General features: G+C 35.0%; 5 protein-coding genes and 1 long non-coding RNA gene across 16 annotated transcripts in view; 4 read left to right on the forward strand and 2 right to left on the reverse strand.

The window, feature by feature from the left end:
* The window catches only part of LOC141486850 (uncharacterized), a 1,226-nt gene extending 164 nt beyond the window's left edge, over positions 1–1,062 (reverse strand). Inside the window, exons 1-4 of the long non-coding RNA XR_012468072.1 lie at positions 699–1,062; positions 469–650; positions 233–399; positions 1–87 (exon numbers count right to left, since the gene is read on the reverse strand). The exon at positions 1–87 is cut by the window's left edge and continues 164 nt beyond it. This is a non-coding gene — a long non-coding RNA (uncharacterized lncRNA). The remainder of the gene's footprint in view (positions 88–232; positions 400–468; positions 651–698) is intronic.
* Positions 1,063–14,103: 13,041 nt separating this feature from the next.
* Positions 14,104–17,481, forward strand: LOC111513239 (uncharacterized). 2 transcript variants are annotated; one of them, XM_074185422.1, is made up of 2 exons: positions 14,104–14,385; positions 14,798–17,481. In XM_074185422.1, the coding sequence occupies exon 2, from the start codon at positions 16,221–16,223 to the stop codon at positions 17,271–17,273; it is 1,053 nt and encodes a 350-aa protein (XP_074041523.1). In that variant the 5' UTR covers positions 14,104–14,385; positions 14,798–16,220; the 3' UTR covers positions 17,274–17,481. The 2 variants fall into 2 exon arrangements, with proteins under 2 accessions (XP_074041523.1, XP_074041524.1); XM_074185423.1 differs by having other exon boundaries at positions 14,829–17,481.
* A 35,131-nt stretch (positions 17,482–52,612) lies between these two features.
* LOC141486851 (uncharacterized) lies at positions 52,613–58,459 on the forward strand. The gene is made up of 2 exons (XM_074185424.1): positions 52,613–57,298; positions 57,355–58,459. The coding sequence occupies exon 1, from the start codon at positions 56,203–56,205 to the stop codon at positions 57,295–57,297; it is 1,095 nt and encodes a 364-aa protein (XP_074041525.1). The 5' UTR covers positions 52,613–56,202; the 3' UTR covers position 57,298; positions 57,355–58,459.
* Positions 58,460–109,736: 51,277 nt separating this feature from the next.
* LOC111503342 (protein-associating with the carboxyl-terminal domain of ezrin) lies at positions 109,737–143,896 on the forward strand. The gene is made up of 5 exons (XM_023157628.2): positions 109,737–110,160; positions 110,216–110,666; positions 129,762–130,091; positions 130,152–130,339; positions 143,072–143,896. Exons 1-5 carry the CDS (start codon positions 109,963–109,965, stop codon positions 143,807–143,809), a joined length of 1,905 nt encoding a protein of 634 aa, XP_023013396.2. The 5' UTR covers positions 109,737–109,962; the 3' UTR covers positions 143,810–143,896.
* A 16,723-nt stretch (positions 143,897–160,619) lies between these two features.
* lili (LMBR1-like protein lilipod) lies at positions 160,620–230,767 on the forward strand. 5 transcript variants are annotated; one of them, XM_074185440.1, is made up of 11 exons: positions 160,624–161,038; positions 163,895–164,159; positions 170,644–170,874; positions 170,925–170,993; positions 171,146–171,457; positions 178,195–178,361; positions 185,075–185,306; positions 185,364–185,520; positions 189,443–189,542; positions 208,445–208,469; positions 208,518–208,824. In XM_074185440.1, the coding sequence occupies exons 1-11, from the start codon at positions 160,967–160,969 to the stop codon at positions 208,526–208,528; spliced, it is 1,641 nt and encodes a 546-aa protein (XP_074041541.1). In that variant the 5' UTR covers positions 160,624–160,966; the 3' UTR covers positions 208,529–208,824. The 5 variants fall into 5 exon arrangements, with proteins under 5 accessions (XP_074041538.1, XP_074041537.1, XP_074041540.1 ...); XM_074185437.1 differs by lacking the exons at positions 208,445–208,469; positions 208,518–208,824 and adding an exon at positions 230,240–230,767 and having other exon boundaries at positions 160,620–161,038; positions 185,078–185,306; XM_074185436.1 differs by lacking the exons at positions 208,445–208,469; positions 208,518–208,824 and adding an exon at positions 230,240–230,767 and having other exon boundaries at positions 160,621–161,038.
* Positions 199,365–241,992, reverse strand: LOC111504936 (uncharacterized). 6 transcript variants are annotated; one of them, XM_074185441.1, is made up of 3 exons: positions 226,876–226,923; positions 202,520–202,649; positions 199,365–199,907 (listed from the first exon to the last, which is right to left on the reverse strand). In XM_074185441.1, the coding sequence occupies exons 1-3, from the start codon at positions 226,906–226,908 to the stop codon at positions 199,723–199,725; spliced, it is 348 nt and encodes a 115-aa protein (XP_074041542.1). In that variant the 5' UTR covers positions 226,909–226,923; the 3' UTR covers positions 199,365–199,722. The 6 variants fall into 6 exon arrangements, 1 of the variants encoding a protein (XP_074041542.1); XR_012468081.1 differs by lacking the exon at positions 226,876–226,923 and adding an exon at positions 241,850–241,992 and having other exon boundaries at positions 199,370–199,907; XR_012468082.1 differs by lacking the exon at positions 226,876–226,923 and adding an exon at positions 202,806–202,824 and having other exon boundaries at positions 199,370–199,907.
* Positions 241,993–244,634: the final 2,642 nt, after the last annotated feature.

The following is a 244,634-nucleotide window of genomic DNA, read 5'->3' on the forward strand; positions in this document are numbered from 1 at the left end:
CCGGTGCATTTCTTAGCAAATGTTTGATAGTGTTTTCCACACTACTCATAGTTGTACCTTGAGCACATACGTTAGCTCTTACACAAACTGAAACAAAAAATAAACATTTAAAAAATATAGATAGTTATATTCTTCAGACTCTTTTTTCAAAGACATAAGATATAATGAAAAATTATGTTCTATTGACAATATTCACCCACTGCCAGTGAGTTGAAGGAAAAATGTTACTCACCATGAATAAGCGTTATCATCTTCTTCAAACTATTGAATCCCTGTTTGTTATTCCGTCGAGACCAATTTATTTGGAGAGCCACCTCATGTGTTAGTTATTAGTTGGGACATTATCTTTCGTACTGTTTCAGGTCCATCTTTTCCACCAAATATTTGAAACTGAGAACACTGAAATTCTATAAAAACTGTAGATATTCACCAAATAAAAAAATTGATGTCTTCAAGTGAAATACTTACAGCTTTGGAAAAAAAATCTTCATCTCCCAAATGTGTATTAAACTCTAGAAGGTCTTCAATACTATCTATTACACACAACTGTTCCGGAAGAGGTTGAGAGTTTTCTATTTTAGAATTTAGAATCAGTTGTTTGATATCTATTTTAATGTTTTCCAGTTGTCTTAGAACTTCAACTATTAAAGCTGAATTTGGATATCAACAAAAAAATTTAAATGCGATGCTCAAATTACCTTTATTTTCTTGACATGCTTTACTTTCACTGTTTCCAACAGTATTGTCTTGATACAAACTACTTTTTAAAATTATTTGCATATACTGGCTATTAGGTTGTTTGTTTTTTTCAATAATATTCTGGGCAGTACTTTCAGTTGCTAGATTGGTAAAAGCAGGATTATTAGATAATCTCCTGCAAGATGTTTGGCTTTGACATAATCAGAAAAATGTTTTTTTTTTAATTTTCTTTTATTATGTGCATGATCCAGATCAGATTCAGTCTGAGATGCCTCTTCCAACCTATGGAGCTTTGTTGTAGCTCTTTCACAATCAACTAAAAAAACAACAAATTGATAAATAAATAAAAAATAAATAAACTTACTAACAATCAGTATATTTTCTAATAGACATAACTAACCAATTAATTATATTTACTTTTTTAAATTTACTATGATTTCAGATCAAATAACCTTTTGAAAATAGAATAATTTTTAAACACACCTTGGAAATTAAACCTCTTTATAATAAGAAATAAAATGTATGTTGCAGTTACATATTCAGATCGTTTTTAAATTAATTAAATTTCACAATTAAAACACCCCAAGATCATATAAGGCTAAGGAAATGATGACTCACTGTATACAATATTTCAGATGATACGGAACTGATAATTAGATGACCAAGTAAAAACATGATTCAATAAGTTATCGTCTAGATGTAATAGATTTCAATTAATTTTACTGGCAAGTGACTATTAAACGATTCGGCGACGCTTGTCGCCATCTTCAGGCCTACAATAGAAATATACAGAAGCATTTACATATATTATTTACATTCACTTTCGAATCTGTATTTTATGGCCAATTGGGAATAAACATACCAGTTGAAAACTTTACTAAAATGGCACATTCCATAGATTTATCTTCCTGAAGATCAATATGTGCTTTTATCAGTTTTTCCTTCTCTTTATCAGATCGAAGATATGATGGCCAATAGCAAAACATATTTCCATTTCTTGCAAATGTTCAATTACTTGATATTAAACCCATAGGTATTATTCCATCTCAGTTTTTTTCTTCAGGAAACTCTACCACAAGAAAATGATTCCTACAAAAAACACATCTACAGATTGTAAATATCAAAGGCAATGAAGTAAAGGGGTACACATATATGATGTCTGATATTTCAATAGAACTCCCTTATTGATTATATTGTTAACTGGATATGTAACGTCATTTGATTCATCCTCTAGTGAAACTTCGAACAATGATATTAGATCACTACTTGTGGGATAATCTAAAAATGGTTTGAGAATTTGTAAATGTTTTCCTTGAATATAAATCAGATCTGCTAGAACAAAAATAGAATTAATTAAAACTATCTTGCAGTTCTTTAAATAAACACAATTATTTCCCATTTCGGTAGTGAATATAAGGTCATTATGTGAGATTTTCTTATAAAAGTCACGTTCATCATTAACTTTACTGTAACCATTTCCAACAACAAATGTGCCATCAATTTTTGGTTTACTATTCATTTATCTTCCTTCTGAAATTCTGTTGACCACTTGTTGTAAAGAGTGATTTGATTTACGAAGCATACGCTTCATAAATGGCAAATAATTCTCAAAGTAGAAACAATTAACTTCATTAAGTGATGAGATACCGTAATCCGGGGTTATTTTGCACCATTTTTTAGAGTTTCGTAGCAATTTGTTAGCGTAGCTGCTGCAATTACTCAAGGAAATGTTCTCTGTAATTTTTTTCGTGTTTCTGGATTGTTAATAAAGAGAGTCATCTACTAAAATTTTGCCCGCAGTGTCGTAATATTATTATTATTTTTTCTTAATTTTTGGTGCAATGTACCAATAGTTTCTGAATGTTTTAGGATTGTTGGTGCAAAGAAATAAGTTCATGAGGGTAACATGGCATTAATAAATTTTATTCAAGAAACATAGAAAAAATTCTTACAAAAATATTTCATTAAAGTGAAAATAATGCACGAAGAAACATTTTTCATTGTGTAAATGCTTAATAAAATTGAACAAGGAACTATAAGTTCTTACAAATTAGTAGAAACCACAAGTAGAAAACACAAATCAAAACCAATAAATTTTACATCTCAACGCAGGTAGCTAGGTACTTAGGGTGTTTCGGATAAAACATTATCACGTAAGTAGGTATCTACCTAGTTATTTTCCAATTACCTATAACCACCCAATCTTCGTCAACGCGGAAACAGAATAGAACCCCCTTTTTGAAATTAGTTGTGGAGGATCAATGTGGCCAACTACATCTTCCCATGTATAGTCCATGATGTCTGGTTTCGTAGGCCACTTCCACGATTTTAGTGACTTTTGCATGGCACTGATTTGGGCACCGTCATCATTAATCTTTAATATTTTTCTTGGAAAATAGGACCCTTCGTACTGAAAAATAACGTACTCTCCAACTACTCTCGAACAATCGCTTAGCTGCAGAAGTGATTGTATGGTTTTTTGGCCTTCGAAGACTGCTGTAGCTTCATTATCCTCGTCCAGTTGTTGCATTTCTTTATCAAAGTAAGTTTCCATATCATCGTCCGAAGAATCTGCTGCAAGGCCTCCCTCGTCTGGGTCCCCTTCATTGGAAGGATCCTTTTCAGCTTGGAGCTTACGATTTTTAGTCTTTGGCTTGCCTTGGGTGGGGGCACTAGTACTTGGCTGAGAACCATCTATATCTTCTACTAAGATACTCTGCCCTGGTTCTTTTGTCATTTTTCGCTTCCTGCCTCCCTTCTTCCCTCCAACAACGTTTTCTCTCAAGTTTTGGAGTTTTTGAATGAAAGAATCTTCCAAAGCCTCTCTGTGCAGCACAGAAGGTAGCCTCGCAATAAGAGGCGCGGGATCTGTAGGATAAATTCCACACTTCTCAAAACCAGAAACCAAATTGTCCGCTTGTTTCGGTTGTATTGTATTTAATAACTCCTTTAAAAGTCGTGGAAATTCCTGTTTGGGTAACACAGGGCATCGACGGCCAGCCTCTGTCTCTTTCCATGATCCTAAAATTTTCCGCCATGCCACTTTTAAAGGCCGAAAGAAGGCAACGTCGAGTGGCTGTGTGAGGTGTGTACTATTGGGTGGAAGGCACACAAACCTAATGTCGTTTTCCTCACACAGACCAAGAACCTCGGCAGAAATATGTGACGAGAGATTGTCACCTATTATTACCTTCGTGCCTGTTTGTTTTTTCAAGGTTGGTAGCATGAGTGTTTTAAACCACTCCTCAAAAGTTTGCCCGTCAAACCAGCCACTTGTTGAATTTGAATATCGGCAGCCAGGTGGCCCATTTTCAACCCAGGTAGACCACATGTTGGTTGACTTATATACAACAAAAGGTGGGAGGAGAACACTCACAGCGTTCCCTGCAAACATAAGTGAGATGCTAGATTTTGACGAGTTTCTTATGATTTCAGGGTATTTTACACCTCTTTTGGTGATCACTTTCTTCTTCCCTGGATCATCTGTTAGGTTGGATTCGTCATAATTCCAGATGTTACATGGCTCAACTCCTTGGAGCACGGTTCTTAAATTGTCAACGAAATTTGTCAGGATTACTTGTGTGACACCTGCTCTACTTTTAATGTTCTCAGCAAAACGGACTGAAAGACGTGGATGGCGGGTTAAAAAATGTTTAGCCCATTCTTCTCCTGGAGTGTTATTAACAAACTGTCCAATTTGTACACCTTTCTTTCTCAAGTAATCCCTCATGATCATTCGTAGATCTTTTTGACCCAATGGAAATCCAAAATCACCCAGGCGAATGATGCATTCTACAACTGCCAATTCTTCTTCTTCGGAAAAAACTGTAGGTCGACCGGGCTTCAAACAATGCTGTTTTTTCAGTTTGTTGCAGATGGTCCGTTTAGGAATACCAAAAACATCTTCAGCCTCTCGCAGTGTAACTTCACCGTTTGCAATGGCTTCAAGGCAGCAATGCAAGGTTTCGGGAGTATAATCCCGATATTTACGGGATCCAGGAACCCTTTGATAGTGTCTCACCATTTCTGCAACAATTAAAAAAAAATTGGGTTTCACTTTATTTCAATAAAAAGCGAAATCATATTTGCAGAAACACAATTCGTGGATACTTTGCACCACAATTTTGGGTGGTGCAAAGTAAAACCCTTTTTTGGTGCAAAGAGACCACCATCATGAAAACTACAAATAACTTTTTAACTAATTATTGGAAAACAAGAACTGAATCAAGAAACTGTAGCCAGGTAACTACCCTTTAAGATGGTATATGACTTACCTCAATTAAAAGCTCTCAAACCTCCGGGGACACAAAAGTATGCAGAAAACTTTTTTGCTATCACACTCAACTTATCAAACTATCACTTCTAGAACCACATGTTGGCTTATCAGAAAGAAAAACAGTGTTGCTATTCCGAGTCAGCAGTTCTGCCAACACCCTTGAAGGCAGAGTTGTCTCATTTTCCCACACAAGTGGCCCCTAGCGGAGTTTTTGATGTTTTTGATGAGGTGGTGCAAAGTTACCTGTCAAATGCAAAGTAGCCCCGGTTTACGGTATGTTCAGCATCTTTGACAATATGAATGAGCGAATGGACGTTGTAGACACAAAAATCTCTGACATATATTTGTAACGAATTACTCACAAACGATCTCAATAAAAGTTCTGCAAATTCACTGTACTCGGATTTTAGTGATGACAATAATATCGTTATCCCAAATTTCAACAACATGAAATCATGGAAAATATGTTCAGAAAGAATATCACAAAGAAAAGGTGACATGTATAACAAACATTGTCTATATTCAATAGCTTTCCAATGGTCTAAATCTTTGAGACAGTATTCTATTGAATTCAACTGGCCAAAACTCTTTAAGTTCTTCAATTCTGTTTTCTAACAATTTTAAATCGAAAGAGACGACTGCCATCTCTCCACAAATGTAGCAATTTTTGAATCACTCCAAGGCAAACACTATGCATATAATCAATTGGAAAGCTAGATATCATCCCAATATTAAGCTCACTCAGAGGACTTTGACCTTTATGGTAATTCTCATATTTTCCACAATCAAAGTCCGTATCTGTCCTCAAGGCAGCTTTCAAATCTGAAAATGTCATTTTATGATTGATATAAACCCTTCTAACTAAACATTTATCGCACCCATAATATGCATTGTGAACTTTAGTATTTTTAATGTAAGCTCTAGCAGGGGTATCACAACAAAATGATCGACATCAAATACTGATAATTTGATTTTGAAAAAACAATTCCACAATTTAGGTAACTTTTCAGCTCCAAAACAAATTCAGATAAAAACAAATTCAGCGGAGGTTTGCAGGGCCCAGAATAAATTGCAACGGGAAAAGGGGGATCATTGGGATACTTAACTATTTTACACAAAATGGACCAAAATGACTCTTCTGTACTTTTATGAATTAGCAAACCATCTATGTTAAAGTCAAGGGTGCAATGTTTATAAATATGTTTTCAACAAATTATTTTTCAATCCAAAATAATGAAAATAGCCCTCTCCTATTTTTGTCAAACTGGATTTAGATGGTGTTTTCAGTAATGTCCTAGCATCTGTTGGAAGATCCTTCATTTCGGGTTCAGATTTGAATCATTTTTATAATTCGGTAAGTGCTGTATGTGTCACATTATTTTGTAGTGCCCATATTCTTAAAAATTCTTTGGAACTAACAGAATGTCTAGCGTTCTACCCCACAACTGCGATATTTTCAATTGTTGATTCATTATCACCATCACTTTCAGAATGTACACTTTCTTCATAACTAGAATTGGAATAACTGTCTTCACTATTGTCTGATTTTTTTTTTTATTTTGATCGTCGACACTTCCAATGTAACTTTCAAAACTTGTCCAATATTCAGAATGATTGGATGTTGTAGGTTGATTTTTTTTTACTTTATATGAACCTGATGTTGACATGAATGTGTTATTTTCATTCTTATCCAAAGATGTGTGATTAATATCACTTCCATTACCTTCATAGTGACAAGTTGATGATAATGTAGGTACATCTCTAGCAATCAATTCAGCATTAACAATATTCAATGTGAATTCACATTTTTTTGCCAATCTGTTTGATTGACGTTTGCTTTTTCTTTTCATTTGCCAAGACACAATAAAATAATAACAAAAATTCATTTACTCATCTGTGTTGTCCATTTCACTAACTGCACTATAACAATCACTTTTGTAAACAAATTCGAATTATTATAATTTCTCAGTTCTCCCGTCGACATCTACGGTTCACGATTTCAGTAATAACAAATTTAAGATGGCATCGAACCCGGTTCTCTGACGGAAAAAAGTGTCACTTGTCACTTGGGTGGATGAATAAATTAGAGTGAAATATTTGAATGATACCTTTATAACATTGCCAGTAATTTTATCATTAAATCGCCATCCCTAGAATTCAAAAAACGTGGGTAAAAGCTGCTTTCCTTTTAACACTAATTAGTTGAACAAAAAACTTTTTGCTAATGAATCATGCTCTATTTGACGTGTTATACTTTCAGTGTAGATAAGAAAGTGGTTATAATTTATCCATTTGTTTAACAAGCAAGAGTTTAATTTGTCATATTTGATGGCAATATTTTAGGTTAATGTCTAGGTTAATGTGTGTGTACAACTAGCGTAACGCTAGTTGCATACACACACACACCGATTTTGGACGGCCGACTCTGTACCGGTCGGCCAAATTCCAATAGTGAACTGTCCTCCGGCGGGGTAATAGTCGGGTTCCGTTAAGGGGGCGTTTCCTAAGACTCCGCTCCCGTCGACCGCATTTACCCTTCGTCGCAACGGCCGGCTGGCCTCCCAGACCTGAACCCTTGGGATTTCAGGACTCAGCTCTTGCCTGGGTGCAACGGGAGGTTGGTATGCTTCGGTTCGCTCATATTCTGGGAATCGGGATGCGTTTAGGTACTGACCCCGCCATGAGACCACCCCCAAGCGGGTCTCGGCTTCAGGGTGACTCCCTGGCATTCCTCCACCCCCTAGCGATGTGATAGTGGTGGTGAATATGTTTCTGCCAAATTCAAAAGTTTCTGTGTGAAAAATGGAATAAAATGCCAATATACTATTCCTAGAAACCCTGAACAGAATGCTATGGCAGAAAGGCTGAATCGTACTATCATGGAAAAAGCAAGATGTCTAATTTTTTATTCTAATTTGAATAAAATGTTTTGGGGAGAAGCGGTTAGAACTGCAGTTTATTTAACGAATCGAACTGCAACAAGTGCTTTACCAAAGAATGTTACACCAGCAGAGATTTGGTTCAATCAAAGACCAGACATGAATAAAATTCGAGTCTTTGGTTCAGTAGTACATAACCATATACCTAAAGAAGATAGAAAATCTAAGCTCGATTCTCATAGCCAAAAACGCATAATGGTTGGCTATACTGACAACGGATACAGGTTATGGGATAAGAAAAAAAGAAAGGTAGTAACAGGAAGAAATGTTGTATTTGATGAAACCCAGTGTAAGTCAGAATCAATAAAATTAGTTGATGAAAATAATCAAAATGAAGAAACAAATCAGAAAGAGATAGGAAATGATGAAGATAAAAATAATGAAAATGAACCTGAAAAAACTAACAAAAATTCAGACAACAGAAGAAGTACTCGAATTAAAAAATTACCAATATATCTTGAAGATTATGAAATTGATCAAGAGTTTGAGACAAACATGATGACAGCTTTATCAGCAGGAAGTTTGCTATCAGAGCTGCCACAAACCTTCACCGAAACAGTTACTGATGGAGTTGGTCCCACCTCCAGAAAACGCAGAGATTATCGACTCAAAGTGGGTGTTTCGTGAGAAAGTTGTTAACGGGAAAGTGGTGAAAAAAGCTCGTCTTGTTGCTCGCGGTTTTAAACAGTATTCATTAGAAGAAGACGTATACGCTCCGGTAGCAAGAATGGTTACCATTAGGGTATTACTATCATTGTATATTGAGTATGATTTACATGTACTACAACTAGACGTAAGTTCTGCTTTTTTGTATAGTACATTAGATACTCCAGTATTTATGCGTCAACCTGAAGGACTTCAAAAAAACTCAAATTTAGTATGTAAACTAACTAAATCTCTTTATGGACTTAAACAATCTCCAAAGTGCTGGAATTCTCTTTTTCATAAGAATTTGACTGATTTAGGATTGAAACGCTCTAAAAAGGATCCATGTTTATACTTTGATAACTATACATTTCTTTTAGTATACGTTGATGATGTGATAATGTTTTCAGCAAACGAGATTATCCTGAATAACATAAAAATTAGTTTACTCCAAGATTTTAAGATGAAGGAATTCAAAAATGAAAAAATTACCTTCTTAGGCTTAGAAATCACTAAAGTTCATGAAGAATTGCATATTACTCAAAAGGAATTGATCAGAAAAATCTTACAAAAATTTAATATGAGTAACTGTAAAACTTCAAGTATACCGATGCAGCCAAAACTGCAATTGCCTGCTCATAATAAAGCAAATGAAAAATGTCCATATCGTGAGCTTGTAGGCTCTCTAATGTACATAATGTTAGGTTCTAGGCCTGATCTTAGTTTTTGTATAACATATTTTAGTCAATTTCAAAACAGTTACACACAAGAACATTGGATTCATTTGAAAAACATATTGAGGTATTTTAAAGAAACAGAAAATTTTGGTTTAAAGTTTATCAAAAGTACTAATTCAAATATGAAATTGATATCCTATGTAGATTCTGATTATGCTAACAGTATAGTTGACAGAAAAAGCATAAGTGGATTTATTGTAAAATTAAATAAGAATATTGTTAATTGGAAAACTAAAAAACCAGATATTATAACCTTATCTAGTGCAGAGTCTGAATTTGTTGCACTGTCTGCATGCATAACAGAAAATCAATTTTTAGCACAGATGTTAACAGAAATTACAAATTTTAAAATTTATCCTATACATATTTTTGAGGATAATCAAAGTTGTATAAAAATGGCCTCAACTCTAGAATCAAAACGCACTAAACATATTGATGTTAAGTACCACTTCGTAAGAGATTGTATTGCTGATAATAAAGTTGAATTGTTCTATGTACAAACTAATGAACAGCTGGCTGATATGTTCACAAAACCATTACCAGCTCCGAAATTTAAATATTTCAGAAATCTCTTGAATGTTGCTTTATTGTAAACAATTTTATATTGTATAGGAAATTTTGTGTACTTTAAATATGGAATATACCTTTTATGATTTTACAGAATTGAAGGGAGGTGGTAATGTTAGCAATTCTGTACTTATACAAACAACCTTTTCTCTCATGTAATACTTCATTATGTTCCATATAGATGGCAGCACAAGATGTAACTATTGAATTCTCATTTTTCTGATAAAGTAGTAGTCTGTCACTGTCAGTAGTTAAGAAGCGTTTTGTATCAGTTCAATAAAGTTTATGTTCACAATCCCGAAATCCTGATCACTTACTATATTCAGCTCTGCATTATCCCATAGTTTTCCCATCATTGTTTCCAATTCTTCATTTGGTATCGTCTGGAAAAACTGATTTTTGTCACAAGACTCTGACTGAAAACAAACCTTTTCTTGCATTCCAGTAATGAGGGTCTGCTCTGATATTTCATCCGTATACGAGATGTCTGACTCATTACCACTTTTATCCGAGGAAAGTAAACTATTGAAATTGATATTTATCTCGTTTAGATTCTTACCCCTATATTGATCAGCATCTGCTTTCTCCATTATAAGACAGAATTTATTAACCTTTGCTACTTGAAAAACGTTTTCAGGTAGACGATAGAATATTTTATGAATATCTGTAGAGTGTCCCATGAAAGTGGCTAGCTGTTCAACATCATTTTTGATAGACGATAGAAAGTGAAAATCGATCGTTCAGACTAGGGTTTGAACCACCGACCAACACGGTAGTCATTTCGAGTGAGTGAACAAAGCACCCACGTAGAACAGCCTGGCTACGGTCAGTAGCCAGGTGAAATACTCAAATTATGAATGCAGTGCCAACCCAGTTGGTATAAACACGTCTGGGATGTTCCTGGCTCAGAAGCAGTCTTTATATACTGTGTAGGAGTTTTATCAGTTGTTACTCTGAAGGCTGAAACCGTATCAAAATTTTATAGTGCTCTACCGAAAGCCAGTATTTGAGGTAGGGAAGAGCATTGGTTAGCTCAGTGAAGACGGGTGGTTCCTATTTCCTAAGTAGTTCAAGTAATGCAACCTTTTCTTTGTGACTTTACAAAACTCACTTTCTAATATAGTAATACCTAAACCTGTACGTACTAGGGGTTGAAACAAGTCTAATTTATTCATGTTGTTAAACAAGTTATCTTGAAAATAATTACAAATAAATTGGCTGGTGACGAAATTGGGTGTCAGAAGAAAAAGACAATAATCAAAGAAATAATGGTGGTATTCATTCGATTCGTTAGCTTTTCTCCCTTTTTGGCTGCAACCTGAGAAGTTGAAACTGCACTCCCCTAACTTCATGTGGCTGAAGTTAGCTTTAGATTTAAATCCGATTCCTTCAATTTTACAGTTGACCAGATGAATAATGTTATAATGATAGTTTCTCGAAATATGTCTACTTCACTATGAATTTTGGATGTAGAAATGCATGAATATATCACGCATATTGGGATTCATATCAAAGGTTACACTAAAAAGGCGAGTCACTACCCTTAATAGAAATACCTTCAAAAAAGAGTTTGTCAAACAATTGTCGAGATATACTTGGATTTAAAACACAAAATGATGCAAAATAACAGATTTAGTGAGAATTGAGAGGTAACCAGGCTGCTTGAACCTAGAAAGGGTGATCTCACCCCTATTTCTACAAGTAATTACAATGTTTACTGGTAATTGATATCTATCTACCACAAACATGAGGAGACTGGTAAAAATTTCATATTTCAAATAATGAAAAATGTTTCTCTGTATAAAATGCACATGTTGATTTATTATCGTTGATAGACTGAAAGGAGGTTCTACCCCTCATATAAAATATTGAATAGTCACTATTTACGCTTAAACAAAATATAAAGGGTGAAATCACCCCTATTTTCTCCGATATTTAACGCCTCTCCACCAAAAACCTGATGAGATTGGTGAAAACTATATGATGAACAATTTTACTCTTAATAGACTCCATATGGAGATTTATGAAAGTTAATAGACTGCAAGGGGGATTCAACCCCTACTATTAAAATCTACAATGAGAACATATGAAAAACAACCCCAATATCATGAGAATAAATATCATCCATATTAATTAATAATAAAAAGGGTGGTCCCACCCCTATTATGTCAATATATATATATATAAATTTCTGTTTGTCAAAAATTGAACGAGATCGGAAAAATTTCCAGTACTCAAATGATTCATTATAACCCTCTCGATGAAACGCATATGAGGATGTATAACACAGATCAGCTCATAAGGGCAAGTCCCACCCCCAAAATTATTATGTTTAAAAAAGTGTTCGGCAAGTACCTGTTGAGATCGACTAGAATCGGAAACAAAAACGTAGTCAGAATGAGCCTTATCCAAATATTGAATAGTCAATATTCAGGCTAAAGCAAAATAAAAAAGGGTATTTTGTCACTGTTTCACGATGATATTAGTGTGGAACAGGTACCCGAGAGGCGAAAAATACCTGTTTCATGTGTTCCGAGTTCCGAGAGAACGCGTTTTACTCTACTCGTCGATTCGATATCCTTATTTTTTAACAGGCCACAAACAGTGTGCTGTTCGACTGGCTGCTGTGTGACAGCTGAATGTATTTGAATTTTTTGATCAGATGATGACCTCCACTATATTACTTTATAGTGGAATTTAGTTATTCAATCCTGTCAAAAAAAATATAAGAATAATTTATTTTTCCGATCGAATCGAGATGAATGATTTTCAGAAGATATTTTTCGAACATAATGATATCCAATCTACTGACAGCAGAAAGAATCGGTGAATAAAAGCTATGAAGTTTTCTATACGTATACAAAATGTTTGAGGATATAGCAGCATAGATAGGAAAATGTCGTTCAGGAAGAGGAAGTGTAACGGGATAATTATCTACTTAAAAATATATAGTTCAAAATATTGATAATGAAATCAACTTCATGAGAAAAAAAAATTATTCCGTATTCATATAAAATAAACATTTTACATTCAACAATTACAACATTATTGGACATATCCCCCGGACATCATGATTTTCCGCGCCACTGGATGAATGTCAAAAATTAGGTGAGCCCATTATTTGTTTGGAATATATTCTTTCGTTTCGTATAGCTTTTCGTTATAGGATAAATTTGAGGTTGTAAGGATACAGGGAGCAGTTGACATAATTTGAGCTAGATTGTCCTCGGTTTTCGATGTGGATACCTGAAAGTAAATAACACTTCAAAATACATGTCTTACCAAGCCTAAATAACTAACTCTTACGGAAACAATTTTCCTTCTAATTGAAAATAACTATATTATTGTACCCACCTGTTAGCTGACCGTCCAGTTGTAATTTAGTTCCATAATCCTTCAGATTGTTTTCGTTGTACCATTTAGGTTAGCTTATTAGTGGTTCTGTTGACCCAGTTTCAGAAAATAAGATTCATCAAGTTAGATTATTAGTCGTGATCTGTGAAACAGTTGTCATCATAGGGCTCGTAAGACAACGTTTCTCTGTTCGCTGATGGAGGGCGCGAGAGGTACCGTTTCACGATTATTTATAAAAATTCATGTCAAGACGTGTCGAAAAGGAAATTATTTTTACTGTTTTTTTGATTATTATATCAAATTGAATTCGGACTAAGTGTAGGTGAATAATTGACAGCTTGTTTAAATTAAACAGTAGTGAACAAACATTATCAATTATCTTTCACCATCTATGGGTCAGAGGTTTTGTAATTGTAAATATACCTAAAAATTTTAGATGTCGATAGGTTTCAAATTATTGCCCTTTCTGTTTCACACACCTTTTCCGATAATTCAGTGATTTAACTTACCGACTTGGAAATGGATCGGAAGTCACGTATTTTACTCTTCACCGATTGGTTCACCCAACGCTGCTCATGACGTATAGGCATGCGCTTCAATAAGGAAACGTTTTTCAAAATAGGCTCTAACGGATATAATTTCCCACTAGACTCCAAATCTCAATTTCCGGCCTACTCAGGACGGGAAGGAGAAACAGATCGACCTGATTTGGTCATTTTTTTCTTTTCGCTCCGTGTGTGTTCAGAAAGAACCATTTTGGAAAATCTGTCTATTAGACACCTCATAGAGGATTAATTTCCATAAGGTTTCATTTCAAGTGAAAAGGTGCCTGTTAGTTTCGTACTAGAGTATTGCTATTGTTTGGTTGTGGCCCTTTCACCCTATTCAGGGATCAGAGAACCTCACGTGAGTACGCCATTTTTGTCAACCTTTTCCGTCCATTTGTGCTTTTTTGAGACGTTTTCTCATTTTCATTTTCTCCTATTATAGGGCGATCTACGTGTGATTAGTTCATAGACGATTTTGTTTAACCATTACGAGTTGGGATTTACTCAAATCAGTATTTTGGAAAAATACTGAAATCTATTTTGTGGAAACCGAAAAAGAAATACTTGTCTTCAGTATTTCTCCGGATTTTATTGTAAATGAAACCCTTCTGAACTGGAAGGTAAGTTGCTCTAATTCAGACGGAGTGTACCTAAAGTGTCTTGTGTAAAATATTTGTTGTTTTCATTTGTTTTTTTAGTATACGGTTACTAGAAATTTGCCAATAAAAATATATAATATCATAGTAACGTTCTATCATAATTTATTTTATTTTTGTTATTGATTCTTCCGCTGGAAATCAGCGCATTAATTTTTACTTTTGATAATTTCAGTAGATTCTTGCCATGTTATCATATATATTAGAAAACTTGTGGTTTTTTATTGAAGGTAAAGAAAATAAAATATTACTTTTCATATCGATCACTGTTTTACGGTGTTGTCCCATTAATTTAAAGTCATTAAGGATGCTACTTTTGTATTATGTACTTAGGATGATTTCAATAGAAATCAATGAGGATTTTTTTTCTTTAAAGGGTTTTTTTTGGGGGTACCGTTTTCCTGTAGGAAGAATTCACGCCAGATCAACAACCACTCTGGAACATTTTGACTACCTATCTTGGCGGATTCTTTAGATTCAAGATTGTTGTTTGGACTTGGGGGCGGAGAAGACGCGCAAGTACCTGAAACAATAAAAAAATTGACTATATTTTTTTCATATATTATTCACATTATCGTGATTAATAACTTACTGTTAATTGTATAAAGCGGAAATTAAGTCGTGTTTTGATCCAGTTAATTATTTTTTCGTGATACTGCGTCTGCGCTCTGTCTGGGCCCACAGCAAATGACTTCGGAATCCTTGTAAAATATTCTTGAAGGTGAGTTACCTGCGGCTTCACTTCCTGCTCTTTGTGTATTTAAGTTTGATTTATACGTAGCTGGCTCTATTTTTTTTTTTATTGAGAAGTTTAAGGTAACTAATAAGGAAACTTAGAAAGTTATCAACTCCGTTTGGCTTTAAGTATTGATTTGAATTTGTTTAAAACACATCGATTAAATCCATGGATGCTAAAAGTTTTTTTCAACCTGTGCTAATTTTATTTTCACGTTATCAATATACTGATCTATTGGAATGGTGGCTGGTCAATTTTATTTCTTTTCTCTTGGTAAGTTGGAGAATTGGTAAAGATATTAGTGAAATCTATTGGCATTTCAACTTACCTGGCGCCCAAATATTTACTGGTACATTTACAAGTACTGGAATACAATGATGAAAATAGTTATGAAACTTGATATGGAATGATAATTTACGATTGGTCCATTCATTTCTGGAAGGACATTTTTTGTTCAGTCATTATTTCCAAGTATTGACTATTGATTATTCGAAGAAGCTCTCTTTCGTCCAAAGAGCTTGAGACAGTTCGTTCTGGAACTCAAAACATTATCACATTGCATATAGAGAGCACAATATTTTCGTCATTAGTACAAGTGTTCCAAATATTCTATTATTTGATCATGATTCGATGCAAAAAGTTATCAACGGTTATCGGAGTATATACATTTCTGGATCGTATTCTCTTTTATCAAAATAAATCACACACTTTCATGGCATATCAGTATGCGGACGGCCGATTAACTAGATGACGACCGTATAAATTAGCTGAAACCTCTCTAACCATATTAGTCTCAGTGAAAGTTCAGTGATAGTGATATACCATATATCGTGACAAATTCTGTTCATCTCGTAACAAATCAGAAGGAAGAGAAGAAACATTTCATTTCATTTCATTCAATTCACAGCAAGTAAAGAAACATGTCTGTGTACTACAAATTCAGGTCAGTTGTGAAACATGAAAGGATTACATTCGATGGACAACATATTTCGGTGAAGGACTTGAAGAAAGCCATTATGCTACAGAAAAGGATTGGGGAAAACGGTGATGTTGACTACAAGTAATGGATGCTCAAACTAAATTAGTTTACATGGATGAGAACTTCTTGATACCAAAAAATTCATCACTTCTCATTGCAAGAGTACCAGTAAGTCCTCAAAAAACGAAACAGTGGGAGAGTCGTGAAGGAGAGTTTATTGGACTTCCGAAAGTAGATGAGGATGGTCCTATTGAAAAATCTGCGAACTTGTTTCGAGGTCTCAATCGAATGGACAGTGTACCTCCAAATTATAGATGCCACAAATGTCACCAAGGAGGCCATTGGATGAAAGATTGTTATTTCACTGATGGAAAGCGGGCCCAGAAAAGTACTGGTATATCAAGAAGTTTCATGGTGCTCGTTGAAGGTCCTCAATTACCCGGAGCGAAGATGATTATGGTGGATAATGAGGCACCTGAAAACTTGATCGAGAATAACAAGTTCGAAAATTTGGTGTTTCATGTAGGGGACCGTAGTGTCAATATCGACTTGCATTCAGTTCGAGGGCTGACGTCATCACCACCTGAAGTTTCAGATGTGATTTTCAATACAGAGGCTGACAATGATGAGTCTGCGAAATCTTCATTCCCTGAAGAAAGTGACTCCATTGATCCTTCTACATCAAAAAATCTGTATTCAATAATGAGTTCTCCTGGTGACATATCGGTAACACCAACGCTTGATGAAGCTACAGCAATGTCTAACAGTGTCGTCCAACTTTGTTTTGATTTTCCTAGATTGTCGCTGACAACTGTTCAGAATCCCCCGCATGCTGGATCACCTTTTTCCAGGAGAAATCCGTTTCCTCCAAATAGGGAGCATCATGCACGTTCGGGCAGTTCTTTTGAAAATTCAAAACATTCACACATGGGGGTAAGTGATCTTTCGAACCAGTTAGACCGCAACATGGGTAGGGGCATACCTTCCAGGAAGAGAAAGATGCATTTCTGGTCTCCTCCACGTAAAGAGCGCCGCAGGCGTTATGGCGATTCTCCTCAAAATTCACCAAGAAAGGAGATAAATGTTCGAATGATCAGGGCTATAGCAGGGGACGGACCGTTTCCTACAGAAATTTAGAGACACATTTTTGCTCACTTTGTCCTCCATAGGAGTCGCAGGCTTGATGGCACATTTCAAATTGATAATGGGGTTTTGGCCGAAGACATTATATCAGGTCCATGTATAGGGGATGATGATTTGTGATATATAGATATGGAAGTAAGTAACTTGACTAATCAGTTTTGTGTAACTTGGTTGTGAATAAAAAATAATAGAAATATTTTGTTTGATTACCATATCATCCATTTGGTTGTTCTTAGGTGACTGGTATTCATTAAGACTATTGTATTATATTGTATAATACTCTAATAATTTAATTATAGGTGTCAAACACCCCCTCTCCAGGATCTATGTCGGATCACCAGTTGATATAATGGAATGTCCATTCCGCATTTGAACTGAAACATGAAGCAGATACGAGCTGTTCATGTTTGTTCACAATGTTCATTTTTTATATTGATGACATAGGACTTCGTCATCGTCAAAAATTTTCATAAAAGGTTATTTCAATTACGAAGAGTTGAATATTTTCAATAATAAGATGAATAAAATAAATATTAATGTTCCGTTTAACAGGTTTTCAGAAAAAAATTATATTCAAATGAAAATTTATTATGAGATATTCGCTGCACAGTTCAAACAGTTAGGTGTGAACTACTCAATGATTTAGGCATTGTTGAATGCCTACCTAATCGATATCTGATAATTTTTCCAGAGTTCAGATATAAATTGAAAGATTGAACACTATAAAAGGGATTTCAGCAACTCCTTGAATAAACATGTAATAATCTAATTACAAATCAATCGATAGAGTGATTTATTACCCCATTTCGGACTGTGTATTTGTTGTTTGTTCGTACTTTGGGATGCCTCTCTTGCATTCGATTCGTTCAACCATAAACATTATTGCCATATCTCTGAATAGTAATAAAGTGCGGTGGGGAATGATACAGTTCGTTTGCTTCATTTACCCGAGATAGGGATGGAATAGGAAGAAAATACTGATAGTAGATTCAACTTTGACATGACTCATCATTCGATTTCGATTAGATACATTGTAACTTTGATTAAAGTCTAGATGAAATAAACGTTAGAAAACCAGTATCACTGTTTCACTACACGAACATGCGGTCCTTCGAGCTGGAATTACAAGTGAATTAAGTAATTATTACAAATACATTTGTCCAGTGGATAATCGACCAAACAAGTTCTGAGGTGGGGACAGTCAAGAACCGCAAACTGGATGACTGAACTTTCACATCGAGGTACATGCCGGTTTTATCCCTTTTTCTGTCTTTTATTTATTATACTATTCAATACGAATCAAGTGAAGATTTGAATATTTGTGAATTTCAATTTGCATTATATGTTGAAAAATAACGTTCACATACGTTATTATCTGGAGAATAATTACCTATACGATTTAGGGTGGTACACCTAATAAATTAACATTATTTGATTTAAATTATACGAAAAAACAATCTGAGACAATGCCAATCAATAATAAATTAACACGAAAACGAGCTAGCAGTAATATAGCTATATGAGTTCTCGCCCATTTCTTATGGGAAAAGCACGTGTAGTTTATTGTATAAGTTTGAGAATGTCCATAAAGGACGAAACTGCAGTAACGTTAGTTATAAATAAAAGTGATGAAAAACATAGAAAGTATTTGTTCAATCCCTCCTATTTTTATAACTATCTTCTAATGTTCGATCCCTCCTATTCTCTTAACTATCTTCTGGTGATCACTCTATGAAATCAAACACTCTCATTTATTTCTCACGTCCACTCTCGCTTGCTGTTCTATAACGAAAGAATCTTTAATCATCCCCAACAAAGGGAACTGAGTCAGCGTTATACAATCTCATAACGTTCATAGACGTGCATTTATTTCTGATTTCCATTATTGGTATTCTTACAATATTTCAGTACACTACATCTCTCCTCTTTCTAGTAATTTGTAATAACGATGATAATAATGATTATGATAATACTAGTAGTTATAATACATATTAAAATATTCAAATATATTTTTCAAAACACAAAACTAATGAAGACCTAATATTATAAATATGTTAGAACATTACATCCAGTAGTTTGTAACAACAAATCAATAATGATAATTAATAGATAATATATAATTATTATAAATATAAGAAAAATTATTAAATTTGAAGGCTCCCATTCACTATGAACTAACTGAAAGAATGTATTTAACTCTCATGATCGTTTTCTTTGCAAACCTTCTATTGTCCCTCGATTTTTTTCAAATGAAAAATGTTTCTTCGCAATACATCGCCTGTTTCACTGTTCTGTACATGTATATCACCCCCTTTCTTCACACCCTTGATAACTGTATGTGGAACAGGATTGAAATTAGCGGTCAATTTATTTTCTGTAATACTATTTTTCAACAAAACTTTATCTCCCTCTTCCAAGCGACAATCTTCTGCTTTTCTTTTTCTGTCTGCATATTCTTTTCCAACCTCTTTCATTTCCTTATCCCTATCTTTCACCTCAGCATCAAAAGTTTTATATTCTATATCTAATATAGTGGGGATTTTTTCACGAAATTGTCTGCGAAAAAACAGTTCAGAGTGACTTTTCCCAGTTACGGAATGAGGCGTGCTGTTATACATTATCAGGTAGTCCAGTAGATCTCGTTGCCAGTCTCTTTTAACCCTCAACTGGAAACACGTGAAATTAGTGCGCTATGAGTAACACACGTCTGACAGACGCAACCCAGGAAAATTGGTTATTTTAGGGTATCTTTAAGAAGATTAAGTGTCTATAAACAGTTTTATTCATTTACTACAATTAATAATGATATTTTAAGAATTACTTGTAATATTGTTTACACACAAAAATCTGATAACCTAATAATAAAAAATATACAGAGGTAAAAATATAGTTCTTAAAATATTAGTCATACATTTGGTTCATTTCTTTAAAAAAAACATCAAAAAAATTGAATAAAACTTGAAAGTTAAAAACTATAAACATCGAAGGTAAAAAACAAAGTAATAAAAGTTAAAATATATAGGTATAATAATTATTTGTAAAAATGCAAAAGTAATAATTAAAATAGAAAAAAAAATAACTTGAGGCTGTGAACCTTACTTTGCTCACATTATGGGGATTACTCTTTAGCTTCTTTTACAATTTACTTATTTTAATATTTTAATCAAATAAAAAGTTAAATTTAATCGGTGAACAAAAGGCACAACACACTTGGTGCACATTCGTTGCAAACTTTTTTTGAACACTCTAGGCAAACTGGGTTCTCACACTTGATGCACTTATACGCGGTTTGCCTTCTTTTTTCGTATGAGCAGTACCTACAAGTTTTCTTTTTGGGAAGCCTATCCGTTATTTCCCTCGTTCCGGCTGGCGCTTGGTCTTCAACGCCCAGAATTTCTTTAACAATTTTCGTTAGGCAATCTGGAAGGTTCGGAATTGTGAGTCTTCGTTCAAGTTGCTTCTTGATCAATACATTCGCGAGGTTGTGAATAAAATCAAACCTCTTGATCACGGACGTGTCATCGTAGCTTGCGTATATAATTCCTGCGTTGACGAGGCTCACTGCGATCATATTATAAAATATAGTAAGAGGCCAACGTCTGGAACGCCTATTTGGCGAGTAATTCGCAATTATTTTATCCAAGTTATCCACACCAGATTTCGTGGAATTATAAAAGCTTATTATTTCCGGCTTATTGTTACTGGTGTCGGTGTACTTTGATCTATGCATGGATGATGTCAGGATGACAGCTTTGTTGTGCTTCGGAACGTGTAGTGTAGCCTCTTCTGAAACCCCGTATAAGCTGGATCCTACTTGTCGCTTCTTGTCTGCCTTAAATTCCGGTGGAATTTCTTTTTTGTTGGATCTCAATGTACCAACGTATGTTAATTCCATTTTTTCCAGTTCTCTTATAACCTCTAACGAGGAGAACAAATTGTCCGCAGTTACGTTTCGTCTCGATTTCGCGATCGGTTTGCAAAGCCGAATGACACTTTGAGTCGGTTTTGCAAGTTGTCTTTCTTCTGGAGACAAAGTTTGTCCGTCACTGTCTTTGCCCATGTATAGGTACGCATTATAAAGGTAAGATGTATGGGCGTCAGTTAGGCACATAATTTTCAAACCATATTTAGCCGGTTTGTTTGGCATGTATATGCGGAACTGACATCTTCCTCGAAATGGGACAAGCATTTCATCGATGCAGGCGTGGTTCCCTATTTCAAATGCTTTCTGGCAGTTGTCTATAAATTTATAGAACAAAGAAGAAATGGGAGCAGCGGGATCAGTCTTGCTTCGTTCTTTTCTTGATGTTTCATCATCGAATCGTAGTGCCAGAAGAAGTGTAAGACACCTCTTGAGCGACATAACTCCTCGAAAAATTGGACGACCTGAAGGCCCAGTTGAGAAAAGCGAAGAAAGGTCTTCCTTCCCAGATTTAAATATTGCGCACAACATCATTAGTCCAATGAGAGCTTCTATTTCAATCACATCAGTGTCTTTATAGTTCGGGGATTGTTTCTCCTTTATTTTCTCCCGCATTTTTCCCAACTTTTTATTAGTCCAAATGACCACTTCATTGATGATATCTTCATCGAACAAAAGTCGCCAAACTTCTTCAATTTCAGGATTTTTGCCAAGGGATTTTGAACTCGGTCTCAAAGCTGGAAGTTTCATTTTCATCAAATTTCGTACGGGAGTTTTTGTTGATTCTGGTTCTTCGGAACTCCAGGTGTAACATCTTTTTTCCCGTAAAAATAATTTGGTTCTTCTTCGACATCTTCAGATTCCTCTTCATCGTCAATCAGATTCTCATCCCTGCATTTTTTTCTTTTCCCAGTCACCCTTCTTTCAGGTGGGGATTGAACATTAACCTCTGAAATTTCATTGATTTCTTCTAAAACTTCTCTTTCGTCTTCGTCTGAAATTTGTGGATCGTCTACTCTAAAAGAATCATCAGAACCAAAGTGGCAGGAGGACCATTGCCATAATTTTCTTTGTTCTAGCAGAAAACATTGCTGAAACACAGTAGACAAAAAACAACAATACTAAGATAGATCTGAAGAAAAAGTTTATAAATTTTACAATATAAAATTATAATACAAAATATGAATTATCAACACTAAATCGGTTAAAATATTTTTCAAATATAAAAAACAGAAGTGCAGGATTGAAATTGTAAATATAAAGTGCAAGAATGGAAGAAAAAACTAAAATACCAAGTCTAGCAATGATTCCAATATAGTATTTCGAGAATCTAAAACAAATAATATAACGTTATTGGTAACACACGTCTCAAAAACGTGTATAAATATCGCGACTACTAGTAACATACACAACTAAGTACATTACAAGTAACATGCATCTCACAGACGTAGTGGTTTTTAGTAAATTTGTCATAAAAATTACAAAAAAAATTGCACTTACCTCAAACAACTTGAGTCCTTGTTGCCGGTAAACACACAAGGTATACACTGAAGGAGAGGTTGCACTTGCAGCGCTAAGTCGACCTGTGGCAAATTTTGTAACTAGCCGCGTCTCTCAGACGTATGTTACCAGTTGAGGGTTGAGAGACTGACTAATTTTCAGTTTCAGGATATCTCGATTTTGTCTCTCGACTTCTCCATTCAGCTGTGGCCAATATGGTATAGTGTGTAAAGAATTATTTTTCTTCACAGAAGGTTTTCATTTCTCTGCTGCTTGATTGTCTACCGTTATCTAGTGACATTGAACAGGGGTTCCCAAGCCTAGAGAAAATTTCCTGTAGCACCTTGATCGTATTTGCTGTTGTTATATTTTCCATGATTTTCATTTCTTCATAACGGCTATAGTAATCAACAATAACAAACAAGTTATCAGCGCTTGGTAAAGGACCCATGAAATCAATTGCCACATCCACCCAAGGTGCTACCGGAAGTTTTCGTCTTTTCATGGGATTTGGAGGGTTTGTAGCGGAAACTAATGTGCATCCTTTGCAAGAATTCACCAAATTCTCTGCATCTTTGTCTATTTTGGGCCGCATACTTCAGTACGTAACCGATTTTTCATAGCTACGATTACCGGGTGTCTTTCATGAGCAGATTCCAAAATAGCTTGTCGCAAATCTCTAGGTATAACTATTTTATTCCCCCGTAAGAGAATTCCATCACAAATGGCGATTTCCGTTTCGAAAAGTTTGTAATTCTTCACCTCATCATCCCATACATTTTGGTATAACTCCATTTTCACTTTCAGGATATCCTTGTGCTTCTCTGAGGAAAGTTTGATTTTTTCCAGAGATACAGCCACAGGACGGAAGTACTCCATCATTTTGTGAACATGGTCGTCATTATTAAAATGATCATAAACTTCAGGTTTTTAATGCATAATCGCGATAGGGGATCTGCGGTATTTGATTTTCCAGGTCGGTAAATGACTTTGAAATTGAAAGCTTGCAACCGAAGTACCCATCATTCGATTCTTGCACATGGTATCGATCTCGGTGCGAATATAACCTCCAAAGCTTTGTGATCTGTAACCAATTCGAAATGTTTTTTCCCATACCGATAAATTTTGAAGTGTTCGACAGCCCATACAAGGGCAATACCTCTTTTCACAGTCCGATAGACTTCTGTTTCCAAAACTTATTATGCGTGGCCCTTTTTCATCCAACTGGACGAGGACTGCTCCCAGACCTACTGGACTAGCATCCGCTATCACTTGGGTTCTCAAGTGCGGATTATAGTACCCAAATGATTGAATGTTCATGAGGGCAACCTTTAGATTTTGGAAAGCTTTCGCCTGGTGCTGTGTCCAATACTTCTTTACGTTTGCGTTTTTTCCAAGTTTCAACCTCAACAATTCCCTTAGAGGTTCTGTGAGCGTTGCAAGGTTTGCCAGCCATTTTCCTATATAGTTGATGAGTCCAAGAAAGCTTTGGACTTCTTCAATTGTGTTCGGTTCACGAAAAGACCTAACGACATCTATGTAACAGGCAAGTGGTTTGATTCCCTCTGGCAACAATTCATGGCCCAGAGATTGAACACTTTTCATTTTGAAGACGCATTTCTCCCTATTTAGCAGCACATTATTTTCATTAAGAACTTTCATAGTTATTTGTAATCTTTTATCATGTTCCGCTTCATCAGAGCCAAACACGAGAATATCATCAATGAAATTTGTAGTTCCTTCACAAGAGATCAGTATTCGCTCCAGTGATTTCTGGAACATCTCTGGAGCACAAGATATACCGAACATCAAACGCTTGTAGCGATATAGTCCCTTACTAGTAATAAATGTAGTAATATGTCGGCTGTTCTCTGAAATATCGAGTTGGTGAAAAGCATTCTTGATGTCCAATCTTGAAAGGAGTTTGGCATTCCTGAATCTTGGCAGAAGTATATCCATAGTAGGAAGTGGATGATTCTCTCGTATTATGGCCCTATTGGCCATCCGCATGTCTATGCAAATACGAATATCACCGTTTTCCTTCAAGATTGAAACCATCGCTGAAACCCATCTGGATGGACCATGAATGGGCTCTATTATATCCAAGTCGACCAGTTCTTTTAGTTTGAATATCAACTTTTCTTCTAATGGAATAGGTACCCTTCTGTAGGGCTGGCAAACTGGCTTTACACTTTCGTCAATCGGGATATCAATAATAACATCTTTAAATTTCGGGAAATGACTGACACTATTGAACTCTATTCCTAGCCTGAGAGCACCGATTTCCATAGCTGTTATCTTACCTAGTAGATTTTTCGAACCATTTTTAATTACATAAAATATAGCATTTTTTCGTACCCCGCTAATTTCAATCTCTGCTTCAAAAGATCCCATAACGTCCTGGGGGTTTATTACTCGCGTAAGCTAAAAATATGTTTTCCGGATTTTTCACCTGATTGAATACACGTACCTTATTTTGTTTAAGATAATTCCAAGTTTTATCATTGATAAGATTGCTTTTACAACCTGAATCAATCAATATGTCTACGGAGACACCTCCTTATTTACATTTCACTGTATCGTCATTATGAGAAATATTTTTGTTACTAAAACTGAGTGCACTTATCTCCTGAACTTTGTTTCGAGCAAATTCTTCCATTTCTCTGTTCACGGATTCTAAAATATTTGCTTCTGATATAATGGCATCAAGAGTGACTGAATCTCCGATACACAAAATTTTTTCCCTGAGATCTGAAGAGAAACATTTTTCGACAATTTGGTCAATAATGTTTTCTTCAATATTTATAAAGTTACATTTTCGAGCGTGCATGCTGAGTTTGATGATAAATTTATCAAATTTTTCACCTTGTTCTTGTTTGATTTGCCTAAAAATATGCCTTTTAAATATTTTACTTTGTTTAGGACTGAAATAATCATTCAATTTATTTAATGCTATTGTGAATACATCTGACCCTTGCTCATCCATGGAATCTAAATTTGCTCCTGGAAGGTTGTAATATATATCTTGCAGCCCAAGGCCACCTGCATGCAAAAGAGAAGCTCTCCTTTTACGGGGGTCTTCACTATTTGTTGCTTCCATGAATATCATGAAAGCTCTTTTCCATTTTACCATCTTAGTCCCACCGAACTGGGATCACCCTCACAATCGAAACTTTCCAAAGGAGGCGTGTTTGACATTGTTACTTTTTCCCTGCAAAATTTATTTTGTCAGGTTTTTATATTACTAGGTACTTTTCTGATAATTGTCTAAGTATTTGCACCTCTTAGACTCATAATTTTGTTTTCTCTCGACTCAAAGGATCGATTATATTAACGTCGTCTTTTGTCACCAGTGGCCTCGACAAATACGACGGGGCTTCCACTTAACGTGGACTCCGAACCACTTTTCATTCAGTATTTCTGTACTTTCTGTTAAGACGATAAATTCGTTACTGTACTTTATATTTATATTCAAGTTTGAGTAAGAAAACGATGAAGAATACCACCGTTAATACGGTATAATATGAACAATTCAACATGAAAATTAAATTAATAAAATAATAAGTGAATAAATAAATGGATAAGTGAAGTTTCGTCCATTATGACAGTAAAATTAATGAAGCAATTGCACTGGAAATATTTCGATTTAGAAAAATACTGAATGAGTTTTTCTTAAATAATGACGGATTGTCTTTAACGTATTCTCCCACCACGGGATTTTTCGACTTTCAGTGCTGGTCTCCCAACCATATTCCTTTTTAAGCCTCTGGTTTTTACCTAGTTCGTCATGTCACCCTTACTTCGACAAAGGTCATAAAATTATTCATGTACTTACTTGTGATTATGTTCCTTTATCCTCGTCGCCAATGTTCAATCCCTCCTATTCTATTAACTATCTTCTAATATTCGATTCCTCCTATTCTCTTAACTATTTTCTAATATTCGATTCCTCCTATTCTCTTAACTATCTTCTAATGTTCGATCCCTCCTATTCTCTTAACTATCTTCTGGTGATCACTCTATGAAATCAAACACTCTCATTTATTTCTCACGTCCACTCTCGCTTGTTATTCTGTAACGAATGAATCTTGAATCATCCCCAACAAAGGGAACTGAGTCAGAGTTATACATTCTCATAACGTTCATAGACGTGCATTTATTTCTGATTTCCATTATTGGTATTCTCACAATATTTCAGTACACTACAGTATTGTTTACCGTAGGAAACACGCTGACAATCGTTGAAAATATTCAAAAAATGGTTTATGGGTACGAGCATGTTGAATGTTACCTGCGTTGTATTGATGACGCCTGTATTGTTAGGAAAAGTTTAACCGGAGGTGGCCAAGTGTTTGATATCTTTGTCAGTGTAAGTGAGAAAGCCTCTAACAGTACTAACAATTCCAAGTTCACGAACTGCTTTCAATTCCTTACCACTCTGCTCATAACTAGCAGATCGAAACATGAAAGCGCCAGCATTGTTTACGAATGACACCGTACCGTCCCTCTTTGGTCTTCTCAACTTTTTCGCTAATGAATAGCGGACTATCGTACAAAGCATCGTAGGTGTCAGATTGATTGACGTTGATTTCAATAAAATCCTTGTTGCGAAAAGACTTGACATAAGGGTAGTAGGTACGCCACTCTACCTTTTGTATGGACTTTTGAACACTTGATTGGACAACATGATAACCAAGAGATTCCAGAAACAATTTATTTTCCGTTGTCAATAGTTGTCGAATAGTGAAGGTCTTGGTGAAGACTGACTTGGGGTATGGAGGTGAATTATTTTTATAGAAAGTCAGCACCATACTTCCTCTTCAATTCCAAACGAATTATTATTTCTTCGTTCAGGGGGGATGCATATAATGCTACCCTCTTGATACGTCCGTCCAGTATCTTCTCAAGTCCTTTCAACCGGAAAGATGTAAGGCTGATTGATCGTACCGATTAAGGGGGTGGGTAGGGTTGCCAACACTCAAAAGGACCAACCCGGGAGAATTGTATGTTTGAGAAATTTTTCGGGGGGGGGATCAATTACATAATTTTTGAATTTATATTAATTTTGTTCTCGAGCAGCATTCTAATATTTGTCGGTTTTCCAACACAAAATCATAAAAGTTTCTACAAGAAAAATCGAAATTTGTGGGTACTTGTTACTCTGCTTTTACTGAAGATTATTCGGTTTCTTTCCTTACTCCATACTTGCCCCATCATGCTGAATATGCGCTCGCATGAAGCAGTGAAGACAGGGATGGAAGGAACAAACGTGACATTTTTTTTCAATTCAGGACAGGGATTTCTGTGTTTAGATTTCGCAAAGAAGTCAACCCAGCGTAAATCCAATCGATTTTCTTTAACGAGATGTGGTTGCATCTCACGCAAAAGTCCAACCTCATCGTACAATTTGCCAGTATCTAAGTCAATATTTAATAATTTCTGGAGTCTAGTAATGTCGGTCCATGTGATTGGTTCATATTAAATATTGCCTTCACATGATTTTGTACAAGTAAACGCTTATTTTCGAATCTTTCAAGAGCTATTTCAATATTCGCATACAAATCAGGGATCGATGTGTTTATAAACCATTTCTCGAAAAGTAGCTTCCATGTTCTTATGATAGTTCACATTGCAGTCCTCAAGTTTTCTTCCACATAATTTCAAAGAACTCGGAACCTATCCTTCACTTCCTATGCAATGCACAAGGATTAGTCGTGATCCTTTGTTTGTTAGGCGTACACATTCTCGAACCATCAGTCCATTTTTTCGTAACTATGTCGTGAGTGTCATTAAAAGTTTCGTCCTAATAGAAAGTTTGCCGTCCATATTCAGTTATTTCTTCTAAATATTTCTTACGGAATTCCACTATTCTTCTGCTTTCCATTACTGTTTGTCACATCAGCTCACGTTATGGCCGGAATTATTCAATTTCTTCCCCATGATTTCAGTTATAGAATCTTATTGCGTTTGTAACAGTCGTATATTGTTTTTTTCGATGATTTTATTAGATGAACATCCAACGGTTTTGATAATCCCGTATCACATCACGTTTGGCGTTCATAAGGTTTGCTTTAGACTATTTTACGTCCTCTATTGGAACACTACACTACACTGGAAAAAGTTCTGCGTTGTTATCACACTCCTTATTACTATCAGTACTTGTCCAAGGACGTCACATTTTTAACGGATAACAAAAATTTTAAGTAATTATAACTACACCAATATTGAATTTCAACACTCAAATCGCAATCAGTTCCTAAACTAAACACGACGGCGATAACCAAAGGCCGTCTTCCGGTTTCCATTCGTCACCGTAACATGACCTCAAACTCAATTTTATGTCTCTTCAGCCAGTCATGAAACTCAGTTAGTAAAAATTGCCCAATACGAACCGCCAAGCCTACAGTCCACGTGGACTAGTTTGCTGCCGGTTCATTTCTGTTTTTGGTTTTTTTGGCCTTCGAAAATGCCGACAACTTTAAGAGTGCACAATATCGTTTATTTCGACTATAATACATTGGCTAATTTATATAAGAAATGCTTTAGCACCTATCATTGCTGCATTGTTTTCGAATATTTCTGTGTCATTATACTCGATATCCATATTCTCCCCTTCTTTCAACTTACATTCAGTGTCATTATGAACTTGATCATATTGATTTTAAACTTGATCTAATCTGCAAATTCGTTGGTCGATTTTGATTTTTGATAGTAGTAATGCATTTTTCGAAAAGGATTAGTTTTTGTTTGATAGATTCACGTTAATTTTTCAATACTTTGTTAGACATATTTGCAATGTAGTATTCAATTTGTGAATTGATAATTGATTTGCCTTTATTGGACCTAATTTCAAATCGAAACTATATTTGGAATGTTTGAAAAAATAAATGTAGATTCGAAGGAACTCACCTTGTTGGCGATTTCTCGGAATTTCTTTGCTGCTATGCTAGACAATGATAACCAGCTTGCTCACGCACTTGTTTGATTTGAGTTCACCGAATGTTTTTCTTGCCTAATTCGGTAGCTAGATGGACCATTTAATGACTTGAAAAACTTGAGTGGGCCGTAATTTTCCTAATCTTGCTATTTGACTTGAAATTAAACACTACTTGAAAGTATACTTTGAAAGTATAAGAAAAGGAAGTTGAGGCCATTTTTGTGACTTTCTTCGACTGTCTTCGATATATTTCTATGTGAACTAAAAAACTTAGTTTCTTCGAAACGCTTAAGGAAACAAATAAAAATCACAAACAAGTCATCGAGTTCCACTAGCGGCGTACTTGGGAGGGATATAGTTCCCAACAACCCCTATAATTTCACCAGAGTTTAGATATGAACCACTTGAATTCAGGTATAAATTCAAAGATTAAACACAATGAAAGGAATTTTACCAACTCATTAAATGAACATATGATACACTGATTACAAATTAGTGGTCCATATTATCCCATTTTGAACTGTATATTTGTGGTTGGTAGGAATCAAACCATTTAATGAAATTTGATATATTCAAACAAAACTATAAACGTTGGCAAAATCGAGAAATTAAATACTTAAAAAGAACGTTCGGAGGTAATATAAAATTCACAGTAATAAATTTCCTATATAAAACTGAGTTCTATGAAAAAAAATATATTTTTTTGTTCTATATACAACTAGAGAACTATTTAAAACGAAGAAAGACATGAGAAACGGAAAAATATTATGTGAATTTGATTCATTATATAAAACTGGGCCTCAAACACCTTACCGGGGTTTATTTCGCATCCTTTGGACCTCCCTGTATCTGCAGCGGTTCACTAGTTGATGGCAAAAAAATCTTCAAAAACTGAAATTTGTACTGAAATATGCAGCGACAAAAGTTCCTTCGGAATATTCATTTCTGAACGAGATATGACCCATCTATCAATTTTGTGAAAATTTATCGTAACCTCAATTAGTGACAGCTGAATGTATTTGAATTGTTTAATCAGATGATGACCTCCATTAACCTGATCCGTGAAAAACCTTTATGGGTAGTTCCACTATATTACTTTATAGTGGAATTTAGTTATTCATTCCTGTCAAAGAAAAAATAAGAATAATTGATTTTTCCGATCGAATCGAGATGAATGATTTTTAGAAGATATTTTTCAAACACAATGATATCCAATCTACTGACAGCAGAAAGAATCAGTGGATGAATGTAATGAAGTTTTCTATACGTATGTTTGAGGATATAGCAGCATAGATAGGAAAATGTCGTTTAGGAAGAGGAAGTAATGGAATACAATGATGAAAACAGATATGAAACTTGATATGGAATGATAATTTACGATTGGTCCATTCATTTCTGGAAAGATATTTTTTGTTCAGTCATTATTTCCAAGTATTGACTATTGACTATTCGAAGAAGCTCTCTTTCATCCAAAGAGCTTGAGACAGTTCGTTCTGGAACTCAAAACATTCTCACATTGCATATAGAAAGATGGAGAATATAGAGAAAATATGTTGGGGAAAAGTATATTTAAAATTTTCGTAAAACCAGCACAAAATTTTCGTCATTAGTACAAGTGTTTCAAATATTCTATTATTTGATCATGATTCGATACAAAAAGTTATCAATGGTCATCGGAGTATATACATTTCTGGATCGTATTCTCTTTTATCAAAATAAATCACACAATTTCATGGCATATCAGTATGCGGACGGCCGATTAACTAGATGACGAACGTATAAATACCTGAGACCTCTCTAAAAATATTAGTCTCAGTGAAAGTTCAGTGATAGTGATATACCATATATCGTGACAAATTCTGTTCATCTCGTAACAAATCAGAAGGAAGAGAAGAAACATTTCATTTCATTCAATTCACAGCAAGTAAAGAATCATGTCTGTGTACTACAAATTCAGGTCAGTTGTGAAACATGAAAGGATTACATTCGATGGACAACATATTTCGGTGAAGGACTTAAAGAAAGCCATTATGCTACAGAAAAGGATTGGGGAAAACGGTGATGTTGACTTACAAGTAATGGATGCTCAAACTAAATTAGTTTACATGGATGAGAACTTCTTGATACCAAAAAATTCATCACTTCTAATTGCAAGAGTACCAGTAAGTCCTCAAAAAACGAAACAGTGGGAGAGTCGTGAAGGAGAGTTTATTGGACTTCCGAAAGTAGATGAGGATGGTTCTATTGAAAAATCTGCGAACTTGTTTCGAGGTATCAATCGAATGGACAGTGTACCTCCAAATTATAGATGCCACAAATGTCACCAAGGAGGCCATTGGATGAAAGATTGTTATTTCACTGATGGAATCTTCGAAGGTCCTCAATTACCCGGAGCGAAGATGATTATGGTGGATTGTGAGGAACCTGAAAACTTAATCAAGAATAACAAGTCGTATTTCGAAAATTTGGTGTATCATGTAGGGGACCGTAGTGAGAACATCGATTTGCATTCTGTTCGAGGGCTGACGTCATCACCACCTGACGCTGAGGCTAGCAATGACGAGTCTAAGAAATCTTCATTTTCTGAAGAAAGTGACTCCATTGATCCTTCTACATCAAAAATTTTGGATTCAATAATGAGTTCTCCTGGTGACATATCGGTAACACCAACGCTCGATGAACCTACAGCAATGTCTAACAGTGTCATCCAACTTTGTTTTGATTTTTCTAGATTGTCGCTGACAACAGTTCAGAATCCCCCACATGGTCGCTTACCTTCTTCCAGGAGAATTCCGTTTCCTCCAAATGGAGAGCATCATGCACGTTCGGGCAGTTCTTTTGAAAATTCAAAGCATTCACGCATGGGTGATCTTTCGAACCAGTTAGACCGCAACATGGGTAGGGGCATGCCTTCCAGGAAGAGAAAGATGCATTTTTGGTCTCCTCCACGTAAAGAACGTCGCAGGCGTTATGACGATTCTCCTTAAAATTCACCAAGAAAAGAGATGAATGTTCGAATGATCAGCGCTATAGCAGGGAATGGATCGTATCCTACAGAAAATTAGAGACATAGGAGTCGCAGGCGTGATGGCACATTTCAAATTGATAATGGAGTTTAAACCGAAGACATTGTATTAGGAATAAAGGTATGTCTTCCAGGTATAGGGGATGATTTGTGATGAATATAGATATGGAAGTAAATAACTAATCGAACAGTTTTGTGTAACTTGATTGTGAATAAAAAATAATAGAAATATTTTGTTTGATTACCATATCATCTAGTTGGTTGTTCTTAGGTAACTGGTATTTTGTATAATGCTCTGATCATATGATTACAGGTCTCAATCACCCCCTCTCCAGGATCACCGGTTGATAATGGAGTGTCAATTCCACATTTGAACTGAAACATGAAGCAGATACGAGCTGTTCATGATTGTTCACAATGTTCTTTTTTTTTATTGATGACGTAGGACTTCGTCATCGTGAAAAAATTTCATATAAACTTATTTCAATTACGAAGAGTTGAGTATTTTCAATAATAAGATGAATAGAATAAATATTAATGTTCCGCTTAACGGATTTTCAAAAAAAAATTATATTCAAATGAAAATTTATTATGAGATATTCACTGCACAGTTCGCAAAACCGCAACACGTGTTCTGCTATGAGATAGCTTTCAGTTCAGTGCCTAATGTATTTTAACAATTTGAATAATAAACATTCTATATACGTCATGACCAATAATTTAACAAGTGTTTAGGTGTGAACTACTCAATGATTTAGGCATTGTTGAATAGACTACCTATTCGATCTCTGATAATTTTTCCAGAGTTCAGGTATAAATTGAAAGATTAAACACTATAGAAGGAATTTCAACAACCCCTTGATTAAACATTCAAATTAATCGATAAAGTGATTTATTACCCCATTTTGGACTGTGTATTTGTTGTTTGTTCGGTTTGTACGGACCTTGGGATGCCTCTCTTGCATTCGACTCGTTCAATCACAAACATTATTGCCATATCTCTGAAAAGTAATAAAGACGATGAGTAATGGTTCAGTTAGTTTGCTTCATTTACCCGAGATACATTATAGACATCAGGAACGGAATAGAAAGAAAATACTGATAGTAGATTTAACTTTGACATGACGCATCATTCGATTTTGATTAGATACATAGTAAATTTGATTAAAGTCTAGATGAAATATACATTAGAAAACCAGTATCACTGTTTCACTACACGAACATACCGGTCCTTCGAGCTAGAATATCAGACGAAAATTCAACTTGAAATTGAAAATTACAAGTGAATTGAGTAATTACAACAAAGACATTTGTCCAGCGGATAATCGACTGGGGACTGAGGTGGGGACAGTCGAGAACCGCAAGCTGGATGACTGAACTTTCACATCGAGGTTCATGCTGGTTTTATCCCTTTTTCTGTCCTTTATTTATTATACCATTGAATACGAATCAAGTGAATATTTGTGAATTTCAATTTGCATTATATGTTGAAAAATAACGTTCACATACGTTTTTATTTGGAGAATAATTACCTATACGATTTAGGGTGTTACACCTAATAAATTTACATTATTTGATTTAAATTATACGAAAAAACAATCTGAGACAATGCCAATCAATAATAAATGAACACGAAGCACGTGTAAATTAGAGCAGGTCCATTCTGGCGTTTTTCTGGACCTCAGGCTCAATTCACACAGAAGGGACAAAGGTCAGCGCCTCGTCTCTGCCAGACGTCCATTCTGTGTGAATGGGGCTTTAGACTTTCAGACCCCACTTCTTCACTTTTGCCGCTACCGCGCATACAGCGGAAAATAAATTCAAACCACCAGTAGATGATCAGTTTGGTCCGAGGCAAAATGCCATGTATTTTTTATAAAGCTAAACTTTTTGCAATTTTTCATGTGGGAGTGGGGAAAACTTGTGACGTCATCGACGCAGGATGGAACTCGGCCCCTTAGTACCCCACATCACCGCTCAGGCCCCCTTGCGACTCCCTTCGGCCTCCTTGTCACGTCCCAGTCACGTGATCCTAATTAAAAAAGTTCATAGTTATGAGAATCGAACCCGGTTCTTCCGCGTGGTAGGCGTTGTCCTTAGCCTCGACACCAATGTAAGATATTGGATATGATTGCGAAAGATGGGTATTTGTAGCGTTGGTTTTGTCAGGACCGAAATTGACTCATTCATTATACCTGACCACATTTTTTATTTCCGTGGAATGTTAGGGAAATTTTAATCGTAATTTTCTTGTAGAAGATAGGAAAATATACTTAGATCTGTGAAAAAATTAATCATATATATATAAAAATGGATGTTTGTTGGTTGGTTGGTAAGTGATAAACTTCTACATCGCTCATCCAATCGTGAGGAAACTTGACATGTACAAGTAATTTTTATAAAGAAGGTGTTTAGGCTATCAACCCATAATGGGCAATTTACCAAGTTCTAGATTGGATCCTGCTCTTTCATTCAGTGAAGTAGGCGTGGATTGCGCAGGACCTGTTTTGGTTAATAGATAAATATCAACATCCTAGATTTGTATGCTTTTAAAACCGTACTGAACATATTGATTTAGTTTCCGCGCCGTCAATCAGGAGCTTTCATTCAAGCGCGTAGACGTTTTGTTTCGTGTCGTGGAAAACCATCCAATATTTTTTTCGACAACGGAACGAATTTCGTAGGTACAAACAATGAAATACAACTTTTAGATAGATTTTCGATAAAAAATTCACTGAACATTTCAGACCTAGCTACAAGAATGCATATTAATTCGCATTTTATCCCTGCCAATTCCCCTCATTCTGGGAAGCGGGAGTATAAAGCATCAGGCATCATCTCAAAAGAATTTTGTTCAATATAGTTCTAACTTAGGTTAGGTTAGGTCTAAAGTGAGTGGGTCTATTCGACCCTCCACCGCAACCCGCAAGGGTTTATTGTGGATCACACCTATTCACACTCGGACAAATAAAACCAGCTTTTTAACGAAGCCGATTAGTTTGTATGGTGAGTGGTCTGTCAGGTCATATGGTAAGAGTAGGGATCTGCCGAACTTTAAGCGTTCCCAGCGGGGCAAGCACATTGTAGATGCTCTGCAGTTTCATCATTTTCCAAACAGAGGTGACACGCACTGTCTTCCGACAGTCCAAGTCTCTGCATATGATGATTATAATGACACTGACCTGTAAGAAAACATGTTAGACATCGTAGTTCATAACTACTGTAGTCCAACAACTGTTTAGTACCTAGCTTCGAAGGGTGGATAAACGCCTTGGAGTGAGCCAATCCTGGAAGATTATGCCAGATGTCCATAAATCTTCTTGCCATCCAGGTGTTCAATGTTTGTTTGGCAAAACCCAAAGCGATGCCAATGACAGGTTCTGTTCCGATAAGGCGGCTTGCATCACCCTCCTTTGCAAGAGAGTCAGCAGCATTACCTTCCAGGCCAGTATGGCCAGAAATCCAGACCAGAGACAATCTGTTGAATCTTCCTATCGAGAAGAGTAGTTTTTGGCAGTTTGCTACCAATTTAGACGTTGCTCAGTAGGAGCCAAGAGCTTCCAACGCCGCTTGACTGTCCGAGAATATGTTTATTGACTTGGGTGTGAGGTTGGATGTATCCCATCTCTCCGCACACAATTCGATAGCGTAAATTTCGGTTTGAAATACAGTCGCATAAGTTTCTAGCCAGGTAGATATCTCTGTCCTGGGTCCAGTCATCTCTACTTGGGAATAGTACTTCATAAGACAGTTGGAGGCATAAAGTCAATTGGCAATTGGCAAGTGCAATTGGCTATATGCACAAGTCTGTATGCAGTTCATATACCTCTCTCTCCAGGAAAATGTGAAGAGGAGGTAGATATAGAAGGATCTCCATGGCCGCTGACGGTGTGGTACAGATGCCAGACAAGCCTGTCTCTGTAAGCCAGAGAGTTTCGCTTGGACCGTTTTCTGTAAAGCCTTCAGCCACCAAGCAACTTCACTATAAGTGATCATTGGTCTGACAATCATCACATAAATCCAATGGATTTATTTGGGACCTGAACCCCAAGTTTTACCACGAATCCTTCGACATGTCCATAGAGATAGTCTGGCTTTGTGTAAAACTTTCTCCAAGTGGGCATTCCAGGTGAGTCCTTCATCAAGAAAAATGCCAAAATGTTTCACCTCCGTTCAATATGGAATTCCTCAATACCTCACCATTGAGGAAAATTGGCGTTAAATCGTCCAATTTTCTCCTCTTGGTGAAGGGGATTAACACAGTTTTGCTGGGGTTAACAGACATCTGCTCCCTCAAGCACCAACTGTGAACAACGTCCAACGTGCTTTGGAGGATATTACAAGCTACTCTTCCCGACGTGGACCTTGCCAGGACGACAAGGTCATCTGCATAAGCTTGCAGATCAACTTTTCTTCTGTCAAGGACATCAACCAGATTATCCATCAGGAGTGACCACAGAAGGGAAGATAGTACCCCACCTTGAGGGCAGCCCCTGGTGACCCTGAACCTGATGGCCCCGCCTTGAAGAGTCGTAGTTGCAGTTCTGTTTACTAGCATGGCATAGATCTAGCCAGTTATGGTCGATTCTATACCATTCCTAGCCAGAGACAATCTTATAGATTTAGGTAGTGCATTGTCAAATGCTCCTTCAATATCAAGAAATACAGCAACCGCAATCTCCTTGTTGTCCAGGGATTAGGAGATTTTCTCAACGAGGTTGTTCAATACTAAATCTATCGATTTGCCGGTTTGATAAGCATACTGGTGGTTATTCAGGGGTATGCATATAATGCTACCCTCCTGATACGTCCGTCCAGTATCCTCTCAAGTCCTTTCAGCAGGAAGGATGTAAGGCTGATTGTTCGTACCGATTTAAGGTGTAGGTAGGGTTGCCAACACTCGAAAGGACCAACCCGAGAGAAAAAGTATGTTTAAGAAATTTTTCGGGGTGGGGTCAATTAAATGATTTTTGAATTTATATTTATTTTGTTCTCGAACAGCATCTAATATTTGTCGGTTTTTCAACAAAAAATCATTAAAGTTTTTACAAGAAAAATCGAAGTTTGTGGGTACTTGTTACTCTGTTTTTACTAAAGAAATATTTATTCGGTTTCTTTCTTTACTCCATACTTGCTCCATCATGCTGAATATGCGCTCGCATGAAACAGTAGAGACAAGAATGGAAAGAACAAACGTGACCATTTTTTTCAATTCAGGGCAGGGATTTCTGTGTTTCGATTCCGCAAAGAAGTCAACCCAGCGTAAATCCAATCGATTTTCTCTAACGAGATGTGGTTGCATCTCACGCAAAAGTCTAACCTCATCGTACAATTTGCCAGTACCTAAGTCAATATTTAATAATTTCTGGAGTCTAGTAATGTCGGCCCATGTGATTGGTTCATATTAAATATTGCCTTTACATGATTTTGTACAAGTAAACGCTTATTTTCGAATATTTCAAGAGCTATTTCACTATTCACATACAAATTAGGGATCAATGTGTTTACAAACCATTCCTCGAAAATATTAGCTTCCATGTTCTTATGATAGTTCACATTGCAGTCCTCGAGTTTTCTTCCACATAATTTCAAAGAACTCGGAACCCATCCTTCACTTCCTCTGCAATGCACAATGATTAGTCACGATCCTTTGTTGTCAGGCATGTTAGACGTACACATTCTCGAACCATCAGTTCATCTTTTCGTAACTGTGTCGTGAGTGTCATACAAAGTTTCGTCCAAATAGAAAATTTGCCGTTCATATTTAGTTATTTCTAATGGAATGCCAGTATTCTTCTGCTTTCCATAACTGTTTGTCACAGCAGCTCACGTTATAGCCGGAAGTATTCAATTTCTTTCCCTGATTTCAGTTGTAGGAATCTCATTGCGTTTGTAACTGTCGTATATTGTTTTTTAATGATTTTATTAGATGAGCATCTAATGGTTTTGATAACCCCGTTTCACATCACGTTTGGCGTGGCGTTCATAAAGTTTGCTTTAGACTATTTTACGTCCTCTATTGGAACACTACACTACACTGGAAAAAGTTCTGTGATGTTATCACACTCCTTATTACTATCAGTACTTGTCCAAGGACGTCACATTTTTAACGGATAACAAAAATTTTAAGTAATTATAACTACACCAATATCGAATTTCAACACTCAAATCGCAATCAGTACCTAAACAAAACACGACGGCGATAACCAAAGGCCGCCTCCCTCGGTTTCTATTCGTCACCGTAACATGACTTCAAACTTAAATTTATGACTCTTCAGCCAGTCATAAAACTCGGTTAGAAAAAATTGTCCAATACGAACCGCCAAGTCTACAGCCCACGTGGACCAGTTTGCTGCCGGTTCATTACTATGTTTTGGTTTTTTGGCCTTCGAGAATGCCGACAACTTTAAGAGTGCACCATATCGTTTATTTCGACTATAATATATTGGCTAATTAACATAAGAAATGCTTTAGCACCTACCATTGCTGCATTGTTTTCGAATATTTCTCTGTCATTATACTCGATATCCATATTCTCCCCGACTCTCAACTTACATTCAGTGTCATTATGAACTTGATCATATTGATTTTAAACTTGATCTAATCTGCAAATTCGTTGGTCGATTTTGATTTTTGACACTAGTAATGCATTTTTCGAAAAGGATTAGTTTTTGTTTGGTAGATTCACGTTAATTTTTCAATACTTTGTTAGACATATTTGCAATGTAGTATTCAATTTGTGAATTGATAATTGATTTGCCTTTATTGGACCTAATTTCAAATCAAAACCATATTTGGAATGTTTGAAAAAATAAATGTAGATTCGAAGGAACTCATCTTGATGGCGATTTCCCGGAATTTCTTTGCTGCTATGCTAGACAATGATAACCAGCTTGCTCAAGCACTTGTTTGATTTGAGTTCACCGAATGTTTTTCTTGCTTAATTCGGTAGCTAGATGGACCATTTAATGACTTGAAAAACTTGAGTGGACCGTAATTTTCCTAATCTTGCTATTTGACTTGAAATTAAACACTACTTGAAAGTATACTTTGAAAGTATAAGAAAAGGTAGTTGAGGCCATTTTTGTGACTTTCTTCGACTGTCTTCGATATATTTCTATGTGAACTAAAAAAATTAGTTTCTTCGAAACGCTTAAGGAGACAAAAAAAGATGACAAACAAGTAATCGAGTTCCACTAGCGGCGCACTTGGGAGGGATATAGTTCCCAACAACCCCTATAATTTCACCAGAGTTTAGATATGAACCACTTGAAGATTCAGGCATTATGAAAGAAAGTACCTTTTCAATGACTGATAGCTTTTCCAGAGTTCAGGTATAAATTCAAAGATTAAACACAATGAAAGGAATTTTACCAACTCATTAAATGAACATATGATACACTGATTACAAATTAGTGGACACAGGGATATATTATCCCATTTTGAACTGTATATTTGTGGTAGGTAGGAATCAAACCATTTAATGAAATTTGATATATTTAAACAAAACTATAAACGTTGGCAAAATTGAGAAATTAAATACATAAAAAGAACGTTCGGAGGTAATATAAAATTCACAGTAATAAATTTCCTATATAAAACTGAGTTCTATGAAAAAAATATTTTGTTTTCTATATACAACTAGAGAACTATTTAAAACGAAGAAAGACATGAGAAACGGAAAAAAATTATGTGAATTTGATTCATTATAGAAAACTGGGCCTCAAACACCTTACCGGGGTTTATTTCGCAACCTTTGGACCCCCCTGTATCTGCAGCGGTTCACTAGTTGATGGCAAAAAAATCTTCAAAAACTGAAATTTGTACTGAAATATGCAGCGACAAAAGTTCCTTCGGAATATTCATTTCTGAACGAGATATGACTCATCAATCAATTTTGTGAAAATTTATCGTAACCCCAATTAGTGACAGCTGAATGTATTTGAATTTTTTAATCAGATGATGACCTCCATTAACCTGATCCGTGAAAAACCTTTATGGGTAGTTCCACTATATTACTTTATAGTGGAATTTAGTTATTCATTCCTGTCAAAAAAAAATATAAGAATAATTGATTTTTCCGATCGAATCGAGTTGAAGGATTTTCAGAAGATATTTTTCAAACACAATGATATCCAATCTACTGACAGCAGAAAGAATCAGTGGATGAATGTTATGAAGTTTTCTATCTATCTGTATACAAAATGTTTGAGGATATAGCAGCATAGATAGGAAAATGTCGTTTAGGAAGAGGAAGTAATGGAATACAATGATGAGAACAGATATGAAACTTGATATGGAATGATAATTTACGATTGGTCCATTCATTTCTGGAAAGACATTTTTTGTTCAGTCATTATTTCCAAGTATTGACTATTGACTATTCGAAGAAGCTCTCTTTCATCCAAAGACCTTGAGACAGTTCGTTCTGGAACTCAAAACATTCTCACATTGCATATAGAGAGATGGAGAATATAGAGAAAATATGTTGGGGAAAAGTATATTTAAAATTTTCGTAAAACCAGCACAAAATTTTCGTCATTAGTACAAGTGTTTCAAATATTCTATTATTTGATCATGATTCGATGCAAAAAGTTATCAATGGTCATCGGAGTATATACATTTCTGGATCGTATTCTCTTTTATCAAAATAAATCACACAATTTCATGGCATATCAGTATGCGGACGGCCGATTAACTAGATGACGAACGTATAAATTACCTGAGGCCTCTCTAACCATATTAGTCTCAGTGAAAGTTCAGTGATACTGATATACCATATATCGTGACAAATTCTGTTCATCTCGTAACAAATCAGAAGGAAGAGAAGAAACATTTCATTTCATTCAATTCACAGCAAGTAAAGAAACATGTCTGTGTACTACAAATTCAGGTCGATTGTGAAACATGAAAGGATTATATTCGATGGACAACATATTTCGGTGAAGGACTTGAAGAAAGCCATCATGCTACAGAAAAGGATTGGGGAAAACGGTGATGTTGACTTACAAGTAATGGATGCTCAAACTAAAATAGTTTACATGGATGAGAACCTCTTGATACCAAAAAATTCATCACTTCTAATTGCAAGAGTACCAGTAAGTCCTCAAAAAACGAAACAGTGGGAGAGTCGTGAAGGAGAGTTTATTGGACTTCCGAAAGTAGATGAGGATGGTCCTATTGAAAAATCTGCGAACTTGTTTCGAGGTCTCAATCGAATGGACAGTGTACCTCCAAATTATAGATGCCACAAATGCCACCAAGGAGGCCATTGGATGAAAGATTGTTATTTCACTGATGGAAACGTTGAAGGTCCTCAATTACCCGGAGCGAAGATGATTATGGTGGATTGTGAGGCACCTGAAAACTTAATCAAGAATAACAAGTCGTATTTCGAAAATTTGGTGTATCATGTAGGGGACCGTAGTGAGAACATCGATTTGCATTCTGTTCGAGGGCTGACGTCATCACCACCTGACGCTGAAGCTAGCAATGACGAGTCTAAGAAATCTTCATTTTCTGAAGAAAGTAACTCCATTGATCCTTCTACATCAAAAATATTGGATTCAATAATGAGTTCTCCTGGTGACATATCGGTAACACCTACGCTCAATGAACCTACGGCAATGTCTAACAGTGTCATTCAACTTTGTTTTGATTTTTCTAGATTGTCGCTGACCACTGTTCAGAATTCCCCACATGGTCGCTCACCTTCTTCCAGGAGAAATCCGTTTCCTCCAAATGGAGAGCATCATGCACGTTCGGGCAGTTCTTTTGAAAATTCAAAGCATTCACGCATGGGTGATCTTTCGAACCAGTTAGACCGCAACATGGGTAAGGGCATGCCTTCCAGGAAGAGAAAGATGCATTTTTGGTCTCCTCCACGTAAAGAGCGTCGCAGGCGTTATGACGATTCTCCAGAAAATTGGAGACATAGGAGTCGCAGGCATGATGGCACATTTCAAATTGATAATGGAGTTTAAACCGAAGACAACGTATCAGGATTAAAGGTAGGTCTTCCAGGTATAGGATATGATTTGTGATGAATATAGATATGGAAGTAAATAACTAATCTAACAATTTTGTGTATCTTGGTTGTGAATGAAAAATAATAGAGTTATTTTGTTTGATTACCATATCATCTATTTGGTTGTTCTTAGGTAACTGGTATTTATAAGGATTATTGTATTATTTTGTAAAATGCTCTAATCATATGATTACAGGTCTCAATCACCCCCTCTCCAGGATCACCAGGTGATAATGGAATGTCCATTCCACATTTGAACTGAAACATGAAGCAGTTACGAGCTGTTCATGTTTGTTCACAATGTTCATTTTTTATATTGATGACATCATCGTCAAATTTCATATAAAGTTATTTCAATTACGAAGAGTTGAGTATTTTCATTAATAAGATGAATAGAATAAATATTAGTGTTCCGCTTAACAGGTTTTCAGAAGAAAATAATATTCATATGAAAATTTATTATGAGATATTCACTGCACAGCTCGCAAAACCGCAACACGTGTTCTGCTATGAGATAGCTTTCAGTATTTTAACAATTTGAATAATAAACATTCTATATACGTGATGACCAATAATTTAACAAGAGTTTAGGTGTGAACTAACCAATGATTTAGGCATTGTTGAATAAACTACCTATTCGATCTCTGATAATTTTTCCAGAGTTCAGGTATAAATTGAAAGATTAAACACTATAAAAGGAATTTCAACAACTCCTTGATTGAATATACAACTTATTCGCTAAAGTGATTTATTACCCCATTTCGGACTGTGTATTCGTTGTTTGTTCGGTTTGTACGGACCTTGGGATGCCTCTCTTGCATTCGTGAAGTGGAGACATGAATAGTGCCATCGCTCATTGTTGTCCTGGCCGAAGGCCTTTCAACGAAGCATCTTCCCTCTATCTATCGAAGCCACCGCATGGAGAACCAATGCTTCGTCAAATTAGCGGGGTAGAAAACCCTTTTCTTTATTTCAATAATATAATTACAATACATTTATATACAAAATACTATCTCAAACTAAATACAATATATCATGATAAATCAAATAAATCATTTCTTCTTTTCTGTACACTGCCTAGATGCCCGTACAATATCCGTGGTCGTCACCATTGGGGAGACCGCCAACAGCGCTCCAAGTCCTCGGCACTCCAGATTTTTGGCCCCAAGGTAACAGCCTGCTCTTTACCCTTCTCTTTCATCCCTCACCACACTCTCCGCCCATTCATTAACGAATCTTATCCATTCATTGTTCTTTCCATTCTCTCCTCTCAGAGCTATCTCCCCATTTTCTCGCTCCTTATATTCTCTCCATTCACGCCACCCTGTCCTGTCTCCATCCATACATCTTTCTATCACGTGTTCCGCCGTTTCAGGCTCCCCATAGCCGCAGAAACATGGCACTTCCGGGCACAGGTTGAACCTGGCAAGGTATCCCGGAAAATTACCATGTCCCGTGATCAACTGGGCGGCCTTCCGCGACAGATTCAGTGATTCACTCCCGACTGTCCTGCAGAATCTGTAGAACAGCCGCCCAGTCTCTTCCGTGTCCCATTCCCTCTGCCAATCTATCCTGATTCATTCTTTGATCCTCTTCCTCTCTTCACTTTTACTCCCCATTTTCACTACTTCCCATGAAATCTCCGTTTTCGTCATTCCTTTTGTTGCCTCCTCGTGAGCTTTCCTATTACCGAGATTGTTATTCTCATGGCCGCGCTTCCAGATTAACCAGGTCCGCGCTCCTCTCACTTTCCTCTCCTCTATCATCCTCTGTATACGCGCTACCCTCTTATTCCTCGTTCTTCCTGCTTTCAGACGTTCCACAGCCATGGCAGAATCGCTTACCACAGTTACACTCTCATTCTTGTCCCACATACCTATCACTCTTTCGATCGCAACCAATTCTGCCTCATTCACACTGCTCTGTCCGGGGATTCTTTCATTTCCTTGTACCCATTCATTTTCCTCCCGTTCGTATGCCCAGCCTATGCCCATTCGTTCTTCTTCCAGTTTTGCTCCAGCATCCACATACACCCTCATCACACTCTCGTCCTCCCTTTCCTCCAGCAACATTCCTTGCATCCACGGGAATATTCTATCCTCTCCTTTCACCCTGTCTTCTCCCTTTCTTCTCCCATTCACCCTCCAATCATGGTATCTGGCGCTCGTTTCCACATGAAGCGGTGCCATACCTGAGATAACACAGAGCGCAGCCGTTGGCGCAGCCTGTATGCTTCACATGAAGCGATTAGGAAGGGCCTCTGCGCCGCGCTCAGTTGTCTCCTGATACGACTGTCGTGCGTCCTACCCCCCACACCTGTACTCCATACATGATCGCAGGTTTTGCCACTCTCTCATATATTATTCTCACACATTCTCTCCTCAGTCCAACGTCTCTCCCGGTCCATCTTCTTAGCTTACCCGCTAGCGTATTCAGTTTTTTCCTTGTTCCCTTGTGGTGGTCTATGAATAGTAATCCAGTATCCACCACAATTCCCAAGTACTTCACATTCATACTCTGCTCAATCACTCTTCCATTCATACTAATGACCGGGAGTCTCTCATCCCTCCTGGCTGGTATGTACATGCATTCTGTTTCCAAGTTTTAAATAATTATTACAAATACATTTGTCCAGTGGATAATCGACCAAACAAGTTCTAAGGTGGGGACAGTCGAGAACCGCAAGCTGGATGACTGAACTTTCACATCGAGATTCATGCCGGTTTTATCCCTTTTTCTGTCCTTTATTTATTATACCATTCAATACGAATCCAGTGAAGATTTGAATATTTGTGAATTTCAAATTGCATTATATGTTGAAAAATAACGTTCACATACGTTATTATTTGGAGAATAATTACCTATACGATTCAGGGTGTTACACCTAATAAATTAACATTATTTGATTCAAATTATACGAAAAAACAATCTGAGACAATGCCAATCAATAATAAATTAACACGAAAACGAGCTAGCAGTAATATAGCTATATGAGTTCTCGCCCATTTCTTATGGGAAAATCACGTGTAAATAAGAGCAGGTCTATTCTGGCGTTTTTTTGGACCTCAGGCTCAGTTCACACAGAAGGGACAAAGGTAAGCGCCTCGTCTCTGCCAGACGTCCATTCTGTGTGAATGGGTCTTTTTGACTTTCAGAGCCCACTTCTTAACTTTTGCCGCTACCGCGCATACAGCGGAAAATAAATTCAAACCACCAGTAGATGATCAGTTTGGTCCGAGGCAAAATGCCATGTATTTTTTTTTATAAAGCTAAACTTTTTGCAATTTTCATGGGGGAGTGGGGAAAACTTGTGACGTCATCGACGCAGGATGGAACTCGACCTCTTAGTACCCCGCATCACCGCTCAGGCCCCCTTGCGACTCCGCTTCACCCTTCGGCCTCCTTGTCACGTTCCAGTCACGTGATCCTAATTAAAAAAGTTCATAGTTATGAAAATCGAACCCGGTTCGTCCGCGTGGTAGGCGTTGCTCTTAGCCTCGACACCAATGTAAGATATTGGATATGATTGCGAAAGATGGGTATTTGTAGCGTTGGTTTTGTCAGGACCGAAATTGACTCATTCATTATACTTGACCACATTTTTTTATTTCCGTGGAACGTTAAGGAAATTTTAATCGTAATTTTCTTGTAGAAGATAGGAAAATATACTTAGATCTGTGAAAAAATTATTCATATATATAAAAATGGATGTTTGTTCGTTGGTTGGTTGGTAAGTGATAAACTTCTACATCGCTCATCCAATCGTGAGGAAACTTGACATGTACAAGTAATTTTTATAAAGAAGGTGTTTAGGCTATCGACCCATAATGGGCAATTTACCAAGTTCTAGATTGGATCCTGCTCTTCCTTTTAGTCAGGAAGGCGTGGATTGCGCAGGACCTGTTTTGGTTAATAGATAAACATCAACATTTTAGATTTGTGTGCTTTTAAAACCGTACTGTACATATTGATGTAGTTTCCGCGCCGTCAATCAGGAGCTTTCATTCAAGTGCGTAGACGTTTTGTTTCGTGTCGTGGAAAACCATCCAATATTTTTTCCGACAACGGAACGAATTTCGTAGGTACAAACAATGAAACACAACTTTTAGATAGATTTTCGATAAAAAATTCACTGAACATTTCAGACCCAGCTACAAGAATGCATATTAATTGGCATTTTATCCCTGCCAATTCCCATCATTCTAGTAGCATATGGAAAGCGGGAGTAAAAAGCATCAGGCATCATCTCAAAAGAATTTTGTTCAATATAGTTCTAACTTAGGTTACGTCTAAAGTGAGTGGGTCTATTCGACCCTCCACCGCAACCCGCAAGGGTTTATTGTGGATCACACCTATTCACACTCGGACAAATAAAACCAGCTTTTTAACGAAGCCGATTTGTTTATTTGGTGAGTCGTCTTTCAGGTCAGAAGGTAAGAGTAAGGATCTCTAAGAACCTGATTCGGTTCCCAGCGGGGCAAGTACAAAGTATATGCTCTGCAGTTTCATCATTTTCCAAACAGAGGCGACACGCACTGTCTTCCGACAGTCCAAGTCTCTGCATATGATGATTCTAATGACACTGACCTGTAAGAGAATATGTTAGACATCGTAGTTCATAACTACTGTAGCCCAACAACTGTTTAGTACTAAGTTTCGAAGGGTGGATAAACGCCTTGGAGTGAGCCAATCCTGGAAGATTCTGCCAGATGTCCATAAATCTTCTTGCCATTCAGGTGTTCAATGTTTGTTTGGCAAAACCCAAAGCGATGCCAATGACAGGTTCTGTTCCGATAAGGCGGCTTGCATCACCCTCCTTTGCAAAAGAGTCAGCAGCATTACTTTTCAGGCCAGTATGGCCAGCAATCCAGACCAAAGACAATCTGATAAGTCTTCTTATCGAAGAGAGACGTTTTTGTCAATTTGCTCGGTAGGAGCCAAGAGCTTCCAACGCCGCTTGACTGTCCGAGAATATGTTTATTGACTTGTGTGTGAGGTTGGATGTATCCCATCTCTCCGCACACAATTCGATAGCGTAAATTTCCGCTTGAAATACAGTCGCATAAGTTCCTAGGCAGGTAGATATCTGTGTCCTGGGTCCAGTCCTCTCTACTCGGGAATAGTAGATACTTTATAAGACAGTTGGAGGCATAAAGTCAATTGGCAAGTGCAATTGGCTATATGCACAAGTCTGTATGCAGTCCATATAGCCTTTCTCTCCAGGAAAATGTGAAGAGGAGGTAGATATAGAAGGATCTCCATGGCCGCTGACGGTGTGGTACAGATGCCAGACAAGCCTGTCTCTGTAAGCCAGAGAGTTTCGCTTGGACCGTTTTCTGTAAAGCCTCCAGCCACCAAGCAACTTCACTATAAGTGATCGTTGGTCTGACAATCATCACATAAATCCAATGAATTTATTTGGGACCTGAACCCCAAGTTTTACCACGAATCCTTAAACATGTCCATAGAGATAGTCTGGCTTTGTGTGAAACTTTCTCCAAGTGGGCATTCCAGGTGAGTCCTTCATCAAGAAAAATGCCAAAATGTTTCACCTCCGTTCAATATGGAATGACCTCACCATTGAGGAAAATTGGCGTTAAATCGTCCAATTTTCTCCTCTTGGTGAAGGGGATTAACACAGTTTTGCTGGGGTTAACAGACATCTGCTCCCTCAAGCACCAACTGTGAACAACGTCCAACGTGCTTTGGAGGATATTACAAGCTACTCTTCCCGACGTGGACCTTGCCAGGACGACAAGGTCATCTGCATAAGCTTGCAGATCAACTTTTCTTCTGTCAAGGACATCAAGCAGATTATCCATCAGGAGCGACCACAGAAGGGAAGATAGTACCCCTGCCTTGAGGGCAGCCCCTGTTGACCCTGAACCTGATGGCCCCGCCTTGAAGAGTTCAGTTCTGTTTACTAGCATGGCATAGATCTAGCCAGTTATGGTCGATTCTATACCATTCCTAGCCAGAGACAATCTTATAGATTTAGGTAGTGCATTGTCAAATGCTCCTTCAATATCAAGAAATACAGCAACCGCAATCTCCTTGTTGTCCAGGGATTAGAAGATTTTCTCAACGAGGTTGTTCAATACTAAATCTATCGATTTGCCGGTTTGATAAGCATACTGGTGGTTATTCAGGGGTATGCATATAATGCTATCCTCCTGATACGTCTGTCCAGTATCCTCTCAAGTCCTTTCAGCAGGAAGGATGTAAGGCTGATTGTTCGTACCGATTTAGGGTGTAGGTAGGGTTGCCAACCCTCGAAAGGACTAACCCGGGAGAATTGTATGTTTAAGAAATTTTTCGGGGGGGTCAATTAAATGATTTTTGAATTTATATTTATTTTGTTCTCGAACAGCATCTAATATTTGTCGGTTTTTCAACAAAAAATCATGAAAGTTTTTACAGGAAAAATCGAAGTTTGTGGGTACTTGTTACTCTGTTTTTACTAAAGAAATATTTATTCGGTTTCTTTTCTTACTCCATACTTGCTCCATCATGCTGAATATGCGCTCGCATGAAGCTGTAGAGACAGAAATGGAAAGAGCAAACGTGGCCATTTTTTTCAATTCAGGGCAGGGATTTCTGTGTTTCGATTCCGCAAAGAAGTCAACTCAGCGTAAATCCAATCGATTTTCTTTAACGAGATGTGGTTGCATGTCACGCCAAAGACAACCTCATCGTACAATTTGTCACTGTCTATGTCAATATTTAATAATTTCTGGAGTCTTGTAATGTCGGTCCATGTGATTGGTTCATATTAAATATTGCCTTTACATGATTTTGTACAAGTAAACCCTTATTTTCTAATATTTCAAAAGCTATTTCACTATTCACCTACAAATCAGGGATCAATGTGTTTACAAACCATTCCTTGAAAATATTAGCTTCCATGTTCTTATGATAGTTCACATTGCAGTCCTCAAGTTTTCTTCCACATAATTTCAAAGAACTCGAAACCCATCCTTCACTTCCTCTGCAATGCACAATGATTAGTCGCGATCCTTTGTTTTCAGGCATGTTAGGCGTACACATTTTCGAACCATCAGTCCATCTTTTCGTTTGGCGTGGCGTTCATAAAGTTTGCTTTAGACTATTTCACGTCCTCTATTGGAACACTACACTGGAAAAAGTCTGCATTATCACAGTCGTTATTACTATCAGTACTTGTCCATTTTCAAAGGATAACAAAAATTTATGTAATTATAACTGCTCCAAATTATATATGCCACAAATGTCACCAAGGAGGCCATTGGATGAAAGATTGTTATTTCACTGATGGAAAGGGGGCCCAGAAGAGTACTGGTATATCAAGAAGTTTCATGGTGAACGTTGAAGGTCCTCAATTACCCGGAGCGAAGATGATTATGGTGGATTGTGAGGCACCTGAAAACTTGATCAAGTCGTATTTCGAAAATTTGGTATATCATGTAGGGGACCGTAGTGAGGACATCGATTTGCATTCTGTTCGAGGGCTGACGTCATCACCATCTGACGCTGAAGCTAGCAATGACGAGTCTAAGAAATCTTCATTTTCTGAAGAAAGAAACTCCAATGATCCTTCTACATCAAAAAATTTGGGTTCAATAATGAGTTCTCCTGGTGACATATCGGTAACACCAACGCTCGATGAACCTACAGCAATGTCTAACAGTGTCATCCAACTTTGTTTTGATTTTTCTAGATTGTCGCTGACAACTGTTCAGAATCCCCCACATGGTCTCTCACCTTCTTCCAGGAGAATTCCGTTTTCTCCAAATGGAGAGCATCATGCACGTTCGGGGAGTTCTTTTGAAAACTCAAAACATTCACGCATGGGGGTAGGTGATCTTTCGAACCAGTTAGACCGCAACATGGGTAGGGGCATGCCTTCCAGGAAGAGAAAGATGCATTTTTGGTCTCCTCCACGTAAAGAACGTCGCAGGCGTTATGACGATTCTCCTCAAAATTCACCAAGAAAGGAGATGAATTTTCGAATGATCAACGCTATAGCAGGAAACGGACCGTATCCTACAGAAAATTAGAGACATAGGAGTCGCAGGCGTGATGGCACATTTCAAATTGATAATGGAGTTTAAACCGAAGACATTGTATTAGGAATAAAGGTATGTCTTCCAGGTATGCGGGATGATGATTTGTGATATATAGATATGGAAGTAAATAACTTGACTAATCAGGATATGATTTGTGATGAATATAGATATGGAAGTAAATAACTAATCATACAGTTTTGAATGAAAAATAATAGAAATATTTTGTTTGATTACCATATCATATATTTGGTTTTATAACTGGTATTTATAAGGATTATTGTATTATTTAGTATAATGCTCTAATCATATGGTTACAGGTCTCAATCACCCCCTCTCCAGGATCACCAGTTGATAATGGAATGTCCATTCCACGTTTGAACTGAAACATGAAGCAGATTCGAGCTGTTCATGTTTGTTCACAATGTTCATTTTTTATATTGTATTTCAACAATTTGAATAATAAACATTCTTTATATGAGATGACCAATAATTCAACAAGAGTTTAGGTGTGAACTACTCAATGATTTAGGCATTGTTGAATAAACTACCTATTCGATCTCTGATAATTTTTCCAGAGTTCAGGTATAATTTGAAAGATTAAATACTATAAAAGGAATTTCAACAACTCCTTGAATAAACATACAAATTAATCGACAAAGTGATTTATTACCCCATTTCGGACTGTGTATTTGTTGTTTGTTCGTACTTTGGGATGCCTCTCTTGCATTCGATTCGTTCAACCATAAACATTATTGCCATATCTCTGAATAGTAATAAAGTGCGGTGAGGAATGGTTCAGTTAGTTTGCTTCATTTACCCGAGATACATTATAGACATCAGGGATGGAATAGGAAGAAAATACTGATAGTAGATTTAACTTTGACATGACGCATCATTCGATTTTGATTAGATACATTATAACTTTGATTAAAGTCTAGATGAAATATACATTAGAAAACCAGTATCACTGTTTCACTACACGAACATACCGGTCCTTCGAGCTAGAATATTAGACGAAAATTCAACTTAAAATTGAAAATTACAAGTGAATTAAGTAATTATAACAAAGACATTTGTCCAGTGGATAATCGACCAAACAAGTTCTGAGGTGGGGACAGTCGAGAGCCGCAAGCTGGATGACTGAACTTTCACATCGAGGTTCATGCCGGTTTTATCCCTTTTTCTGTCCTTTATTTATTATACCATTCAATACGAATCAAGTGAAGATTTGAATATTTGTGAATTTCAATTTGCATTATATATTGAAAAATAACGTTCACATACATTATTATTTGGATAATTATTACCTATACGATTTAGAGTGTTACACCTAATAAATTAAAATTATTTGAATTAAATTATACGAAAAAATAATCTGAGACAATGCCAATCAATAGGTCAGCGCCTCGTCTCTGCCAGACGTCCATTCTGTGTGAATGGGGCTTTAGATTTTCAGACCCCACTTCTTAACTTTTGCCGCTACCGCGCATACAGCGGAAAATAAATTCAAACCACCAGTAGATGAACAGTTCGGTCCGAACGCAAAATTCCATGTATTTTCTTATGGAGCTAAACTTTTTGCAATTTTTCGTTCAAACAGGAGTGGGGGAAACTTGTGACATCATCACCGCTCAGGCCCCCTTGCGACTCCGCCTCACCCTTTGGCCTCCTTGTCACGTTCCAATGACGTGATCCCAATTAAAAAAATTTCATAGTTATGAGAATCGAACCCGGTTCGTCCGCGTGGTAGGCGTTGCTCTTAGCCTCGACACCAATGTAAGATATTGGATATGATTGCGAATGATGGGTATTTGTAGCGTTGGTTTTGTCGGGACCGAAATTGACTCATTCATTATACTTGACCACATTTGTGGATGTTTGTTCGTTGGTTGGTTGGTAAGTGATAAACTTCTACATCGCTCATCCAATCGTGAGGAAACTTGACATGTACAAGTAATTTTTATAAAGAAGGTGTTTAGGCTATTAACCCATAATGGGCAATTTACCAAGTTCTAGATTGGATCCTGCTCTTCCTTTAAGTGAGGTAGGCGTGGATTACGCAGGACCTGTTTTGGTTAATAGATACACATCAACATCCTAGATTTGTGTGCTTTTAAAACCGTACTGTACATATTGATTCACTGAACATTTCAGACCTAGCTACAAGAATGCATATTAATTGGCAATTTATCCCTGCCAATTCCCCTCATTCTAGTAGCATATGGGAAGCGGGAGTAAAAAGCATCAAGCATCATCTCAAAAGAATTTTGTTCAATATAGTTCTAACTTAGGTTAGGTTAGGTCTAAAGTGAGTGGGTCTTTTCGACCCTCCACCGCAACCCGCAAGGGTTTATTGTGGATCACACCTATTCACACTCGGACAAATAAAACCAGCTTTTTAACGAAGCCGATCAGTTTATTTGGTGAGTGGTCTTTCAGGTCAGATGGTAAGAGTACGGATCTGCCGAACTCTAAGAACCTGATTCGGTTCCCAGCGTTGTAGGAATCTCATTGCGTTTGTAACAGTCGTATATTGTTTCTTTAATGAATTTATTAGATCAACATCTAACGGTTTTGATAATCCCGTATCACATCACGTTTGGCGTTCATAAGGTTTGCTTTAGACTACTTTACGTCCTCTATTGGAACACTACACTACACTGGAAAAAGTTCTGCGTTGTTATCACACTCCTTATTACTATCAGTAATTGTCCAAGGAGGTTACATTTTTAACGGATAACAAAAATTTTATGTAATTATAACTGCGAATTTCAACACTCCAATCGCAATCAGTTCCTAAACAAAACACGACGGCGATAACCAAAGGTTGCCTTCTCCAGTTTCTATTCGTCACCGTAACATGACCTCAAACTCAATTTTATGTATCTTCAGCCAGTCATGAAACTCGGTTAGTAAAAATTGTCCAATACGAACCGCCAAGTCTACAGTCCACGTGGACTAGTTTGCCGTTCATTTCTATGTAATGGTTTTTTTGGCCTTTGAGAATGCCGACAACTTTAAGAGTGCACAATATCGTTTATTTCGACTATAACACATTGGCTAATTGATATAAGAAATGCTTTAGCACCTACCATTCCTGCATTGTTTTCGAATATATCTCTGTCATTATACTCGATATCCATATTCTCCCCTTCTTTCAACTTACATTCAGTGTTATTATAAACATGATCCTATTGATTTTAAACTGGGTCTTATCTGAAAATTCGTTGGTCGATTTCGATTTTTGACACTAGCAATGCATTTTTCGAAAAGGATTAGTTTTTGTTTGATAGATTCACGTTACTTTTTCAATACTTTGTTAGACATATTTGCAATGTAGTATTCAATTTGTGAATTGATAATTGATTTGCCTTTATTGGACCTAATTTCAAATCGAAACTATATTTGGAATGTTTGAAAAAATAAATGTAGATTCGAAGGAACTCACCTTGTTGGCGATTTCTCGGAATTTCTTTGCTGCTATGCTAGACAATGATAACCAGCTTGCTCACGCGCTTGTTTGATTTGAGTTCACCGAATGTTTTTCTTGCTTAATTCGGTAGCTAGGTGGATCATTTAAGGACTTGAAAAACTTGAGTGGACCGTAATTTTCCTAATCTTGCCATTTGACTTGAAATTAAACACTACTTAGTAGTTGAGGCCATTTTTGTGACTTTCTTCGACTGTCTTCGATATATTTCTATGTGAACTAAAAAAATTAGTTTCTTCGAAACGCTTAAGGAGACAAAAAAGATCACAAACAAGTCATCGAGTTCCACTAGCGGCGCACTTGGGAGGGATATAGTTCCCAACAACCCCTATAATTTCATCAGAGTTTAGATATGAACCACTTGAAGATTCAGGCATCATGAAAAAAAGAACCTTTTCAATGACTGATAGCTTTTCCAGAGTTCAGGTATAAATTCAAAGATTAAACACAATGAAAGGAATTTTACCAACTCATTAAATGAACATATGATAAACTGATTACAAATTAGTGGACACAGGGATATATTATCCCATTTTGAACTGTATATTTGTGGTTGGTAGGAATCAAACCATTTAATGAAATTTGATATATTTAAACAAAACTATAAACGTTGGCAAAATTGAGAAATTAAATACATAAAAAGAACGTTCAGAGGTAATATAAATTTCACAGTAATAAATTTCCTATTTAAAACTGAGTTCATGAAAAAAAATATTTTTTTTTCTATATACAACTAGAGAACTATTCAAAACGAAGAAAGACATGAGAAACGGAAAAATATTATGTGAATTTGATTCATTATAGAAAACTGGGCCTCAAACACCTTACCGGGGTTTATTTCGCAACCTTTGGACCCCCCTGTATCTGCAGCGGTTCACTAGTTGATGGCAAAAAAATCTTCAAAAACTGAAATTTGTACTGAAATATGCAGCGACAAAAGTTCCCTCGGAATATTTATTTCTGGAAGGAAACAAATAGAAATTTATGACTTATCAATCAATTTTGTGAAAATTTATCGTAACCTCAATTAGTGACAGCTGAATGTATTTGAATTGTTTAATCAGATGATGACCTCCATTAACCTGATCCGTGAAAAACCTTTATGGGTATTACTTTATAGTGGAATTTAGTTATTCATTCCTGTCAAAAAAAAATATAAGAATAATTGATTTTTCCGATTGAATCGAGATGAAGGATTTTCAGAAGATATTTTTCAAACACAATGATATCCAATCTACTGACAGCAGATAAAATCAGTGGATGAATGTTATGAAGTTTTCTATCTATCTGTATACAAAATGTTTGAGGATATAGCAGCATAGATAGGAAAATGTCGTTTAGGAAGAGGAAGTACTGGAATACAATGATGAAAACAGATATGAAACTTGATATGGAATGATAATTTACGATTGATCCATTCATTTCTGGAAGGACATTTTTTGTTCAGTCATTATTTCCAAGTATTGACTGTTGACTATATTATTGACTATTCGAAGAAGCTCTCTTTCATCCAAAGAGCTTGAGATAGTTCGTTCTGGAACTCAAAACATTCTCACATTGCATATAGAGAGATGGAGAATATAGAGAAAATATGTTGGGGAAAAGTATATTTAAAATTTTCGTAAAACCAGCACAAAATTTTCGTCATTAGTACAAGTGTTTCAAATATTCTATTATTTGATCATGATTCGATGCAAAAAGTTATCAATGGTCATCGGAGTATATACATTTCTGAATCGTATTCTCTTTTATCAAAATAAATCACACAATTTCATGGCATATCAGTATGCGGACGGCCGATTAACTAGATGACGACCGTATAAATTACCTGAGACCTCTCTAACCATATTAGTCTCAGTGAAAGTTCAGTGATACTGATATACCATATATCGTGACAAATTCTGTTCATCTCGTAACGAAAGCAGAAGGAAGAGAAGAAACATTTCATAACATTCAATTCACAGCAAGTGAAGAAATATGTCTGTGTACTACAAATTCAGGTCAGTTGTGAAACATGAAAGGATTACATTCGATGGACAACATATTTCGGTGAAGGACTTGAAGAAAGCCATAATGCTACAGAAAAGGATTGGGGAAAACGGTGATGTTGACTTACAAGTAATGGATGCTCAAACTAAATTAGTTTACATGGATGAGAACTTCTTGATACCAAAAAATTCATCACTTCTAATTGCAAGAGTACCAGTAAGTCCTCAAAAAACGAAACAGTGGGAGAGTCGTGAAGGAGAGTTTATTGGACTTCCGAAAGTAGATGAGGATGGTCCTATTGAAAAATCTGCGAACTTGTTTCGAAGTATCAATCGAATGGACAGTGTACCTCCAAATTATAGATGCCACAAATGTCACCAAGGAGGCCATTGGATGAAAGATTGTTATTTCACTGATGGAAAGGGGGCCCAGAAGAGTACTGGTATATCAAGAAATTTCATGGTGAACGTTGAAGGTCCTCAATTACCCAGATCGAAGATGATTATGGTGGATTATGAGACACCTGAAAACTTCATCAAGAATAACAAGTCGTATTTCGAAAATTTGGTATATCATGTAGGGGACCGTAGTGAGAACATCGATTTTCATTCTGTTCGAGGGCTGACGTCATCACCACCTGACGCTGAGGCTAGCAATGACGAGTCTAAGAAATCTTCATTTTCTGAAGAAAGTGACTCCATTGATCCTTCTACATCAAAAAATTTGGATTCGATAATGAGTTCTCCTGGTGACATATCGGTAACACCAACGCTCGATGAACCTACAGCAATGTCTAACAGTGTCATCCAACTCTGTTTTGATTTTTCTAGATTGTCGCTGACAACTGTTCAGAAACCCCCACATGGTCGCTCACCTTCTTCCAGGAAAAATCCGTTTCCTCCAAATGGAGACCATCATGCACGTTCGGGAAGTTCTTTTGAAAATTCAAAACATTCACGCATGGGGGTAGGTGATCTTTCGAACCAGTTAGACCGCAACATGGGTAGAGGCATGCCTTCCAGGAAGAGAAAGATGCATTTTTGGTCTCCTCCACGTAAAGAACGTCGCAGGCGTTATTTATAAGGTATTTATAAGGATTATTGTAGTATTTTGTATAATGCTCTAATCATATGATTACAGGTCTCAATCACCCCCTCTCCAGGATCACCAGTTGATAATGGAATGTCCATTTCACATTTGAACTGAAACATGAGGCATATACGAGCTGTTCATGTTTGTTCACAATGTTCATTTTTTATATTGATGACGTAGGACTTCATCATCGTCAAAAAATTTCATATAAAGTTATTTCAATTACGAAGAGTTGAGTATTTTCAATAATAAGATGAAAATGGAGAGCATCACGCACGTTCGGGCAGTTCTTCAAAACATTCACACATGGGGGTAAGTGATCTTTCGAACTAGTTAGACCGCAACATGGGTAGGGGCATGCCTTCCAGGAAGAGAAAGATGCATTTTTGGTCTCCTCCACGTGAAGAGTGTCGCAGGCGCTCAAAATTCACCAAGAAAGGGGATGAATGTTCGAATGATCAGCGCTATAGCAGGGATCGGACCGTATCTTACAGGAAATTGGAGACATAGGAGTCGCAGGCGTGATGGCACATTTCAAATTGATAATTGAGTTTAAACCGAAGACAATGTATCAGGATTAAAGGTAGTTCTATCCAGGTATAGGGGATGATGATTTGTGATGAATATAGATATGGAAGTAAATAAGTAGTCAAACAGTTCCATGTAACTTGGTTGTGAATAAAAAATAATAGAAATATTTTGTTTGATTACCATATCATCTATTTGGTTGTTCTCAGGTAACTGGTATTCATAAGGATTATTGTATTATATTATATACAGATACGAGCTGTTCGTGTTTGTTCACAATGTCGAGTATTTTCAATAATAAGATGAAAAAAATAAATATTAATGTTTCGCTAAACGGCTTTTCAGAACACAATTATATTCAAATGAAAATTTATTATGAGATATTCAGTGCACAGTTCGCAAAACCGCAACCCGTGTTCTGCTATAAAATAGCTTTCAGTTCAGTGTCTAATGTATTCGGACTGTGTATTTGTTATTTGTTCGGTTTGTAAGGACCTTGGGATGCCTCTCTTGCATTCGACTCGTTCATCCATAAACATTATTGCCATATCTCTGAATACTAATAAAGTGCTGTGAGGAATGGTTCAGTTCGTTTGTTTCATTTACCCAAGATACATTATAGACATCAGGGATAGAATAGGAAGAAAATGCTGATAGTAGATTTAACTTTGACATGACTCATCATTCGATTTCGATTAGATACATTGTAACTGTGATTAAAGTCTAGATGAAATAAACGTTAGAAAACCAGTATCACTGTTTCACTACACGAACATACGGTTCTTCGAACTGGAATATTAGACGAAAATTCAACTAAAAATTGAAAATTACAAGTGAATTAAGTAATTATTACAAATACATTTGTCCAGTGGATAATTGACCAAACAAGTTCTGAGGTGGGGACAGTCGAGAACCGCAAGCTGGATGACTGAAATTTCACATCGAGGTACATGCCGGTTTTATCCCTTTTTCTGTCCTTTATTTATTATACCATTCAATACGAATCAAGTGAAGATTTGCATATTTGTGAATTTCAATTTGCATTATTTGTTGAAAAATAACGTTCACATAGGTTATTATTTGGAGAATAATTACCTATACGATTTAGGGTGTTACACCTAATAAATTTACATTATTTGATTTAAATTATACGAAAAAACAATCTGAGACAATGCCAATCAATAATAAATTAACACGAAAACGAGCTAGCAGTAATATAGCAATATGAGTTCTCGCCCATTTCTTATGGCAAAATCACGTGTAAATTTGAGCAGGTTCATTCTGGCGTTTTTTTGGGCCTCAGGCTCAGTTCACACGGAAGGGACAAAAGTCAGCGCCTCGTCTCTGCCAGACGTCCATTCTGTGTGAATGGGGCTTTAGACTTTCAGAGTCCACTTCTTCACTTTTGCCGTCATTCAGTCAACCAATCAGCTACCGCGCATACAGCGGAAAATAAATTCAAACCACCAGTAGATGAACAATTCGGTCCGAACGCAAAACTCCATGTATTTTCTTATGGAGCTAAACTTTTTGCAATTTTTCGTTCAAACAGGAGTGGGGAAAACTTGTGACGTCATCGACGCAGGATGGAACTTCGCCCCCCGACCCCTTAGTACTCCGCATCACCGCTCAGGCACCCTTGCGACTCCGCCTCACCCTTCGGCCTCCTTGTCACGTTCCAGTCACGTGATCCTAATTAAAAAAGTTCATAGTTATGAGAATCGAACCCGGTTCGTCCGCGTGGTAGGCGTTGCTCTTAGCCTCGACACCAATGTAAGATATTGGATATGATTGCGAATGATGGGTATTTATAGCGTTTGTTTTTAGGCTATCATTTTTTTTATAACTCGTCACTAGATGGCTAGTTAGTTATTTTATTGTATAAATTTGAGAATGTCCATATAGGACGAAACTGCAGTAACGTTAGTTATAAATAAAAGTGATAAAAAACATAGAAAGTATTTGTCCAATCCCTCCTATTCTTATAACTATCTTCTAATGTTCGATCCCTCCTATTCTCTTAACTATCTTCTGGTGATCACTCTATGAAATCAAACACTCTCATTTATTTCTCACGTCCACTCTCGCTTGCTATTCTATAACGAAAGAATCTTTAATCATCCCCAACAAAGGGAACTGAGTCAGCGTTATACAATCTCATAACGTTCATAGACGTGCATTTATTTCTGATATCCATTATTGGTATTCTTACAATATTTCAGTACACTACATCTCTCCTCTTTCTAGTAATTTGTAATAACGATGATAATAATGATTATGATAACACTAGTAGTTATAATACATACTAAAATATTCAAATATATTTTTCAAAACACAAAACTAATGAAGACCTAATATTATAAATATGTTAGAACATTACATCCAGTAGTTTGTAACAACAAATCAATAATGATAATTAATAGATAATATATAATTATTATAAACATAAGAAAAATTATTAATTTTGAAGGCTCCCATTCACTATGAACTAACTGAAAGAATGTATTTAACTCTCATGATCGTTTTCTTTACAAACCTTCCATTGTCCCTCGATTTTTTTCAAATAAACAATGTTTCTTCGCAATACATCGCCTGTTTCACTGTTCTGTACATGTATATCACCCCCTTTCTTCACCTCCTTGATAACTGTATGTGGAACAGGATTGAAATTAGCGGTCAATTTATTTTCTGTAATACTATTTTTCAACAAAACTTTATCTCCGTCTTCCAAGCGACAATCTTCTGCTTTTCTTTTTCTGTCTGCATATTCTTTTCCAACCTCTTTCATTTCCTTATCCCTATCTTTCACCTCAGCATCAAAAGTTTCATATTCTATATCTAATATAGTGGGGATTTTATCACGAAATTGTCTGCGAAAAAACAGTTCAGAGTGACTTTTCCCAGTTACGGAATGAGGCGTGCTGTTATACATTATCAGGTAGTCCAGTAGATCTCGCTGCCAGTCTCTTTCAAGAGACTGACTAATTTTCAGTTTCAGGATATCTCGATTTTGTCTTTCGACTTCTCCATTCTGCTGTGGCCAATATGGTATAGTGTGGTAAAGAGCTATTTTTCTTCACAGAAGGTTTTCATTTCTCTTGATTGTCTACCGTTATCTAGTGACATTGAACAGGGGTTCCCAAGCCTAGAGAAAATTTCCTGTAGCACCTTGATCGTATTTGCTGTTGTTATATTTTTCATGATTTTCATTTCTTCATAACGGCTATAGTAATCAACAATAACAAACAAGTAATCAGCGCTTGGTAAAGGACCCATGAAATCAATTGCCACATCCACCCAAGGTGCTACCGGAAGTTTTCGTCTTTTCATGGGATTTGGAGGGTTTGGAGCGGAAACTAATGTGCATCCTTTGCAAGAATTCACCAAATTCTCTGCATCTTTGTCTATTTTGGGCCGCATACTTCAGTACGTAACCGATTTTTCATAGCTACGATTACCGGATGTCTTTCATGAGCAGATTCCAAAATAGCTTGTCGCAAATCTCTAGGTATAACTATTTTATTCCCCCGTAAGAGAATTCCATCACAAATGGCGATTTCCGTTTCGAAAAGTTTGTAATTCTTCACCTCATCATCCCATACATTTTGGTATAACCCCATTTTCACTTTCAGGATATCCTTGTGCTTTTCTGAGGAAAGTTTGATTTTTTCCAGAGATACAGCCACAGGGCGGGAGTACTCCATCATTTTGTGAGCATGGTCGTCATTATTAAAATGATCATAAACTTCAGGTTTTTAATGCATAATCGCGATAGGGGATCTGCGGTATTTGATTTTCCAGGTCGGTAAATGACTTTGAAATTGAAAGCTTGCAACCGAAGTACCCATCGTTCGATTCTTGCACATGGTATCGATCTCGGTGCGAATATAACCTCCAAAGCTTTGTGATCTGTAACCAATTCGAAATGATTTTTTCCATACCGATAAATTTTGAAGTGTTCGACAGCCCATACAAGGGCAAGGGCTTCTTTCTCGGTCTGGCAATACCTCTTTTCACAGTCCGATAGACTTCTGTTTCCAAAACTTATTATGCGTGGCCCTTTTTCATCCAACTGGACAAGGACTGCTCCCAGACCTACTGGACTAGCATCCGCTATCACTTGGGTTCTCAAGTGCGGATTATAGTACCCAAATGATTGAATGTTCATGAGGGCAACCTTTAGATTTTGGAAAGCTTTCGCCTGGTGCTGTGTCCAATACTTCTTCACGTTTGCGTTTTTTTCAAGTTTCAACTTCAACAATTCTCTTAGTGGTTATGTGAGCATTGCAAGCTTTGCCAGCCATTTTCCTATATAGTTGATAAGTCCAAGAAAGCTTTGGACTTCTTCAATTGTGTTCTGTTCACGAAAAGACCTAACGACATCTGTGTAACTGGCAAGTGGTTTGATTCCCTCTGGCGACAATTCATGGCCCAGAGATTGAACACTTTTCATTTTGAAGGCGCATTTCTCCCTATTTAGCAGCACGTTATTTTCATTAAGAACTTTAATAGTTATTTGTAATCTTTTATCATGTTCCGCTTCATCAGAGCCAAACACGAGAATATCATCAATGAAATTTGTAGTTCCTTCACAAGAGATCAGTATTCGCTCCAGTGATTTCTGGAACATCTCTGGGGCGCAAGATATACCGAACATCAAACGCTTGTAGCGATATACTCCTTTACTAGTAATAAATGTAGTAATATGTCGGCTGTTCTCTGAAATTTCGAATCGGTGAAAAGCATTCTTGATGTCCAATCTTGAAAAGAGTTTGGCATTCCTGAATCTTGGCAGAAGTATATCCATAGTAGGAAGTGGATGATTCTCTCGTATTATGGCCCTATTGGCCATCCGCATGTCTATGCAAATACGAATATCACCGTTTTCCGTCAAGATTGAAACCATCGCTGAAACCCATCTGGATGGACTATGAACGGGCTCTTTATATCCAAGTCGACCAGTTCTTTTAGTTTGAATATCAACTTTTCTTCTAATGGAATAGGTACCCTTCTGTAGGGCTGGCAAACTGGCTTTACACTTTCGTCAATCGGGATATCAATAATAACATCTTTAAATTTCGGGAAATGACTGACACTATTGACCTCTATTCCTAGCCTGAGAGCACCCATTTCCATAGCTGTTATCTTACCTAGTAGATTTTTCGAACCATTTTTAATTACATAAAATATAGCATTTTTTCGTACCCCGCTAATTTCAATCTCTGCCTCAAAAGATCCCATAACGTCCAAGGGTTTATTACTCGCGTAAGCTAAAAATATTTTTTCCGGATTTTTCACCTGATTGAATACACGTACTTTATTTTGTTTAAGATAATTCCAAGTTTTATCATTGATAAGATTGCTTTTACAACCTGAATCAATCAATATGTCTACGGAGACACCTCCTAATTTCCTGAGATCTGAAGAGAAACATTTTTCGACAATTTGGTCAATAATGTTTTCTTCAATATTTATAAAGTTACATTTTCGAGCGTGCATGCTGAGTTTGATGATAAATTTATCAAATTTTTCACCTTGTTCTTGTTTGATTTGCCTAAATATATGCCTTTCAAATATTTTACTTTGTTTAGGACTGAAATAATCATTCAATTTATTTAATGCTATTGTGAATACATCTGACCCTTGCTCATCCATGGAATCTAAATTTGCTCCTGGAAGGTTGTAATATATATCTTGCAGCCCAAGGCCACCTGCATGCAAAAGAGAAGCTCTCCTTTTACGGGGGTCTTCAATATTTGTTGCTTACATGAATATCATGAAAGCTCTTTTCCATTTTTCCATCTTAGTCCCACCGAACTGGGATCACCCTCACAATCGAAACTTTCCAAAGGAGGCGTGTTTGACATTGTTACTTTTTTCCTGCAAAATTTATTTTGTCAGGTTTTTATATTACTAGGTATTTTTCTGATAATTGTCTAAGGATTTGCACCTCTTAGACTCATAATTTTTTTTCTCTCGACTCAAATGGTCGATTATATTAACGTCGTCTTTTGTCACCAGTGGCCTCGACAAATTCGACGGGGTTTCCATTTAACGTGGACTCCGAACCACTTTTCATTCAGTATTTCTGTACTTTCTGTTAAGACGATAAATTCGTTACTGTACTTTATATTTATATTTGTTTGTATGATTATAATTATTCTTTTTCATGAATAAAGTCATTATTATATTATTATTATTCAAGTTTGAGTAAGAAATTGATGAAGAATACCACCGTTAATACGGTATAATATGAACAATTCAACTTGAAAATTGAATTAATAAAATAATAAGTGAATAAATAAATGGATAAGTGAAGTTTCGTCCATTATGACAGTGAAATTAATGAAAAAATACTCGAAGCACTGGAAATATTTCGATTTACAAAAATACTGAATGAGTTTTTCTTAAATAATGACGAATTGTCTTTAACGTATTCTCCCACCATGGGATTTTTCAACTTTCAGTGCTGGACTCCCAACCATATTCCTTTTTAAGCCTCTGGTTTTTACCTAGTTCGTAATATCACCCTTACTTCGACAACGGTCATAAAATTATTCATGTACTTACTTGTGATTATGTTCCTTTATCCTCGTCGCCAATGTTCAATCCCTCCTATTCTCTTAACTATCTTCTAATGTTCGATCCCTCCTATTCTCTTAACTATCTTCTGGTGATCACTCTATGAAATCAAACACACCCATTTATTTCTCACGTCCACTCTCGCTTGCTATTCTATAACGAATGAATCTTGAATCATCCCCAACAAAGGGAACTGAGTCAGCGTTATACAATCTCATAACGTTCATAGACGTGCATTTATTTCTGATTTTCATTATTGGTATTCTTACAATATTTCAGTACACTACAGTATTGTTTACCGTAGGAAACACACTGACAATCGTTGAAAATATTCAAAAAATGGTTTATGGGTACGAGCATGTTGAATGTTACCTGCGTTGTATTGATGACGCCTGTATTGTTAGGAAAAGTTTAACCGGAGGTGGCCAAGTGTTTGATATCTTTGTCGGTGTAAGTGAGAAAGCCTCTAACAGTACTAACAATTCCAAGTTCACGAACTGCTTTCAATTCCTTACCACTCTGCTCATAACTAGCAGATCGAAACATGAAAGCGCCAGCATTTTTTACGAATGACACCGTACCGTCCTCTTTGGTCTTCTCAACTTTTCCGCTAATGAATAGCGGACTATCGTACAAAGCATCGTAGGTATCAGATTGATTGACGTTGATTTCAATAAAATCCTTGTTGCGAAAAGACTTGACATAAGGGTAGTAGGTACGCCACTCTACCTTTTGTATGGACTCATCGTTTTGCGGTTTTCAGAAAATGTTGAACACTTGATTGGACAACATGATAACCAAGAGATTCCAGAAACAATTTATTTTCCGTTGTCAATAGTTGTCGAATAGTGAAGGTCTTGGTGAAGACTGACTTGGGTTATGGAGGTGAATTATTTTTATAGAAAGTCAGCACCATACTTCCTCTTCAATTCCAAACGAATTATTATTTCTTCGTTCAGGGGGGATGCATATAATGCTACCCTCCTGATACGTCCGTCCAGTATCTTCTCAAGTCCTTTCAACCGGAAAGATGTAAGGCTGATTGATCGTACCGATTTAGGGTGTGGGTAGGGTTGCCAACACTCAAAAGGACCAACCCAGGAGAATTGTATGTTTGAGAATTTTTTTGGGGGGGGGGGGATCAATTACATGATTTTTGAATTTATATTAATTTTGTTCTCGAGCAGCATTCTAATATTTGTCAGTTTTCCAACACAAAATCATAAAAGTTTCTACAAGAAAAATCGAAATTTGTGGGTACTTGTTACTCTGCTTTTACTGAAGATTATTCGGTTTCTTTCCTTACTCCATACTTGCCCCATCATGCTGAATATGCGCTCGCATGAAGCAGTGGAGACAGGGATGGAAAGAACAAACGTGACAATTTTTTTCAATTCAGGACAGGGATTTCTGTGTTTCGATTTCGCAAAGAAGTCAACCCAGCGTAAATCCAATCGATTTTCTTTAACGAGATGTGGTTGCATCTCACGCAAAAGTCTAACCTCATCGTACAATTTGCCAGTATCTAAGTCAATATTTAATAATTTCTGGAGTCTAGTAATGTCGGCCCATGTGATTGGTTCATATTAAATATTGCCTTCACATGATTTTGTACAAGTAAACGCTTATTTTCGAATCTTTCAAGAGCTATTTCAATATTCGCATACAAATCAGGGATCAATGTGTTTACAAACCATTTCTCGAAAAGTAGCTTCCATGTTCTTATGATAGTTCACATTGCAGTCCTCAAGTTTTCTTCCACATAATTTCAAAGAACTCGGAACCCATCCTTCACTTCCTATGCAATGCACAAGGATTAGTCGTGATCCTTTGTTTGCAGGCATGTGAGGCGTACACATTCTCGAACCATCAGTCCATTTTTTCGTAACTATGTCGTGAGTGTCATACAAAGTTTCGTCCTAATAAAAAGTTTGCCGTCCATATTCAGTTATTTCTTCTAAATATTTCTTACGGAATTCCACTATTCTTCTGCTTTCCATTACTGTTTGTCACATCAGCTCACGTTATGGCCGGAATTATTCAATTTCTTCCCCATGATTTCAGTTATAGAATCTTATTGCGTTTGTATTGTTTTTTTCGATGATTTTATTAGATGAACATCCAACGATTTTGATAACTCCGTATCACATCACGTTTGGCGTTCATAAGGTTTGCTTTAGACTATTTTACGTCCTCTATTGGAACACTACACTACACTGGAAAAAGTTCTGCGTTGTTATCACACTCCTTATTACTATCAGTACTTGTCCAAGGACGTCACATTTTTAACGGATAACAAAAATTTTAAGTAATTATAACTACACCAATATCGAATTTCAACACTCAAATCGCAATCAGTTCCTAAACTAAACACGACGGCGATAACCAAAGGCCGCCTTCCGGTTTCTATTCGTCACCGTAACATGACCTCAAACTCAATTTCATGTCTCTTCAGCCAGTCATGAAACTCAGTTAGTAAAAATTGTCCAATACGAACCGCCAAGTCTACAGTCCACGTGGACTAGTTTGCTGCCGGTTCATTTCTGTTTTGGTTTTTTTGGCCTTCGAAAATGCCGACAACTTTAAGAGTGCATAATATTGTTTATTCGACTATAATACATTGGCTAATTTATATAAGAAATGCTTTAGCACCTACCATTGCTGCATTGTTTTCGAATATTTCTCTGTCATTATACTCGATATCCATATTCTCCCCTTCTTTCAACTTACATTCAGTGTCATTATGAACTTGATCATATTGATTTTAAACTTGATCTAATCTGCAAATTCGTTGGTCGATTTTGATTTTTGACAATAGTAATGCATTTTTCGAAAAGGATTAGTTTTTGTTTGATAGATTCACGTTAATTTTTCAATACTTTGTTAGACATATTTGCAATGTAGTATTCAATTTGTGAATTGATAATTGATTTGCCTTTATTGGACCTAATTTCAAATCGAAACTATATTTGGAATGTTTGAAAAAATAAATGTAGATTCGAAGGAACTCACCTTGTTGGCGATTTCTCGGAATTTCTTTGCTGCTATGCTAGACAATGATAACCAGCTTGCTCACGCGCTTGTTTGATTTGAGTTCACCGAATGTTTTTCTTGCTTAATTCGGTAGCTAGATGGACCATTTAATGACTTGAAAAACTTGAGTGGGCCGTAATTTTCCTAATCTTGCTATTTGACTTGAAATTAAACACTACTTGAAAGTATACTTTGAAAGTATAAGAAAAGGAAGTTGAGGCCATTTTTGTGACTTTCTTTGACTGTCTTCGATATATTTCTATGTGAACTAAAAAACTTAGTTTCTTCGAAACGCTTAAGGAAACAAATAAAAATCACAAACAAGTCATCGAGTTCCACTAGCGGCGTACTTGGGAGGGATATAGTTCCCAACAACCCCTATAATTCCACCAGAGTTTAGATATGAAACACTTGAAGATTCAGGCATTATGAAAGAAAGTACCTTTTCAATGACTGATAGCTTTTCCAGAGTTCAGTTATAAATTCAAAGATTAAACACAATGAAAGGAATTTTACCAACTCATTAAATGAACATATGATACACTGATTACAAATTAGTGGACACAGGGATATATTAGCCCATTTTGAACTGTATATTTGTGGTTGGTAGGAATCAAACCATTTAATGAAATTTGATATATTTAAACAAAACTATAAACGTTGGCAAAATTGAGAAATTAAATACTTAAAAAGAACGTTCGGAGGTAATATAAAATTCACAATAATAAATTTCCTATATAAAACTGAGTTCTATGAAAAAAAAAATATTTTTTTTTTCTATATACAACTAGAGAACTATTTAAAACGAAGAAAGATATGAGAAACGGAAAAATATTATGTGAATTTGATTAATTATAGAAAACTGGGCCTCAAACACCTTACCGGGGTTTATTTCGCAACCTTTGGACCCCCCTGTATCTGCAGCGGTTCACTAGTTGATGGCAAAAAATCTTCAAAAACTGAAATTTGTACTGAAATATGCAGCGACAAAAGTTCCTTCGGAATATTCATTTCTGAACGAGATATGACTCATCAATCAATTTTGTGAAAATTTATCGTAACCTCAATTAGTGACAGCTGAATGTATTTGAATTGTTTAATCAGATGATGACCTCCATTAACCTGATCCGTGAAAAACCTTTATGGGTAGTTCCACTATATTACTTTATAGTGGAATTTAGTTATTCATTCCTGTCAAAAAAAATATAAGAATAATTGATTTTTTCGATCGAATCGAGATGAAGGATTTTCAGAAGATATTTTTCAAACACAATGATATCCAATCTACTGACAGCAAATAAAATCAGTGGATGAATGTTATGAAGTTTTCTATCCATCTGTATACAAAATGTTTGAGGATATAGCAGCATAGATAGGAAAATGTCGTTTAGGAAGAGGAAGTAATGGAATACAATGATGAGAACAGATATGAAACTTGATATGGAATGATAATTTACGATTGGTCCATTCATTTCTGGAAAGACATTTTTTGTTCAGTCATTATTTCCAAGTATTGACTATTGACTATTCGAAGAAGCTCTCTTTCATCCAAAGAGCTTGAGACAGTTCGTTCTGGAACTCAAAACATTCTCACATTGCATATAGAGAGATGGAGAATATAGAGAAAATATGTTGGGGAAAAGTATATTTAAAATTTTCGTAAAACCAGCACAAAATTTTCGTCATTAGTACAAGTGTTTCAAATATTCTATTATTTGATCATGATTCGATGCAAAAAGTTATCAATGGTCATCGGAGTATATACATTTCTGGATCGTATTCTCTTTTATCAAAATAAATCACACAATTTCATGGCATATCAGTATGCGGACGGCCGATTAACTAGATGACGAACGTATAAATACCTGAGACCTCTCTAAAAATATTAGTCTCAGTGAAAGTTCAGTGATAGTGATATACCATATATCGTGACAAATTCTGTTCATCTCGTAACAAATCAGAAGGAAGAGAAGAAACATTTCATTTCATTCAATTCACAGCAAGTAAAGAATCATGTCTGTGTACTTCAAATTCAGGTCAGTTGTGAAACATGAAAGGATTACATTCGATGGACAACATATTTCGGTGAAGGACTTAAAGAAAGCCATTATGCTACAGAAAAGGATTGGGGAAAACGGTGATGTTGACTTACAAGTAATGGATGCTCAAACTAAATTAGTTTACATGGATGAGAACTTCTTGATACCAAAAAATTCATCACTTCTAATTGCAAGAGTACCAGTAAGTCCTCAAAAAACGAAACAGTGGGAGAGTCGTGAAGGAGAGTTTATTGGACTTCCGAAAGTAGATGAGGATGGTCCTATTGAAAAATCTGCGAATTTGTTTCGAGGTTTCAATCGAATGGACAGTGTACCTCCAAATTATAGATGCCACAAATGTCACCAAGGAGGCCATTGGATGAAAGATTGTTATTTCACTGAAGGAATGGGGGCCCAGAAGAGTACTGGTATATCAAGAAGTTTCATGGTGAACGTTGAAGGTCCTCAATTACCCGGAGCGAAGATGATTATGGTGGATTGTGAGGCATCTGAAAACTTGATCAAGTCGTATTTCGAAAATTTGGTGTATCATGTAGGGGACCGTAGTGAGAACATCGATTTGCATTCTGTTCGAGGGCTGACGTCATCACCACCTGACGCTGAGGCTAGCAATGACGAGTCTAAGAAATCTTCATTTTCTGAAGAAAGTGACTCCATTGATCCTTCTACATCAAAAATTTTCGGTTCAATAATGAGTTCTCCTGGTGACATATCGGTAACACCAACGCTCGATGGACCTACAGCAATGTCTAACAGTGTCATCCAACTTTGTTTTGATTTTTCTAGATTGTCGCTGACAACTGTTCAGAATCCCCCACATGGTCGCTCACCTTCTTCCAGGAGAATTCCGTTTCCTCCAAATGGAGAGCATCATGCACGTTCGGGCAGTTCTTTTGAAAATTCAAAGCATTCACGCATGGGTGATCTTTCGAACCAGTTAGACCGCAACATGGGTAGGGGCATGCCTTCCAGGAAGAGAAAGATGCATTTTTGGTCTCCTCCACGTAAAGAACGTCGCAGGCGTTATGCCGATTCTCCTCAAAATTCACCAAGAAAGGAGATGAATGTTCGAATGATCAGCGCTATAGCAGGGAACGGATCGTATCCTACAGAAAATTAGAGACATAGGAGTCGCAGGCGTGATGGCACATTTCAAATTGATAATGGAGTTTAAACCGAAGACATTGTATTAGGAATAAAGGTATGTCTTCCAGGTATAGGGGATGATTTGTGATGAATATAGATATGGAAGTAAATAACTAATCGAACAGTTTTGTGTAACTTGATTGTGAATAAAAAATAATAGAAATATTGTGTTTGATTACCATATCATCTAGTTGGTTGTTCTTAGGTAACTGGTATTTTGTATAATGCTCTGATCATATGATTGATTACAGGTCTCAATCACCCACTCTCCAGGATCACCGGTTGATAATGGAGTGTCAATTCCACATTTGAACTGAAACATGAAGCAGATACGAGCTGTTCATGATTGTTCACAATGTTCTTTTTTTTTATTGATGACGTAGGATAAGATGAATAGAATAAATATTAATGTTCCGCTTAACGGATTTTCAAAAAAAAATTATATTCAAATGAAAATTTATTATGAGATATTCACTGCACAGTTCGCAAAACCGCAACACGTGTTCTGCTATGAGATAGCTTTCAGTTCAGTGCCTAATGTATTTTAACAATTTGAATAATAAACATTCTATATACGTCTTGACCAATAATTTAACAAGAGTTTAGGTGTGAACTACTCAATGATTTAAGCATTGTTGAATAGACTGCCTATTCGATCTCTGATAATTTTTCCAGAGTTCAGGTATAAATTGAAAGATTAATCACTATAGAAAGAATTTCAACAACCCCTTGATTAAACATTCATATTAATCGATAAAGTGATTTATTTCCCCATTTTGGACTGTGTATTTGTTGTTTGTTTGGTTTGTACGGACCTTGGGATGCCTCTCTTGCATTCGACTCGTTCAACCACAAACATTATTGCCATATTTCTGAATAGTAATAAAGACGGTGAGGAATGGTTCAGTTAGTTTGCTTCATTTACCCGAGCTACATTATAGACATCAGGAATGGAATAGAAAGAAAATACTGATAGTAGATTTAACTTTGACATGACGCATCATTCGATTTTGATTAGATACATTGTAACTTTGATTAAAGTCTAGATGAAATATACATTAGAAAACCAGTATCACTGTTTCACTACACGAACATACCGGTCCTTCGAACTAGAATATTAGACGAAAATTCAACTTGAAATTGAAAATTACAAGTGAATTGAGTAATTACAACAAAGACATTTGTCCAGTGGATAATCGACCAAACAAGTTCTGAGGTGGGGACAGTCGAGAACCACAAGCTGGATGACTGAACTTTCACATCGAGGTTCATGCTGGTTTTATCCCTTTTTCTGTCCTTTATTTATTATACCATTGAATACGAATCAAGTGAATATTTGTGAATTTCAATTTGCATTATATGTTGAAAAATAACGTTCACATACTTTTTTTTTGGAGAATAATTACCTATACGATTTAGGGTGTTACACCTAATAAATTAACATTATTTGATTCAAATTATACGAAAAAACAATCTGAGACAATGCCAATCAATAATAAATCAACACGAAGCACGTGTAAATTAGAGCAGGTCCATTCTGGCGTTTTTCTGGACCTCAGGCTCAATTCACACAGAAGGGACAAAGGTCAGCGCCTCGTCTCTGCCAGACGTCCATTCTGTGTGAATGGGGCTTTAGACTTTCAGACCCCATTTCTTCACTTTTGCCGCTACCGCGCATACAGCGGAAAATAAATTCAAACCACCAGTAGATGATCAGTTTGGTCCGAGGCAAAATGCCATGTATTTTTTATAAAGCTAAACTTTTTGCAATTGTTCATGTGGGAGTGGGGAAAACTTGTGACGTCATCGACGCAGGATGGAACTCGGCCCCTTAGTATCCCGCATCACCGCTCAGGCCCCCTTGCGACTCCCTTCGGCCTCCTTGTCACGTCTCAGTCACGTGATCCTAATTAAAAAAGTTCATAGTTATGAGAATCGAACCCGGTTCGTCCGCGTGGTAGGCGTTGTCCTTAGCCTCGACACCAATGTAAGATATTGGATATGATTGCGAATGATGGGTATTTGTAGCGTTGGTTTTGTCGGGACCGAAATTGACTCATTCATTATACCTGACCACATTTTTATTTCCGTGGAATGTTAGGGAAATTTTAATCGTAATTTTCTTGTAGAAGATAGGAAAATATACTTAGATCTGTGAAAAAATTAATCATATATATATAAAAATGGATGTTTGTTGGTTGGTTGGTAAGTGATAAACTTCTACATCGCTCATCCAATCGTGAGGAAACTTGACATGTACAAGTAATTTTTATAAAGAAGGTGTTTAGGCTATCAACCCATAATGGGCAATTTACCAAGTTCTAGATTGGATCCTGCTCTTTCATTCAGTGAAGTAGGCGTGGATTGCGCAGGACCTGTTTTGGTTAATAGATAAATATCAACATCCTAGATTTGTATGCTTTTAAAACCGTACTGAACATATTGATTTAGTTTCCGCGCCGTCAATCAGGAGCTTTCATTCAAGCGCGTAGACGTTTTGTTTCGTGTCGTGGAAAACCATCCAATATTTTTTTCGACAACGGAACGAATTTCGTAGGTACAAACAATGAAATACAACTTTTAGATAGATTTTCGATAAAAAATTCACTGAACATTTCAGAACTAGCTACAAGAATGCATATTAATTCGCATTTTATCCCTGCCAATTCCCCTCATTCTGGGAAGCGGGAGTATAAAGCATCAGGCATCATCTCAAAAGAATTTTGTTCAATATAGTTCTAACTTAGGTTAGGTTAGGTCTAAAGTGAGTGGATCTATTCGACCCTCCACCGCAACCCGCAAGGGTTTATTGTGGATCACACCTATTCACACTCGGACAAATAAAACCAGCTTTTTAACGAAGCCGATTAGTTTGTATGGTGAGTGGTCTGTCAGGTCATATGGTAAGAGTAGGGATCTGCCGAACTTTAAGCGTTCCCAGCGGGGCAAGCACATTGTAGATGCTCTGCAGTTTCATCATTTTCCAAACAGAGGTGACACGCACTGTTTTCCGACAGTCCAAGTCTCTGCATATGATGATTATAATGACACTGACCTGTAAGAAAACATGTTAGACATCGTAGTTCATAACTACTGTAGTCCAACAACTGTTTAGTACCTAGCTTCGAAGGGTGGATAAACGCCTTGGAGTGAGCCAATCCTGGAAGATTATGCCAGATGTCCATAAATCTTCTTGCCATCCAGGTGTTCAATGTTTGTTTGGCAAAACCCAAAGCGATGCCAATGACAGGTTCTGTTCCGATAAGGCGGCTTGCATCACCCTCCTTTGCAAGAGAGTCAGCAGCATTACCTTCCAGGCCAGTATGGCCAGAAATCCAGACCAGAGACAATCTGTTGAGTCTTCCTATCGAGAAGAGTAGTTTTTGGCAGTTTGCTACCAATTTAGACGTTGCTCAGTAGGAGCCAAGAGCTTCCAACGCCGCTTGACTGTCCGAGAATATGTTTATTGACTTGTGTGTGAGGTTGGATGTATCCCATCTCTCCGCACACAATTCGATAGCGTAAATTTCGGTTTGAAATACAGTCGCATAAGTTCCTAGCCAGGTAGATATCTCTGTCCTGGGTCCAGTCATCTCTACTTGGGAATAGTACTTCATAAGGCAGTTGGAGGCATAAAGTCAATTGGCAATTGGCAAGTGCAATTGGCTATATGCACAAGTCTGTATGCAGTTCATATACCTCTCTCTCCAGGAAAATGTGAAGAGGAGGTAGATATAGAAGGATCTCCATGGCCGCTGACGGTGTGGTACAGATGCCAGACAAGCCTGTCTCTGTAAGCCAGAGAGTTTCGCTTGGACCGTTTTCTGTAAAGCCTTCAGCCACCAAGCAACTTCACTATAAGTGATCATTGGTCTGACAATCATCACATAAATCCAATGGATTTATTTGGGACCTGAACCCCAAGTTTTACCACGAATCCTTCGACATGTCCATAGAGATAGTCTGGCTTTGTGTAAAACTTTCTCCAAGTGGGCATTCCAGGTGAGTCCTTCATCAAGAAAAATGCCAAAATGTTTCACCTCCGTTCAATATGGAATTCCTCAATACCTCACCATTGAGGAAAATTGGCGTTAAATCGTCCAATTTTCTCCTCTTGGTGAAGGGGATTAACACAGTTTTGCTGGGGTTAACAGACATCTGCTCCCTCAAGCACCAACTGTGAACAACGTCCAACGTGCTTTGGAGGATATTACAAGCTACTCTTTCCGACGTGGACCTTGCCAGGACGACAAGGTCATCTGCATAAGCTTGCAGATCAACTTTTCTTCTGTCAAGGACATCAACCAGATTATCCATCAGGAGCGACCACAGAAGGGAAGATAGTACCCCTGCCTTGAGGGCAGCCCCTGTTGACCCTGAACCTGATGGCCCCGCCTTGAAGAGTTCAGTTCTGTTTACTAGCATGGCATAGATCTAGCCAGTTATGGTCGATTCTATACCATTCCTAGCCAGAGACAATCTTATAGATTTAGGTAGTGCATTGTCAAATGCTCCTTCAATATCAAGAAATACAGCAATCGCAATCTCCTTGTTGTCCAGAGATTAGGAGATTTTCTCAACGAGGTTGTTCAATACTAAATCTATCGATTTGCCGGTTTGATAAGCATACTGGTGGTTATTCAGGGGTATGCATATAATGCTACCCTCCTGATACGTCCGTTCAGTATCCTCTCAAGTCCTTTCAGCAGGAAGGATGTAAGGCTGATTGTTCGTACCGATTTAGGGTGTAGGTAGGGTTGCCAACACTCGAAAGGACCAACCCGAGAGAATTGTATGTTTAAGAAATTTTTCGGGGGGGGGGTCAATTAAATGATTTTTGAATTTATATTTATTTTGTTCTCGAACAGCATCTAATATTTGTCGGTTTTTCAACAAAAAATTATGAAAGTTTTTACAAGAAAAATCGAAGTTTGTGGGTACTTGTTACTCTGTTTTTACTAAAGAAATATTTATTCGGTTTCTTTCCTTACTCCATACTTGCTCCATCATGCTGAATATGCGCTCGCATGAAGCAGTAGAGACAAGAATGGAAAGAATAAACGTGACCATTTTTTTCAATTCAGAGCAGGGATTTCTGTGTTTCGATTCCGCAAAGAAGTCAACCCAGCGTAAATCCAATCGATTTTCTTTAACGAGATGTGGTTGCATCTCACGCCAAAGTCCAACCTCATCGTACAATTTGTCACTGTCTATGTCAATATTTAATAATTTCTGGAGTCTAGTAATGTCGGTCCATGTGATTGGTTCATATTAAATATTGCCTTTACATGATTTTGTACAAGTAAACGCTTATTTTCGAATATTTCAAGAGCTATTTCACTATTCACACACAAATCAGGGATCAGTGTGTTTACAAACCATTCCTCGAAAATATTAGCTGCCATGTTCTTATGATAGTTCACATTGCAGTCCTCAAGTTTTCTTCCACATAATTTCAAAGAACTCGGAACCCATCCTTCACTTCCTCTGTAATGCACAATGATTAGTCGCGATCCTTTGTTTTCAGGCATGTTAGGCGTACACATTTTCGAACCATCAGTCCATCTTTTCGTTTGGCGTGGCGTTCATAAAGTTTGCTTTAGACTATTTTACGTCCTCTATTGGAACACTACACTGGAAAAAGTCTGCGTTATCACAGTCGTTATTACTATCAGTACTTGTCCATTTTCAAAGGATAACAAAAATTTATGTAATTATAACTGCGAATTTCAACACTCAAATCGCAATCAGTTCCTTAACAAAACACGACGGCGATAACCAAAGGCAGCCTTCCTCGGTTTCTATTCGTCACCGAAACATGACCTCAAACTCAATTTTATGTCTCTTCAGCCAGTCATAAAACTCGGTTAGAAAAAATTGTCCAATACGAACCGCCAAGTCTACAGTCCACGTGGACTAGTTTGCTGCCGGTTCATTTCTATGTTTTGGTTTTTTTGGCCTTCGAGAATGCCGACAACTTTAAGAGTGCACCATATCGTTTATTTCGACTATAATATATTGGCTAATTAACATAAGAAATGCTTTAGCACCTACCATTGCTGCATTGTTTTCGAATATTTCTCTGTCATTATACTCGATATCCATATTCTCCCCTTCTTTCAACTTACATTCAGTGTCATTATGAACTTGATCTTATTTATTTTAAACTTGATCTAATCTGCAAATTCGTTGGTCGATTTCAATTTTTGACACTAGTAATGCATTTTTCGAAAAGGATTCGTTTTTGTTTGATAGATTCACGTTAATTTTTCAATACTTTGTTAGACATATTTGCAATGTAGTATTCAATTTGTGAATTGATAATTGATTTGCCTTTATTGGACCTAATTTCAAATCGAAACTATATTTGGAATGTTTGAAAAAATAAATGTAGATTCGAAGGAACTCACCTTGTTGGCGATTTCTCGGAATTTCTTTGCTGCTATGCTAGACAATGATAACCAGCTTGCTCAAGCACTTGTTTGATTTGAGTTCACCGAATGTTTTTCTTGCTTAATTCGGTAGCTAGATGGACCATTTAATGACTTGAAAAACTTGAGTGGACCGTAACTTTCCTAATCTTGCTATTTGAATTGAAATTAAACACTACCTAGTTGAGGCCATTTTTGTGACTCTCTTCGACTGACTTCAATATTTTTCTATGTGAACTAAAATAATGATTTTCTTCGAAACGCTTAAGGAGACAAAAAAAGATCACAAACAAGTCATCGAGTTCCACTAGCGGCGCACTTGGGAGGGATATAGTTCCCAACAACCCCTATAATTTCACCACTTGAAGATTCAGGCATTATGAAAAAAAGTTCCTTTTCAATGACTGATAACTTTTCCATAGTTCAGCTATAAATTCAAAGATTAAACACAATGATGAAAACAGTAATGAAACTTGATATGGAATGATAATTTACGATTGGTCCATTCATTTCTGGAAGAACATTTTTTGTTCAGTCATTATTTCCAAGTATTGACTATTGATTATTCGAAGAAGCTCTCTTTCATCCAAAGAGCTTGAGACAGTTCGTTCTGGAACTCAAAACATTCTCACATTGCATATAGAGAGCACAATATTTTCGTCATTAGTACAAGTGTTTCAAATATTCTATTATTTGATCATGATTCGATGCAAAAAGTTATCAATGGTCATCGGAGTATATACATTTCTGGATCGTATTCTCTTTTATCAAAATAAATCACACACTTTCATGGCATATCAGTATGCGGACGGCCGATTAACTAGATGACGACCGTATAAATTAGCTGAAACCTCTCTAACCATATTAGTCTCAGTGAAAGTTCAGTGATAGTGATATACCATATATCGTGACAAATTCTGTTCATCTCGTAACGAAAGCAGAAGGAAGAGAAGAAACATTTCATTTCATTCAATTCACAGCAAGTGAAGAAACATGTCTGTGTACTACAAATTCAGGTCAGTTGTGAAACATGAAAGGATTACATTCGATGGACAACATATTTCGGGAAAGGACTTGAAGATAGCCATTATGCTACAAAAAAGGATTGGGGAAAACGGTAATGTTGACTTACAAGTAATGGATGCTCAAACTAAATTAGTTTACATGGATGAGAACTTCTTGATACCAAAAAATTCATCACTTCTAATTGCAAGAGTACCAGTAAGTCCTCAAAAAACGAAACAGTGGGAGAGTCGTGAAGGAGAGTTTATTGGACTTCCGAAAGTAGATGAAGATGGTCCTATTGAAAAATCTGCGAACTTGTTTCGAGGTTTCAATCGAATGGACAGTGCACCTCCAAATTATAGATGCCACAAATGTCACCAAGGAGGCCATTGGATGAAAGATTGTTATTTCACTGATGGAAAGGGGGCCCAAAGAGTACTGGTATATCAAGAAGTTTCATGGTGAACGTTGAAGGTCCTCAATTACCCAGAGCGAAGATGATTATGGTGGATTATGAGGCACCTGAAAACTTGATCAAGGATAACAAGTCGTATTACGAAAATTTGGTGTATCATGTAGGGGACCGTAGTGAGAACATCGATTTTCATTCTGTTCGAGGGCTGACGTCATCACCACCTGACGCTGAGGCTAGCAATGAGGAGTCTGCGAAATCTGAAGAAAGTGACTCCATTGATCCTTCTACATCAAAAAATTTGGATTCAATAATGAGTCCTCCTGGTGACATATCGGTAACACCAACGCTCGATGAACCTACAGCAATGTCTAACAGTGTCATCCAACTTTGTTTTGATTTTTCTAGATTGTCGCTGACAATTGTTCAGAATCCCTCACATGGTCGATCACCTTCTTCCAGGAGAAATCCGTTTCCTCAAAATAGAGAGCATCATGCACGTTCGGGCAGTTCTTCAAAACATTCACACATGGGGGTAAGTGATCTTTCGAACCAGTTAGACCGCAACATGGGTAGGGGCATGCCTTCCAGGAAGAGAAAGATGGATTTTTGGTCTCCTCCACGTAAAGACCGTCGCAGGCGTTATGACGATTCTCCTCAAAATTCACCAAGAAAGGGGATGAATGATCAGCGCTAGCAGCAGCGCTAGCAGCAGCGCTAGCAGGGATCGGACCGTATCTTACAGGAAATTGGAGACATAGGAGTCGCAGGCGTGATGGCACATTTCAAATTGATAAAGGAGTTTAAACCGAAGACAATGTTTCAGGATTAAAGGTAGATCTTCTAGATATAGGGGATGATGCCTAAAGTTTAGCTCGATATATTACATACCTAGACCAGGCAGAAAAGTTCAACTTAATTCCCTTTCCAAATGCCGCTAAGGTTCCAGAAAAACTTATTTGCAGTTCCAATACACGAAATCAACTAGAACGAGTCCACTTGCAGATGGATCCAACGTTCCCGAACTTTTTACCACAATACTTTTTCAAATAAAGAAATGTGTAAGAAAATCGAGTTCTAATTATACCGAGAAAGCTACTGACAGCGCCATCTCCGCGCGAATAGGCCAAGCCAAACTATGTTGATAATTCTGTCAATACAGATCCCTAATCCCTAGCATTTACACCGGAATGAAATGAAAAATAGGTTTACGTCGATAACGAAAAGATGTAAACAAACATGATAGAGTGAGTATAAATGACAAACGAGGACAAACGAAAACATATTACATTATGAAATCACGAGCGGTATGGAAGTTACGCTACACAGTCGAGAATCGCAAGCTGGATGACTGAACTTTCACATCGAGGTACATGCCGGTTTTATCCCTTTTTCTGTCCTTCATTTATTATACCATTCAATACGAATCAAGTGAAGATTTGCATATTTGTGAATTTCAATGTGCATTATATGTTGAAAAATAACGTTCACATACGTTATTATTTGGAGAATAATTACCTATACGATTTAGGGTGTTACACCTAATAAAATAACATTATTTGATTTAAATTATACGAAAAAACAATCTGAGACAATGCCAATCAATAATAAATTAACACGAAAACGAGCTAGCAGTAATATAGCTATATGAGTTCTCGCCCATTTCTTATGGGAAAAGCACGTGTAAATTTGAGCAGGTCCATTCTGGCGTTTTTTGGACCTCAGGCTCAGTTCACACGGAAGGGACAAAGGTCAGCGCCTCGTCTCTGCCAGACGTCCATTCTGTGTGAATGGGGCTTTAGACTTTCAGAGTCCACTTCTTCACTTTACCTGTCATTCAGTCAACCAATCAGCTACCGCGCAAACATCGGAAAATAAATTCAAACCACCAGTAGATGAACAGTTCGGTCCGAACGCAAAATTCCATGTATTTTCTTATGGAGCTAAACTTTTTGCAATTTTTCGTTCAAACAGGAGTGGGGGAAACTTGTGACATCATCGACGCAGGATGGAACTCGACCCCTTAGTACCCCGCATCACCGCTCAGGCCCCCTTGCGACTCCGCCTCACCCTTCGGCCTCCTTGTCACGTTCCAGTCACGAATTACGTACTTTAAAGAACGAAGACCGTTTTTAAAAAGACGAAATATTTTTATTTGGACAAGTTGTTCGTACAAAAGTTACATCAAGACTGAATTTTTAATAATGTAATATAAATGGTGAGAAATTATAATGTTGGCTTTTCCTGAAATGCCGGCTATTTGATACTGCAGCGTCGGCGCTCCTTGGCCGGGTCGTAGTCCTAGTCGGCTGGTTGAACGTACTTATTCGGTACGTAAGTCCTCCCTCCTAAGATGAAGTTTTGGATGGGGTTGTGCGGCATCCTTGGTATTTTTCTTGCATCTTCTGAACTTGTTCAGACAAATATAAATGATCCCTATAATGGCGAATATATATAAGGGAATCGTCCAGGGGTGGTGGCTGGAAGAAGTTGAACCTGTTAAGTCTAGGGGTTGAAGTCTATTTCCTTGGAGTTGCACTTCACGTAGTTCGTCAAGTGAGATATCGTCGACTTGGAGTTTGGTTTTTTTCGATTTTCTGTTCGTGTATTGTAATTTCAGGAAGAAATGATGGTTTTCCCTTGGTTTCTCCCTTCTCGTTGGTGTATCCATGTCCTGAGGTTTCGATGCTGCATTGGTATGGGATTTCGATGAGGAAGGATCCTTTCAGCATCACGAAGTCGGTTTCGTCACATCGGGTTTGGACTTTTTCTTGTTGAGGGAATATGGCGATATAATTCGATTCGCTGACTTCCTCGATTAAGGGCTTGTTCACCACTATGGTTGCTGTTTGGCATACGGCTTCGTTATATTTTACTTGTAAAATTGAAAAAAAAAATCGCTTTCCTGGGTTCCATCTATCAGGTAGTTGTTCGGGCACAGGTAGTTCGGGTTCAGATAACGAGACATGGTCCAGAGTCGTATTGGAACATATCATTACTCATTGTGAAAAAGGAGTTTTTTGGAATAATTGTGGTAAAATTCTGAGTAGGTATTGAATAAAGGTGGTAATGTGAGAGGGTTTCGGGATGCACTAGAGGGATATGCAATGCAAAAATTAGTTTTGTATTCGAAAAATATGCGTCAACAGGTGTTATATCATATTGTTTATAGCTGTTCTCGATTTCTGAATATACCAACTGATCTTTAGAATGATACTTCAGAAGCGAATCGAGTATTGATTTTATATCGTCGATAGATATTATACTATGATGTAAGGTGCCAAGTTTAGCGAAAGAAATGGCGTTTTCAATATTGGTGAGAATTGAAAGTAGTGTATCCAAGTTGAATTTTATTTGTGTATATGTATCTAATAAGGACAAAAATGTGTGCTATTATTGTTAAGCTCTTCGATACTTTCTTTGATCACATTCTGATTATGAATCATGAGTGAAAATGTTTTATTGTTATTTTCAAGTACTTTGTGAGTCAATGATATTTGTTGATTCAGAGAATGAACAATTTGATTTACGTTATTTTGTAATTTTTCAATAGCTGCGTCGTAACGCTGGGCATCTTCCTGATCTAAGTTACCGGAAACAAATTTGACAATATTTCCAAGTCCATTGATCAACCCTCGTTTTTTTCGAATCGCTAAGGGGTAGATTGATTGGAGTTTTTCTTTAACTGATTTCAACTGGAAGTCTATATGTTGTTCGGTGTATTGATGTAAGGATGTAAGGTAGGTTGAACTGAGGTCTTTCTGATTCATGAGTGATGATTTTTATTGCATTATAATGATGAGTCAGTTCTCCGATTTCTTCTGAAATTGGCTTGAAATCAATATAATGAAGAAAGGTGTGTGTGGCTACTCTAATTTTTGCTGTCCCTAGTAGAAAGGGCAGGATCCCTGGGTTGTCCTTCAGGTTCGTTATTTGTATGTTCTTTGATGATGTTAGGTGGATTATCGTCAAGAGTAGGAGGGGTCCTGTAACAAATTCGACTTTGTTACGATTTTTCAGGGTTTTTTGAAAATGTTTTTGTGGTAGGTATTACGTTTTGTTTTTAGTTTCAGTCCTTGATCGGTGACAACAGTTTCTTGTATGAATGGAACGTTTAGTTTTTTTCCACGAGTTTTTACGTTATGTCGATAAACTTCGCCATCTTCAGGATAGCTGACCGGATTTTCGCGAGTGAGATTTTGTTTTTCTATTATCTTTTCTTTTTGTTGTTGGGAAGTCTCGTGAATGTAATTGAACATCAATTGAGTTCTATCTTTGTGTTCCTGAATATAATTATTTAGAATTTCGTGGTTTATATCTATATCAAATGGATCTTTTGTATCGATATGTCCACTCACAATATCTATTGGTTTTTGTTTTGTCAAGGAATGTATGGAATGGTTATATCCAAAAATAGCATAAGGCATTAGGCTCGTTACTTCAAAACGGGGATTTTCAATTTTCAAAACCCTCAAATGCTCAAGCAAGGTTGAATGAAGGCGCTCTACGGGAACGTTACTAGTTGAGTTTTTTGGGGTGATGAAATGGATGTCAATTTTGTGAAGTTTTGTGAAGTCAGTCAAAGTAGAGTTTTTGAATTCTGTTCCACTATCGGCTATGAATTTTAGTGGTAGTCCGTGAAACGACATGAATGTGATGAGACTTTCGACAATAGAGGAAGCGTTTGCGGATGTAAGAGGAAAAGACTGTGCATATTTAGAAAAAGTATCTATTATCGTAAGGAATTTTTGACCGTTGGCTTGAAAAACATCGATATGAACGATTTCAAATGGTTTTTTGGGTGTTGGTGTTATTTGAAAATTTATTTTTGGTGGGTTTCTATCATATTTAGATTTTTGACATACTTCGCATTTGTTGATATAATTCCTGACATGATTAGCAAGGTTGGGCCAATAGTACTTTTTCTTAATTTGTTGTATGGTTTCTTGAATTCCGCGATGGTTTGTTTTTGTTTCATGATTATAGACTAATAGTTCTTTCTGTCTGTCATCGCTTGTTATATTTTCAAGTTTCAAATTGCATTTAATTAATTTGAATGTGTGGTTTTTGAAGGTTTGCGTCATTAGAGTGCAAAGGTTTTCGTACATTTTGTTCGATTCGTCATCATTGAAATAAAATGCATAAGTTTTTCTAGGCTGACCAAAATCACTGAAAAATTTTATGATTGGAGAAAGGTCATTGTTTACTATGTATATGTTCCATATTTTTTTTATGTTTGGTTCCCATAGCGTTTTTCTGGTTGTTTTTCTTGGCAAGGTTGATTTTGATATGTGGATTTGAGTCACTTGGGTTGATTTCTTGTACGGGATTTTCAGCATTTGTATGTACAGTTACATTATTTTCTTCGGGTTCATCAGGTTCCTCGGGGTTTGAAATCAATTCTTGAATCATATTTTCTTGTACTGAGCTCGATGTGTCGGTTTCTACTCCGATTTCGGCTTCGTTCGGGGTTTCGTCAAGGTTGTTAGATAATGAGATGTCTTGTTCTGGGTGTTTCTGTGTAATGTTGAATTTTTTCATATATTGTAAAAACGGGGAGGTTTCTTCAATATCTTCTAGATTTGTCCTCGCACTGCATGGCTGTGGTTCTACTTCATTGGCGTGGATTTCAATTCTTGAGAGGGCCTCTGCATTGGTGTTTTTTTTTTCCTTTTTTGTACATAATTTGATAGTCGAACTCTTCTAATTTCAACTTCCAACGGACGAGTCTTGAATTTGGTTCTATTAAAGACATCAGCCATTGAAGTGGTTTGTGGTCAGTATAAATAAAAAATTTTCTTAAAAAAATGTAAGGCCGGAAATACTTCGTGGCCTATACAATAGCCAAAAGTTCTTTTTTCTATTGTGCTATAGTTATGCTCCGCGTCGTTCAGTGTCCTAGATGCATATGCAACGGGACGGTCAAACCCATGATACTATAACCATAAAGATATGATCAATTGGGCGACGAGAATTGGACCTCTGCGCGCACGACGTCATCGCGTGACAAAATGCATTAGTACGCCTCAGCGAAGCATTGATTTTATATGCAATTTGGATTAATTTCGACGATTTTTACAACATTGTAACTATTTTGTAACCGGTAATTTTATGAGATTGAATGTAATAATGGAAAAATCAGTCTATATAATTTAAATTGCTTTACAGAGGCAAATTTTAATTTTTTGGCATGCTTTTACGGTAGCAGAATAAATCGTGTATAAAGTTAGTACAACACATTTTAAAATGGGAAGACATCAACATAATATTATATAAACGACACAAATACACAATATTTTTTTTAAATGTTTATTTATTTATCAATGGGAATATCTCAATTTTACACAAAGTAAATTTTACAAGTGAATGGTCTAGTCTAAGAATATAATTTAATTTAATTAATTTACAATTTTGGTCATTTTGCGTTTTCTCATACTAGATATTTCTTTAATATTTCTGTTCAAAATTCTTATTCTAAAAAACATTTTGCACCTAAAAAATAAATTTTTTGCTGCATTGCTTAACTGGACACTTTCCGCTAATTTATTTAAATTTACAAGATAATTTTTTTCAATTTTCAAAGATTCTCCATTATATTTGGTGAATATATGGTCTAGCTCATTACATTTGGATAAAAACTCTTCACTAGGTTTCTGTAATCCACCTTCTGTTAAATGGTTGACCCAGGAAAAAGAAATCTCATTGGAATCGGGGATAGAACCAAGTTTTTCTTTGTTTCTCAACTTAAATGCGATAAAACCTGCCAAATTTTCCAATCCGTCCCACCTTAACTCTTCCTTTGTATCGAGTATATTTTTTTCAAATATTTCCTTCTCATTTTCATCGTCTTCAGATAAATCTAAAGCACTAAGCATTTCTCCGGTAAGAGCCTAAAAGTACAATTTTTTATTCAAAATTAATTTTAAAGAAAGAAAATAAATCAAAATGAAACCAAATTTAATAAATGAAATAAAATCCTCTTAATACCTGCTGCATTACTGAGTTCTTGGCCTCATTTACAATATTTGCGGAAGTGGTTGGTTGGTTAGTTACGATGTCAAGTTCCTCTTCAATATTTGCGGATTTAGATATTACATTATCATTTCTGCCCACCAAATAATTTCTTAGCCGATATTTGAATTGTAGGGCATTTGGGTGGTCATGCAGACCAACAATTGCTCTCATAATAGAAAAAAAATCCTTCAAGTGGGTCCTGGTTAAGCCGGTACGTCAATAAATATTTGACACCAAATTCTTCTTTGAGGTCAAAAAAAAAGCTTTTGCAAGGATTCTATACTTATAATAATCCCTTTCTGAAACGGTAGTAAAGTATTTGACCCAATCTTTCTCATATCTTTAACCATATTTTTCATTTTTTCCAAAATTTGGTTTTGTTCTTGTAAAGCCAGACCATACCCTAGAATATTGATTTTAAAATGTATTAAATAAGTAGTTTAGAATAGAATATTGTTTTTTATCGACCTTTTTTTGGGTAATGGTTACCTTCCACAATCTGAAAAAATATAAAAATTATAATGGAGAACTTTATACAAGTGTAGAAGGGCAAACTTTTTAGTTTACCCCGATAAGTTACTGCGTAAAAATCAAAGTATTTTTCACAAAGAAAAATCTTCTATTTATCAGTAACTTGTCGTATTTCACAATTTTGCCTATCAAAAAAATATTAAGAAATTATACTTATCTTTTACGTTTCGGAGGCCAAAATCTGCCTCCGTCTTCAGAAATGGATAAAAATTCGAATTAATATGCAGTTATTCCTTTTTTGAGAGCTTATTTCTTTACTTCTTCGACAGATGTCAAAGAAGTTTTGAAATATAAAGTTCTCCATTATAATTTTTATATTTTTTCATATTGTGGAAGGTAACCATTACACAAAAAAAGGTCGATAAAAAACCGATTTTTTCCTCCACAAAAAATGACTTTCGTTGAATATTTAAGAATATTGTTATTTTTACCTTTAACTCGATTTCGTGAATCTGCATGTGGTATTTGCGAGTTAAAAACGTCAAACCAGTCATTGACAATTTTAAAAAAGTTAGAGCACTCAAGCCAGTTATTTTCTGTTTTGTAAATGCTCAGCATACCCAATCTAGACATCGCTTTTGAAATTGTATGCGAAAACAACTTAGAAGCATATTTTACTTTCTGCCTTTGAGCACCTAAATATCAATTGGAAATATAATATAATAAGTTCATGACCTCATGATATACACAAACAAAATCTTAATTTTAAATGGTAGTTACCTTTTACAGTTAATAAATCTGCGTTAAGCTCATGGGCAATATTCAAGTCCAAATTTTTAGTATTTTGCAATAAGTCTACAACTGGTTTGGAATTGATAATTTTTCCGTTTAAAAGATATCCACTGTCAAGAAAATGATTCCTTAAAAGTTTAATCATATGTGGGGCGTCTGCAAATATGTGAATGTCTTTGTCGTTAGCTGGATTCTTGAAACTGGTGTTTCCTTCAGAAATATTCAGAGCATTCCAAAGAGCCCTGTTACTTCCACCCAGGTCACAGTTAAGGGCATAGACAGGGTACCCAATATTCTCCAACTTTGTGATAATCTTGAAAATCAAGTTTTTTGTCATTTTACAATCATAGTTGTAAAATATTGGCTGCTTCCAGTTCCCGAATATCCCACGTGCCATAACAACTTGCGCATATTTTGCTGGAGCCATAGTCATATCATTTTTTTTGTCATATTCATAAGTACTTTGTATTTTCATTTCATCGAAGAGTAAAATACAGCATCTTTCCATTTTGGTTAAAACTGTATTTTGCGATTTCATTAAACTTAATACTATGTTTAGAATACCTGCAGATAAAATAAAGGTAAGTACAATATGTAATACTCTTTTATTAAAACTTTGATTATTAGATAATCTACCAAAATTAAACCTTGTTAAATAACTAACTTGGTTGTATATTTATTTCACCCGACCACCTTCTCAAAGTTGAAATTGCTGGTAAAGGGTAGCCCCTTTTCTTTAAAAGGCGATATGCTCTTGGTCCAGCGGAATACAACGATATTGCCGAAGTTATGTCATCAACAGTCCAATGAATTTGCTTTCTACTTTTTAATTTACGAAGGTGTCCATGAATATTGTTTTGAAAGATTGCAACTGCTCTTTTAGGTCAAAGTTTTCTTTCTGAAGACGATTCAAAAGTTCAGAATCTTCTATTTCTAGTGAACTAAAAATGTCATTATAATGTTTATTAAAATTAGCAGGTATGTAATATTTTATTTATTTATTATTTGTAGGTATTTACCTCATTGTTTGTGTCGAAATATCTCTACTTGTAGTTTCTGTTTCTAACTCCCCTAAACCTGTACTACTGATTAATAATGCCTCACCATGCTCACCAAGTACTTGAGCCTTCACCAATATTTGTTAATGTCAAATCATGCTTTTTTTGCCTATAAATTTAAAATTTACCTATGTTGTTTTTGACTATTGAACTTGCCTTAAAACTAACCCTCTAACTACTTTATAAATGCATTCTTTAATATTAATCAGTGCCAAACATACTTACAAGTTATGAATATTTTTAATTAAATCCCTTTTTTTGTTCTTTCCTCTCGGTCTATCTGTTTTGTGGTTTTGGCCTTTAGAGATTTGGCTAGGTTAAGTGAAGGCACAGCATTCTTTCCCAATTTCCATTTGTTTCTTGGTAGTTGTAAAAGTTTTTCTTTTTCACAAAAATCATCATCCGTAAAATGATCAGAACATATTCTTGCATTCTTAATTTTAAAATTATGTTTTTGGTAGCATTTCTGTACCCATAAATTGCAGACTTCCTTAGCAGTTGGAAAGGTAAAGTATCGGTAGCTAGTTGAATTGTTTTTAGTTTTTTTGTTATTGTTATTTGTACAACCGGTAACTGCACAGTAAACCATTGTTCATTGTTTTTTTATCAAATATTTGACGTGTATTTGATACACAGAAACACGCAAGGAACCTAAACACAGCGACAGCATTCACATCTCACCACATTTCACAGCGCGATTCGCCATTCTCGATCGCTCGTTTTGTCACGCGCTTACGTCAGAGGAGGAAGAGAGATAGAAGATACGATGCGCGTGGGTTTATCTTTATGGTTATAGTATCATGGTCAGAACCAATAGGGCCCTGTGATAAAATAGCACCAATTGCCGAATTTGAGGCGTCTGTAGTAAGGTTAAAAGGCTTGTCAAAGTCTGGGTACTGTAATATTGGGTCATTTGTCAGAAGAGTTTTGCAATGGTTAAAAGCTTTGATGAAATTTCCATCATGCTTGGTTGTGGCGCCTTTTTTCAGACAAAGTATAAATGGTCTTGTAATTTTGGCAAAAGTCTTTAATAAATTTACGGTAGTATCCCAAAAGTCCAAGAAATGATTTTATTTGTTTCGTAGTTGTTGGGATGGGATATTGCATAATAGCTTTGATTTTATCCGGATTTGGTTTAACACCTTCTGATGTTACAATGTGCCCGAGAAAAGAAACTTCTTTCTTGAGAAATTCTGATTTGTCAACTTGAATTTTCAAGTTTGTTTCGCGTAGCCTCTGAAAAACTTTTTTCAGGTTGATTATATGTTCTTGTAAGGATATTGAGTATACAATAATATCATCCATGTACACTAAACATATATCATTCTGGAGACGTTTCAAAACGTCGTCCATCACCCTACTATGGGTTGCTGGGGCGTTTCGCAACCCGAACGGTACCCTCAGGTACTCGTAATGGCCATTCTCGACATTGAAGGCTGTTTTTTGAATATCTTCCGGGGCCATCTCTATTTGATGGAAACCACTTGCCAAATCTAATCTAGAGAAATACTGGCACCTGCCCAGTTTATCCAATACATCGCTTATATTTGGCAGCGGATACCGGTCTTCAATGGTTTTCTCATTGACTTTCCGGTAGTCCACCACAATCCTCCATTTCTTTTTCCCACTGGCGTCCGGTTTTTTGGGTACTACCCAAATAGGTGAAGACCAAGGCGAATTACTAGGTCGGATAATATTTTGATCTAGCATTGAATTTATCTGTTTCGCAACTTCTGCCTTATGGATAAAGGGATATCTGTAAGATTTAGTGTATACGGGAAGCTCATCTTTCGTTTTTATTTGATGTTTGACTATATTTGTGAAAGTAAGCTTTTCTCCTTCACGGTGAAAAATATCTGAATATTTTTGGCATAATTTGACAATGTGCAGTTTTTCCTCATTATTCATATGTTCAGTTCGAATGAGATGTCGGATGTCATGTTCGTCTGTTTGTAAGGGGTCAATATCTGCATGGTAAAGTTCATAGTTTTGAACAGGAAATGAATATGTATTAAGTGGCTCAAACAATTCAATTTCACAATTTTGATCGTTCGGATTTTCTAGCTCTACCATAACGTATCCATTATTGGCTCTAGTTAGTGTTTCTCTGATGAAACATCCATTGATTTTTGTAGGGGGTACGATTATATCACCTGATAATTGATTCACAGGGATTTTTATTTTGGTCTCATTTTTTCTGGGTCTCATAGTACTGAATGTAGAGTTGAGAATTTGGAGTATATAAAATTGAATTTGAGAAATCGATATTGGCATTCATTTCTTTAAGTATATCTAACCCGATCAATCCATCGAAATATTGATGAAATTTGAATAAATGAAACTTCGAGTTGAACTCTTCGAAAGATGGAATGCTAGCACAATAATCACGCTGTGATTGTTGAAAAACTGATGTAACTACGAAGGGTTCTTTAAAAATATTTTCAGAGTAATACATTTTTGCAATTTCGGGATTCAGGAAAGATTTGGTTACTCCCGTATCTATCAAAAGTTTCATGGGTGGATTTTCGATTTGAATGTAAGGTAATTCTTTTTTGTCATATATGGTATTGAGGTCGATTATATTTCGCTTGGGTTTGGCCCCGTTTCGTGAAAATTTTGATCGTCAGTCTCGTCATAATAGGAGAATTGTTCAGTTTCGTCAACGTATTGTTCGTTTGAAAACTCTCCCTGTGGAAAATCACATGTTTCATAGTCTTTATCGTATTCAATATTATGAAGTTCTTCGAAGACGAAGTTACGTCTCTGATTTGGATTATTCCGGAAGTGATTTCGAATGGGTTGTTGAAAGGAAGGTCTATTTTTCGAAAAATTCTGGGTACTGACAATGCTCATCGGGGTTGGCCCATTGTTGGGTTTCCAAACATTTTGCGGTGCTCCGAATACTTGGCTGTTGGTGAAGTATTTTTTTTGGGAAACATTTTGACGGGGTTGTATTTGAATTGGTCCTCTAGGAAATTGAGGTTGGTTAGAAAAATTTTGATTCTGTTGCAGTTGTCGAGGAATATTTTGTTGCATTTGGGGTCTGTTCGGCTGAAAATTCTGAGACTGTTGAACAAAATTGAAATTTTGGGGATTTGATATGGTTGGTGACTTTTGAGGGGTGAAATTATTGAATTGAGATTTTTGTAAATACCGAATGTTGTTATCTTCGATGATATATTGTTGTGCTTCAGCTAAATTATTCGGTCTCATTGATCTGATCATTGAACTTTGGGGTTCTCTCAAACCAACAAATATTGTATGCAATGCATGTGAATCATAGAGTAATTTTTTGCTTATTTTCACTTGCTCGTTTACCTCGTGTAAATTAACATAGTTATGGAGAAGATTGAGCATAGAAACAACCCTTGAAAAAAATTTAGTGAATTTTCATTTGGATTTTGTCTCAAGGAGCCTAAATCTGATAATAAACTACTTTCATTTCTCTGATCGCCAAAGTGAGTGATCAATAAATTTTTAATGGTGTTCCAATCGTTACTACCGCTAATAGAAAAAATTTCTTCTGCCGGTCCAGTCAATTTGGAAAAAATACTGTTGAGTAAAAGTTTATTTTGTGCACAATTACTATTTGCGGGAGTGGCGTCCCAATAGGTGTTCAATATATCGGTACATGTTGAAATAAATCGATAAAGTCTGCAAGGGTTACCATCAAACTCTGGTATGATTTGCAAAAGTTTCAAATCAAAACTGGTGTTACTGCCATGATAGAATCGACTATATTTCCTAATTGTCTAGTTTGATTTTTATTTACACTAAGAGCTTCTAGTGATTGACTTAAATCTAACTCAATTTCTGCACTGATATCACCTAATGATTCAGGAAAAATTGAGGAGCTTGACATATAGGATCACAAAAGGGAACAATGAGTAACTCACGAAAAATTCCTTTCCATCGTCTGGTGTTGGAGATTTCGGGTACTGGGATCCGCCTCTGGAACCGTAGTTAATCCGATGATGGTACTTTCAGCTTCCGAGTTTTTTCGTTGCCGAAACGACTTATCCGGTTCTTCTCGATGAAGAGTTGAAACTCAAGGATATCTAAATCGATAGATGCCTTCGAGAATCCTACCACGACTGCGCCAATTACGTACTTTAAAGAACGAAGACCGTTTTTAAAAAGACGAAATATTTTTATTCGGACAAGTTGTTCGTACAAAAGTTACATCAAGACTGAATTTTTGATAATGTAATATAAATGGTGAGAAATAATAATGTTGGCTTTTCCTGGAATGCCGGCTATTTGATACTGCAGCGTCGGCGCTCCTTGGCCGGGTCGTAGACCTAGTCGGCTGGTTGAACGTACTTATTCGGTACGTAACTCACGTGATCCTAATTAAAAAAAAGTTCATGGTCATGAGAATCGAACCCGGTTCGTCCGCGTGGTAGGCGTTGCTCTTAGCCTCGACACCAATGTAAGATATTGGATATGATTGCGAATGATGGGTATTTATAGCGTTTGATTTGTCGGGACCGAAATTGACTTATTCATTATACTTGACCGCATTTTTTATGTCGGTGGAATGTTAGGGAAATTGTAATCGTCATTTCCTTGTTGAAGATAGGAAAATATACTTAGATCTGGGAAAGAATTAATATGTATAAAAATGGACGTTTGTTCGTTGGTTGGTAAGTGATAAACTTCTACATCGCTCAACCGATCGTGATGAAACTAGACATGTATAAGTAATTTTTATAGAGAAGTTTTTTAGGCTATAAATTTTTCTATAACTCGTCACTAGATGGCGCTGAAGAATAATTTTTTAAAAGCACTGTTCTATAACGTTGCGCACGCCTAAGTTCGTTGATTCTGATTCTGTCAAATTATTGGAACAGCAGCGATACAGCAACATATTACTAGTATTTCATATAAGGGTATGTATGGGTTTGTAAGAGCGAGAGACATGTGTGACGTAATCGAGGCAAAGGGAGATGGTTTCGAGGTGTTCCATTGCTAGCGCGATTTCGGTGTTGCCCGTTGTAAAATAAATCGTTGTTTATGAGGTATTGTAGCGTTGACGGTATCAAAATTAAGCATGCAGGGTTAGGAACACGACTCGATAAAAATTGGAACGCAAAAGTGATATATTAATAATAATGAATCAGATTTAAGAAAAAATATCACAACTCAACAGTTCAACCTGTGATACCTCAATGTGTACGGGGTGTAACAAAATACATCATTAATGAAAAAAACATGGCGTCGAAATCGCACGAAAAACGGTCGCAGGCAAAACGGTCGAAACGCTCGCGAAACTGTCGAAACGTATGCAAAAACAACGTATTTTGAAATGTCGTTGTCGAATCCTTCATTCCCCCATTGCCCCCACGTTGAGTCCACAACGCGTAACCCCTCGACACATTTATAATGTCAGTATGACATCTCCTTAAATAATGATTGAAACAACAACAGTTTCAATGAGAATTATTTATTTCTACAATATTAACATACTATTTGTGAGCTCACAGGACCATCATACATTGCCTTTTGTAGCGATGACGCAGCTGATGTGTGTGGTGGTACCTCATGTCGATAATGGATGAAACATGGTAAACGAATCTGCAAAGCAAATCGATATTGAAGAAAAGAGAAATAAAACTTTTTATGATGTTTTTTACCACTTTCAATTGTAACTAACGTTACTGCAGTTTCGTCCTATATGGACATTTTCAAACTTATTCAATAATCTAACTAATTAGTTTATGGTATAAGTTTGAAAATGTCCGTACAGGACGAAACTACAGTAACGTTAGTTATAAATAAAAGTAATAAAAACATAGAAAGTATTGTTTACCGTTGGAAACACACTGACAATCGTTGAAAATATACAAAAAATGGTTTATGGGTACGAGCATGTTGAATGTTACATGCGTTGTATTGATGACGACTGTATTGCTAGGAAAAGTCCAACCGGAGGTGGCCAAGTGTTTGATATCTTTGTTGGTGTAGGTGAGGAAGCCTCTAACGGTACTAACAATTCCAAGTTCACGAACTGTTTCCAATTCATCACCACTCTGCTCATAACTAGCAGATTGAAACATGAAAACGCTAGCATTGTTTACGAATGACACCGTACCGTCCCCTTTGGTCTTCTCAACTTTTCCGCTAATGAATAGCGGACTATCGTACAAAGCATCGTAGGTATCAGATTGATTGACGTTGATTTCAATAAAATCTTTGTTGCCAAAGACTTGACATAAGGGTAGTAGGTACGCCACTCTACCTTTTGTATGGATTCATCGTTTTGCGGTTTTCAGAAAATGTTGAACACTTGATTGGACAACATGATAACCAAGAGATTCCAGAAAAAATTTATTTTCCGTTGTCAATAGTTGTCGAATAGTGAAGGCCTTGGTGAAGACTGACTTGGGATATGGAGGTGAATTATTTTTATAGAAAGTCAGCACCGTACTTCCACTTCAATTCCAAACGAATTATTATTTCTTCGTTTCGGAAATCAATGACCCTAGAATGTTGGTCGAGCACTCGCAGCATAATATTGTTTATTGTGGTGATTCGTCAATTGCATACCCCGGATCAGCATCAACGGCAAATTCGTATATCGTATGAGTCGACGTATTATTATTCGGTTTTAAATAGAAAAAATCCTCAGGGTTTTTCTTGAATGTTTTAGGTGAGATGTATTTGTTTATTAATTCTTCAATGTCACCAATTTCGTAAGATCCAACAAGGATATCGATGCTTTTTTGTTTAGTTTTGTCCGCGTTTTCATGATAGTAGAATTTCGTACCTTTCGTACCAATGTTGTACGAATGGAAACTGAGCAAAGACTCAAAATCTAATGAGTCTCTCCATATGTGGAGCGGAAGGGGGTATGAAATTGAATTCAATGTTGTCAGTGGTTAAGTTAGAAATTAACTTATTCTGGTCTAAATCTTTTAAGGCTCTCTCAAGTTTATTTGCTGCTCCCCTCAGGTTCGTGCCATTATCGGAAAATACCTTTTTGGGACACCTTCTACGACCAATTAGTCTTCTGATTGCCATTATTGCCGAATCTGTACTCAAAGAGTATGCCATTTCAAGATTAACTGCACAGGTGATCATGCATGTAAACAGTACTCCGTCTCATTTTCATGTCTTCGGCCAACAGAAACATTCATAGGCCCAAAATATCCATTCCGACTATGGTGAAAGGTCGAACAAATGAGGTTAGACGAGAATTCGGTAAAGGTGCCATCTCTGGTAGTTCTGGTTTTGCCCTTTTATTTTTGCAAAATTGGCATCGGTTCCAACAACTTCTCACTGCTGATCTTATGTTCAAAATCCAGTAACGTTGTCTCAGTGCATTAACGACATACTCTTGACCGTTATGCGCTGCTTTTAAGTGATAGTGAAAAATCAGCAATTTCGTGAAGTAATTTGTTGGTTCGAGAATTATTGAAATTTTGTGTGATCAGGTAAAAATCATTTGAATACAAAACTCTACTTTTGAGTCGTATTATTCCTTCATCCATATAGAAAAGGTGTTAATTTGAAGAGCTTGCTAGAGGATCACTTTTTCTATCATTTTGCAAGTACTCAATTTCGTCTTGAAAATGTTCCTTCTGAACATACTTTATACATAAATTTTCGGCGATTTTTATTTCGTTAGGCATGAGTTCTTTGTTGAATGGCGATTTTTTTCTTATTTTACTGATGAATCTCAGTATTCAAGTCGTTGCACGTAACAACTTCAACCACGATGAAAATCTTGTTATATCTGATATATACCTCCTTCAAATTTTCTTGGTTTCGGGAAATAACACCAACAAATTTTTTCTTCACCTCAGAATTGTCGATCTCGTCAATACGGAGTTGGGGCAATTCCTCGTTTGGGCCCTTCAAGAAGTTGGGACCGTTTAACCATCTACTAGATTCCCAATAATGAAGATTATTTTCTCTTGTGGCTTCATCGGCAACATTTTCTTTCGTAGGTACCCAATTCCAACTCCTCACATCAGTGGTTTCTATAATTTCAGACACCCTGTGTGCCACAAAAGGTTTAAAAGTTGTTGATTTTGATTTGATCCAGTCTATAACAGTTTTAGAGTCTGTCCAATGGAAAATTTTGTTGATTCTGATACTGTGGTGTTCTTTAACGGTCACTGCGAGTGTGTTCCCTAAAACTGCAGCTTGAAGTTCTAGCCTAGGGATAGATATCTGTTGTTTTAAAGGTGTAACTCTGGACTTCGCCATCACGAAACATGTTTCAAAAGATTCTTTTTTGGTGATACGGAAATTAGCAACAGAAGCGTAAGCCTGAGCACAAGCAACGGAATCGTAAGCCTGAGCACTAGCATCACAGAAGACATGTAGTTGTATTTCTTGAGCATCGAATACATTCGAAACGTAACATATGGGAATGGTTAAATTAGTAATTTTTTTTATTTTTCCATTTGACCATCATATCTTCAGTAAGTTTATCATCCCAGCCTATTTTTGTTCGTCAAATATTCTGGAGCAGAATTCTTGCCATGATTGTAAAGGTGCTCAAGAACCCAAATGGATCAAAGATAGTCATCACTGTTCTTAAAATATCTCTTTTTGTAACAGGTGCTTTGGTCAAGTTCTTGAGATCATTTTCATTCCATGTTATTGAAAAACCAAACTTGTCTTCGTCAGGATTCCAAATTAAACCTAGAATCCTTTGAATGGGTAATGGTAATTCTTTTTCTAAATCCATGTCTTTTTGATTTATAGCTCGATATTCATCTGGAATGGTTTTCAAGAGTTCCTTTGAGTTACTCGACCAATTTCGTATGATAAAACCTCCTCTTCCATGACTTTAATTACACCAGATGTGATTGTCTTAGCCTTTTCTAGAGTATCGAAACTGTCTAAATAATCGTCAACTAAATGGCAATTTGAAATAGCTCTTACAGCCTCTGGAAAGTATTCTCTAAATTCTAGTGCGTTTCTTCTCATCACGAATTGGGCAGAAGTTGGAGACGAAACTGCTTCAAACATCATGGAAACCATCTCATATTCTTCAGGATTTTCTTCATCTCTTCTTCTTCCCCCCACAAAAAACGCTGTGCATTCCTATCTTTCTGTATAATTTGGACTCTATGAAACATTTCCTGTATATCTGCTGTTACTGATATATTTCTTTGCCTGAATTTAAAAATGACTCCAAGTAGAGAGTTTAGCAAGTCTGGGCGTTTCAAAAGAAAGTCGTTAAGGCTGGTAACACTGGATTTTGCTGCTGCGTTAAATACAAAACGTATTTTGTCAGGCTTATTTGGATTCGTAACAGCAAAATGAGGCAAGTACCATATATTTTGGGATGTATTCTGAATATCTTCATTGGTTAATTTCCTGGCATACCCTTTTTCCAAATATTCTAAAATATTCATCTCATATTGAACAGCAAAGTTTTGTCTTTGTCCATTTTTTCTCTATAGCTTTCAGCCGGTTTAGCGCAGTAAGTTTACTATTTGGGAGTTTGAACTGGTCACTTTTCCACAAAAATCCAGTTTGCCACTTGTTCAAATCAATCCTTCTAGTAGTTCCTTCCAAGATTGGATTTGTGATTCCTTGTAATATTTCACTCCCAAACTGTCAATTTTGAAAGAACTCTCAACAAGATCCTCTAAATCTTGCAAATTTTCACGCTGGTGGCTGACAAAAAGAATATTCTTCATCAACCCTGCCAAAATGACTTTTGTTGAGGTTGCCATGTGTTGGCAGCCCTGAAAACTAACAAGTTGTTTTCAGATCAGAGGAGACTGAAGATGACATATTTTGTTGTTAGTTACAAAGAGTCAGTTGTTTTATGGGAATTTAATAAAGTTGTCAAAGTTATTGAGCTCCCAGAGTTTCACTATATTTTCACGAATATAAAAGTGGCGACGAGGATTTTTAATAAAAACCAATCAAAGTAAAAACCATCATGACTGATCAGTTCTAGAAAACAATTCTTGAGTTTATAAAAACTCAACAAACCCAGGCTCAACTTCAGCAGCAGCAGCTAATCAAGCAGCAAGAATTCCTTTTACGAATGTCTCAGAACTTCTCATCAGCAAATGTTCCAGCCAGAGACGTCGGTGAAGAATTCCGCATGGAAACTTTAGGCAACAGCATAACTGAATTCCACTACGACCCGAGAGCAATTCCACATTTGAAGCATGGTACAAGCGATATGAAAGTTTATTTACTGAAGATGCTCAGAATCTCTCAGACTCAGCCAAAATCAGATTATTTCTAAGAAAGTTAGACACACATGTTCATCAACAGTACGTCAATCTCATTCTGCCGAAAGAACCGAAATCAATCAATTTCAAAGACACTGTCTAAACTCACTGAATTATTTGGTAAAAAGTCATCAATTTTCAACACTCGTTATCAGTGTATGAAACTCATCAAAAATACTGGAGAAGATTTTGTCGCATATGCATCCAAAGTCAATAAATTTTGTGAAGATTTCGACATCAGAAACATCACAGCAGATCAATTCAAATGTTTGATATTCGTATGCGGTCTTCAATCTGGTAATGATTCAGATATCAGAACCACACTTCTATCTAAAATTGATGGAAAAGATTCAGAATCTTTATTACTTCAAGATCTTACTTCCGAATGTCAACGTATACTGAATCTTAAGAACGATACAGCAATGATAGAACAATATATAACACCAGTCGTTAATGCAGTTTCTCAGAAAAATAAGTATTCATCAACGAAGAGAAGTCAGAATTCTCAATTCAGTTCACACATGAATGGGAACTCACCAAAAACACCATGCTGGTACTGTGGTCAAATGCATTATTCAAAAAACTGCAATTTTCGCAATCACACTTGTAATGACTGCAAAAAAACAGGACACTGTAACGTCAAGAAACGGAGAAACAACGTAAATACCTTGAAGTTGTAATTAATGGTATTCCAGTAAACCTTCAAATAGATACAGCATCAGATATCACCATCATATCGGAGGAAACATGGTCCAAATTAGGAAAACCACAATGTAGTTCAACTGAAAACATTGTCAAAAGTGCGAGTAGTCAACGACTTAATCTAATCTCCGAGTTACAATGTGATATTGTGTTCAGAAATCAGTCATACTCAGGGAAGTGCCACGTTACTCCAATAAAAAACCTCAATTTACTAGGGATTGACTGGATAACAAAGTTTGGTATCTGAGACATTTCACTCAATTCTATTTGTAATGTCATGTCACTGTCAAATAATGACATTTCTCAGGAAAATGTACAGGATGTCCAACAGCTTCAGAAGCAGTTTCCTGACTTATTCATTGACACTCTCGGACTTTATACAAAAGGAAGGGTAGAATTACACCTATCAGAAGGAAGCAAATCAATATTTCGTCCAAAACGACCAGTAGCATATGCATCGTTACATTTAGTTGAAGAAGAGTTGCATAGACTCCAGAAGCTAAATATCATCACTCCAGTTAATTACTCTGAATTGTAGTCACGAAAAAATCTGATGGAAATATTCGTATTTGTGGGGATTATTCAACGCTTCTCTTCAATCTCATGTAACCGCCCTGGGTACGCCCATGGTGAACGGTACGACCACTGGAGCGAAAGGTGCGGGGTGAAGGGCCCGAAAAAGTGCAGAGACGACAGTCGGTTGCCAACTCTGAAGGTAGAATGTTGTGTTCCTGAGAGCAGCCGAGCATATTGAAAAGTTCGACGAGTTACCAAAGCCACATAAGATTTTTGTCAAATTTATGTATGCAATTGGATAGGAATTAAAACCTACTTGGAGTTACGGATGCCGGCGACTTAACCTAAAGGAAATATAAAAACTGATAGTTAGTGATATGAAGCACGATTAAGGGACATTGCCTAACTGAAAGTGCCAGCGAACATTCAAGGTTAGTTTAAGTATTTAGTTAAGTTTCTATTCCCAACTTTGGGACCTATGTATTTCCATTTATGTAAAAATAAATATAAGTTTTCATCAAATTGATTTCTCGCTGGGACCCTTTTTCTATTTATTTATCATTCAAGATAAAAACCAACAATTACTCTGATCAGTTTCCACTTCCAACTCCAGAAGACATTTTTTCGAGACTGGGGAATTCTAAAATATTCAGCGTGATAGACTTATCAGATGCATTTCTTCAAGTCGAGGTTCATGAAAATTCAAGGTCTTTTCACGTACAATCGACTTCCGTTTGGAATGAAAGTTGCTCCCACAATATTTCAACAAATCATGGAAACTATGATATCAGGATTAGAAAATACAGCAGCATACATTGATGACATCATCGTTTCAGGAAAAAATGTAGATGAACACTACCAAAACCTGATAAATGTTTTGCACAAAATTCAAGATTATGGATTCCACCTTAAAATCCAGAAATGCAAGTTTTTTCTTCCTGAAATTAAATACTTAGGAAATATCATCAATGAACATGGTATTAAACCTGATCCAGCGAGGATTGAAGCAGTAATTCATATGCCTCCACCACATGATATTCCTACACTACGTTCATATCCTGGAGCAGTAAATTATTATGGTAAATTCGCACGAAATATGCATGAAATACGAAAACCAATGGATCAGCTACTCAAGAAAAACGCAAAATGGGAATGGAATCAAGAATGTCAGAAATTATTCAACAAATTCAAGGATATACTCCAATCAGACATTTTACTGACCCATTTCAACCCCAAGTTATTTATTATGGTTGCCGCAGATGCTTGTTAAGGTGGCATTGGAGCCTGCATTTTCCATAAATTTGAAGATGGTTCAATGAAAGCAATTTATCATGCTTCTAGATCACTGACCGAAACTGAGCAGAAGTATAGTCAAATAGAGAAGGAAGCTCTAGCTCTTGTATTTGCAGCAAAGAAGTTCCATCGCATGATATATGGACGCCCTGTAACGTTTCAAAGCGATCATAAACCATTACTTGCAATTTTTGGTTCAAAGAAAGGTATACCTGTTTATACAGCCAATCGTCTTCAGCGGTATGCCCTTATTTTAAAAACATACGATTTCAAAATCGAATACATAAGAACCAAAGATTTTGGACATGCTGATATTTTGTCAAGACTTATCAATTCCAACAGAGTTCCGGATGAAGAATATGTAATATCTTCTGTAAAAGTTGAAACTGAAGTCCTTCGCGTTCTCCATACAGCTATTGATCCACTTCCGGTTACCTACAAGATGATTCAAAGGGAAACCTCAAAATGAAGATCCTCCTGTATATCGAAAATGATGAATGGCCAAGCAAGCTTGAGATGGATGACAGTGTAAAATCATTTTTTGACAGAAGGGAAAATTTATCTGTTTTTGACAGATGTCTAATGTTTGCCGAACGTGTCGTTATTCCAGCAATTTTTCATAGACGTATCATCAGTTACACAAAGGTCATCCGGGAATAGAAAGAATGAAATCTGTTGCCAGAAGTTACGTAAACTGGTGTAATTCTCGAAGTCTTTATTACATTAATAATACTGATGTTGATGTATTACTAGACTTCGCCGCATACCTTCAGAGCGCTCTAGAATACTCTCTCAACAGTCAGGGAGCAATTATACTGGAGATGATGGATGAGAATTCCGAAACGTCGTCTAGTATGTTACAATTCGGAAAAAAAATCCTGTTCAGAACCGGCGGTAAGTTCCAAACAGGCGAGATTGCTTTTTATGTTTAACTAGGTGTTCAGTATAAACCCAACTGAAATACGAGTCTTGTACATTTTAAATATTTTATTTAATTAAGAAGTAAAAATCAATATTACAATAAATTAATACCAGAACAACGAACATTAGGTGCATGCAATTACCTAAACACATAAACCTTGATTGATATTAATTAGAATAAAAAACGTGAACTCTAACCTCATTTTAGATAATATTTACTGTGAATAACAGGTACGCCGTCTTACTCTATTTCGATAACTCAGGGCAGAAACGATAATGATATATAATCATTGTTTTTCATAATACTGTACGCACAAAAAATAAAGTGACATGTTTACCAATCATTTACAAGGGGGTCATTAAACTTTTCTGGAACTTTAAAAATATCCAAATAGACAACAGGGAACATAATACCAATAAATCATCAATAATCAAGTAGAACAGTAATAATAAACGAATACACAATTTCAACACAATAAAAACCATGACAAGTAGTACACGCATAACATATAGGACTTCATTAGTATATTCAATACCTTGTTCACCTGTAATTTATCAGCAATTATACATAATCAAAACAGAAATAACTCATAATTCAAATATTTCAAAAAGGTAACTAAATAATAAACGTTTCGTATCCATAAAAATGCAAGATTTAACATCTATAGATAACAAGGTGTCAATATTATTCACATATCAAAGTACCTATTACATATATACATCAACGACAAATCAAACACCATTGTATAAACATTTTCAATGAACATGGGGAAATATACGACATACGACAAACATGGATTCAGTAACTCTTCAAGTCATAATAAATAACCCACAGGTATTTACGCAAAATTTACTTCAGATGGAGGCTGTGATTATACCACAGTAAATGCGGAGTTCCTTTTCGAATGATACTCACGTAAAAATGAGAAGTAATACTTCATTTTTGTTAGTAATAAATACTCGTCCTTGGATCGGTTTATTCTAAGCTCGAAGAATTATTCGGACTTTGTTTATTTCGGGATTAACATGACACTTCGTTTCCAACTGATTAAACTTTCGATACGCATAAATTTACTGCTAGAGATTATTTCCACATTTAAACCGACTGATTAACATTTCACGTGAACTTTTACTGACGGAGAGCACTTCAATTTCGACGATTCAAAACTAGATTGGGTTACATTTTAATAATTAACTTCGCTGGCGGAGACACATACACTTATTTAACACTTCGGATTTACTTCGCGAAAACTTTTCACTGACGGAGATGGTCTCATCTTGGCTGGTCAATCTAGACTGATTTAATGCAAATTTTGCTTCGAATTTATACTCAGAATAATAGGCGATAACAGAACACGTGCAATTTGCAGCTGTTAGATTCCCTTTGTTTTAGTGACCACCTGGCCTCATTAATTTTCTATAATAAATTACTGATGACAGTTTTATGATTATTAGAGGGATGCCGCCAACTCTTTATCTTTCGCGATGGACTGAACGCATCGGGATTTTCGCTTAATTGATATTAATTGTTCTCGCGAGTCGTCTGGCGTTAATTGATCAATTTAACAGTTATTCGTGTCTACGTATTTTTAATTACCGACGCACGGTCATTCGGTTCGTCACACTGGAAAGATATTGATGCAGACATCCACGATTTTGTTCGTAAATGTGCAAATTGTGCTAAAGCATCGAAATCATCACCGAAAATTCCTTTTTCATCCTGGTCTGCTCCACAGGGACCATGGCAACGAATTCACATAGATTTTGTCGGACCGCTGAATGGGGAATATTTCTTCATTGTTGTAGATGCCTACTCAAAGTGGCCTGAAGTAGTCGACACCAAAAATATAACAAGTTCATTTACAGTCCGAACTCTGGAAGAAATTTTTACAAGGTTTGGAAACCCTCTTACACTTGTTTCTAATAATAATGGAACCCAATTCTGCAGCGAACAATTTAAAGAATTCTGCAGTAAAAATGGCATCGAACATCAAAACAGCACCATATTTTCCACAATCGAACGGACAGGCTGAACGATTCGTTGACACATTCAAGAGAGCTCTGAAAAAAAGCAAACGGGAAGGACAACCTTTAGGTCAGTCAATTTTTATCAACATATCGAACAACTCCAAATCGTCACACACCAAGCAGAAAATCGCCAGCTGAAACACTTATGGGTAGAAAAGTTAGAACCATCTTTGATCTTTTACTACCGTCACAGAAACAAGACTTGCAGAATATAGATGGAGACCATTATCCCAAACTGAAAGTTGGAGACACCATCTATTGTAAGATTTATCACAATAATGTGTTTGAATGGAAACCTGGAAAAATTACAAGCAACATTGGAAAAGTGATGTACGAAGTATTACTAGAGAACCCTCATAAACTAGTAAGAATCCACGTCAATCAGATTAAAAAAAGATACAGCAAGGGTGCTGAAAATCAAGGTCATCATTTACCTCTTGACATTTTGATGGATTCTTTTAATATCAAGATGGAACCGAAAGTTACCTCAAATGAAGAAAATCAAAGGCGCCTTCAGGAGATTGACGAGAGCAATCCTCAACAGGAAGCAGAGATGAATTCTCGATCTAAACCTAGCCGTGTCAGGAGACTTCCAAAATACTTGGAAGATTTCCAATTAAACAAGGGAGGTGTTGGCAGCCCTGAAAACTAACAAATTGTTTTCAGATCAGAGGAGACTGAAGATGACATATTTTGTTGTTAGTTACAAAAAGTCAGTTGTTTTATGGGAATTTAATAAAGTTGTCAAAGTTATTGAGCTCCCAGAGTTTCACTATAGTTTCACGAATATAAAACCCATCCTAATTTGGATCTAGACAATATGGGATTTTTTCCTCCTTCATGGACTTCTCTGACTATTATTAAACTGATATTGTCCTGGCCAATTAATGGACCGATTAATTCAACAGGGGCAATCTTTAACAGTATTTCAGCCTCCTGGGAATGGTTGACATGATGATTTCCACATTTTTTCTTACTTCGGCAAAATTTTGTGAGATGTGACGATCCAAGACAATTGAAACACACTTTATTTTCTCTTGCCCACTCCCAACGTTTTTCAATATCAAGTTTCTTGAAAAATTTGCATGTTTCAACTTTATGACATCTTTTTTGCAATATTTACATTTATGAACTATTTTTTCTTGTTGACTGGTAGTAAAAACGTACTTCTTTTTTCTGTCCTGTTCTAGTTCTGTTCTTCACTAGTTTCACTCAGCCATATGGCAAATTGTGTGATGGTAACTGAATTGTTACATTTTTTCAATTGTAAAACTTTTCTACCCCATTCCATACGCAAATTGGGGCTAAGTTTTTTTAACAATATCATTAAAGAGTTGTGGATTAGACAAGTAATCGTAGCAGTCCAAACTTTTAATAGTAACAGCCAATTTTTTTTTTATTTGAGAAGTCCAAAATGGTGTTAAGCTTGTCTTCCTTTTTGTCAGGAATTTTTTTTACAGAATCAATCAAATTTTGAATGATGATGTCAGGTCTGCCATATCTTCTCTCAAGGGTATCGATAATTTTGTCTACTTTTTGAGTGAAAATCAGTAACGCATTTACGCATTCTTTTGCTTTGCCTTTTATGCACTTTTGTAATGAAGAGTTATGTAGTGAAACACGGCATTTTAGTTCGTGGAATACTCTATTTTAGCTTAATGTAAAATCAAATATAACTAGCCAGACAACATGGAATCGCCAGCTGTCAACTTCAACCGGAGTGTCTACACACCCGTCTTGACGTACAACTACTATTAATGATCGAAATCTCTGGATTGTATTTCAACATGTAAACGCACAATGTGCGTTTACAAAAGTTTCTCGTCGTTTCTCGTAATTGATGAATAAAATTCATCCATTCTCCGGACTCACCGGAAAATACTGGAAGTTCTTTACTGAATGATTGTCTAGCCATAAACTGATACATTTTATGTTCTTCCGACATATTTCCCTGAATATTTGCCTTGGTGGATTCTCGTTCCTGTTTATTATTAACATTTTGGGAAATATCTTCATTTTCGTCTAGAGAATTTACCCAGTTTTGAATGAAGGATGATTTATGCGTCGCCGTTTTTTCTTCTTTAAATGAAAACTCGCTAGAATTTAGACTGTACAATTGTGCTATTTTCATTTCTGCTTCTCGTTCAATCAGCCTTTTTTCAATTTCTGCCAATCTTTTTTCCTTCTCGAATTCGATTTCCAACTGCATTCTTTTCCTGGATTGACTACTCGAAACTTTGGTGGTTTTATGCATTTTTGATGAACTTTGGTGAAGGCTTCTATTCATTTGCCTTTGGGTTTTTGAGAAACTTCATCTTCATTCATCGCTGCCTGTTTGCATTTCTGTTTGCCATCTTGCAGGTGGCATTCCTTTCGTTTTTCTTTCACTTTTTCTCGAGGGTAAGGATTTACTTTCCGCCATCTTCCACAGGGAGATTCTTTGATGGATCGAAGGACCACTTATGTTTCTGACTTTGTTTCTTAGTTTTGGTTTTGAAATTGTCTTTGGTTTTAATAGTTTTTTTGAATGAAAATACTTTGAATGACAAGACGTGGTTTTTATGTTTGACAAGTATTCAAATTTTCTTTATTTTTGCCAACTATTCAAAAAATCTCTAATAAATAATTTGTACATGAGCAAAATAAATAAAATAAGATAAAGATTGGAAATAGTTCAGCTCCTACAGCATTTCTCAACTCGAAAATTTTAGACCAATATTCATCTGCTTCTACAGGAAGGTTTAAAATATCATGCTCCAATAGGGCATGATTTCGCCATTCATTGTGGAAGGTTTGAGAATCTACAAACTGATTTAAAATTGGAAATATACTAAGGACTTTTCTTCAAAAGATTGGGCTTTCAATGGTTCTACAATGGATATAATATCAAAAATAGGATCTTTAAAATCGAATCTATCTTTTATGTTTGTAACTAGCTCTATGTAAAATTCCAAGCAAGTTTTGAAAAAAAAATCTTAATCTTTTTGTGACACATTGGGGTCAAATTTCAAAAACTGGAATGTTTCTGAAGCTGATACTAGAAGGTATATTTTATCTAATTTCACGAATTTTCTAGGATTATTATGGTCTATGGAAAAAATACCTCTTCTATTTCCATATAATTACAACAAAGTGTTTTTAAAAGTCTCTGTTTCAGATTTAATTTTATGAAGAAGTGATTTTTCTGACTGGAATAACAAATTAAATTCAGTCAATAACCCCAGAGTATAACTCATAAACTCCAAATATAGATATGTACAAATTTTATTAATTGTATTGAGCATTTGTTCTGTTGTTGCTGAAGGATCTTCAAAGACTGACTCCCTCAAATATGCTTTCAAAACATCAAATTGTTCAAGTACCCTATCCACGCACTGTTTCAAGGAAAGCCAACGTGTTATGGCAGGTGAAAGAATTTTATGAATTTCGATTTGAAAAAACTGTTGAAATTCTCGAAACTTAACTTGTCTCGATGAGCTACGACTGAAATGAGATCCGAGGTTTCGAAGCAGATCTTCCACAGAGCGGAGCAATTTGAGGCAAGCCTTTGAGGCAGCTAAATGGGCCATATGGCAAGAACATTTAACACAGACAATATGAGGATTTTCGTTCTTTAATAGTGAAAACACCGAATTAAATTTACTTGCCATAACATTAGTCGTAACTGATGAAAAAGCAATCAGATTGGACATTAGAATATCTTTATTAATTATAGCCTGCTTCAGTGATTTGTACAAATCTGAGGCTGTCCCTGTTTCGGTTTCAACAATATCAAAAAATCTGATAGAGGTACTCCTACTTTCAGTGTCATAAAATATGACTATAAAGGCGCATTGTTTTTTCACAGATATATTTGTGGTTTCATCCATCACAAGTGAAAAGAAACATCCTGGTAGCCTCAATTTGGCATAAATATTTAAAAAAAAATAGGACCTAAACTTTCTCTTATAATATTTGTAGCCTTAGTCCTTTTCAGAGTTCAGAGAAATAAGTTTGGCTATCTCTGAATCAGGAAAAATATTTTTCAAAAGTGGGCTCAGAGTGTCCATCAAACAAAAGGGTAAATTATTTATGGCAAGTAGACCACATGATTTAATTTCTGCAGTTTTAACATAGGTCTCTAGAGCTGTAGTTTTATATGTGTCAGTTACGTTCTTATTATTATCTACTTGCTGCCAGTTGAATTTATGGCAGCAACATATGTCGTCTTATGCAACTTTTGTGTGCTAATATATCATAGTTGCAAACTTTACAGAAAGCAAATTCCACATTTGATTTATTCCTTTTTTTTGTGATTGACTTAACCAACCCTTATATTCCTCATTGTCCAACCATTTGTGTGAAAACTTGTACTTTTCTTTATTATGGTTATTTTTCTGAGACCATTTCAATTTGTTTTCCTAGAAAGAAGTAATTCCAATATCCATAAGAGATCAGATCATTGCATACCTGTACATCTGAGAAAAGATTATCACTAACATCTTGGGTTTCACTTCCATATTTTTGTTTTTCTGAACAGGTAGGCGCTATGTTTGACTGAAGATTTTCATTAATATCAATAAATTGGGCTTGACTTTCTGAATAGGTAGGCTTAAATATTATATAACATTTTCACATGCACTCTTGCTTTATCAACATTTCTTACCTTGTTTTTGAAAGTTTTTAACCACTTATCCATTACGAATTACAACGCAGGTAATTGAGTTCAATTAAAAAACAAGAATATTTGAATTTGGGGTTAATGGGTTGATGTTGATATTACGACACGGAATCACAGAATAAAAGAAAAGAGAACGTCTTGACTCTCAGCCTGTGCCTGGATTCTCCAGCTCGCAGCCACAGAATCTGTGTCGCAGCTAAGATGTCTAAAAACCCAACTCCACAGTAATGTCGATGTTAAATGTTAGTAATTTACTTTAATGACAAATGACAAAAGTAAACAAAAAACCTCAACTAGTTACTCCATGACCAAGGTCATCTAAATAAGTTTCGTCGTGACGGATTCGAGGAACGCAACTAGTGAGCCTTCGAAAATAAACTGAATCATACTATCTGACGAAAGTACCAGGTTGTTCAACTTATCGTGAGCTCGATTACCCGGTAATTACCCAAAATAAATTTTGTTGGAAAATTACCAGGAAGTACCTTCAATTACCCCCGTTCCTGATAATTACCAGGTTATAGGCAACACTGCACATTCGCTGTATTATTCTCAGGAAAAAGGCTCATTTGACTGACTCAGCGGGGACTCGAACAATTCAGAATAGCGCCATCTTGGGAAAATTCTCGTAAGTATCGTTAGAAGCAACAGATGGTTCCTTCAAAAAGTTCGAAACAAAATCTAATCGTTGCATGCACCAGGGATTCTAGGAATCTTACCTTAAACCTAGACTGCTAATCCCATATAACACAACTTCATCCATTTACGAAATTTCAGTGAGCCTTCAGGGCATGCGCAATGAAGTTTCATGACGTTTCCAAATCACATGGCCGTATCGCAGGAAAGAGGGATTGGATCTAATTTACAACATGTGAAAAATATCAATTTTTAAAATGCGTTATTAATTTTCATTCAGCTAAAAGCGTATGCGATCGCGGGTTCGATACCCTAACTAAAGGGTCAGAGATTTTTCTCTTGAGAATTTTCTCTGTCATATTGGAGAATGACTTTTTTCATGGTTGGATGGTTTGATGTCAATATTCACATGGTAAATGTAACTAAATATTACTACTTATTTTTAGTGGAAAATACTCAATGCAATTTGTCAGAAATTGCACTGTTATTATTCACAATTCTCACATTTTTTCAAGAATAATTATCAAGTCGACGACGCCTACGAACAAAATGGTCGTAGCCTTGTGTCAACATCTGAAATGACACGTCTTTGGGCCTTCTGCTCATTGTGCAGACACGTTTTCATAAATTCTATTTGGGCGAGTTTTCCATTAGCAGTCTAGGTTTAAGGTTATATCGATGGGCTCGACACTGACAGACAGCTAAAATGTGACATGACAGAAACATTTTCCTGAATCCTGAATCCACCGTTTACAAGCTAAATTCATTAGTTCCTTAAAATAATAGCATTTGTTTCAGATGGCGCCTCAGTACGAGCTGTTTTCATGGCAAAAATATCAAGAACGAACGTAAAAGTACTAGATGGCGTGTGAAATTGCTTCAAACGAGTTTATCACAGCCGTTGTCTCAAGTTCGGTCACTGCGGTGCCGTGATAGATAAGCGGCCAATTTTTTTCAGGAATCGCGTTCCGTTACTACTAACCAGATTTCTGTGGCCATATCCCAAACAGAATATCGGAACAGCAAATTCTGACTTTTCAGGGAAACCGAACATAGCCTTTTTTGATACTTCAAACTTCAATTTTGATAAACAAATGTCATAATAATAACCTCATTTCAATAGAATATAAATTTTTAATGTAGAATATTTGAAGAAAATGGGAAATGAACAATCCGAATTATCAGGCGTAGATATAGACGAAAAAGCAGTTGAAATAAGTGACTATTGGTCTCAACATTCAGCCAGCATTTTAAAATCTGATGGTAGTTGTACGAGTTTGTCAGTATTCATAGGAGAATTATTTGTCAGTGGTTCTTTATGGTCTACCCAAACCCCATTAGAGAAATGTGCGAAGGTGAGTGCTGAAATATCTAATGGGGGGATGATTAACAGTGGTGTTTTTTTTTTAGAATTCAATGATTTTTCGACATCCTTGTATGATAAAGTACGTTTCGTCGTGGCAAAAAAACTCAAGATTTTACTTAGCCGTTGAAGAAGTTGTTCCCCTTTCACATGTCCTCTCATCTCTGAATATTTTGCAGATATCTGTTGGACTATGTTCCATTTTAAAAGCTCTATGTTTTCTACATCAAAATGCATTTGTTTCCCATAATAATATATGTTGTACTTCAATATATGTTACCAAAGATGGGAACTGGAAGTTAGGTGGAATGGAATATCTCTGCGGCTATAAGGACATGAACTATGATTATCTAGCTAAAACGAGATCAAGCAGATACAGCAAATCAATAGACCCAGATGAAGATAAACTATTACAAAATGATCTTGGCAGAAAGGATTTTATTGATGTCTATGCATTTGGAGTGTTTGTGTGTGAAATTCTCAAATCTAAAACTGATGGTAAGTAAATATTTTATACAGGGAAGCATTACTATTTAACACATAAATCTCTAGAAAAATCAAATCCCACAAAGTTTTCATGAAAACAACACATGGTATCATATAAGGAAACATTCAAATTAATTTATGATGAACTTTGAACTTTCTTGTGCAACGTTGAAAATAGAAATCAATACTTCTTTTTTCTACTATTAATGTAAGTTACAAAAAGGATTTGAAGTTCTATAACTTCTATTTGATTATCTGCGAGTGCTTTCGACAGCTGGTCGTGCTGTCATCCTCTAGGCACTACTCTATCTGCAGATAGACTCTATAGCCTTGACACTGACAAAAAAAAGGTGTAACTCAAATAAGCTTTCTTTCGAAGTCTCAAAGTCCAATGTTGTCGCTTTCAGAGAGCAGGTTGTAAATGTTCCAGTAGGAGAAAAGTTGAAGAGTCTCAAACAAGAACAAATGTCATACAAAATTCCTGGGGTCACATTGATAAGTAGACTAAAATTTTTTAGTCATGTCGAGGCTCTCAGAAACAAACCAGCATCCACATGTTATGCAGTTCGTGTCATATCAAATATGAACTCGAACTGTCCACTCCTTAATTGAATCTTACTTGCGTTAAGGCATTGCCTTTTGGGGGGTTAGTAACAATCACATGCAGGCCATTTCAATCCAGCAAAAACGAGCAACATGGTACATGCGTTAAGCAAAAAAAAATCTAGATACTTGTGTGTGATTTGAATTTTTTGGATTGAGGAAAACCAATTAGCCAGACTGTTTTAATAAAAAAAAACTATTTGAAAGTAACATTGAGTAGTAGCTCAAACATAGATTTTTTCCCTTTGTTTTTTGATTTTTGAATTTTCATTTCTATTTATTTTTGTTTTTCTTTTTGAATAAGTGTTTTTATTCAATTGTTTTATATTTTTGTTTTATGCATTTTCTTTTCCTCAATTTTTTTTGTTGGTATTTTTTTAATTTTATTTTATACTGTTTTATATAAATTTTTTCTTCTTTTTAATCCATTTGTACATAATATGATTTAATTTCTGTTTACATTTGAATATATTGTTAGTAGTAGATACTATAACTATATTTACAATCAATCATTCATACTTTAATTTTGCATCTTACCAGATGATTGAACAATAATTTGTATATATTTCTGTTGTTTAAGGTTAACATACAATTTAAGTTTATTGGAAAAGATATGAAATTTCAATTCAGAGTAAAGGGTGTTTATACTGTGGATGTGGAGCGAACACTCCAACATGATGTGATATAACGATCTCTGTTAATTCAATTTTGAATTTGTAAGCTGGGCAGATAGCGTTATTTGATCGTAAACGGTTTATTGTACTTAAGTATTTTCTGTCGCTCTCTTGTTCGATCCATCTATTTCCAATGATCTTTGGGAAGAGTTGTTTAAAGTTTTTGCCTGTCTGAGATTCATTGAATTGATTTTGCCAAATTTCATTTAAATCTTTCTTGTAAATTCGATTCAAATCGGTATGTGGAATAAAGGTTTGAATGGACTCTTTTGCCTCAGAGGCTTGCTTTGCTAATCTATCTACTACCTCATTTCCTTTTATTCCGGAATGTCATTTTATCCAAATTATAGATACCTTTCTATTTTGTAAGAAAATTAATTTATGGGCTCTGGCGATTTTTTCCAATTCAAAAAACTGATTCAGACTTCGGAAAATTTTTCAATTGATCCACGGTAATCTTGCTATCAGTGAAAATTATTGACTGAACGCAGTTTTGTGTCAGAATATATTGCATTGCCAGAAGTATGGCTTTCAATTCTGCAGTGTAGATGGATGCTTCATTGGGAAGTATATACATTTCAAAATACTTGGTGTTTGAATGATAGAATGTGAAGCCTGTTTTCTCTGATATTTTTGATCCATCTGTGTAGATATAATCTGCATTTGACCACAGCCTCTTGATTATTCCTGAAAACTCTCCCTCACAACCTATATTATTTTTTTTCCAAATAATGTACTTTAAACTCATGGGATATTATGTCATAATCTTCTGTATAGTATGGAAGGTTATACATACATACATACATGTTTATTGATCCTTTAGGTGTACAAACAGAGCAATACAGATAGGATAAGTCAAGGAATTACAAAATAGTTAAAATTAGAAAAAAGAAACATCAGTATAACAAAAAATTACATGTGAATATACACACACCTACTTATAAATACACACACACATATATAAAAATATTGTCAAATCAAGGATTAGGGATACATTTTCAATGAGTCATTGCCGTGAGGACAGCCATATATTCTTTTGTAGAATAACAAGCATGCGTTGTCAAGAAGTCTTTCAAAAAATTTTTGAACTTTTGGGGGTTCATGTTTTTCATGAATGTTGGTAGTTTATTATAGATGTTTACGTCGAAGAGTTTTTACTGGATTTTTGCAGTCTCTTTCTGTTTGGTCTGATTAATTGGCGGCCTCTAGTGAAATAACTGTGAAAATCCGAGTTAATTTCATAGTTTTCTTTATTTTTGTGGATTTCTTGTAGAACTTGATATATATCAATCGGTTCAATTCGTGAGGTTGCAGTCAATAGCTGGGCTGTTACAAAGAAAACTCTTTGTTATATGTCAAGCTTTCGGTATATTTCACACCTTCGTAAAGACAAATACAATAATAATATTATATATCTTGTAAAAAATATATAAATATGGAGAACTTATTAATGTGAGAATAAAATATAAAAAGGTTCAAAAACAGATAGAAAAACATTAAATAATGACAGTTGATAAAAACATTCTAAAACATATATAGGACAAACATCTAGACCTCTAAGTAGTCGCATCACTTCCCATAAGAGCGACTGTAGAGGAAATGTTAATTCTTGTGCATTAACAGAACATGTTAAATCGGAGGATCATAAAATGAATTTTGAAAATCCAAATATTTTAGATAGAGAAACCAATACAACTAAAGGAATATTTTGGAAATGATACATAATAATAAAGAAGAACATTCAATGAATAAACGAACTGGTATTGACAGTCTCAGCAAAATTTACACGTAGGTACCTACTGAAATATGATAAAGAAAATAAAAGATCTAGTAATTCGACTATCATTCAGAATTTTCCCATTTGACATTGTCAGCCAAAAATTTTTATCAACTGTCATTATTTAATGTTTTTCTATCTGTTTTTGAACCTTTTTATATTTTTTTCTCACGTTAGTAAGTTCTCCATATTTATATATTTTTTACAAGATATATAATCTTATTATTGTAGTTGTCCTGACAAAGGTGTGAAATATACCGAAAGCTTGACATATAACAAAGAGTTTTCTTTGTAACAGCCCAGCTATTGACTGCAACCTCACGAATTGAACCGATTTATAGTTAAACCAGTCACTAATTATGTATATATATATATATATATATATATATATATATATATATATATATATATATATATATATATACATGATTTTAAGAGATGCAAAGAGTGGTCTACAGGTGTCGGTGTAACTGGCACCAGCTATTCTTCTAATTTCTTTTTTTTAAGGAGAAAAACTTAATCAGCCTTTGTGCTATTACCCCATAGAATCGTACCACATGAAATATTGGAGTGAAAAAAAGCATAATAGGTAGATAACAGAGCATGTAGATTAATTATATTTTTTACTTTTCGGAGTAGAAATATGTATTTTGAGATTTTGGCTGCTCTATGTGATCTGACTAGTTCAGTGAGTCATCAATTATAATTCCCAGCAATTTAACACTGTCACCCTTTGTTAGATAGATAGATAGATATGTTTATTCATCACTGAAGTTTTACAAGATACAGCATATAAACTTGCCTCCCTAAAACTTATTGGACTAGTCAGACATACAACAAATACAATTAGTATAAAAATAAAAGCATAAGCTACCCTATACCAATTTATATATACTATGAACAGAATGCTAAGAACTCGTCCATTGAATAAAAGGCATTTGAACATAAAAGATCAAACAATTTTGATTTAAATAATTTAAAGCTCTCAATTTCACCCATTAGTGTGACTGTGTGATTATAGCAAATAATTCCCTGATACATATATGAATTCTGTCCCAGTGATAAGCGAGAGAATGGCAAACGTATACAATTAGCGTTGTGTGTACTATAATTGTGGATCATAAAACCCCTCTCATGGCTGAAGTGCCGTTTTTTTACCTCAAGAGTTATTAAATACATATATATATATATATATATATATATATATATATATATATATATATATATATATATATAAGCATGAAAGAGTTAGAATTCTCAAAGGAACAAAGATTTCTCTACAGCTCTCTCGAGGGTTGGCTCTCACCATACAACTTAAAATTCTTTTCTGTATTATAAACACCTTTTGAATATGAGCAGAATTGCCCCAAACAATAAGACCATAACTCAGTGTGGACTGAACAAGACCATAATAAGCTAGCTTAAGAGTTTCCAGAGATACTGTTCCTTGTAGTTGTCGAATAACAAAGCAAACACTGCTTAGTTTGGATACAATATGATCTGTATGAACATTCCATGTGAGCTTCTGATCTATGTATACTCCAAGGAATTTACAATATTTTACTTGCTCTATGGACCTATGATCCATTCTTATTAATGGACTATGGTCAAGACTGATATTTTGTTGTTGAAATACCATAAAACAAGTTTTATTGATGTTGACTGATAATCCATTATTCTCGCACCATTGTTGGAATTCGCATGCACATGTATTGCTAGTTGTAACAGTGCCTGCTAGAGATTTTTCAGCCACCAGCTGGTTTGTATCATCTGCATAGATAATCATTTTGTTATGAGATGTACATGAATATATAATATCATTAATGAAAGCAATAAATAGTGAAGGACCTAAAATAGAGCCTTGAGGTACACCAGTTGTTACTTTTAATCGGTTAGATTTCACTTTGTCTACAACCACTATCTGTGACCTATCCTTTAAATAGGATTCTATCCAAGTGTTGGCCACTCCTCGAATACCTATCCTATAAAGTTTCTCTATTAATAATCTGTGATCTATAGTATCAAAAGCCCTACTAAGGTCATAATAAACGGCTATTGGATTTTGTTTTTCATTCAAGCAGTAATAAATATGGTTACATAATTCTTTTATAGCAGTTTCTGTAGATTTTTTATGCTTGAAGCCATGCTGACAATTTAGAATAAGATTATTTTGTTCTATAAAATTGCTTAACCGTGTATTGTAACTGTTTTCGAGGACTTTCGCGAATTGAGATTGTATACACACGTTTCTATAACTTCCGACGTCATTTCTAGATCCCTTACCCTTAAATATTGGCACAGACTTTGAGGTTTTGAAAACTTCTGGATATTTTCCTTTTTCATAGGATTTATTAATCATGAAAGATAGTGCATTACATATTATATCACTGACAAATTTAAGAGTAACCCCAGAAATATCAACAATTCCTGCAGAAGGTTTCTTAGTTGTTTTTTTTATAATGTCTTCGATTTCAGGTGGACTTGTCGGATACAGAAACATTGTGTTAGGAACCTATTATATGAGAAAAGTATTTTTTACGTTTTACTTGCGTTTAGCATCAAGTTATTTCTTGTAAACCATATTTCTGCTTTTTTTTGGCTATATTTATTTCATTTGATATTGTATTCACATCCTTACCTGGGGTAGCAAGAGTTGTATCATCAACAAATGCAATACAATCAAAGGGGGACATGTAAGCAAAAATATCGTTGACATAAATTATAAATAGTAGCAGGCCCAGCACTGAACCCTGCGGCACACCACATGTGATAGGTTTCATGTCAGAAATATTACTTGAATCAAGTACAACACATTGCTGTCTATTTGAAAAATATAATGAAAATAGATGAAGAGGTAACCCTCATATACCGTATGCCTCCAGTTTCTCCACGAGTAATGAATGTTAGTCACAGTAAAAGGCTTTGGTCAGGCCACACAGAGCAGCCACAGTGTGTTTACCTTTCTCAAAACATTCTATTATGTTATCCACCATTTTTTTTCAAAGCATGAGCTGTCGAAGATGATTTTATAAACCCGAATTGGTTTGGGTTTAATAACTTGTGCTTTAAGAAGTATTCATAGAGTCTATTTTTTTAAATGATCTCAAAGATCTTGCTAAGACTAGGGGCAATTGAAATAGGTCGGTAATTACTAATTTCATTCTCATTACCTTTTTTGAAGATGGGGATGACTCGAGATATTTTGAATTTGTCCGAAAATTTACCTTCTACAATGGAGCTGTTAGAAAGATCTGTTAGGAATTCAATCAAATATGTTACTATTTCTTTTATAATTTTCGCATTGATGTCATAAATATCATAAGAATTGGAGTTTTTTAGGTGAAGAATTGCATTAGTTGTCTCCGAAATTGTGATGGGCTCCATATTATAGCTTTTGTAGATCATTTTGTCATAAGTAGACGATCTGGTGAAACTTTCTACCAATAAATTCGTTTTCTTTTTCTGCCAACATCGATGAGTGAGTGTGAAAATTATAAGTTGATGAAGTTTGGGAATCAAATTTGAAGATTTTGCTTTGATTCTTGTCACAAATTTGTCTTCTTAAGTCTAATAATGGAGGTTCCTTAGCTTCGGCTTCCATAACTGATATTGGCGTTGACGGGAGATACCCCAGACATATTCTCAGACATTTATTTTTTATTACTTCCAATTTTTTCAAGTGAGTATCTGCAGAACTTCCATAAAATATACTTCCATAATCTAATATTGAACGTATGAATGGTCTCTAAAATATTAGGGAGATATTTGGATCTGTTCAATAAATCAATCAATCAAAATATACTTTATTGTCAAAAAAACTCTTGTTTTGTTGACAAAGTAGAATATACACATACAGAAATAAAATTTAGGCAAAATACACACAATTATGTAAAATATAAATAAAATAAAACAAAAATAAAATTGTTATATAAACAAGCAATATATAAACATATACATATACATTTATCAATTATACATTTTATTCAATAGAATAAGTGTCAATGAATAAATAAAATGTCAATCATAAAATGTTATTTGAACATTTTGTCAATTTTACGACTTATAATTTAACAGTCTAATCGAGTATGCTATACAGTGCCCGCAATAAATTACATATGACAGTTCACAATTACACTGGAAATTGTCATTGTAAAATTCTTGCAAACTATAATAGGGTCTGTTCGCGAGAAGTTTTTTTGTGTATTTTCTAAAGCTGTCAATACTATCGTAGCTATTTCTAAAATGAGATGGTAAGTAATCATACATTTTAACACCGTTATAGAAAATGGAGTCCTTTACTAGGAATGAAGAAGGCAATGGTAATTTAAAATTATTTTTAGATTTTAAGGCTATGACACGAAGAAATATATTCAAATTTTGACCTATGTTTGTGTATAAGACACGCAGTTTCCATTACATAGAGAGCCACAACTGTCAATACATTTTTTCTGCAAATAATTGCCTACATGAATTGCGCGGTCCTAGTTTGAACACATATCTAATGGCTCTCTTTTGCAGTTTAAGTATTGAATCTAGCAGACTAGAGTTACATACCCCCCAGAAAGGAATGGCATATCTCAGTTGAGATTCAATTAATGCATAATATGCGTTCATAGCCGTGGCAGTACCAAATTCCCTTGAAATAATTCTCATTGCATAGCACCCTGAAATTCTCATTGCATAGCACCCTGAGGATATTTTATTCTTCATTTGGTTGACGTGTGCTTCAAACTTCAATTTACTGTCAATATATAGGCCCAAAAATGTTGTGCAATCTTTATTTTCAATCTTCTCATTTTCTAGAGGCATATCTTCTAAAGTACATTTGAAAGTTATTATATTTGTTTTTTTTTTATATTGAAAGAGAGAAGATTCGAGTCGCACCAAGACTTGATTACATTAATATCTCTGATTATCTTATTATTCAGATCTTCAACAGTTTTACTATGCCATTAAATGGTGGTGTCGTCAGCAAATAAGGTAATTTTTCCAGAAGTGTTTATACACAGTAAATCATTGATATATACAAGAAAAAGAGTGGGTCCCAAAACCGATCCTTGTGGCACTCCATAATCTATATTAATATATTTTGAAGTTATATCACTTTTTACGACTTGACTGCGCCCACTTAGGTAGGATTCGAACCAATCCAAAGTAACTCCCTCACAACCGTAACAATGTAGTTTCCGCAAAAGTATTTTGTGGTCTACACAGTCAAAAGCCTTTTTTAGGTCACAAAATACTGCTGCAGCTACATCTCCGGCATTTATACCTGAATATACATCATATAGGAAGGAAAAAAATGCATCTTGGGTGTTCTTTTTAGCCTGAAATTGATTTTCTTTGATGATTTTATGAGCAATAAAGAATTCATTGAGCCTTTTTTTCACTAGTTTTTCAATTATTTTTGCTAGGGTCGGGATAAGTGATTTTGGACGATAGAGGGATCATCCAAGTTTCCGCCTTTGTGCAAGGGAATTATCACAGACTTTTTCAAGAATGAAGGAAATTTACCGTTGCGAAACGAAAGATTAATTAATGCGACAAGAGTTTCAAGCGCTACTTTTGGAAGATTCTGAAATATATTCATGGAGATGTCATCGTATCCAGATGATTTTTTATTCCTAATATCCCTAAACACTTCGATAATTTCATCAAAACTAGTATCGTATAATGTAAAAGTATCTCCTGTATGTCAGTTATGAACATTGATAAGAGGGTCGTTAGGGACAATTATGTTATTATTAAGCTTGCGAGCAATCGAACAGTAGAACTCATTGATCTCGTTTGTTTGAAGGTGATTGACAATGTTTCGTGATGAATTTCACTAGTTCGGACTTCCATTGTCTACTATATAAAATGATTTGAAATCCCTGAAACAAGTAAAAAAGAATAATTAAAAAAGAATAGTTGAAAATAACAATTATATTAAGCAACAATAAACCTGAAATGAAATGATAGTGAAATAACCTACAAGTAAAAATATAATAATTGAATAAATAAAAATTAAAGGAATGAAAAAAGAAAATAATAAAAATAAAAAAGTGTAGAGATTCCAAGTCACGTTAGTTCACGACGTTTCGATTGTTGGTATCTACAATCGTCTTCGGGTGATGACTGGACTGATTCCTCCGAGAGATGACTATTTTATAGGTCGTTGAAATACTTTCACTTTCTCTACTTTCCATTTTCCGCTTCACTGATTCCGTGAGAGATGACCGTTTTTGGCGGAAGTTGGTCATTTTTCGTTTGATGATGGGTTTCCATATGTTTCGTATATCTACACTGGCCTGGCTGAATACGTTGTTGGACAACATGTATGCGGCTTCCTTAAATTTTCTCCTGAACCAATGTTCCTCTCTGTGCAAGATCTCAGCTTGGGACCACTCGATGTTGTGTTGATGGGTCCAAACATGGTCTGCTATTACTGATTTGCTCCAGAGATTCGGCTACTCAAAACTTGTCTAGATTTTTACTTCCCTTGATACAACCATTACAAGGAAAAACATCGTCTTCTGTGAAGAATTCAAGGCATTTTGTCGAACTACTAGGGTCAATTGAGGTTACACAGGAAGATCAACTAATTAGTTTCGACGTGGAAAGCCTTTACACCAACGTTCCGGTCGAAGAAGCACTCCAAATCATACAGAGAAAGCTATCCGAAGACGGAAACCTGAAAGAGAGAACGAATCTACCTATAGAAGTAATTATGGAATTACTAGGATGCTGTGTACGAAACTGTTATTTCCAACTGAGGGACGAATTCTTTACACAAGATGAGGGACTGCCAATGGGATCGCCACTTTCACCAGTCATAGCCAACATATATATATGGAGTGGTTTGAAACTCTGGCCATTGAAGAAGCCCACAAGAAACCTCGAGTCTGGTTGAGATATGTTGACGACACCTTCATAATATGGAACCATGGGAATACTGAACTAGACGCCTTTCTGAAACACATCAACAGCGTGAGACCTTCCATCACTTTCACAATGGAGAAGGAAATCCACAATGAATTGCCATTCTTAGACGTTTTGGTGAAGAGGACCGACACTAAGTGGGAAACATCTGTATACCGAAAACCCACTCATACGGGACAGTATCTGAACCACGAATCCAACCACCATCAATCGACAAAAAGAGGAATCATCAAGACTCTATTAGACCGTGCTTTTGGGCTCTGTAATACAAAGGAAGGTCTCGAGAAGGAACTAGACATCATCAAAAATGATCTTCAGCGGAATGGATACTCCAAAGCGATGGTAGAAAAGACTTTGGCTAAAAGACAGCAGGAGCCTCGCAAGGAAGAGAAGCCGTCACAACCAGTGCTTGCACTTCCCTACATCAGAGGATTATCGGAGAGGATAAGAAGAATTGGTTCCAAGTACAACATCAGAACCTGTTTCAGATCCGGTAACACTATCCGTAGCAGCCTCACGAAAACCAGGCCCCCAAACGCGGACTGCGATTCCAAGAATTGCATTTACCGGATACCCTGTGAGTGCGGAAAATCCTATATTGGTGAAACTAAGAGGCCATTGAATGTTCGCATTGCCGAGCACAAAAAGCACACACAGCGAGGAGAAACCAGCAAATCAGGAAGAGCAGACCATGTTTGGACCCATCAACACAACATCGAGTGGTCCCAAGCTGAGATCTTGCACAGAGAGGAACATTGGTTCAGGAGAAAATTTAAGGAAGCCGCATACATGTTGTCCAACAACGTATTCAGCCAGGCCAGCGTAGATATACGAAACATATGGAAACCCATCGTCAAACGAAAAATGACCAACTCCCGCCAAAACGGTCATCTCTCACGGAATCAGTGAAGCGGAAAATGGAAAGTAGAGAAAGTGAAAGTATTTCAACGACCTATAAAATAGTCATCTCTCGGAGGAATCAGTCCAGTCATCACCCGAAGACGATTGTAGATACCAACAATCGAAACGTCGTGAACTAACGTGACTTGGAATCCCTACACTTTTTTATTTTTATTATTTTCTTTTTTCATTCCTTTAATTTTTATTTATTCAATTATTATATTTTTACTTGTAGGTTATTTCACTATCATTTCATTTCAGGTTTATTGTTGGTTATTGTTATTTTCAACTATTCTTTTTTAATTATTCTTTTTTACTTGTTTCAGGGATTTCAAATCATTTTATATAGTAGACAATGGAAGTCCGAACTAGTGAAATTCATTGATCTCGTCTACACTGATTGAAATTTTAACACTGTTCCTTTTTTTAGGATTCTCTCTCAGGTCATTTACTATGGACCACGTCTCCTTCATTTTATTATTCGCAGAGTTAATTCTATTTTGGAAATAGCTAGATTTAACAAGCTTGAGAATAGTTCGGTAAATTCTACGGTAGTTATTGAAGTAGGCATGGAAATCTGGATTTAAGCTGACTTTTTTATATAACTAAGGGACCGTAGATTTCTTGAGGACGTCTTAATTCCAGGTGTTATCCAGGGTTTTTTACGCTTTTTTTATTTTTTTGTATAGCAAATGATACACTGAAAAGTTCTGAAAGTTTGTTATAAAAAGCAACGAATGGTTCATTTAAAAGTAAGACTCGTTCCCGGTCAAATTCAAGACAGTTCTCATAGAACCTATTATAGTTTGCATTGCTATAAAGCCGTCCATATTTAAATCTATTATTCTCTGTTACATCTAAAAGAATGGAGCATTCTATAGCTTCATGGTCAGATAGATCCGTGGAAATAGTTGTACATGAAACTTTTTCTAGGTCATAATTAGTGCATACATAGTCAATACAGGTGGAGGAATAATTACAAATTCGAGTGTTTGATCTGACGTGCATATTGAGGTTGAAGGATCGTAGATCGTAGAGCTTGTGTAGCTGCACAATTTTTATTCACATAATTTATATTGAGATCGCCTCCTAAGAAATCATTGGATTTCAATGGAAGGTCACTCAGTATTACTTCTAAATTTTCTAGAAATAGATTCACATCAAAGGAAGGAGACCTATATAGACAAATAACATATAGGTTTAGTTTTTTAGGTAACATACAGAACATTCAAATACTTTTTCAATTGTGAGATAATTATATTTTGTAACATTTTCAAGTAGGTAGTAGTTTGCTGACAGATTCTTCATTAACTAAAATCATAGTTCCACCGTGACCATAACTTCTACAATATTTGGAGAGAATCATGTAGTTTTTCATAATAACATGGTTCTTTATCTAAAAGGCAGTGTTCAGTCAAAAGGACAATATTTGGTAATTTTTTTATCTGCAAGTAATACAAACAGCTCATTAGCTTTATGGTGCAAATATTGAATATTGATTGTTCCATTTTTTTCCACAGAAGGCTCTAAGGATATTAATACCTTTTTCTGCTTTCTGTCGAATATGAGTTATATGGTGTTTTCATATCAGATATTTATCTAGGATGATACCCAAGTATTTGACTGACAGTTGTAAGGGTTCAATCTCAAGGTTTTTTGAAAAGGGGTTGCTGCTGTTCCAATGAGACACAGGATAAGGTGCGAAACAATCTATTTTCAGTTCGAAGGGGAGACAGAGTACTCATTTGGTTGTTGACTTAGTTCTAAAATAATTACAAATGTTTTAATAAAATAGTTAAAAGTAGTTGATAAAAACTTCACACACGTGTTACATCGTTTATAGTAATAAAAACCATTACCCACCTAAAATAATTACAGGCACGGGACTCGACGGTGACTCTTGTCCTTAAGGACCACAGTAAGGTAATTTAGAACGAACTTCAAAGAGCAAACAAGAAGAATCTTCGAACAATCGAGCAAATATGGCGCATCAAAAACCGTTCTCCTCAGGTCTCTAGAGACGAAAATGAATCTCGACAGTCGTTCATAAAAAACCTGGCCCTGGAAATATTTTGCCAATGCAAAAAACCCGTCAAAATGAAATATTGGTTGCCTATCCCGCAGGGCATTAGGGCCATGTCTACTTATGACTAAGGACGGTAGAAAACTGGAATCGGCCTTCACTGTGGCGGATAAGTTACCGCGAAAATTCACCAGATGGCGAAACGATACTAGTTAAAATGGAAATAAATGAAATAGATGTGATTTGTCACACAGTCGAATTGGTAGGACCCACGGTCCAGATTTTGTATGAGATGGAAATTTTTTTCTTTTTCTGATGAATTTGCAAATCTCTGACTTTTTTTTTCCGAAATTATTAACCCGTTTCTGTCCATCAACTTATTTAAATTTTCTATCTCTCTCGCCAAGTTTTCAAGTGACTTTTCAAAAGACAAATTTTGTGTGTATATATGTGCATATTGTATTATCCGAGAGTCTGTTTCAATACATTTTCCCAAATCTCTACTATAATGTTATCCAATTTTATCCAATTCAGTACTATAATGTTATCCAATTTGGTACTGAAGAGCCTTAGGGCAAGTGTCTTAAGGCGAAACATCGATGTATACCAGTGAGGATGACAGTGTTCCATGTAAGTGCAATTTGTTACCATTCATTTAAAGTAGAACTCATGTGAATGATATCTGATTTTTATTCCACAACGAATGTTTGAAATACAAACTGGGTAGAGAAAAGTATCTTCTGTATAATTCAGTGTTCATATAGAAGTATTTGTTTCGAAAGACTTTTTTTCTTTCGTGTAATTCAATGTTTATATGAAAGTAGCTGTTTCAGGAGGACTTTCTTTCAGTTTGTAGCTGAAAGTTGCTTCTTTGCGTGATCTACACATCCATGTATAGAGTTACTTATTTTCAAATTGATTACTTCCTTCCTTTCTTTGGAAGATTCCCTCATCCTCTTTTTTGGATCAAGATGAAGTAGTAGAAAGCCAAAAACTTTCTTTCTTAAATTACTTCTTTCAATAACATATAGTAAATTTTTTCCATATGTCTCGTCAAATTCATTACCCCAGGCTATGTGATCTGCATTAAAATCTCCTGCTATGAAACAAGGTTTTGGAATATCATTAAAAAATTTAACCTATTCTTGACTACTAATGTATGTTTGGGGTTCAACGTGAAGTGAAACTAAATGAATTTTATTATGGTTGGGTAAAATATTTGCTGTCGCAGCTATGGCTGATATATTGGAGTTATTCAGATTGATTTCTTTATATTTTATTTTTGTTTTAGTTAATATGACTACTTTTCCTTTACCATCGTTTCCGTATACAATTATATCCCGCGAATTTATAGTATGTTTGTGGTTTGAGGAAGAAGATATTCTAAATTTCCTTTATTTGCAATCGCAGAACGACAATTCCATTGACAAATTTTAATATGATTCATTGGAGGTGCCAATTTGATGACACATTTACATTTAACTGCTTACTGATTATATTTACAAGGTCTGATTCGTGAATATTAAAATTATTCGAAGTTTTCATTATGTTTATTATACATGGGTAACTAATTCTAAAATAATATTAGTAAGATTAGGAATTTCCTAAATGTTTGAGCTATTTTGATTTATGTTTCGCAAATATGCAGGTGTTTTAAGGATCCCCCTTCTTCATTGTGTGTTGGTATAGGATGTATTATATTTCTGTGTGCTTCGTATATAGGATCTGGACTGGATGGTCTTAAGCGGTTTACAGGAGTTCTCTGTCATGTAATTTGTAAGATTTATGCAAGTGAGGAGTTTGTTGAGCATTTTGAAATTGATTTGGAGTAAAAGATTGTTCAATAACTGATTTTTGATGCGATGTATTAGGTTGTAACGTGGAATTCTCCTGTTGGTTTGGGTTATTCAATTGACATTGCTTGTTTGAGTTGTTTTTGCCTTTTGAATTCCGGACATATTTCCATATTTGTACTTGAGTGAGATCCACCGCAGTTGGAACATTTTGGATCGGGATTAGAATTTTGACAGTCTGAAGAACTATGCTGTTCGCCATATTGAATGCAGCGTGGTTTACTTTTACATTGTTTTCCTAAGTGCCCATTAAGTATAAAATTCCAACAGTAGTAGCATTATTCAAATTGGAAACTGCATACCAGATATGAAAACGCATTAATAACTTTGAAGCGATCCAAACGATTACCTACCTATTCCAACCTCAAATTTCTTCAAAGACTCTTATATACAATGATTGTAAAATATATAGCAATCTACCACTGGAAATAAGGAAAATTAAAAGCTCAACAATCTTGCTTTTAAAAAAGCATGTTTACCCAGTGAAAAACCATACTACTGCGTTGCTGACATTTTCAACGAAACATTTTGAATTTTGTGTTAGTGTAGAGTTCGTTCAGTATTGTCTGAGAGTAAAAGAATTTCAAGAATGCAAACATGTCGCTACATCAAAGAAAGAAACATAGTCGTCTCAAGCAAATAACACTGCAATTCACCCACAAAATCATTGAGATATGTCTACCCTCTATATCCCTTGAGGACGCCGCTAACGAGCCATTAAAATAGGGATATGCGACAAAGAACGCGAAAACACCGACAAAGAATGCGAAAATACCGCCAAAAGAACCGCCCGATGTTTTTTCTAATATTACGTTTAAGATAATATTAATAGGCGTCGGACTGAGGTATTCTGTATGATGAGAAGATAATTAAAATATGGTGAAAACTGATTTTGTTTAAATATTTTATTTTGGGAAGGACAATTTATATTCGAAATAGTTTTTTATTATTTAGAATTGTTACTTTCTACAGATCTATAAAATAATCAAAATATTAAATTTACAAATAAATACAAATGTAGAAAGGGCAAAAAGTTACTGCATTAGATAAATTAGCTCTTTGGAAAAAAAATCTAATTTGTCATTAGCTTGAATTTAAAAAATTTTGCATATTAAAAGAAATATGTATCTGGTGACATTTTAAACTATCCATTTTCTTTATCCGACCTATTTAAATCAAAACATTATAATTTGTAGTCATGATTAGTCTTTTGATGTAAATAAATTTGATATTATTATTATTATCATTGACAATGGTAATATCAAATTGATCGTCGGTATGATAATGAAGATGGTTAAAGTATTCGAAACATCACCAGATAAGTATACAAATAGAATAGATTTCCGCGGTTAGAAATTTGAACATCTGATTTCGAGTTGAACCACGTTCAAAATTTTGCGTTGTTCGACGTTTCGGCTTCGACTTTGACATTTTCAGGAAGTAGAAAAGTGTGGCTGCACTGAGAGATACACTTTATATATTCTTGTTGGTTTGGAAATGAAGATTCATATTCCTTAGTGGATTTTATAGTTGATTCAGAAACAATTTTATAGATTTAATGGGAATACTTACTTCGAATGAGACATTGCGATAATTTTAATCTGAAAAAAGTCTACAGGGATTCGTTAAGTGATTCTCCACTGGATGAATCAGTTTCATTACGATTGATGACAACTGGAATAATTTTTTTTGATGATGAGTCTATGCGATCATCCAGATCCTATATCTCTGCTTCGATTCTGATTGTTTTGTGGATACATTTTTCCCAAACTTTTTGGTCGACTTTTTCCAGAGCACTGTATAGGTATTTCTTTACTTCCTACAGCTTGAAGGTCTTATTATTCCTTGCGTCGATTCAAAAGTCTAAGAAATAAATTATATTGCAATTTAAAAAAATGTTCTGTACTCTCAATCACCCGTATTAAAGAGCCAATTCTGTTTGAATATGAAATGAAGGGAGAGATCCTAGAGAGAAAAACTGAAATAAAGGATCTTGGTGTTACCTATAATTCACAATTCAACTTTTCCACTCACATTAATAACATGATTAAGTCCGCTAATCGTATTTTGGGTTTTGTTATCAGACAAACATCGAATTTTGCCAATATTAACACCATTGAAATATTATATTATTCCCTGGTCAGGCCTAAACTAGAATATGCCTCAATTATTTGGTCCGGTGAATATCAAACATATCTAAATAATTTGGAAAAAATACAAAACAAACTGTTGAGATATTTGTATTTTAAAAAGTACCACGTGTGGCCTAATTATAATACCGTCAGGACATATCAATTAAGATCGGAATTCAAGATACTATCCTTAGACCAGAGACGAACTTTAACATCAATGATATTCCTGTATAAATTAATAAACAATTTAACAAATTCCCCAGAAATCCTCAATATGCTTCCATTTAATGTACCTCCACGGTGTATACGTTCCACACCAATGTTTAATACCTCTGCAATATGTACATCATCGGGAGCACTTCTTTTAGCTATGATTAAATTAGCAAACAATTTCAATCTACTTATGGATTTAGATTGGACCTTACCTCTATCAGTTTTTCGTAAAACAATTTTGGAACAAATATTGAATTCAACTCTGTCAAACTAAACATATATTTGACGAATCCAGTCAGTGCAGTTATGGACGACTCCCTACAAGTCTGGTATCAGTAAGTAATAGTTTAGTAATCTAGATCTATATTTAATAGCTATCATTGTAGTGTATTTGCCAACAGTTTATCCATGTAATTAGTCTTTAATGGACTGTATGGTAATAAATACAAATAAATAAAATAAATAAAAAAAGGAATAGCTTTTATTTGTAACCACTCAGTAATATCTGCTTTCTTCCAACACGACGTCGGCAGCTTCTCGGCTCGTCTACTGTGGTAACTTTCGTTATCCATTACTATTACGGATCCCTGCGGAAGTTCTACAAGTATGTTTTTAAACCATTCTTCGAATACTGTGCATCCATTTCTTGATGATAATCAATTCGATTCAAAAACCATCAATCCATCTTTCACGAATCCTTCACTGCTGCCTATGTGAGTGATAATAAGACGACGACCTTTTCCAACTGGAATTTTCAAACCAGTGAACCAACCTTCCATAAAGGCTTGTCTTCCACTTTCGATGTTCTGATTTGCCAAACCTTCGAGACGTTATGACCCTCATTGACACATGTTTCATCCAAATAAAAAAATAGATTTACCTAGTCCTCTGGCTTTCTTTATTTCTCTTAAATAGTTTCTTCTCCATTCTACAATCTCTGATTTTTCTGTTAACATGCTCTTTCTATCTTGCTTTCCAAAAGTGAAATTCTGCTCATGTAATATCATCCATTTTCGAGTTCTTCTTATATCAGGGAAAAAACTGTCTTCACGAATAACTGACAAAACTTTATTTAATGTAGGTATTTCGTTTTTTATGCAAAAAGAGTGTACTGTTTTCCTAATAGAATTCTTCACTTCTTCATCGATAACCAAACACTTTCTACCAGTGGATACTTGATACCGGTCATACTCGCGCATTTTTGCACTACTTCCTCCTCACTTTTTATTCCGGGCGGATATTGTATTCTCAATTTGACAATTGTTTTTTCCATTTATATTTAATGGTGACAATTTCGGACGCATCACGATTCCCGAGCAACTAGCTTCCATGTTGTATAGCTGTTTATTCAACGCGCTCTCGAAGTAAACTGAAGAATATCAAGAATAACCCCGCTGAAAAGCCAAGTCGGTCTTATTGAAGGGTGCAATGTGTCCGTTGACAGTATAATTCAAAGAAATATCTATTTATCCCTCCTTCAAAAAAATAATGTTTTTTCAATCCCTTTCAACTAAATACCTATTTGTTGGAGAATGTCTTGGTTACTACTGGACATATTTCAACATTTGTCATGATAGATTTGTTATTTTGTTTTAAATTATTTACATTTAATTTTCATGACTGATATGTTTTATTATCTCTCTATTTTTTATCTATCAACATAAGATACGCTTTGTCAATAAGAATTTTAGTTCTCTCTAAAACAGGGTACTACTGATCAAAATGTCAGGAAGTGACTTAATTTCTCTTTCAGTTTCGAAGAAAACTTCTCAATTTCTATTACATTTTTCTGAGATAATAATTTCATACTACTCAACTAACTGTCATTGCCCATTTCAACACCCCCTTCCCCGTCTGTTGGATTCATATGGTAGCTATAGACGTTAATGGGTTAAACAAAGAAGAGAATTCGTGAATTCAGGAACTAAATATAAACTTATTCTCTAAAAAAGTTATTATAATTCTGATAAATTAAATTTTTATCATACTGTTGATTTTATTTTGATTTCAGATGAAATATCAACACTTTCATCCTTTCGTGACTACTGTAAAAATGAATTGCAAAACGCAGACATTTCCAGGAGACCAAATTTCAAGTCACTATTGGAACATGAATTTTTCAATCATGATTTTATACAGATTCATTCGTTCTTGATGGAACTTCCATTGAAGAATGATGAAGAGAAAAAACTGTTTTTCCAAAACTTAGGGGTAAAACTCCTATCATTTGACGAGTTAGTTGTTGCTTCTCAACTTGGTGGATTACTTTTATCACGTTTGGTTTTATTTAATAAAACTGCCCAAGAGAATTTACTACCACTTTTGCTTATGGCAAGATCAGGTAAGAATTCAATTCTTAAATACAAAAATATATTGTCAATATATTACTCTATTTTTAAAGATAAACCAGAGGACGGAAAACCAAAATGTATTTTTTCTGAGGAAACCTTCAAGCAGTATCTATGCCCAAAGCTGTTGGAGATCTTCAGAGTCAGAGATGCTCAAATTCGTTTATTACTGCTGTATCATTTTTCCAATTTCATGCACATTTTCACTTGTGAGGAACTGCAGTCTTTCATTTTGCCAGAGGTAAAATATTTTGAATAAGTATTGTTATGTTTAGGGTTATAATCAAACAAGTGTTTAATGCTGCTCGTTTATTACTGACTAACTATATATTTCGTCTGCAATACAGTCAGGCCCGGGAGCCTTTTTTTACTTGACGAAGTACAGGAGCATACTCTATAGTTTTTCGTAATACACTACAAGTATATTATTAATCATCTGAAAAAGAATTTTTATTAATACGTTCATTTTTACCACTTCGACTTTCTGCCCATACTCATTAAGATATATTTGCCCCAGTTGAATTTATATTTTAGTGTAAAACTGAATTAAAAGTACAAATCTGAAAGTCCTGGTGTCGAAGGTATAACGAATTCCAATGATTCAGTTAGTTTGATTACTAGACTTATCAATGTGAGTCCTGTGGAGTTCTTTGGACCCCCTTGCTAGTTTCTAATTGTTTTAGTTGGCAAGGCGAGGGGGTCTTGTTTTAAACACTAAATAATCATAATGGAATTGAAACAAGCAAGCAATTCAAAACGTAATATATGGAAGAGTATTGAAATGAAGTCTCCATTGAGGGAAAAGCTTTCAATCCTAAAAACTAAGCTCTCCTAAATCAAATGAAAACACTTTTCCTTCACCAGAGCTAAAATACTATCTCTCAACGCGTGTTTCACTAACCAAGTTATCAACATCAGGAGATGACTAAAACTACTTCTTAGCAACGATGTTGATGTTTTTATATGCATCTAGAGAAATCACTACTTTGCATGATGAGGGTCATCGAATAATTCCTAGTTGTTATTTACTACCTACCTGATACCTAATCTACAAAGGCATCTATAAAGTTGTTAAAAACCAGGTCCCAAACACAAAACTATGCTGCACCACAAATGCATTGCTGTCCTTGATGAACAAGCCTGAGTAAACAGGTTGTGCATTGCCGTACGCTCATGATATTTGCAAAAACAGATACTGAACTGGAAACGATTTTGTCTTATGCAAATTTGTGTGAGCTGGATGTACTCTTCCATTACTTCACCACATATTTCATTCGTTTCTAAAAGATCCTTCAGATATTTGATTGTTTTTGATATGGGGACAATTGGGAATTGTGTAACCACGGTTTAGGGAAACCTTGACGACAGTATAGATGTACACTGTATATGATGGTAGATCTCTTTCAATCTATGCATTTCGTTCAATCCAGTTGAGGTTAATACACCGTTAGTTTCTATCGGTACACAATAGATGGCATACCACTTCAGTTATTCGAATTTAGGAAAGAATCCAACTATCCTATCCTCTGAAATTATATAATAACAATAACATTTATTTGGTAAATAGGATACATTCCTAATATACAATAACAAAATTATAACTAACGAATAATTGATTAATATTTCAAAAATCATGGCTTATCATCTTATTAGTAATACCTTCAATTACATTTGTTATAAATATGATGCAGTAGATCAGTTTCAAACCTTTTTAAAGTTGAAGATGATTCAATTGAATGAGGCAATTTGTTGTACATATCAAAACCTTTGACATATACTGAGTTCATACTGATTTTGGTGTTAGTTCTATGTATATGAATGTCAAGATTCTGTCTAGTGTGATATTTGTGAATATCATAATAAATCAAATAGATTTTTAAAGATATGTTCCAGTTAAATCATTAACAATTTTATACACAAATATCATTGTCTGGTATAAAAGTCTCTGGGATACCGAAAGCCAATTTAGGCTTGTTAACATTGTAATTATGGGAGTGTATCCGTTTCCTCTCAATATAATTCTCATTCCTCTATTTTGTAGTTTTTGTAGTTGTGCCTGTTTGTTCAAATTGAGAGAGTATATAATCGAAGCACAATAATCAAAGTGTGGTTGTATAAATGTTTTATAGACTAATATCTTTGTGTTTAAAGACATATGCTTTGAAATTCTAAAGTAAAAATATAGTTTTTTCGAAATTTTCTTATGTATGTATTGAAAATGTTCTTCAAATGTGAGATTGTAGTCCAGTTGAAACCCTAAGTATTTTACAGTATTATGCACTTTTATATTTTCATCATTAATAGAAATATTTATGTGGTTTATATTTACGAAAGTTATACCTGCTTTCTGATGAGTTATATGGTATTGCTTGTTCTGGTGATGAGAATTCAAAAATTATGTTCAGTGCTGGGTGATAGCCATCTACGTTTAGAAGGGGTAGTTCATCGTGGGATACAGAGCATTGAAAATTAGATAAGACAAGGTCAAGTAAACGATTTGAAATACTAAGCAGAGAATTGAATTGGTTTAGATCAGGGGTCTCCAAACTTTGAAGCCTTCGGGCCATAATGATTTTTTCAGTTTGTTCCAAGGGCCAATTTCTGCCCTTAACTATATTTCTAGACTAGGATAGTCGCAAAGTGCGTGACCTAAGCAAACTTACGCTTTTTTGCATTTCAATTATTATTGTGTATTGTGACACTTAACGACATCTAGTGGCGAGTAGCGGTACTATGTACTATATTTTTCAGCTACCCGCTAGGTGGCATTAGGCGTAATTAAATATTTGGAATTACCGCGTTGGTTCGAGAAAGTTCTGGTTCTAGCTAGTGTATTCCGATCACCTCGAGATGGCAGTCATAATTGCATATAAAAAGGCTAGCGGCGCAACTGCGAGTTCGTCTGCGTAGGAAAGACAAAGGAAGCGAAAGTTTTTTTGTTTTACTGTGATTCATTTCAATTATTTGTTAGTTATTAATATGCTTAAACTTAGATACTTAAGTTAAGTTTTTTTTGTCATCATTTCTGTCGTTAAGTTTTACCTTGAAAGTAAATAAAACCGAGTAATTATCATTCTGTGTTTTCTTCTTCAACTTATCACAGCAATAGTAACAACAATTATAGTCCGTTCATAATTTGTCGATAGCACAAAATGAGGGCCCAAGTCATAAAACGATCGTAAAACTCGTAAAATCATAAGCGGAGGTTCCTGAGGTGTTTATTCATTAAATATAAAGTTTATATTCGAAACTTGCCTTGAAAGGGTGAAGTTGTTACGAACGAAAATAATTTTTGGTTTAGTACATTTTTTAATCGCATTTAATTTACGGCTCGTTGGTGTTTCGGCGTCTACGGCAGTAATTAACGTCTCTAATATTTATTTTGCGAATTTTGTGCAGTGCGTGAGTAACTTTTTTTCATATTCCTACAAACATATACGTACCTTTCGTTCCTGCTTGTTTTGTTTGATTGCTTGCGATGGCTTCGTCATCATCATCAACATCATCAAGTTTTACACCGGTACTGTTGCGTACAGTCAGTAAGTCTGTCTATTCACCAAGAGAGAAGACTATTGTTTTGAACGTTCACGATGCTCTGGTTTCTCAGAATCCCACAAACACTGTTCAGAACATAATCAAGAGTTGTGCCAACATGACGGGCGTAGGGGAGTCAACAATATATAGGTTCCTATCAGAAAGAAAAAAAAAAGGTATAGCTAACCCAAATACAAACGAATACTTAAAGAGGGGGAGAAAACCTATTGAAATTGATGAATTTGCCAAAAATGGTATTTGAAGGAAAATTCACGAATTTTTTTACAAAAAAGAAATACCCAACTTAAACAAAATTTTACAAGAAGTTAGAGACGACCCGGATTTGCCTCATGTCGGACGAACCAAATTGTGGCAAGTTTTAAAAGAATTAAATTTCCGGTGGGAGAAATCAGACCGAAAATCACTTTTGATTGACCGGGAAGAGATAATATGTTGGAGAAGAAAGTATCTAAGATCTATACGAAAATTTCGGGCTGAAGGAAGGCCAATTTACTATCAGGACGAAACGTGGGTAAACGCAGGTCATACTCTCACAAAAATTTGGACAGATAAAAATATATCAAGCTCCAGGCAAGCCTTTATGGAAGGTTGGTCTACTGGTATTTCCCCACCCTCTGGTAAAGGCAGTAGATTAATAGTTTCTCACATTGGCAGTGAAAAAGGATTTGCTAAGCATGGTTTGTTGGAATTTGAATCCAAAAGCACAAAAGACTATCACGAGGAGATGACAGCTGATGTTTTCGAAGAGTATTTTGAGCAGATGATTGAACATATACCACCAAACTCAATTATAGTATTAGATAATGCACCTTATCATTCACGACTAGTTGAAAGACTTCCAACGACTGCGTGGAAGACACAGGATATCATTGACTGGCTGCGGAATAAGTCCCTGCCTTACGAAGATGGAATGGTTAAAGCAGAACTTTTAAAAATTGCCCGGCAACACAAATCTAAGTTCAAGAAATACGTAGTCGACAAAATGGCGCAAAGACGAAACATCACAGTCCTTAGACTTCCACTCTACCACTGCGAATTAAATCCAATTGAACTCATTTGGGCACAAATGAAAAGCTATGTGGCTAGAAAAAATACGTCATATAAAATACAAGCGGTACGAGAATTGTTATATGAGTCTTTACAACATATTACAGAACAAAATTGGCGAGATGCAGTAAGACATGCAATAGAAGAAGAACAAAAAATGTGGGATCTTGACAATATAATTGATGCGACTGTAGAGACACAACCGCTAATTATTAACCTGCAAGACGACTCGGATTCCGAAGATGATCCTGTTTATTTTGAATTTGAATAGTTTTGTAAGTAATCGTAGTTTATATCATTTAAAAATAGGTAATAATTAAATAAATGTATCTTTTACAAATTGCAAGTAACTTATTATTTTTGAATAAAATAAAGAAATTTTTTTGAAATAAAAATACAGTTTACAGTACCTACAGTTTAAGAATATTAATATATTTATTTATTTAAAGTAACTAATGTTTTAATCATATACTCTACGACACTGGTCACTCATTTCCACTCAAAATACCTACATAATCGGATTAAAAGTTTTATAGCTGTATTGTATTTCTTCAGATACAAGGTGGGTTAGTCGAAAACATCTTAAACTGCCAGTTTTAGTTTGGTTTTTGTTATTATATCATATTAGCTGTCCTCTCTGTATTTCAGTTCTCTAATGAGGGTCAAACTTGCAGTGAGCTATCAACAAATTTTGAACGGACTATAGTTAATCATTGGCTGTCGCGGGCCGGATTGATGACACTAGCGGGCCGGATTTGGCCCGCGGGCCGTAGTTTGGAGACCCCTGGTTTAGATCATAAAAATTGTTGAATTGATGGAAATTGTCCAAGTTGTGATTCCCATTTATGAGATTTTCGTTTGAATAGTTTGGTATATTGAAATCACCTGTAATGAGAATTTTGTTATTGTATAAACATTCAAGTGACTAGAATTTCAAATAATTTCAGAAAATGAGCTTCGCTAGTACATGGAGGTATGTAAATCACAAACATGAAAAAAATATTGTGCTTGAATACAATCTTACAGTTGGTCAAGTTTACAATCAGATTGTTCATTTCACACCAATTTAAGAACAGTGATATTAATTCCTCTGTTTTTGATTTTAATTCCTCCTGACTCTCTGCTGATAAAGCTAAAGACGTGTCATCTGCAAAAAGAGTGAGGGCATATTCATTACAGGTGAAATAAGTAGGCAGATCATTTACCAACAACAGAAAGATCAGCGGACCTAACACAGAGCCTTGAGGAACTCCAGAACATTTATCATGATAGTCTGATTTCATATCTTTAATCTTGACGAACATCATACGATCTGTAAGAACGTCAATGATCCATTCTAGGAAGTCCCCTCTAAATCCTAGATTAGATAATTTGCTCTCGATGAATTTAAAATTTAAACAATCGAACGCACGTGACAGATCGATGAATACTCCTGCAACATGCTTACCACTATCTAAAGAAGCGTATATGATTTCTAAGAATCTCCAAGTAGCTGATTGAGTGGACTTGCTTTTGCAAAAACCATGTTGAGAATCGGACAGGATCTTAAACCTTGATAAAAATGTTAATATTCTCTCATTCACAACCTTTTCAAATATTTTTGAGAAAATGCTTAGCAGGCCACAGGGCGATAGTTTGTAATATCCGATGTATCGTTCTTCTTATGAACTGGTATGATCATGGCTGTTTTTAGAATTGAAGGAAATTTGCCACTTGCGACTGATAGATTCAACAAATACGCTAAATGTTTCGAAATGTGTAACTTAATTTCTTTTAAAATTCTCACTGATTTATTATGAATTCCTGTACTGTTAGACTGTTAATTACTGCGTCAATTTCATATTCGTTAACGGGCATAAAGAAAAAAGTATTCGATTCAATTCCAGGAATCGTGCATACGGATGATCTAATGCCGCCAAAATGGTCTGCTAAGCTATTTTCTACCACTGAAGAGAAATAGTCCCCAAATATGTTCACAACATGATCTCTATCTGTGATTACTTTATTATTATAGTTGAGAGTTTTGAATTTTTTTTCTGTTCGTTTCTTTGTTGACTAGATTCCAAACTGTTCTATTTTTATTGTTGGAATTCTTATTTACATTTTCGTAAAAATTCAACTTTGAAGCTTTTATTAATGATTCATAGTCTTTCTTCGCTTTTTTGTATGCAGCACGAGAATCTTCGTTGCCTGTATTTTTACATAAGCAATGCATACTTTTTCAAATCAAGACTGGCCTGTTTCACTTCAGGAGTTATCCAGTTATGTTTGTTACTAGTGGACGATTTGAGTTTTTTGGTCGGACAACATTTATCGATAGCATCACTTATAATATTCATGAAGGCCAGAAAGCTCTCGTCTATATCAGTTTTGTTATATATTACATCAAAACTGGTTTTGGACAATGTCGAGGAGAGTTGTTTCAAGTTATGCTCCGATACATCTCTATACATAACATAAGATTGTTCAACAATTTTAGATTTTTCTAATGGCATATAATAAGAAACTGTGAATACTTTGTGATCACTGAAACTACCTTCATAAACATTAGATTTGCAAAACATGTTCTCAACGTTTGTTAGTATGTAATCGACTTTAGTAGATGAAGTTTTCCCTGACTGGTTGGTAAAAACTCTAGTAGGAGTCAAAGATGTCACTTGTAAATTGAAAATGAGTAGTAGTTCATCTAATTGGATCTTTTCAGTAGTATTTTCTAGGTAATTGACATTCAAGTCACCACATACAAAGATATCATCAGCATATGTATATGAGTTGAGCGACAAAATTTTGATACAATTTCATAAGCAGGTACAGACATGAACTCAATATTTTCAATATCACACCAGTGTTCAACAATGTCCGGTATCTCTTCTGATGCGAGAACTTCCAATTTGTTAATTTTATTAGTCACTGACTGTGCATTCAATTGAAGTATTTTTAATGAATAGTTATTACTTTGTTTTCCATGGGATAAAACCCCTGAGTTACCATCAGCAGAGATTTTGGATGTGATATATGTAGCATATTGTTGATCACTGATCGTGAAAGGGACGTATAGATAAATTAGAGGGCCAGTTATCAGGATCCAGAAGTTCGTCCAAAGATAAATCGAAACTTCCAATTTTAAAGCACTTCTTTTTGTATTTAGATTTCAGGTCAAAACAGTCAATGCTTTTATCTGGAAACGCTTCCCTCAAATATCCTTTAACATTTTCAAGGGTGGTGCACTGATCAAGACCACCAATCCAAATCCAATTTCTTTTTGGTGCAACTGGGAGTAGGTTGTTCGGTTGCCCTGTGCCATACGATTTAGGAGGAAATGGTGACCCATCAATTTTTTTATTTATGTGTTTCTTGTAAGAGACTGATTTTCAATCGTATCACTGGAGTTGCTGTCATGGTTAACTTCAAGATCGTCATTCAGGTGAATAATTTCACTGCACTTCACTAATATTTTTTCTTGCAGCAGTTGAAATTCTTTATTTTCTGTCTTGCTTGGGACATCCTCTATTTCCAAAGAGACAACTGTGTCCGCCCAGTTGCTATCTTTGGATGTCTTTTTGCTACTTTTGTTTGTTTGCTATAATTGACTAGGCCAAAAGAGTCAAAGATATTTTTTAGTCTTTGAGTACAGATTGTGGATTCCTCTTTGTAGTCGATATTAAAATCCCCAGCTAGAATAATGTTAGCGTTTAATTGAAATTTTGATAGGAGATGTTCTAATTTATCTAGAAATATATGGATATCTGACACTGGTGACCTGTAAATACAAGCAATTACTAAATTTATTTTTTTCTATAGTACTATAGATATTTCAAATTGTTTTTCTTCTCGCATATCACAATATTCCTCTGCTATAACAAACGACATTTCCTGTAATGAATTATGAGCAAATATGGCTGTGCCACCATGTATACAGTGCTAGTCAAAAGTCCCCTCCCCCCTCGTATCTTTTGAACGGGTATACTTCTAATAATGAACTTTGGAGGGTGGAAATAAACGGATGTAGGCTTCTTAACTGGTCATAACAGGTGACGCAATAGTCATAAATGACGTCACAAGGCCACTGTGACCAAAAATTTTAAATGGGACCCTATGGCAAGTGACAGCTCGTTTGAAAGGTATTGAAAATACCTATTCAGTCATACCAATTTTGTTTGGGTTTCGGCTGATTTTGATTGATAAATTGAAGAAATACGAAAATTATTGTTTCGCATTTAATTAATAAAGATTTAAGAACCAGTTCTTATAATAAGTGTTCAAAATGTGCTCCATCTACTTCCTGGCAGTAATGCATCCTATTGCTAAACTCTTGTCGTACTCGTCCCAGTGTGTCAGCGGAAATTGCCCTACATTCTTCAACAATTTGTTGTTTCAGAATGGCAATACTGTCAGGTGCTGTAGCGTAAACCTTAGATTTCAAGTACACCCATAGAAAAAAATCTAATGGTGTAAGGTCCGGTGACCGAGCTGGCCATTCGATCGAACCTCGTCGTCCAATCCATCTACCACGATATTCTTCATCTAGGTAACGTCTTACTGCACCGTAATAGTGTGCAGGAGCACCATCTTGTTGAAACGTTATTTCCAAGTTGTCGAATTCATCTGGATTATCTTCTAGAATTTCAAGAATTAACGCCTCAATATCAGTTTGTAACATCTCCAGATACAATTCACCGGTTAAGTTAGCATTGAGAAAAAGAGGCCCAACTATGTGGTTTCCCAAAATACCATTTACTTTTTCTGGAAATTGAGTGTGTTTTTCACGAAAGATGTGAGGATTTGTGTCACTCCAATACCTCACATTTTGAGTGTTAACATTTCCATTGAGAAAGAAAGTACTTTCGTCACTAAAACAAATTGTCTGTATGTAGCCTGGTTGTTGGTTCATTTTATCGGACATAGTTTCACAGAATTCTAGTCTTCGGTCGGGGTCATCATCTGAAAGTTGGTGCACCATTTTTAATTTGTATGGATGAAATTTGTTTTTAGCCAACACCCTATGTACTGTCCTTTGACTGACTTCACAGATAGACGCAACTTGGGCTGTGGAAGAAGTAGGGTTCACTACCATTTCTCCAAGTATGTCAATTTTTTTGTCATCACTAATTGTTGGTCGACCAGATCGTTTGGCATCTTGAACACTACCTGATGCTTCAAACTTCCGAAGAAGCTCCCTCAAATAAACCCTCGATATAGGGCGATCGGGGTACCTCTCATTAAACAGTCGTTTCGCTGCATGGAAATTGTTTCTACATTCACCAATTATTAAGATAGCTGCTACTTTGTCGGCTACAGTACGTACCATTTTGTCTATGTAAACACTTAAACGTCTCGTTAAACAATAGCTTAGGTAAATTTTCAAGGTATAAACACTTTTGACAAGTAGATAATTCAAACACGTCAACCTTTTTGACAATGAACCAGAGGCGTACTTTAAAATCTTTATTAATTAAATGCGAAACAATAATTTTCGTATTTCTTCAATTTATCAATCAAAATCAGCCGAAACCCAAACAAAATTGGTATGACTGAATAGGTATTTTCAATACCTTTCAAACGAGCTGTCACTTGCCATAGGGTCCCATTTAAAATTTTTGGTCACAGTGGCCTTGTGACGTCATTTATGACTATTGCGTCACCTGTTATGACCAGTTAAGAAGCCTACATCCGTTTATTTCCACCCTCCAAATTTCATTATTATAAGTATACCCGTTCCAAAGATACGAGGGGGGGAGGGGACTTTTGACTAGCACTGTATAATTGGTCCTACAGAAGATGGTACCCCGGAATATGGAGAGGTTCATCAGGCTTCAGCCAATGCTCTGTCAGAAGGATTAATTGTGGAAAAGCTTGCTGTTCAAGTAAGATATAAAGTTCATCGGTTTTGTTGCGAACAGATTGTATGTTGAGGGAAATTATTTCCAAAATTAGTTAAATGTATTGATATGTATTGTTGAAGTGAAAATAAATATTTAGCTGATTCAATTATATATCAGTGTCAAAACAGCACACCATACTGCTAAACTGAATTGGAAAGTTTTCATTCAACAGACGTACTTTTGATTTGATTAAATTATATTATTTGACTCACCCGAATTATTTTGAGAACTCAATAAATTTTATTCTTGAAATGACCCACAATTCATTTGACTAAGTAAAAGACCTCTTGAATTGAAATATTAGAAAAATTAAAATGAGAACTTCATTTTGTCTCCGCAAAATTATCATCTAATCGATACAATAGACACGTCGTTTGGAATGAATGATATTTGATCAAAATGATGAATTAAAGTAGACTAAATAAATTTTTTGAAGTAACAATTTTTTTTCCGTGATGACGTCGTAGTGCCGCCATATTTGATTTGGAAGAAATGGCTCCTTCACCGCAATTTTGAATAGAAATAGTCATAGGTGTTATAACAAATGGGCCAAAAAATATACAGGGCTCTATTTAAAATTTTATACTTGGGTTCATTTTCGGTGTTTCATTATTGAAAATATCGGGATCGATGAACTACTCCTTTATGGTGTGTCTACTAGGATTCCACCTTGACAACAAGGTGGACATACGACATCATTATGTAAAAAGTTCTCAAAGTGTCGCTACGCATTGAGAGGACTAAGGAGTTTAGTTTCGAACGAAGTGCTGAGAAGTGCATATTTTGGCATGGCTCATTGCCACATAAACTATGGAATACTGATATGGGGGGCTTCCTCACATGCAAGTGAAGTTTTCATTATCCAAAAAAAGGTAATGATAGATTTAGAAAAAGTTTATTCCAGAACCCATGCTAAACCAATCTTTATAAAATGGGTCATACTTACATTACCTTCCATGTATATTCTAGAAGCAGTACAGTTTGTATATAAAAATAAATATAATAGTGGCTCCAGGATTCACAATTATGATACAAAACACAAAGATATCATCAGGCTACCGAAGATGCATTATCAAAACACAGCAAAACAAACGGAGTTTCTTCCCATGAAAATATATAACACTTTGCCTAGTGAGTGGAAAGACTTTCATATCAAAGAATTGAAGTTCAAAGTAAAAAATTCACTTGTCACCCAAGCAATAAGATTGATAAGGTATTCAATTGTCAGTGGACCTAATATATGTACCTATATGTGTGTGTATATGTGTGTATGTGTGTATATATGTGTATGTATATTGTGAGTCATAATTATTGTATTGTGAGATTTTTTTTTATGTACTCTATGTATATTTTTTATATTTTTAGTATGACGTACCTAAGCAAATTTTGTTATTGTAGATATTTTTGAATGTAACAGAATTGTAATTTGAGGTCAATAAAATTTCTTTCTTCCTTTCTTTCTTTATTCTGAATTTCAAATTTCTTACCTCATAAACAACTCAATGGTGCTTTGTAGAATTATTTCGTTGTCACCAAGTATAATAATAATAATAATATCCTTTATTGCCATATAAATCTACAATGGACAGGGCAACGTCAATAGGTTTTGATATTTACAATATTTGTTATATATGATAATAATAGTATAATAAGGTACAGTACAATAATAAATAAGACGGTTGAATAATAATATAGTAACAATAATAATAGTAATAGTAATATCCTTCCTATAAATCTACATTGACGTCAATGGGTTAAGATTTGCAATAGGTGATATTTATTACAACTACAGTTCCCATTACACAATTTTTATAATTGGTCAACATTACATGTTGGATAATTTAAGAAGGACTATTAAAAGAATTTTTAAAAGAATTTTGCGCAGTACTCAGTTCTGGTGCAATCGCATAGAGACCCATCACCAACTGTCGAAACTATAATAAACTTTGGTTTTTAGATAATCGATGACTGAGAGTCTGAATTTGTTGTGGTTTTGTGTATTTCTAATTTCTCTTGGGAGACATTGATAAGCTTTTATGGCTTTGTAATGCGGTCCTTTTTCAAAAAATGATGAATTATGTCTCGGTATGCTTACTTCATTCTTGTGTCTGGTATTTATAGTCATTTGGTTTGAGTAAAGATCACAGTTTCTCATGAAGATACTATAATGTTTTTTGACAAACATGACTAATTGCAGAAAATAGATTGAAGGAACTGTTGATATGTCTAGCATCTTGAAGTGTGGTCTACATGTTGATCTATGAGGTAGTTTTAACATACAGCGAATTATCCTTATTTGAGTTTTGAAGATTCAAAAAAGGATAATTCGCTGTGTTATAGCTCAAAAATATTTTTGTTATTCATTGCAACCTTTATTTTCTCACAAGTGGTTGATGATAATTACTCTTTTGAAACATGAGATCCCAATAATGATTAAAAAAGGGATTAATTAATGAACTATAATTTTTCAAAGTAACTTTATGTTCCAGCTTCTGGTTGGAATCAAGGACACCAACGATCATTTGGTTGCCATGACGCTGAGAACTTTGGCTGACTTGGTACCGATACTTGGTGCTCCCACAGTTATCGGAGGTAAACGAGGTAAGCTATTCAATGATGGCCTGCCAACTCATTCGAATCGGAGACTATCTCGAGACTTGAAACGTCAAGATTCAGTGAGTATTATCCCGAATCCTAGCAACTTATCCAGTGAAGTAGATCAGATAAGCTTGAGTAGTGTAGACGCACAATCAACTATTGAAAATTTGAACGAGCTCCCAGAGCGACCAAGACCAGATGGTGAAGAGGGAGAAACGTCTACGGAGGAAGTAGAGGTTTCTGTAGAAGAAGACCTAGATAACTGGGAAGACTGGGATATTAATGAAACAAACTCCAGTAGTAATCGTCCACCTGCAATCACAAGTGATGACATGAAAGTCGTAGATAATCTTTCGAAAAATGCTGAAAATATATCAGAGGAATCTATTAAGCCAAAAACAATAATTCCTGATATCCAAGATCTAGATATAAAGAACCAGTTGAATACAGTGTACACCAACGATTTTGACTTCTTTCAGGACATGGAACCAGTAATTGATGCGTCAAATAAGTTTCTCATCAATGCCGGTGACAATGATATCTCATTGGAAAAAAAATTCAGTAGTAAACTTGCCTTGAGCATGGAAGATAGCAATGAGGAAGGTTGGGAAGAGGAAGAATGGAACTAAGTTTCACTTATGTGATTATGTATAATATTCTATTGTTGATAATAGTTGTAAGTGTTTCTATATGTACATTATAATTTTTCCTCTGTTCTTTGAATTTTTTATGTTTGAACCAATTTACGATTCGTTTGTGATTTCACTTTCAGTTGAATAATCCAACATTTGAAAAGAGTGAAGGACGAATATTAGTTGTTTCATGAAACAAAAAATAAATAAAATATAATCATAATTGGATAAATTGATAAAAAAAATTATATAAGCGGGTTCAATTTTTACAATATATTCAGTGTCTTTCCATAACACCACTTTCAATTTTTCATATGAAGTATCAATTAGAAGACCTAGCATTCCTAGGCAACATCTACCATGACCACCTAGTCAGCTTTAGCTACCTGCATGACATCTGGGACCAGGATATAAATACAGATATAGATTTTATCGAGTGTGTATGATATAAATCAAAAATGAAAGAATTCATGGACACAACACTCCAAAACCAGGTGTTCCACATCTTTGTACTTGGGTGCACCACGCTGATGAGGTCAATAGTCAGAAACACGTGTCCGCTGTTTGCCCCTCCTTTTTGGAGTGTTGTGTCTACAAGTTATTTCATTTTCGATTTATATATACAAAACTATTCAAATTCGTTTCTGTACATGGGAATCTTGTAAACTGTAAGATATAGAGTATCGGTTAAATTGTGGCAAAGTTGCGTATTTTGAAGACCTATTCAATGATGTGAAAAAATCGAATATAGCTCTTTTGGTTCTGGAGATATACAGAAAAAACAAAAAAATCTCGAATTATTTTTTTGCCTATATCTTCTTTATTCGCAGACATATTGAAAATCTGTCCACATTTTGCTATTGGCATTTGATGTGAGCTATCAAAATATGTCCATGAATCTTTTATATAGGGAATCATCTGACTTTGGATTTTTAAATACGGACCTGTATTTTTGGTTGTGGTTTTTGGATCGAAGACGTTCACTTTGTACTGAGAAATCAAATTTTATTTTATATTTCCAAATGTTTCGGTAATATTTGATTATAATAATAATAATAATGTCTTTATTTCCAATGAAAAATAAAATGCATGATATTCATCTTGTTACACAAAAATCCCAAGGGGGAGTTCACCCGAGGGTGCTCTACCACTCAACCCTTGCTATTTTAAATAAACATATTATAACTTGAAAACTAACCTAACTAATCCTAAAACCTATATTTTTATTTCACAATTTTTTGGCATTTGTCATTTGTTGGGTCACCTGAATATTCACCACCAATAACCAAGTGGAAAAAAAGAAAGTTGTATGAGAGATAACGAAAAATGACTACTTGTGAAACACAGATTATAGAAAAAAAAGGGGGTATACGAAACGGAACTGTATCAGAATGTGTTAACTTGCAGGAAACTTTTAAGCTCTTTTTTGAATTTATAAAAATTACTATGGTGTTTTAGCGAATCGGGAATAGAATTATAAAGATGAAAAATCGAATACGAAAAACTTCTCTGGAAAATTGCGGTCTTGTGTTGTGGACATGTGTTTACATTTTTGTTTCTCAAATTTATGTTGTGTACGTCTGTCCTGAATGTTATTTTACGATATAAATAAGGCGGATTTCTGTATAATATAATTTTATGAAATAAACATAATGAATGAAATTTGAACCTATCTTTCATGTTAAACCAGTTCAGTTCCGCAAGCTTGTGGGACACATGTTCATACTTCCTAATTCCATATATATAACGAATACAAGAGTTTTGAACACGTTGTACTCTGGACCAGGTATCGTAGTCAAGACAAGGTCCATAGACCGGAAAACAATAATTGAATTGTGCTAAAACTAGAGACTCGCATAACATTTTCTTTATAGGTACATTGAGGTACATTTTGTGAGGATATAGTAATTGTAGTGCACCATAGGCTTTCTGAATATTTCGATTGATAGGTTCTCTAAATCTTAAAGACTCATCTAAAATTAAACCAAGATTTTTTACATTACTTTCAAATCTAATTACTTCATTATTCAGATACAGTTTCAAGTTATTTTTAACTGATGCTACATGAGCATTGCTTCCAAATACTAGTGCTACTGATTTTTTGGATTGAGCACAAGGGAATGCAGTTCGGCAACATTTGATATGGTTTCTAAGTCATTGTTCAACTTTCTAGCAGCGTTGTTCAAGTCATCAACTTCAAGAGGGAGGTATAGTTGTATGTCATCAGCATACATGTGTATTTTACAATGTTCAACATGTTTATGAAATTGGCTAGTATAAAGTGTGAAAAAAAGTGGTCCCAGAACTGAGCCCTGAGGTACTCCCAAGATGACATTTCTAGCTGCAGATAATTGATTTCCCAATTTGACGCTTTGTCTACGATTGTTTAGATATAATTGGGTGAATTATTCCTTTTTAAATTACGGCCCTGGAAATTGGTTGACTGAGTCAAATAAAAACACAATAGCAACTTTCAGGCCTCCTTATGTACAGTAGAGTTTTTAGAGAGTTTTTTTTCATTTTTAGGTACCTATTCATATTTTTTCCATTGCTCTGAGCGTTTTCTACAATTAACTTCGAATAAGAAAATCTTTTATGATTATCTGAAACATATCTACAAAAAAAAATATATTATATGTGTTTTTATGAGCAGAAAAATAATAACATCCAAAACGAACACTATAATTGTAATGAAATAATTTATATACACAAAAAAATTAATGGCGCAATAAATGAATTTCACTAGTTCGGACTTCCATTGTCTACTATATAAAATGATTTGAAATCCCTGAAACAACTAAAAAAGAAGAATTGAAAATGAATAGCTGAAAATAAAAATTATAAACCAAAATAATCTGAAATGAAATAATAGTGAAATAAAATACAATTAAAAATAGAACAATTGAGAGGGACTGCCAATGGGATCGCCACTTTCACCAGTCATAGTCAACATATATATGGAGTGGTTTGAAACTCTGGCCATTGAAGAAGCCCACAAGAAACCTCAAGTCTGGTTGAGATATGTTGACACCTTTATAATATGGAACCATGGGAATACCGAACTAGACGACTTCCTGAAACACATCAACAGCCTGAGACCTTCCATCAATTTCACAATGGAGAAGGAAATCCACAACGAATTGCCATTCCTAGACGTTTTGGTGAAGAGGACCGACACTAAGTGGGAAACATCTGTATACCGAAAACCCACTCATACGGGACAGTATCTGAACCACGAATCCAACCATCATCAATCGACTAAAAGAGGAATCATCAAGACTCTATTACACCGTGCTTTTGGGCTTTGTAATACTAAGGAAGGTCTCGAGAAGGAACTAGACATCATCAAAAATGATCTTCAACGGAATGGCTACTCCAAAGCGATGGTAGAAAAGACTTTAGCTAGAAGACATCAGGAGCCTCGCAAGGAAGAGAAGCCGTCACAACCAGTGCTTGCACTTCCCTACATCAGAGGATTATCGGAGAGGATAAGAAGAATTGGTTCCAAGTACAACATCAGAACCTGCTTCAGATCCGGTAACACTATGCGTAGCAGCCTCACGAAAACCAGGCCACCAAACGCGGACTGCGATTCCAAGAATTGCATTTACCGGATACCCTGTGAGTGCGGAAAATCCTATAATAGTGAAACTAAGAGGCCATTGAATGTTCGCATTGCCGAGCACAAGAAACACACACAGCGAGGGGAAACCAGCAAATCAGGAATAGCAGACCATGTTTGGACCCATCAACACAACATCGAGTGGTCCCAAGCTGAGATCTTGCACAGAGAGGAACATTGGTTTGGGAGAAAATTCAAGGAAGCCGCATACATGTTGTCCAACAACGTATTCAGCCAAGCCAGCGTAGAAATACGCAACATATGGAAACCCATCATCAAGCGAAAAATGGCCAGCTCCCGCCAAAACGGTCATCTCCCACGGAACCAGTGAAGCGGAAAATGGAAAGCGGGGATAAGTGAAAGTACTCGAACGACCTATAAATAGTCATCTCTCGGAAGAATCAGTCCAGTCATCACCCGAAGACGATTGTAGATACTAACAATCGAAACGTCGTGAACACGTGACTTGGAATCTCTCCACTTTTTATTTTTATTTTCTTTTTTTAAATTCTTTATTTTTTTATTTATTCGATTGTTATATTTTTAATTGTTTTTTATTTCACTATTATTTCATTTCAGGTTTATTTTGGTTAATATAATTGTTATTTTCAGCTATTTATTTTCAATTCTTCTTTTTTAGTTGTTTCAGGGATTTCAAATCATTTTATATAGTAGACAATGGAAGTCCGAACTAGTGAAATTCATCATGAAACATTGTCAATCACCTTCAAACAAACGGCGCAATAAATGTTCAAATTGGAATCCTTCCATTTCGAGACAAATACTGGGCCAGTATAATGGCCTGCAAGAGAACCAGATCTTACGATTTTGGACTATTTTCTATGGGGGATATTGAAAAATAGGATTTACGCTGGCAGAGAGATAGAAAACGTGGAAGACTCCAGATTGAGGATTTTGAATGATTTCGCAACAATGCAGGAAATAAGTCTATTAAGGGCAATAAATAATATGAAAAACCGAGTTCAAAAATGTCTCGAAATGGATGGACTCCAATTCGAACATTTATTGCGCCATTAGTTTTTTTGTGTATATAAATTACTTCAATTCAATTTTCATTACAATTATAGTGTTAGTTTCGGATGATATTATTGCTATCATTTCTTTTTCTGCTCATAAAAACACATAAAATATATTTTTGATGTAGATATATTATTTCAGATAATCACAAAAGGTTTCCTTATTCGAAGTTCATTGTAGAAAACGCTCAGCGCATTGGAAAAAAATGAAAAAAAAACCTCTCGAAAAACTTTACCGTACATAGGGGTGAAATTTCTCAGTATGAAGTGAACTTCGACGATACAAAAATTACAACAAAAAATACAGGTCCGTATTTAAAAATTCAAAGATGAGGGTGGTTCAAGTCAGATGACACCCTGTATAAAAGATTCATAAACATATTCTGATAGCACACATCAAGTGCCAATAGAAAAATGTGGACAGATTTTCAATAAGGCTTCTTGCAACGTGAATCCATGCCTGAAACAAAATTTTCAATAAGTTGTCAATATAATGTCAAAAGTTGACATTATATTACCGTACGGTAACACCATACAAAACATCCCACTAGCGACAAAAATTTACTACAAGATATTAAAAAGTATACACTTGTGTTTTCTAATCAATATATAAAAAAATATAGACTTAGTTATGACATTATATGAATATCAAGTAAAAAAACGTACTTACTCAAATTTTATGTCGTCCATTATGGCAAAAGAAACTTTTCTATCACAAAAAACGCCCGTATACACAAACAACGCAAACACAATTGTGAAACTAACCTGTTCAATATATTTGATCATATGTTGAGAAGACACCTACACTGCCATCTGACTTTAAGGGGCGAAACTTGAAAAATAAATGATTTCGGAAATATCTGAATTCTCCGTTACCATACGGTAGCGCCAGGCTTTGATGGGTTAAGAGCCTCTTTGATGTTAAAAACAAATTTTGAAAAATAAAAGTTGTCAAACTTGATGCAAAGTTCATCTAGTTTCAACGGGGCTTTCAAAACTATACAGTACTTGAGTTTTTTAATGAGCAAATGGCCTCACAATATGAATTAGAACAAAACGGAACATTAAGAAACATCATTTCGTGATTCTTGAAGCCCGTTCAATAAAAGAAAAAAAACTCATAGTATTTACATTTACCTACTCCGCTAACAACACTAATTTAAAAAAACTGGGTAGGCTGTGAAAAAATATGAAACTACATAATGTGTTTTAGAAAACGTCACTGTCACTGAATAAATTAATGCCCGTTAGTTCAATGTAATGTATGAAAATTAAAATAATATGTTATCTTTACAAGAAAAAATTGAAATTGTGCTAATTTGTGGTGAAAACACATTGCATCGACAAGTGGCTGATATTTTTAACGCAAGACATCCTGGTAGACATGTATAGCAATCCACTGTAAGTAGGATTTTAAAAAAATTTAAACTGACTGGTTCAGTTGAAAATACTTTTAAAAAACGTCATAATCCATCACGCAATAATGATGAGGTTCAGTTGGCTGTCTGCCTGGATGTTATCGAACAGGGAAAATCAAGTATTACCAATATTGTAGATAGAACTGGCGTTAAAAGAGAAAGCGTAAGAGCAGTTTTACATAAAAATAAATTCAAACCCTACAAACCCAAATTTATAAATACCTTAAAGGAAAGAGATTTCGATGTTCGACTAGATTTCTCTTTCTGGTACCAAGGAGAAGTAGAATTAAACAGAAAATTTCCTTACAAAATCCTATGGACCGACGAAGCTACCTTCACATCGAACGGCGTAGTCAGTTCCCAGAATTGTAGGTGGTGGGTTCAGGAAAATCCTCATTTTGTGATGGAATGTCGGGACCAATATTCATTTAAAACAAATGTGTGGTGCGGTGTTTTAAATAATCAGGTAATGGAACCATTCTTTTTTAGACACAATTTATCTTCTCAGAATTATTTGCAATTTCTAAATACTGAGATCAGTGATATAGTGGACAATATGCCGGTTGAAATAAGACACAGTCTGTGGTATCAATGTGACGGGGCTCCTATTCATAGTTCAAGACAAGTCAAAGAGAAACTATTAGAAATGTTTAGGGGCAAAGTTATTGGGCGAAATATGGAGCAAATATGGCCGCCTAGGTCGCCAGATTTAACCTCACTAGATTTTTTCTTGTGGGGTTACTTAAAACAAATCGTTTATAAACAAAGACCTTTTCGTGACGTGAATCACCTAGAAACTGTTATTAGAAACTCTATTTTAAACATAAACCCTGTGACTATCAGCAACTCAATAAAAGATGTATCAAGAAGGACAATTATCTGCATAGAACGCGATGGAAGACATACAGAAATGTAGTGTATTTAATGTCGTGAGTCTTTTTTCGTGTTTTTTTGCTATTAGGTATAGGTACATATTTATTTTCAGTTTCTTTTAACTAAGATTAAATTCCACTGTATTTTTTGTTAAAAAAAACAATAAACACTCTAAGATATTGTTTCCTAATGTTCCGTTTTGTTCTAATTCATATTGTGAGGCCATTTGCTCATTAAAAAACTCAAGTACTGTATAGTTTGGAAAGCCCCGTTGAAACTAGATGAACTTTGCATCAAGTTTGACAACTTTTATTTTTCAAAATTATAAAATTACAAAAGAAAATGTTTTTATTCTTTGATATTTTTGGATATTTTGAAGAATAATGTCATTTTTCGATGTTTCTTTTTTTAAACGTCAATTTTGACAGGTTAAGGAAATCACGTGACCTATTTTGTAGACGCCATTTGACATCATTTCTTAAGCAAAATCTACTGCCAAAATCAAATTTCTCATAAAACGATAAATAAAAAAGTTTCCCATTTGATGCGGACTTTATCGGTGACACTGTATAGAGTTACACCTCTCGAAGCGAAGCAGTAACTCGTCTTGATAATGCCATCTGAGATGATGGCGAAACGTCGACTATCGAATAGTACACAACGGATGAACACCCGGAAAAACAACACATCATATATATATATATATATATATATATATATATATATATATATATATATATATATATATATATATATATATATATATATATATATATATACAGTGTGACCCATTTAAAATGGAACCACCCCTGTAGAATGTGCATTTTTCAATCAATCTCAATTTTTTTTTATTGAAATATTAAGCATGAAAAACTGTATCTTGACACTAACTTTCACAATTTTAGTTTCATTTCCAAGGCCACTCTATGGTTTTTTTTGTTTGTCAAAAACGGCAAAAGTTTATTAGGCAATTTTTGTTTTCAAATTTGACTACACCACTGGATTCGTAGTCGTTATAAATCAAAACTGTCAAATTTTCATTAAAAAATATTTGTTAACAACGAAGTTACAACAACTTCAATTTTGGAAACAAAGTATTTGTTTGTACTTTTTATTCAGATTATAGACATATTTGAGATCTGACAACACTGTCATCACCAAGTAGAACACCAGTGAATTTGTACAGTGAAAATCCGAAGTCAACAGCTCAATGCGTTCTACAGTTATAACTCCTGAAAATATGGTAATGTGAGAGATTTGTGGTGCAAGCGTTTTGTAATAAAAATCTGACTACGCCACTGGATTTGTGGATAATATTCCCTTAAAATCATTCATTTGAGTGTAGGTTACGAGAAGTGAAAATTAAAATAAAAATTGAATAATTGAATAACAGAAAATTAAAAGTTTATTTTCAAGTTACGCAGTAGTAGACCAAGTTCAGAATCTCATGTCATGGGATCTCCCAATTGCGCTTTTACCAAATCTTGATAGAATCTTGAAGTATTAATGGTCATACTTGTAAGCTTTTTGGAAGTTTCCCAATAATAAATAATAGTACTTTTGTAACAGCGCACCTGGAAAATCACATTTTATGAGATTCTGAACTTACTCTACCTTCTTCTATAGCTGATGAAAACAAAATGTATACAAACAAGTTTCAAAGTATTTATTCAAGAATTAATTGCCATTAAGAAAAAACTGATACTAAAATAAGCATTGATTTAAAACTAAACATTCAATTTTTTGTGGCTTCTACCAAACCTCCATTAAGTTCAATACATTTATCGTATCTCTTCCGAATATTGTTTACACTATTTCTTATTTGTTGAACTGTAATTTCGGCACAAGCCGAAACTGGTTATTTAGCCACTCTTTAACAATCCTCGAATTGTGCACGGAACAGCCGTCGAGCTGAAAATATAAATTTACTTGTTCCGCAAGAGGCATTTCATCTATTTCGTCCGATAATTGGTTATTTAGAAATTCCAAAAAATTTTGCCCGTTTATGTTTCCATCAAAAAAATATGGACCTATTATTCTATTTTGTACTATACCACACCAAACGTTAACTTCTTCGGAATATTGACTTTTACAATTTATGATCCAGTGCGGATTTTCCGTAGCCCAATACCGAGCATTTTGCGATGAAACTACCCCATTGGTGCTGAAAGAAGCTTCATCACTAAACATTATGCAGTTTAAAAAATTTCTTGTATTCAGGTACTCGCCTTGTGGCCACAAACAAAATTCCATACGTTTCACTTCATCACCTGCCTTTAAAGAGTGAAGAAATTTAGGTTTAAATGCTCTCATTTTGTTTTGTTTAAGACATCGTCGAACAGTTTCTCTCGGTAAGTTTAAATCCAAACTGGCGACTCGTAAACTTCTGTTTGGGTGGTTTCTAAAATAATCTAAAACAGCACCTTCGTTTAAATTTCTTCTTCGGTGATTATTTTTTAAAATATGTTTGCTGACTGCACCGGTTTCTTTAAATGTTTTGTTAATTTTACTGACGGTGCTTCTGTCAATGGGAAGTCGATTTGGATGTCTGTGATTAAATATCCTAGCTGCTTCTCTTTCACTATGATAATTGTCCCCAGAAATTCTCACAATTTCAATTCTTTCTTCTAATGATAATTGCAAAGCCGTTATTAAATGCACGTAACTAACAACTATTATTTTATTTATGATTAACCGTCAAAATCACAGCCTACTGTTGATTTATTATAAAACCTTTGCATAATGAGTTCAGCTTCCTCAAATTATTGATATCTCCTCTAAAAGATTGTTTTAGCTGAGTTATGAAGAATTTACAGGGAACAATTTTTGTCCTGCTCTCTGTTTTATTATTGAATAAATGATTTCCATGCTTTAAATCAATTTGATTTTAGCGGCTATGCGGAAGAATGTACTAAGTACTGCATAACTTGAAAATGAATTTTTAATTTTCTGTTATTCTAGAATACACTTCTCGTAACCTACACTCAAATGAATGATTTTAAGGGAATATTATCCACAAATCCAGTGGCGTAGTCAGATTTTTATTACAAAACGCTTGCACCACAAATCTCTCACATTACCATATTTTCAGGAGTTATAACTGTAGAACGCATTGAGCTGTTGACTTCGGATTTTCACTGTACAAATTCACTGGTGTTCTACTTGGTGATGACAGTGTTGTCAGATCTCAAATATGTCTATTATCTGAATAAAAATTACAAACAAATACTTTGTTTCCAAAATTGAAGTTGTTGTAACTTCGTTGTTAACAAATATTTTTTAATGAAAATTTGACAGTTTTGATTTATAACGACTACGAATCCAGTGGTGTAGTCAAATTTGAAAACAAAAATTGCCTAATAAACTTTTGCCGTTTTTGACAAACAAAAAAAACCATAGAGTGCCTTGGAAATGAAACTAAAATTGTGAAAGTTAGTGTCAAGATACAGTTTTTCATGCTTAATATTTCAATAAAAAAAAATTGAGATTGATTGAAAAATGCACATTCTACAGGGGTGGTTCCATTTTAAATGGGTCACACTGTATATATATATATATATATATATATATATATATATATATATATATATATATATATATATATATATATATATATATATATATCTATATATATCTATATATATATATATATATATATATATATATATATATATATATATATATATATATATATATATATCGATTTAACCCATTACGGCCGAGATTGAATTTTTTATATTTTTTTTTATTTTTTTTACTGTCTTGTATAAAATAAGTATGAATGAGCCCTAAATGACGATTTTTATTTTTTTTCAAATTTGGAAGTTTAAAAAAAATGCTGGTATCATATGGCATCCGTAGTCGTCAAGACATATTTTTTATTACCAAAATGTATACTATGCAGTGTAGCTCTGAAATATGTTGAAACTGAATGTATAGTAAAACCAATAATGATTGAGAGTAAAGCGCGTTGTCATATCTAAATTTTACGTTACCAGTTTATAGCAGCATCAAAATATAGTAAGCAGTAGAGTTGTAGGTTGTGGCAAATTATAGATAATCAATACTAGTACGATTAAAATATATTATTTATGACAAAAATCAGTAATGAGCTTGTAATGAGTAATACTTATACATTTCCTGATTACTGATCAGTTAAAATTCATTATTTTCTGTATAGTGTTAGATATTTATTACAACTAGTGGCAACGCTGTACGCAACGATATTTCTGTCTTTGTCACTTTACCGTAACTTCCATCTCATCGTTGCAGTCCTCACTAATGTACTTGCAGCCATGAGCGTATCATTGGTTTGTGAATTATACAGCGTGAATTGTACGTTTTACAGTTAAATTAGTCAGCAATCGACGTGTTGTGATAACAATTGGTGAAAATAATAGTGCTAATAAGTGTTTAAGCGTTACATAATTATATTTCTACACCGTTCTCAAACTACTCAAAAAATGGGAGACATGGTCGGGCCTTCCACGTCGAAAAAGGTAAAACGGTCGGAGTCTCGGTCAGTAAGAGAAAAACAAATTGTACTGCGAGTATTTCAATGTCTTGAAAGAGATCATCAGCCACCAAAAGATGACTTTGTGCATATGTGCTGTAATTCTACGTGTGTACCTCCGAATAACCAACCGGGCATTTCTACATCATTAAGTTCCACAATTACAAAAGATAAATTAGTTGATATGTGCTCTGATTACACCGGTGTACCAAAGTCATCGATTTACAAAATACTAAGAGAAGCAGAAATTCATGGGGACGTACAAACGCCAAAAACTAGTAGCGGACGAAAAAAAATCACAGTTGATGAAGAAGCCAAAACCAGTATACGCAGAACTATTCACAGTTTCTTTTTCAGAAATGAGCTGCCCACACTACAAACAGTTCTGGAGGCACTTAGCGATCATGAATTGGTCCCAAAAATGGGTAAAGAAACTTTTAGGAAACTTGTACACGAAATGAAATTTACGTACGGAAAAGTTGATAGGAAAAGCATTCTCATTGAAGGTCAAGAAATAATAGCATGGAGAAGAAACTATCTAAGAAAAATTGACGAATTTCGGAAACTCAAAAAAAATTGTACTTCATGGACGAGACATGGGTTAACCAAGGACATACGGTCAAAAAAGTATGGCAGGATAGTAATATAACAAGTGCACGACAAGCCTTTATTGAAGGTTTGTCAGTTGGGTTAAAAGAGCCATCTGGAAAAGGTAGTCGTCTGATAGTTACGCATATAGGAAGCGACAGTGGATTTTTACCAAATGGTGAATTAATATTTAAATCTAAGAAAACAGGCGACTATCATGAAGAGGTGAATGCGGAGGTGTTTGAAAAATGGTTTGAAGGCATCATTCAACTTGTGGAACCAGCAATTCAAGAATGGTTAATTAATAAGAACATCCAATATAACAAAGATAGTTTGAAGGCAGAACTACTTCAGCTAACAAAATTACACACAGACAAATATAAAAAATTCGCAGTGGATGAAATGGCGTTAAGTCGTGGAATTACAGTTTTAAGGTTACCACCTTACCACTGCGAATTAAATCCAATAGAATTAATCTGGGCGCAAGTAAAAGGATATGTGGCACGAGAAAACAGAACATTTAAATGTTCTGTTTCTGTTTCTGCAGAAGACTGGAAGAAATGCATGCAGCATGTTTTAAAAGAGGAGCAAAAAATGTGGGACGTAGACAACCGTATTGAACACAATATTGAACCAATCATAATTCACTTTGACGATAGCGGTAGCAACAGTGACGAATCTGAGGTTGAAGATTAGACGAAAATTTGTTCATTTACATTTATATTATATTCAATTATCAAAAATTTGTAATTTGTATTTTCTAGTACCCCTGACGATGAGTTTAACCCAATAGTGAAAAAAAGATATATATATATATATATATATATATATATATATATATATATATATATATATATATATATATATATATATATATATATTGGTTTTTATTAATATTGTTAATTTATTTGGTACCTACTATAATTACCAGGATTATTACTTCGTTTTCATAAGGCCCACCTAATGACTACAATGATTAGGTAAATTACGATATTGCAAAGTTTTATTGAAATAAATAAAAAATGGGTATGAATATTTCCACTAATTGTACTAAGAATTTTTCTTTCATTCTTAACCCTCTCAAAAATTAATAAGCACGCCCCCGATTTGCTGTCAACTGGGCTTACTTCTACTCTTAATCATTATTGGTTTTAGTATAGTTTGTATAATAGTTGGCAAAACAGTTGAAGCACAGACCTATATCACATTTTTTACACATTGTTCTTCCAAAAGACTTGCATCCTACCCAGCACATCTTCATCACTTGGATGAGATCACAAAATGATCCATCCTATCAAATCGTAGGGCTGGATAAGTACATTTTTTGCAAGAGAGATTCTCCCAGGAACCTTGACAATGGTTTTGTATTTGGGTCAAATATACTTGCACTATCTCTCTTCTAAAATTTAGTGCCGACGTTTTTTCATGTTTACATCTAAGATACCAAGCAAATGTGCAGAGCTACATCTATTAGCCACGTAAAAATATTCCAGTACCATTTTTTACCACGTACGCCGATGCGGTACGTAGCAATTTCCTGATCTATAAGATCAGTCCCAACCATGTTCTGGTTGTAGGCGGCCACACTTTGAGGACGATAAATCATGATGTGTTTCTTTTTATTCTGGCAGTACCTTTTGACCGATCCCTCTGAGTAAACACCGACACCTGTTGAGGCTATAGCAACCACATCGTTATCTATCCTCCACCATACTAATAAGACGCCATCATTTTTCTCAATAACATGTACTCAGAAACCTCTGTCATTCTGAAATTCTTTTTGGTCATCGGACATGATTTTAGTTTTCCATTTTCTCAAATAGTGCCAATAGCCCTATAGCCTAAATTTCGAAGACAAGCCAACAAATGTATCCAGGTGAACATGAATCAATATAATAAACGGCAAATTTCTTTGTAGTAATTCTTTTAACATCAATATCATTGGTGCTGCAGATTTTCCAACTAATTTGCTAATGTCCGCTCATTCTCAATTATCATTACCTAGATACAGCTGGATATCAACAAGATATCCATCGTGAGTATTTAGAGCCCACACCTTGTAACCAATACGGGATGATTTGCCACGGATGAATTGCTTACATCCGTGGCGCCTAAACATTTGATAATTGATTCATCATACGATAAATTCTGTTCAGGCTGAAAATTGGATACAAAGTTTTCCTTCAGGGCATTTATTAAAGGACGTAATTTCCATGACTTATGTGACTGATTGGTTTTAATGTTGTCGGCCATATGGATGAACCTTTGAATTTTCTGAAATCTGTCCCTTCTTATTGAGTCTTTTACTATTTTGTTGTGGGTGTCATCTTTCATATGCCAGTACAACGTTTTCGAAGGTAAAGGATTGTAACCAGTTAGAATTAATATTGCTGTAAAACAGCGAATTTCTTGTGAAGTTATTTCAAGGTCAGGTTCATTTTTGAAATGAGCGTAAAGATGCGTTTGCTCAGCAAGGTACTCCGTGTTAGGAATCACACGTTAAAAGGTGGGACCTCGTTAGTCCTTTGGTCGCACATGTTTCGACTTCTGAGGGTTGTCGTTCGTAGGGGTGCGATAGCTGGTTAACGGAAAAACATATTTTATACATGTATATTTCAAACACAAATGTTTTCAATATCACTGGAGTTTTTTACCAACACCAAATCGTTATTTTTAACACCTCGACACGTGTTTCGATCTCCAAGTGATCATCTTCAAAGAGGAAGATTAAAACTAAAAACTATCGCGAAGCTAACCCTATTTATGCCATCCAGTTGTACCACCCATACAGGTATACCAACCTAAATGAATTTTACAATTTTTCCTTATCAATTATTTTACAATATATATTTAACTGTTAAAGCTGTATATAAAACAATATATATAACGATGACGGACCTATACCGAAGAGCATACTATATAGCTTGTTAAAATAATGTTGTTGGGTTTAACTGATTACTACAAAGGACGCAGTGCAAAAATAAATTTAGATAGGCAATATTGTAAAATTAATTTTATATAGCTGAAAATTGTTTTATATTATTATATTTAACTTTAACAGTTAAATATATATGGTAAAATAATAGATAAGGAAAAATTGTAAAATTAATTTAAGTTGGTATACCTGTATGGGTGGTACACCTGGATGGTTTACCTGTATGGGACATGGGATATCTATATAGTTTAAATAGGGTTCGCTTCGCGTTAGTTTTTAGTGTTAATTTTCCTCTTTGAAGATGATCTTTTGGTGATCGAAAAACGTGTCGAGGTGTTAAAAATAACGATTTGGTGTTGGGAAAAAACTCCAGTAATATTCATTACTACACCAAAGGTTCCAAACAGTGCATCATAAGTATAAATGTTTTCTTCAAAAAACAACTCAAATAGCTCAACAGCTGACAGTACTGCTTCTGTAACTTGCCTTTCCACAGGGTCATTAAAAACTTATTGAGATTAAAAAAAATAATAAAATTTAAGATTGCATACATTTTCAGACTTGTAGCGGCTTGATACTCCGGTTCTTTCATTCTTGACCAATTTTATTTCGGCGGGAGCAAGCAACTGACGACCCAAAAAATTAAAAATAATAACAAATGAGATGGAAGTAATATTTTACTTTCAGGTATCATTGAGATTGTATTTTATTCCTCCTTCCACTTCATCTGCAGAATCCCCATCTGTGTCTACCTTAGGAGAGGTTACAAAATATTTCGTCTGTATTTTGGAGTAATTCGTTATCTTCCGCAAGCATATTCAGGGCTTTTTCTAAAACAATAAAAACATAAATAGAAATTTTGAAACATAACACTAGATACCTAAACGCCTACGGATACTATATGGTATCATGACCTTTGATCCATCATAGTGAACCTTATACATTATTTATGTATAAGGGTGCTTAGTTAGTTACATTTTAATAAATACTCATTCACGATTCACTCAAAATAACAAAGACACAACTAAAATCAAACGTATGCCCATCGCGGTCCTATTATTTACGTGCAGCACAAACACACGTGGTTTTCAAACTTGTTGACCACCGAAAATACTTCACCCAACAAACAAGCTTTGCGGCGTATTATTCTCTGACTTCCACATTGATTTCAAAGCGCTGAAGAGGGGATGCTTGTTTTGTGATACCATGTGGTATCCGTAGGCGTTAATGGGTTAACCTTTGTAAGGGTTAACCAGGAACTCGAATAACTTTCCACAAACTCTAGCCCCACCTGTGGTAATCTTCAGAACATTCAGAAAAACCAGATTACAACCATAAAAATACAGTTATTCTTTAAACGACAAGAAAAAAAACCAGTTGTTTGAAGTAACAATGAATTGTTATTGATAACAGAAAAATAACTTCATACTTCTTCCTCCTGATCAATAATAATAGGTTATATCGGGTATTTCAACTGTAAATACTTTGTAAAAAATGGAAACTGAGGGAAGTAACGATCCATTCGTCTACTAGATACCGCTAAGGATATGAGAATACGAAGCATACGAAGCGATTGAAGTTTCATTTGTCCCGAGCAGTTATCACAGTTTTATTACAACAGTGTTATTGTTGAAATATCGATATTATTTTTCTTCGAGAAATGTTTTTCTGTAAATATTATTCGAAGGTCAATATTATTTTGAAATATGCACGTTCCCTATTAATGTTTTCCTAGAGTGTCACATTCGAATTATTGAACCGAGATGTCGCTCAGTCACAGATGGAATCTCTTTCCTTTGCGCCATGAATCCATGATCATAGATAAGTTTCCTGTGTGCTGTGGTCCTCCTGAACAAACAAAAGAAGAATAAGCGTAATCAAGTCCGATTAAAAAAAGAGAGAGAATTATAAATATTTGGAGAATTATCTAAATCTACACTGCCAAAGATAATTTAATTATTTTGAACACTGCTGATGGCTCTGAAAATAATCAACAATCATTTAGCAATATCATGCCGTTATCTATCCTAATCAATTAAACTTGTTGATGTGCTATCTTTAATTACAATAGCTCAAGACCATGGAAGAATTTATATCACAATAATAACCATGAACAACCTAGTTTTGAGAGCAGAGAGAATATTCATAAATAGGTGAAATTATTAATTATGGAAGAATATGATGGCGAAGAATCGGATTTAACAGAACAAAGTTTTCACAACAATGTCAGGGAGCAAATTGTGAGTATACAAATTTAAATTTTCATTAGTACTCATCTATCTAGCTGAAAATTGTAAGTCCAGCTACACACATTGGTAACAACGTATCTATGTTTATTATTCAATTAGGTGAGGTCTCCACATGTTGGCTTCTATATATGTTCTATCTTGTTAGTACCAATGTGAATTTCTCCGATACAACAGATATTGAAATTCCTTTAAGTACTTTCACAGTTAAGCACCCTGTATCACCTATAAAGTTCCATTTGCCAAATACACTTGTAACCGTTATGACAATGTATGCTTGACGCTGAATTAATGATTCTTATTTTCTGTTTACAATCAGCAAATCTATTTGAATAAAAAAAGTGTTGATCAATTTTTTTATACCAATTCATGGCATGGCTGTTCGAGTTGGGTAGTAAGACTTTGAATAAATTCATTAGAAGCCAGTAGATATTTGGGAAGGTCATCATTGTTATCCAAGCAATATAAACAAAAACCGACGAGTGAATTCTATTGATAAATGGTGCATAAAGCCAATAATTTTCCAAGTGATTTGAAAAATTATAATTTTTGTAAAATTAGATTGCAATTCAAATTATGGTTTCAAATGATCTGAGAACAAATCTAGTCATTCTAGTTACGACACTAATAAGAAGGGAAGTGTTATTTTTGTGGCAGCGATTGTATTATTATAGTTATGAACAATATTTGAAATTGCTTACATCTCAAGAATAACAGAAATCTAATTAAAACATTCTTGAATGAAGATCAAGATCTTCAGATGATGTGGTGCTGCAGGTTTTTTCGGGTTTTCCTGCAGCTGAAGAAGCAAATGCGCCACTGGAATCAATGAAGTTGCCCCGGAGCGCCAATTGATTTTTATTGTTATTTTTATTTTTATCATTGCTTTATACAGGGTGTAACTGAATAAGTGTGAAACATTTGAGGAGGTGATTCCTCATCGAAAAAACGATAGGATCTTTCATATAAAGAAACTTCATTGGAGCTTCCCTTGTTAAGATACAGCCCCTTAAAGGGGGTACATAAAATTTGTATAACAATTTTTTTCAGAAGCACTGAAAAAGTTACAATATTGAAATTAACCTGACGTTTTGTACTACCAAAAAGACACTTAGCCAGTAATTTATTTGGTTTACCCCATGGTTGTAAGGGGTGGAAAACGCAACCCCTAAAATTTATTTCCAATGTAACTTTTTGTCTTATTATTTGTTTACCATTCAAAAATGTATTTCCGATAACCTGTTTCATTGTAAAAAAAAAATTTCTCTTGAATTTTTTGCCCAAAATGAACCAGTTCTCAGCAAAAAATTATTTTACGAATAACTACAGAGATACATCGTCATAAATGCGAACTGGATTTATTGTTATTTTGTAGTTAGTACCTGAATTAAACGATTAAAGGGTAATAAACAAAACTAATTTATTAATAACGAAACACACAACATGTAGAAATCATAGTAAATGTTCAATATGTCTACCTTCAGACTGCACGCTTCGATGATGCGGTTTCTTAAGTCCTCTACATCGCAAACAGGAGTACGATAAACCAAATGATGTAAATGGCCCCAAATAGATAAATCGAGAGGATTGAGATCCGGGGATCGAGAGGGCCAGTTCTGTGGTCCTCCTCGACTTATCCACTGATTTGCATATGTTTCAGCTAAATGCTGACATATTACTTGACTAAAATGGGTGGGAGCTCCATCATGCATGAAAAACATATCCCTCTGACGCCCAAAGGAACTTCCTCCAGGAGTACTGGATGCACCTTTCTTAAAAATTGAAAGTATGCCTCACCATTTAATCAAGGAGGTAGAAAATGAGGCCCAATTGAATTATCCCCAATAACTCCGAGCTACACATTAAGAGAAAACTGTTCTTGATGGTTAGTTTCGACAATAGCATGAGGGTTTTCATCAGCCCATCTTCAGAAAGTCACAATTTCTTCTAATCATTTCCAGCATCTAATTGCAAAATTCAACACCGTCATATGATCAACATTTAGCTGGAAAGCAATCTTTCTAGTACTGGTAGTAGGTTGTTCTTCAATCAAATTAAGTACTGCTTCCTCAAGCTGTGTTGTTCGTACTTCTCGATGGCGACCACAATCCTGCGTTCTTTTGTCGAATGATCCATATTCTCGTAATCGTTAATGAAGTCGAGCAAATATTCTATGTGAAGGATGCTGCCGCTGAGGATACATTTCAGCAAATCTTCTAGAAGCATCTAACCCATTTCCATGCGACAGACCGTAAACGTAATGCATATCAGTCATTTCTTCGTTTGTGTATGCCATTTTAATAACAAGTGAATTATTAAAGTAACTAATTAAGAACAGAAAAACAACACACAATTAGTGTTAATTCATTTTCAAAAATTCACAAACTGACAGCGTCATACCAATTTAATTATCACTATCGCTAATAGCGACCTACTAGATAGATTAGTTTCGTATTTTCGCATTTATGACGATGTATCTCTTTAGTTGTTCCTTAAATAATTTTTTGCTGCGAACTAGTTTAATTTGGGCAAAAAACCCAATAGACATTTTTTGTTCAGAATGAAACAGGCTGTCAGAAATAAATTTTTAAATGGTAAAAAAGTTCATCCCAGAAAGTTACTGTGTAATATAAACCACCGAAGCTTTCTTTAGATGGTTGACGTGTCGGAAAGTAATCATTCTCCGTTTTCAAAAAAAAAATAACTTGTGAACAATGCCTGAATTGCAAACAGCTATATTTCCTTTGATACACACATTTTCGAGGTGAACTTTGTTTAAGAATGAAGTAGTAGGAAGCCAACACTAAGCACTTTTCAATTTAAATGGTCAACAGATGTTTTTTTTTTCAGATATTTCTTCTCCTTTTTCTGCTCCTGTATCTTTTGAGTTTTGCCTTGTTAGGCCGGTTCAAGCGCACAGGTAGAGAAGATTATTTCAGCAATGACGAAGATGAAGTGACAGTTTACAGGTTCAGCACTTGGCTGTGTACCTTTTCATTGGCAGTTTCAATTGGGGCTGTGCTGTTATTACCTGTATCTATAGTTGCCAATGAGGTATTGGTAAATTATCCCAATAGTTATTACATAAAATGGCTGAATTCTTCTCTTATACAAGGTGAGTGAAAATTACCATGGATTTCAATCAACTGCATCAAATGATGTCAGTGAGACTTTTCTTCAAATGATTGGATCGTCTATTACAATTTTCGAGATCTTCATCCAAATCTGTAGCGGATGTCATTCAATGCAACATTTTGATTAACCTTATTAGATTTCATATTAAACTTTTTTTTTAATAGACAGAAAAAATATTAGCGTAGAACTTGCTCGACATTCTCCAAGGTGAATAGTCAAATGTTTCACACAATTTGTAATATAGATTAATTTTTAAACTCTCAAAATTTTGTTTTGTTTTAATGTATATCACTACATAGTATAAAACAAAGTCGTATATACAGTGCATTTATTTAATGTGCTTGTGCTTAGTATTTATTTCTAAGAGTATTCTCTCTCCAAAAAAGGGCAATTAGATACCTATGTAGTTCACAGTTAGTGAAGGTATAAATTAATAATAAGAATCTTAAAATTAGAATTTTTGTCCTAAATAATCCTGTACGCTATAGAAACACTTTTCTATTAAGAATTTTTTTGTGTTATTCTTAAATATTTCATACGATTTAGACTCCTTAATAGCATTTGGTAGTTTATTGTACAGTGTGATCGAGTTATATAGTGGAGAATTTTTAAATTTGGTTGTTTTGTGAAAGGGTATTCTCAACATATCACCATGACTTGTACAATAGTTATGAATAGCCGCATATCATATCATTTTTATAAACATGTGGATTCGTTTTCCGATGGCATTCCAGGTTAGCTTCCCAAATTTCTGCTACCGCAGTTGTCGGTTGATTGGTCAAACCACCAACACTGACATAAAAAACTTGGCAAGTTGACTTGGGTGTCACACCAAGAGGCGGTTCCACATATGTCTCGCTTGTGTTGACGCAGTCAGCTATTTGTAATATAGATTAATTTTTAAACTCTCAAAATTTTGTTTTGTTTTAATGTATATCACTACATAGTATAAAACAAAGTCGTATATACAGTGCATTTATTTAATGTGCTTGTGCTTAGTATTCATTTCTAAGAGTATTCTCTCTCCAAAAAAGGGCAATTAGATACCTATGTAGTTCTGATTACCGTGAATCCTGTCATCCCTTGTTTATGCAACATGGAGTTTTGACATTGGTTTGTATCTACATTTTGGAAATGGCTTGCCTCATGCACAACAAATACCAAGCTATAGCTACTTCTGAGTCAACCTATAACACTTGCTCCTCTCACTTGATCTCGCTTCCAATTCCCTCCTCAACCTTAATTTGCAACTCTCTAATTTTTGATGGCAAGAAAATTTTCAATCACCTTCCCCTAACCTTGCATGTCATCAAAAGCGAAGTCAAGTTCAGAAAATCTGTAAAAATGCTCATAGTTGGTAGGGCCTACTATACCCTGGAAAAATACTTTCAGGATTCTTTTTGCTGAGATCTCTATCTTTGGCGGCGGTCATATAACGTATGCCTAATTCTTCATATATTTAGAGGTAGTCCTTGTAATTTCATGTAGAAAATGTAAAAATTTTTTCTTTTTGTTTTTCCGGCATGTTACTTTATTCATTTAATTGGCACATAGTAGTTTTGTTGTTCAATGTTATTTGGCTTAGTGGTGTAAATCTTGTTGCTTTTGTATATGCAATTATGTCCGCTTCTTGTAACTGTGAATTTATGTGTATTTATGATCTTGCTAACTGTATATTTGTGATGTTATCATGGTGACTGTATGCTTTGTCATGAGAATTGTTATTCTTGGACAATAAAGTATATTTTGATTTGATTTAATGTCCCCCTCCTTTTATTTTTTGAATGGGTCAACTCAAAAAATTGAAATTTGGGATAATAATATTTATTTGTAGTTCCTTATTACATACAGGCTGATTCACGGTGGATGGCACATTAGACGTTTCTGGTGAACCAGACAACGGATCACTTTGAAAATTTAATGGAGGGCATATTCGGACATTCTCTAGCCAACTAAAATATTGTCGACAATGCGGTGTTGCCGCTTGTATTAGAAAGCAGTAGCAACTTTGATTTTTCAAATGGAACACTCTGTATATAATATTATTTTTGCAATCTCCAACAATTGCCCGACAACTTTTCTTGATATTTCCCTATACCTATCTGTTACCGTTTTCGAAATAAAAATGAATTTCAATTTTTTTCTTCGAAAATCATGACTTCTAAAAATGCCGATATCTTTTAGTTAAGAAGTACTATGATATCGAAATTTGGTTTGGAGTTAGGTGATACTTGGACACTTCCCACACGTCAGCCTAATCTCCGTTACTTCAATACAGGGTGGTAAAAAAATACAGTTTTTTCGTTTGCTTGAAAAAGTTGCTGAAATTTGATTATTTTAAATGGAACACCCTGTATATTATTGAAAATTCGGAAAGCTGCTGAAATTCGCTTTCTTTCTATGTATATCATACCTATACCTAACTAGTCAAGTTTCGGACTTATGAACATTTATTTGTGAAAATGTCCCTTCAGAATGGTATTTCCATTCGGTATTTGGTAAGCAGGCCATGATTACTATTTGACAGTAGCGTTGTGACATTCTCCTAATAATATCGACATTTTCGTCACTTCAGAAGTTGCAAATACCTTCAAAACGATGGAACAAAACTATTCAAACGAAGTTCTTATGAATTTGTTTATTATTTTTGGACAGTGTGACAAAATTATCAGCAGAACATGTAGAAAGTTCAATGAAATGTATCCGAATCTACCGCCAATGAACCTCAAGAAATTTATACGAATTCAGAACAATTTCAATGCATTTGGATCAACTTTAAAAGCACCAAGAAACTTGCCTCGACCCGTAACTTTTGAAGACAACCAGATTAATGTCTTAGCATATTTTCACGCATTTCCCGAGTCATCGATAAGAAGTGCTGAAGAAGATTTGGGTATAAAATATTCATCGGTTCAAAGAATCTTGCGAAGACATAAAATGCATGATTATAAATTCACCAAAATTCAAGCAATGAAGCCTCAAGATCCTCAACAGAGAGTAGAATTTTGTGAAATGTTGTTGACACGCATTCAAGAAGATCCACTTTTTTTAAATAAAATTATTTGGACTGATGAATCGAAATTTTCGAGAGAAGGGATTTTCAATAGAAAAAATCGTCATTATTGGTCCAGTGAAAATCCTCACGTCACAAAAGAAGCCGGATTTCAAGAAAAATTTAGTTTTAATGTCTTCTGCATGTTGATGGACAACAAATTGAGGTACGTGATATACGAGGAGTCATTAACATCCAGAAGCTACCTGAATATTTTGGAGAATACTGTAGACAGTTTCGTGGATAATCTGCCACTCGAAGATTATCGAAACTGTTGGTACCAACTAGACGGAGCTCCTGCACATTGCACAAGAGAAGTGAGCGCAGAACTGGATAGACTCTTTGACGATCGGTGGATGAGGCGCTTGGGACCATGGAATTGGCCAGCGAGATCACCCGATCTTAATCCATTAGATTTTTATTTGTGGGGAATATTTAAAGAAAAAGTTTACAAAATACCCGTGCGTTCGAGAGATGAATTGTTAGAAAGGATTGCCCAAACATTTGAAGATTTGGATCCCAATGAAATCAGATCTGCCACCACGAAAGCAGTCAACACCCGCATTTTAAAGTGCTTGGAAGTGAACGGCCAGCGATTCGAACATATTTTGAAATATTCCACATGTTTGTTTTACTTTTTTATAATTATTCATATCAATATTTCCAATTTCAAGTTTCTTGGTGCTTTTTTAAAGTTTATCCAAACATATTGAAATTGTTCTGAATTCGTATAAATTTCTTGAGGTTCATTGGCGGTAGATTCGGATACATTTCATTGAACTTTCTACATGTTCTGCTGATAATTTTGTCACACTGTCCAAAAATAATAAACAAATTCATAAGAACTTCGTTTGAATAGTTTTGTTCCATCGTTTTGAAGGTATTTGCAACTTCTGAAGTGACGAAAATGTCGATATTATTAGGAGAATGTCACAACGCTACTGTCAAATAGTAATCATGGCCTGCTTACCAAATACCGAATGGAAATACCATTCTGAAGGGACATTTTCACAAATAAATGTTCATAAGTCCGAAACTTGACTAGTTAGGTATAGGTATAATATACATAGAAAGAAAGCGAATTTCAGCAGCTTTCCGAATTTTCAATAATATACAGGGTGTTCCATTTAAAATAATCAAATTTCAGCAACTTTTTCAAGCAAACGAAAAAACTGTATTTTTTTACCACCCTGTATTGAAGTAACGGAGATTAGGCTGACGTGTGGGAAGTGTCCAAGTATCACCTAACTCCAAACCAAATTTCGATATCATAGTACTTCTTAACTAAAAGATATCGGCATTTTTAGAAGTCATGATTTTCGAAGAAAAAAATTGAAATTCATTTTTATTTCGAAAACGGTAACAGATAGGTATAGGGAAATATCAAGAAAAGTTGTCGGGCAATTGTTGGAGATTGCAAAAATAATATTATATACAGAGTGTTCCATTTGAAAAATCAAAGTTGCTACTGCTTTCTAATACAAGCGGCAACACCGCATTGTCGACAATATTTTAGTTGGCTAGAGAATGTCCGAATATGCCCTCCATTAAATTTTCAAAGTGATCCGTTGTCTGGTTCACCAGAAACGTCTAATGTGCCATCCACCGTGAATCAGCCTGTATAAATACAATAAATATTCAATCTATAAAAATAATTAAAAAAAAATAGACAAATGAGGCTACAAACCAGCTTTCCACCAAGCTACGATTAGTACCAAAAACAAGCAGATTAGGTTTGTTTGAATTGATTTTGAAGTTATGAGCTTCAGATGCTGAAATAAAACGAGCTAGATCTTCATTCAATTTTAAATTAGCAGTAGCAACGTCATTAGGGTTAAATGCTAGATATAGTTGTGTGTCATCCGCATACATATGTGAATTACAATGTCTCAAAACAGAAATTAGATCACAAGTGTATATGCAAAATAATAAGGGTCCAAGTATAGATCCCTGAGGCAATCCAAATTTAATAAATTCACTGCTTGATTTTTCCGTTGAAGTTTCTACAAACTGAGAACGATCTTTAAAATAGCTTTCAATTAAATTTATAGCAGGTTCAGAGAACCCGATGAAGTTCAAAATTGCAAATAAATTTGGATAACTAATGTTATGAAAAGCCTTGGAGAAGTCTATGAGTATTAAAGCAGTCGTGTTACCTTTGTCAGCAGCTTAAAAAATATCATTAGTTATTTTCAAGAGAGCAGTTGTACAGCTGTGTTCTTTACTGGTTGATTATTGAATGTTCCGCCATTTTGTATTAGGTGAAGATATTGACTTCATATTATAGGTTTGAGGTTTGTGAAATATTCGTCAGGAGCTTCAAAATGATGTGTCACAAGACCCCCTTTCCTTTTAATTTTTCCCGGATGGCGCCCAGTCGCCATCTTGAAAGTTTCATCTGTCAATTTCACTTCAAAATAATGTATTCATGCATTAATTTCATCATCCCAAATTTCATTTTTTGAGTTGACTCGTTCAAAAAATGAAAGGGGGGGAGACATTAAAATTATTTTCCAGCAGCTTGACTGCATTAACCTTTCTCAATAAAAATAATAATATTTATTAGCCATTTCGGCACTTAATGTACATATGGTAAGTCAATAGAAGTACTATATAATATAAAAACAATTAAAATCATGATTTGTTATATATAAATAAAAAAACTAAAACAAATATCACAACAGCATATGTGTATCACAGTTAGTGAAGGTATAAATTAATAATAAGAATCTTAAAATTAGAATTTTTGTCCTAAATAATCCTGTACGCTATAGAAACACTTTTCTATTAAGAATTTTTTAGTGTTATTCTTAAATATTTCATACGATTTAGACTCCTTAATAGCATTTGGTAGTTTATTGTACAGTGTGATCGAGTTATATAGTGGAGAATTTTTAAATTTGGTTGTTTTGTGAAAGGGTATTCTCAACATATCACCATGACTTTGTACAATAGTTATGAATAGCCGCATATCATATCATTTTTATAAACATGTGGATTCGTTTTCCGATGGCATTCCAGGTTAGCTTCCCAAATTTCTGCTACCGCAGTTGTCGGTTGATTGGTCAAACCACCAACACTGACATAAAAAACTTGGCAAGTTGACTTGGGTGTCACACCAAGAGGCGGTTCCACATATGTCTCGCTTGTGTTGACGCAGTCAGCTATCGAAAGCGCTCGCATATAATAAATAGAAGTTATAAAGCTTCAAATCCTTTTTGTGACATATGTTAATATTAAAATAAGTATAACAAATATTTGAAGGAAAAGTTTAACAAAAAGTGAAACAATAACAATTTTGTAGACCAGTAAAATATGTGAAATTCAATCCTTCCAGTGGGAGTGATATTATTTTGATTGCTGAACTGTTTTCTACGGCAAAACTCACTTCAATGTTTCATTCTTCTTTCAGGTTTATGGAACTATGTGTTTCTTTTTTCCAATTTATCCCTGTTCATTTTCCTCCCTTTTACCTACCTGTTTACAGAATCTGAAGGATTTTTTGGCCATCGAAAAGGCATACTGTCAAGAGTATATGAAACTTCCACTGTCCTAGCTCTGTTGGGAGTGATTGTTCTTGGGCTAACCTATGTTATTTCCGCACTCATTGATAAAGACAACTCCAGTATACAAACAATATTAAGTAAGTTATTTATTTGTTTTGTGATTTCATGCTACTGATACATTTTTTAGATCTGTGGACATATTATTTGCCATTCCTTTATTCATGCATATCATTTCTTGGAGTACTGATACTTTTGGGTAAGGAATATTTTAAAGTTATTCGAAACGGATATTTGGAATCTGTTACGTGGATATGTAACAAGAGTTACCACAAATCAATTTCAAAAATTTCTTTTCCTGGCATAGATAGTTTAGAGAGTTGGTATTTTTTGATAAAATTTCTTTTTCAGTATGTACACCTATAGGTTTTGTTCGCTTATTTGACGTAGTTGGTCAGTTCCTAATAAAACCTCAATTCCTGAGAGATATAAATGAGGAATACGATGCATGTGCCTTGGAGGAAGAATTTTTGCGTAGAAGACTGAAACATGCTCAGAAAACGGGCAAATCATATGGGAATCCAGCATCAATGATAGGCAAGAATGATGAGCCAATACAAAATGATGATTACAAATTACCTGATAGTCTGTTTCGAAATGGAGAGCTCCAATCAAGACTAGGGAAAAGGTTGACTGAAATTGAAAAACAACGGAAATTACTTGGTGAGTCTTGTTTGTGATCTTTTCAATTAATGCTACTACCAACATGAAATATTTATTTAAAAAAACTAGTCTTTTCTATTCCCTTGTGTAAATTTCAATCCAAAATTAAAAGGTTGTTTTCTCTGATAGATATTGCCCCAAAAATGATCATCCATAGAGATTTGTGAATGAAATTCCTACAGCAGAAGCCTTTTAACCCGATTAAGTTGAACCTTCTTAACCGTGGGGTACTCTTTTTTCTTGTTTTTTTTAATACCTTGGGAGCTGTCTGACTTGTCCATTTAGTCCAAGTCTCCAGGAAACACTGCAGCCTCAATAGCTTATTGGGTTTATTCTCCCATCTTCTCATGACACCCATTCCGTCAGTCTCGTTCCCTGTACTAGTTTGTACAGGTTCTGTGTGCTTCTTATTGGTCCATGTCCTAATCTGGTTTCATACCAATGATTTTGGTACCCCCAGTGCTGGTTCAGGACCTATACATGGCTTTTCATGATAAGCGTTTAATAGCCGTTTCTGACAAACTATTTAACGGACCTACACTCCTAAAATATTTCAGACGAAGCGGCGTTGTTGCTTCTACTATAAATTTGCGGCTTCTTTGATTTTTCAAATGGAACACCCCGTATATAATATCATATTATGATTCATTATCACCTTGTCAACAAATTCATATACTATTTCCCTATACCTATCTATTACCGTTTAGAAGATATAAATTAATTTCGATATTTTTTTTACCAAACATGAACTTTTATAAATGCTGATAATCTTGAACTCTCTTGCACTAAAACGATCAAAGTTGAAATGGAGTGGAGTGATAGTATGAGGATCTTCACTCCGAGTCATATTTTCATTTGCCTCATACAGGGTTTTCAAAAAATGCAGATACTTTGATCTCATGAAAAAATGAGTGGAACTTAATTTTTTCAACATTTTATATTTCACCCTGTATATTTCAACATTTTTGAGCTCTACATCCAATTTTAGATTAACTTTGTTCAGATAATACTATTTCTATTTTGAACCGTTTTCGAGACAAACTATTTAAAACGGAAACTGACGTGGTTTTCTTGCTCGTTTTTTTTAATTCATCACTTATTTTGGATATTCAACTTTTTTTTTATACTTAGTAATATTTCTTTTTGATCCAGTTTTTTAACTGTCTCAGATAAGTCAATTCGAAATTGGTATGTACCTACCTTAGAAAAAGTTACAATTTGTATACATTGAGGTATTGGTCTCTATCGTACAACAGTACACATTAATATTTTTTAATAGTGTGCTTTGGAAAAATAAATGAACCAATTATTTAACGTCAGACTTTCGTTGGTGGTTTTGACTGATTGTGATAGCTACCATAGATAGAATAATGTCAAGATTAGGTTACAGTAATGAAGATTTCTTGAATTTATTAATAATTTATGGTGAGTGCAATAGAATTGCAAGTAGAACATGCCGAGTATTTCATAAAAGATATCCACAACTTCCGAAGCCGAATAATAATGTGATAAATCGACTACTAAAAAACTGTAGGTTGAATGGAACCTTCCGTCCAAAAATCATTCGTAAGAAGACTAAAGTGGATGATGATGACAATGGTATAACAGTTTTGGGATACTTCCATGCATTTCCAAACGCTTCTCTGCACGAGGCTGAAAGGGAGATAGGTATACCCTATGTGACAATTTGTCGAATTCTTAATAAGCATAAATGGCATCCCTATAAGTTTTACTGTGTCCAACATTTGAAAGAGACTGATTTACCTCGTAGAGTGGAATTTTTTGAATGGTTACTTGTCAAGACTCAAGAGGATGAACATTTCCTTGACAATATCATATGGACAGATGAGGCCAAGTTCACAAAAAATGGAGTTTTCAATCGACACAACAGTCATTATTGGGCACCAGAAAATCCCCATGTTGTTCGCCAAAGGGATTTTCAAAAAAGATGGCATTTCAATGTATTTTGTGACATAAAGAATGAGTCTCATTTTTTTATATCGAGTTTTATGATGATAATTTGAATGCATCAAAATATGAAGATTTACTGAGGAATGGAATTCAAATGATTTTAAATAATAGACCAGATTGTTTTATTTATCTCGCTGATTTCTGCCTGAACTCCGCCTTTGATATCTTCTACTTCAGTGTTCATTTCCTTCCTGATTTTATCTATCTTTGTCTCAATGGTTCCTATCCTTTCTTCAAGTAGGCTCGCCACACTACAAAGCTCTTTCATCAAGCCTTCTGCATTCTCAAGAAGTTCTTCCTTCAAGCTATTCGAATTCTCTAGAATTTATCTTCCAAACTTTTCGAATTTTCCAGAAGCTTCTCCTCCAGGCACTTCGATTTTTGTTGAAGTTCATCTTTTAAACTCATCGAATTTTCCAGGAGCTTCTCCTCCAGGCACTTCGAATTTTGTTGAAGTTTATCTTTCAAACTCTTCGAATTTTCTATAAGCTTCTCCTCCAGACTTACCGAATTTTGTTGAAGTCCATCGAGTTTGCTCATTATTGAACTCCAATCACCCCCCGAAACTTCGAATAAATATGTTTCGGGATCTTCTCCTGATTCAATCAAGTTGTCCCATAGTCTCTTCTGGAGTACTGATTTTATTCCGGAAGAATCTAGTTCTCTCTCCTCCAATTCTTGCTTCAATTCGGCGACTTTCAAGTCCACTAGGCGCACTTTTCTTGAACACATTTCAACTTTTACTGTCTATTTTACTCAAAACTGAATATGTCCACTTATTTGATGTAGTCCGAAACACTTATTTATTTTCACAAGTCTATTTTTCGCGAGAAAGGTCTATCAGTTTATAGTCGTCCGGTAATCACCAGAAAGGAGCAGGCCTGATTAGCCGGAAAGAGACAGCCTCTAATCGAGTACATTGGGATGATTCAGAATCGGCATTCAATTCGCGTATCCGGACTGAAGTGATTAGTAATCTCAAGCATAAGAACCCTACCTCATTTTTGATCGACTGTAAGACCCTTTTTGTGAGACGAATTCGAAATGCATTGAAAAAGGATGCATTTTCGAAGGTTAATATGACATTCGGTGGAGAATTTGAGGTTGTCAATGGCGATCGAATCTTCAACGAATATAAGTATTTCACAATATCTAACGCATCCATCCATAGTAGCACTGATATGAATATGTGGTTTGAGGAATATGTTATGGAGCCAATCATGATAAAGTTGGAAGAGTTTCAGGAACGTGACAGAGGTTAGACGTTGAAAGCAGTAGTGAATTTGGGAGTAAACAAATCTGTGCCGCAGAGAGGTTCATCATACATTGCACTGCCTTCTCAAATCGAAAAAAAAATCATGATAATGCCTGCTTCGCTTGGGCCATTGTTTCGGCGTTGTATCCAGTTCCCCATGGACAACATTCAGATCAAATCCTATCTTATCCTGACTATTCAAAAGTTCTGAAGTTGTAAGGTATTCACTTTCCAATGACAATTATTCAGATAAATAGTTTCGAAGAGCAGAATGATCTCTCAGTCAATGTTTACACGTTGAAATTTTTTAAATCCTAGTATACTGTAATACCGCCAAGATTGAGCATAGCAAAAAATAAAAGCAAACATGTGAATCTACTCATCATTCAAGACATGTATCACGATGAAAGATGTGAGGATTCAATAAATGTCTATGATGTTACGTCACCAACCAGAAAATACTTTGTTTGGATGAAAGATCTATCTAGTTTGGTGAGTAATCAACTCGGCAACCATAATGGAAAAAAATATTTTTGCCATAGGTGTTTTCACTGTTTTTCCACGCAAGCTATGTTATATGAAACCTTGAAGATAGCTCGAATACAAAGGAATGCCTACCAGAAGTACCTATGGGGGGAAAACATATTTTGAGGTTGAAAAATTTCAAAAATAAAATTACATCTCCTTTCGTCATATATGCCGAGTGTATTAGTATCAGTACAGGATGACAATAAATATCAACGACACATTCCGGCATCTATTGGATATTATGTGAAACGCTCTTATGATGATACACTATCATTTTATCGATCATTTCGTGGTGAAAATTGTATGAAATGGTTTGCCGACGAGATAGGTCAGTTTGTTGAAGATGTTGCAACTGTGTTTTTTGTGTCCATTTGATGTAGATATATCAGCCAGCCCGGAAACATTTTTTCAGGCAGCAACTCATTGTCATATATGTGACAAACCATTCAATATATGAGACAAAATAGTATGCGACCGTAATAATCGTCTAATACCTAAAAATAATTAATCGCGGACCATCACACAATGAATGCATTATAAACTATCAAGATGATCAAACGATTCCCATCGTGTTTCGTAACTTATCAGGGTATGATGCACATTTTGTTATAGAAAATATTGCTTTGGATGGAAGTGTCGCCGTTTGGCCGATAACAAAGGAAAAGTATATCTCCTTCACTAAAAATATTTCTGGTAGCAAGATTCACTTCAGATTTTTCAACTCATTCAGATTCATGAGTTCTTCGCTGGATACGTTAGTATCATATCTATCTGATTTTCCAAATCTCATATCACAGTTCTCCAACCTCTCGAATGATGAAGAGTAGATTTTGACAAAAAAGGGTGTAATGCCGTATGACTATATCGATTCTTTCAAAAAATTCAATGAAGATTGTTCACCCCCTATCGAAACTTTTTACAACAAATTGGAGGAAAAACCGTGTCCTAGGAGATCTTACTTACGCGCCAAGCTGATATGGGCTACTTTTAATTAAAACACATTGGGAAAATATACGGATCTGTATTTGAAGACGGATGTTATGCTCCTGGCTATGTTTTTGAGCATTTCCACTCAAGTTGTCATAAAACTCACGATTTGGATCCTGCCCATTATTTCACTCTGCCTGGCTATACATGGGATGCTATGTTATCCAAAACGAAACAGCAACTTGAACTTCTCACCGATGTAGATCAGTTGATGTTTTTCCACATATGATTTCCATTATGAGTATATTGTTACGATTAGTTGTGAATAGTTGAACGCTAATTATTAAATTAGGGCAACTCTATTTGTGAAACACCCGATATATAGTTCCAGCCGACTCGATAAGTTTTTTTGAAAGAAAAAAAGGAACGTTTTTTTCTTTCGTCCGTCCGCTCTAGGGCATTCGTGAGTGAAACTGAATGATAACGTTCGGAAGATTTGATTTCAGGCAAATTCTGGTTTTCGAATATAAAATTACGTCATTTGACGGATATAAACCTGCCGTGCCTTGTTGTGATATTGTGATTGGGTAATTCTGCTGTGGAGCGATCTTGCAATATCCTTATTATCGATTGGGATGAATTTTATCGAATGAATTATTTCTTCCGGACCGTTTAAAAACATCTCCGGCAATGAATCACCAGTCTATCTGCGCGAAAGTGCGAAAGTTTTATAGTCAATTTCACTGTGATACAAAAATTGTCCACCAAGCGCTCACTAATTTATTTTGAAAATCCACTTCTGATCACCAATTGTAACGAATTAAAGAATTAACTGTCGTAATCAAATTTATTTTTAACAATATTTCACTATCGCAACTAATTTATGTACAACACTTAGTAACTAACGCTTAATTTATCTTCTCAATTAGATTCCTTTCCTTAAACGCACGATTCACTTTCTAAGTACAGACCACTCCTCGGGACGGAGAGCGACCTTTTTATATCGTCAACAAACGTTTCGGATCTCTCTGCGGATTTCGGGACCCATCCGGACCTTTCGCGCTGATTCGCGATGCGTCATGCGTTTGCTGACTGGGACATCGGTCAGGGCCGGCTTCAGATTCATTACAATATTATATACGGAGTATTCCATTTGAAAAATCAAAGAAGCCGCTACTTTATAGTAGAAGCGACAACGCCGCTTCGTCTAAAATATTTTAGACGTGTAGGTCATATTGACTTATGCATACTGTGGAATTTTCAGGTTGATCCGTTGAATAGTTTGCCAGAAACGGCTAATTAACGCTCATCATGAAAAGCCCTGTATGTGTAATTATATCAATTTCCCTAGCTAGGCAGTGAGGCTGATCTGTGCAACATTGAATTGTAGGCTGCTAATTTATGACTATATGGATGGACAGAATCGCTTGGGATGGTAATACCTGTATAACTAGGTTTTCTGAAAACATTAAATTCAAATTTATTCTGATACTGTGTAATGGTCAGGTTTAAGAAATTTATCTGTTTCTCTATCTCTGTTTCGAGTGTGAACTGAATGTTGCTATCGAGAATATTCATGAATGTCATAAATTGGTTCAGCTATCGTGTACTACCTCTGAAACAGGCGAGAATATGTTCTACATACATACCAAAAACGAATATGTTTTTACCCAGGTCGGAATTTATTATAGTGGTCTTCAAGCTGTTCATAAATAAGTCTGCTAAAAGTGGACTAAGGGGTGAGCCCATTGGTAAATCTGAATCCTGTTTATAAAATTTGTTGTTGAACTGTAGGTAGCTCTGATTTAGGCACACATCGAAAGCTGTTGAAACTTCAAAGGAAGTGGTATGGTCTACTTTGGCTTGATCTTATATATCTAAAATGAGTATGTTCTCCAACATACCATACAACGAGTCAACACATGTCCTCATTTTGATTTGCACTTTGATTATCACAAAGTATAAAGTAGAGTACATTTCGATTGAATTCCCTTAATTTGATGATGTTTTATTATGTTCTAGGAAAACTTAAATTTAATATAAAATAAAATATCAGGTTTGTTTTCAGATAAGCAAAGACATACTTCTTCTCTGAGGAGAAATGTGATATACCCTGTAGCAATGCTACTCCTTCTTGGTGTTACTATATTAGCAGTTCTTCTAGTCCTTCAAAACACGCTGTCTTTGCTCATTGGAATGAAAGCCCTACCCATCAGTTCGAAGGTGAGTCATAAAAATTTTAGTTGGCTATATAAAATACAAATTCTATGCTAATAACATGGTAGAAATTCATCAGGTGAAATTCATTCATCTTGATTGAACCTCATTATCTAGTTATTCGTTTCATTTGTGAATAAAAATGTTTTTATGTCAAAATTTTTAAATATACAACTACTTTATGATTAGTAAACAGTAATGACATGTCATCTTACAGAGATAACATCTCAATCCACGAATATCAAAGATATAGGGCGGTCAGTTGCAAAGCCAAACTTTGAATAGAATAGAATGGAATAGTTTATTGGTGCTGTTTAACATAAAGATTTACACAAGTCAAAATGAATATAAATAAAATAAACTAAAATTACAATGTATGAAACATACTTATATAATTTACACGTTAAAAATCTTTTGTTATCTAAAATACAATTATAAAATTCTGGAGCATAGTATAATGTAGCATTTCTAAATTTTTGTAGCCTCAGACTCATTATTCTTATGTCTTCTTTTTTTCTTGTATTATGGTTATGTATGCTGCTCCGAGATTTATACCGATTGAGATTGTCTTGGACATATAATATACATTCATATATATATATATATATATATATATATATATATATATATATATATATATATATATATATATATTATATATATATTATATATATATATATATATATATGATGTGTTGTTTTTCCGGCTGTTCATCCGTTGTGTACTATTCGATAGTCGACGTTTCGCCATCATCTCAGATGGCATTATCAAGACGAGTTACTGCTTCGCTTCGAGAGGTGTAACTGATGTCAGGTTCTTCTTGTGGTGTTTTTATATGGTTTCGCTTGCGTAAGTTGTATGGATTTGTTACCTGTTTTTCTACCTGAGGGTTGTTGATGGCTTTTGGTAGTTCTCCTACCTGTTTTTCTACCTGAGGGTTGTTAATGGCTTCTGGCGGTTCTCCTACCTGCGATGGTTCATTATCAATTTGTGGTTGTCTTTGGTGGTTGTTTTTAATTATTGTTTTCCAAATCCTTGGGATGTTTAGTGAGTCATCCCTTTTGTTGATGAGGCCTTGCTTTTCGATTTCGATAGCTTCCCTGATTTGTCGTATTCTTGGGTTTTGCACCTGTGCTATCTGTTTTGTGGACTCAAAATTAATCTTGTGACCTGTTTGTAGATGGTGTTGAAAGAGGGCAGAGGAGGTTTGTTTAGTTCTTATCGAGTTTTTGTGCTCCTGGGTTCTGGCAGATATACGTCTGTTGGTCTGACCGATATATTGTTGTCCACATTCCTCGCATGTGATGTGATATATATATATATATATATATATATATATATATATATATATCTCGATGGAATGGTAAGTATTTTCAATTCTATGAATTTATCTCTAACTTCAGCACGATACTCTAAATTAGTAAGAACACGCACTGCTCTCCGCTGAAGGCCAAATACTCTGGAAGCATGAGAAGAATGTCGCCATACTAATATGGCATAAGTACATACAGACTGTATAAGAGCATGGAATGCCATTAAACAGATACTCTGTTCCACAACTGGTCTGAGATTTTTTTAACAAATAAATGTTTTTTCCTACTATTTTTGCTATGTGGTTAACATGGCAATCAAATTTCAGAGTGGGATCTAAGAGTACCCCAAGAAATTTTACTGAGTCTGGATTTTCTGGTATGTCATATTTTTTCAAGGAAAATATCATTTTGTCAGTCTTACTAATGTTTAAATCAAGTTTGTCAGCAGTAAACCAATCTGTTGCATCAGACCAATATTTGTAAAACTTAAAATAATGACCCTATATTCAGTTATTGTCTATGAAAATCTGCTTCTTGTTCAACAAAACTTGTTGAATGAAGTTGCTCACAAGGATATACACCAACATGATACAAGAAATAAATCAAACCTTGTTCCTACAGCTAATAGGTTGAAAAAAATAGATAATAGAGGAATTAAGCTATACAATGACTTATCTGCCGAATTTCGTAACTTGCCAGTCAGAAGATTCAAAAACTTATTGAAGAAAATATTACCCAAACATCCTTTATATGAAATTGATCAATTTTTCGAAGTTATCCAAGAAGAAAGAGACACTTTTGTGATCACCTCCCGAACGTTTACTCAACTTTGAATATATATAATTCGTTAGCTATGTGTTTATAATTTGTAAAAGCTCATGGCTTTACATTTTAGTCAAGTCTTATAAGATTGTAATTTTATCTTGTTAACTTGTATTTTTTTTTGTAAATCTAATTTATCTACAAGCATTTTTAAAAAACTATATTGACAAATCTCACCCTATTTTAGAAATTGTATTGACGTGTCTAAAAACTGTGTGTTTCTTGAGACTAATAAATATTATTATTATATTATTATTGCTTTGGTCATATCGTCTTTTAAATTGGCCATGGTATCATTACTATTTGTTAAAGTGATATCATCAGCATAGAATACTAAAGAGGTATAAGGCAAAGATATTTTTATATCATTTATATATATTAAGAATAGTAACGGTCCCAATATGGAACCTTGTGGTACTCCATGCCTGTTTACTTTCTCCTCTGAATAACTACCACAGTGTAATGTGATCTGTCTACGACTTTCTAAGTAACCTGATATTAAACTTAAGCTTGTATGATCAAGACCATAGTAATCGAGTTTACCTAACAATGTTTCACGTGATACACAATCAAATGCCTTGGATAAGTCGCAGAAGGTAGATCCTACGATCTGGTCATTTTCAAAGCCCTCGATTATATATTCACATAACTGATTGAGTGCTAGTATTGTGGATTTACCTTGTCTAAATCCAAATTGTTCATTTATTAATAAGTTGTTATTTACTAAAAAAGTGTGTAGTTGTTTCTTTAATAGTAGTTCGAATATTTTAGAAAATACAGGAATTAATGCAATGGGTCTATAATACTGGGAGTTCTCTTTATCTCCTTTCTTAAATAACGGAATCACTTTTACAAGTTTGAATATTGTTGGGTATACCCCTTTTCTTATGCATTCATTGTAAAGTTTTGTAAGTTGAATGAATAACACATTTTTGAGTTCTTTGATGAGAGTTATATCGATTTCATATATATCTCTACTGTGTTTCGGTTTCAACTCGTTTATAGCATCTCTTACGTCTATGAATGTTACCTCTCTAAAGGAAAAACTGAGGTTAGGATTGTGTGTATTTGTTATCTTTAAGTACTGTTCATATGTAATCACGGGTGCATTTAAATTATTAACAATATTACTTGCTATTTCAGTGAACAAATTATTGAGTTCATTTGAACTAATATTTATGTTTTCTTCCTGTGAGTTTTTCAACCTACCTTTATTGATTACTTTCCAAGAGGACTTTGCAATATCATCCAAATTTTTTTATGAACTCGTTATTTGCATGGAGTTTTGCCTTATTTATAGCCTGTCTGTACTTATGCCTGAGATTTTTTATTTTTAGCGCAAGATCATCAGATCTGAAAGCAACATACAAATCATCAAGAGATGTGAGTTCCTTTCGAATTTTCCTAATATCCTCGTTGAATATCCATTCAATTCTATTTGTGTTCTTGGAGACTACTTTTTTGACTATAGGAAGTGCCTCATACATATGCTCTAAGAATTTACCTTGATATATATTCCATTTATCATCAATATCAATATTTGACATTAAGAAATCATAATTTTCATTTGCTTTGATCGTCGAAGAAAAGTCGTTCTGTCTTTCACTGCATTGCAATTAATTGAAACCAAAGTCCAGATCCAAATTAATGATCCAACACTAGAAATCACTGTTTCGACACACCATAGGTCTCATCAGTGGTGCTAATTTGCAACTGACCGCCTTGGGGAGCCTCCTTCATCTTTGATAATCGTGGATTGAGTCTTTTGTTGATCCCATAAATGTCGTCTTCGTTCACAGGACATTTGTGTCCAGAATTGCATTTGTGGTTCAGTTTAGCACTACTGATGCTCTATTGTTTATTTGAAGTACAATCAATCCTGTAGGGAAATATTTATGTCGGTCCAATTATTGACATATCGAATATACATATACTAAAATACCAGATATTTGGCAAAAAGTACCCGGAAAAGTGAGAGAACATGCTACAAATCATAGTCACTTGATTCGAAGGCCTAGTCTGCCCACGATGGTACGTAGGCTAATCAGGACCCAGCACCAGATATTCATGCCTGTCGACAGACGAATAGAGCGCTTGGCCGTTTCGATTTTGTGGCTCTGCTTCATAACTTAGCGTTGAAGTCACTAGCAGCAATTTTCGGAATGTTGTTTCCCATTAGCAGTTCATTCAGTGATTCTGGGAGTAAAAAATTGTTTGGAGAGTTGTAAACCGAGATTATTCTTGACAATCCCTACTCAGTCAAATTTCGACACCCGCGGCCTCAGTTCCGTGTAATCGGGCACTGTCAATGCTGTATTGGAGACACTGAAGGGATCGCTTGGCAAAGATGCCATCTCTCCCACCAGCACGTCCAACACGTTCTCTGTGAAAGAATCTGTAGTTTGGAATGACAATGGATTCGTTTCTTAGATTTGTCACTTGGACAAGAGCCACATCGATGTTGTGTTCTATTAAAAATTTTCGAAATATTGTCTTTTGAAACTAATGCCATTACCATTCCAAAAGAATATCTTCAGAGGTCTAGGCAACGTTGGTTGCCTAGATTCAGAGATCTAGGCAACGTTGGTTGCTTAGATCTCTGATTATAGCTAATAAAGGACAATGAATCTGTTACCTGTATGAGACAAACAAATATGACATATTTCAGAGACGTGCTGTTCTGTTTACTTTTGTTCCGAGATATTCTGTGACATATGACATTTTGTGCACCTAACCTATCTTCATCTAAATAAATAAATAACAAAACAACTGTTGTTTATGTGGCTTGTGGAGGTGGTATTGAACTGTAATTTATATTCTGCCATAATTTTTGATTATCAAAGATAATTTTCTTTTTTTAAAGTAGAATATCTAGGTACGTATAAATTATTTCAACTTCATATAGGCCAATATGTGAATTGTTGCCAATATGTGAATTAGACACAAATCCCTTTGAAAATTAAAACCCAACATTTGAAACATCAATTTGAATACTTTTCAAAGTGAATTTGAGAAACTCATGAATTAAACTCAACTTCATTTTGTTCAAACTTGCATTTGCTGTAATAACCCAAACTGAGGAACATTCCCCATTGTACAAATAATTTTTTCATCTGGTCCAGTGAGGCACAGATGTCTGAAACCCCCTGCGCCTTAGGTGAGGGTTCAGGTTGAGAAGGGGTGGGCCTTGCAGTACTGCTGGCACTCTTGGATGCAGCTTCAGCAATGCTGACCCCCTCCTGGACGCGTCCAGACCCCGCAGGTCTTCCTGAAGGGGCTGATTTCCTGGCGGAAGATTGCTCTTAACGCTGTACCTTCGGGTACGCCGAGCAGCCACGGTAGATGGCGGTGTGGCCCCCTTTGCAATTATTGCATTTCGGGGGGTCAGTCCTGACCTTCTTGCAGGCACTGCTTAGATGCCTGCCGGCGCACTTCACGCAAATGGGTACTGCCAGTCAGTTGCGTGGGCAGTGGCCGAACCGTTGGCATCGGTGGCACTGACCCACCGAAGTTTTCGAGTGTGGGGGCTCAACCTGAAGTTTCACGCTCAGGAGGTCTTCGACATCTAGTCCCTGCTCAGTAGAACAAAAACCATTAGCATAGGCTTGTTAAAGCGCTTCATGCACGTAACTGATGAGCCTCTGGCTCAGTCGCCAGATGCTCTGGCACGCCCCTGAAAACGGCACGAATTTGCCGTTCTTTGGGTAGTGAATAAGTATGGTGAGGGATTTTCTCCTTCACCAAGAGTCTGAACCGACGATGGTCGTCAGGAGTCTCAGGTTGGACCTTGATGCCGTCATGCAAGTTGACGGCTTTGGAGAACTTGATGTTTTCTTGGGCTGTCAGCTTCATCAGAGATACCCATTTGGTCTTCTGACGAACGACAATCGGTGGGATTCTATACTTTGAGACTGTCGGATGCGTGTTTTGTTTTAGAGAAACGGGGGAACCCGGTTTCGGGCCCTGAACCATCTTTACTGTGTGCCCAGAGTTTTCTGACACACTGTCTATGGACATGCTTTGGTTGGTGTCCATATTATCGTCATTTTCAGTTTCGCGGGGTGTGGCCACTTCGCGGACCCGATTTCGGGTCGCTGGACGAGAAGATACCTCAGACTCGGTATATTACTTATATATTTAGGTTTCATGTTTGTACTTACTATCCATTCTATATGACACGCTTTGTCAATAAGATTTATTCTTGGACAATAAAGCATATTTTGATTTGATTTGAATATTTGAAGACCGAGAATAATGAATGGTGGCTTGATTTTGAGGATTTTTAATGTAATCATTTAGCTTATCCTCAAAACGTGAATATGATATGTGAGTAACCCACTGATTTTTTGAGGATCTATCAAACTCATTTCGAAACACACGAATGTATATATGAGAAATATATTTCTATCAAAACATTTTTTCAGAATATTATATCGACAAACTTTATTGACATGTACTTTTTCAATAGATTATGCTTTTTTCTATTAACTGAAATGTAATTTTTGGGACCAATAATTCCCAATGCCAAAATTTTCTGTAGGAATTCTGGCTGTCCTCCAATAATGTTGCAACTTTGTTTTCTAGCAGTTTACTCTAGGAGTAAGCTCTTTATCGAAACTAGGACCATTTGGAGCTGCACTGGAAATAGTACTCATTATTTATATGATACTTACTTCGTCCGTTGGTCTTTATACAATACCATGTATGAAGCAAGTTCGACCAAAGCCTAAGAGTACTCCGTTTATTGTTATTATTGGTAATTGTGTATTACTATTGATCATAAGCTCTGCTTTACCATTATTATCAAAAATTCTTGGTAAGTTACCATTGTTTTGTATAAAACACTTTGGATATATACTTCATTTGTTCACAGGTATTACTAACTTTGATCTCCTCGGTGATTTCGGCAGTATAGAGTGGCTCGGAAACTTCAAAATAGTGTTGTTATATAACTTATCATTTGCTGCAACGTCAACACTTTGTGTCATCAATAAATTCACTGCCAAAGTTAGAAGAGAATTATACAATCGGTTAGTGGAAAATTATATGCTTATGAGTCGTTTTGTCTCATTTTTGAACTAATACCTCTTCTTGGCGAAATATTTATGACAGAGCCCGTGCTTGAAGATATAAGTTTGTACAAACACAATATGAAATTCTCGTGGATATTTAAAATTGTCGTTGGTTTCTGTTGTGAATAATTCTTCAACCATTTGAGCCTCTTTCATGCTTCAGCTTATAATAACTGATAGCACTCACCAGCCACATTTGGTTATTATTGTGTTTTTGGTTGATACCGTTTTGTTTTACGGGCCTGGTGGATAATTGTATTAAATGATCATACATTAGGTATATACTATCCATGGCTTGTTAAAAAAAGTAAAAGTTACTTAATCAATTCTGTGACCACCTATCTCTGTAACAATAGTTATTAGTCCTTAACTTATATACCTTCAATATCGATTTTTATTTCATTTATAATATTTATAAATATGTTGAGATGACTGATATAAGATATTTTATTATTATATTTATTTTGATTGTCACAAAGTGATAGAACTGAAATTTTATGTCATGTTGTATTATGTATGTATTAGGAGTAATTTATAGATTATATGTATTTTTAATTGTACAGAAGGTTGCAAAGTCCCTATTAAAGTTTTCATTCAAGAATTTCACGTGTTTGTTAAATGAAATTCAGTCAAAGTTATCTTTGACTTTTAACCTTCCAGTATCTAGAAAAGTAAATGAATGAAGAATAGTGGAGAGAAGAATAGCATCAAAATGTTTTGTTCAAGTGGACATTTTATTAAATTAAGGCATCTCGGATCATGTGACCAAAATGAGATGATATTCCTAAGTAGATGATTACTGACGTTCAGAGAGAAATTGTTCATTTAGCTAACCAAATCAAATTTCATAATTCACTATTGTTCGCCACCTCCTTTACAAACATAAAAAGTTATTTCCGCATTCTAAAGGACTTGTGGTGTTACTGACTTTGAAGGTCAGTTCTTGCCGGTCTTCCAATGAGTCTGTTTCCACAAAAATCTATAGGACTCAAGTCGAGTGACCAAGGAGTCATGTGAATTGGATTCCTTCATCCTAAGATCCTCGAGAGGTGCCATTTAGATAATTGTGCATCTTTTGTAAGTATTGTGGAGAGGCATCATCATTTTCACTTTGAAGAATGTTGGTATGCAGGAACATTCTCTATGATATTAGTAAAAGCTGGGTCCATAGCATTTTGAAGTTAATTCAGGCACATATCCTCGATCTAGGAAGAAAAAAACTGATCCAGAAGAGAATTTACAAAAATACCAGCCCACACATTCAACTTTCGAGGGTTTTGTTTGGCGATAGCATGAATAATAATAATAATAATGAGAATTCCTAAGAATTACAGACCGATAACATGCTTGAATTCGTGTTATAAGTTGTTTACAAGCATCTTATACACACGAATACTCACCGCAGTTGATCGAGTGTTCGAACGGATATATGAGCAGAGAGGGTCGAAGAGAGGAGTCGCTGGATGTGAAGAGAACCTGCTCATCGATAGATGTGTAACGCCGGACTCGATACAATATAAGCGTAACCTCTCTATGGCCTGGATCGATTACCGTAAGGCATTTGATACAATTTCGCATGAGCTCATCTTGCATTTGCTCAGATGCCTTGCGGTACCCGAAAAAATAGATGCATTGAACAACTGATACCACTTTGGCGAACTCGCTTTACCGTAACATCTGGTCAAGCAAGAGTCCAAACAAGATGGGTCACTTTCAGAAGGGGTGTATTTCAGGGTGATTCCCTCAGTTCCCTTCTCTTCTGTATCTCACTATTGCCATTATCCGTTGCGCTCAGAAATACTCGAGGGTATAACTGTGGCACCCCCGGAAACCGGAGGCACAAGGTCACCCATTTGTTTTATATGGATGATCTTAAACTTTATGTCTCTGGAGAGAAGGATCTCCATCAGTCCTTGAGGGTGGTAGAAGAGTACACGCATGCTATCGGTATGAAATTCGGGATAGACAAATGTGCAATGGTCCATCTCAAAAGAGGACGAAGCGGGGACTACGGAGAGGATGTGCTGCTCATAGATGGAAGCATCCTACACCATTTTATTGCCGGAGAAACATATACTTACCTCGGGGTGGAACAACGCCACTCACAAGAGGTAACAGCAGTGAGAAAATCTCTCCGCGGCAAGTATCAGCACTAACTTCGACAGATCTGGTCATCGGAACTGTCGGGGAAGAACAAAGTTGCTGCAACAAATATGCTTGCCGTTCCAATCTTACTCTACTCGTTTGGAGTAGTGAAATGGACTTGGATACAGCTCCTCGCTGTATCAACTCGACGTAGATCCGAAAAATGATGCATCTCTATACGAGTTTGCATCCCAAATCGTCCGTTCCACGGTTGTAACTTCCCCCAACAACAGGGAGGCCGTGGACTTTTGAGTTTGGAGTGTCTACATGACAGAATGGTACTGGATATAGCCTGTAAAGTCGTCAGGAGTTCGGATCCCCTTCTCTGCATGGTCCGTGACCATGAGAAAGCAGGAATTGGAGCATTTCTCTTTAGGATAGCTGCCCGAGCAGCTGATGAACTCGGTATAGTTTTCGACACTGAACGATATGACCACAACTCTGTCACCGAGTTGGAACTCGTTCAGCAAAAAGCTCAGATAAAAGCCGCAGGGATCACCTTACTTCTGCGGAAACACAAGGATAAGCCAATGCATGGGGTCTTCTTCAATAACATTGGAGACCTTGGCTTATCAAAGCGCCTGGCCATCGCTTTTCTCAGGTCGAGTGGGCTGAAGTCGGAAACTGAGGGGTTCATCATGGCTTGCCAGGATGGTGTCTTCAACACCTTAGTCTACCGCAGTCGCGTGATAGGTATAGAGGTTCCTGACACAAGGTGCAGGGCCTGCCGCGAGGCGCCCATGACCCTAATGCACTTGATATCAGCATGTCCAGCATATGCGGTCTCGGCCTATATCCATCGACATAACTCTATATATCTACCCTATATTATATCTACGGCACTCTTACGGTATTGACGAGACACCGGTGTTGCTTACGCTCCGGGGATATTGAATCCGTTGTGGGGAACTAGAAGTGCCGAATTTTTCGAAACTATTCGTTCCCCACCCTGAGGCTCATACAAGCTAATAAGCTTGATGTAGTTCTTCTCGACCACCAGAGCAAAACGATATTTGTCGTGGAGTTTTCAGCTCCTGGCGAGACGAATATCGTCAGAAAAGAGGAGGAAAAACGGATAAAATATCGAGATTTTCTCTTTGAACTCCACAGACTCTATCCAGATCACTCTGTCAAGATGATTGTTCTGATTATTGGAGTCCTTGGTGGAATGATGTCCTCTCTACTCTCGAATCTTAAAATCATACCGGCTTGCCGCACTAAGGCAGAAATCTTAGCCGAACAGATGCAGAAGGCTGTCATTCTTGGCTCAATGTGCTTGCTCAGGGCACATGACCCAATGACCACTTACCTCACGGTATGGGGAGTGATCGTTGGTTAATAATACTGGCGCGCCCTCCCAAATGTATCGGGGCTTCGGTGGATAGGGCCTGGCCAGAGGAAACTATGGTTTAAAAAATATAACAATAATAAACCTGGCTTGATATCGGCGCATTAACAACAATTGTGATAATTGTTAAAAAATGAAGTGGTAATCTTTCGAGAAATACAAATTTGATGGAAACTTACCATTTCCCTTTGCTCGTTTATTCTTAATTTCGCAAAATTGCATGATGTGATAAATTTGTCATTATTCAGTTTCTGCGAGTCACTAGAAAGAAAAGTTCACAGTAGCAATCATTACAAGCATTAACAAAGCATTAGTTCGACTAATAATGAGATTTATGCATCAATCAGTTCCATTAGTATTGTAATTTGATATGTTTGGCTGTCACAGATTGCTGGTTGTCATGAAGTTGAACAAACGCCCCCCGTATTTGTCAACTATATCTATAAGGAAAGATATGTCAAACACTCCCAGGCCTTCTGAAGAGAATGTGAGTAATCAATTAGGAAATACATTTGTATTACATCCAGTAATGTAATTCTGAACTAAAGATCAAAAGGATGTGTAACTTTGCATGTGGTAAGAAATGTTCAGTACAGTGGCGTAGTGTAATAGGGGCGGCTCGCCCCGGGCGGCACTTTTTAGGGGGCGGCTCGCCCCGGGCGGCAATTTTTAGGGGCATATTTTAACGTAACTATAAATTCGTACCGATTGAAAAAACACGGAATTTTTCATTACTTATTTTGTGACGAATTCGGGGAATCCCTTTTCTTTGAATGATATTTTGTAGGGAATGGTAACACCGTCTATACTAACTTGCGGGGATTTCCCGTATTTTATTTTGTGCTTGGATTATTTATTACTAATAATCAGCGAGAATGACTTCTATTACATATATAAGTTCAATATTGTTTATTACGTCCCTTTAAAAAAGTACGTGATGCTTTGATAATTCAGACAGCACTAAATGTAATCTAGACGACGCGACCCATCTGTTGAAATTGGCTAGCAGGATTTCAAGCTGGAACAACTTCGACTGCGGAGTTTTGATGCTGCTACAGGCAACGAAAATAAATTAATTATTCTAGACTTACTTGAATTATTGAAGTTTATAGTAAAATATAAGCTGGAAGACACTCTGCCCAATATTTCAATCATGCTGCGAATATTTTTTTACAGTTGTCATAAATAATGACAGCTGTTAGAGAGATTTTTCGAAATTGAAAATAATTAAGAATTATTTAAAGTTGACAATGAGTAAGACTAACAAATTTGGCTATCTTGTCTATTGAACAAGATATGTGGGATGCTATAGACGTTGATGGTGCAATAAAAGACAACGCTTAAAAAAAGTAGACGTATAAATTTTTAACTAAAGCCGGAGGTTTTGCTTTAAACTCTAAGTACCTAATTATATTATTTTTCGAAAAGTTATAAATATTACTTAATAGAATCATTCCAGTTCTAATTAAAAATTGATATTTGTTTTATATTCAATTCGCTAATTATTTAATCATATCTATTATATAATGCCTATGTACCTGTTATATCAATGGTTGAAGTAAGAATTTTTGTATTAATAAACGTGATTGTAAAACAAACTTTTTTATTTAAAATCTAACCTGTATAATCAAACTTTTTTATTCAAAATCTAACCTGTATAATGCAAAATGATGAAAACTATTCTTGCCGAAAAGTTCTCTAGAATTAATATATATAATGTATAGTATACATTTAATTGAAATACGTAATTAAGAGGGCGGCAAAATTGTCTTCCGCCCCGGACAGCCGATACCCACGCTACGCCACTGGTTCAGTACTCTCAGATGTAGCAAAATTTTAATTGTTCATTTCTTCAACAGTATATATAAGTGAGCTTGTCAAATCTTTGAGGAACTCTCTGCTTGTCGAGTGTTCGCTTAAGACAGTAAAACTCTTTTGAAAACATAGAAGACAACTGTTTTTTATTTTCCTTCTTCTGCTTCTTTCTTGTAATTCAAGTAATATCAGGATTTAAGGTTTTGTGGATTTTTTTTTCATGAAAACACCCACCCTGTCTTTTTTCATAGATAAAACACAAGCACCACAAGAAAATCCTTAAGGCGCTCTTAGAGCGGTGCCTGTGCAAAAGTAATGATTCACATTGGATTTAAATCACTGGAGAGTACAATTGAAAAAACGTTCTCAGGAAGTTTATTTCACATAAACTCAGTTCTCCAAATGAAAGAGTTCTTAAACAGTGAAAATTGAGGAACCTCTAAACATTGAGCAGCCACAGGCCGTCGCACATTTATGTTATGTACAGTTCTTGGTGGAATCAAATGTGCCAAGTCACTTGAACACTTCCCTTGACAAATCTTCAACCTTTTTTCGATGGTCCAGACTATCAAGGTTGCAAGTGATATTCGCGTCTCCTTTTCACCAGGAAAAGAAGTTTATCGGGCTTAAAACCTCCCGAAATCTTCAAGAGCAAATTAAACTCACCTTGGTACCATTCATCGAAAGTCATTTTTTTGTGGAATAAAATCGACCTTTTTTGGGTATTTGTTACCTTCCACAATCTGAAAAATATAAAAATTATATTGGAGAACTTTCTACAAGTGTAGAAGGGCAAACTTTTTAGTTTACCCCGATAAGTGACTGCGTGAAATCAAAGTATTTTTCACAAAGAACAATCTTCTATTTATCAGTAACTTGTCGTATTTAACAGAATGGTCCCAAAGTTTGGTGGAGATATGTTGACGATATCTTTGCTGTTTGGAATAGAAACCATGATGACCTGAATGCTTTTTTGAATTATATCAATGAGCGGGAGCCGACAATAAAGTTCACAACAGAGATTGAACAAGATGGTCGACTCCCTTTCCTTGATGTAATGTTAGAGAAGTCATCAGATCAATTTGATACAAATGTTCATCGGAAGAAAACACAAATAGATATCTTCACTATACATCAAATCATCATGCGAGTTTTAAAAAAGGTATAATAAATTGCTTTTACAAATGAGCTAAAACGATATGCAATTCAACTGAAAATTTCAATAAAGAAATATCATTAATTAAATCTGTTTTGAAAGATAACGCTTATCCAGATTCGTTCATAAATTCAACGATAAATACAATAGAAGATAAAGAGTCAATTAAAAACTAAATGAACATACAAACAGCTTCACAAATTCAACAACATCCAACTCAACAATTACCGACTCAACATCCACCGACATTTTTCACAACTAACGTTATACCTTACATTCCAAGACTATCTGAAAAAATGAGACGAATTGGAAATAGGTATGATATTAGAACTACTTTCAAAACAAAAAATACACTGAGATCTATACTCACACATACAAAACCCAACAACACTGAAGAAACATCAAAAAATTGTATTTATGAAATACCTTGTTCTTGTGGTAAAAGTTACATTGGTGAAACCTCGAGACCATTGAAAGTGCGTGAGAATGAACATCAAGATTACATAAAAAATAGACAATTGACAGAGTCTAAATTGTCAGAACACATTTTAAAATCAGATGGTGAACATCGAGTGGAATGAAATAGGACAAGAATGATTACCAATGAGCCTCACTCTAAGAGACGTAAGCTAAAAGAATCAGCGTATATTCTCATATCTGGAGAGAATTGTATTTCGAATAGCTCCTTAGAAATAGACCGTACTTGACTACCCATCTTGAAGAAAAATTTGGATAGTGGTGAAATGGCAACAGACTGATATAGGAGAGCACCTTGTATTACATCGAATTTTTCAGTTGTCAATCAACAACATTGACATAATTTCATATTTCAAAACTCCTTTGACATCCGTCGAAGAAGTAAAGAAATAAATAATCAAAAAAGAATAACTGCCAGTATATTAGAACTTTTTTGTCCAATTCTGAAGACGGATGCAGATTTTGGCCTCTGAAACGTTAAGATAAGTATTACATTATGTCCTAACAATTTTTTTGATAGGCAAGATTGTTAAATACAAGTTACTGATAAATTGAAGATTTTTCTTTGTGACAAATACTTTGATTTTACGCAGTAACTTATCGGGGTAAACTAAAAAGTTTGCCCTTCTACACTTGTATAAAGTTCTCCATTATAATTTTTATATTTTTTCAGATTGTGGAAGGTAACAATTACCCAAAAAAGGTCGATAAAAAACCTTGATACTATTCTCGATATGAAGCTAACATGGAACTCTCACCTACAGAGTACAGCAAAAAGAGCATATGTGGCTTATGAGCAGTGTCGGAGGACAGTGGGACGCGCATGGGGTCTTTCACCCCGTGTGGTCACACGTAGGCAGCTATAGCTACCTGCGTGGCATCCGGGTCCAGGATATAAATACAGATAGAGATTTAACCGAGTGTGTATGATACAAATCAAGAATGAAATAATTCGTGGACAAAACACTCAAAAAAAAGGGGGGCAAACCGAGGACACGTGTTTCTGGCTATTGGCCTCATCAGCGCGGTGCAGCCAAGTGTAAAGATGGGCAACACTTGTTTTCCGAAAGTAGTTTTTGAGTAGTTTTTGGAATCGCTCTGGTATTTTAATACTGTTTTTGTTAATAATGTCCTCTACCTATCTCTATCTGTTTTCGAGATAAAAAATAAATTGTGCTAAATATGGTCCAAAACATAGCCTTAATTGAAATTAAGTACATTCGTACTCTCAATTCATGAAAAGTTGATATTTTGATGATAGTTTGGACAAACTCGAAATTTTCAAACAAAACCAAGAAATCGACTCCATATCATACAGGGCGTGTTACAATTACTATTATTTCCATTGTGCATAAAAGTAGTCAAAAGTTCATTTTTTCAAATGAAACCCCCTGTATATTACTCGGTAAATTGAAAGATGGCGAAAAATGCTTCAAGATGATATATCATGTCCCTATTCCTAAATCGTCAAGTTTTCTCAATAAAGTAAGTCGCTTCTTCTAGAAACATTATTTTTTTTTTAGAATTTGGATTTAGGTAGCAGTGGAATTATCAAGCTTATAGCAGTTCGGTTACTTTTATAAGTAATTTACAAAGAGTTATCGACGGTGTTTCGAATCATCTTCCAAAATGAATGCAAATATCGATTATTCAAACGAAGTTCTTATGAAATTATTTATTATATACATGAACAAAGTGATCAAATCATTGTCAGTACGTGTAAAAAATTCAACCAAATGTATCCTGAATTAACACCAATGAACGAGAGGAAGGTTGTAAGGTTACAAAATAATTCCCTTAACTATGGCTCAAAGTTTCCAGGGAACAACTGTACCAAAAATCAGTCATTTCTAGGTAAAAAATAAGATTTTGTGGGCTAAAACATGTGAAAGTACAGACAATAACAGAATAGGATGATTCAAAATAACAAAATTGTAAACAAAATATCACATTTTCACAATAAATGCTGAAAATGTTGTCCATTACATTCTGAACACTTTAAAATGTTTTTTTGTACGCGACTTGTGGTTGTTTTTTCAATTTCCTAGGTATCCTGATCTTCTATACTCCGCACTATTCGTCGTCGCAATTCTTCTTTGGTAGGCACTGGAGTACTGTATACCCTTTCTTTTAAAACACCCCATAAAAATCAAGTGGCGTTAGATCGGGTGATCTCGGTGGCCAATACCACGGCCCTAAACGCGTAAACCAACGTTCGTCGAAGAGTTCGTCAAGTTTCCTGGAAACTTCCTGGGTGGAATGAGCTGGCGCTCTGTCCAGTTGAAACCACGAATTCCTATATTCCTCTAAAGGCAAATTTTCAAGAAAATCTGTTACAGTCTTCCTTAATATTTAGAGATATCTCTCTGCATTCAGTGTGTCTTCATAAATAAAAAAGCTAACTTTATTGTTCTTCAGAATACAGAAAACATTCAGGTCAAATTTTTCTTGAAAACCCATTTCTTTTGTAACATGAGGATTATGATCAGCCAAAAAATGTTTATTCCTTCTATTGAAAATACCATCCCTCCTAAATTTTGATTCGTCGCTCCAAATTATTTTTGACAAAAATTCCCTATCTTCCTGTGTACGAATCAAAAGGGATTCACAAAAATGCATTCTACGTTCGAAGTCTTCTGCTTTTAGAGCTTGAACTTTGGTAAATTTATACGGATGCATTTCGTGATTTTTCAAAATTCGTTGTACTGAAGCATGTGATACACCTAAATCTTTTTCTGCACTGCGAATGGAAGCTTCTGGATATGCATAAAAATATGCCAAAACGTTAACAGTATTGTCCTCATTTGAAGTAACAGGTTTTGGTAATGTTGAAGGCGCTTTTAACATGGAGCTATAGTTGCGGAAATTATTTTGTAATCTTACAAAGTTCCTCTCGTTCATTGGTGTTAATTTAGGATACATTTGGTTGAATTTTCTACAAGTTCTGGCAATGATTTGATCACACTGTCCATGTATAATAAATAATTTCATAAGAACTTCGTTTGAATAATCAATATTTGCATTCATTTTTGGCGATTTTTTGAAACACGTACCGTCAATAACCATTTATCAATTACTTATAAAAGTCACCAAACTGTCATAAGCTTGATATTTCCACGACTACCTAGAAATCAAATTCTTTAAAAATTATTTTTTGTACAACTGTTATTGAAAATCTCTTTGATAGAAACACTTCAATCAGAACACCTACCAAAAATTCATTTAGAAAAGTTCACACATGCAGTTCGTGTAATATTAAATCCCTGTGAAGTTACTGACGATGATGAAGTAGTATTCAGTCCAACTGTAGAAAGTCCTTTATGACTAACCAATAATCCTCCTTAAAATAACGTGAGTTGGCGTATGCAGTTGTAACATATGCCTTGTAATCCAAAGATCGTGTGTTCAAATCCCATGGACCCTATAATTTTTTTTATTATCAGCAGTAGGTACTTGAATGACCTAATATGTATGTTCACAAGGAGTTTCCACCGAATTTATTTGGTAATATGACGTTCACAGAAATCCCTGTTATATCACATGATTTTACGTAGGTTACGAAAAGGCCAACGTAATATTGTGTGATTTCACAAGATTCATTTTTGCAGTGTTGTTCCCCAAGCTATTGAAAATGGCAATTACTGTAAAACTCCTTATTCAAAACAGGAGATAAAAAAGAACTTGTAAATTATCGACTAATCTCGATGATTTTAAATATTGCTAAAATATTAGAGAAAATATTGAAATATATATATATATATATATATATATATATATATATATATATATATATATATATATATGGTAAAATGGATTAACAGGGTCTCTCAGTCAAAAAATCAAAAATCAAACTCACAAAAAAAATCGTATACATGTTAACTTTTATGTCAATTCTATCTTCAATTTATTGTTTTTCACTCATTTTTACTGCCCTGAAGAAGCTTCCCATTAGAAGCGAAAGCTTGGCAAAGTAAAGCAGAGTTTGATTTTTGATTTTTTGACTGAGAGACCCTGTTAATCCATTTTACCATACATTTCTCCAGTCGCTAACATTATCCAATTTATATATATATATATATATATATATATATATATATATATATATATATATATATATATATATATATATATATATATATATATATAAAGCAATTGATTCAATGAAACCTTCACTATGTGTATTTGTTGACCTCTCTAAAGCCTTTGATACAGTATGCCATCGAAAATTGAAGAAAATATTGCAAATATACGGGAATAGATGAAACGCATACAATTTACTGAAGAGATATCTCTCAAACCGTCAACAACAAGTCTGTATACCATTAGCGAAATAAAAAATACCACATATGGTGTGCCACAAGGAATTGTTCTTGGGCCCCTCTATTCACGCTTTTCATCAATAAGTATAGCAATATGATAATTAGAATTATATACAATAAAAAAAATACCTATTCGAGTGACGCACTGTATAGAGAAAGTCAACTTTTCAACCTGAGACAACTCTTCTGTCTCAAAATCATAAACAGCATCCATCAAAAAAAATTAAATTGATCCCATCAAACATGGTCATTGTACTCGAAGCAGAGAAAAGGAAGTTTCAGTGACAAAATGTGAAAAAAGCGTGAGGCAAGGTAGTATTGAATTTTTGAGTCCAAAGTTATATAACATCCTACCAGATCACTTGAAATCCAACAAAAACTCATTCAAAACTCATATAAAGAAAAGAAAGACATACGAAACGATATATATTACACGATATAGTTAACAATAAATTACAAGAAATCACTCTCAAGTACTGAATAAGCTCAACGGTTTTCTGAACTTTGTACTTTACTAGTTAACATTATATGATATTTTTTTCAAAGTGCTTATGTACATTTATAATTATCGTTACTCGTGATTTTATATTATTTCATTATGTAATATGTAGATTTTATTTCCATTTACCTTTAACAATATTTTATATTAATATTTTATTTTATATTCGTTCAACTTTTACGTGTCCACTAAGTCTATGTACCTCTCAAGTTATTTCTTCACAAATTACATCAGCATCTACAATTATACATGTTTATATATAGAAAAAATTCTACACATCACGCACAAGCTGTACCCAATTCAGCTTCAATGATTACCCTGTTTATTCATTCATATGTATATCGAGTGGTCCAACGAAAAGTATGCACCTTGCTTTTCTCCTTTTTTTGTAACTTAACGCAAAAATGCTTGGACAAGTCGATTTTGCTTTGAGGGGGACACATTTTAGATGTATTTTTCTATCTGTGCCTTCAACCCCCTAGCGAGGGTGAGTAACAACCCTAAAATTTTAAATGAAAAGTGGGGTCGACTGATATATCATTTGAAAGGGCACAAAATTCTCTTTCCAACGATACCTAATTTATTGTATTTACTTGAATAGTTATAAAAAAAGCAAGAACATTTACTCGATATTTTTGGTGTTAATGAAAATGCGGAAAAAAACGGCATTTTTATCATTACTACATTCCTCAATTTCTCTCGTGCGTTTTTTGGTTCAAATAACAACAGCAGATAAGTGTACAAAAATAATTTAGGCAAAAGTTCATTGATTCAGTTCGGTTGCCATTCCTGAACGAGTTGAAATTGTTAAACTTTATTATCAACATAATAGTTGTGCTAGACTTACTGCTCGCCTCTTTAATAACAGTCGTCCCGGGAAAAATGTGAATGATTCGTACGTTGCCAAGTTAGTCTAAAAGTTTGTCGATACCGGATCTGTCTGTAATGTGAAACACCAGCCACGGAAACCGATCAGAAATGAAGCAGTGGAAGTCACTGTTTTGGGACATGTTGAATTGGATCATACTCAAAGTACCCGCCAGCTTGCTGCAGCCTCAGGTGTCTCCCGTTCGTCCATAATACGGATATTAAAAGCCTATAAATTTCATCCGTACAAAATTAAATTAGTTCAGGAACTCAATGAAGATGATCCTGATAGAAGGCTACAATTTTCTGAACAACTGAGCCGGATACTAATTGATGATCCGCACCTATCATTCACGTGCTTTTCCGATGAGAGTACATTTTTTTTGAATGGAGCTGTGAATAGGCATCATTGCCGTTACTGGGATGACAGTAATCCACACTTATTCCGAGAGGTCCATACCCAGTACCCTCAAAAAATCAATGTCTGGTGTGGCATATTAAGTAGTCATATCGTAGGGCCACTTTTTATTCCTGGGAATTTAACTGGTGAGGTCTACCTGAACATGCTTGAAGATACAATTGATCCTCTCATAACAGAAATAATTGAAACTGACCAAAATCATAATGATGATCGGCTTCATTTCCAGCAAGATGGAGCACCTCACTATGTTTCTCCGGTAAGAGAGTTTTTAGATGATCGGTTTCCTGGACGGTGGATTGGAAGGAGAGGCCCCATCGAATGGCCTGCCAGGTCACCTGATTTATCGCCTTAAGACTTTTTCCTTTGGGGACACTTCAAAAATAAATGCTTTGCTACGCAGCCCGAGTCCATCTTCGCCAACGAATTACAGCAGAGTGCAGAAGTATAACACCTGATATGCTACAGAATGTTAGGAATAAATTTGAACAAAATCTGTATTATTGTATGGAAGCAAATGGGTCACATTTTCAGCACTTGCTGAAGTATGATTCTACTAAGTCAATTACACATTTCAATGTACTGGGTTGTAGTTGTTTTTCTTCATAATACCTACATGTTTGAGTGAAATACAACAAATTAGGTATCATTGGAAAGATAATTTTGTGCCCTTTCAAATGATATATTACTCGACCCCACTTTCTATTTAAAATTTTAGGGTTGTTACTCACCCTCGCTAGGAGGTTGAAGGCACAGGTAGAAAAATACATCTAAAATGTGTCCCCCTCAAAAGCAAAATTGACCTGTCCGAGCATTTTTGAGTTAGGTTACAAAAAAAGGAGAAAAGCAAGGTGCATACTTTTCGTTGGACCACTCTGTATATGAGAAATATGTATGACCTCAATTTTTATTTGGTGAATAAACATTACATTGTTCAAAACAATCTATAGTTTCTGGTTGTAGAAAAAATCCTCAACTTGACATAATCGGTGGGGATTACCCTATAATACATACATAAAAGAAAAACAGAACATTTTTTATCATGATTTATTAGGTACAAATGTAATAAATAATATAAATATCAGTCTCTTGAATGAAAAAAAGTAATAAAACTTTTTACGTTATTAAATAAGGAAGGCACTTATAGTTTTTCATGTCTAAATTGATGTACATCAGAAAATGTCGTATTATCATGTAGAAAATTATGACAGCAAAGCAGATGTTCATTCCTACGAGTAAAATGTTTTGTTTGATGTTTTCAGCAGTTTTCCAGTAGCACGCCAGTTTTCTGTTCATTATTTCTGAAACAGAAGTTACGATATCTGGTTATTGCTCGAAAGTGAAATCAAAAACACTACACACTACTTGGTAGAAGGTGAATTGACTATTATCATGTAGTTTTGAATCAATAGGACGAACAAAGTAACTTGCGAAGATGTACTTTTTCTCGAATCAAAGAATATACGTTTTTTGTATTTGGAGCAACAAGAAAAATTCACACATTTAGCAAAAGAAAAAACAGGATAGGTACCAAATTTATTCATTTTCGAAGGAAACGTATCAGCCAACTGGAAATTGTTGAGACGAAAATTTGAGTCTTATCTGTTGGTCAAAAACAGCTGTAGGCCAAAAACAGCTGGTAGACGGCTGTTTCATACTGTTGGGCATCAATCGAGGACTGGCTGCCCGGTACTGGTGATGCCTAACAGGCTGAAACAGCTGTCTACCGGTGGCTCTTAAATTGAAATCAAATTGGGAATGATCAGAATAGTACTCATCTTTTAATTTTCATGGAATTATTTTCCAGCAGCTTGACTGCATAAACCTTTCTCGATTTTATATTATTTTTAGAAACATATTGATTCATTTCCGATGACATTCCAGGATACTTTCCCAAATTTCTGCTACCGCAGTTGTCGGTTGATCGGTCAAACCATCAACACTGACATTAAAACTTGTCAAGTTGACTGGTTGTTACACCAATAGGTGGTTCCACTTCTGTCTCGCTTGCGTTCACGCAGTTATTTTTATTAAGTACTTTTCTTGGTTATTCACCTTTTGTTTTCATTCGAGGACCGCCTGCCCGGTACTGACGATACCCAACAGGCTGAAAAAGATGTCTATCGGTGACTCTTATCAATCATCAGACAAAACAACCGCCGAGGACCTGTGTTCAAATTTCATATGGAAATTCTTTTATTTTAATTCTCATATGAAATTTTTGGCCGCCGGAGTTGGTGTTCTGACATGGGGCCCAAGAGAAAGGGGCGAAGCCCTGAAGACGCCCAAGTGAAGGCGGCGTAAGCGAGATCTATGGCACCGCGACTGCTACTGAAATCTATATCTGAGGTTGAGCAAGAAATTTTGTCCATATAGTGGCTGGACCTGGACCTGGCGTGATTTAAACAATGAGGGGTACAATAATGGGGAATGTTCCTCCTGACGAAAATCAAGTAGTTTTCATGAAAGAGCTCTAAAACAACGCATTTCAAACTTATCATTTCAACCTTTTTCTTCAAAAAATTATTTGAATACTTAAAAAAGAGGAATGAAATAATGCATTCAACATTTAAAGGGATTCGTTTCTATTTCACCATTTGGCAACAACGGTTATAGCTAATGAAGGATAATGAATCTGTTACCTGTATGAGACAATCAAAGATGACCTATTTCAGAGGCTTGCTGTTCTGTTTACTTATGTTCCGAGTTCCGAGACATTCTGTGACATATGACATTTTGTGCACCTAACCTATCTTCATCTATATGAATAAATAACAAAACAACTGTGGCATGTGGCCTCAATTGTTGATTTATAAAGATAATTTTCCTTTTTTAAAGTTGAATATCTAGGTACGTATGAATTATTTCAACTTGATATAGGCGCTGTTGCCAATATGTGAATTAGAAACAAATTCCTTTAAAAATTGAAACCCAACACTTGAAACATCAATTTGAATACTTTTCGAAGTGAATTTGAAAAACTCATGAATTAACTCAACTTTATTTTGTTCAAACTTGCATTTGCTGTAATAACCCAAATTGAGGAACATTCCCCATTGAGCCCCGTAAGATATTTACCAGTTGATTTATTGATTTTTCATACCATTAATAAATCTCAGAAGGAGTTGTAAGAACTAGATGTTAAGAACCGAAAAATGTTGCATCATCACAAATATGAAGGTGGTGATCCTGAAAGTTCTAAACACAAGATCTATTAACTGAAACCACAAATAAGCGGCCGGCTTCTGCTGGTGGCTCCGTGCATTTATATTTTTTTCTTTTGATTACCAAGTGTTGTCCATCCCTACACTTGGCTGCACTATACTGCATATATATATATATATATATATATATATATATATATATATATATATATATATATATATATATATATATATACTTGTACATATTTATATGATTTCCTGGACCCGGATGTCACGCAGGTAGCTATAGCTGCCTCCGTGGTGATGTTGATAGTTTTCTTGTAAACACAAGATCTATCAACTGAATCCACAAATGTGCGGTTGGCTCCTGCTGGTGGCTCCGTGCATTTGTATTTCTATCTTTTGGTACCCAAGTGTTGCCCATCCTTACACTTGGCTTACACTTATATGTTACCTGTCTTAAGTGTCCCATCTATATTATACTGTAAACCGTTATTATTGTTTTATATAATTTTCATATTTTTATTTATGACATGTCTTATATCATGTAAATGGTCGAAAAGACAAAGTTATTATTATTATTATTCTCTGGAAATATTGTAAGCACTAGAGATATATAGAAGAAGTACTGGGGTCACTTCTATTCTTGATAGCGGAGACTAATAATGTATTTACTTCTTAATTATATGACTTCATATAATTCTTGGGGATCATAGTTTTTGTGTTTCTGTATATTTCAAGTTACTTACTGATTTGTTGAAGAAATAACAAAACCAGATATTGAACTGGTTGAATTTTCATAAGATCAGTTCTCGCCCCAAGTCCGTCAGTAATATATTTCTGCCAATTCATATCTAACTGATCATCAGTGCCTTTTGTCTGAAAAAAATAAGAATGATTATAACTTTCTGGAACCAACTCAATGACAAAATACTAGAGATATCGAAACAACTAACTATCTATCTTTGGAAATGAACACAATAACAATACAATTTATGTTTCGGCAAATCGAATGATAAAAAAACACGACTATACTTGAATGAGGAGACGAATCACTCAAATTTATTCTGTGATTTTGACAACAAAAATGTCAAACTTTCAATAATGAATAGGTATTTATCGAGTATTCACAATCTTCAGGTGCTACTGAATTATGCAGATCATTTCGATAATGATATTCCTATGCCAATTATTGTGCTATGATGAAAATGCTGAAAAGTTGAAACAGAAATAAATTTGTTTGGCTTTATTTCCTATTTGATTTGAGATTGCGCTGGAAGTGGGGTTGCATCTTCAGTTTCTTCAAAAACTGAGTGTATTCGAAAAAAATCTACTGATTCACGATGTACTGGAAGAGTGGGTAACACAAAAATGATAATGAAAAAAAATCTGTTTATGTAAACTCGTTAAAGAGGTTGATGTTTTTCATATAGATATTTTCTTACATTTGTTATTCTTGAGAAATGTTCATTATTTCTCCAATGTTACCTCAAAAAAATTATTCCTCTCAAACTCGTGATTTTATGTGAAAGGATTCTTGTTGAATTTATTGAATTTCGAACCATTCTAAAAATGAGATTTCATCAAAAATAATTTTTGAAAGTGTGATAAACGAATCACTTTTTGGTAACGGGTACCGTTTTTCAAGATAAACGAAAGTTTTTTGAGTACCACGTTTCTTCAGTTGTTCATTTACATATCGTTTTTGAACTCTGATAGCTATTTTCTTCCAATTTCTTTTTAGAGATTTTGCTGATATCTTTCGGCAGCAAGTTACAGATGTAACCCAGCCCAATCCGGAGACTCTTTATATGTGCTGTAATAATGGACTTTTCTGGAATAATAGTCTGGTTCACATGTACTCGATTTAGCTCTTTTTGGTGACATTTTTCAGCCCTCTCCAAAAATAACGACCAAGGTGTCATTCGATTCGTATTTTTGTCTAGAAAGTTTAAGGAAAGGTCCGAAAACGCGCCGATAATAATCACAATAGTTATAAACAATTAGGCGAAAAAAAAAATGGGGCTTTAGTTTTTTCTCAATATCTCGGAAAATTTTCAAAATTTTGGAAATTTGAAAAAAGATTTCAAAAGATCAATGAATTTGCGTTAAAAAAGTCCCGACTCCCGAAACTGTATCTCGATTATTTATAATTTTTACAGAGCCCTGAAAATAGAGCCAAAAGCGGGTAATCTGGCTTCCGCGCGCCTTTCGTCACTCTAACATAAAAACAAAAAAAATTATTTAAACATATTAAATGTAAATATTATAATGTAAATATGGCTAAAAACCAATTGATAATATTGTTATTAAATTGTTAATAAATTTATTATAAACAAATACATTGTTTATAAGCAATTCGAATTTTTTTTGCATTATGTTAATTGAAAAAAATCATGATTTTTAGAAAAAAAATGGTTTCTTAAAAAAAATTGTTTGTTGGTAAAAAATGCGTTTGTTAATTAACAATCGTTTTTTGCAACTAAATATTGCAATTAAGGAACCGTTTTTTTTTAAATCATAAATTCTATTGTTCTTTAAGGTTTTTATTCTTTTTTTAATTGTTTATTAAAAAAAAATTGTTATTAACAAATTATTTTTGTTTCAATAATTTATTCTATAATGAAAGTAACTATGTGTTTTTTTTAATATCACAATATTAAAAGTTTTATAAAAAATAGAATGAATTGAAAAAAAACCCATAGTTACTTTTATTATCTGTTTAAAATCTGTTTAAAATCTGTTTTTCCGTTAACCAGCTGTCGCACCCCTACGAACGACAACCCTCAGAAGTCGAAACTTGTGCGAGCTAATGATTAACGAGGTCTTACCTTTTAACGTGTGATTCCTAACACGTGATAGAACAAAGTATTGAAAATAAAAATAAAAAAAAAATAATTTGTTCATAACAAGTTTTTTTTAAACAATTAAAAAAAGAATAAAAAAAAGTTTCTTCAAAACCTTAAAGAACAATAGAATTTATGATTGAAAAAAAAACGGTTCCTTAATTTTAATATTTAGTTGCAAAAAACGATTGTTAATTAACAAACGCATTTTTCACTCAATTGTTTATAACTTTTGTAATTTTTATCGGCGCTTTTTCGGACCTTTCCTTAAACTTTCTAGGCAAAAATACGAATCGAATTGGTCGTAATTTTTGGACAGGGCTGAAAAATGTTACAAAAAAAAAGTACATGTGAACTAGACTATAAATGTTGTTATTATCGCCTGTTGAATATCTGTAGAAGTCTCTCTGGGGCTTGAGTCACTCCGTTGTGCTCCGTCTTCAGTGTGCTGAGCTTAACGAAGGCGTTTCTTTATGGCTCTGGCACCGAATCGGCTCTAACTGAACCGGAGACCCTCTTGGTTGGCGATTCCAGCCAGTTCCACGCTTCTTTAAAGCATGTTAAGCTAATGAAGGGAGAGCAGAAACACCCGTTTCTTGTCGATCCAATCATCATATTGTGTAAGAAGCCCGCCAAGTCTACGTCGAAACAATCGACGGTCGGAGACCGGACGAATCCGAATTCTCACCCATTTCCATTTCCTTATTAAAAATTCAGGAAAACCTGAATTTTTAATAAACTAAATTACCTGAGCGTATGTCCCACAGTGCCCACTCTACCACGCTGACGACCCGGGTTCAAATATCATATCGATAAACTTTTTTCAATTAGGACCCCGTGACAAGGGGGCCCGAGGGGCTGAGTCTCAAGGAGGCCAAGGAAAGGAGTACTAAGGAGGCCAAAGAAAGGAGTATACTCCGATACTCATTCCATCCTGCGTCGATGACGTCACACGTTTCCCCCACTCCCGTCTGAACCAAAAATTGCAAAAAGATTAGCTCCATAAGAAAATACCTGGGATTTTGGGCTCGTACCTACATTGTTCATCTACTAATGGGGAACCTTTTGAGTCCTTTGCTAGCTGAATTTGTTTTCATGGATAACATCAGAGCCGTCTTTAACCTATTGGGATGCCCTGGGCATAACAGATGGTTCAACTAGACAAATATCTCATTACTTGAAAGCAAACTAAGAGATCAGATTTGTTGCAAAATAATTGAGGATCTAAAAGGTATTTGTTTGTTGTCAGATGCACTGTTCTCAATTAAAATTACGTCATAACGCAGCACCGCTTAATAATTTTTGAAAACATAAATTTAGTTATCCTGGAATAAATGACGTGTAGCAGAATTTATTTACTGCACCTCTTGGAAATATGGAGTTTGTCGATATGTGATTTCTTTTAAAGATTAAAAGCAGAAAAACAGCGTACCCACCATAGCAATAAAAAACGAATTCTCTGTATGTACAAACGTCAGTAGTTAATATTGATTATGGTTTAAAGTAAGGTGTTGGTGTTAAAAACTGTCACAGCGCGTTTTTATTGATTTTGAAATGTTATTGAAGTTATTTTGGTAAGGTAAATTATAGTAAGGTAAATTATACGAATGCGGAAATGGCGCAAATGCATTACGTATATGGCCTTGCCGATGGTAATGCAACAGAAGCTAGGCGCATTTATCAGGAAAGATATCCTAATCGTGCCTTACCAGATAGCCGAACCTTTTCAAATATTACTCGTCGACTTGGGGAAACTGGTAGTTTCAAGAAAGGGACTCCGGAAGGTAGACCTCGTGTAGTAAGAACTCCTGAAATTGAGGAAGCGGTGCTGCAAGAAATTGAGGAACATCCTGAGACGAGTACGAGAAAGATCGCTAGAACTCTGGATATTTGTCATCAAATTGTTTGGCGTATTTTGGTTGATTTTTTGTTATACCCATACCATATTTCAAGAGTGCAGGCATTACTCCCCAGAGATTTTCCATAGCGTGTGAACTTCAGTCAGTGGTATCTACAAAGTATTGCACTAAATCCGCAGTTTGAGACACAAATTTTGTTCACATTCGAAGCAAATTTTTCTCGGAATGCCATTTAAAATTTCCATAACAATCATGTGTGGGCTGAAGAAAATCCCCATGCAATAACCGAAACCCATTTCCAACACCAATTTTTGGTTAATGTATGGGCAGGAATTATAGGTGATCATCTAATAGGCCCATTTTTTCTACCAGGACGCCTTGATGGTCGTTCTTATTTACACTTTCTCGAAGAAGACTTACCTGGGTTATTGGAAGATGTGCCACTTGCGTTAAGGAATCGAATATGTTACATGCACGATGGCGCCCCTGCTCATTTCAGTGTAATTGTCCGAAACCGTTTAAATACAGTTTATCCTAATCGTTGGATAGGTCGCGGAGGACCTCAGCAATGGCCAGCAAGATCCCCCGATCTCAACAGTTTAGATTTTTTTTATGGGGTCACCTTAAAACTCTTGTGTATAAAACTCCCGTTAATACTTTAGAAGATTTAAGAGAGCGAATAGTTGCCTCATGTGAAACTATACGAAATACGCCGGGAATATTTGAACGGGTGCGTAATTCCATGCGTAGAAGGGCGGAAGCATACATACTAAGTGCAGGTGGCCACTTCCAACAATTTTTATTATCAGTTTTGGTATTATTACTAATTAACAAATTTGTGCTATTCGTTTGAACTTACTGTCACAAAATAAAATAAAACTCGTTTTTGTGAAAAATTTATTTTTTTGCAGATTATGTTTTCAAATATTATTAGGGAATTGCTAATGCGTTATGAAGCAATTTTCAGATTCTCATTCATTTTAGAATTGATCTAATTTCTTAATTTGCTTTCTGTCGATTTTTATTTTTTTGAGTGAAAATCATGCGTCGGATAAAGAAATACCAGGAGATCAAATTTTCTCAAAAATTAATGAGGATTTTAAAAATGATTTTATTTTGAAAAGAAAGCATTGGCGTAGTACTTTTTCCCCAAAAATATTCAATGCGAAACTCGTAGGGATGCCACTGTTTGAAAGAATACAAATTTGTGTACATCAAAAAATGCGCCTTGAGACATGGAACATATGTACCAAATATGCCAAAGACGCCTACAAAATTATCTCAGTTATTATTAAAAAACTGATTATTTTTGAAAACTTTGCCACCCTGTATCTCAAAAGTTAAGTCGTTTAGGACATACGTCCATAGGAAGTTTTTTTCTTAAAATGGGTCTAAGAATTACCTCCTTAAATATTAGCATGTGTTTAAGGAACACCCTGTATACAGGCCAAACTGGTAGAAATTTTGATACATGTCATTTCGGATAAAAAATCATTAATGTACGACAGTGATGTCACGTGCAGTACAATTGTACTGAATCTAGTACAATCGAACTAAATGCAGTACGGCAGTACCTCTTTCGCCATTTTAGTACAATTTTGCTTTCTTTTTCTAAAAAATAAAATTTTTATTCGACATTTGACAGATAGACAATAGTCTCGAGTTATGAATTAATATGCAGATGATGTATCGCAGTCCAGCATACGTATATTATATCGCTGTATTTCATTCTGTCGATACTTTGTCAAACGCACGATCTCGATAACAGTCCCCATGGGCCATGACCCATGAACATAATAAAATGATGTTTTGTTGACACTGTCAACAGTGTCAAATGTCAACTTGACAGTGTTGAGTGTTGACGTTGACACTGTGACGCAATTATTTTATTGTTTTTTATATTAAGGAGAAACCAAAACGAATTCCAAGATTTTTGTTCCACAAAAAATCATGAAATTTTATATTTCAGTACCACAAGATGGCTGTCCAGAGGAGTGAGTAGTAATGAAAATATGAATCCACAAGTCATCAATTTTTTTCAGATGGTAGTTGATCGTATTTTGGAGCAATGGAGATCCCTCACACTATATTTCCAGCATAGAATCATAGATCACAAAGATTTGATAGCTAGGGCCATTTACAATGCATTGAAAAATCCAATTTTCAAAATGTATTTGAGTTTCCTGTCATATGTGCTAAAATTAATATCAAAATTAAATCTGAATTTACAGAGTGAACAGCCAAAAGTCCCAGAAATGTTGGATAATTTAACAACTTTTTATAAATGCTTACTGAATTGTTTTATAAAGAAAACAGTAATTAAAGAGAAGAAACTCAATGAAATTGTACCCAATAATCCAAATATTTTTTTACCTTTAGAAGAACTGTATTTAGGTGCTAAGGTTGATGTCATCGAAAAAGATCCTAATCTAAATATTCCACCTACAGAATTGCACAATTTTAAGTTAAGGTGTCTGGACTTTTTGATTAAAGTTTCAATACAAATTAGACGAAGATTCAATTTTGAAGACCCTCACTTGATGTTTGCTAGCAATTTCATTCCTAATAAAATTATAAATGGATCTAAGCGGTCTATTACAGAATGGTATCACTTATTTCCATATTTGAAATTGGATTTGGAAACTGTTAATACAGAATGGCAAATAATGTGTGAAATGGCAAACTCCTTTAACGAATCAGATGTGACCTCATTTTGGCGACAAATAGTTAAAACCAAAAATGAATTAGCACAGCCAACGTTTCCGAATCTAATGGTGATTGTTAAAATAGTTCTCTGCCTGCCACACTTATCAGCAGCAGCTGAAAGGGTGTTCTCGAGCCTTAACTCAATTAAAAATAGGGTAAGGAATAGATTGAAAATATCCACCTGCAACAGTATATTGCATGTAAAACAAAGTGTTTACTTTGCAAAATCTGTCCCAAAGTGGGAACTTAAATATTTTAAAGGACAAAATTTAATTAATGATACTGAAGTTGATGACTTATCCAATTTATGAGATACGAGTCCTAATGTGAGAATTATCATTTAATCCTGTGATAAGTTTAGTGAAAGGAAAGTTCCTAATAATTTAATTTAGTAGATTCGGAGAGTTAATTTTAGTTACAGTTAAACTGTCAAATTGAAGAAGTACTATTTTGTTCAAATTTAATTTGTTTCAATAAATATTAAAAGAGTTTTTGTCTTTCATTCACTTTTGCCTGGCATAATTTGTGCAATATCTCCATTTTATTTTTTGATTCTGGTTCTGGATGCCTTATTTTCAGATCATGTAAAAAATAAATTATGCAAGAAAAAGGACGATTTGAAAAAAATGTTATGTACATGTTTTGATATGAAAATTCCACCCACCCCTGTATTATGATTCATATATTCATAATATGATCATAGATTCACAGAACACTTATATTATTATGATGTTCCATGATATTACATAGTGCAGTACAATTAAACGTAATTTAGTACAATTTTCATTTTTGTATTGGCACAATTTTTCGTTCCCGAAAAACATCACTGATGTACGAACATCTTCAAAATTCGAAACATAAAATAGATAAAGATAATTTAAAGATCCTTCACACATGCGAAAAAGGGAAAATGATGAATCTGTTGGAATCTATGGAAATAAACAGGTCAAAGAAAAATCCCAATTTTATTGTACTCAACGAACAACTTGATCTAAATAATAGTCCTCTCCTGAATCTATAATCGAGTTCCCAAAACCTACATTATATCGAAAGCTTTGTTTTATGTTCATGGATATTGCAGGTATACAAAGTGTAGGTACCAAATTATTTATGATAGGATAGGCAACTTAGGTATAAATTAGTCAGATTTAAATCCGCCCCGCTAGTCGCCGTAAGGCGACTACGATAAGTATAACTAATCAGATTCTCTTTCAGCAAGTTCACCGCAGAACAAATCGACCGCGATTCTAGAATCCTCAGACTCGCTGAGGAACGCGCGTCATAACAACAATAGCCGCCGGTTAGTTTTTGGGGGCCCCCATGCAAAAATTCAGTTAGGAATACCGCGACAAAAACACGAAGTCAGATAGGGAAATAAAAGCACCTAAAGGCTGGTTTCCAACCAAAAGAGGTTAGATATCAATCTTGCTGAAGTGCCTAGCAGTTGGATTGAGGACCGTTTCCTTAAGAAACGGGGGTGGAAGGAAAGGGTCGCCAGGTCCAAATCTGCGGAAGCGATTCCGTAAGGAGGGAGCTTGCGACCTGGGCACACAACCCGGGAGGGGGCATGGGGGGGTAATCAGTTAGTTTTGAAAATGGTGTAATAGTGGAAACTAGTCAACAATAAAGAAATATCATGGAAAATAGACAAAAGTGTGTTTTTGTAGTGTATCCTCAGTAAACATGAATTTCCACAAAATAAACAAGTCGTCAATCAAAGAACAACAATCAAACAGGAAAACAACTTATTTTATCATGAACTTTTGGGAAAATGAAACCAATACAGAAACTCAAAGCTATATGACGAACTCTTTGTTGAATGCACATAAGTTGTCGGTCCAGACAATTTCTGTGGCAATTTTCTAGCATTATTTTTTTGTTTGAAATGGTCGATATCTGTACTTGGTTGAAAAAACTTTATCCTTTATGTATCCCCAGACAAAAAAATTACAGGAGTGAGATATGGGGATCGAGCTGGCCAGATAATTGGTAAATTCCAATCAATTTTCTTGAAAATATTGCATCTAAATGTTACCTTACCAACTATTGCTGCATTATGGAGAGGAGCGCCGTCCTGTTGAAAATATTGTATTTCATGGCGGATATTCAGTGGCAATTTATTTAAGTAGCCATCGGATTCATTGAATAGAAAGTGAAGATACATTTCACAATTCAAATGATCGACTTCCCTATTTCTACGTCTTAATCACTTCGCAAATCGTACTCTCCTACCGTAATCCCTTTCACTGAGGTGATGAAATTTTCGTATCCTGTAGCATTTATATTTGTTCTTTTTCAAAATAGTTCTAGTGGATTTCACAGAAAATCCCCCCATTTTGCGAGCAATTTCTCGTCAAGAACAATCTTGATTAGCATAATTTTTGTAACTGGCTAATCCCAAATTAGAAAAAAAGATGTTTTCACTGTGTAAATTTTTATGTGGTAATATTTGCTTACCCATAACATTTATTTCACTCCTCACACTTCCAGTAACCCCACATTTTCTTATTTTCTTTCTGTCAAATGCACCGTGGTCCCTTAAATTTTCGTTTCTTTCTAATCGTCTCAACATTTGGATGTTCGGAATACGACGATTCGGATATAATAATAAAAATAATGATAATAACTTTATTCGTCTTTTTGATCATATACATGATATGAGACATGTCGTAAATAAAAATATGAAAATTATATAAAACAATAATAACGGTTCACAGTATAACATAGATCGGTTACTTGAAACAGGTACTTAACTATATACATATTTGAAAAATAACACAAACACACATACACACATATATGTATACACATACATAAATATACATAAAGTAAATTTATCTTTAACTAGGATGAAAGAAATGCAGTGACAGCAATAATCATGATAATAGTGTATCCCGTTCTAAGAATTCTTCTACGCTATAATATCCCTTATAGCTCCTTTACTTGTTTTTAAATGGTATAATATGCAAATCTTTAATATCTTGAGGCAACGTATCGAATAATATTATGCCATTATATACAAGTGATTCCTTGAATGTCGATGTTTTATGTTTTGGGATAGTTAATAAATGTCTATTTCGTGTTGCATAGTTATGAACTATTGATTCATCTCTCAGATTGGATACATTATTTTTCACATGGAGCAGAGCTTTATATATATATATATATATATATATATATATATATATATATATATATATATATATATATATATAGATACAAGGTGACGTTAGCATCTTGTTCTTGCAGAAAGCAGGTCTACAGCTATCCCTGGGTGCAATATTGAAGATAGTTCTAATTATTCTTTTTTGAACAATAAAAACACGTTTTGCCCCTACACAAGAACCCCACATTGATACATTTTGAGCCATATGTGAATACGCCAATGAATAGTAAACAGTCCTGATACCATCTAAACTAAGCACGTCTTTGATCTGTCGTATTGCAAATAACGCTTGATTCAATTTTTTGCAGACATAATCGATATGGGGCTCCCAAGACAAGGTTTTATCATAAACATACCAAGGAGTTTGGCTGTTTCCGAGAGTTGGATGTTGTTGAGTTTCACTGTTTTCCTTAACGCGAAGCTTAAATGTACTGTTTTACTTTCGTTCAGTTTTAGTTGATTTCTATCACACCAAGAAATCATGTCATCCATGACTGAATTAATGTTGTTTCCTAGCTCCTCCGCAGTATTTCCGGAAACTGTTATGGTAGTGTCATCTGCGAGTAGGATAATGAAACCTTGTTTCATATACTTCGGAAGATCATTTATATAGATAGAGAAAAGCAGTGGGCCTAAAATGGACCCTGTGGTACCCCATGGATAATATCTTGAATATCAGATACACAGTCACTACCATTTTCCTATCTTCCATAAAAGATTTTATCCATTCCAGAAGGAACCCTCTAATGCCAATTTTATATAACTTACTAACCATTATGTCACTATTTACTGAATCAAACGCCTTAGCCAAGTCAAATAATATTGAAACTACGTACTTCTCCGTACAGCTGTTTCTATTTGATTTGCGTAATATCCTGTTTTTAACTTCTTTAATCTATTTGTATATTCTCTTTTTTCCCTTTTTGATTTCCTTTATTTTGCTGATGGCAGTTTCTGCGTTGGTCTTGTTCGCCATTTTGTCGTATTGGACTGTCGCATTTCAATGAAAATTTGATTTATTTTTCACAAGCGAGATGTTCCAATGATGAATGATTTTCCTGCTCTAATTGTCTCTCCGGATTGTACCTGGTTATGAGGATACTGTAAATATCGTCATTCACTTCTCCAACTATCATTCTTTTGTGCAATTCTCTAAACTGACTGCTTTCATTCTTAACTTCTCTCGTTACCCTACTTTTTTTTACTTTCTGTTTTTGTTTTACATTTATCCTATTTTTAGGACATGACACGTCAAGACACCACGTCAATTTCTTCATAAAAGCCTCAAATGCATTATTTGTAGTAAGTCCACTTACACATAGCTCAACATACACATTCCTTGCCAAATAAGGATTTCTACGGAAGCATAGAAGGGCCAAAGATTATTTGTTTATTTGATCCACCATAATTTCGACTTAAAAGCCGAAATTTCGACTTTTATCTCGTAATTTCGACTTTTATCTCATAATTTCGACTTTTATCTGGTAATTTCGACTTTTATCTCATAATTTCGTTTTTTATCTGGTAATTTCGACTTTTATCTCGTAATTTCGACTTTTATCTCATAATTTCGTTTTTTATCTGGTAATTTCGACTTTTATCTCGTAATTTCGACTTTTATCTCACAATTTCGACTTTTATCTCGTAATTTCGACTTCCATCTCGTAATTTCAACTTGAAAGTCATGATTTTGACTCAAAAGTAGAAATATGGTTCCTTGAGCGACCCTCAAGCGACCCTAAGGTTAGAGAAAATTATCAACTCAGAATCAATACTTTCAACAATAATCATTTCGAACTGATGTTGAAACAAGAACAAATATTTCAGTTGAATATACATTTTTGAAGATGCTCGAGTCAATGATATTTCATTAAATTTTACCACACTATTATTTCTCATTTTCACACTTGGAAAAATTTGTAATTTTGAGAGTAATTGAAGGATATTTCTTAAAAGGAGGATGTCCCAGAACTTTACGAACCGATATGGGCACTGAAAATGAAGTAATGGAGAGGATACAAAAAGCCTTTCATGAAGTATTTACTGAATCAACAAATCAACCATGTTGTTTTCTATGGAAAATGCATGCACAATCAAAGGATAGAATCTAGGTGGTCTATATTACGTAAACATAATGCACAATACTGTGCATTATGCACTGCTGAATTTATTTCAAACCCTAATAGAAGACAATTTATTTGATGCATCATTTTCGGACAAGTCTCTAGTTCAATTTTGTTCCATATCATTAGTACAAGTGAGAGATGAGTTGTTGTTAATGAATGTTTAATTATAATTTTTATTTCAGAGTGATCTTGACCAAGTATGTTTTGAATGGAATATTCATAGAATACGGAAAACAAGAAATGCTATTGCTCCAGCAGGGAGAACAAGCATATTGTATGCGATGCCTTCCCTTTATGGAGTTACAGATCACCTCATCAAGCTACCATCATTCGCTTCTAAACATTTTTCGTGGAGTGTACATATCCCCGGACAGCCTGTGATGAAGATTTTTGGAAATTATGTTCAATTTTCATGAAAAAAATAATTACACGAGGTCCCTAGATCCTTATGCCACAATCGATTTATACATTAACCTGAGAAGTGAGTTAATTATGTTATTTGAATAAATTTTAGATTGATAATTATGCATTGATATTATTCAGTACATTTTTGAAAAAGTGAATGCTTTCCGTACGAGTAGGAGAAAGTCGACTTTGGCCAAAATATTAGTTTCTCATCATAGTAAATCAATCTGATCAGTAATATCCTCACTTCATTATCAAAACTTATCTAAAATTCAGTTTTTCACTACAACTGACGAAATTTCTGGTAGAAATTTATTAACATTTTGAAAGAATACTCTACACATTCATATCTTAAACGTCATGTAGAAACACAGTTTGCAACGGCAACCAAATAATACTTTTGGTATGTTCTTCGAAGAGATACAATGTTCATTTCTTGGGTATTTTGGGTTTTCTCTCGTCGTTTCGAAAAAGCGTGGAGATCTAATGACGCAAAAAAATTAACTGGAGCAGAATGGTTCCCGAAGGTTCAATCAAAAAATGAGTAGGCTTCGAATATTCAATAAAATCGGTTTCTGTCATATTTCTTCGTAAAAAACATACCACTATGAGAAGATTGGAGCACTGTCGAAATGATTTGAAAAGAATGTCCAAATTTCGAGAGAAAAGTTGAAATTACGAGATAAAAGTCAAAATTACGAGATAAAAATCGAAATTACGAGATAAAAGTCGAAATTACGAGATAAAAGTCGAAATTACGAGATAAAAGTCGAAATTTCGACTTTTAAGTCGAAATTATGAGATAAAAGTCGAAATTATGAGATAAAAGTCGAAATTAGGAGATAAAAGTCAAAATTACGAGATAAAAGTCGAAATTTCAACTTTTAAGTCGAAATTATTGTTGATCAAATAAATAAATAATCTGTGGCCCTTCTACGTTTTCGTAGATTTCTATTTGAATTTGCGTAACTAAATAGCATATCAGTCCTTTCATCATTTGAATACATCTTTGATATGTTCATTGACGTCTGACAGTTCTCAACAGATTTCAACAACGCATTCATTTTTCCTGCCATAGAAACCAAGCAAAGCCTACGCGTTTAAGATGGTTAATGAATTGAGATGCTATTTGATAGTACCAAATTATACAACACTCAAATTTTGACCAATTGATTAGTGAGAAATAAGCCTTGTAAAAAGGATTACGGTAATAAAAAAATTTACAGAACTAAAAAGTACCAAATTTCATTTAGGGTACCTACTTGTCGAATTCATTTACATAATTCACAATTGTTGTCACTGATGTCATAAAAAACAGAATTTTTGGTTTTCCCCGTATAACTCGAGAAGGGCGAGAGTCCCCGTAAATTTTCTTCGACAATTGTATTGTTCCCGATGACAGTTTTGTCCCATTTAATCGTCTTAGTATCTGTTACGGTTTAGAATAAGACAGGCATGCAATCAAAGCGTTTAAACACTGCTCAACATAACAAATATTCATATAAACTGCTCAAAAAAATACAGTCGATGAAAACCATGTTGGGCACCTAAGAAAATTGTACAAATGATAATTTTGCATTTGTGTAATATTCAAGTAACCCAGATCATTTCGACAATGATGAACTATGTTTCAAGTAGATTTTAAAAATTCATGGGATCGGATGTGACAAAATATACTTTAATTTCAACAAGAAAAAAGACAAGATGAAGAACGAGTTTTGTTATTCATGAACCATGGTACTGTGCAAGAGCTCTCTAGGAGGAATAACGAGTCCCTGTGTGTATACAACCGTGATAGCATGGTCTGCACTGATGAGGAACACTTCAAAACGGTTCGCAGTTGGTTCCTTGTTCGAATCAGGCGAAGTCCCACTATTTGTCCTAGAGAGCTCTTGCAAAGTTGTTTCTTCAAAGTGAGAATCTTTGCAATTATGTCTGAGGCGACTTGGATTCCGAAAGGTTAACAGTCGTAAGGTATTTTTGATAGTCAAATTTACATTATATAAGAAGTTGCTGACTAATAGGACATGTTTCATTTAGAATAACTGTTTTTAATCGACACAGCAACTTTTCGGGGTTGATTAGACATCTAGACTTGTATAGATTCAAATATCAACATTTGTCAATATATGTCGAGTTATTAGCTAAAGAAGTAGTTGTTTTCTGTCGGAAAATATATATAATGGTATAGTCAAAATGCATTTGGACTTGTCAGTGATTTTATTATCAATTTTTACTTGGATAAAAGCTGGAAGCAGCAAAACAACCTATTATCTTACAGTGTAAATAATTCATAACTTCCGACTCCGAAAACTCTCACATACATTTATAGTTAGTACATACATACAAAAAAATTATTTTTGTATGATTGAACACTACATACTTAATTACTTTTTTACTTCTTCAAGTCCTGAATAGTAACTACATAATTCAGAAAGAATAGGCTCTACAGATTCCTTAATCTTGAGTGATGAATTCGATTAGGAATATTTTTAATAATTGGTCCTTAATATAATCGAATCGGCAAACTCGTCCGCCATCTTGAATTCTCCAATCAATAAATGAATATGCTATATTTGGCCCCAAAAATCACTACAAAGAAATTTCGCATGGATTCGTACCATGGTTCATGAATAACAAAACACGTTCTTTATCTTGTCTTTTTTCTTGTTGAAATGAAAATATATTTTGTCACATTCGAATATGAACATCTGCCGATTCCATGAATTTTTAAAATCTACTTGAAACTTAGTTCATCATTGCCCAAATGATCTGGGTTACTTCAATATTACACAAATGCAAAATTATCATTTGTACAATTTTCTCAGGTGCCCAACATGGTTTTCATAGACTGTTTTTTTTTGAGCAGTTTATATGAATAGTTGTTATGTTGAGCAGTGTATACACGCTTTGGTTGAGATTGTAGTAGGGAGAAATGCCATTAGTGTCAAATACGTCATCATTATAAAAAATGAAACTCCTGGACACCGACATCAAAGGGACCGACGCTGAGTGAAACTACTGTATACAGAAATACTGTGGTAATGTTATCACATGATAAAAGAAGCATTACCCTTCTATTCGAACTAATGAAACTTGTGATAACCAAAATGTTCATCCTAAACAAACAGGAGTGAGAGAAGACATACGAAATTATGTTGGAGAATCCGGTCACTTTCACGTTGGACATAATATTTATGATTTATGACATTATTACTTTAGTCAATAATTGCAGTTTTTCTATTTTCTTTGTAAGACACATCAAGAGACTCAGACATATAATTGAAATTATCTTTGATTAATGGTTTATTGAGAATTCTTTTCAATTTCAAATGGGTTTTGTTAGGAAAATCTAATTGTGCAATTATTTCACAGATCTAGAACAGTCACCATACTAGGAACCGTGAACTTGGAGTTAACTTTAATGTTTCATTTATTACTCATTAATTTTCCATGTAATACCTCTCTAATAGTTATTGTTCAAGTTCACGCATGAAGGTAAAAAAATTATACATTCTCAGAACACTTGCATAGATATGAATGTGTATAAATGTTCATAAATTTTGCACCGTGTGAAAGTATATCGAAGCCGACCGTAACCTTAACATTATTCAACTTTCTCCAACATTATGCAATAATTCGGTATCACTTCCTATATAATGTACTAACCGCGTCTAAATATCATTATGCGACTTTGTTGACAATAGATTTGCAATAAGATTTTTCCAGTAATTTCTTCATTGATGAATAATATGATAATGAAATAATAATGGTTTTTGGATAATCATCACTATAATTTGTCTAACTTTGGCTAGTTTGTTTTAAATTCTCGAAAGTTTGATTGAATCATAATTGAAACTGTCTACCATTTGTTGCAAGTATAATAAACTTTCCAATTTCATCAATGTGTATTGAAAAATAGTAAATTCTCAACCTTTTATTCAATGAGCTATGAAGAAAATAAAATCTACCTATATTGTGAACTGAGGAGATATTTCTTAATCTTTTAGCCAATGAGCTATGAAGAAAATAAAATACCTATATTGTGAACTGAGGAGATATTTTAAAAAGTTTGTTGCTCAGTAGCTGCAAAACTGAGTGAAGATTTCGAAATTCATGAAGACGTGAAATGCGTGGTGAAAAGTGGAAGTACAAGACTACAGATATATTGCGATCGTTCGAAAACTGAACAGTGTTCATCATAGAATCGATAATTTGCTTTGAAACATCTAAAAACCAACCGAATGAAGTAAACGAATGAAAAAAAATTCATGGACCGATCTTTCTTTTCTTCAGATAAATGTTCAAAATTACTGGTAATATTGAAATTATAGTTTTATTCGTTGAGGTCACAGATACGAACTCAAAGGTTTTCGTTGACCTTGCTGGAAAACAATATTACAACAAAAATAGTGAGACTCATAACTTCAAAATCTCCGGAAGACCTCCATAAGAGTGTGAAAGTCTTGGGGTAACATATTAATTGTTTTTATGACAGTTTAATGAATTTTATTCATATTTTGATTAATACTGAAATATTTACCTTTCATATACAGTTGTTTCATATTTTTGTGGTTATTTCTATTATGGCTTCATCATTCTTATACTTCGTTTTCATATATTTAAATGAGTTTCCAGTAATAATATTCTTTATAGTACAAAACGCGGAAGGATATTCGGTGTTTCATACCAACTCAGTATTGAAAACATTTGAAACATGTGCTGCGGTTTCGTGAACTGTTAAGTGAACATTTCACAATGAAGTGTTATTCAAATATGTTATCATGGATATTAATGAAGTATCGGCCGATATCATCATATCAACTAACATATTCAATAAAAATATCCTAAAATTAAGAAGAATGTGTTGAATTTTTGTACAAAATAACATTCATTCCTGGGTAACAATTTGATAACTTCATTGAAATATGTATTTCAAATTATCGATTTCAGACCAGGAGCCCGTGACAGAAATTTTGACCCCATTTTTACCGTCTGCCTCTTATCAGAGGACATATTTACAGCCACAAGCAACAGTATTATGCGTTAAACGATTTTTTTTCCCATGTTACACATGCTTAAACATTAACTCTAGTTTGCATAAAAAAAGAGCTTCTTTGACCAACATTTCACCGTCTGCCATTCATGCGACCGGAAGGCTAGGTTACGCAACCGACAAAAAAATAATTGGCAGACGGCTACATGGTGTTCCAGCTAAAGCATGAATTTTTGATTTGACCAAAAAAATGGTTAAGTAAAATCAATTTTCTACCGTCTGTCAAGCACAGCGTACACTAACAGTAGCATGAAATTAACGAATTTTCACAGGCAGACGGTTTGCCGGTGTATTAATAATTTACAGGCATTAGTTAATTAACAATTTTTTTTACCGTCTGGCTCTTGAATGTAATGAAGTTCCATAATCAAAATGTCTTGCGACAACTGTTGGCAGATAAATTGGCAATGTTTTAAGTACAGGCAGACGCGAATGAACTTGCAAAAAAATGTATAACTTTCACCAATATTTTACCGTCTGCCATTGTTTCCTTGCAATATATATGATTATTAAGTAAACTAATTGTCAATTGGCAGACGAATTAACCGTGTTAATACAACTGAAAAAAAAATTAATTTGCAATAAAAAAACCTAATAACTTTGATCAACGTTTTACCTCCTGACATTTGTTTCCTTGCAATATATAATTATTGAATAGACGAACTGTCAATTGGCAGACGAATAGACCTTGTTTAGACGAGAGTGGTAGACAATTTTTTATGACACAACTGTCACTGTTTCTTCATAAGGGCAAATTCAGTAGGATCAACAACAAAAAATAAGGTAGCAATCTAATAATCAATTTCCGTGATACAGTTCAAAGGATGTGAAAAAAATGCAAAATTATCTAAACGATACGTGAACATATGCCACTACATTTATTTATTTTCGATTGATTACGTAAGGTAGTATTTTCGATATTTTCATGCTGGATTTTCATTTCATTGAGTTCTCATGCGTATCAGGTCCTTCGAACCAGTTAAATGTTTACTGTCCATTATCATTGTGACACCAGCCATAATTTAATGGGTCTAATTGAGATGGAATTTTTTCAAAAGAATAGATCCACATGTTTGATATATATGCTGTTGAAAAAAACTAATCGATACAGTTTATTGTATGATTTTCTGTATTGATTAGTTTTTAATATGGATTTTCAAGTATCGGTCAGTTCGATTAAAATATATGCTGTTCTTTGAATTTGTTGCTGTAACTCTCTGGCATATGGTGGTAGATAGGATGCGTCAAACGATGTAACTTGTGTTTAAAAAGACTCCATGTCATCTATCACTCCGTAATGTCTTTCAAATATCCAAACTCTCGCTTCAGTCTTGATACTTTGGATAACTTATTTTTGGTTGTTCCATACATACGGCACACAAATTCTTCGATTATATTGGTGCAGTGTCGGCAACCAAAGAAGGATTCGCCAAGTCTGCAAAAGCTTTTTAAAACTTTTCGTTGCCCATTAAAATCGGCAAAGGTTTTTTTTATTTTTTTTTATAAAAAGCTGGTGTAAAATAACAGCCGGTTAAGGCATAGAATGCAGGTAAACCATTGTGGCATTTATGAATCTGCAATTGTTTCCAAAACCAAATTGTGAAGTAACATTGACACTTGTGTCATCACAAATTGTCTACCACTCTCATCTAAACACGGTCGATTCTTCTGCCAATTGACAGTTTGTCTACCTGATAATTATACAGGGTGTCCCTGGACTTCCTCTTTTCCTCTCGGGAATGTATAGATGGGGTCAAAATATCACCAGTACTTCATATAACTTTTTTTCCTAAAAGTCTTCGTAACCAAGTTACGGGCCCTCGAAGTTACAAAATGAAAAATGTTTTTCTTTGATAACTTTTCAAGTGAATATTCAAAATCATCCAAATTTTGGTAATTGACTTAACAAATGAATTCCTTCGATGAGCTTTCATGCAGGAGTCAGTTGTTTTGCTACAAAGTCAGGAACGGACTACCCCCGATGGTCCACACCCCAAAACTTTGAAATGACAGATATTTTTCAATATTTTTCAACAAATTGAGGTTACTTGGACAATTTTATTAATAAAAGGACACCCTGTATATTGCAAGGAAACAACGGCGGAAGGTAAAACGTTGGTCAAAATTATTACTTTTTTCTGCAAATTAAAAAATATTTTTCAGTTGTATAAACACGATCTATTCGTCTGCCAATTGACAATTTGTCTACCTAATACTAATATATATTGCAAGTAAACAATAGCAGGCCGTAAAATGTCAATGATTTTCTCTGTATTTTTAATACTGAAGTTTATATCCTACCACGTTTTATACGGTGAAAATGGTTCAGAGACACTGTAAAAAATTGTTAATCAACTAATGCCTATAAATTATTAATACATCGGCAAACCGTCTGTCTTGGTGAAAGTTCGTTCATTTCATGCTACTGTTAGAAAATTGATTTTACCTAACCTTTTTTTTTGGTCAAATAAAAAATTCATGCTTTAGCTAGAACACCATGTAACCGTCTGCCAATTATTTTTTTGTGGGTTCCGTAACCTACCCTTCCGGTCGCATGAATGGCAGACGGTAAAATGTTGGTCAAAGAAGCTCTTTTTTTATGCAAACTAGAGTTAATGTTTAAGCATGTGTAACATGGGAACAAAATTCGTTTAACGCATAAAACTGTTGCTTGTGGCTGTAAATATGTCTTCTCATAAAAGACAGACGGTAACTAATGTGGTAAAAATTTCTGTCACGAGCTCCCGATCTATTTCATTCAAAATTTGAAAATAATAAAAATTTTCACAGCTGGCGTCAATGTTTTGATTGGCTTCCGGGTTTTGCCGTGGTCTTCTTTGACGTGTCAACTGACACGTCAAGAAGATTACTTCCACCACGCCACTGAAGATGACTGCCGCAGATGCAGTTGAAACGTTTGGGGATTATAACCAAAGAAGGCCACTGCAAAATGATCTGTAACGTATTCTAAAATCACTTTAGTGTGTGATTTTCACTAGATAGTTTTACAGAAACGCAACACGTGTTTCGCCATACACTGGCTTCCTCGAGCGTGTCTTAATAACTAATTCTACACATTAAATGCTATATATACCTTATTCTACAATTTGAGGTACCGTACCTGAATTTCAAGTACCTCAATTTCAAGTATCATATTTTTCACCTAAGTTTGTAATGAATTTAATTACCTGAGCTTATATTCCATTTTCCACATTTGAAAAAATATTCAGTAACGGGAAGTTATTTGATTCTAATTGATCATTCAGTAAATTACCCGAATTCCTGAATCTATTGATTTCTAAACATTCTGGAAGATTGAGTTTCAAACTTTTCTCTTCTAAATGTAACACATCGTATTCATGATTGAACTTATGTCCTTCTGCTAATAGGTGGTTTGCAAATGTGGAATTGGTCTTTCTATTCACAAAACTAATTCTCTGCTCTTTAATTCTTTGGGAAAATGTTCTTTCAGTTTGGCCAATATACAGTTTTGGACAAGAGCCACAAGTCAGCTTATATACTCCTGATCTATCCAACAACGAAGTTTTGTCTTAATTGTTTTTAATAAATTTACTTAGATTATTATTCGTTCTGTAAGCTACGTTTACGCCTTCTTTCTTCAAAAAACGGACAATGTTCCTGGTTGGTTCACCCAAATATGCCAATGTCCAATAACTGACGTTTTCGCATCTTGAATGGACTTGGTAGACCAAGTCCATGGCTTGCTTTTGAAGTTTTTTGGTAAGAATGGCGTTTATAATATCTACTTTGTGACCGTTAATAACCGCGATTTGTTTGATCACATTCAACTCTTTCTGGAACTCCCTATCAAACAGTTGCTGCATTCAATAGTATGCTTCACAGATTATTGAATATTTCACTGTCTGGGAGTAATTTCCAGAGAGAGCTGAATTTGATCAAACAAATCGCGGTTAATAACGGTTACAAAGTAGATATTATAAACGCCATTCTTACCAAAAAACTTCAAAAGCAAGCCATGGACTTGGTCTACCCATATTCAAGATGCGAAAACGTCAGTTATAGGACATTGGCATATTTGGGTGAACCAACCAGGAATATTGCCCGTTTTTTGAAAGAAAGAAGGAGTAAACGTAGCTTACAGAACGAATAATAATCTAAGTAAATTTATTAAAAACAATAAAGAGAAAACTTCGTTGTTGGATAGATCAGGAGTATATAAGCTGAGTGCGGCTCTTGTCCAAAACTTCATATTGGCCAAACTGGAAGAACATTTTCCCAAAGAATTAAAGAGCATAGAAGCAGTTTTATAAATAGAAAGACCAATTCCACATTTGCAAACCACCTATTAGCAGAAGAACATGAGTTCGAGCATGAATACGATGTGTTACATTTAGAAGAGAAGAGTTTGAAACTCAATCTTCTAGAATGTTTAGAAATCAATAGATTCAGGAATTCGGGTAATTTACTGAATGATCAATTAGAATTGAATAGCTCTCCGTTACTGAATATTTTTTCAAATGTGGAAAATGGAACATAAGCTCAGGTAATTAAATTCATTACAAACTTAGGTAAAAAATCAGGTACTTGAAATTCAGGTACCTGAATTGTAGAATAAGGTATATATAGCATTTAATGTGTAGAATAAGTTATTAAGACACGCCCGAGGAAGCCATTGTTTGGCGAAACACGTGTTGCGTTTTTGTAAAACTGTCTAGTGAAAATCACACAATAAAGTGTTTTTAGAATACGTTAGTTATGGATTTTCATCAAGTATCGGCCGATTCCATAATATATATTATGATGTGTTGTATCTATTGTATAATTGTATAATGATCTGTTTATATTATGTTATTCTGATATATGTATTTACTAACTTCATAACTAAATAAACTCACTATTATTATCATTATTATTTATGCAGCGTGCGGATACCACAGACAGGATAGGTCGAATTCAAGAGTTCTAGACTGTGAATGCGTTTTCTGTTGAAGTTTTTATTAACACGCAACTTTCGTATTTTGCAGAAATTAACGTTGTTACATATACAGAGTGGTCCAACGAAAAGTATGCACCTTGTTTTTCTGCTTTTTTATAACTTAACGAAAAAATGCTCGGACAAGTCAATTTTGCTTTTGAGGGGGACACATTTTAGATGTATTCTTCTACCTGTGCCTTCAACCCCCTAGCGAGGGGGTTGAAGGCACAGGTAGAAGAATACATCTAAATGGAAAGTGGGGTCGAGTGATATATCATTTGAAAGGGCACAAAATTATCTTCCCAATGATACCTAATTTGTTGTATTTCACTCGAACATGTAGGTAATATGAAGAAAAACAACTACAACCCAGTACTTCAGCAAGTGCTGAAAATGTGACCCATTTGCTTCCATATAATAATACAGATTTTGTTCAAATCATCTATTCCTAACATTCTGTAGCATATCAGGTGTTATATACTTCTGCACTCTGCTGTAATTCGTTGGCGAAGATCTTCTATGGACTCGGGCTGCGTAGCAAAACATTTATTTTTGAAGTGTCCCCAAAGGAAAAAGTCTAAAGGCGATAAATCAGGTGACCTGGCAGGCCATTCGATGGGGCCTCTCCTTCCAATCCACCGTCCAGGAAACCGATCATCTAAAAACTCTCTTACCGGAGCAACATAGAGAGGAGGTGCTCCATCTTGCTGGAAATGAAGCCGATCATCATTATGATTTTGGTCATTTTCAATTATTTCTGTTATTAGAGGATCAATTGTATCTTCAAGCATGTTCAGGTAGACCTCACCAGTTAAATTCCCAGGAATAAAAAGTGGCCCTACGATATGACTACCTAATATGCCACACTAGACATTGATTTTTTGAGGGTACTGGGTATGGACCTCTCGGAATAAGTGTGGGTTACTGTCTTCCCAGTAACGGCAATTATGCCTATTCACAGCTCCATTCAAAAAAAATGTACTCTCATCGGAAAAGCACATGTTGAACGGATGAAATTTATAGGCTTTTAATATCCGTATTATGGACGAACGGGAGACACCTGAGGCTGCAGCAAGCTGACGGGTACTTTGAGTATGATCGAATTCAACATGTCCCAAAACAGCGACTTCCACTGCTTCATTTCTGATCGGTTTCCGTGGCTGGTGTTTCACATTACAGACAGATCCGGTATCGACAAACTTTTGGACTAACTTGGCAACGTACGAATCATTCACATTTTTCCCGGGATGACTGTTATTAAAGAGGCGAGCAGTAAGTCTAGCACAACTATTATGTTGATAATAAAGTTTAACAATTTCAACTCGTTCAGGAATGGAATAAACCATTTTTACAGTAAAGTTTAAATAATTTCAAAAGCAACCGAACTGTATCAATGAACGTTTGCCTAAATTCTTTTTGTACACTTATCTGCTGTTATTATTTGAACCAAAAAACGCACGAGAGAAATTGAGGAATGTATTAGTGATAAAAATGCCGTTTTTTCCGCATTTTCATTAACACCAAAAATATCGAGTAAATGTTCTCGCTTCTTTCATAACTATTCAAGTGAATACAACAAATTAGTTATCATTGGAAAGATAATTTTGTGCCCTTTCAAATGATATATCACTCGACCTCACTTCCCATATAAAATTTTAGGGTTGTTACTCACCCTCTCTAGGGGGTTGAAGGCATAGGTAGAAAAATACATCTAAAATGTGCCCCCCTCAAAAGCAAAATTGACTTGTCCGAGCATTTTTGCGTTAAGTTACAAAAAAAGGAGAAAAGCAAGGTGCATACTTTTCGTTGGACTACTCGATATACTAAAATCGGGCAAATCACCTCCGAAAATTTCTATGCCAGTTACAAAATTTTTTTCAATTGATATTCAATGATTTACACCACATATTCCAGTCACCACAATCAAAAATTGGGCTGTAATTACTCATTTTAAACTACAACCACTTTATCATGTTTTACTCACAAATATGTTATCATAAAGCCAGTCTATCTTCATTAAACTTATTGAATTACGGTAACTAACAAAAATTCACATTTTTTTTATCAAGAGAAACATGCATAATTGCAGGGAACGAAGTTGAAAGTAATTTAACAATTTTCCTTGGACTTTCCTCAATACCCCTGTTTTATTATCATCAAAAACATAATAAACCACTATTTGTATACATGTACAACAAAGCTTCTATCTTTCGACTGAATACCTACATGAAGTAATAACAAATGAAATATCAAGGACATGCCTTCCAACTAGGAGTTCATATAAAAGTAATGAATTCAATTCGAAAACAGATGGCCATGTTGGGATTGCACGTGAAAACACACCAAATCAGTGACAATAATAAAATAGCTGTGTAAATAAATACAGAATGGATATTGTTAAGGAGTAAATCAAAGACTCAATAATAAACATTAATTTGGAAGTATTTGAACAATCTTGCGAAATAATTAGCACTATTGGACGGTGAATTCGCCGTATTTCACTTGAATGGATACATTGATATACAGTGTCACACATAAAGTCCGCATCAAATGGGATTTTTTTTGTTCATCTCCATTAGATTGTGATTTAAAAATGATGCCAAATGACATGCATATGACCGATCAAGTGATTTTTCTTCCCTGTCCAATTTGACATTTTTTTCAAAAAATGTTCAGAAAATCAGTTATTGCTCGAAATTTCGAAAATCGGTAAAGAGAAAAGATGATTGTTTTTCATTTTTTACCCATATACCAATTTTTGGCTCTCTAGTACAAATTTAGTATTTTTACAGTTTTTCGAAAATTTGACATTTGCCGATTTCTCAAATTTAGCCAAACCTCAACAAAGTTAATGCTTTATGCCTAACTTATTTTTCCAACGCATTTTTATTACCAATTGCAATTCTAAATACAACTTATTTCGCAAAAATTTAAAACACCAGAAAAAATTATGCCAAAAATGATGCAAAGTTGATACAGTTTTTAAAAACAGTTAAATATTTCACTTCATTTCTACTTTTTGCGAAATAGCTTGATACATAAGCATAATTAAAAAACAATATCAATGAAAAGACAATAATTTATTCTTTACTGCACTTTTCAAACAGTTGAACTTTGATTTACTAATTACGAAAAATTACAACGAAATTAAACTAAGGGTACTGTGGAAACAATTGAACTGAACTGAATAAGCAAAATATTTTATTGTCATATGACATTTTTCTTGATTAACTCAAAATTGTGTTTATCAGTTTTAGATTTAAAATAGTTTATTCGTTGTCTAGTGTGTTGTTAAAAATGCTGAATCTTCGAGAGAAAATTGAAATCGTTTTAATATGCGGCGAGAATACAGGTCACCGACAAGTAGCTGATATTTTCAATGCCAGACATCCTGCAAGAAATATTCATCAGTCAACAGTTAGTAGGATAATAGCTGAGTTTAAATCTACTGGCTCGGTTGAGAGTAATTTTAGAAAAGCACATCAGCCTTCTAGACATACTGAAGAAGTGGAATTTGAAATATGTTTGGATGTCGTAGAACATAAAAAAAAACAAGTATTCAAGATATTGCAGATAGAACAGACGTTAACCGAGAGAGTGTACGACGTATTTTACACAAAAATAAATTTACGCCTTATAAACCGAAATTTATCAATACATTAAAAGAAAGGGACTTCGATATGCGCTTGTATTCTTTTTGGTTCCAAGGGAAAAAAGAAGAAAATTATGATTTTCCTTATCAAATTTTATGGATAGATGAAGCGACCTTCTCTTCAAATGGCGTTGTGAGCTCGCAAAACTGCAGGTGGTGGGCAAAAGAAAACCCACATTTCGTAATCGAATGTCGAGATCAATATTCGTTTAAGACGAATGTATGATGTGGCATATTAAACGATCAAATTATAGGACCATACTTTTTTAGACATAATTTAAATTCTGCGGACTACCTACACTTTGTGAATACCGAACTATCTGAAGTTTTGGATAATATGCCCCTTCAAGTAAGAAATGTTGTGTGGTATCAGTGTGATGGTGCACCTATTCATTCTACAAGGGTGGTTAAAGAGCGTCTTTTGGAAATATTTAGGGGCAAAGTAATCAGTCGCAATATGGAACACTTTTGGCCGCCTAGATCTCCTGATATAACCCCACTAGATTTCTTCTTGTGGGGTTACTTAAAACAAAAGGTGTATAAGCAAAGACCTTTTCGAGATATAAACCATTTAGAGGCAGTTATTCGAGAATGTGTTGTAAGCACGAAACCCGTAGTATAAAGAATGCAGTTAAAGATGTTTTAAAAAGGACAATTGATTGCATTGAACGTGGTGGAAGGCACACCGAAATGTGACTTTTATTTTGTATTTCTATTGGTATTTACATGGTTTAGGCATATGTTTCGATTTGATTTAGTGTTCTTAATTTAAATTATAACTTTATTTTAACAGATGTTTGTTAGAATTTTTTACGGTTTAGTTTTCTAGGCAACAAAATCTAAATTGATTTCTGAAGTAATTTTGTTCATTCGTACCTCATAAAAGATATTTAGTAAATGTGAAATTACTTTCGTATAATTCCTTCCCTTAGTTTAATTGCGTTGTAATTTTTCGTAATTACTAAATCAAAGTTTAACTGTTTGAAAAGTGCAATAAAGAATAAATTATTGACTTTTCATTGATATTGTTTTTTAATTATGCTTATGTATCAAGCTATTTCGCGAAAAGTAGAAATAAAGTGAAATATTTATCTGTTTTTAAAAATTGTATCAACTTTGCATCATTTTTGGCATAATTTTTTCTGGTGTTTTAAATTTTTGCGAAATAAGTTGTATTTAGAATTGCAATTGGTAATAAAAATGCGTTGGAAAAATAAGTTAGGCATAAAGCACTAACTTTGTTGAGGTTCGGCTAAATTTGAGAAATCGGCAAATGTCAAATTTTCGAAAAACTGTAAAAAAACTAAATTTGTACTAGGGAGCTGAAAATTGGTATATGGGTAAAAAATGAAAAAACAATTATCTTTTCTCTTTACCGATTTTCGAAATTTCGAGCAATAACTGCTTTTCTGAACATTTTTTGGAAAAAATGTCAAATTTGACAGGGAAGAAAAATCACTTGATCATATGCATGTCATTTGGCATCATTTTTAAAGCACCTAATGGAGATATCAAAAAATGCTTGAAGAGATGAACAAAAAAAAATCCCATTTGATGCAGACTTTATGTGTGACACTATATATATATATATATATATATATATAACCTGACAAAATTAGTGAAATTAAGAAAACATTACAACACACTTGTTTTCGATAATTTCATCTTGAAAGGCAAACCCTATTTCATTTTTCAGGATTTTTGGGATGCTATTCACGAGCTGCCAATCAATGAACGATCAAATTTAATTGTCCAGTTAGATGGGTGTTCAGTTCATTATGCCAGAGCTGTGAGGCAATGGCTTAACGAACATTTTCCAAACCGATGGATAGGCCGTGGTAGTTCGTTTATAGAGTGGCCACCCAGATCTCCAGACCTCACAGTTTTGGACTTTTTTCCTGGGGACTTCTCACACAAAAGGTTTACAAAAACCGCTCAAGAGATAGAAATGAACTTTGTGCAAGAATTCGACAGGTATGTGCAGATATTAGCCCTCAAGAACTAAGGAACGTAATCAAAAACATTCGTAAGCGCTACGACACATGTATCGAAATACGTGGTGGATTAGTAGTGGCTACTAGAATATGAGTTAGAATTAATTTTTGCACTGAATCGAAACATTTCAATAATTAGTTATTAGTTACGTTTATAAAAATGTTTTGCTTCATTGTTAGTTGAATTGTGTGAATGTAATTCCGTTATTTTCATTAAAAATATTTACGCTTTTTGTTTTTTTTTCATCTGGCGGCACTTTAGTGTTGAAATCATAAAAAAAATGATATATTGTGACTGTTAGCTGTGTGAGTTTTCGAATTTTTGAGTTGTCATAACTTTGTTAATAATGAATATTTCCTCATGAAATTTTGGTCACACCTATTTAGAGGCACTCTGAATCCAGTGGCGTAGTGATTTTTCCAATAAAAAAATCGCTAATAAAAATTCCAATTTTCGACTAAGAAAAAATATCGTAATATGCCCCGAAACTTTAATAAACATTTCAAATTTTGTCCCAAGGTAGACCTTTTAGTACTTGACATTAAAAAAAATATTAAAATCGATTTACAACTTCAAATTTTTAGGGGGGTGTTTCCATTAAAAATGGGTCACACTGTATAAAAAAATATCACCGTCGTATTAATACCTTTGTATCAATCAGAAATGATCTGGTGAGTCAACAGAAATTTTATTTTTTGTGAATGTGTATACAAAATCATTCCAAACACTTGTGATGGTATGAAATTACGAGTGAAAAAGCTCCCAATTGTAAACAAGCATTATTGGAGATGATCGAAATTTGGAGCAGCTCTCTCCATCTTTCTATATCAGTTATCTATTTTTTTTATCATTCTGTTCTTTAACTTCTGGTTAGGATGGTGAAACCATCAATCAGTATACCGGGTGTCAACGAATCTATTAGACAAGTCATAACTTCTAGACTATTAGGTGTATCAAAACGAGATTTGGTACAGATAAATGGTATGTGGAGAGGAGAGTTTTCACATATTTTTCACTTTCCGGTCACTTCCGGTTTCAGCGGAAATGGCTCCGGTTCTGAATTTTTAAATGGAACACCCTGTATATTGTAACATTTTTGGATTTCTGAGACAATTCTGGATCAGAAACTGACATTTCGGAAGTTTTTCAGCCTACTTGATTTTTTCAGAGTCACTTTTAAAATTGCATCTAGGTGGCCATGATCGGACGTAAACTAATCTATGGACCTCAGGTGATATCAGAAAATTGCAATAGCGGAGTTTTAGTGACTAGTGTGTTGAATATGAATGAGACAAGTTTACAAAATAACATTTTCGTGTCTAACTATTGGTTTTCAAATGGCGACCATTTTTTGACAAGCACTTTCCGAAAAAAGGATTTTTTGACAAATCTAACGATACTAATTTATTTGCGATTGGATTACAAATAAGAACATAAATTAAATATTACTGAGGAAAATACTCGATACAAATTCATTTACTTTTGTCAAGGGTGCCATGGATAGGAATGATGCATAATATTTTGCGGTTATTTCCATCAAGTCCACTTTGGAGAACAAAACGCTCACCTAGGTTATGACAGTGACATAAGCTTTATGAGCAGAAAGTAGAAGTTTCTCTTGATTTTCGTTAATTTTAGTTTAATTTTTCGTCGAAATAATGTATACTCAAAGTGAAAAAGTGGATATGTTGTTATTGTTTGGAGAATGCCACAGAAATTCAAGGAAAGCTGCTGAGTTGTATGCTCAGAGATATCCCAATCGGCAACACCCATCTCATCAGTATTTTCCCTATGTTGAGAGTCGTTTTAGGCAAGAGGGAAATCGAGACGCAGAACAGAGGTTTGTCATAAATGAGGAGACTGAGATTAACGTTCTTGCTATGGTAGAAGTTGACAAAACGGTTTCTTTAAGAGAAATTAGTAGAGAAATGCAGATAAGTCACGAATCAGCAAGAAAAATACTGAAAAAGCACGGATATCGAGCATTTAAATATCAGTTACATCAACATTTGTATGCTGACGATGGCAATAGAAGAGTAGTATTTTGTGATTGGTTGCTTCAAAATCATAGAGTTAACCCAAATTTTATAGACTTCATTCTATTTTCCGACGAATCACGGTTTACAAATAATGGCATGTTTAATAAGCAGAATTGTCGGTACTGGGCCCAACAAAATCAACATGCAATGAGAGAGGGCAATTTTCAAGAAAGGTTTGGCGTCAATGTCTGGGCTGGTATCGTTGGAAACAGAATAATTGGTCCAATATTGTTTCAAGGTCAGTTAACAGGGGTTAGATACTTGGGTTTTCTTCAAAATGAAATCGAGGATCATCTTAATGATATGCCTTTAGAAGTTTTACGGCAAATTTACTTCCAGCAAGATGGAGCACCACCCCATAATAGCAGAGACGTACTTGATTTTTTAATAGAGCATTTTAATAATAGAGTTATTGCAACCAACGGTCCAGTACGGTGGCCTGCCCGCTCACCGGATCTGACTGTGTTAGATTTCTTCATTTGGGGATATGTAAAAGAAAGGGTCTACTATGCAACAGCCCCAGCCACTCTCGAAATCTTAGAAGAAAGGATTCAACAGGCATTTAGAAGTATATCGCCTCAAATGTTACAAAACGTGTTGAGAGAAACAATTGAACGAGCTGAAATGTGTCTTGAACAAGGAGGGATGCACTTTGAAAATTTACTATAGTGGAATTTTCAAGAACTTAGGATATTGCAAAAAATCTAAGTGCATCGCTGAAATTATTAGTTAAATTTGTTAAATTTGTTGATCCAATCGCAAATAAATTAGTAACGTTAGATTCGTCAAAAAATCCTTTTTTCGGAAATTGCTTGTCAAAAAATGGTCGCCATTTGAAAAATAATAGTTAGACACGAAAATGTTATTTTGTAAACTTGTCTCATTCATATTCAACACACTAGTCACTAAAACTCCGCTATTGCAATTTTCTGATATCACCTGAGGTCCATAGATTAGTTTACGTCCGATCATGGCCACCTAGATGCAATTTTAAAAGTGACTCTGAAAAAATCAAGTAGGCTGAAAAACTTCCGGAAATGTCAGTTTCTGATCCAGAATTGTCTCAGAAATCCAAAAATGTTACAATATACAGGGTGTTTTATTTAAAAATTCAGAACCGGAGCCATTTCCGCTGAAACCGGAAGTGACCGGAAAGTGAAAAATATGTGAAAACATTCCTCTCCACATACCATTCAACTATACCAAATCTCATTTCAATTCTCTTAATAGTCTAGAAATCATGATTTGTCTAATAGATTCGTTGACACCCGGTATGTTTCTAACCTATATAGGTTCATCATCAGCTGAAATTCTACAATGAAAGAAGAACAACATAACAAGAGTTAATACAATGAAGTATGAAATACTTACATGGAGGAGAAAATATTTTATTTTATAATGGAAAAAAGAAAATTGACACACGGTGCCAATGAACAAATGGACTGCCTTTAGAAAATATTTTTTTCATTATTTTTAACATGTCATTGTGATTATTTGTTCATTGGTAACATGTGACCATTTTCTTTTCTCCATTATAAAATAAAAAATTTTCTTCCTTATATAAGTATGTTATACTTCATTATATTAACTACTGTTGTTCTTCTTTCATTGTAGAATTTCAAATAATTAGCTGACGATGAACCTAAACAGCTTTTCGAAATTTGTACTGATTGATGGTTTCACCGTTCTAACATCTGAAGGTGACCATAAATTGTGGAGACGACTTTGAGTTTTTATTCTTCGTAAATTCTGTTCTTTTTTTCAGCTAAAAATGTAGTGATTTCGATACATTTTCAACAATGTTTTCATGAAATATATGGAGAAAATATTTACGATAGTAAATACTTCAATAAGAATTTCGATCTGCATCTCAGGTACTTTCACTGTTTTTTTTTTAAATTAATTCATCAGCCAAATATCCTTTGAATTGAATTTTTGTAGTATCATTGTCGTTATTATGAATGAAGTTATACACGAGTATCAAGTAGGACATAGCTCCTTTCACTAAATAAATAAATAACAAATGAATGAACCCTCAAAATAATTTAACCTACTCATGAAAAGAAAATCAACCAGCCTTCAGATTATTAGAGAAATTAGAGTACTTGAAAGGAAAAAATAATTTCTTATACAGTGTCATCGCCAAAGTATGCAGTATATGGGAAAGTTATTTATTAGGGATTTTTCGACAATATGTTATTCCCGATAAAAGTTTGTGCATCTCCTAAAACTAAACATACACCAACAAAATACAGTAAAACACACGTAATATACGAGGTGCCTTCAAATATTTGATTTTGAGGTAAGAGTAAAGTACTCTAATTTTGAAAAATTTAGGAAAATGTTATTCAAAGAAGTTGTTCAACATTGAAAAGTACATCTAGATTTGAAGTCTGAGTGAAGTTTTATTTTTTTACCCATTTTCATTTTAAATGGGCACTACGAAAAAAAATTGCTAAAACGATAAATAGACAGCATCCTGTATAAGACGGTTTATTTTGAATGCCTGTGACATTACGAATTAGATTAAGATTAGATTTAGATTTTCTTTATTTCCTTCATTATGACGAACATTTACATTTCGTATAGGAATTGTCAAAGCACATACATATATTCAACATAAAACAAGTAAATAAATAAATACGAGGTGAAACAAATACAAATATTCAGATAAAATATGAGTAATCATGAGGCAAAAAGATTAAAATATTCATTCAGTGTATATTATATTTGGTGGTTTTTATTATATTTGGTAATTTATTGAAAATTTTAGGTCCCATTAATTTAGGAGAATTTTGAGTAATTTTATATTTAGGGGTCTTAGTGTATATAAGTCCTTTTGACGTGTATCAAAACTATGAATATCACTTTTCAGGGTAAAATCGGTTTTGTTCGTAAACACATAGACGCATAACTCAAAAATATATATACACACACTAGAGTTGAAAGTTTATATCTTTTAAAAATTATTTTGAAGGAATCTCTCTGAGAAATATTAAATATACATCGGAGTATTGCTTTTTGTGCAATAAAAACATTCTTGCTCATTGTTGAGTTGCCCCACAATCAAACACCGTAACGCAACCTGGATTCGACCTGAGCATAATAAACCTTCATTAGTTGATCTTTATTAAGAACAACCCTCGAATTTCTGAACATATAAGTTACTGAGCTCAACTTGGATACTAGGTGATCACAATGGGCATTCCAATTTGAATTTTCATCGATATGTATGCCTAGAAATTTTGCAGTGTGAGTACTTTGCAGGTTTGTGTTATTGAATCTGATCTGAATATCAAGTGTTTCGACTTTGTTTTGGTAATTATGAAAATGAATTACTTGAGTTTTTTTGGTATTCAAAACTATAGTCCGTTCATAATTTGTCGATAGCACAAAATGAGGGCCCAAGTCATAAAACGGTCGTAAAACTCGTAAAATCATAGGCGTAGGTTCCTGAGGTGTTTATTCATTAAATATAAAGCTTCAGTTTATATTCGAAACTTGCCTTGAAAGGGTGAAGTTGTTACGAACGAAAATAATTTTTGGTTTAGTACATTTTTTAATCGCATTTAATTTACGTCTCGTTGGTGTTTCGGCGTCTACGGCAGTAATTAACGTCTCTAATATTTATTTTGCGAATTTTGTGCAGTGCGTGAGTAACTTTTTTTCATATTCCTACAAACATATACGTACCTTTCGTTCCTGCTTGTTTTGTTTGATTGCTTGCGATGGCTTCGTCATCATCATCAACATCATCAAGTTTTACACCGGTACTGTTGCGTACAGTCAGTAAGTCTGTTTATTCACCAAGAGAGAAGACTATTGTTTTGAACGTTCACGATGCTCTGGTTTCTCAGAATACCACAAAGACTGTTCAGAACATAATCAAGAGTTGTGCCAACATGACGGGCGTAGGGGAGTCAACAATATATAGGTTCCTATCAGAAAGAAAAAAAAAAGGTATAGCTAACCCAAATACAACCGAATACTTAAAGAGGGGGAGAAAACCTATTGAAATTGATAAATTTGCCAAAAATGGTATTCGAAGGAAAATTCACGAATTTTTTTACAAAAAAGAAATACCCAACTTAAACAAAATTTTACAAGAAGTTAAAGACGACCCGGATTTGCCTCATGTCGGACGAACCAAATTGTGGCAAGTTTTAAAAGAATTAAATTTCCGGTGGGAGAAATCAGACCGAAAATCACTTTTGATTGACCGGGAAGAGATAATATGTTGGAGAAGAAAGTATCTAAGATCTATACGAAAATTTCGGGCTGAAGGAAGGCCAATTTACTATCAGGACGAAACGTGGGTAAACGCAGGTCATACTCTCACAAAAATTTGGACAGATAAAAATATATCAAGCTCCAGGCAAGCCTTTATGGAAGGTTGGTCTACTGGTATTTCCCCACCCTCTGGTAAAGGCAGTAGAGTAATAGTTTCTCACATTGGCAGTGAAAAAGGATTTGCTAAGCATGGTTTGTTGGAATTTGAATCCAAAAGCACAAAAGACTATCACGAGGAGATGACAGCTGATGTTTTCGAAGAGTATTTTGAGCAGATGATTGAACATATACCATCAAACTCAATTATAGTATTAGATAATGCACCTTATCATTCACGACTAGTTGAAAGACTTCCAACGACTGCGTGGAAGAAACAGGATATCATTGACTGGCTGCGGAATAAGTCCCTGCCTTACGAAGATGGAATGGTTAAAGCAGAACTTTTAAAAATTGCCCGGCAACACAAATCTAAGTTCAAAAAATACGTAGTTGACAAAATGGCGGAAAGACGAAACATCACAGTCCTTAGACTTCCACCCTACCACTGCGAATTAAATCCAATTGAACTCATTTGGGCACAAATGAAAAGCTATGTGGCTAGAAAAAATACGTCATATAAAATACAAGCTGTACGTGAATTGTTATATGAGTCTTTACAACATATTACAGAACAAAATTGGCGAGATGCAGTAAGACATGCAATAGAAGAAGAACAAAAAATGTGGGATCTTGACAATATAATTGATGCCACTGTAGAGACACAACCGTTAATTATTAACCTGCAAGACGACTCGGATTCCGAAGATGATCCTGTTTATTTTGAATTTGAATAGTTTTGTAAGTAATAGTAGTGTATATCATTTAAAAACAGGTATTAATTAAATAAATGTATCTTTTACAAATTGCAAGTAACTTATTATTTTTGAATAAAATAAAGAAATTTTTTTAAAATAAAAATACAGTTTACAGTACCTACAGTTTAAGAATATTAATATATTTATTTATTTAAAGTACCTAATGTTTTGATCATATACTCTACGACACTGGTCACTCATTTCCACTCAAAATACCTACATAATCGGATTAAAAGTTTTATAGCTGTATTGTATTTCTTCAGATACAAGGTGGGTTAGTCGAAAACATCTTAAACTGCCAGTTTTAGTTTGGTTTTTGTTTTTATATCATATTAGCTGTCCTCTCTGTATTTCAGTTCTCTAATGAGGGTCAAACTTTATAGATCTTGATTTTTGAGATATTTGGAAGTCAGAGTCATAACATTTTCATATTTATTAATTAAGATATCTGTTCATTTATCAGATATAAGTAACGATATATCATCTGCATAGGCATAAAATAGGGGGTATGAAATTTCTCTATCTATATTGTTTATACAGGGTGATTCAAAAGTACTTTGACAAACTTCAGGAGGTGATTCCTCACAATATTCTAATATGAATTGTCCAAATAAATGAATGTCCGGAAACGCTTCGTTTCCAAGATACAGGATGTTGAAGTTTTATTTTTATTTTCGTTTTTTTCAAATAACTTTTGGAATACTGAACTCAATTGAACGAAACTTGGTGATAGGAGGTTTTTGAGGTGTCGAATTCGAACCTGATGTTATTATTGCTCTTATTCGTAGGGGGCGCGACCTATACATCATTTCTTTTTTAAAGATTCATAACTTTTTTGGACGTACTTCTAGCACATTTTTTAGTAAAAAAATCGATTTCTCTATTATATCTACGTAAATAGGCTACCCTTGTTACTAGTCGCCGTAAGCAACCGTTTTCTAAATATTTGGACTTGAAAACTTCAAGTCGATTATTTGATAATCGATGCATGTTGAAGTTATTACGAATATTTTGCATTTTTCACGAGAATGCTTTGGAAATAAATTTGACGTTTGTGAGTAGTTTTGGTAATTACATATTTTGTGACAGTTAGACGTTTTGTTGAAGTTTCCGTAAGTAGAAGTAGAAAACACTCATTTTGAAAAAATGGATTATTTAAACAATAATGCTTATTTAGCCGATATGCATTTCGTTTATGGCCTTGCGGATTTAAATACGCGCGAAGCAAGACGTATTTACCAGGAGCGATTTCCTAATCGAGTACTGCCTTCAGCTCCAACATTTGCTAGTCTCCACCGTCGTTTGGCAGAAACAGGTAGCTTTAAGAGGGCAGCTGATATTATTGGAAGACCACGAGCAGTCCGAACCCCAGAATTGGAAGAAGCTGTTTTGAACGCTATCGAGGAGAATCCAGAAACAAGCACAAGAGTAATTGCTGAAGCTGTCAATTCTACTCAGTCCACAGTTTGGAGAATTATCCACGATCAACAGTTTTATCCATACCATATTCAGAGGGTACAAGCTCTTTTGCCACGAGACTTTCCCCAACGCATTACTATGTGTCAAAGGTTTTTGAGAAAATTGGCTGGAAATCCTCAATATTTAAGATATGTACTCTTCACGGACGAGGCAAACTTCTCCCGAAATGCTATCACAAACTTTCATAACAACCATGTTTGGGCTCTCGAAAATCCGCACGCAGTTAGTGAAAGGCGTTATCAGTATCAATTTTCTGTAAATGTATGGGCGGCAATAATTGATAATTACTTGATAGGTCCTTTCTTTCTTCCGCTCCGACTGAATGGCGTAACTTACAGACACTTTTTAGAAAATGATACTACTTCAGGTTGTACCATTAGAAATTCGTATCCGCATGTGGTTTATGCATGATGGGGCTCCGGCCCATTTTAACGTTGTAGCCAGGGAATTCTTTAACACAGTCTATCCAAATCGATGGATCGGTAGGGGTGTAGAAGAACCTAACCAGGCGTGGGCACCAAGGTCCCCAGATCTAAACCCGATAGATTTTTATTTTTGGGGACATTTGAAGTCACTAGTTTATAAGACTCCAGTAGTGAATGAGGAAGATCTGAGAAACCAAATAGTAGACGCCTGTGAAACAATAAGAAACACACCAATAATTTTTAAGTGGGTACGAGATTCAATGACTAGACGACTGACAATTTATTTGAATACAATTTAGTTTCGTTTATTTTAGTTTATTCTACATATTCAAAATTTCCAGAAATAAAATGTTGACATTTCTTGCAAATTTTATTAAAACAAATACTGATTATGCACCCTTGATACAAAAATAACTATTTCGCTTAAGGATGTCATAAAGGAACGTACCCAACAGTAATGACCTCTTCAAACGAGTAAAACGTCAAATTCATTTCCAAAGCATTCTTGTGAAAAAAGCAAAATATTCGTAATAATTTCAACATGCATCGATTATCAAATAATCGACTTGAAGCTTTCAAGTCCAAATATTTAGAAAACGGTTGCTTACAGCGACTAGTAACAAGGGTAGCTTATTTACGTAGATATGATAGAGGAATCGATTTTTTTACTGAAAAATGTGCTAGAAGTACGCCCAAAAAAGTTATGAATCTTTAAAAAAGAAATGACGTGTAGGTGGCGCCCCCTACGAGTAAGAGCAATAAGAACATCAGGTTCGAATTCGACACCTCAAAAACCTCCTATTACCAAGTTTCGTTTGATTAAGTTCAGTATTTCAAAAGTTATTTGAAAAAAACGAAAATAAAAATAAAACTTCAACATCCTGTATCTTGGAAACGAAGCGTTTCCGGACATTTATTTATTTGGACAATTCATATTAGAATATTGTGAGGAATCATCTCCTGAATTTTGTCAAAGTACTTTTGAATCACCCTGTATACAGTATGAAGAGAATCGGTCATATCGGTCAATTACATAACTATGGTGTTAACCACCGTTAATTTTGCAAAGTTATTCTTATTTTTTGTTAACACCGAAAATTACTCAAAATTCCACAGTACTGTAACAAGAACTTGGTATTCAATAATATCAAATTACAAAACATCAAAATAAAATAGGTATTTCGGAACAAACTCGTTGATTTTCTGGAGATTTTCTTGTCCATAATAATCTCCAGAAAATAAATGAGTTTGTTCCAAAATACCCATTTTATTTTGATGTTTTGTGATTTGATATAATTGAATGTTGAGTTCTTGTTACAATACTGTATAATTTCAGTAATTTTCGGTGTTAACAAAAAATAAAAATAATTTTGCACCAAAAACTTTGAAAATTATTTTACTCTTCGAAAAAATTGAGCGTGATTCACACCATAGTTGTGAACTGGATGCTGTCTATTTATCGTGTTAGCAAATTTTTCTTTTCGTAGTCGCCAGTTTAAAAAAATGGGTTAAAAATAAAATTTCACTTAGATGGCTATGACTTCAAATCTAGATGTATTTTTCAATGATGAACAACTTTTCTAAATAACATTTCCCGAAATTTTCCAAGTAAGAGTACTTTACTCTTGTACATACTTTGGGGATGACACTGTACACTTGAAAAGTTCCTGAAGCAAGTGCTGAGTTGACACACCGCTGAAAAACAATGTTGAGAAACTCACTCAAATTAAAATATGAGCAAATATTCCGAAAAACACAAATCATTTGAGATTATTCAGAAAACAGATAGGATTTTCAATATTTGAATAACACAGAACGAACTGCTTTTTAAACTCTTTCTTGCCGAATACTTCCTCATCATAGATTTGGTTATATCATTTTCCACAGATAATTTCGGTATTGATCATGTATTTTTACTGCGAAATTATATTTACTGAATCATTTTCCACTTATAATTAATATTACAACAACTATAATTAAATAATGAATTTGGTTCAAACATATTCAGTGAGTCTAATATAAATACGTCACAGATAACTATGACGTATTAGCGTCGATACGCTTTGGATATATATAGGTACGTGACGTTCATAAAATAAAATGAAACTTTCATCGAAAAATAGTTACTTACCTAGTATGATGTAGGAATTCAACAAAAACAAGGAAACTATTTTCGCACTATCAATTTCGTTTGAAGCTCCAGGTAATATAAGTAGGTACACACCTTTTCAAATTGGCAATATATCAACGCTTACAACGGACTAAATCGCGTTCTAGCCAGCTTATCACTCTCGGTTCATTTGTACCTATACCGTGTAGTTGAAGCACAAGCAGAGATGGGGATACTATTGTCTATTTATAAACCCTGGTAATCTGTTACCTCCTGATTGTCTGTTCGTTCTTGAGTGTCTACCATTCTCTTTGGTGAATCAGGAAATTTATTCTCCAATTTTCACTAGTAATACCACTACATAATAATAATAATAATATAATAATGATGTTTATTCACTTAATATAGATAAAAGGTATACATAATTCATAATAGAAATGAATTTAGTTTGAGAAAACTAAAAAACACGCTTTAAAGAACATCGAACTGAAAAGTTAAATATAATTAAAAAAAAAAAGCCCAAAACGATAACGATCGAAAAATACTAGTATTATTGTGAAAAAAGCGTGGGCGCTTTGTGCCATATTTTTTGTATATCAAGCGCCCGTTGCTTTATTCACAATAATACTAGTATTTTTTTCGATCGTTATTGTTCTAAGCTTATTTAAACAAAATATTTTCAACTTTTTAGTTCGATGTTCTTTAAAAGCGTGATTTTTATTTTTTTTAAACTATATTTATTTCTTACTTTTTAGTTTCATAAGTTATAAAAGCGTGTTTTTTAGTTTTTCAAACTATAATTATTTTTCAAATCACTCCTTGATTTGATATGTAATGTCAAGCAACTTAATTTTCATTTTTCGATTTTTTGAAATATTTAGGTAATTGCATTTTTAGGTGTACATTTTACGATAACGTTTTCATTGTTGAAATCCATATTCTGGTTTGCTTTCAAATAATCGAATTAGATTTTGAAGTGTTTCTTCCGTTTTATTCAAAACTTTTTTCTGTACTAAATCAGGGGTAATTGAAAATATTTAAATATCTGAATATTTCATCTGTAGTACAAAATTTCGCTAACACTCATAATAATTCTTAAAATCCATTTCTTATTTTGATTTTCTTTCGAACAAACTATCAAGGAAATTACGTACAGCGCCATCTGCCCGCGAATAGATTAAGCAATAATAATGTCGATAATTCTGTCGATACAGATCCCGAGCTTGGGAGTTACAAGCAAACAAACATGAATACATACATATATACATACATACAGGTGAAGCTAATATAAAGGGTGTAAAAAGGAGTAAATAAACAACGACATCACAGAAGGAGCATCGCCGAAAGGGTGTAACTTGTACGTGATATAGCCATATCAGTAAATAATAAAAAATAAAAAATAAGTACATATGAGGTAAGTTGAAATTCATTATAAGAAGTAATTTAAAATTAATGTTGAAAAATTATTAAAATAAGTCTGAATTGTAAAATAGTGCTAACGATCGGGCTAATATTTACAGTAGTTCAGCGACAATAGTTATTGACGGTTGAACGCAAAATATATTTTGTATGTGATAAAATGACCAATGTTTAGAAAACAGTGTAAACTAATATGAAATGAGATAAAATAGTACAGAATGATAAGAACAATAGCTTAAGTAAAGTAATTATTTTTCACATATATTCAGTGGGCATACTTAAAGACTGGCTATAAATCAAATTATCTAAGAACAATTCGTTCAGGCCAGTCTCAACTCCCTACACAGTAGGTTAATGGACTGACACCTCTCAGAAAACAACTACTCCCCTGGCTAATACCACGAAGGGCGTTGGATTATATCCGACAGGTGTCAGTGCAGGATTCTTCACAGAAGTTATTCCTCCATATGCTGTTGGCGATACAACTGCCGCGATAGATTTTCAATTATTGGAACACACTTGCAGACCGGTTTCGGGCTGTTTGGCCACTCGTCAGTGCAAGGTAGTGTATATCATCAACATAAAGTCGATTTCCGATAATTGAAAATCGATGAAAATCGGATATGCAGTTAGGTACCTAGTTCACAGGCAGCTGGGGCGACGACAAACCTGTTGTTTGTTGTATGCTTCAGCTTAGTTCGAGGAATGATACTCTGACGGAATTCGATTTTCAATTATCGGAAATCATCGACTTTATGTTGATGCTATTAATACACTACCTTGTACTGACGAGTGGCCAAACAGCTCGAAACCGGTCTGCAAGTGTGTTCTAATAATTGAAAATCTATTGCGGCAGTTGTATCGCTAACAGCATATGCAGGAATAACTTCTGTGAAGAATCCTGCACTAGTATTATATATCTTTAACAAACGGCGCACGAAGACGGCGTGAAATTCCTCTCAAACAACATAATAAAGTTTGAGCATTGGTTTGAGGTCTTTAAGTCTCCAACAGAGGGCGGACAATTGTAAAATTTGTTTCGAAGTAAAGAGAAAATTTCTAGTAATAATTTCAAAAAACAATTCAGTCTTGATGTTTTGATTTGAAATTTCATTCAATATGTTAATGGACTAAAAATATTTTTTCAGTGAATAATTTTATTTTTCAAATCAATGTTTTGATTTGATATGTACCTATGTCAAGCACCTTAATTCTAATTTTTCAATTTTTTTAAATATTTAAGTAACTGAATTTTTTAGGTGTACAATTTACGATAAAGTTTTCATTGTTGAAATCCGTATTCTGGTTTGCTTTCAGATAATCGAATTAGATTTCAAAATGTACCTTCCGTTTCGTTCAAAACTTTTTTCTGGACTGAATCACGGGTAATTGAAAATATTTAAATATTTCATCTGTAGTACAAAATTTCGCCAATACTCATAATTTTTAAAATATGTTTTTTATTTTGATTTTCTTTTGA

Source organism: Leptinotarsa decemlineata, unplaced genomic scaffold (genome assembly GCF_025532065.1).
Source record: "Leptinotarsa decemlineata unplaced genomic scaffold, Ldec_3_MD MMD2_tig00026374_RagTag_RagTag, whole genome shotgun sequence".
NCBI classification, from domain to species: domain Eukaryota; kingdom Metazoa; phylum Arthropoda; class Insecta; order Coleoptera; family Chrysomelidae; genus Leptinotarsa; species Leptinotarsa decemlineata.

Excerpts from the sequence above, each read along its gene's own strand:
- LOC141486851 (XM_074185424.1), top strand. The coding sequence starts at position 56,203 with ATGTCTGTGTACTACAAATTCAGGTCAGTTGTGAAACATGAAAGGATT.
- lili (XM_074185436.1), top strand. The coding sequence starts at position 160,967 with ATGGAAGAATATGATGGCGAAGAATCGGATTTAACAGAACAAAGTTTT. Across the intron at positions 161,039-163,894 it reads ACAATGTCAGGGAGCAAATT|ATATTTCTTCTCCTTTTTCT; the intron begins GTGAGTATACAA and ends TTTTTTTTTCAG. Across the intron at positions 170,875-170,924 it reads CAGTATACAAACAATATTAA|ATCTGTGGACATATTATTTG; the intron begins GTAAGTTATTTA and ends TACATTTTTTAG.
- LOC111513239 (XM_074185422.1), top strand. The coding sequence starts at position 16,221 with ATGGATGCTCAAACTAAATTAGTTTACATGGATGAGAACTTCTTGATA.
- LOC111504936 (XM_074185441.1), bottom strand. The coding sequence starts at position 226,908 with ATGAAGATAGACTGGCTTTATGATAACATATTT. Across the intron at positions 202,650-226,875 it reads GGCTTTATGATAACATATTT|ACAAAAGGCACTGATGATCA; the intron begins GTGAGTAAAACA and ends TATTTTTTTCAG. Across the intron at positions 199,908-202,519 it reads GTTATTTCTTCAACAAATCA|AAATAATGAACAGAAAACTG; the intron begins GTAAGTAACTTG and ends CTTCTGTTTCAG.
- LOC111503342 (XM_023157628.2), top strand. The coding sequence starts at position 109,963 with ATGGGAAATGAACAATCCGAATTATCAGGCGTAGATATAGACGAAAAA. Across the intron at positions 130,092-130,151 it reads TTTGCTTATGGCAAGATCAG|ATAAACCAGAGGACGGAAAA; the intron begins GTAAGAATTCAA and ends CTATTTTTAAAG. Across the intron at positions 130,340-143,071 it reads AGTCTTTCATTTTGCCAGAG|CTTCTGGTTGGAATCAAGGA; the intron begins GTAAAATATTTT and ends TTTATGTTCCAG.